Raw genomic sequence first — 288,358 nt, forward strand, 5'->3', positions numbered from 1 at the left:
TGCAACAAAGTGTACAAAAGTAACTTGCAGCAAAAAGACCAAGCGCGTGGCATGGGTTTCCCTTTTTAAAAGTTTTTCCCTTGGTAGGTGCAGCTTTGACAGCCGCTTGAATTTTCCAGCTGCGGCTTAGTCAATCCGCGGCTGGTATGCATATACACCTATTTACCATAACATATTTACATATTGGCTATTTACATACTAGGATTTGCATACATAACAAAACCAGTATGTTTAAAAGGTCCAAGAATGCAGAACATTTTCACACATATTACTTGGAAGTAAGCACTATTCAATTCAGTGGGCATAATTTCTGAATGGCCTTGTGTGAGATTGTGCAATAAAAATTCAATCTATATAGTATTTTTTTTTTGAAAAATAATTTTTATTGTTTTACAAAAAAGATTATGTACAAAGGGAGAAAGATACATCGATTCACAACATTGTGATAACCTGAGACATACTTGCTGTTATGCCATGATTACTCCATTCAAATTGTTTTGTTAAACCAATACATATCATAACCTATTGTGGTTAACATAATACATCTCTATAGTTCGTTATCTTTTGGGTCTTTTGGGTCTTCCTCCCAACCCCTCCCCCCCATTGAACTGTAATAGTTCTAAAAGGTCTAAATTGTTTGTTTGGGCGGCATATGGAAGCCGCGGTTTCGTTAAAGTAGTATTTATATCAATATATATTTACATTTGAGAAGAAATCGTGCTGGATTGATCAAGGTATTCTTAGTAGTCCGATATTATCCTTCAGAATTCTAGAGTTTTTCTACAGTCATTTCTACGCTTTCCACTAATATTTTAATATTTTAGTATTTTAATATATCTACGTTTTGTAGTGTTTCGTTATATTTTCCCCCTTTCTTCATTTATTTCTTTTCTTACTTTTTACCCAATTGTAAAATTTTTCCCAGTTTTTGTAGAATTTCGAGTCTTCTTTATTTTTGAGTTTTTGAGTAAGCCTATCCATTTCTGCACATTCATAGATTTTTTTGATGATTTCTCTTTCAGTTGGTATAGTATCTCTTTTCCAGTTTTGTGCTATTGTTATTCTGGTAACTGTAATTATATGGTGTATTAGGTACGTGTCTTCTTTCTTGTTTTTCAAATCAATTATGCTCAAGAGGAATATTTCTGGTGTGAGTTTTAAGGAAACTGTTGTGATTTGTTGTATCCATGTTTGGATTTTTTCCATAGTTTTTTGATGAGGGGGCAAGTCCACCATAAATGAAAAAATGTTCCAATTTTGCTATTGCACCTCCAACAATTTGGTTTTATGGTAGGGTAGATCTTGGCCAGTCTCGTTGGTGATAGATGCCATCTATAAAACATTTTTTGTAGGTTCTCTTTGTATGGAACTGATTTAGTAATTATCAGGTTTCTCCACATTTGTTCCCATTGTTCAATGTAAATGGGATGCCCTATGTTTTTAGCCCAGGTGATCATATTTTCTTTTACTAATTCAGTTTCCATAGAGTACCCCATCATATAATTATACATTTTGGTTATAAATTTTTTCGGATATCCTAATAATATTTTATCGATTATACTTTCTTTTTCTTGGATCCCTTCTTTTTTTTTGTCTCTATTCCATTTCGTCAAAATTTGAGCATAGGACCACCAGTCAATATCGATATTTTGATTTCTTAGTTGCTGTCTGGATTTTATATCTCCTTTCTCATCTAATATGTGGTTGTAATTCAATATTTTTATTGATTGAAATAAGTTTGGGTGTCTGAGGGCTTCAAGACTGGAGTACCATTTTGGGATTTTGTGGTAATGTTCTTTTTTAGTTTTTAACCACACATTTATTAAGGAGTCCCTAATCATGTGACATCTGAAGTATACTGGCGTTTTCCCTTTTTCGCTCCATAGGAAACTGTGCCATCCTTGGAGAATGTTATGACCCTCCAAGGCCAAAAGTCTTTGATCTTGGAGGGTTATCCACTCTTTAACCCATGAAAGGACCGATGCTTCGTAATAGACTTGGAAGTTTGGTAATCCAAATCCACCTTGTGTTACTCTGTCTTGTAAGGCTTTAAATCACACCCTTGGTTTTCCCCCCGCCCAGATGAATTTTGAAATGGTTGTATTTATTTTGCTAAAAAAAATTTGATTTAATTTTATTGGGATCGTCTGGAATAAATATAAAAATTTCGGTAGTATAGACATTTTAATTGTGGCTATCCTCCCTGATAGTGAGATATTAATTTTATTCCACCTAATTAACTGTTGTTCTGTTTTCTTAATGAGGGAATCGTAATTATCTTTTTGTATTGTACCACATCTATTCGTTAGTGTTATGCCCAGGTATTTGACTTTTTTGACTTTTTAATGTCTCTAATTCATGTTCTTGTTTAGTGTCCATATTTTTAGTTATAATTTTATAATTTTAGTTTTTTGTTTATTGATTTTTAAGCCGGCCACTTCTCCATACCGTTGTATCTCTCTCAGCAGGTGTTCCCCTGTTTCTATTGGGTCCTCCAAAATGAATGCTAGGTCGTCTGCATAAGCTTGAACTTTAAATTCATGTTTTTTTGTTCTAAGACCTATAAATTCCATGTTGGATCTTATTTGATTAAGAAGTGTTTCTACTGCCAAGATGTATAGAAGTGGAGATAAAGGACATCCTTGTCTAACACCTTTTGCAATTTGAAAAGATCCTGTTAGTTCCCCATTAAATATAATTTGAGCGGATTGCATATTGTATATAGTTTGGATCATGTTTATCATTTTGGGGCCGAATTGCATTTTTTTAATTAGTTCAAGGATAAACTCCCACCTTAAATTGTCGAAAACTTTTTGGGCGTCCAAGAATATTAGTGCTAATTGTTTTTCGGAGTGTGTCTCATAGTATTCTAGGGTGTTAAGAATTATTCTTGTATTGTTCCTTATGTATCTGCCTGGGAGAAAGCCATTTTGATCTTCCTTTATTGTTTTGTTTAAAATTGGTTTAAATCTTTCCGCTATTATTGTCATGAATATTTTATAATCGACATTGAGGAGGGATATGGGCCGATAGTTTTGTATATGTTTCTTTTTTTCCGGGTCTTTCGGGATTAGACTTATCAAGGCTTGTGTCCAGGATGTTGGTAGCAAGCCTTTTTCCAATACTTCATTAAATATTATTACTAGGATTTCTAATAAGTAGTCTTTTAGTTCTTTATAGAATTCGGCCGGTATCCCGTCAGTACCTGGGGTTTTGCTGTTCTTTTGTTTGGTTATTGCGTATTCCACTTCTAGTTTAGTTATTTCTTTGTTTAGTATGGTTTCATCTGATTCTGATATCTTTTGTATTTCCGCTTCCTCAAGATATTTATTTAGTTGGGATTGGTTTGTTTCTTCCTTTTGGTATAAATGAGCATAATATTCAGTTACTATATTCTTTTTTTTCCCCAGTGTATGTTGTAATTCCCCATTTTTATCTTCTAACGTTTGTATGTATCGTTCTTCTTCTTGCTTTTTTAGTTTATAAGCAAGCCATCTGCCTATTTTATTCGCATTTTCAAATTGATATTGATTGGTTTTCCTTAGTTTTGTGGCAATTTCATCTTGTATTATTAAATTGATATTGTGTTTTATTGCATCTATCTCTTCTCTTATTTTCCCGTTTTGGAGGTCTTTTTGGGCTTCTAATTCTGCGTGTTTTAATTTGGTCTTAAGTTCGTTTAATTTCCTATCTTTCTGTTTCTTTTTTTTTGCTAAATAAGCTATTGTTATGCCTCTCATAAATGCTTTTGTTGTGTCCCAAATATTCTGAATAGTGGTATCACTATTCCAATTGTCTCTTAAAAATAATTTTAGTTCTTGTTTGATACGTTTGATATAATCCTGATCTTGAAATAACAGTTGGTTTATGGACCACCGGTGTTGACCTGGGGTCGGTATTTTAATTTTCATCAATATTGGTTGGTGGTCTGCCCAAATGTTTGGACCTATTTCAATTTCATGGATTAACTTCCCAAAATTTTGGTCTGTCCAAATCATATCAATTCGGGACCATGACTTTTGCGGTGCTGAGTAGAAGGTGTATTCCCGTGCAAATGGGTGTCTTTCTTTCCAGATATCTGCCAGTCTATATTCCCTTGCTATTTCCTGGAATTCTGGTGGTAGTGTTTTCCTGTCTTTTAGTTTTTTCTTTGCAGATTTAAAATCTTTTTTGGGGTCGCTCACTGCATTGTAGTCTCCAATAATACAAATGTCACCTTTTTGTACCTGTGCTAGTTGTTCAGCTAATTTTTGATAGAATTGTTTCTGTTTTGTGTTTGTGGCGTAAATCGCCACTATCACTATTTCTCTATAACCTATTTTAATTTTTACAATTAGAATTCTGCCATCTTCATCTGAATAGATTTTTTCTGGTTGGTAAATGTCCTTAATGTACAAAGCAATCCCTCTCTTTTTTGAGTCTGATAGGGCTGTGAATAATTTACCTAGTTTTTTATTTTCTAAAAGTTTACAATCTTGCTTCCTAATATGTACTTCCTGAAGACATGATATATCTGAATTTTGTTTTAATAGTTTTGTCATTATCTGTTTTCTTTTTATCGGAGAATTCAATCCGTTGATGTTTACAGAGATCAACTCAAGTGTCTTTCGTGTCATTTTCCTCTTTCTCCTCTCCGGTTACCTTCTCTTCCTTTATTGACGTTTAGCCGCCGCTCTTGTTGTTACCCTTTGTTCTTTTTGTTGTCTTTCCTCACCTTGTTCTTCCTCTCCTCTATCCTCCCTCCGTCTCACCTCCTGTGATAGTTTCTCTATGGTCTGGCGAATCTCTGTGTCTTGCTCTAGATTGTTTTGAATAAAATAGTCCGCTTTCTCGAACGAGTCTATTTTAATTTTTTTTCCGTTCCATGTTACCAGAAGACCCTCCGGAATTAGCCATCGGTATGGGATTCCCCTTCTCAGTAGTTTTGCCGTGAAGAAGTGGAATTCTCTTCTTTTCTCCCTTATTCTTTTCGGAATTTGTTTGAGTATTATAATTTCTTTTTCTTGGTACATGATTTTCCCACTTCTTGTTGATTTATATATTTCATCCCTAATGGATTTTTTGGTAAATTTTACGTGGACCTCTCTGGGTAATCTGTGGTTCTTGGCATAGTTTGTTTGTATTCTATAAATTTCGTCAATGTGGTCCTTGATCTCCTCTAGTTCGATCTGTGTGTTGTCGGTAATCAACTGGGATAATTTGTTAAATAGATCTTCGTCTGTATTTTCCGGAATGTTTTGGAAGCGAAGAAAATAAGCTGCTTTCTCCATCTCCAGGATTGCGATTGAATTTCCGAGCTCATTATTGGCCGCAATTAATCTTCTTTCTGATTCAATTCTTCTTTCATCGATTCTTTTTGTGTCTGTTTCAATATTTTGTATCCTCTGTTCATGGTTAATTATGATTTCTTGTATACCTTCAAGTTGATTTTCCAGGCCTTCCATCTTTCCAGACATCTTTTCAAAGTTTTGTTTTGTTTCCTCGTGGTTTTGCCTTATGGTTTCTTGAGTAACTGTAGCTACCTCTTGGCTGCGGACCATAAACTCTTGAATCAAACTTAGTGAGGCCTGAATCGATTGCAAAGAATTTTTGTCAGTGGTTGCCATTTCTGTGTTTGGTTTTACAGTTTGCATCGTCGGAGTTCCTGGTGTAGCTTTTTTTTGGTATTTAGAGAAATTAGTTGTCATGCTCCCTAACCAGACGAAGATAGTTGACAAATTATCCAAATTATCCAAATTATCCCAAAGTAGTGACCTTTCCACGTGTTCAATTGAGTCGTGAAGATAGGGATGTTATTTAAGTCACAGTTCAAGAATAGTCTTGTTTGGGAGATTAAAATAGTTAGGTTCGTTCTAATACAGCTGAATTCTCCAATAGTAGTAGGGAAAGGTCAAATACAGGGTGCAAAGTTTCTGATTTCTAATTAATTATATCTATGTCTATCACTTAATTGTTCACTTATTGGCAGTTAGTCAATTACAATAGTGTTCAATCAGAATATGAGTAGAGTTTAGATAAAAATAAGATAAATAGTTAATCCTTCATAAAAACTATACTCTAATATTAATATTAATAGTAATCAAGATTGTGTAAGTTAATTAAGTCTTGGTTAACAGTTAATAAAAGATAATAAATAGTATAGATATTATAAATATAAATATTATAAATACTATAAATAGTATAGGTCTACCTTAAGTTAATTCAAGCTTAGTCTTAAAAAACCTTACAACGTTCTATAAGTGATGTTATAAACACTATATGTAATAATTATTAATTAATCCTTCACAGTATTGTTTAATATCAACTGTCAAATACCAATTAATTTAAGGTTCTTGGTATAACCCCTAAATCAACAATCAATTAATCACAATTAGTCACAGTTAATTAATCATTTTGATTGTTAAACCGAGGGAAATCAAAAAAGAGATAAGGTTTCTTAATCTTAGTTAGAGGAGGAGGACGGGGGGAGGGAAGGAGAGAGAGATTAAATTAGGGAGAGCACGTGGGCATAAGGAGGAACAAGAAAAGGAATGTAAAAAGAGAAGGAATACAGGCAAAACTAAATCAGCAAAAGGAGAGGAAAAAAAAACCGAAAGAAAGAAAGAGTGGGGAAAAAACAACACAAAACTAACAATTACAATAATCAATATTAATAATATTAATAATAGTAAAGGTGATAGTAATAATGTTAATAAAATGCACTAAGAAAATAAGTAACTAATATAAGTAACTAACATAAGTAATTATAAATACGACACGTTTCAATCGGGTCCAAATTTGCAGCGTTGGTTTCAATTAGGCGTCAGCAGTTCATTCAGTAATTCACCAGAGCACGAGGTATCTTAAATGTCGACAACGATTCTCCCACTCGGCATACAGAAGAGACGGGCGTCTTCTCTTCTCTCTGTTCTTCTCCTTCTTTCAGACAGCTTAAATTTTACAACCCCCCACAGACCATACTGAAGCAACAAGCTTTTTGTCTTTTAGCCCTCCTTCACCCTCTTCCGCCTCTTCTCTGTCGTCTCTATCGCCTCCCAGCCGAGTTTCTTTAATGGTGGCTAGTTCTCTGAACTCGCTGGAGGGGAGGAGGGGCAAATAACACAAACGGCGGTTGTCTCAGCTCTCAAACCTCTCACAACTCTCGAAACTCCTCTCGCCGTTCTTCCTTGTCTCTTGCTTGTTTGTTTCCTTCGAGATGGTAGATGGCTGTAGAGGAGTCTTCTTAATCCAGCAGCACTGCGTCTCCCACGTTCCCAGTCTCCCGTCTCGTTAACTGTTCCCCGGTCTCACTCCAACTCATTGCAGCGCTTTCCCAGCACGCCGGCCTTACAACTCCGGTCCTTCTAGGGTCTCCGTCCCGCTTTCCGCTCTCTATCCCGAGCTTCAATATAAGCTCTCCAGCCAGCTGCAACCACTTCCGCCCACCATCAACGACTTACTTTTCCCTCTGCCGATAACGCGCTCCCCTCTCTTCAATCGCCACTTCTTGATTGCAGGAGACTATATCGTTGTTCCACCTCTGAATCTTCCTGGGTAAGTATTGTTAATGTTGTTGTAGATATATATAAAAGAAGATTCCCCCCCCCAAAGCGCTGGTGCCGCCGCCGCTCAGTTTTTTTGCTTCCTTGATGACAGTTTAGCAAGCCAGGCCTTCGGGCTGGGGACAAAACCCCGGCTTTTTTCCCCGCCAAAACACGGGGTTTTCCCACCCGCTAGGGGGGGGAGTTGCAGACCCCCCGATAGCTGGATGCTTCCCCTCACTGTAATTCTTCCCACCAAGAAGAATTAACACCACTAATTGGTTTTTTAACGGGAAATCTCGAGTACAAACCAGGAGCTTCTGACTTGCACGTCGCTTCAGCCTGGCTCCACCCCCTATATAGTATTTTTAATGGCCCAAATAAAACAGTCTGGCTTTCTGATTGGAGGAGTCTTTTCTACTAGCTGGGTAAAATGGAATTCTGTCTGAAGAAATCCAGCAAGCTCTGATTGAACAGAAATATTTCTAAACTCTTGAAAAGTGGTTGCTGAATACCTTGAAGGAACTGTGATACAAATTATTTGGGTCATCAAAATCTGATTTGATAATAGTGAGCAACAATATAAGTTACACATGTAATTGTTTAGTTCCCTCTGTGACTTAGACATTTCTGGGTTTTGTGCTCAGTGACAATTAATCCAATTGCCTACATTGATGGGTTGAGAGATAGTTTTAAATAAAGCAGTTAATTTGCAACTTCCTCTTTTCTCTGCAGCTTTCCATGATTTTGAGTGTGAGTGTGTGTGTGTGTGTGTGTTTGTGTATGTGAAATCCACCTTGTAATCCATTCTATTATTTTTTTTTCTCTCTGATTTTACTATCTTCTAGGCCAGGGGTAGGCAAAGTTGGCTCTTCTATGACACGTAGATTTCAACTCCCAGAATTCCTGAGCTAGCATGATTACCGTAATTCAAGAATTCTGGGAGTTGAAGTCCACAAGTCATAGAAGAGCCAACTTTGCCTACGCCTGTTCTAGGCAATTCCTACCCATCCACCCCACTCTGAGAACCAATGAAGAATCTATCAGTCAGAAAAATGAGAAAGACAATTCTGCTAACCAGCCAGTAAGGAGAGGTAACAGCAATTTACCATATTTTTCAGACTAGAAAAGACACACTAGTGTTTAAGACACACCAAAATTTCAAAGAGGTAAGTAAGAAAAAAGTTTTTGTCCTCCCCGACCCCCAGGATCACTCTGCAAACCTCCCAAACCATTTCCGTGCCTTGTTTTTCACAAAAATAGGGCGTTTTTGCCTTTCCCAACCCAAGGAACACTATGTAAGCCTCCCAAACCTTCTGCACACCCCATTTTTCATAAAAAGAGACTTGTTTTTTTACCTGTTTTGTAAAAAATGGGGCACACAGGATTTGGGAGAGATTTTGCAGAGAGCTCCTAGCAGCTGGCAGGAGGGGCAAACATATCCCAGTTTTTGCAAAAAAACTGGACCATTTTTCACCTGTTTTTGCAAAAATGGAGTGTGCAGAGGGTTTGGGAAGCCTGCAAAGGACTGCTGGGGGGAAAGCAAACACCCCCCATTTTTGTGAAAAATAGCATATTTTCACCCTTTTTTTTTTGCAAACATGGGGTGCGTATAGGGTAGGGGTCCCCAAACGTTTTAGACAGGGGGCCAGTTCACTGTCCCTCAGACTGTTGGAGGGCCAGACTATTAAAAAAACCTATGAACAAATCCCTATGCACACTGCACATACCTTATTTAAAGTAAAAAACAAAATGGGAACAAATACAATATTTAAAATAAAGAAGTAATAAGTAATTAAGTAATTAATAATTAAGTAGTAAAGTAATTTATACTTCTTTATTAACAAGTAAATTTAAACTTAAATCAACAAACTCCCTCCATTTTTCCTTCTTTCTTTTCCTCCCCCCTTCCTCTCCACTTCTCTCTTCCCTCTTCCTTTTCTCTCATTTGTTTCATTTTCCTCTCCCTCGTTCTTTCCCTCCATCTTTTTCTCTTTCTCTCTCTCTCTTTCCATCTCTCCCTCTTCCTTTCTCTCTCCCTCTCTCTCTCCCTTTTCTCTCTCTCCTCTTCCTTTCTCTCTCCCTCTTTCTCTCTTTCCCTTTCTATCTCTCTCCCTCTCTTTCTCCCCCCTCTCTCTCTTCATCCCTCCCTCCCCTTCCTTCTTCCTTCCTCTCCATTTCTCTTTCCCTCCCTCTCTCCCTTTTCTTTCTTTTGGTCCACTTCTCTCTCTCTCTATTTCTCCGGCGGGCACCGCCTCTGCACCCTCCCCTTTGCTCTGCCCCCACGGCAGCTGCCATTGGTGCAGCGACAGCGGCGGCTCCTCTCGGACCAGGCCCCACCAGCGGGTGCCGCTTTCCGTGCAACTCCAGCCGTCTCCCGCCCCAGTCAGCCACCTCGCTGCTGACACCGGCAGTGGGGACCGCCCTGTCCCCGTTCAGCGCCTCTTTGACAGCTCTTCCTGGCAGAGGCGCCGCACCTGCCTTCCCAACAGCTCCTGCCGCTGGCGCGCAGCTCTGCTCACCCTAAGCCTGGCATTGATGCTGGAGAGCAGTCTTCGGGCTCTTGGCATCAGTGGCTGCCATGGGGCCGTTGTTGTTGTTGTCGTGGCGGCTGCCCTGTGCTGGCCAGCAAAGCTGGCTGCCTGGGAAAGGAGCAGCGTCAACGCCAGGCTCAGGGTGAGTTCCATGGAAAGCGGCACCCGCTGGTGGGGCCTGGTCCAAGAGGAGCCGCCACTGTCGCTGCACCAATGGCAGCTGCTGTGGAGGCAGAGCGAAGGGGTAGGCGCGGAGGCGGTGCCCGCCGGAGAAGCGGAGAGAGAGAGAAGTGGAGGTGTGCTCGCCTTGTGCCATGGGGGGGGAGGCAGTAGAGGTCAGGGGTTTGCAAGCAGCCACCTCCCCCCTACACACACCTAGACTTTCAGTGGAGTTTTTGAATCGCCAATTTCCTGAATCTCCCGTCCACACACCACGGAGGAGGAGGTGGGGAGGAGGTGGAGAGGCAAGAGGCAGGGAGGAAAGAGGGCCTGCAATGGCCCCTTTCTTTCTCGCCTTTAGGGAGAGGAACTGTTGCTGCTCTGGCATAGGGCAGCAGCAGTTTCTCTCCCTAAAGGCGGCAAAGAAAAGGGCCAATTGCAGGCCCGCTTCCCTCCCCGCCTCTTGCCTCTCCACCTCCTCCTCACTTAGCAGCCACCTGCGGTGAGTGGACAGGAGATTTGGAAGCTTATTATATCGATCGGTAAAATCTCGTGTGCTGCTGCGGGCCGGTTAAAAGACCTCAGCGGGCCGCATCTGGCCCGCGGGCCATAGTTTGGGGACCACTGGTATAGGGTTTGGGAAGTCTGCAGAATGCTCCTGGTGACACATTTTTGCACATTTTTTTTGCAAAAATGGGGGTGTTTTTGCCTTCCCCCATCCCCAGGAGCACTTTGCAGGCTGCCCAAATCCTCTGCATACCCCAGTTTTGTGAAAAATGGGATGCTTTGACCGGGCTTCAGGAGGCCAAAAATTCATATTTGATGTATAAGATGCACTGACATTTCCACTCTCTTTTAGGGGGGGAAAGGGTGCATTTTACAATATGAAAAATATGGTAGTATATTATGGATTATAGAGGTTTTAAAGAAATGAAAGAGAGGATGTCACCAAGGTTTTCCAGTCTGGACTATAAAAAGCTTCATGGCAGCTAAGAGATGTTTTTGCTGCCATCTGTGGTCACCTGCAGGCCAGATGTGATCACCCATAATGCCATTCAAGGAGGTCTGTAGCATCTGGAGAAGAGAAAGGTAGAAGACAGATTAGTTAGGCCTGGAGAGAAGCTTATTAATGATTCTGCTCTTTTTATTTTGGAAGCAAAATTTATCCTTAATCTTGGTTGTCCCAAGGTTCTTTTTCAAGAGGCAACTGGACTTTCTGTTTTGTTTTGCTTCACATCCAAGAAGCTTCTTGAGCTCATCTCAGAAATGTATAGTTTCTTGGCTGAGATGTGAAATGTCTTCAAAGAAAAACCAGAAAATCCAGTTACCTCTTGAAAAGAACCTTTGGGACAACCATTGACTTACTGGATGGCTGCAAATCTCCATACACACTTACAGGTCATCTTGATAATTTACTTAGCATATGGCACATCATACATGGACTAGCAATTTATATTAACATTTCATCTTAATCCTAGTTAAAGTAATGTCAATTCTCACGAATTCTTTAATTCTAGTTAATGAGAAAAATTCTCCTGAATAGCTGGTAATTTTAAAGAAATTTCCTAATTCCAGATTATGTTGGTGAAAGTGATTTATTTGATTATGAGGAGGAAATAAGGCACCTTTCTATATACTTTTTTCCTTATTATTTCATTAATTAGCCTTATACTATACTTTTGGCTGCAGATGAGGTAACTGAGGAGCAGGACTTTCCGTTATGCTCCTAAAGGTAATCGTCAAGGCACACTGAATATGCTCGGAGATTCATTAATGTCTGGCTATTATGTCGAGACTGATTTTGCCGATCCGCGCAGAGAACTCCATGAAATTAAGTTAAACCCCAATCTTGCTAAAGCGGAATTTTTTTTTAAAGCCGACCAAAAACGAGGTGTAGGGGAGATGAATCAGAGTACTGTACTGTAATGGGAATGGGAAGGAGAGAAGGAGGGGCCCAGAGGAAGAGGTGGGGTTTGAAAACCTGGAATCCCCCAAAGAGTGAAGGGAAAGGACTCACAGAGGAGGAACTGGTGTACGCGTTCAGACGCTAACGCGCCTCGGCTTCGGCTCCGACATGATGTAGCTTTGGGCTGTGTGGGAACTTGGCTTGAGCAACGGGCCCTATTTCCTCGTCCTCCTTCTCCTTTTGCCTTTTGGCGGGTACCGGATCATTGTCTAGGCAGGCTCCCGGCTGGAAGATCGTGCGTGCCAGTGGTGGGATCGTCCGCTCCTCCTCTCCTTCCCCCGCCCCGCTCACTCCCCCCACCCCTTTAGCGGCCGGGTGATCTCCTCTCTGGACGAGGCTTTTAGTGACGGGGAAACGCGCAATCAGGCTTAAAGTATGGCAAGTGAAGATGGTTTCTGCCAAGGAGTCAACGATCGTTATGTTTTCGGGTCTGTCGATCATCTTTGTACACTTCCTGTGCTGGGCGACCTGGTAAGCACTCTAGTCTTCCTTCGCTTCTTCGCCTCCAGCAGCCACCGCCGCCGCTGCTCTCCAATTTCCTTGCACCTGTACCTAATGCCCAGAATTAGGGACGGGAGGAGGCCAGAAAATTGGGCGTGGGCGCGAACCAGCGAGGCAAGGATCCGTCCTCACCCCTCCCCCGATGGTGGTGGTCTTGTAACGCTCTCTTTCCTAATTTCGCATGTGTTGCCCCTGGGTTCACTCTTTCTTTCCTTCGACTTCCAGTGTCACCACGCTCCCGGGACAGCTCAAAAAGGAAGAGAAATTATGGCCAGAGAATTTTACACGCATCCTGGACCGTCTCTTAGATGGCTATGACAACAGGCTGCGTCCTGGATTTGGGGGTATGGTTCATGCCTGCGGTCCTTGCTGTCTGTGATGAGTCTGCCTCTGTGCCTTAACTGTGAGGGAAATGTGTCTTGGGGATTCTCCAGCGCCTTTGAAAACAGAACCCAAAGTAATTATGATGTTTACATTTCTCCTGCACCCCTTATTGAGTTGTGGCAGACATGGGGGCTGGCTGAACCTTTATCTCCTTGCTCTCACGGATTAGTTTGAGGAAGGCATAGGGAAGAGGGAAAAAGAAGATAAACAGAGATCCTGCTAGATCTTTCCCCCAGAACTCTTCCTGCTCCTCCAATGCCTGGAAATCCAGGGGCATCTATTGAAGGTTAATTCCATGGAACCTCATAAAGGAAAGCCTTTAAAATTATTTCATTGAAATGTGGTTGCTGAATACCTTGAAGGATCTATGATACAAATTATTTGGGTCATTAAAATCTGATTTGATAATAATGAGCAACAATATAAGGGCACACATGTAACTGATTAGCTCCCTCTCTGTGACTGAGAACACTTTAGGCTGGCCATTCAACTGAATTCCATGCATTTAACACCAGGATGAACTTTTCCTCTCCCAACTCACACTCCTTGGTGAGCTAACCACAGCAAGTGACTCCCAGCTACCAGGCAGATTTGATGCCAATTCACATACCACTCTCCTCCTCTCAGCTTCTGCCTCATCTCTGTCTGTCTGTCTGCTTGTCTGTCTGTCTGTCTGTCTGTCTGTCTGTCTGTCTGTCTGTCTGTCTCTCTCTCGCTCTCCGACACACACACACACACACACTCACACACAAACACCACCCATCCGGTGGATGTTGCCCACTGGAAGCTGGGAGAAGTTAGAAGTGGGTTGTCTGAATTGTGCCACTTTGTGGGCAGCAGTTGCTCGACATTCTATCAAAGTAGAACAAGTGCAGCTGTTGCTTCTTGGTGAAAAACACACCCGTAGTGACAGCTGGGAGGAAATATGTAAACAACCCAAGGCTTGAGATCTTGCACCTGCATCTGATTTGTTCTTGGCAACCACATTCACTTTCAACCCCTTTTGCAGTTTATAGCAGCAGAAAGTGTATAGCACCCTCACTTGCCTTTTTTAGTAACAATTATGCTCTCCATAGATTAAAAGATCTTGAAAGAACCTGTTATCTATCTCTCCATGTATCACAGTCACTGGTTTCCTCCCAGATATTTCTGCTCTGCTACTCTCACTGACCAGTGTCTGTAATTCACAGTTTTGGAGGCTAAATCAAAATTGACACATGGCCAGATTTGTGGATAGAAGAGATACAACTTAGGTTTATCACCCAAAGAGAGACTAACAGTTTGTAGTATCACTCCACCACCCTTCTACATTCATGATTAAGTCTTGAGGAGTTGGCATGAGCATTTCTTTCTCATCAGAGATCTGTGAAAATGTAGGAGGAGGCCATGGAAATATCTTCCTGTGAACTATCTAGCTGACATTATAAGAAGGTTTAGTCCAAGCTTGTTCCCTAAAAAAATGTGTTGCTTAGTTCAAGATTATTTGAGAGATTTGGACTTTCCTTTTCATCTGTTCAAGGATGAGAAGGATAGATACAGCTAATTTTATCAAAACACCATAGAGAATTTGTTCCCTAAATTCAGTTTGGGTTTTTCTATTGTCTTCTGTGTATTTCTGTCTTTAATATCTGTGCTGTATGCTTACCAACATATTTACTTATCTTACATGTTTAGATGTTGAACCACTATGTGATGCTTTTGATTTTACCAGCTTTTATTAAAGTGGGGCTGTCTTTTCCAGTCTAATTCCCAATGGATTAAGTCTACAAATTTTCATGTTGATTCAGAGTTATGGGAATTGTTGTCTGGAAGCTTTTTGATTGGGGAAGGAAATTCACTTTTTAAAGAGTTATGAAAACTTTTAAGCAGGAAGAATGGAATGCTGCCAGGACTGAAACTTATCAGTCATTTGCTTTGTGAGTCTAAAAGGAAAGGGTGGCGGTGGCGGTGGTGGTGTTGCATTTATAGTTTGGGAACTGCAGTTTATTTGTTTATTTATTGGATTTATATGCCGCCCCTCTCCGAGTTCCTTGTATCTTATACTAAATTGATTTGGCAAATATGAGTAGGATTTTAAAAGCATTTTATTATGCAATGTAGAAGATGCTTCAAAATGACTGGGGGAAACCAAGAGGAAACAAGCAAAATTTGCTACTTAGTGCAACTGCATAGGAAGAGTGACATTCTATCCAGATGGACTGGAAAAGGGTCCCTGCTGACTTCAGTGGAAATTACATTTGGGTGAAAAATTTTCTGATTCTCAAACTGGTGCCTGCCAGTTCTGTAAATTGCAGCTCAGTCAATGGATATGTAAGATTAGTGAGACTGACTTTATACCGTATATCCATAATGGCTATATTATGTTAGAAAGTGCTAGTGCGGAAATGGCCAGTCAGTCTGTGAGTTGTAATCTAAACCATATGTAGATCAGAAAGAGAAGTCCCATCTGAACAGGGAACAAAATCAGATACATAGGCAACTCAGACTTCAAAATTTAATTTGGGTAGAGGACAGTCTAAGCAGAAATACTTTAAAAAAATCATTTCAAACATACTGTTAAAAAAATTACAGTAGGGTCTTGGGATAATAAGTGCTTCCAACCTAACTTTTTAGATATTATTTATCTCCTCCTAATTTATTCCCCCCCCCCCTGAGAAATATAAAACTGTTTTCTACACTTGGGTAGAATGTTTTAGGATTATTTATTTTAGTAATTCCTGTCTAGTTTTGGCATTACTTCAGATGTTGTCTGATGCTGTAGTTTGCCTTTCTGTGCTTCACTGCAGGATGCAGTACCTAAGGGAAATGTTTAAAAATAGAAAGCTTAAATCTGCCATCTGAATACCCAGTAACCTTTTTCTGGATGCACATTGAGTATCCTATTTGATGTGCCCATGATAAAAGAGGTTAGCCCACCTGAATTGTCTTGCAATTGTTGCTTGGTATATGTAAAAAATAGTTTTTCAAAAGGCAATTGGACTGTTTGTTCCTTGAGGTAGAAGACCAAAACCAGTCCAGTTACCTTTTGAAAAAGAACTTTTTTTTACAACTATGACCTGGATGACTGAAAATCTCCACAGATAATGCCTGGTATATTTGTCAAAAGTAGTTCAATCCAGTTAATGGAGTTTGGGTAGATTATAGGGGTGGTAAAGAAACCTTCATCTATACAAAGAGCACATCAAACACCCCAAAATATTTCTGATTCCTGAAAAGAGATTACTATGCAGCATTGACACTGATAGGATGTGACTATAAAAACTGTATTCTGGATGGTGATATTATGCTTCTCTTCATAATTATAGGTGTATATCTTCATGTACTTATTTCATAGAGTTAAATTAACCTGAGAGGTGTCAGTTGCTGAATGTATATTGTAACTCTGGTGGCAAAATCAAATTAGTGTTTATTTATGTAGTGCCAAACAGCCAAAGGATAGATTTCAGAGTCTGGATTCTAAAAACAGATTCAGGGGAAAGAACAGGTGGCAGCAGCGATGTAAAAATGGAAGCAGATTAAGTAAAAGAAAATAAATAAATACATCTAAAATACAGGTATTCCCAAGTATTTATCTTAGTATTTGTCATAAAAAGACATCATAATGAAATTGGTTGCTTTTTGGTGTACTTTAAATACACAATCCCATAATCAGGTTTATGAGAGTTGAGATCTGAAGCGTTGGCCTACTGTATGTCTTACATCATGGGTCCCCAACACCAGGGCCGTGGCCCACTAGTGGGCGGTGGCCCATTTGGAACTGGGGCGCATGACTAATAATGACCTAGGTTAAAATCACATGTTGGTATGTGAGAATGATTTTAGGGGACAGGAGGAAAAACCTGATTAGATGAGATGAGATAAGATGAGACGAGACGAGATGAGATTAGTCTCCTCTTGAAAGTCTCAAGTGTTGGAACTCTCACAACCTCCACAACCTCGCTCTCACTGTCAGAAAGTTTCTCCTTATTTCCAGGTTGAACCTCTCCTTGGTCAGCTTCCATCCATTATTCCTTGTCGGGTCTTCTGGTGCCTGTTCTGAATCAGGCTGGACTGTTGATAATAAGAGCTTCCCAGATGGTTTATTTTCAAACAAATAACACTTCTTTTATTTCTTCTACCTCAATCCTAGTAAATTATAGTTCCGTTATGGAGAAAAATACTTTCAAGCCTTTCAGACTGGATACAAGGTTATTTATCTCTCTAATTAGCTCACTGTCTGCTTAGAAACATTTTTCTTATCTCTGAGCCAGTTTCTGTTGATTACAAAGCAATAAATCATGCAATAGAAAATTCACTTATCAGAGAGTGAAGACAATAATTGCCATTTTGGCTTGATTTCACTTTTATGAAAGCGCTTCTGCTTCCGTTCAATTCTGGAAGTGATGTAATTAATTAACTTACACGCTCTAAAATAACATCTCAAACTTCCTCCCCCCAATTTCATCCTTTCTTTTCTGCACCCTTCTGAACTTTGGGTTTATTCATCTGCTATCTTCTACACTTGAGCTGTCCAAAGATACATTTGTCTTCATACTTTCACTTGACGGCTGATCTGCTTCCTCCTCCTCACTAACTCCTCTGCATCTCTTAAATCAGGTAAATTGACAGTTTCTATTTTGTCCCCATCTTCTGAGTCTAAATATTCTAAAGGCTGACAGGAACCAGACACAACACCATCTGTCTCCCCATGGCCCCTCCCCCGGTGGGGTTAGGTTTAGAAGGAAAATGTACATGAAAGTCAAAAAGTAACTCAGGTGCTTAAAAATCTCAGGCATCCATCCAGAAGCAATTTCCAGGCCCGCCTACCGACCATTCCACCAGGTACTGGAATCAGTCATCGAGCCAATGAGAGTCCCAGATGCCAGTAATGTTCAAGCGGGGCAAAGGAACATGGAGTCTGGGCGCTGGGCACAGATTGGCAGGAACAGCAGGGGCTGGAATTGGGGACCAAAGTGAAGAGTCAGAGGTGACTGGAACAAGGAGAGAGTGATGAAAAACAGGGTGTACATGCATGGAGCTGGGCAGTGTCAAATGGTAGGTCACTGGATTTATGACCTTTTCAACAGGAAAAGGTCCTATGAAGCATTGGTCAAGCTTGTAGCTGGGTGTTTCGGAGGAAAGGTATTCAGCAAATCGTTTGTAGTCTTCCTTGGCTTTGGTCAAGGAATACTGGATGAGGTCATGAATGGCATGTAGCTCAGTGAGAAATTCACCGGTGACTGGAACTGGAGAATCGGTGATCATGAGCGGAAACAATCAAGGGTGAAAACCATAGTTCGTGCAGAACAGCAGGATCTGTGTGAAAGTATGTTCAGCGTTATTAAAGGTGAACTCGACTAAGGGAAGATATTTTGCCCAATCTTTCTGTCGGTTGTGGACGAAACAACACAGGTATTGCTCCAGGATGCCAATGACTTTTTCGGTACCCCCGTCTGTTGTGGGATGATGGGTGTAAGCCAAGGAAACTTGGACCTGGAGTGCGGTCATGAGTTCTTTCCAAAATTTGGCAGTGAATTGGGGTCCTGGATCAGAGACTATGGTGTCAGGTAGGCTGTGTAGTCTGAAGATGTGCTGGATAAATGGTGATTTTCTGGATGTGCTGGTTAAATGAGTGGTGATTTTCGCTATAGATATTCTGCAGCAAGGGATAAAATGCACTATCTTGGTTAACATGTCCACCACAATGAGCACGGCTATAAATCCGGCAGAGACAGGTAAATAAGTGAGAAAGTCCAGGGAAATGGTGCCCCATGGTCTTTCAGGTGTAGGCAAAGACTGTAGTAAGCCCGGAGGGGATCCGGTGGCTGTTTTGGCAGCAATTTACATAGATGTGGACATCATGGAGAAGTCTGGGCCACCAAAAAGTCCAGGATACAAAGCATAGCATTTTGAAAGGCCAAAATGGCCAGATGCAGGCTTATCATGGCCTCGAAGTGGGCCTGCTGGAATGTAGAGCAGATCTCGGTAACGTAGCAGGTCGTCAGAGAATGTCCATGGTGAATCAGGTTCTAGGTCTTGCTTTCTTTGGTCTATAAAGATATCCTGGCATTGCACTTTCCGAATTCGTTCTTGAGGATCTATCGTATCTTTGACAGTTGCGATCGACACGAGGTGTAGAATGGTATGAAGCGGCACAGGTTCTTGGGCTTTGTTGTACTCAGGTTTGCGAGACAAGGCATCGGCTTGCTTGTTATCCCACTTGGAAATGTAGGTGATGCGGAAGTCAAATCTGGCAAAGAAAAAGGACCATTGGATCTGTCACTGGCTTAACTTGCTGGCAGCTTGGAGGAATTTTTGTGGTTGGTTATGACCTCTACTTGGTGATGGGCTCCTTCCAGGGAATGTTGCCAGGCCTCAAAGGTGGTCTTGATTGCTAATAGTTCTTTTTCCCAATGGTGTAGTGGCATTCGGCAGGTTTTAGTTTTGTGGAGTAATACGCACAGGGAAACAAAGGTCTTTCATCATGGCATTGTTGAAGAAGTACGGCCCCCACTCCAATATTGGAGGCATTAGCTTCTACGATAAAAGGACGAGAGGGGTTTGGATATTGGAAGATAGGTTCTTTCATGAAAGCTCTTTTGAGGTTGAGGAAGGCTTGTTGCTTTGCATTGCCCCATTGAATTTTAACTCCTTTCTGGAGAGGTTGAGTGAGGGGCAGTCAAAGTGGCGAAGCTTGGAATGAAAGTGTGGTGCGGTAATAGTTAACAAATCCCAAAAATCTTTGGACATCTTTAACTCGACATTGTCATGTTTGCAACGCATCAAGTTTTTTGGTGTCCATGGCGATGCCTTGGGGAGAAATCACATGTCCTAAGAAGTTAATGGAAGTTCGAAAAAATTGGCATTTCTCTAACTTGGCATAAAGGTGGTTTTCTCTGAGGTGTTGGAGGACTTGTCGTAAGTGGTGTAGGTGGGTTTCCCTGGAAGAGGAGTAAATCAAAATGTCATCGAGAAAAACGACCATGAAGTGGTGCAAAAAATCTTTAAAGATGTCATTCATGAAATGTTGAAACACTGCTGGAGCATTGGTAAGTCCAAAAGGCATTACGGTGAACTCAAAATGGCCACAGCGGAAGCCGAAGGCAGTCTTCCATTTGTTGCCTTCTCGGATGCAAATGAGGTTGTAAGCGCCACGCAAATCGATCTTGGTGAAGATGGTTGCTGTGCTAACTTCGTAGATCAAAGGCAACAGGTATTGGTTATGGAGGGTAATGGAATTCAGTTTACGATAGTCCCAGCAGAGACATAGATCTCCATTTTTCTTTTTAACAAAAAGCACTGGGGTAGACAATGGTGAAGAGTAGGGTTGGATGAAAACCCTGGTCAGGTTTTTGTCTACAAAGTCTTTTAAGGGGGCCAATTCAGATTCTGACATTGAATAGAGGCATCCTCCAGGATGCTTGGCATTTGGCAATAAGTCAATGGCACAGTCGTAAGGTCGGTGTGTATGTGTGGGTAATTGATCTGCCTTGGTTTCATTGAAAACCTTGGCAAAGTCAAAAATGTCTGGTGGCAGGGTGCTGACAAGCTGGGCCAGAAGTTGAGTTGTGAAGGGTTGGCGGATATGGTCTACACATTGAAGACTAGGAAAAGAAATGCAATTCTGGGACCACAGAATGTGGGGGACGTGGGTTCTTAGCCAAGCTAAGAGAAGGACTATAGGGAAATGGAGACCTTTGGTGATGTAAAATTGGATGGATTCTTCACCACCTTCATCCAACACCTTTGTGACATAGTCAAAGAAATCAATGAGATTAGTCTGACATGATTTGCCTTCAGTAAAGCCATGCTGATTTGGGTCCAATAAGTTATTGTTTTTTAGGTGCTGATTTATCCTCTTTTTGAGTAGAGTCTCCATCATTTTAACTACAACTGATGTCAAGCTAACTGACCTGTAGTTACCAGCTTCTTCTCTACTGCCCTTTTTGTGGATAGGCACAACACTGGCCATTCTCCAATCCTCAGGAACATCTGTTAACAGGGATTGGTTAAACAAATCAGTCAGGGGGGTAGCAATGACAAATCTGAGTTCTTTAAGAACTCTGGGGTGGATGCCATCTGGACCCATTGCCTTATTTATCTTTAATCGTTCAAGTTCTTCTAAGACATCGGCTTCTAAGATCACTGGAGCTGCATCTGTACAGCTGGAAGCAATGCTATATCCATCTATAGTACTATATTGTAAGGTGTCTTTTGAGAAAACTGAACAGAAGTAGCTATTGAAATGGTCAGTGACCTTATTTCCATCAATGTATATATTATTGCCAGTACAGCTTCATGGTGCTGTTTTTCTTCTTCCTATCACTAATATATCTGAAGAAGGTTTTATTCCCCTTCTTTACAGATTTGACAATTTTTTCCTCTTTTCAGGCTTTAGCAGCATATATTATGTTTCGCCTCCTTCTGTCTCATTTTATACACCTCTCTATCAGCTATACTTCCAGACTCTTTATACCTCCTATAGGCAGCCTTTTCATTGACTATAGCCCTTACATCATTGCTAAACCATATGTTATACCAATGACTAACCTCTAAGATAGACATAAACCACCTTCTACTTACCAGATTATGAAGTACTATAAACTATTAACTTTGGAATATTTTTGAATATAGACTTAACTATATATTTAAACTGTCAGTTCTATATTATACATACACAATACACAGACTATAGATTATATAATTGTGATTGATAATTACTATCAGAACTCTGGTGGATTAGATAGAAATAATTTCTATTAAATAATAGACTAAATCTATATTGAATTAAATTGAATTTAATAGGAAGGTACTAGAGCTAACTTCACTTAGAGTCTAAGAAATATAGAAACGGTTGATTTGAAGAAGACGTCAAATACAGACAGTAAAAAGTTTGGCTGTGGGACTTAAAGAAAGGTTTGAAGTTAAAATCATAAGAACATGAACAGTCTATGAATGGTACAGTGGGACAGTATTTAGATTGTTCTCAAAATGTTTACTGTTATCACTTCCATTCAAATGAAACCATGGGGGGAAACCACCTGCATCAGCCCCACCCTCAACTCTATCAAACCAATGCAACATTGAAAGTGCCTCTGGCGATAAAATTGGTGGAGCATCCAATACACACACATCACCAATAACACTGGCATCACTACAGGAAATGATGATTAAAATGCAGGAATCAATTGACAGAAACTACAAAGTCATGACAGGCATATGGGAGACATAAAAGACAACATTAGAAAGGTAGATGATAGAGTTGGAAGGCTTGACGAATGGAAAGGGTGGAATCAAGGACCTCTGATAAACGAGCAAAGAATTTAAAAAATGGAGAAACATAAAGAGAGGATTAAAATTAGCTTTCAACAGGCAGAGAATAAACTTTGCAAATGGAAATCTCAAACAAGCAATTTTAAATCTTGAACTTGAAAAATCAGTCTTTTTTAAGGTTCCAAAATGTTAGAAACTGAAGAAGAGAATTTACCGAGGCCATATTATTATTATTATTATTATTATTATTATTATTATTATTATTATTATGTCAATACAACACAGCAAACGAGATCACTATGCTGGATTTCGTATTTCATCACCAGTCGGGCACTTCCCAAGCATCTAGGACTGCATGATGTAGCGGCGAATTATGTTTGCCGATCCCAGTAAAGCAGCCTTTTGCAATTGACAGATGGAGATTTTGTCAATTCCGATGGTTTTCAAATGTCTGCTGAGATCCTTTGGCACTGCGCCCAGCGTGCCAAGTACCACTGGGACCACTTTCATGGGCTTATGTCAGAGTCGTTGCAGCTCGATTTTTAGATCTTCGTATTTCACTAATTTCTCTAGCTACTTCTCCTCAATTCTGCTGTCCCCTGGGATTCTTTTCTTTTTCTCCACAATCAGGATGTCTGGTGGGTTATCCTTCAGAATTCGGTCCGTCTGAAGTCGGAAGTCCCACAGTAGTTTTGCTTGCTCATTTTCGACCACTTTTTCGGGCTTATGATTCCACCAGTTCTTTGCCATTGGGAAATGGTAGTTCCGGCACAAGTTCCAGTGGATCATCTGTGCCACAGCATCATGTCTATGCTTGTAGTCAGTCTGTGCAATCTTTTTGCAGAAGCTGAGTATGTGATCGATTGTTTCATCTGTTTCTTTACAGAGTCTGCACTTTGGATCATTTGTTGATTTTTCAATTTTGGCTTTGACAGCATTTGTTCTAATGGCCTGTTCTTGTGCCACCAGTATTAGTCCTTCTGTCTCCTTTTTGAGTGTTCCACTTGTAAGCCATGACCAGGTCTTTTCTTTATCCACTTTGCCTTCAATCTTCTCCAAGAACTGGCCATGCAATGCTTTGTTCCGCCAACTGTCCGTACGACATTGAGTTACAGTTTTTCTGTACTAGTCCTTAGTTTGCTTCACCTTGAGAAGCTTCCTATTGTTGACCTCCATCAATGCTGACTCTTTGCTCTCCTTCACATAGTCAGCTAATGCATGCTTCTCTTCTTCCACTGTCTGCTTCACTTGCAAAAGTCCTCTGCCGCCTATTTTCCTTGGTAAATACAGTCTGTCAACGTCACTGTGGGGGTGTAGTGCATGATGGATCGTCATTAATTTTCTGGTTTTCCTGTCCAGATTGTCCAGCTCTGCTTGATGGTTTGACCATTTGGCATTTCAATGCCCTCACTTTCAGTGATTTTCCCCTTTTTCAGTGCCACTGTGGCACATTTATCCAGGCCAAACTCCATGCTGATGTCATTGCTGAAGATTTGCACAATGTTGGTTAGTGACTGTATCTCAGTTTCTGATTTTCCGTACAACTTCAGGTCATCCATATACAGCAGGTGTGAAATTTTTGGTGAATTCCTAGCAGTTTGGTAGCCTAGGATTTTTTTCTGTAGGATGAGTGACAGCAGGATTATAGCGATGATGAATAGCAATGGGGGCAAAGAGTCTCCCTGGAAGATGTCCCTTCTGATGTTGATCAGTCCATAGCTTTCATTCCCAACAAAAAGCTCAGTCTTCCAATATTTCATCACCTTTTCTATGAATTTCCTGATGTTTTCATTGACTCCAATGACTTCCAGGCATTTTATGATCCAGCTGTGTGGCAATGAGTCAAAGGCATTCTTGTAGTCAATCCAGGTCATGCATAGGTTTGTTTTCCTGTTCTTACAGTTCTCCGAAATCATTTTATCAATTAGGAGCTGGTCTTTCGTACCTCTACTTCATCTTTTATTGCCCTTTTGCTCCACTGGCATGATATCATTTTCTTCTAGGTAGTCCTGAATTCTGTCAGCTATGATACCTGTCAGCAGTTTGAGCATGGTCGGCAAACATATTATTGTCCTGTACTTTCCTGATATGGCTCCTTTCGCTGCGTCTTTCTGTATTAAATATGTTCTGCCAGTTGTAAGACATTCACTGATATTTCTTGTCTGTAGCATTTTGTTGAACAATTCGGCCATTTTTGCATTCAGGCTGGTCAGGTATTTCAGCCCAAAACCATGCACCTGATCATTGCCAGGGGATGTCCAGTTCTTTACCCTCTTCACTCTTTCTGCAATCATTTCAGGTGTTATCTCCAACTGCTGCATATTGCTCCCTGAGAATTCCTTCTCAAACTCCTTTATCCACCCAGCAGTCCTGCTATAGTACTTTTTGACCTCCCAGAGATCTTTCCAGAACTTTGTTGTTATTTTCACCTCTGGCTTTTCAATTTTCTTATCTGTTTGCTGATACAGGTTCTGATGCAGGAATTATTATTATTATTATTATTATTATTATTATTATTATTGATAATAATAATAATAATAACAACTAAAGAAGAGCAATAATTGTAACAGCAACACAATATAATAATAACAATATATAATTCTTTTATAGTAATTTAGATTTCTTTACATATTGTTGCTTTTATAATTGTTGTATGCTGCCCTGAGTTGCCTTGAGAAGGGTGGCATAGACAGACAGATAGATAGAGTTGGAAGGGACCTTGGAGGTCTTCTAGTCCAACCCCCTGCTTAGGCAGGAAATTCTACACTACTTCAGACAGATTGTTATTCAACATTTTCTTTAAAACTTCCAGTGTTGGAGCATTCACAACTCCTGGAGGCAAGCTGTTCTACTGATTAATTGTTGTAATTGTCAGGAAATTTCTCCTTAGTTCTATGTTGCTTCTCTCCTTGTTCATTTTCTGCCCATTGCTTCTTGTTCTATCCTCAGTTGCTTTGGAGAATAGGTTGACTCCTTCTTTGTGGCAACCCCTGAAATATTGGAACACTGCTATCATGTCTCCCTTTGTCCTTCTTTCCATTAAACTAGCCATGTCCAGTTCTTGCAATCATTCTTCATATGTTTTAGTCTCTAGTCCCCTAATCATCTTTGTCGCTCTTCTCTGCATTTTTTCTAGAGTCTCAACATCCTTTTTGTATCGTGGCGACCAAAACCAAATGCAGTATTCTAAGTGTGGCCTTACCAAGGCCTTATAAAGTGGTATCAACATTTCATGTGATCTTTATTCTATCCTTCTTTTAATGCAGCCTAGAACTGTGTTGGCTTTTTTGGCAGCTGCTGTACACTGCTGACTCATATTTAAATGATTGTCCACTAGGACTCCAATATCCCTCTCTCAGATGCTACTGTTGAGCAATGTACCCTGTATACTGTACCTGTGCATTTTGTTTTTCTTGCCTCAATGTAAAACCTTATTTTTTTCATCATTGAATTTCATTTTGTTAGATAGCACCCATTGTTCAAGTTGGTCAAGATCTTTCTGTATTTTGCACCTATCTTCTGGAGTGTTGGCTATTCCTGCCAGTTTGCTGTTATCTGAAAATTTGATAAGTTCCTAATCTATACCCTCATCCAAGTCATTGATAAAGATTTTGAAGAGTACTGGGCCTAAAACAGAGCCTTGGGGTACTCCACTGCTTATATCCCTCCATGTAGATGTACAGTGATCCCTCATTTTCCGCGGGGATGCATTCCAAGACCACCATGAAAAACAAAAAACTGCGAAGTAAAGACACTATATTTACAACATAAATATAGTATTAAAAAATGTAAAAAGCATGGCGCACCCACCACCACCACCACTGATGCTGCTCGCCCCTCGACCGCCTTTCCTTCGCCCAGCACTCCCTTTTAACCTGTGCCCTAAACCAGTAGAGAAGGGGAGGAGATCTGTGTATGTGTGAAAAAGTCTTCGGGCGGCCAGCAGTGGCGCTCCATCCAGCTCCGTCCTTGCAGTTCCTGCACTGGGCTCTCCTCCAGAGCGATAGCGGATCTTCCACCAGCACCATGTAAATGACATTTCTGGGCTCAGGCAGTGGGGCAGTGGAAGAGGAGGAGGCGGCAGCGGCAGAGACAAGGGGCTTGCAAGCGGCCACACACACACCCTGCAGCACAAGGCAGTTGTGGTGGTCGGGGGGCTGCTGTCAAGCCCAGCAGCAGCGAGCAAAGCCGCCCACCCAGGGAAGTGCCATGTTTAAAAAGCTGTGATTGGCTTCCATGCTCGCCCCTGGGGAAGGGGTAGATCAAGAAAACCCATGGTGTTCAAAAAAACAGTGGAGTATTTTTTATTAATATTTTTTGAAAACCCATGGTATAGCCTTTCTGTGAAAGTCGGACCCGTGAAAGTCAAGGGACCACTGTAGTTCCATTGAGCACTATACATTGAGTACGTTTAGTTAGCCAGTTTTAAATTCATCTGAAGGTGTTGCTCTCCATCCCACATTTTTCTACTTTATTTAGTAGTAGGTTATTGTATACTTTGTCAAAAGCCTTACTGAAGTCCAAGTAAACCACATTGACAGCATTCCCCTGGTCCACTACGTTTGTCACTTTGTCAAAGAATGCTATAAGATTAGTCTGGCATGATCTGTTTTTGACAAACCCATATCGGCTTTTGGTTATTACTTTGTTTGTTTCTAGGTATTTGTGGATTTGTTGCTTGATTATTTTTTCCAAAATCTTCCCTGGTATTGAGATCAGGCTGAAAGGTCTGTAATTTCCCAGATCTGCTCCCCCCCCCTTTCTTGAAGATGGGAACTACATCAGCTATTTTGCAGTCCTCTGGTGGTTCCCCAGTGCTCCAGGATATTTGAAAGATATAGTTCACTTGTTCTGAGATCTCATCTGCCAATTCCTTCAGAACCTTGGGGTGTGATCCATCTGATCCTGGTGATTTCAATTCATCTAGGGTAGACAGGTGTTCCTTTACCATTTTCTTCCCTATTGTAATTTGTATTCCTAATATGATGCTGTTTTTGATAGGTTGGACTGTTTTTTCCCTTTGTGTAAAGATAGATGCAAAAACTGTGTTGAGTAGCTCTACTTTCTTCCTGTTGCTTGTTACCTTCTTGCCACTTTCTCCCTGCAGTGGACCAATTGTTTCCTTGACTTTTTTTCTTGTTTTTAATATGTTGGAAGAAAGGTTTTTTTGTTACCTTTTACTCTTGTTGCAAGCCTTTGTTCATTGTGAGCTTTAGCATTTCTCACTTCATCTTTACAGGTTTGGGCTATTTGCTGGTATTCTGTTTTAGTTATTTCCCCTTTCCACTTTTTATACTTGTCCTTTTTGTCTTTTAATTTGTCAGAAAGTTCTTTATGCAGCCATGCTGATTTCTTTTGTGACATTATTTTTCTTCTTCATTGATATTGAACTAGACTGGGCTTTTATAATCTCACTTTTCAAAATTTCTCAAGCTTCTTGAGTTGTTTTCCCCTTGAGGATTCTCATCCATGGAATCTTTCCCAAGTTTTCTCTAAGTTTTTTGAAATTAGTTCTCTTAAAGTCCAAGACCCTAGTTTGATTTTGTTCTACTGTTTGTGTTTGCATAATGTTGAATTCCAATATTGCATTGCAATATTCCAATATTACTTTTTGGGTAACAAAGTTGTCTGCTAGGTTTATTAGGAGCCTGTTGGATCTTCCACTTGGTACAAAGTTTATCTCCCAGATGATGTCAGAGTAATTAAAATCCCCCATTACTATTGTGATGTGCTTCTTACATACCTTAGTTAGCTGACTAGCAAAAAGTTCATCTACTTCCTCTGTTTGGTTGGGTGGCCTTTAGTATAGACCTATGGCAATGTTATTTCCCCCACCCCCTTTAATATTGACCCAAATGTATTCAAGATGATATTCATTATTGTTGTGCTCTATTTCTGTAGAGGTGTAGTTATTTCTCATTTATAGTGCCACTCCACCTTTATTTGGTCTGTTTCTTTAAAATAATTTAAATTTCTCTAGTTGTATATCCCATTTGTCAGTTTCATCTCACCAAGTTTCTGTAATGGCAACTATATCATATCTTCCCTCATTTACTTGAATTTCTAATTCACCCTGTTTATTCTTCATACTTTGTTTGTATGATGTTGCTAGTGTTAATTTATAATTAGTTGTGTATAGTTTTTCCCATTCTGGGAGATTTATTACATAACCAAAGTTTTGCACCCATGCAATCATACCTCCTTTGACTTGTTCTTCTATGGTGTCCTGTTTTAATAAATAGCTGTATAATTTGGATATCACTTTTAAATTTGGTCCTAGTAATATTTTGTCTATAGGATTGTTATGTTGAAAACCAAAAGTATTTTTATGAAGAGTATATTTATTTTTTATCTGCATATATGTTAGCCAATTTAAATTTATTCCATTTTCTTCTAATTGTTTTTTGGTAAAGATGTTGTCATCTGAATCAAGTAATTTAGAATATGTTATGTGAGGTGTGGAAATTTCAGTCGAATATATTAAAGTTTCATTAGGGGATATCCATTTCGGAATTGCTAGATAATGCGTTTTTTAAATCTGAGACCATGTGGTTATTAAGGTATTTCTTATGTTGTGTTTTTTAAAATAGGTTGGAATTTTATTTATGTCCATTGTTAAGAATGAATGCTACCCCATTTGTAGATCGTATCCTTCTAGGGTGAGCAGTCGTTTATTTCGAAGAGTTATCCAGTCCTTGATCTTAGTTGGAATAGTTGCTTGGTAATATAGGAAAAAATTGGGGAGGCTGAAGCCTCCTCTAGATCTGTGGTCTTGTAAGTTTTTTATTTGATTCTTGCTTTCTTTTTGGACCAAATAAATCTTCGAATTATTTTATGGAGGTGTTCAAAGAATGTTTCGTTCAGTTTGGTCGGGGCTACCTGAAATAAGTATATGTACCTGGGAAGTATATTTGACTTGATTGCTGCAATCTTACCCATTAAGGATAGGTTTAGTTTTGTCCATCTATGTATATCTTTTTGTATGTCTTGCGTTAATTTGTCGAAATTATCTTTTTTTAATGTGTTACAGTTTTCTGAAATCCAAATACCGAGGTATTTTTTTTTTTGACTATTTTTAGGTTTTTGTTTTTTTCAAGTTGGATATTTTGTTTGTTTGTCATATTTTTGGTTATAATTTTCGTTTTATCTTTGTTAATTTTAAGACCACTTACTTCTCCAAATTTATAAAATTCTTCCATTAAAATATGTGCTGAATTGACTTCCGGTTTCGTCGAGGACCGCAGCGGAGTCTCTTGGCAGGGCTCTGCCTTGAGACTCCTTCCACCCTTCCAGAGGTCGCCCCAACGCGATCGGATCGAGTCCGGATGGCTCGATCCTAGAACAGGGGATTTCCCTCTGTCCGAGGGGCCATCGCCGAGGCTCCGGAGGCAGGGGGTCTGTCCTGCAGCTCTGGAACAGGGAGCACCGGTCCTCTCGCAAGAGGACGCGGCCATTGCGATCCCACCAAACCAGCGGGAAGCAAGAGAGAATCAGAAAAGTGAAAGCAGAGATTAAAGCTACTTTTATTGAAAAAGGAATACACTAAAGAAAGCATAACCAAGGTAAAAAGATTTTTTTTTCATGTTAAATAAGATCTGAGTAAAAGTAAAAGAAAGTGGAGAATAAAAAAGTTTTAAAAGAAGGCGAAAGAGAAAGTTGTCTAAAAACATTGTATCCAGGTGCAAAACAACAGCCGGAACTTTTCACTACTTTCACTTATTGTCTCGAATTTGGACTTGAACTGTCAAACGTTTGAAAACAAGGGGAATTTAAAGGATTTCAAAATGAGACACTAAAAGCTTTAACATATATAAAATGACATTATTTGGCTGAATATTCTTCTCCTTTTTTGAAGCAACTGGTTACAAAAAATACTAGAAAATGAAGTCCGGGCTCGGATTTTTCTAGCGGAAGGATCAAGACTGCTTACTATCTAGTCATAAAACTTGAATAAATATATAAAAAATACTTTTCTTCTATTTTGAATATTTTTCTACATTTGGATTATTTGATTGACCCTATTTGGATTACTTCGTTGGATCATTTTGTTTGGATTAACGGCTGTTCTGTCGGATTCGTAGCGGAGAGGCTTTATATTTTCCTTTAGGCTGCGAGAGACGGATTGACTTCATTCCAACATTGGATAATTAAATTGCAATCATTTGGAAAACTGAGATTCTATAAATTTTGAGAAGATTAAACTTTACTGCTTTTACTCTTTAAATCAACGGGACCTTCTTTTAACCTATACTAAAAGTGTCTTCTAAAACAGATTAGATCTTCAATCAACAAAATTATTTTATTTTATTATAAGAGGAATAAAAATAATTGATTTTTGCTTCTTCCTTCTTACAATTTTAAGTTTTGAATTTTAAACTTATATTATATTATAATCATTTGGGTTTTGTATATGCATTGTTAACAATCCTTGGTTTCCTGCTCCTCCTTAACTGAATTATATTTTTTCTTCTCTTCTAGATTGCCCTCCTTCTTTTATTCTTTTTTTTTCTATTTTCTTCTTTCTTCCTTCTCCTTTGGTTTTCCCCTTTCCTGCTGTGCCAAATCAATTTTTTTTCTTTTTGATATAATTTTAGACTAAGAGCAATAAGATTTAACAAGTCATATTTTGAATATTGAATTCTAATTGTATTTGTACTTGAACTATATTTCAAATTTTAGTGTGTATTTGAATTTTTACTGTGGTCTGCATAGGGCAATTAATTGTGTAGGTTTGGAATTTATAGTGATTCTTTATATACTGCTAACTTAAAATAATACTAACTTTAAGTTTCAAAATGTCAAGTACTTCTACCTATACCAAAACAATTAAGAAGCAAACATCTGCTGCATCGTCCCCCCAAGACTCGCCTCATCCCTCCCCCGCACAGCCGGCCTTATCAGTAACCATGTTTACCAAGGAGAAGGAGAAAGAGAAACCACAACAACCTTCACTTGCCTCAATCCAAGATACACTAACTGCATTAAATGACTTTATGCTTCAATCTCAACGCGATGCAACCCAGCAGAGAGATGAAATAAAAGCAGAGATGGCTGAAATGAAAGTAGATACAGGAGAGATGAAAGACCAGATGAAGGAGATTAAACAAACTTTGAAAGACAGTGAAGATCGAATGAAAGCAGCTGGAGAAAAGACGGAGAAAATGGAGAAAAGAATTGACTACCTTGAGGACAGAGCGGATTAACGCTACAGAAGATATGATGAATCAATTACACATCTGGAAATGCAACGTTTGTCATATGGGCTACGATTTCAAAATATAATAGAAGAGAAAGATGAAGATTTAAAGGCCACTATGGCTGAAATTATTGGGGAAATCCTCAAGATAGACCCACTAGAAATAATAAAAGAAATCAATGAAGTTTACAGAATTTCGAATAGCTACATACGTCGTTTCAACCTTCCACGAGAGATTCACATCAAATTTGTAAGAAAAACCTTGAGAGATGACATACTGCACTGGTCAAGAACTGGTCAACTACAACACAAAGGTAAAGAAATAAAAATACTAAAACAAATTCCAAGAAGTGTCAGAGAGAATACAAGAGATTACCAATTTTTGACCAAAATCTTGATCAAAGAGAACATAACTTTTCGCTGGCTTATTCCACAAGGACTGTCACTCACATGGAAATCCACAAGATATAAGCTGGAGAATTTGGATCAAGCAAGAGACTTTTATGAAAATAGTGGAATAAGCGAAATGGAACAGCTAACAAGAGAACTGGAAGTAATGCAAGCGGAAGCCATGGGGGCATCTGCACAAGTGGAGGAGCAGGACCACGGGGCCAGAAGAAAGCAACCCCAGCAGGAAACCAAAAAGTACAATAAATGACCACATCGAGAGACTTAAAAATTTTCTCAGTAAATGTTAATGGACTAAATGAACCAAAAAAAGGAAAACAAATATTTTCTAAAATTAAGAACCAAAAGGCTCAAATTGTTATACTCCAAGAAGTACATATAAAAAAAAGCAATCACAATTTATTGCTAAATACTAAAATTGGAAACATGTATGCTGCATTAGCAGATCAAAGGAAAAGAGGAGTAGCAATGTATGTTGAGAGTTCTATAAATTCCAAACAATTATTTAGTGATAATGAAGGTAGAATTTTGATTGTCCAAGTTAATATCGAACCCAGACCTCTTGCTATTGTTTCTATATATGCCCCAAATGATGATCAAATTACGTTCTATAAAAAACTACATCAAAAAATTATAGAGTTAAATTTGGAAAATATGTTAATTATTAGAGATTTTAATGCAATAACGAATAGACAATTAGATCACTCGGGGGAGAAAAAAAATAGTAAAAAGAAAAAAAAAGAATTTATTACCCTCCACTTTTCAGAAAATGAAAGCAGAATTACTATTGAATGATATTTGGAGGCAAAGACACCCCCAAAAAAGGCAATATACTTTCTATTCAAACCCCCACAAAATTTGGACTAGAATAGATATGGTGTGGGCTCCTAAAATAACAGCAGAATATATACAAGAGGTGGAAATAGATGTTAACACATGGGCGGATCATAACCCAGTTATAGTCTATATGAGAAATAGTAAAAAGCATTACAATTGGCAAATGAATAGAAACATTCTGAAAGAGAAAGAATACAAAGAATGGATAGAGAAGGAATTAAAAACATTCTTTGAAATTAATAAAAATACAGATACTACTCCCCAAAACTTATGGGACGCAACTAAAGCGTACATAAGAGGATTAACAATATCTTACACAGCAAAATACAACAAAGAAAAGAAAAGAAAATATGAACAATTAACGAATGAATTAAAACAACTAGAATTTATATCACAACAAAACATGAAAAATAAGGATTTGGGGAAAAAAATTTTTTTAATTAAACATAAAATTAGATTGGAAGAACAGAATCAAATGCTGGAAAAAATAAAAAGAGCTAAGCAACAATATTTTGAACATGCCAATAAACCAGGTAGATGGTTAGCATATAAACTGAGAAAACAGAGACAATCTAAATTAATTAAACAATTAGAAGATAAATATGGAACAACAAAATATGATACAGAAGGAAAAGCAAATATAGTACAATTTTTTTTAAAAGAATTGTATAAAAATGATAATATAGAGGAAGATGAAGTATTTAAATATTTAGAAAGTTCGGAATTACCCCAGTTAACAGAAGAACAACAGGAGGGGATGGAGAGTCCCATAACACTGGAAGAACTCCTTATAACTATTAAGAAGCAAAAAAATAATAAAGCCACAGGACCAGACACCATTCCAGCAGAGTGGTATAAAATAGAAAATGAAACATTAAGAAATAATATGCTGCAAATCTTTAATGAATGCAGGTTAGATGGCAAAATTCCTCAATCATGGTCTGAATCTTTGATAACTTTAATTCACAAACCGGATACAGCAATGGAAAAAATTAAAAACTATAGACCAATATCATTATTAAACGTCGATTATAAAATATTTATTGCAATATATGCAGATAGGTTGAAAACAGTTATAAATAGTAAAATTCATTCAGACCAGAATGGTTTCCTGCCAGGCAGACAGATTAAAAATAACCTTAGAACAATTATTAATGTATTAGAATACTATGAGCAACATCCAGATAAAACATTATCATTAATGTTTTTAGATGCTCAAAAAGCCTTTGACAACGTTAATTGGATATTTATAAAAATGCAACTAAATAAAATGAGATTTGGCCCTAAATTTGTCAATTTAATAGATGCTATTTATTCAGAACAAACAACAAAAATCATATTAAACAATGAGCAATTGGAAGCGTTTAAAATAAATAAAGGAGTTCGACAAGGATGTCCTATTTCACCCCTCCTGTTCATTATGACTTTAGAAACACTATTAATAAAAATAAGAGCAGATCCAAAGATAAAAGGGTTAACCGTTAGAAAAGAGATATATAAAGTCCAGGCTTTTGCAGATGATTTGACCTTTATAATGGAAGAGCCGATAGTTACAGCACCAAGATTAATCCAGACAATAGAACAATATGGTAAGGTAGCAGGTCTGAAAATAAATAAAAATAAAACACAATTTATAACAAAAAACATGAATAAAGTACAAGAAAACAATTTAGAACGTATCTCTGGAATACAAATACTGTATATACTCGAGTATAAGTCGAGTTTTTTAGCTCAAAAAATGGGCTGAAAAACCCGACCTTGACTTATACTCGGGTGACTGACAGGTCACCACAAGAGGGTGCAAGCCGTTTAGGGAAAGACAGCCGTCTTTCAGCTTGAAAGAAGCGGCAACTGTCTGGTTAAGAAGGAAGAAGCCACCCCTAGCCAAACGGCTTTTTTCCTGTTTAGCGCTCGAACGCTGCGCTAAACAGCAAAAAAGCCGTTTGGCTAGGGGGTGGATTCTCCCTTCTTAACCAGGCAGTTGCCGCTTCTTTCAAGCCGAAAGACAGCTGTCTTTCCCTAACCCGCTTCCTGGAGACCGCTAAGGATAGCGCTCTGGGAGAGGGGGCAGCTGTCTGGTTAAGAAGGGAGTATCCACCCCCTTGCCAAATGGCTTTTTTTGCTGTTTAGCGCTCGAACGCTGCGCTAAACAGAAAGAAGCGGCAACTGCCCAGTTAAGAAGGGAGAATCCACCCCCTAGCCAAACGGCTTTTTTGCTGTTTAGCGTTCGAGCGCTAAACAGGAAAAAAGCCATTTGGCTAGGGGGTGGATTCTCCCTTCTTAACCGGGCAGTTGCCGCTTTTTTGCTGTTTAGCGCTCGAACGCTGCGCTAAACAGAAAGAAGCGGCAACTGCCCGGTTAAGAAGGGAGAATCCACCCCCTAGCCAAACGGCTTTTTTGCTGTTTAGCGCAGTGTTCGAGCGCTAAACAGGAAAAAAGCCGTTTGGCTAGGGGGTGGATTCTCCCTTCTTAACCGGGCAGTTGCCGCTTTTTTGCTGTTTAGCGCTCGAACGCTGCACTAAACAGAAAGAAGCGGCAACTGCCCGGTTAAGAAGGGAGAATCCACCCCCTAGCCAAACGGCTTTTTTGCTGTTTAGCGCAGCGTTCGAGCGCTAAACAGGAAAAAAGCCGTTTGGCTAGGGAGTGGATTCTCCCTTCTTAACCGGGCAGTTGCCGCTTTTTTGCTGTTTAACGCTCGAACGCTGCGCTAAACAGAAAGAAGCGGCAACTGCCCGGTTAAGAAGGGAGAATCCACCCCCTAGCCAAACGGCTTTTTTGCTGTTTAGCTCAGCGTTCGAGCGCTAAACAGGAAAAAAGCCATTTGGCTAGGGGGTGGATTCTCCCTTCTTAACCGGGCAGTTGCCACTTTTTTGCTGTTTAGCGCTTGAACGCTGCGCTAAACAGAAAGAAGCGGCAACTGCCCGGTTAAGAAAGAAGAATCCACCCCCTAGCCAAACGGCTTTTTTGTTGTTTAGCGCAGCGTTCGAGCGCTAAACAGGAAAAAAGCCGTTTGGCTAGGGGGTGGATTCTTGCTTCTTAACCGGGAGCAGTTGCCCCCTCTCCCAAAGCAATGTTCCAAAGCAGTCTCCGGGAAGTGACCGAGGGAAAGGCAGTCGTCTGCTTTTCCTTCAGCTCGAAAGAGGAGGCAAATGCCTTCCCCCAGCCGGTTAACTTGAAGCGCTCGGTTAACCGGCTGGGGGAAGGCAGGGCAGTTGCCGCTTCTTTAGAGCTGAAGGAAAGGCAGATGACAGCCTTTCCCTCGATCGCTTCCCAGAGACCGCTTTGGAACATTGCTTTGGTTGCGCCTGCCTCTCCTACAGCGGAGAGAGGCGGCAAATAGCCAGCCGTTCCCCCAGCCACTTAGCTGAGTGCTTCGGGAAGGTGCCGCCTGTCTTCGCTGTAGGAGAGGCAGGAACATCTGAAGCCCGTGGGGAAGTGGCTGTGGGAGGCAACGATGTTCCTAAGCCAGTGAGGTGGGGGGAGTGGCGAGAAGATAGAAGCAAGAATCCACCCCCCCTCACTTTACCAGCTTTTTCCCCCTCTCCCCGCAAGCAAAAGAGCCAGCCAACCACTCCATTGTCGTGCTAGAGGGAAAAAAAGCCGGTGTGTGTGTGGGGGATTCTTGCTTCTGTCTTCTCAATACCCCCCCACCTCTCGGGAAGAGAGCGACAGGAAAGGACATGGTTTTCTTCTGCCGGGTCGAGGACAAAGCGGGTGTTGAGGGCGGCGGGCAAACAATTTGTCAGTGGCGAGAGAAACATTTCAGTGGGGAGAAAACCCCAAGCTGAGAGTGCCTTTTAAAATCACTCTCCTCTCAGCCTCGGCAAGCTGCCGAGAAATGGGATTTTCGGAGTGGGGAGGCAAAAACGCTCAGAATGTCACCACCGAGGCATTTCTCCAACGGGCGGGGATCCCTAAACTTTCCTTTAACCCCAGCGGACACAAAGATGGGAATGCGTGGTCCTCGCCAGCCACTCATCTGCAGGGGCTGCCCCGCGCCAAGGCAGAATTAAATTCAACAACCAAAATATTATATTTTTAAAAAACATACTTTTTTGACAGTTTGTTTGCCTTTTAAGACATCTGTCTGCTTGTGCCTAATGTCAACAATATAAAGTTTTGCCAGGTGAAAAATCTTTTGCCAGATTAGCTATGGATCCCACTGAAGAAATTTTAAAGAATACTCAAAATGATTCTTCATTTGCTTTGTAACCTTAAATAAAAAAAACAATACAGTATTGACTCTGTAATTTACCCGGGGAGGGGAGAGGAGGGGGGCACAGATAGACAGGAAAGGAAGACAGACAGACAGACAGACAGACAGAGACCTATGACCACAATTGAGCTCAAAATTTGTTGTTAAGCAAAAGCATTGTTAAGTGAGAATCACCACATTTTACTCAATCCATGACATTTTCTAGCTCTAACAGTGATGTGCAAGCTAGGGAAGTACCGATACATCTGAAGACATGTGTAATGTTCTGGTTATGGTTAACTGTGTGGCAGAAAGTGGACTCTGGGTTTGTTTTTCCTATTACAGTAAGTGAGGTTGAATGTACCATATATAATTTTACAAGAGCTCTCTCTCTTTCTCTCTCTGTATATACACATATAGTTTATATAGTAGATAATGTACAGTATATTTTTGTGTGCCTGTGTGTAATATTTATTTACACATATGGCATATATACATAGAATTAAGTATATTTTGGATGTTCAGTAATAGTAAATATAGAGGGAAATTGTATCTCTTTGAGGCAAGGAGAGGTCAAGTACCCTAACCCAAACCAGCAGGAGCAGGGGATTGAGGTAAGTACCTAGGTACTTGCATTTTTTTTGCCTATACCTGCCTTGGGGGGATATATACCTGTTTACCCTCTTTTAAACTTACAGAGCTAGTTTACTGGCTTTCTTTGAAATAAATATTCTAAAACATTTAATCTACTGATGCCTGAATTGATGTAATTTTATTGGTTTCCATTTTTATAAGTTACCAGTAGCCGCTGCAATTTCCACCCTCGACTTATACAGGGGTTTATAAATTTTCCCAGTTTTTGTGGCAAAAGTAGGCGCCTCGACTTATAGTCGGAGCGACTTATACTCGAGTATATACAGTAGTTAAAAAAGTAAAGTATTTGGGAATATGGTTAACAGCCAAAACAATAACATTAAAAAAATGATAATTATATAAAATTAATTAAAGAAATTAAAAAAGATTTAGAAATATGGAACAACTTAAAAATATCTTTTCTGGGAAGAATTGCCACAATTAAGATGAATATCTTACCCAAGGTTTTATTTTTATTTCAAGTGATCCCAATAAATCCAGGGGCAAATTTTTTAAAAAAATTAACAAATGTGGTTAGAAAATTTCTATGGCAAGGCAAAAAGGCAAGAATTAAGATAAATATATTAGAAGATATAAAAGAGAGGGGAGGTTTTGCCCTCCCTAATTGGAAATTATATTATCAGGCAGCCGCCTTAACATGGATTAAAAATTGGATAACCTTAGAGCAGTGTTTCCCAACCTTTTTTGAGCCGCGGCACATTATTCATGTTTTCAAAATTCTGGGGAACACTGAAGGGGGGGGCGGGGGGGGGGGCTAAAGAAAAGTTTGGACAAAAAAAATATCTCTTCCTCCATTTCACTCTATTTCTCCCTCCCTCTTTCTCTCTCTTCCTTCCTTCCCTTCTTTCTCTCCATCCCTCTTTCTTTCTTTCTTCCTCTCTTTTTTGCTCTCTTTCTCTCTCCCTCCTTCCCTCCCTCTATGTCTTTCCCTCTCCCTCCTTCCCCCCTTTCGTTCTCTCTCTCTCTTGCTTTCTTTCCCTCTCTTTCTCTTGCTTTCTTTCATTCTCTCTCCCCACCTTTTTCTCTCTCTCTCTCTCTTTCTCTCTCGTTCACCACGCCAGCAACAGAGAGAAAAAGAAAGAGCGAGAGAGAGCCGGAGAGAGAGTGGAGTGCACAGCAGCCATCAGTCTCCTCGCCCTCCCAGACGTCCCCAGCGCCCGGCCTCGCGCCGCCTCCCATTAGCCCGGCCGAAAGCCACACAGTCCCGGACTCCTGGATCGCTCGCTTCTCCGGCCAGCGCGGCGCTTTCCTGGGCAGATGGCTTTGCTGACCGGAGAAGCGAGCGATCCGGGAGTCTGGGACTGTGTGGCTTTGCGCCATGAAGAGAAAACGGCAGCAGGGAAAAGTCAGCCGTTTTCTCTTCATGGCGCAAAGCCACACAGTCCCGGACTCCCAGATCGCTCGCTTCTCCGGCCAGCGCGGCGCTTTCCTGGGCAGATGGCTTTGCTGACCGGAGAAGCGAGCGATCCTGGAGTCCGGGACTGTGTGGCTTTGCGCCATGAAGAGAAAACGGCAGCAGGGAAAAGTCGGCCGTTTTCTCTTCATGGCGCAAAGCCACACAGTCCCGGACTCCCGGATTGCTCGCCCCAAGGCAGGAGGCGGCGGCGGAGGAGAGTGGGCAGATCGGGCGGGCAATGGGGCAGGGCGGAGAAGCCAGGGGCGCGTTTGGCCGGAGGCACTGTGGGGAGGCAGGGGCAGGGAGGTGTGGCAGTAGGTGCCTCCGGCCAAACGCGCCCCTGGCTTCTCCGCCCTGCCCCATTGCCCACCCGATCCGCCCACTCTCCTCCGCCGCCTCTCGCCGCGGCACACCTGACGGTGTCTCGCGGCACACTAGTGTGCCGTGGCACACCGGTTGGGAAACGCTGCCTTAGAGGATAAGAGAACATTAAAATTAGAAGGACATGACATTATGCTTGGCTGGCATGCCTTCGTATGGTATGATAAAGATAAAAACCATTCTTATTTTAAAAGACATACACTAAGAAAATACTTATTTGATGTTTGGAAAGTTATAAAGAAAAACCACTTTTTAACAATTCCGGATTGGGTTGCCCCATTAGATGCAATAATACATCCAAATTCTATCAAGGATACAAGAATAATAAGATATAAAGACTTGTTAGATGATCAAATGAAATTAAAAACTAGAATTAAATTACAAGATTGGTGGCATTATGCACAGATTAGATCTAGATACCAGAAAGACAGCATACTTTACATATTTAATAAAAATAAAAATTTATTAAGTGACTTAATTACTATAAATCAAAACAGAGTAATTGGGAAAATATACAAATACTTGATTGCTCACAAGAATATTGATTTAACTTTAAAAGACAGTATGATACTGTGGTGTAGAAATATAGGCAAAGAAATAGATATAGACACATGGGAGAAAGTTTGGATGCACAACTGGAAAATGACAAAATCAGTTTCTTTAAAAGAAAATCAAATTAAAATGTTCTATAGATGGCATCTCCCACCAAGTAGAATAGCAAAAATGTTTCCCAAGACATCACCTTTGTGTTGGAAATGTAAGAAAGAAATAGGATCCTACTACCACCAATGGTGGACATGTAACAAAGCTAAAATGTACTGGAGAATGATAGAGAAAATGACAAAAGAGATAGTAAAGCAAAACATAGAAATTACCCCGGAGTTCTGCTTACTAGGAATTACTAACCAAAATTACAAAAAAGAAGTTTTGTATTTAATTATACATATTTTCACAGCGGCAAGGATTATTTACGCGCAAAATTGGAAAGGGGAAAATATCCCCAAAGAAGAGGAAGTTATTACAAAAATATTAGATTGCGCGGAAATGGATATGATGACAAGACGCTTAAACGATCAAGAAGAAACGAAATTTTATGAAACATGGAACAAAGTTTATGTATGGATAGATAAGAAAAAATAATAACAGAAAATTAAAAATAAATATAGATGTTTTGGTTTAAATTTCCCTTTTTCTGTTTAAGAACAATACTAGAATTAGTTTATATACATAGAATTGATAAGACTGTTTGGTTTTATATTAGTTACAACTATTTTTCTTTTTTATAATATCAATTTTTCCTTCTTAGATATTTTTGTATTAGTAGTATCAAATTATGTATTTAACTATGTATTCCTTTTTCTATATCTGCATTTATACTTTTGAGAAAAGTGGGGAAGATACATCCCCACACTTTATGTTGAATGTTTGTAAGTCTGTGTGTCAATTTTAAGAAAATTAATAAAAAAATATTGAAATAAATAAATAAAATATGTGCTGAATTAAGTGGATCCTGAATTATAAATGGTACTATATCGTCCGCAAATGCTTGCAATTTGAAGTGTTCTTTTTTTATTTTAATTCCATTTATTTGTGTATTATTTCTTATATTTTTTAGCAATGTTTCTATTGCCAAAATAAAAATTAGCGGTGCAAGTGGGCATCCCTGACGTACGCCTTGTTTGATTATTATGTTGTCTGTGATGCATTTATTGAAGAGAATTCTAGCTGTTTGCTGTGAGTAGATAGATTTTATTCTCTTAAGAAAGTTAGATCCAAATTTCATATAGTCAATTCGTGTTGTGAAATATTCCCAGTATAGGGAATCAAAAGCCTTTTTTAAGTCTATAAATATGAGGGCTATTGGTTTGTCAGTATTTTTGTTGTAGTATTCCAGTGTATTAAGGATGGTCCATGTGTTGTTACTGATATTCCTTGTTGGTAAGAAACCATTTTGATCTGGATGAATGATATTGTTTAAAAAAATTTTAAGCCGGTCTGCAATTATTGTGGAAAATATTTTATAATCAGGTTGTTTCATAAAGAAATAGGTCTATAGTTTTCCAGATAATTTCTATCTTTGTTTTCCTTTGGTATAATAAGTTATATAAGCTTCGGACCATGATTTAGGGAGTTTACCTTCTGTTAAAGCTTCATTGTAGATTTTTAACATAATTGGTTCTAACAGTTCTTGGTGATGTTTATAAAATTCTGTGGGAATGCCATCTGGTCCTGGAGTTTTATTGTCGTGCTGTTTCTCTATGGCGTTCTGGATTTCTATTGTTGTAATATTTTTGTTTAGTTTATTATTTTCTTCTTCTGGAATTACCACTGTTTCATTTTGCAATAAATATTCTCGTATAGCAGTGTTATCTATTGTATCTGTTTCGTATAATTCTTGATAGAATTGTTCTATTATGTTCATTTTCTGCGAGTTGAAGGTTTTCGTTAAGATTATTAAGTCTTTCTTTCTTTTTGTTTCATACTATTTGCTGAGTATGAAATGTATAGTTCTCGAGTATATGCTTTCATTGTGTCCCAAACGGTCTGTAAGGGTGTGTCACCATTATTGTTAATCTTAAAGAATATTGGTATTTCATTTTCTATATGATTTTTAAATTTTTCTTCATTTATAATAGATTGCTTCATGGTCCATCATTGCTGTGTTATATTATTGGGATTTTTGTATGTTAGAAGTATGGGATTGTGGTCTGCCGAAAAGCCCGGCATGATTTGTATTTCTTTTACCTGATTTATAATATGGGAGTTGGACCAAGCCATATCGATACGTGACCATGATTTGTGTGGATGTGAGTAGAAAGTATATTGTGTTTTCCAAGGGTTAAGGGTTCTCCATATATCTTTGAGTGCATATTCATATGCTAAATCATCGAATGTAGTTGAAATATTTTTTCTTTGATGAGATTGTTTGGTGCTCTTATAATCTTTTTTTGTTGTTGTGTATGGGATTGAAATCACCTATAATAATAAAATTAGATAAGTTCATTTCATTAATTTTTTTATGTAATTTTGTAAAAAAGGTGGCTTGTTTAGTTGTAGGTGCATATATTCCTATTACTGTATTGTTATTTGCTCTTTGTTAATTGACATTTGAACCATTAATATTTGCCCATATATGGCACTTACCATGGGCTAGACTCTCATACATGTATCCTAACATATCTCCAATATGCTGGAAATGCAAAAAGAAAAAAGGAACTTATTACCATCTATGGTGGACCTGTATTTATGCAATAAAATATTGGACAGATACTAAAAAGATAATAGACCAAGTCATATCGATACCAATCACACCTAAACCAGAACTATTTCTGTTAGTCATATTTAGACAAACAATCAAAAAACAAGACAAATACCTTATTACACAAATACTAACTGCAGCCAGAATAACATACGCCCAACAGTGGAAACAAGATCAACTACAAATATTATTGCTAAAATTATGGAATGCGCTGAACTCTCTATAATGACGATGGAGTTCCAAAACAAAAAAGAATCAGATTTCTATAAGGCCTGGGAGAAATGGTACCAATGGATATCTACAATACGAAGTAATACAAAAGCTGTCTGAGTTCAAATCTACTAATTAATGGGAAAACTAACTTTATCTTAACTTTAACTCTCACATACTTCACTATTCTCATTTCCTATTCCTATTTATAAGAACATCAAGTCATTAAACTCAATGTCTGCTATCGAAGCAGACAACCCCTTTTCTACCGCATCTCCCCCATAGATTTATTAAGTTATATATGGTAAAGATAATAAATATGGTCACTGAAATGTAAAAAAAGAATGAAATATGAATAGAACTATTGTAATAATATTAGTCACTATATAATAACAATATGTATATCAAGAAATATAATGGACCTCGGTAATTCCTTGTAAATTTTACCTTTAAACTCATTATACTTGTATTCTCCTTCTCCCTCCCCCCTTTTGATTTTGTATTCCCATTTCCACCTTCCCTTTTATAAAACTAATAAATTATATTTTTAATATATATAAAAAATATTCTTCATACTTTGTGCATTGGTGTATAGGCATTTAAACCCATTTTGGTTGACCCTGTGTTTACTGTCTACATCAGTGTTTCCCAACCTTTTTTGAGCCGCGGCACATTATTCATATTTTCAAAATCCTGGGGAACATTGAAGGGGGGGCGGGGGGGCGGGCTAAAGAAAAGTTTGGACAAAAAAACCCTCTCTCTTCCTCCCTTTCGCTCTATTTCTCCCTCTTTCTCTCTTTTCCTTCCTTCCCTTCTTTCTCTCTCTCCATCCCTCTTTCTTTCTTTCTTCCTCTCTTTTTGCTCTCTTTCTCTCTCCCTCCTTCCCTTCCTCTATGTCTTTCTCTCTCCCTTGCTCTCTCTCTCTTTCTCTGTCTCTCTTGCTATCTCTTTCTTGCTTTTTTCTTTCTTTCTTTCTCTCTCTCTCTCTTTCACTGTCTCTTGCTATATGTATTTTTCTTTCTCTTTGCCTCTCTTGCTATCTCTCTTTCTTTCTTTCTTTCTCTCTCTCTCTTTCTCTCTCTTTCTTTCTCTCTCTCTCTGCCTCTCTTGCTATGTCTCTCTTTCTCTCTTGCTATGTCTCTCTTTCTCTCTCTCTTCCTCTCTTGCTATGTCTCTTTCTCTCTCTCTTTCTCTGCCTCTCTTGCTATGTCTCTCTTGCTCTGTCTCTCTTTCTCTGCCTCTCTTGCTATGTCTCTCTTTCTCTCTCTCTCTCTCTCTCTGCCTCTCTTATATGTCTCTCTTTCTTTCTCTCTCTCTCAGCTGACTGCAAGCGGGAGCCCTGACGGCGGCAGCTGGACGCGCTGCTGGACGCCATATATGCCAGGCCCGCAGCGCCAGCATATACCAGTATATGCCAGGCCAGCCGCCGCCGCCACCCCCTCCCCCCGCCATCTCCCCGCGACTGTCTGCGCCACTGCAGCCGCCACCCCCCGCTCCCCCGCCATCTCCCCGCGACTGCTTGCGCCGCTGCAGCCGCCACCCCCCGCGACTGCCTGCGGCCGCTGCAGCCGCCACCCCCCCCACTCCCACCGCCAGTGCCTTCCCGCCGGGCCCCAAAGGACACTTGCCGCCAACACCAGGGAAGCTCCAGCTGGGCGGGGTGCTGCCGGTGCCTCCGACCTCCCGGCTCCTGCCCGATGCCGCAGTTTCTGGCGCTCTCCTGCTGGGCCCCAAAGAAGGAAGGCGGGAAAAAGACGCGAAGAATGAAGCTCTCCTTCTTCCTGCCTTCCTTCTTTGGGGCCCAGCAGGAGAGCGCCAGAAACCACAGCATCGGGCAGGAGCCGGGAGGTCGGAGGCACCGGCAGCGCCCCGCCCAGCTGGAGCTTCCCTAGCTTCGCGGCACACTTGACCGTGTCTCGCAGCACACTAGTGTGCCGCGGCACACCGGTTGGGAAACGCTGGTCTACATAACCTGCCTTGTGCCTGACTGCCCCATCTTTCTTGTTACCTGTTTAATTAGTGTACATAATATGGCATTCTCTATTATATGCTTGGCTGTGCTTGGCAGTAGGGCTGATAAACTTACCCTTATCTTTGTTGTGTTCACAGTTAACCCTATTAATTTTAGATTGCTGGGGACAGAAAGGATCTGTATCAATTAATTGTTTGTCCCCACTATTCAGTTTAAATGTTTATCCAAGAAATCTGTGAATATAATACCAAGTAGCTCAGTCCCTTTCTTTGATGGATGGAAACCATCTCTTTGTACAGTTTTTCATTAGACTAGCTACAGAAATCATGAGTAATAAAGCCAAAGCCTTCCCTTTTACACCAGTCTTTTAGCTACATATTAAACTCTGCTACACATTGGCCTTTCCCTTTCTGTTCCTTATATACTGGTAGTACCTCTGAAAAGATAAGCCTACAGTAGTAAGTTCATACCCCAAGCTCTGGAAGTCATTCTGCGTAGAGAGTACATCTTTTTGGGACAGATCGTTTGTGCCAAGATGTATAATAGCATCAACATCACAGTCCTTACTGGCATTCTTCACTATCTTAAGAATATGCCTCTTATCTCTGCTGGCAATGGCACCTGGCAGACATCTGACCTCTTTCAAAACTTAATTATCCTTTCCTAAATTTACACCCTTTACAATTGAATCACCAACCAGAAGGTGGCTTCTCTTCTTGGATACATTGCTGGTCCTGTGTGACTGATGTGTAACACTTTCCACTTTCCAAGATAAGTTATTTATCTTGGACCATGATCCTCTGCTTATTTGAGTTATCATTATCACAACTACCTTGATCTGTTGCTTTAGTATCCCTATTAAAGTCAGCCAGGGCACTATATCTGTTATACTGGGACACAGAAAAAGCATTGTGTTTGTGTTTCAGAGCTCTCACCCTGCCAGATCCCACAGTTGTCCATACTGCCCTTCTCCTGCAGGATCTTTGTGGTAGAGGGGGCTGGTAATGTGGCTCATTAGAATGGAATGGCTGAATTTTGCACCTGTTTTCTGTTTGCTGAGCACAGACTAGATAGGTAATATGTCCACATAGACTAGTAATTTATTTACATTATCCAAATTTGAAAAGAATACTTCAAAACACAGCTGTAAAACAAGTATTACCCCCTCTACCACAAAGATCCTGCATTTTGAAATAAAATAGAATCATGATTCGTGTGCCATCATGGCCAAGATAGTTGCTGGGATAACGAACAAAACATCTCAAGAAATAATTACTGAGATGGATGAAATTTATAGACTCCATATGAGCTATTCAAGAATGAACAAATTATCTAAAGAGGTACACATTAGAATTACTAAGAGAACGATTAGAGATGGATTTTACAACTTATTGAGGGAAATACAACTATCTATAAAGGAAAGGAGATACTCATACTCAGACAAGTTTCACAATGCATAAGGGAAAAGAGATGATCCTACCACCTATTATTTACAAAATTGAACAGGCATAGGATTCCCTTCAGGTGGTTAATACCTGAAGGAATGTTAATAACCCTCATGGACAAAAAGTTTAGAATCACATCAGTAGACAACACTAGAGATTTTTTTAAACAATATATTAAAGGTAAGGAAGAGGGAGAAAACGAAAGTCTGAAAGAAATAAACTCTGAAGAGAATCTACTGTATAAGGAGAATAGGGATAGGATGGTATCAGATAATCATGGCAGGGAAGGATCGACAACCAACCAGAATGCAGGCTGGGGCAAAGAGAAAGAAACCAAGGGAAGTCACCAAGTGAATTGACAATAGAGGAAGTAAGATTAATATCCTTGAATATAAATGGACTTAATTCACCCTCATAATATTATAAATTACTAAAACAAAATGTGGATATCACCTGTCTATAGGAAATTCGCCCCGAGTCTTCGGAGAGGGGCGGCATACAAATCTAAGTAATAAAAATTCGTATTAAAAAGGAACATAACCAAATCCTAGAATTTCCAAGGCTGGGTAAATTATTTATAGCATTGTCCCTAGTTAAAAAATGAGGAGCAGCAGTATATATTAAACAAAGGTTGAACCCAAAACTTTTAAATACAGATGAAGATGGTAAGATATTAATAGTACAAATATTTATTTATTTTTTATTTATTTGTCAAACAATTATAGGGTGATAATTTGTACATATAAAACATTAGATAAGTAATGATAAAAAGTAGACAATAGGACAGGGACGGTAGGCACAATGGTGCACTTATGCACGCCCCTTACAGACCTCTTAGAAAGGGGGAGAGATCAATTGTAGATAGTCTAAGGTTAAAGGTTTTGGTGTTAGGAGTAGAAACCACAGAATCAGGTAGTGCATTCCAGGCGTTGATTACTCTTTTGCTGAAGTCGTATTTTTTGCAGTCATGTTTGGAGCGGTTGACATTTAGTTTAAATCGATTTCGTGCTCGTGCTTGTTACGGTTGAAGGTGAAGTAGTTGTTAACAGGTAGGACATTTTGGTATATGATTTTATGAACTATAATTAAGTCGGAACGGAGACGACGGAGTTGTAAGTTGTCTAAACCAAGAATTTCAAGTCTGGTGGAGTGAGGTATTTTGTTGTGAGAAGAGGAATGAAGGACTCTTCTTGTGAAATATTTCTGGACTCTCTCAATTGTGTTGATGTCAGATATGCAATGTGGGTTCCATACAAGCAAGCTGTATTCTAGGATTGGTCTGACAAATGTTTTGTAAGCTCTTGTTAGCAGTTCAAAATTAGCTGCGAAGGATTAGGTTAACAACTCTTAAAGCCTTTTTGGCAATGTTGTTGCAGTGGGCTCTAGGACTTAGGTCATTGGATATGAATACTCCAAGGTCTTTGACAGATTGAGGGTTATCAATAAGTTCAATTCCTCAAAGTTTATATTTAGTATTCTGATTCTTTTTACCAATGTGTAAGACAGAGCATTTAGTGGTGGAGATTTGAAGTTGCCAGGTTTTAGACCATTCTGCTACATGGTCAAGGTCTTTTTGAAGGGTAGCAGCATTGTCGGTGGTATTAAATAGTTTGACATCATCTGCAAAGAGAACACAATTGCTAGTGATGCAATCGCAAAGATCGTTTATGTATAATATGAATAGTGTGGGTCCTAAAACACTACCTTGAGGGACACCACTGTTAACAGGAGCAGGAAGAGAAATGGCACTTCCTATTTTGACCACTTGTTGTCTGTTAGATAAGAATGCTGTTAACCAATTGTGTAGTGGTCCAGAGATGCCATAGCATTTGAGTTTCAGAAGACGTTTCTCGTGGACAACTGAGTCAAAGGCTTTGCAAAAGTTGATATAGATCTCATCAATTGGATTACCTTGGTCAAGTTGAATGGTCTAAATGTTTTTACAGTGTAAGAGTTGTAGATTACAGGATAATTTTTTTTCTGAAACCAAATTGTTTATTGGAAAGTAGGTTATTAGCTTCAAGGTGGAGTGTAATGGATTGGTTTATGATTGATTCCATAACTTTGCAGGTGACACAACACAAGGAGATAGGTCTGTAATTTTCAACGTTGCTTGGATCTCCTTTTTTGAAGATAGGGATGACTGTGGCAAGTGACCATAGTGTGGGTAGGGAGCTAGTACTGAAGGATTTATTAAAAATTATGCTCAGAGGTTTAGCCAAGGTAGAGGAGAGCTTTTTTAAAAAGTATGCACATAGTCCATCTGGTCCAATAGATAAAGATGGTTTTGGTGGTGGAGTTTGAATGAGCACTGTGTTATATATTGTGTGTATGTTTTTGTTATTACAAAAAATAATAAAATGTATTATATAAAAAAAGAATATCTTAATGAAGCCAATCTGCCAGTCATCTCGGAGGGAGATAGGAAAATGCTAAATGATAAAATAGTACTAATAGAATTGAGAAATGTCATAGGTAAACAAAAGAACAACAAAGCTCTAGGACCAGATGGTATTCTCTTTGAAATTTATAAAAAATTACAAGGCTCGTTAGAATCAGCAATACTTGATTTTAGAGGTGGAAAACAAGGAAAAACTTTCTGAACCAAATGGTGTAGTAATATATTATTTAATAAAATACCAGTGTAGCAGAATACCTTTTACAAACATGTATACCTTTTACAACCTTGTACACCCTTTTATAAACTTCGAATTTGACAGCTTTAACACTTGTTGACTTCAACTCCCAGAATTCCTCCTCCAGTCATGCTAGCTCAGGAATGGGAGTTGATGTCCACAAGTCTTAAACTTGCCAAGTTTGAATAGCCTTCCACCCCTAATCCCTAACTCAGGGGTCTTCAAGCTTGACAGTTTTAAGACTTGTGGACTTCAACTCCCAGAATTCCTCCTCCAGTTATGCTAGATGGGGTAATTAGAAGGCAAAAATAGCCCTGTTTTTCTGAAAAATGGGCCATTTTTTGCCCACTTTTTTTTTTTTACAAAAAATGGGTGGCCAAAGGGTTTGGGGTAACCTGCAGAGAGCTCCTGGGTGCTGGAGGATGGCAAAAAAAGTCCCAATTTTTGTGAAAAATGGCTCACCTTTTGCCCATTTCCCCCCAAATGGAGGCATTTTTGCCTTCCTATAGACCCCAGGAGCTCTCTGGAGGCTTCTCAAATCCTCTGGCTTTGGGACAGCCAAAATGGCAGTATTTGATGTATAAAACACACTGACATTTCCACCATCTTTTTTTGGGGGGGGGAGGTGCATCTTATACTCCGAAAATTACGGTATCTAGCTCTGATTCCCGAAGAAGATACAAACAGACAACAAATCCAAAATTATAGGCCAATTTCTCTAGTAAACACTTAAAGAATAAAATACCTGCATGAGTAATGGCCGAAATATTTTTTTAAATCCTCAATCAGGTTATTCATTAAGATCAAAATGATTTTCTACCATACATAAATATAAGAAACAATACCAGAATAATACTGAATACACTTGGATATTAAGATATATACATAGGTAAACAATTAGCACATAAACATAATGTTTGTTTTTATTTTTTTCCCAAGTTTCAATTAAAGAGTTTCTAATGCTATGTCTTTGAAAGTACCTATGTATAGTCCATTTTCCATACCATACAAATGAATGCCATCCTATCTGTAAATCATGCCCTTCTAAAGTCAAAAGTCTTTTGTTTCTGAGCATTGTCCATTCTTTAATCTATATCATTGCCATCGCTTGATAATACAAATGCCAGTTTGGAAGTCCAAATCCTCCTCTTATTCGTACATCTTGTAAACATTTTAAACTAATCCTTGGTCTTTTTCCTTGCCAGATAAATTTAGTTGTTATCTTGTTCATATTGTTAAAAAAGGTTTTATTAACTTTAATTGGTATGTTTGAAAATAGGAAAAGCAATTGTTGTAAAATATTCATCTTAATTAGTGCAATCCTGCCCATCAATGATAACTGCACGTTTTTCCACTTTTGCAAATCAGTTTCAAATTGTTTCTTCAATTTAATATAGTTTTCTTCCATTAATGTCAAACATCTTGCTGTTAAGTGAATTCCCAAATATTTTACTCTCTTCACTATCTGTATGTTTAAAAGTGTCTTTAAATCAATTTTTTGGTTTTCTGTCATATTTTTTACAATCATATTTGTCTTCTCTTTATTGATTTTAAGTCCTGCTACTTCTCCATAATTCTCAATTTGAGTTAGAAGTTTTGGGCCTGACATAAGTGGTTCTTCCAAAATGAAAACTAAATCATCCACAAATGCTTGCAGCTTATATTGTTCATCTCAAATTTTGAGGCCCAAAATCTCTTTGTCTGCTCTTATAACTCCAGTCAGTACTTCTAACGTCAAAGTAAATAACGGTGGTGATAATGGGCAGCCTTGTCTTGTACTTTTAGTGATTTTTACTTTATCGGTCATCTCTCCATTCACAATGATTCTCGCCGACTGTTTATTATAAATTGCTTCTATAACATGTAAGAACCTCGCTCCAAAATTCATATATTGTAATTGTCTATTTAGAAATTGCCAGTTTAAATTGTCAAAAGCCTTTTGAGCATCTAGTGCCATCAGTTTTGAGCATCAGTGCCATCAGCTTTTTGGGGTGCTGTTCATAATATTCTAAAGTATTTAAAATTATACGCCTATTGTCCTTAATTAGGTAAAAATCCATTCTGATCTGAATGTATAAATTCATGTAAGTACCTTTTAAGTCTATTTGCAATGATTGATGCAAAAATCTTACAGTCAACATTTAACAAAGATATTGGCCTGTAGTTTTTTACTTTTTGTGCCCCAGTCCCTTCTTTCGGTAACAGAGATATATAAGTTTCTTTCCAAGTATCTGGAATTTTAGCTTGCATAAATATTTCATTTATCAAATCCAAAAAGATAGGTCCAAATACCTCTTCAAATACCTTATAAACCTCGGCTGGTAATCCATCAGGACCTGGGGATTTACTGTTCTTTTGTTTCTTAATAGCTTCTGATAGTTCCATCATTGTTATCTTAGCATCCAAAGTCTCCCTAATAGTTTCTGAAATTTTAGGTAGATTTGCGTTTTCTAAGTACAGTAATACCTCGTCTTACGAACCTAATTTGTTCCCGGGGGAGGTTCGTAAGGCGAAAAGTTCGCAATACGAAACATTGTTTCCCATAGGAAACAATGTAAAATGAATTAATGCATGAAAGAAAAAAAACCGCAAAAAAACACCGCTGCCCTGCTGTCACCTTTTGAAACAGCTGGGCGCTTCTCAGTGTTCTCCCAATGCCGAACCCGGAAGTTTGGCAAAAGTTTGGGTTCAAGTGGCCGCCGAGAAGCCCCGCCACCCGGCTGTCACCTTTTGAAACAGCCGGGGGGCTTCTCGGCGTCCTCCCGAACCCGAACGCCAAACCCAAACTTTGCCGAACTTCCAGGTTCGGCATTTGGGAGGCTGCCAAGATGCCCCGCCACCTGGCTGTCATCTTTTGAAACAGCCGGGGGGCTTCTCAGCGTCCTCCTGAACCCGAACACCAAATCCGAACTTCCGGGTTCAGCATTCGGGAGGCCACCGAGAAGCCCCGCCACCCGGCTGTTGTCTTTTGAAACAGCCGGGGGGCTTCTTGATGACCTCCTGAATGCCGAACCCAGAAATTTGGATTTGGCGTTCGGGTTCAGGAGGATGCTGAGAAGCCCCCCGGCTGTTTCAAAAAGCGACAGCTGGGCGGCGGGGCTTCTCGGCGGCCACCCGAACCCGAACTTTTGCCGAACTTCCGGGTTCGGCATTCGGGAGGCTGCCGAGAAGTCCCGCCGCCCGGCTGTCATCTTTTGAAACAGCCGGGGGGGCTTCTCGGTGGCCTCCCGAACACCGAACCTGGAAGCTCGGGTTTGGCGTTCGGGTTCAGGAGGACGCTGAGAAGCCCCGTCGCCCGGCTGTTAGCTTTTCAAAAGAGCCGCGGAGCTGTCGGGCCGGTCAGGAGGCTGGAAAGGAGATGGGGAATCCCAATAGAGAATTCCATGGGCGGAGCTTTGACATCACAAAGACGTTCTTCCTGGAGTCCACGTTTTGGCCGGCCAGGAAGGACGTCTTTGTGTTATGGGAAATTCTAGCTGTCAAGGTCATCGATAAGAGAATTTGGAAACTTGGCATTTAAAAAGCAACTTTATCTGCTCACCACATCTACTAGATGGCAGCATTCTGCCCTCCCACCAAAAAAGCCAAAAAGGGAAAAAAAGAAAAAATAATAATATAAGTAATATAATATGGAACAATCTACAACGTAAATCTTTGTATTTCTTCCTGTTTCCAGATTAACAAAAAATAGTCAAACAGCACCTTCAAGCACTTTTACCAGGCATTTTCCAGATAGAAACTTTTTTCAGGCAGTTCTTAATTGCAGTCCGCTCCGGGAAAGGACAGTTATAAATCAATCACACACTTGCCACTGGAATGTGTAGGAGTCTCTTTCCCTTGCTAATTGCAATCTTCAAAGTGGAAACAAAGGCACTTCTCTCAAGTTACTTTCTTTCAAGTAGATTTAGATTTAGACCCAAGAAAAAAAAAGACTCACCCAGATGACACCATTTAAAACTTTCTTCTTTGCTGCCGCACTTCACCATGCTTAAGGTAACGTGAAACGTACCTCCAGCGACAATTGGTCAAAAGGGACTGGTTTCACCAGGGTTTTGCACCCACCCTGTGGATCTCAACCCTTCAAGTCAGGATTGGTGCAGGAAAGCACCCCCAAATTGCTATGGAATGGCTGGCCTCCCCCTTAGCTTGGGAAGAAGCTGCTGACTCGCACGGACAAAGCCATGCCCCCCCCCCATAATTTTTCTTTAATACAATTAAATAAGATATGAACTACCAATGTAAACAAAATCTACAAATATGTTTATAGGATATCTAGGATAACTATGCGTTAATGATAGGCTGTAGAGGATAATGGTCAACAGGATGGTTGACATTTACATTGAATGTTTTCTATAAAAATATTTATGCATTGGTTGCCGATCAGTTTCCAATCACAATTCAAAGTGTTGGTTATGACCTATAAAGCCCTTCATGGCACCGGACCAGATTATCTCAGGGACCGCCTTTTGCTGCACGAATCCCAGTGACCAGTTAGGTCCCACAGAGAGGGCCTTCTCCAGGTCCCGTCAACTAAACAATGTCGTTTGGTGGGACCCAGGGGAAGAGCCTTCTCTGTGGTGGCCCCGGCCCTTTGGAACCAACTCCCCCCAGAGATTAGAATTGCCCCCACCCTCCTCGCCTTTCGTAAACTTCTTAAAACCCACCTCTGCCGTCAGGCATGGGGGAACTGAGATATTCTTTCCCCCTAGGCCTTTACAATTTACGCATGGTATGTCTGTATGTATGTTTGGTTTTTATAATAAGGGTTTTTTAGTTATTTTAGTATTGGATTGGATTGTTACATGCTGTTTTTATCATTGTTGTTAACTGCCCCGAGTCTACGGAGAGGGGCGGCATACAAATCCAATCTATCTATCTATCTATCTATCTATCTATCTATCTATCTATCTATCTATCTATCTATCTATCTATCTATCTATCTATCTGTACAGTGGTACCTCCACTTAAGAACTTAATCTGTTCTGTGACCAGGTTCTTAAGTAGAAAAGTTTGTAGAAGCAATTTTTCCCATAGGAATCAATGTAAAAGCAAATAATGCATGCAAAACCATTAGGAAAGAAATAAAAGCTCGTAATTTGGGTGGGAGGAGGAGGAACAAGAGGAGGAGGGCAGTCGCTGCTGAAGGAAGAAGGTAAGGTGAGGGGAATTTTTTAAAAAATCAAAAACTTTAAGGCTTAAAGAAACCCAAGAGGGACTCTGAGGCAGTGAGGAGGAGCATGCACTGCCCATACACCCGGCATGAGGCTGCCTTCCATACACTGTTCCAGAGAGAGAAACCCAGGGGAAATAGCAGTAAACTGGCCAGGCCTTTGTGCCGCTGTCAAATTTCCTGGGAAATTTTTCTGGGCTTAGGTTCTTAAGTAGAAAATGGTTTTTAAGAAGAGGCAAAAAAATCTTGAACACCCGGTTCTTATCTAGAAAAGTTCTTAAGTAGGGGCATTCTTAAGTAGAGGTACCACTGTACTTATGTGTTTGTATGTCTGGCTGTTTGTTTGTTTTCTTCTTTTTATGTATGTATTTAATAAATATTATTTTTTTTAAAAAGTGGATGATCAAATTGTGTGGTTTTAACAAATTCATGATACTCGCTTTTTATATATTTTTATAACATCTATTTTATAGATGTTTTTTATATTTTTATATTTTTATATAAATATTATATTTTATATACATATACAATATATAAAATATAAAATATATGGTATCCATTCATATATTTAAATTTTTGCACTGTGATTATAGAATCAGTTTTGCTTGGAAGAACAAGACAAATGTAACATAAATAAACCATTTATATTTAAAATGTTTTGTTTAAAAACATTAATTTTTAATTTTTAAAGGGACTGATTTGGGCCTGTTGATGCTGAAAGTAAAAGAGCTAAGCAACTCTGTTCCTTACTTTACAAGAATATTTAGACAACCTTCTAGTTTTCTCCTAAACTCCTTCTCATTATTGTGTTCTGCTTCTGTACTTTAGAGCTATGGATTTTATAGGTCATATGGATATATAAACAGTAAAGTAAATATTAGCTACAGAAATAATTAGAAATCCTGTAAGTCTGGATTTTTTTAGCATCAATAATGTGAGGTACTAATACCTTTGATATGAGCCATTGTAAGAACATACTGTAAGAATAAGATTCTGCAATGCACTGTTGTTGTTGTTGTTGTTGTTGTTATTATTATTATTATTATTATTATTATTATTGGTATTAGTATTATTATTATTTATTAGATTTGTATGCCGCCCCTCTCCACAGACTCAGGGCGGCTCACAGTTATAGAACCTATCCCCGTTTTTATCAAACTTGGTAACTTTAAGAAGTGTGGACTTCAACTCTTGAATTCCCCATCAGTAGTAGAAGTCTATGAATCTTAAAGTTGCAAGTTTGAAAAACAATGGTTTAATATTTATGCTGTCATCCTTTTGGTTTTGATTTTTACAAGCCAGTGTATATGTAAGGAATGTGGGGGTTTGTGATTTCACAGATCGAGGATAATGTCTTGTGAAAATATTCACCTATAGATACACAAGGTGCTAACAATAATGTGCACAGAAAATAACATTCTGAGTAACATGTGAAAAATTAAATGTTGAGTCAAGGGACTGCAAAACAAGTATGGAAGTATTAATTGCAAGTTAACTCTTTTTTCATGTTGACAGTGACAGAAATTATTACCATCTGTCTCTTGGTTGGAAATCTTGGCAAAATCAGGTGCTATTCTTAGAACTGTCCTGTTTGGACAGGTGTCCCAATCATGAGTCTGGCTCATTATCATCGTTCTTTCTATCTTCAGATGGTAGGCTGAGCAAGCAAAGAAGAATGAAAAAGCAGTTCACCCTCTACTTTCTACAGATGACCTTCCTAAATCAGGAATAAGAAATATGTCTCTGTTCTGGTGGTTACTTTCAAATATTCTTGCATTGGTTTATTCAAGGAAGCCGCATGACAGGCCTGCTACTTATTTACTTATGGTTTGTTGAAAATACCATAGTATACTGTGTTTGGAGAGCTCACTAAGACTTGCACCATCATGATTTACAAATTGCAGAAGTTGGGTCCCTACTTCGCACTAGATGACCTCTCCACTTTTCTAAGAGGTTTGTAAGGGGCGTGCATAATTTCATTGTACCTACTGTCCCTGTCCTACTGAACTATTTTCTTCTTTTATCATTATTTACTACTTATGTTATGCTTATGCAAACTACAATCCTATACTTGTTCAACAAAATATATACATACATACATACATGTACGTATATACATAAATAAAGCACAATATCACTACTAAATGCATGGTTTGGTGGTCATGTGACTGGGTGGATATGACTTGGTGGTCATATGACTGGGTGGGCATGGCTTGGTCATGTGACTGGGTGGGTGTGGATTGGTGGTCATGTGACAGGGTTGATGTAGCTGGTTGCTCATTTGTCTGGGTTGGTGTGACCAACTTGACATCACTCACATCAAGCAGCGCCTTGCCTGGCCTCTCCTCCCTCAAAAACCTCAATGAGATTTAAAACTTACATTTTCAACCTCACTTACTTCATTTGGGAAAACATACCCAGTCTACTTTCTGCTACATATTTAACTACAACTGCTGTACATTAGAACATTACCCATGCCTTCAGATGTTCTTTTCTAGTCTGCACATGACTGTTAATGTCAGGAGATGTTATGGATTGAGTAAAATGTGGTGAAACTCACTTAACAACACTCTTGCTTAGCAACCAAAAATGTGTCCTCAATTGTGGTCAGAAGTCAAGGAATATCTCTGCCTTCCTCTGCATGGCAGCCTTGTCCTAGTAAGCTCCCTCTTCTTTCTGGGGTTGAATTAGATGGCCTTCAAGGTCCTTCTAAACCTGCTATTCTATGATTCTGTAATGATCTCCTGCTAGAGCAGGGGGTTGGGCTAGATGACCTCCGAGATCCATTCCAGCCCTAGATTACTGTGCTGTTTCAAAGCATCTTCTCAAGTCATGTCTAATGCCAGGCTTGTGGTCCTTCCTTTCTCTCCTTTTTTCCTCTCTCTCTTCCTCCCTCCCTTCATATGTCTGTGTATCCATCCATCCATGCAACTATATGTCATTTACTTCCCCATCCTCCCTCCCTCTTTCTTTCTTTCTTTCTTTCTTTCTTTCTTTCTTTCTTTCTTTCTTTCTGTTATGTATCCATCTAAGTTGATTGGCTGAACCTCCCACATTCCTATTGGTTACCGCCAGTTACTGGGAAGCCTTAGTTTAGGTGGGCTTTTAAGAGTTACTTTATTGGACGTTCTGTCAGTTGGTTATGAGTATAAATATCTTGTCATCAACTGTCAAGCCGTCTTGATCCAGCTGTTGTTGCTTCAATAAACAGTTCTTACTGATGCTCATCTCTGTGGGTTCTTCCGACTTAATACTGGTGACGAAGGATTGGACTTCTCCACGCAAATTCTCATTTTCTCTGGTGGACGGAACATTTTCATAAATTATGATGTCCATGCAATTAACTTTTCCCCTGTTCAATCCTGAAAGGGAAACTTAGGACTCATATGTTGCCTGTTTTGACTGTTTCCTGATTTTGAATGGGTACACTGAGATCTCAGGAGATCGCAAGCACTCCTATTTTTTAGGCTTTTGTGGCATGGAGATGTTTGAAATTGCCTGTACCATGTTTGCCGCCACCTCTATGGTCTGAATTCCTATCTACATTGCAAGATCACAATGCCCCTGCCCCCTCCTGCTGTGCCCAGCATTATAACTTCTTCCATTGGGCACAAAATTAAGGGGAAACAATAAAGTGGCTGCTCTCCGCCGTGCTGCTCTCTACTGTGAATTTGAGAACCTGGAGGACTACCTCCTCGACAGGCTTTTTTTTGAGTACGGGATGGCCGTCTTAAGCGGCGATTGCTGGCTATTCAGGAGCTTATTATTAAAGCCAACTTGTCTGAAGCCCAGGTGTTTGAGCTGTCTACCCAGTCGATGGCTGTCATGGATTCACCGGTAAACGCCACCTCCACAAGCTCCAATCCTGAAGTTTCCCGTCTTCCCCAGGATTTAGAAAAGGCTCTGGCTTTGGAGGAGGAGGTCTGCTGGCTTGCTGCTGCCTGTGCCAGGGAGCCGCCTCCAGATTGACCCCACCCTCCTCCCTCCCCATGCCATGGCTGTGGAGGCAATCATTTCCATGTAAACTGCCCATTTAAGGATGCTGTTTGCCGCCGTTATGGCAGCCGTGGCCACATCGCTCAAGTGTGTCGACTCAGCTGCCAACCTCCACACCCCTCTTCTTCTTGTGATCAGTTTTCAGTGATGTCCCCATGGCTGCCCCGGGACACCGCTTCTCACCACTTCAACTGCAATGTCATCTGCTCAATTCGCTCTCCAGTTGCACTGTCATACGCAAGACATCAATCTCTTCCTCTGAAAAGATCGAGTTTGTCGTCTGTCTAGGCTCCACCTCCTGCTCCATGCAAGTGGACACCGGCTCGGCATACTCATTAGTTTCCTGGACCATCACCAAGCACTGTTTTCCTCGACTGTCAAAGTGCAGGTTGCAACCTTTCCCACTGAACCTCTGGGACTATCAGAGAACCTCGATTCCCATCATCAGGCAGGGACGCCTCCCAGTTCGTTTTAAGTCTTTCTGTGGCCAGCTGCCACTCATTGTTGTTGATGGACCATTCACGAGTTTGCTTGGCCTGGACTGGTTCAAATCTTTGGGTTTGTCTGTAATGGGTATTCACATAGTGGGAGGAGGCAGAATATTTTCACAGCTCGCTAGCCAGTTCCCCAATGTTTTTGATGTAAAATTGGGGTGCTACAAGGGTTCCCCCATCATGTTAACCTGAATCCCTCAGTCCTGCCCATCTGGGTTAAGCCCTGTCATGTCCCTTTAGTGTTACACCCAAAGGTGGACACGGAACTAGACCATTTGATTGCCCAGAGGGTGTTGGAGCCAATTGATCAAACCCCCTGGGAAACACCCATTGTCACCATGATTAAGGCCAATGCTGGGTCCGCATATGCGTGGACTATAAATGTTCAATCAATAAGGCTTTGGTTCACCACTCATACACGGTCCCAGTGGTCCAACATTTATTGCATTTGCTGGGGGATGGTATCAGGTGTATCAGCAGCTTCCCATGGATCCACAGACTGCTGATTCCCAAGCCATAATAACACACTGGGGGAGGGTATTCAGATGTCATCGCCTGCAGTTCAGGGTTTCAACGGCCCCATGTGTCTTCCAGGGGCTTATGGAGAGGTTGTTATATGGAATCCCTGGGACGTGTTGATCTCCACTTGTTCTGAGATGGAGCTCCTATCCATGGTTAAATTGGTGTTGTCAAAATTCCAAGAGACTGGTCTTAAGATCAAAGCCCATAAATGTGTGTTCAGGGTTCCAAAAGTTTTTAATATTAACATTTTTAATTGATTTTTTAAAAAACATGAACACACAAACAAGATAAAACAGGTGCTCTGTGAGTACTGCCCACCACCAGACAAGCATTCACACCCCAACACCAAATCGGGGGGGTTTCTTGTATATACCATTTTAACTCAAGAGCAAAATATCTGTTTACATATTATAGAGTGATTCCAATTTATTCCTTGTAGCTTGGTCTCGGATTCTACTCGCCATATATCGTCTTACCTTGTCTCATCATCCCATCAGTTGTTGCAAGTCAGTTTCATTAACCGAATTCATCCTTTTATTCATAATCTCAAATTGAATAGGGTCCACCATATACCAGTACCAATTTTGCATTGTCCATTTTGTTGCATCCTTCCAACCCAAGGGGTTCCAAAAGTTGAGTTCCTGGGGTTCATGTTTGATGCGATGGGCATTCATCCTACCCCAGAGAAGACTGATGCCATCCTCCACACCTCCACGCCACGGGCCAAACCTGAGCTGCAGGCATTTGGGGGGCTCCTGAATTTCTATTCAGTTTTCATTCCTCATAAGGCATCCCTGGCCAAGCCCTTCCATCGTTTATTAGACAAACATGCCAAGTAGACCTCGGGTCCCTGAGAGGCAGGCGCTTTTATGGCCATAAGAATATACTTACCTTCAATGCATCCTCACCCGATACTCCCCAAATTACCTTTGGTTCTCATGTGTGACGCATCCCCCTTTGGGGTGGGCACAGTGCTCAGTCACTGTTTGCCTAATGGAACTGAAGTGCCTATCTTGTTTTTCTCCCGTATGCTAGCAAGGGCTGAGCAGAATTTTGGCCACATTGACCGAAAAGCCCTGGGGCTCATCGCTGGCGTCTGCCGTTTTCATGACAATCTCTATGGAAGAACTTTTGACCTTGTTACGGATCACCAGCCCCTCCTCGGCCTTCTAGCAGGGAACAGACAAAGTCCATCTGTCCTCTCTCCCCGCATGGCCCGCTGGATCATTTTCCTAGCTAATTACTCCTATCGACTTACTTACCATCTGGGCCGCCACATCCCCCATGCCAATGCCCTCAGTTGCTGCCTCCTACCCATTGTTCTAGAAGACCCCGCCCCAGCATCAACCATTTTGGATATTACCGACAGCCCTTTGGCTTTGTCGGCCTCGGGCGTTGCTTGGGAGTCTCAGCGAGACCGCATCCTAGCCATCATCTAACTTGGGTCTTATGAGGCTGGCTGCCAGCACCCACCTCCCTGGAGCTTGCCCCTTTTTTCTGCTGCCACTCCGAGCTCTCCACTATATGAGGTTGCCTCCTTCAGGGAAGCCAAGTTAAGATCCCCCTTAAGCTACGTAACAAAGTCCTGTCCTTTTTCCACAAAGATCATCCCAGCATAGTCCATATGAAGTCCCTGGCCAGGGGTTATGTTTGGTGGCCAGGGCTTGACCACGATGTTGAGGAATGTGTAGCATTGTGTGTATTGTGCCAGGAGACTCACCACTACCCCCCCGCTCTACCCCTCTAGCGTGGGAACCCCCCATGGGACCATGGGACCGGATCTATATTGACCTGGCTGGTCAAACATTCTTAAACCTCGTTGGGTCGACATTCTTGATGCTCTTATGGGCCAGTTTGCTTCACAGATACCCAGACCTACTGGTTTGGGACAATGGCCCCCAATTTGTTTCCTCCTCATTTGAGTCCTTTTTAGCAGAGGCAGGCATTCGCCATGCCCTAACTGCACCCTGTCACCCAGCTTCCAATGTCCAGGTAGAGCGCATGGTGCGCTCCATGAAGGACACGCTCTGGAAAATGACCCAGGGCAGTTGGCAATCCAAGATTGCTGACCTGCTCTTTATGCAGCATACCATGCCCTGTGTCACCACTCAGAAGACACCAGTGGAGCTCCTGGTGGGTTGGAAGCTCCGCATTGCCTTGGATCGCCTTCACCCTTTGTATTCCCAGGAAACTCCGTTGCCTACCCCGTCTGGTTTTTCCACCTAGGAGACCTAGTTTTTGCCCACTCCTGCTCTATAGGGCCCATCTGGTTGCCTAGAACCATTGCCGCAGAAACGGGGCCTCACTCGTATGGTGTAGCCTTGCCTGACAGCCGGAGTTGGCACAGACACATCAACCAACTCTGGCCTAGGCACGCTTCCAAACTACACCCAGAGGAGTCAGCACCACCCCCTGCATCCAGCCCGTCCCAACCGTCCTAGAGTTCAGGGGGTCTTCCTGACCCAGTGACTCCTGTTGTTCCACTGCTGCCAGTTGATCCAGTAGTCTCTGCTGGGGTGACAAGCCGGGCTGGCCCCCAGGGTGGGGCGCCGGACTCAGACGGGCGGGGTTCTGCGGTGCCCTGGGTGGAGCATTGGTGGAGGTTCCTCTTCAACGCTCCAAGAGGATTTGTCGTCTTATCTCCAAGATTACGTCTATCTCCAAGATTATGTCTGTAGCATCGTAAGGGGGTAGGAGTGTTATATATCCATCTAAGTTGATTGGCTTAAACTCCCACATTCCTATTGGTTACCGCCAGTTACTGGGAAGCCTTAGTTTAGGTGGGCTTTTAAGAGTTACTTCATTGGACGTTCTGTCAGTTGGTTACGAGTATAAATATCCTGTCATCGGCTCTCAAGCCGATGACAGGTCCACCTGTTGTTGCTTCAGTAAACAGTTCTTACTGTTGCTCACCTCTGTGGGTTCTTCCGACTTAATTATTTCTTTCTTTCTTTCTTTTAGATTCCATACTGTTCTGAACCCTTAAGGCAAACCAAATACAAGTGGTTCACACTTAATGGCCGGTTGCTTAGCAAATGTTCTAATTTATGACTGATCTCTGCAGAGCTATTTGACCTGTTTTTGAAGTTTTGACAGCTAAGCGCACATATGCGTGCGTGCACAGACACACACACACACACACACACATTTATGACCAGTTACAACATCCCACACAATTATGTGACTGAGGTTTTCTTTCTTTTTTTTTCCAATTTCCAACATTTCCTTCTGTTTCCAGTTAAAAATGCCCATTGGGGAAATGGACTTATTTAATAATTACAGTTTGCTTAATGATCGTAAGGTTCACTTAATGACCATGATATTTGCCTAACCCAGGGATCTGCAACCTTAAACACTCAAAGAGACATTTTTCTATTTTCTTTTAAATAGATATCTCTCTCACACATCTCTCTCTCATCTCTTTCTCTTTCTTTCTCCATTTCCCATCTCTCTCGTTTTTCTCCCCCCTCTCTCATCTCTCACTCCTCACTCCTCTCTCAACTCTCTTTTTCTTTTTCCCTCTCTCTCTTTCTCATCTCTCTATTTCATCTCTGTTTCATATCTCTTTTTCCCTCTTTCTCTGTCTCATGTCTTTCTCTTTCTTTCTCCCTCTCCCTGTCTGTTTCTCATCTCTTTCTCCCACTGGATATAAATTGTTTCAACTCCCACCCTCAAACAATGCTATAGAGCACTGCATACCAAGACAACTAGACACAAGAAGAGTTTTCTCCTGGACGCCATCACTATGCTAAACAAATAATTCCTTCACCACTGTCAAACTATTCACCAAGGCTGCATTACTATTACTATTAGTCTTCTCATCATTCCTATCACCCATCTCCTTCCACTTATGACTGTATGACCATAACTTGTTAATATTTATGTTAATATTGATTGTTTTCTGATTGTTTAATTGTATCTTATGACAATCATTAAGTGTTGTACCTCATGATTGTTGACTTTTCCTTTCTTTATGTACACTGAGAACATATGTCGGTGTTAGTGGGGGAGTCAGAGGACGACCTCTAGGCTTCTCCCTTGTGGGGTGCCTCAGGGGTCGATCCTCTCCCCCCCCCTGCTATTTAATATCTACATGAAACCGCTGGGCGAGATCATCCAGGGGCATGGGGTGAGGTATCATCAGTACACTGATGATACCCAGTTGTACATCTTCACCCCATGTCCAGTCAACGAAGCAGTGGAAATGATGTGCCGGTGCCTGAGGCTGTTAGGGTCTGGATGGGTGTCAACAGACTCAAACTCAACCCTGATAAGACGGAGTGGCTGTGGGTTTTGCATCCCAAGGATAATTCCATCTCTCCATCCTTTATCCTGGGGGGGGGGAAATTACTGACCCCCTCAGAGAGGGTCCGGAACTTTGGCGTCCTCCTTGATCCACAGCTTGCATTAGAGAACCATCTTTCAGCTGTGACGAGGGGGGCATTTGCCCAGGTTCGCCTGGTGCACCAGTTGCGTCCCTATCTGGACCGGGAGTCACTGCTCACAGTCATTCATGCCCTCATCACCTCGAGGTTTGACTACTGTAAAGTCTCTACATGGGGCTACCTTTGAAGAGTGTGCAGAATGCAGCTGCGAGAGCAATCATGGGCTTCCCTAGGTATGCCCATGTTTCACCAACACTCTAAAGTCTGCATTGGTTGCCGATCAGTTTCCGGTCACAATTCAAAGTGTTGGTTATGACCTATAAAGCCCTTCATGGCATCGGACCAGAATATCTCCGGGACCGCCTTCTGCCGCACGAATCCCAGCGACCAGTTAGGTCCCACAGAGTTGGCCTTTTCCGGGTCCCATCGACTAAACAATGTCATCTGGTGGGACCCAGGGGAAGAGCCTTCTCTGTGGTGGCCCCGACCCTCTGGAACCAGCTCCCCCCAGAGATTAGGATTGCCCCCACCCTCCTTGCCTTTTGTAAACTTCTTAAAACCCACCTCTGCCGTCAGGCATGGGGGGACTGAGATATCTTCCCCAGGCCTATATAGTTTATGTATGGTATGTTAGAAACATAGAAACATAGAAGTCTGACGGCAGAAAAAGACCTCATGGTCCATCTAGTCTGCCCTTATACTATTTTCTGTATTTTATCTTAGGATGGATATATGTTTATCCCAGGCATGTTTAAATTCAGTTACTGTGGATTTATCTACCACGTCTGCTGGAAGTTTGTTCCAAGGATCTACTACTCTTTCAGTAAAATAATATTTTCTCATGTTGCTTTTGATCTTTCCCCCAACTAACTTCAGATTGTGTCCCCTTGTTCTTGTGTTCACTTTCCTATTAAAAACACTTCCCTCCTGAACCTTATTTAACCCTTTAATATATTTAAATGTTTCGATCATGTCCCCCCTTTTCCTTCTGTCCTCCAGACTATACAGATTGAGTTCATTAAGTCTTTCCTGATACGTTTTATGCTTAAGACCTTCCACCATTCTTGTAGCCCGTCTTTGGACCCGTTCAATTTTGTCAATATCTTTTTGTAGGTGAGGTCTCCAGAACTGAACACAGTATTCCAAATGTGGTCTCACCAGCATTCTATATAGCGGGATCATAATCTCCCTCTTCCTGCTTGTTATACCTCTAGCTATGCAGCCAAGCATCCTACTTGCTTTCCCTACCGCCTGACTGCACTGTTCACCCATTTTGAGACTGTCAGAAATCATTAAATCCTTTTCTTTTGAAGTATTTCTAACACAGAACTGCCAATACAATACTCAGATTGAGGATTCCTTTTCCCCAAGTGCATTATTTTACATTTGGAAACATTAAACTGCAGTTTCCATTGCTTTGACCATTTATCTAGTAAAGCTAAATCATTTACCATATTACAGACCCCCTCCAGGAATATCAACCCTATTGCACACTTTAGAGTCATCGGCAAATAGGCAAACTTTCCCTACCAAACCTTCCCCTATGTCACTCACAAACATATTAAAAAGAATAGGACCCAGAACAGACCCTTGTGGCACACCGCTTGTAACCTGACTCTGCTCAGAATACTCGCCATTAACAATAACTCTCTGATGTCTATGCTTCAGCCAGCTGCAAATCCATTGAACTATCCAGGGATTAAGTCCAATCTTCACTAATTTATCTATCAGCTCTTTATGTGGAACCATATCAAAGGCTTTGCTGAAGTCCAGGTAGGCAATATCCACGGCACCACCTTCATCCAACACCTTTGTGACATAGTCAAAGAAATCAATGAGATTAGTCTGACATGATTTGCCTTCAGTAAAGCCATGCTGATTTGGGTCCAATAAGTTATTGTTTTTTAGGTGCTGATTTATCCTCTTTTTGAGTAGAGTCTCCATCATTTTAACTACAACTGATGTCAAGCTAACTGGCCTGTAGTTACCAGCTTCTTCTCTACTGCCCTTCTTGTGAATAGGCACAACACTGGCCATTCTCCAATCCTCAGGAACTTCTCCTGTTAACAAGGATTGGTTAAACAAATCAGTCAGGGGGGTAGTAATGACAGATCTGAGTTCTTTAAGAACTCTGGGGTGGATGCCATCTGGACCCATTGCCTTATTTATCTTTAATCGTTCAAGTTCTTCTAAGACATCGGCTTCTAAGATCACTGGAGCTGAATCCGTACAGCTGGAAGCAATGCTATATCCCTCTATAGTATTATTTTGTACGGTGTCTTTTGAGAAAACTGAACAGAAGTAGCTATTGAAATGGTCAGCGATCTCCTTATTCCCATTAATGCATGTATTATTCCCGGTACTAAGTTTCGTGATGCCGCAGTTTTTCTTCTTCTTATCACTAATATATCTGAAGAAGGTTTTATCCCCCTTCTTTACAGATTTGACAATTTCTTCCTCTTTTGAGGCTTTAGCAGCATATATTATCTGTTTCGCCTCCTTCTGTCTCATTTTATACACCTCCCTATCAGCTATACTTCCAGACTCTTTATACCTCCTATAGGCAGCCTTTTTTTCATTGACTATAGCCCTTACATCATTGCTAAACCATAGCGGTTTCTTCTTCCTTTTACCTTTAGTTATTTGTCTTACATGCAGTCCAGTGGCTTTTAAGATGGCCTTTTTTAATACAGTCCACTGGGTGCTCGCTCCTGCCATTTTATCCCTCCCCTTTAATTCATTTTCTAAATATTCCCCCATTGCATTAAAATGTTGTGTGTATGTTTTTTTAAATTATGGGTTTTTAGTTTTTTAAATATTAGATTTGTATTGTACATTGTTTTCTACTATTGTTGTGAGCCGCCCTGAGTCCACGGAGAGGGGCGGCATGCAAATTTAATTAAATAGTAATAATAGCAATAATAATAATAATAATAATAATAATAATAATAATAATAATAATAATAATATGCACCAATGACAATTTATTGGCCCAATCACACTTGGCCAATAAAGAATTTTGTTCTGTTCTATTCTGTTCTATTCTATTCTGTTTTTTTGTTTTATATTTTGCTGGTGTTGTTTGTTCTTCTTCTTTGGTTGCTTTTCATCATATGATTTTAAATCTACAATCATTTCAGGTTCCTATATAAATGAAGTTCTTTCATCCCCCTGCTGTGGTTCCCTGTTGGATGATCCCACCACTGCCTGGCCCAGACCTCTGCCCCTACTCACTCCTCACTGTGGATGGAGACTCGCTCATATTCCAGGGCAGGAGTGAAGCACTCCTCTGCTTGCCTCTTCTTCAGATCCTTGTTGCTAGTATGTGCACCAGGGAAATACATGACTTTTCTCCCTAGTGAGACACTGGCTGGGCCACTGGCTGCAGCTGATGCTCCACATCATAATGGCTGCCAGAAAGGAGAAAACACCACCAATGCCGTTGTGAAGCATGCTACATTTAAAGGTACTGCGCAGGTAATGTAAGAGCAGCAAGCAGGTCATAGTGGCAGCGAAAGGAATATGGGGAGATGTGCAACTTTCTCACTGCCCCAGACATTGGCTAGGCCAGATGCCTTTATAGCTGCTTTTGCAGCATCTCATACAGCACACTTAGTGCATTTGTCTCTCCCAAGGAGTGTGAAGGGAGGCAGACACTGTGCATCTGAGGGAAACAGGAGATAGTAAAGTCCTGGCTATCACCCAGGAGGAGACTGTGGAAGGACACATCACATTCCCCTATGCCCCTGCCATCACTACTTTTGCTTTTGGCTCCTTGACTTCATCCATGGCAGTGCTTTTAAAATCGATCTTGAAGAGGTGGAAAACATTTGTTAGATCACCACCAAACTCTTCATTGGGAGAGGTGTAACCCCTGAATACATGTGCCTTCCAGGCCCTACTCCAATTGGTGTGGTGGGATCACTTTCAGTGAGAGCAGCCACCACCTTACTTGCACCTCCTCATGCAAGCTGCAGAGAGTTGTCCCAGTTCTTTCCACCACACCTGCGCAGCCTTTTCTTCAAATTTTAGCTGCCCTTTAGCACTTGCAGCCACAGGAGTCCAGGACTGCAGTTCTTCTCACTCCAACCAGAAGCCTCTGCTCATGTCAGAAAGCTGGCAGCCAGGTGGGAGGAGGCTAAGGATGGCTTCTGGGCCAGTCCAGCTGGCAGGTGGACAAGTAGGTGGCCCTCCAAAAAGAGTGCTGCACTGGGCAATGTGTCCTCCAGTCATGGGCTGGATGTGGAGCCCAAGGCGAAGAGAATGGCAAGAATGCAGTAGACACCTGGAGGCCCTGTGGAAGCCAAAATGTAGGCCTGAAAGGTGCAGGCAAAGACTTTTATGGCTTTCTGCCTCACAAAAGCAGGAAGCCCGAGAGCACACAGCATCCTGGTGCAGCAGTTTCCCAAAGGGCCACCTTCCTGCCCCCCCTCCAACCTTGGGCCCCACATCCAGCTGTGACTGGGTGACACACTGCTTCAGGGCTAGTTCGGCTGGCACACTCCTCTTGCAAGCCAGGCCAGCTTTGGGAAATACCCAGGGAGGGCTCTGATGTTGTGATCTCCTGCATGCTCCCCTACCTCCCTGCACACATTATTTCCGCCCACCACTAGTATCACCCACTGCCAGCTCACCCTCCTCCACCCACCCTCCAGCCCACATCCTTTGACCTTAGCTTTGCAAGTAGCAATGAGCAGAAGTACACAGAAGTGCAGCTAATCTTCTGCATAGAAGGCTGGAGGAGGGACGATAAGGGTGTTGGGAAAGGCCAGCTATACAAGGAGTGGCAGGAAGGTGAGGGGCAGGGCTTAATCCCACCACTATCAGTTTGCCCAAACCGGCTGAATCCCACCACTGTTTATATCAGTGTTTCCCAACCTTTTTTGAGCCGCGGCACATTATTCATATTTTCAAAATCCTGGAGAACACTGAATGGGGGGGCGGGGGGATGCGGGGGGACTAAAGAAAAGTTTGGACAAAAAACCCCTCTTCCTCCATTTCACTCTATTCCTCCCTCCCTCTTTCTCTCTCTCTCTTCCTTCCTTCCCTTCTTTCTCTCTCTCCATCCCTCTTTCTTTCTTCCTCTCTTTTTTGCTCTCTTTCTCTCTCCCTCCTTCCCTCCATGTCTTTCTCTCTCCCTTGCTCTCTCTCTGCCTCTCTTGCTATCTCTCTTTCATTCTCTCTCTTTCTCTCTCTTTCTCTGTCTCTCTTGCTATGTCTCTTTCTTTCTCTCTCTATCTCTTTCTCTCTTTCTCTTTCTCTGTCTCTCTCTCTGTCTCTCTTGCTATCTCTTTCTCTCTCTCTCTTTCTCTCTCTCTCTTGCTATCTCTTTCTTTCTCTCTCTCTCTGTCTCTCTTTCTCTCTCTTTCTCTCTCTCTTTCTCACACTCTATCTCTTTCTCTCTGTCTCTCTTGCTATCTCTCTCTCTCTCTTGCTATCTCTCTTTCTCTCTCTCTTGCTATCTCTTTCTTTCTTTTTCTCTCTCTCTCTTGCTATGTCTCTGTTTCTCTCTCTCTCTCTCTCTTTCTACCATGCCGACAACAGCGGCATCAGGTAGTAGCCAAGGGTGGCGGCAGAGCGGCTGACTGCGAGCGGGAGCCCTGACAGTGGCAGCTGGATGCTGTATATGCTGGCGCTGCACTGGGCATTGGCATGGGGCTGGCACCTCCGGCCCATCCAGCGAGCCAGTGCCAGCCCCGCAGCGCCAGCATCACTGTTCCCTCTAATTTTTTTTCGGGGTGAGCGTAAAAGTATAGTGTCTGAGCGGCAAAATAAATAAATAAATAAATAAATAAATAAATAAATAAATAAATAAATAAATAAATAAATAAATAAATAAATAAGAAAATAAATAAGAAAGAAAGAAAGAAAGAAAGTGTGGACGTGCACTATCACACATGAGCGAGTTCTTGCATCCATAATTCTATCCTTTCTATGTCTGCCTCCCTCTTTCCTCCCTCCCTCATTCCTTTCTATCTCTCCCTCCCTCTTTCCTCCCTCCCTCTTTCCATTGTATCTCTCCCTCTCTCTTTCCTCCCTCCCTCTTTCCTTTCTATCTCTCCCTCCCTTTCCTCCCTCCCTCTTTCCTTTCTATCTCTCCCTCCCTCTTTCCTCCCTCCCTCTTTCCATTGTATCTCTCCCTCCCTCTTTCCTCCCTCCCTCTTTCCTTTCTATCTCTCCCTCCCTCTTTCCTTTCTATCTCTCCCTCCCTCTTTCCTCCCTCCCTCTTTCCTTTCTATCTCTTTTCTTTCTATCTCTCCCTCCCTCTTTCCTCCCTCCCTCTTTCCTTTCTATCTCTCCCTCCCTCTTTCCTTTCTATCTTTCTCTCCATCCCTCAGCGGTGGCAAAGAAGAAGGAAGGCAGGCTGCAGAGGGCACCGAGGACAAGAGCACTCGCTCACTCCCTCGCCCTCTGACTTCCCTCCCTCGCTGCTGAAGGGACGAGCGCGGGCACGAGCGCGCGCGCGGGCCCGCTGCAAGAAGGTTTTTTTGTTTTTGTTTTCCTTCCCCCACCTCATGGGAGAGAGAGAGAGAGAGAGAGAGAGAGAAAGAGCAGCACCCTGTCGGTTCCGAGCGCAGCCAGGGAAAGTGGCCTCGAGCCAAGTGCGAACTGCAGGATGCGGCAAAGGACTCCTTGCCAACCAAAAAGGGGTGAGGGTGGCGAAGGCAAAGCCTGGGAGGCGGGGAAGGGAAGAGCGGGAGACCCCCAGACAGAACGGCTGAGGGGAAGGAAAGACGGAAGGGGGGAGGGATTGAGAAGCGAAGCCAGGGAGGGCTGAGAGAAAAGGGGAGCGGTACGCGCGAGAGAGGGGTGGGGCAGGCATTCCCGAAATGGATGGAGAAAGCCCTCTCTCGCAGTGAAAGCGCTCCCAGCCAGGGGGCTGCGAGAGAGGGCTTTCTCCGTCCGTTTCGGGAAAGCCCACCCCGCCCATCTCGCAGCCCCCTGGCTGGGAGCGCTTTCGTCCCGAGGAGCTGAAGCCGCAGCCGCAGCTGCTGCAAGAGAAGTCGCACCCCAAGGCAGGGGGCGGCGGCGGAGGAGAGGGGGCAGATCGGGCGGGCGGGGGGCAGGGCCGAGAGGCCAGGAGCGCGAGGGGGCTGGAGGCACCATGGAGAGGCAGGGGCGGCCGCAGCTCCCTTCTACTTCCCGCGCCTCCCCGCCCGTCCCCCCCGCAGGCTGGCAGGGGGATGGGGAGCGCGCAACCGAGGAAAAGCATGTACGTCTCCAGCAGCACGTCCAACCGTCACTGTCGGTGCCTCCCCCCTGGAGCTCCCTCTTGCCGCCGCCATCTCCCTGCAACTGCCTGGGGCCGCTGCAGCCGGCACCCTCCCGCTTCCACCGCCAGTGCCCTCCCGCCAGGCCCCAAAGGATGCCGACGCCAGGGAAGCTCCAGCTGGGTGGGGCGCTGCCGGTGCCGGACCGCCGGTGCCTCCGACCTGGAGCTCCCACTCGCAACTGTCCCCCGGCTACTGCCCGATGCTGCTGTTTCCGGCACTCTCCTGCTGGGCCCCAAAGAAGGAAGGTGGGAAAAAGGAGGTGCGAAGAATGAAGCTCTCCTTTTTCCCGCCTTCCTTCTTTGGGGCCCAGCAGGAGAGTGCTGGAAACAGCGGCATCAGGCAGTAGCCGGGGGAAAAGTTGCGAGTGGGAACTCCAGGTCAGAGGCACCGGTGGTCCGGCACCAGCAGCGCCCCACCCAGCTGGAGCTTCCCTAGGAGCTTCGCGGCACACCTGACCCGCGGCACACCGGTTGGGAAACGCTGGTTTATATAGTATAAAATAATAGTATATTTAAAAATAAATATAAATTGAACTATATTGTAAAATGAACCTATGTATCTGAATGATTTCTCTTCTGAATGAATTACAATGCATGTCAATTCTTCAAAGTAGGCCAGCTTAGGAATCAGATGTCACCAGAACTCAATTTTTATAATAACAGAATTTTGAAATCCTGCCAGAAATTTCCTTTAATCCCTTTTATACATCACAAAGAATGTTATTTTGAGTATCTTTCCAATGTTCCTTCCACTCCCTGGCTTTATTGTTGTTAATATTCTCTTTGATTATCGCTGAATGGTTCAGCTAATGTTTCTTGCATGCCTTTTTATACAACCAAGTATGAGTGGGTTGGAAGCAATGGAAAACTGAAAAAGTCATGATAGAATACAGTTAATAAAATCCTAAAATAGAGAAAGGTGAGAAATGTAAAAAAAAAGGCAGCGTATTAAGTGGTATCACAATGATGGAAATAAGAATGGTTTACAAGGACAGAAATGTATATATAGGGATATTGTGGATGGTGTTAGTATAAATTAGTTTAAATTCCTTATATCATGCCAATCATTTCTTTGGATTGGTATTTCATATTTTTCTGTGACCTGTATAACTTTGTTTACTTCCAAACTTCCATATTATGGGTACACATAAGAGCCGGGGTGGCGCAACAGGTAGAGTGCTGTACTGCAGGCCACTGAAGCTGACTGCAGAACTGAAGGTCAGCGGTTCAAATCTCATCACCGGCTCAAGGTTGACTCAGCCTTCCATCCTTCCGAGGTGGGTAAAATGAGGACCCAGATTGTGGGGGCAATATGTTGGCTCTGTTAAAAAGTGCTATTGCTAACATGTTGTAAGCTGCCCTGAGTCTAAGGAGAAGGGTGGCATAAAAATTTAATAAATAAAATAAGTAATGTACATATGTATTCATTTTTTTTCTTAATTACTCTTTTATCCATAATTTACAGCCTAGATAGGGATTATTTATTTTTTATTAATTTCTATATTTATGTTATGTTACACCTGTTTCTTGGTATGTTAGAATGTTAGAAAAATGTGGGCTAGAAAGCACCACCCAGATGGATTTGTAACTGATTAACAGTTTAAGTACCACATTTTTTCAGAGTATAAAACACATCCCCCCCCCAAAAAAAAGGGTGAAAATTTGAATGTGTTTTATACACTGAATGTAGCCCATTCCTTGGCATTCTTTGCAGCCTGAAACAGCTAATCATTGGGAGGCCAATCCAACCAATTAGTTGCTTGTGCTAATCAGGTGTGCTGAAGCTAAAATGGGTTTGTTTGCTGTTTGCTGCAAGGAAGCAAATCGCAGGGAGGGAGAGGCAGATTTTTTTTTTTGCTTGTGCTAATCAGGCTGTGCTGAAGCTGAAAGTGAAACTGAAACAGGCTGTTTTCTGTTTGCTGCAAGGACGCAAACTGTTGGGAGGCGGAGGCAAATATTTTTTTTTTGTTTCCTCCCCACAAAAGGTAGGTGCATCTTATATTCCGGAGCATCTTGTACTCCAAAAAATACAGATCAGATTGCTAAACTGGCTAAAAGTTTAAGTAGACAACAATCTACTTCTTGGTAAACTTAAAAAATGTGGAATAGACAGCAGCAGCAGCACCAGATGGATTTGTAACTGGCTAACAAACCATACTCAATATGTAATCCTTAATGGAACTATATCTACATGGAGGGAAGTAAATAGTGGGGTACCCCAATATTCCATTTAGGCACAGTACTCTTCAAAGTCTTCATAAATGACTTAGATGAGGGAATATAAGGGGAACTCATCAAATTTGCATAGGGACTAAGCTGGCAAGAATATCCAATACCCTAGAACATAGATTCAAGATCTAGAAGGATTTCAACGTTGAGATCCAGATGGATCTTGTCAACTGGGCCCAGTCTAACCCAATAGAGCTTGGCTAGGCCCAATCTAACAAAAATAAATTCAATGTAGATAAAAATAAGATTGTACATTTAGACAAGAAAAAACCAATTATGCAGGTTCAGATTAGATGAAACATAGCTCAATATCAGTAACTCTGACAGGGATCTTGGAATCCTAGTTGACAACCACTTAAATATTAGCTAATAGTGTGTGGTAGCAGCCAAAAAGGCCAATGCAATTCTAGGCTGCATTAATAGAGGGATAAAATCAAGATCATATGAAATATTAATACTGCTTTATAAAGCTATAATAAAACTATTCTTAGAATACTAGTTTTGATCACTGCTATATAATACATTTTGATATTCTGGTAAGAATGTGACAAGAACTGTAAAGATGATTTGGGGACTGGAGACTAAATCATATAAAAATGTTTGCAGGAATAGGGTATGTCTAGTCTGGTGAAACTAAGAGATACATGATACTAGTATTTCAATATCTGTGAAGATTCTTAGTCATCCAGGTCATGCTTGTCCAAAAGATCGTGTTGAGGCTCCATCGGACTCTGAATCTGCGAGGGGAGATGAACTGGAAAAAGAACTGTCATGGATTGAGACAGCAGCTCCTTTGGCCTTGGAAGAAACTTGGTATAATGTCTTGCTGGTTGGTGATTGGGTGGACTCCTGAGAGGGAAATTCCTGATTGGTTGTGTTAAGTTGTTGCCAATCTGTCCTTAGTATAAATAGAGGTGTCGTGTTGTCAAAAAGCTGAGTTCCTGTCAATTGTTGCTCTATTAAAAAGTGCTTTACCTTGTTCTTTCTGTCTTCACCTTGTCGTTCCTTTCTGACATAATAATGGTGCTGAAAGGTGGGATTCCTCTTCATACACCCCGTTCTCCATCATTTGAAAGAATTTCAAATAGTACATTATGTCTACTTAACATACCTTCACCCCATTCTATCCCCAAATTATGGGAGGAAGATTACCTCCTTGACAGACTGGTCTTTGGTATATGGGATGTACATCTAAAACGCTGTCTACTCTCTATACCTGATCTGACCAGAGGCTGAGGCCACAGAGGCTGAACTTTCCTTGACTTTGTTAACTGTCATGAACAGCTCGGTGAATGCCACTGCTGCTTCCTGTGCTCCAAGACTTGAGTGTCTACCTCAAGAGCTGGAGAAATCACTTGCTCTTGAGGAGGAGCTTGTTGCTTGGCCAGCCACCATGACAAACCATTGGAGAAATCCAAGCCACCCCTCCCTTCCCATGCCGGGGTTGTGGAGGGGAACCACTCCCCCATTGTCATATCAGCCCCCTCACTCAGGGTTCACTCAGGTCACTTTCTCCCTCACTCTCACTTTCTGCATCAGCTGGCAACCCCCCTGACCCAGGATATCCAGAGGGGCTTGGCTCATCCTCCTCAGAATCTGACATGACCTGAGGTGGACAAGGAGCACTCACAACAATGCTGATACCGTGAGTAGGGTCCATTGCCCATCGCTCTAGAGGATCTGGCTCCAGTAGCCTTGGTTTTGGCCATTGAGGATACCCAGATTGTCCTAGCTGCCACTAACATTGACACGGCCTCCCACCATGATTTTGTCATAGTTACCATTTTGGATTGGTACCTCCGGGGTTGGCCATCCTGTCATGATTTTCCCGAGTTTGCCCCATATTTTGCCCAGCAGTCCAAACTCTCCTCTACAAAATGCTGCCTGTTATGGGGGATCCTTACCGCCAAAATTCCATCCAATGGTTCTGGATATCCTGCACAGAGGGCACCCTGGGGTAGTATGAAGCCCTGGTCAGAGGATGTGTCTGGTGGCCAGGCTTAAACTCTGCGATTGAGTGTCATGTGGTGCAATGTGTTCCCCATCAGGACATTAGGGCTGCTCCACCCCGGGCCCAACCTAGAGAGTGGGAGGAGCCCGCCGGGCCTTGGTCTTGCCTGTACCTTGACCTGGCCGGTCAAATGTTCCTAATCAGCATTGACACCTACTCAAAGTGGCTCGATGTCGGCCTACTACATTCCACCACCTCCTGAGCTGTGATTGGTGCCCTCCTGTCCCTATTTGCAACCCATAGTAACCCTGACTTGATTATCATGAACAATGGACCCCAATTTGTCTCCGCTGAATTCAAATGTTTCCTTGCTGAATCAGGCATCCGTCATGGCGTGATCTTCCCTTGGCACCCTGCAAGTAAAGTAAGAATGTATGGTACGCACAACCAAGGAATTGTTATGTCACATAACCCAAGGGCGTTGGCACAGGAGAATACAGGAATTACACAACAACTGACCCCCTGTATGGCCACAGGGAAAACACCAGCAGAATTATTAATGGGGTAGAAATTATGCATACCCCTCAATCAATTACACCTCCTTTACACCCAGGGCCTTCATGGGAAAATACCCCTAGTCGGGTTTTCTGTAGCAGAGAATCTGTGTCAGGCCAAAGCCTTCATGTGGAGTTAGAGAGTTCGGCCTGACAGTCTGTATTCATCCATTCATACAGTAGGGATGGTAGGTGGTTGCTGAGTGTAGTTTTACGAGACAAGGGGCCACGTTCCTATACAATTTCTCTCCCTGATGGCTGGGAGTGGCACCATCATGTTGACCAATTCAGTCCTTGATCCCAGGAATGTAGCAGTCAAGACCCTGAAGATTTGATTTTTCCCCACTGCCACTATACCAGGGACCAATTCTTTCGACATTCTGCCCTTACCTGTTGCTGGGAGTCCCCAGGTCCTATGTTTGGCAGACAAGGGAACTGCCCTGAACCAAGACTTCGAGGCAGACACTCAGGAGGATGTGGTCCTTCCTAGGCATTCCAGAAGAATCTGGGGTCATCCTGCATATTTACAAGATTATGCATGTGCCTTCTAAGAGGGAAGGGCTGTAATCTCCTGCTTGTTGGTGATTGGGTGGAATCCTGAGAGGGAAATTCCTGGATATTGATTGGTTGTGTTAACTTGTCACCAGTTTGTCCTTAATATAAATAGAGCTGTCGTGTTGTCAGACAGCTACGTTTCTGTCAGTTGTTCTATTAAAAAGTGTTTTACCTCGTTCTTTCCATCTCCACCTTGCCGTTCTTTTCCAACATAATACTGGGGAAAGGCAGAGTCTATCCAGGCAAGGCTTTTCGGAATTAGTAAAGCCTGCAGGCAGGGTGGAACAGAGGCAGGATGAACAGGAGAGACAGCAATCAGACAAGGTACCAGAAACAACCCCCCACATTGTGAGTGCTCCTTGTCCACCTCAAGTCATATCAGATTCTGAGGATGATGAGCCAGGCCCCTCTGGATACCCAGGGCCAGAGGGGTTGCCAGTTTATGCCGAGAGTGAGAGAGTGAGAGAGAGAGAGAAAGTGACCTGAGTGAACCCAAGGAACCCCTAGAGGGGGCTGATATGACGATGGGGGAGTGATCCCAGTGGGAGGATGAGGAAGACATTAGAGTGGATAGTCCGTGGATAGATCCTCGATATAGGAGATTGCTGAGAAGGCAAGAGGAGTTGCATAGTAAAAGGGATTAGTTTACAGCCTTAGCCTTTTGGGGGTGTGATGTCACTTCCAGGCAGTGTAAAGGCAAAAATATTTGGGTTTTCAATGCCATTCCATGGAAGAGGTTGTAGAATGGGGGGAGGGGTGCTTGAACAAGGCTTCAAAACCATGATTTCTACCTTAATAAAAGACTTTGTCTGCTGGAAAAAATTTGCTTGGGATCTCACTGAGCTGATTCATATGCTTAAATGATAAAAGGACTGGTTATCTAGGGAATTCCAATTAAGGCTGAGTTTGGCGCCTTTCCCATAATCTGTTGATGCTTAGCTCTGGAGAGAAAATACTTGTTTTTTCCTTGCCATTTTAAATCTGCTTGTCGCTATGTGTGCTTTTATCATTACAAAGTGTGATTTTACCATGCAATAAGGGACCTTTTGTGTTGGGGGGTTCACTCCAAGGACAGTGCACAGAACACCCCCAATGCAAGGGCTTGGAGAGTGTAGAGAAGGTGTGATCAGTGGAGATGGAGCAGACTACTCATGAGAAAAATGCTCTGCCCATCTTCACCAGGCACTCCTGGGGAATTAAAGAGATTGGGGGGAGGGCATATTTGTTGGGAAAAAATGCGGAGTTCCTGAAGTGTTGCGTGCCGATGTTTCAACTTGCCAAGAGTCCTTGCATTTCTTTTGGCATATGGACTAATTATCTGGATCTTTTGCTCCCTGAACTCCTTGATTGGCTCTTGTTTTGCCAAATATATTTAGGATTTTTTGCCATGCCTTAGTGCAGACAGCACTGGGCTGGACTAATTGCCCCCAGAGGCTGCTTGAGGTTTGTTTAGGGGTTTGTTATCACTCTGCTCTAGGATTTGCCCGAAATGTGGCAGCATTTGGGATATTTTTGAGCAATAAAAGGGTGGTTTGAACTGCCAACTGTGTGTTATCTCTATGCCATGCCCTGGATCATCACAGATGGTACTTTTTAAAAAGAGGCAGGAGACGCAAGGTATGCTGGTACACTTATGCACGCCCCTTACTGACCTCTTAGGAATTGGGAGAGGTCAACAGTGGATAGTCTAAGGCAGGGGTCCCCAAACATTTTACACAGGGGGCCAGTTCACGGTCCCTTGGACTGTTGGAGGGCCGGACTATAAAAAAAACTATGAACAAATCCCTATGCACACTGCACATACCTTACTTTAAAGTAAAAAACAAAATGGGAATGTACTATTTAGAGGGGGAGGGAAGTCTGAAATTCACAAAAGTTTATGTTTTGTTTTTAATTTTCTTTTGTTAACATCTGATTGGCTATACAAGGTTTTCTTGGTTTATAGAAAAATGTATAAAGAAAGAAAGAAGCACTTTGTCATAATGGTTAATACATTAGAAATATAATTGGTGTTGTACTTTTTGAAGGAACATTAAGGAGGGAATTTAATTTTAAAAAAAGTATGTACCTGGATGACAACTTTAGAAAAAAAATGTTTGCAACTTTTTTGATGATTTATATTAGTTACTAACAAAATACCGCATTTTATTCATGGAAAATTAGATGGTACACTGTATTGTTTGAATGTATGTTGAGAGAATTTTTTAAAAAAAATTACACCCCCCAAAAAAAGTCCTTCCTTCCTCCACCCCTCCATTCATTTCATTCTTCCTTCCTTCCTTCCTTGTTCCCTCAATTTCTCATTCCTTCCTTCCCTCCCTCCCTCCTTCCTTCCTCTCCTTTTCTCTCTCTCTTGCTTTCTTTCTCTCACTCACTCACTCTCTTTCTCTCTCTCTTGCTTTCTCTCTCTCTCTTTCTCTCTCTCTCTCTTGCTTTCTCTCTCTCTCTTGCTTTCTCTCTCTTTCTTGCCATTTCTCTCTTGCTTGCTTTCTCTCTCTTGCTCTCTCTATCTCTTTCTCACTATCTCTCTCGCTATCTTTCTTCCTCCCTCCCTCCCTTTCTCTCTCCCTCTGTTTCTCCCCCTTCCTTCCTTCTCCCTCTCCTTCCTTCCTCTCCTCTTTCCCTCCCTCTTTTTCCCTTCTCTTTCCCTTTTCTTTCTTTCTCCCCATTTCTCTCTCTCTCTCTTTTCCCTCTTTCACCCTCCCTCTTCTCTCCCCATGGAGAACTCGCCCGACAAGCCTCTACCCTCCCTGACCCCAGACTCCAATTCAATCCCCATTCAGAAAATGAGGAGAGGAAGGAAGGAGAGAGGGAAGGAAGGAAGGGGGAGAAAGAGAGGGAGAGAGAAAGGGTGGGAGGGAGGAAGAAAGATAGCAAGAGAGATAGTGAGAAAGAGAGAGAGAGCAAGAGAGAGAAAGAAAGCAAGAGAGAAAGGGCAAGAGACAGAGAGAGAGAGAGAGAAAGAAAGAGAGAGAGAAAGAAAGAAAGAGAGAGAGAGAGAAAGAAAGCAAGAGAGAGAGAAAGAGATAGAGTGAGTGAGAGAAAGCAAGAGAGAGAGAAAAGGAGAGGAGGGAAGGAGGGAAGGAAGGAAAGAAGAATGAAATGAATGGAGGGTGGAGGAAGGAAGGACTTTTTTGGGGGGTGTAATTTTTTTAAAAAATTTCTCTCAACATACATTCAAACAATACAGTGTACCATCTAATTTTCCATGAATAAAATGCGGTATTTTGTTAGCAACAAAACATAAACTTTTGTGAATTTCAGACTTTCAGACTTCTCTCCCCCTCTAAATAGTACATTCCCATTTTGTTTTTTACTTTAAGATAAGGTATGTGCAGTGTGCATAGGGATTTGTTCATAGTTTTTTTAATAGTCCAGCCCTCCAACAGTCCGAGGGACCATGAACTGGCCCCCTGTTTAAAAAGTTTGGGGACCCCTGCTCTGGGGTGTTGGTTACTCCCGCAAGCTTGATGTCAAATTTGATTAGTCCCCCCTCTATTCCCTCATCTAGGTCATTAATGAAAATGTTGAAGAGCACAGGGCCCAGGACTGAACCCTGTGGTACCTTACTGCCTACCTCCTTCCATGTGGATTTGGAGCCATTGAGGACAACTCGTTGGATGCGGTTGGTCAGCCAACTGTTTTTCCATCTACATGTATTATAATCTACCCCATTTTTTTCCTAATTTCTGGATTAGGAGATTGTGATCTACTTTATAAAAAGCTTTACTGAAGTCCAAGTATATTAGGTCTATAGCATTGCATTGGTCTACTGATTTGGTTATGGTGTTGAAAAATATGAGATTGGTTTGGCATGATTTGTTTCTGACAAACCCATGTTGGCCATCAGTTATTATCTTGTTTGTTTCTAGGTAATGGCAAAGCTGTTTTTTGACTATTTTTTCCAGGTATAGAAGTCAGACTGATTGGTCTGTAGTTGCATGAGTCTGTCTTTTTTCCTTTTTTGTGGTTGGGGACTACATTGGCTTGTTTTCAAACTTCCGGTAGCTCTCCTGTGTTCCAGAACTTTTGGTAGATAAGGAGTACTGGTTCTGCGATGGTGTCTGTCAGTTCTTGTAGGACTCTGGGGTGTAGTCTGTCTGGTCCTGGCAATTTGTACTCATTGAGCTCCCATAAGTGGTCCCTTGTTGTATTATTATTTATGTTGAGTTCAATTCCAGGGCTGTTTTTTGCAGCTGTTTTGCTGTTAGTTGGTTGATGGTTTCCTTTTGTATGAAAACTGATGCAAAATAAGTGTTAAGCAGCTGTGCTTTGTCTCTGTTATCTGTGATTTCTTTACTGTCTTCATTTTTAGTGTAGCAACTGTTTCCTTGATTTTCTTCTTATTGTTTATGTGCTGGAAAAAGCTTTTTTTGTGGTCATTGACTTTCATTGCAAGTTATTGTTTGTGTTGGGTCTTTGCTTTCTTGTTTTTCTTTTTTATGGGTATTGTGTTGTTTTGGGCATTTATGATTGTGTTTTTAGGGATCCCAAGCTTCCTGTGTGGATTTACCCTTTAGAACCTCCTTCCAGGGGATCTTTCCCAGATTGTCTTAGTTTATTGAAGTCCGCTTTTGTGAAGTCTGGGACTATAGTGGTGTTGAGTCCAACAGTTAGTGATTGCAATATATTATATTTTAGGATGATGTGATCACTTTCACCCAACATCCCTTCTACTTCAATTCCCTCTATCATTTTTTCCCTGTTTGTAAGAATTAGGTCTAGTGCTGCAGTCCTTCTGGTTCCTGGTTCCACTTTTGGGGCCAGAAAGTTGTCTGCAAGACTGGTTTGGAATCTATTAGACTTTTCACTTGGTGCTGAGTTGGTTTTCCAATTGATGTCGGGGTAGTTAAAGTCCCCCATTATTATTGTGTTTTGCTTTTTGCATATTTCTGTTAGTTGGCTTGTTAAGAGGCTGTCCATTGTTTCAGTTTGGTTTGGTGGTCTGTAGTATACTCCTATTGTAGTGTGGCACTTTTTTTCTTTTATGTTAACCCATATGCTTTCTAGGGGGTTATCTTCTTTGGTTGGATGTAGCTATGTGACAGTGTAGTGATCGTTTATGTATAGTGCAACTCCACCTCCTTTCTTGTGTGACCTATTTTTCTTGAAAGGTTTGTATCCCTTTTTCTGTGTGATCCAGTCGTGTGCTTTGTCCCATCAAATTTCTGTTATTCCAATTAGATCATATTCAACCTCATGCATTAGTACAGTGGTACCTCAAGATACGAACCCCTCGTCTTACGAACAACTCGTGATACGAACCCGGGGTTCAGAAAAATTTTGCCTCTTCTTACGAACTTTTTTCGAGTTACGAACCGGCGTTCGGAGACTGCTGGGAAGCCGCGTGGCTGTTTTAAAAGGTGACAGCCGGGCGGCGGGGCTTCCCAGCAGCCTCCCGAACGCCGGTTCGTAACTCAAAAAAAGTTCGTAAGAAGAGGCAAAATTAATCTGAACCCCGGGTTTGGTTCGGGAGGTTGCTGGGAAGCCCCCCAGGCCGGCTGTCACCTTTTAAAACAGCTGTGCGGCTTCCCAGCAGTCACCAAACGCCGAACGCGGAAGTTCGGGTTTGGCGTTCGGCTTCGGGAAGCTGCTGGGAAGCCGCGCGGCTGTTTTAAAAGGTGACAGCCGGCCTGGGGGGCTTCCCAGCAACCTCCCGAACCCCGAACTTTTGCCGAACTTCCAGGTTCGGGCTTCGGGAGGTTGCTGGGAAGCCCCCCAGGCCGGCTGTCACCTTTTAAAACAGCCACGCGGCTTCCCAGCAGTCGCCGAACGCGGAAGTTCGGGTTTGGCGTTCGGCTTCGGGAAGCTGCTGGGAAGCCGCGCGGCTGTTTTAAAAGGTGACAGCCGGCCTGGGGGGCTTCCCAGCAACCTCCCGAACCCTGAACTTTTGCCGAACTTCCGGGTTCGGGGTTCGGGAGGTTGCTGGGAAACCCCCCAGCCCGGCTGTCACCTTTTAAAATAGCCGCGCGGCTTCCCAGCAGTCGCCGAACGCCTTTTTTTGCGGGTTTCTTTTTTTGGTTGCACGGATTAATTGACTTTACATTGTTTCCTATGGGAAACAATGTTTCGTCTTACGAACCTTTTGTCTTACGAACCTCCCCCTGGAACCAATTAGGTTCGTAAGATGAGGTATGACTGTACTTCCAGTTTGTCCTGTTTGTTCCCCAGGCTTTGTGCATTTGTGTATAGGCATTTTAGTTGTTTGTGCCTGATTCTGGGTGGACATTTTTATCCTTCCATAGATTTGTAGCCTTGACTTGTTCCCCTTACTTATTTTGTTCATTATTCAGTCTCTTAGTTTGTTCACCTGCCTCTCTCACTCCTAGTTTAAGGTTGATTTCCTAGGTGGTTCTTCTCAGCTCTAGTGAGGTGTAGCCCATCCCTTGCTAAAAGCCATTCTTGGAGATATTGTAGGCAGTGGTTGAGGAAACCAAAGTTATTTTGGCAACACCATCTCCTTAGCCAATAGTTTATTTGTGGGATTTTGTGTTCTCTGGGCAGGTGTCATCCTCTTGTAGGTAGGATAGAAGAAAAAACAACCTGTGCACCTATGGTTTTGATTGTGTTGCCCAATTGGTCATAGTCTCTCATTATTGCATTCAAGTCTTTCCCTGTGTCATTTGTTTCTGCATGGATCACCAGTTGGGGATAGTAATCTGTGGGTTTTATTATTTTGATTACCGGTAGATTTTGTGTTATGTCAGAGATTTTAGCTCCAGGGAGGCAGCACATCTCTCTGGTTTGATTGTCTGGTCTACAGGTGGTAAGTTCAGTTCCCCCGAGAATTGAGTCACCAATCACCAGCACTCTACTTTTCCTTTTGACTGGGTTGGTGTGTGGGGTCTTTTTCTTTGTTGAGGTAGCATCTGGTGGCACTGTTTTATTGTGCTTTCTTTCTGGTGATTCTTTGTCAATTATATGTGGGTTCTCTTGTGTTAGGAGTCCTAGGTATTTGTTGCTTGTAGGCAGTGGAGTTGGGAGGGGGTGGGTTGGAATTGGTAGCAATTTTGTATTTGGTTTGTTTTTCCTTCTTTGTGTGACATATATCCAGCCGTTTTCATCCTCTGGAGGATTGATTCTGTTTTGTTCCTCTGAGATGTTGGTTCTGCTAGAGAGCTATTCCAGAGCTTTAGTCAAGGGGACTGGCCCATTTGTCATCTCAGAGGAGGTCCTTCACCCAGGTGCGCCTGCCTGCCTGGGTAGCTTATGGTGGAACTGAAAATCTCCACTGTACAGGGTGGTACAAGAAGTGCAAAGAGCAGCACCACCCCTACTGGCCAGACTGAGGTAATGGCACTGTTGCGGCAGAGTGGGGCAGTGCAGGTGGGCCGAAGCAGCAGTGGCGATGGCTGGAGCCTTAATGCAGGAGCAAAGCACCTCTGTACTTGCCTTTGTGCAGCAACAACATTCCACCTTTGTCATGGTACATTTGCACTTAAGGCAGCCCTTGCCTCCCACTTCCTCAGGTTCAGAGCTGTAAACTGTGTCTGTGAAGCATTGCGGTAGAGATAAACAGCAGGGACCACATCTCTTGTTGGGTCTCACAGCACTTCTTCTGCCCCTTGTTAGTGCTGGGCACACCTTGATCATTCAGGGAAATGCACAACCTGCTCTTTGCCCTGAGACACTGGCCTGACCCAGCCATGGCCAATACTGCTGCTGTTGCTGCCTTCATGGCCTTCCCACTGCTCACAGCACCTTGCGCAGCACAGTGAAATTTAGCACACTTCACAATGGGGGAGATGAGGTCCCTGCCTCCTCCTGCAGCTCATAAAGGCACATAGCCACAATGCGATCCTGCCCCACTTGCCCATGGAAACAGCAGCGGCATCAGCTGTGGGGTGGGATAAGCCAGTGTCTTGTTGTGGAGAGCATGTCAAACATCTCCTTCAGTGACTGAGGCACATCCAGCACCAACGAAGACCGGAAGTATCCTCCCACCATTTCTTGCTGCAGTCTGTTGGGCAGTGAGAGATGAGGCACCAAAGAATTAGAATAAGAGAGAGGGGGGGAAGGGAGAGAGAGAGAAGAGACAAGAGAAAGAGAGAAGAGAAACACACAAAGGACAGAGACTGACAGAGACAGAGAGACACAGAAAGACAGACTGGGAGAAGATACAGAGCAAGAGCAAGCGAGCAAGCAAGACAGACAGACAGATACACGCACACACATATACAGACAAGATATAGAGAGAGAGGGGAGAGAAAGAGAGAACAAAACTGTATATGAATTGTATTTGCATAAACAAAGGAAAATATGTAAAAGCATATGGAAATCCATGTTATACAGGAATCTGTAAATACAGCTGCCACATGTAAGTGCTTCGTTTTCCTAAAATGAGGCTTGTTGTTCATGTAAGTCTTGGCATTTGTTTGCATAATTTTTCCATTTTTTATGAAGAACAATTCAAGTCTCCTTGGTTACTTTCTTTTTATACATTAGGTCCTGTTACTGAAGTCAAAACAGATATCTATGTCACAAGTTTTGGACCTGTTTCCGATGTAGAAATGGTAAGTATGAGTATTATGACAGGTTTGAGGAAGAAAAAAAATTAAACCTAGTACTAAATGTGTGACTAAATGAACAGCTTTGCGATTCACCTTTTATTCATGCAAAAAAAGAACAGAATACCAGCAGCTTATTTTCAGGCTTTATTGTATGGGGCTATGACATCTTCTATTCTGGTCTTTCCATATTTTTTTTAAAAAGGAAAAACCTCAAAAAATTGGCATAGTAAAGTTGGGGGCTTGATTGAAGTCAATCAGGATATAATGAATACTACAATCCATATAATCAAGTGAAATCACCCCATTTGCCTGGGAGGAAAGGCAAGAAATAGTCTGGACACTGATCCTATGTATCAGCTCGATATTTATTTCAGAAATACCAATGAAATATCCAGTTATACCAGGCATTACTTATTTTTGTATAAGCAATTGTCTTGCAATAGCAGTTTTAAAAGAATAATAAAAGATGAGCTGAATTTTTTAGAATTCTACCCAATTCATTTTTATTTTTATTCATTTGATACTTTTAAGACATTGCAATAGTTGTGTAACCATCCCCAGATAGAGATAGAAATGGATAGAAATTATATTATTGAGCCCCCCCCCCGATAGATTTTAAGAAAGATAAAGATCTTGATCAGATGTCTGTGGCCACTGTCTTGATTTCTTTTAGACTACTTGCAAATGTCCCAATGCAGGAGTTTTCCCTAATGAGCAGTATGCTTAGATGCTGAGGGCCCAGTTAAAATGATTTTGCAAGATTTACAAACTTCCTTATTGATTGATTGATTTGATTTGATTTGTATGCAGCCCCTCTCCGAGGACTTGGGGCTCACAGCATATAATATAACAATATAACACAGAAGGCAAATCTAATTAAATTTAAAATGTATCTTATATACAAAAGGTTGTGAAGTTACAAGATTTACTATGTTGTGGAAGAGCTTCACTTCCCCCCCCCCCCCATGGAGTTTTTACTAGTTTTTACCAGTTGCAATTCAATCACATTTCTTTCATTTGTTTGCTATAAGAATACAGTATATTCCCAGTACAAATTTTTATCATTTATAAAAAATAAAAAAGTAATAATAACAAGGACATACAATCAATCGTTAGTGAATGAATCATTTCATTTCCAGTCCTGAACAACTTTAATTACATGCTTCTTGCCATTCTATTAGATTACAGTAATTATTTTGATTTAGTATGTTTAGTAATTTATTTATATAACTAATGTGTAAAATTAAAGTATTAAGATGTATATAGTTCTATCGAATTGATAGAAATGGGTTTAGGGACTTTATAGTTTCCTATCACTGATTTATTCTTGGGGAAATGCATGTACTGTATAACATTGTTTAATTTGTTTCCAATTGTAGGAATATACAATGGATGTTTTTTTTCGTCAGACATGGGTGGACAAGAGATTAAAATATGATGGTCCCATTGAAATTCTAAGATTAAACAACTTGATGGTTAACAAAGTGTGGACCCCAGATACTTTCTTTCGGAATGGAAAAAAATCTGTGTCTCATAACATGACTGCCCCAAATAAACTATTTAGAATTATGAAAAATGGCACCATTCTCTATACAATGAGGTACCTGCTTTATATATTCTATAAATTTGCATGATTTATTAATTGCTGATGTACTGTCCTATGTCAAGACTAATTTTACATGGTTCCTATAGGCTCACCATAAGTGCTGAGTGTCCCATGAGATTGGTGGATTTCCCAATGGATGGACATGCCTGTCCACTAAAATTGGAAGCTGTAAGTCCCCGTTATGATATTTTACTTATGGTACTAAAGCTCCATTTTTGTTCTTGTTGTAAAAAACAGGTCAGTGAATAGCCACAGGCTTGTGTCTTTGTCAAAAAGGAAAGCTTAGTGCCCTTGAAAGCAACAGGAATGCTTTCATTAGATTTTAAGATAAGTTCTTAAAACAAATGTCTTGTCCATTATATTTTTTTCTAAATATATCTTGTTCAGATGCATATCCAAAGAGTGAAATGATCTACACCTGGACAAAAGGACCCAAAAATTCAGTGGAAGTCCCTGAAGAGTCTTCTAGTTTAGTTCAATATGACCTACTTGGATATACAGCATCTACTGACACAATTAAATCTATCACAGGTAAGATTCTTCCATATTAGGTTTAGATAAACTTGCTTGCTCTTTGCTGGGTAATTCTTTCAGAGCTAAAGTGAAAATACTTGAAAAGGCAATTAAAAGCATGGGAGTTTGCAGCAAAGTGACATGCTTCAGAACTACATGGTTTGTCAATGCTAATCATTAGTTGTGGCTTAGTGTACAATAATAAACCTGCAGATTGTCCAAATAAATTCACATTAAAAAGCTGCTAGAGCAAGTGTATTAAGTATAACAGTTATTACTGTTTGTGATGGTTTTTAAATTCATGTTTAAGTATAACAATATGTAGAACAGCAAGAGAAGTAACCACACTGAAGATATATAGGTGAGGGTTTTTTTAAATTAATTTTGTTGTTTATGTTTTTTGACGATTTTAATCCCGTACTGTAACTCAGAACAGAATTGGGTAGCTGACATATCTTCGAATGGCATTATTGATAGCAAGAGGAAGCAATATTTTCATAATAAATTGGAAATTATCAGTCAATGAGACACTATTGATCCCTTATGGATTCATTCAGAAAGACTTTATACAAAGAAATAATAAAGAGATAACAATCAAATCTTTGCAGATTTTTTATTCAGTATTTCAGGTTCTTTAAGAACAATCTTCTAACCCAGTGCCCAGGAGTTGACATAGGGTAACACCTCATGTGTCCTCCAATATGGCTCCACATGCTACCTGTGGCATGGGTGCCATAGGTTCGCCATCACGGCTCTATACCATTTCAGATAGGTGTCCTGTCTTTTCTTTAAAACCTCCAGTGATGAAGGACTTACAACTTCTGAAGCAAGCTGTTCCACTGGTTAATTGTTCTCACTGTTAGGAAGTTTCTTCTTAATTCCAGATTACTTCTCTCCTTGATTGGTTTCCATCCATTGTTTCTTATCTTGGCTTCTGGTGCTTTGAAAAATAAGTTTAGACCCTCTTTTTTGTGGTAGCTCCAGAAATACTGGAATACTGCTGTCACGTTACATTTAGTCCTTCTTTTCTCTAGACTAGCCATATGCAATTCTGGCAATCATTCTTCAAGTGTTTTTGTCTCCAGGCCTTTAAATCATATTAATTCTTCTTTGCACTTTTGGCAGATTTTTGCACTTTTGGGAAGATTTTTGTAAGAACGCTGTTCACTTTTTAAATGTATATAACTGCTATCTATTCTTTTTTTCTCATGCATTATGTTGACTCTGATAAAGATAATTATTATAACGATAATTATTCAGCTATGATAATAATGACAATGGGTTTTTGAGGTATTTTGACACATGTACTATTAGAAGATTTGCCATTTAGGACACTGGAGATCTTTATTATAGAGCATTATTTACATTTCATGCTGCATCAATCTGTGTTGCTACCTGCTAACATTATGTATAAAGATAGATTAAAAATTCTATCTTGGTTTATAAAAAATGACTACTTAGTATGCTTGTAGAGAATATAAATATTGATGTAAAGTATTGATCCTGCATGCAGAACATTCTAGGTGATTCACTTTTTGGCTGGAAAGAATTGCAAATAATAAAAAGCTACTGGTTGTCAATAGAGACAGTGTTGAACTTAAATTTTTATCAAGGCGCTACTGAGCTTAAAATAATTTAGATTTAAAATTGAACTGGAATACTGGAATATTATATGGTTTAAACTAGATAAAGTGTTTATTAAAATCTGCTTCATACTGGTTCTGTTCCTGTTTTAGATAGAAAAGCTATATTTGGAAAATTAACCAGTTTGTGACTGTTTATTTCAAAATCTGTGTTTTGCTTTGAGTGCTTATGGTGGATGAAAATGGAAATTTATTTATTTATTTATTTATTTAATTGAATTTATATGCCGCCCCTCTTTGAGGACCTGGGGTGGCTCACAACATATACAAAAAGACAATAGTAAAATTAATCCAATTAATATACATAAAACAATCCTTAAAAATCTAACTTTAAAAACTTCCATTTAACATTCATTCAACGAATCATACTAAACATTCATTGGTCAGGGGGGAAGATCTAGTAACCCCAGACCTGGCGACAAAGATAAGTTCTTTTGGAAGACAAGGAGGGTGGGGGCAGTGCGAATCTCTGGGGGGAGCTGATTCCAGAGGGCTGTGCCCCCCTCAGAGAAGGCTCTTCCCCTAGGTCCCACCAGCCAACATTGTTTGGTTGACAGGACCCTAAGGAGACCAACTCTGTGGGACCTCACTGATTGCTGGGATTCGTGCGGCAGAAGGCGGTCTCAGAGATAGTCTGGTTCTATGCCATATAGGGCTTTATAGGTCATAACCAACACTTTGAATTGTGTCCAGAAACAGATCGGCAGACAATGCAGTCCGCGGAGTGATGGCGAGATATGGACATGTCTTGGAAGGTCCAAAACCGCTCATGCGGCTGGATTTTGGACGATCTGAAGTTTCCAAACACTCTTCAAAAGTAGCCCCATATAGAGAGCATTGCAGTAGTTGAACTTTGAGGTGATAAGGGCATGAGCGACTGTGAGCAAAGACTTCCTGTCCAAATAGGGCTGCCACTGGTGCACCAGCTGGACCTGGGCAAACGCCCCCCTCGCCACAGCTGACAGATGGTGTTCTAAAGTCAGCTGTGGATCAAGCAGGATGCCCAAATTCTGAACCCTCTCTGAGGGGGTCAATAATCCCCCCCCAGGGTGATGGATGGACATCAATATTTTATTTATTTATTTATTTATTAGATTTGTATGCCGCCCCTCTCCATAGACTCAACATAATTCAGTCAAAAATTAGACTCTGTAAATTGGATGATGCAATTTCAGTTCCCAAAATTTGGAAATTAATTAATTTATTCTTTTCTGGAATTTATAGTTTAATTCAGTAATCATTTTACCATTTAAATATCTAATAATTGGGTGGGCATAATATTCTGAAAAGCCCTATTAACACAGTGACAATCTCTGTCCTGTGAGGCTGCCACTGAAGACAAAGCTGTTTCAAAATGCAATTACCTAGGTTTTATTGGGAATTGTTCAGCTGAATAACATACAATATTTCTCAGCTTTCACTGATGATCAACAATTCAGTGGGTTGACTTGTATGCCTTTAATTTAGTTGAAGCCCTTGGTGTGGGATATCAAATAATGATAATGATAAATGAAGTCTCGTTCATTTATATTGCAATACTAGCTGATGCATGAAGTGACGAGAAACAACCAGAAAAAATGAAGTTGAGTAATTGGGGAGGAAGAAATTAATGGTTGTACCACTAGTATTAGGAACCTTGGAGCAGTACTGAAAGGATTGCTTAGGTAGATGAAAATTTTGAATTTATCAGACCTAAATATTCTGACTTTGCAAAAAAAAACACCTTACCTGGAACTGCCTATATACTCAGATATTACCCTAATCAGTCTTAAATCCTTGGTTAGGATTTGAACCGTTAGGTTGAAGATTAAATTTATTTATTTATTTATTTATTCATTCATTCATTCATTCATTCATTCATTCATTCAATTTTTCTGCCGCCCTTCTACTTAGACTCAGGGCGGCTTACAACATGTTAGCAATAGCACTTTTTAACAGAGCCAGCATATTGCTCCCACAATCTGGGTCCTCATTTTACCCCCCTCGGAAGGATGGAAGGCTGAGCCAACCTTGAGCCAGTGATGAGATTTGAACCGCTGACCTTCAGATCTACAGTCAGCTTCAGTGGCCTGCAGTACAGCACTCTAATTGCTGCGCCACCCCATCATCAACAACAATAGCAACAACAACAACAACAACAATTGGGCTGTCGTGCATGGGCCTGGACCACTATCCAGTGCAGTCCCTATGGATTGCCACATTCTGATCAGTAGTGGCTTAGCCACAGTGAACCAACCCAGGCGCCTATCATCACCAATGATGAGGAGAAAACAACAAAATTCCCCACTGGATTGGACATTGCCTAGGTCAATAAGGGCCACATCTGCTCCTGGACATCTGTCACAGGGCCCACTTATTACTACTGGAAAACCAGGGCATGCAACTGCAAAGCGACTGGAACAAAAGCGCAAAACTTGGACAACCGAAGAAAATCAAGAAATCATCAAATGTTACTACCAAGCAGAACGAACAGCCAGGGGATTTCAAAAAAGAATGCTACAACTGTGGAAGGAAAAACATCTGGAAAGTGATGTAACTGAACAAAGATGAATGGATCAAAGATGTTCATAATCCATAATAAAGTTTTTATAGATGCAGAAATGCAACATCTGGAAACATTGATTAAAACAACAACCAGTAATGATGATCAGGCTGAAGAAATTGTTCCAACAATCTGACTAACCAGTGGGAGAAACCAACATATAGGATGAAGATCCTCCTGTGCAACAACTTGAAAGTGTAGAGCTAAGTGATCTAGCAAAAATGCTGAAAGAAAAGATTCAAAACCACATCAATGAAAACACAGAAAAACAAAGACTACCTGCAAACCGTGAAATGTATAGCAAATGTGTAAAGGATCTATTAAATGCCATGAACAACATTTCCCATCGGATACACTATGTGAAACAAAACAACTAATGTATAAGCACAGCTGCCATTATAACTGCAGAATTAGGTTACAAAATGCAAAAAAAAATATCCCGCTGAAACATCAAAGTGTAAAATTTGACTTGAAAATAAAATGTAAAAACCATGAGGAGATGTCAGCAATATGAAATATTTGAAAGAAGGAAAACTGAAGAATGAAAAGTTGAAAAACAATTTATGCAAAAAATACAACCTGGATGAAAAAACAATAAAAAATCATGGAAGGACTAAAGGAAGTCCTAAAGGAAGGACTAAAGGAAGGAATGTTGTATCGGAATATAGTGTCGGAATGGCAATGCTGTGACCAACATGGCTCTGCTAATAAATCGAACCTTGGATGAGAGAATTGGACTGGAATCTGATTTATTTCTCAGATGCTATTTGGGGCGCTGACATCAAATTCCGATACTAACTTCCTTCCAGTACCACACCCAGGTTAAGGTTAATCCCACATCCCCACACCCACAAGTTCATCACGAGGACCAGTCCGAGTGCAGGGATTTCACTGACTTCCTCTTTACTTCAGTTGATGCAGAACAAAAGATGACTTTGGATTCTAAGAAAGGAATTTGTTGTGACTAGTAACTTTCCCTCTCATGCAACTATCCCCTCCCCCCAGTTCTCCTAATACTATTCTACTATGGGAGGCCAAAGTCTCTAGCTCCACATGATGGCTTCGGCCTGACACATGCTTTTTCTTTCTTCAGTTTTTTTTTATTTCAATGCATGAACAGTGTGGCTCCTGAGTATTGTACTCAGTGCCCCAAATAGCATCTGGGAAATAAACAGATTCCAATCCAATTCTCTCATCCAAGGTTCGATTTATTAACAGAGCCGTGTTGCCGACACTGATATTAACTTTTTTCCAGGTTTTTTTTTTGGGGGGGGGGATAAAATTTTCCTTTACCTTTCTTTCAACATACAATAAAACATCATGAGCAATAAAAAACACAGAATAAATGCTTAAAATAATAATTAATAATATTTCTTAGATATGGTAAACGTTCAGAGAGAAAAAACACTAATAATACTTTCAATATGTATTTTTATCCTCTTCTTTGCTAAGTTAATTAAAATTAACCACACAAGATATATTTCATCTACAAATAACAATATTATGAAATCTAGTCCCTTATATTCCCTTTTTCTATTTATAATAAAACATTAACATCTTAACATCTTAACTCAATATCTAATTTAATCCTTTCATCTCTGTGTTAACTCCTTATCCAATGCTGCCACCAGTCCTTATTTCATCATCTGGTTCTTTAATAGATTAAAATTAAATCATCATGTATTTATTCAAAAGTAATTAAAAGAAAATACTTCTCAATTATTTTTAGTTTCAAAACATTCATAAAATCACACTCCTCTTTATCTTTAAGTTTTAAAGTAAGCCTATTCATATCAGCACAATCTAAAATCTTACGTAATATTTGTCTTTCATCTGGAATTTTATTCAGCTTCCAATTTTGTGCATATGCTATTCTAGCTGCTGTTAAAATATGTATAATCAAATATATTACTTCTTTATTAAAATTTTCTGGTAAAATACCAAATAAGAATATTTCTGGTTTAAATTCAATAGTCCTTTTCAAAATCTTCTGTATCCATTGCTGAATCTCTTTCCAAAGTTTCTTAACTTCTGTGCATGTCCACCACATATGATAAAAAGAGCCTGGTAGCTGATTACATTTCCAGCATTTCATTGATCTATTCTTAAACATTTTGCTAATCTTTCTGATGTCATATACTGTACATCTATGAAACATCTTATACATATTCTCTTTATACGCTGTTAACATTGACATTTTATAATTTCTTTCCCAAATTTGTTTCCACTTATCTCTATCTATTGAATATCCTATATTCTTCATCCACTTTATCATTGTATCTTTAACTTGTTCAATTCTAAATCAATAGACAAAAAATAACCATAAAACTTTTTTTATCATATGCTCATCTGAGCCAAACAAAATTTCATCTTGTTTAGTTTTTTCAAGATTGATACCTTCTTTATTATCTTCGTTATATCTTGCCTGCAATTGTGTATACATGTACCAATCAAGATTTATACCTTGTTTTTCTAATTCTATCATTGTTTTCAACCTTTTTGACTGTCCTATTAAATCTTTCTATCTTGAAGTTTTATTCCACTGTACTCTGCTGGGGTATATCTGAGCTTCCAAAGGTGCAGTCCAATAAGGTACTCTAGAATAATGTTTGTTTTTAATTTTTTCCCAAGTTTCAATTAAAGAGTTTCTAATGCTATATCTTTGAAAGTACCTATGTATAGTCCGTTTTCCATATCATACAAATGAGTGCCATCCCATGTGTAAATCATGCCCTTCTAAAGTCAAACGTCTTTTGTTTCTGAGCATTGTCCATTCTTTAATTCATGTCATTGCCACCGCTTGATAATACAATGCCAGTTTGGAAGTCCAAATCCTCCTCTTATTCGTACATCTTGTAGACATCTTAAAGTAATCCTTGGTCTTTCTCCTTGCCAAATAAATTTAGTTTTTATCTTGTTCATGTCATTAAAAAAGGTTTTATTAACTTTAATTGGTATGTTTAAAAATAAGAAAAGCAATCTATATCCAGGCAGTCCATCCAGAGTGCGGGGCAGGGCCTCATGAAGCAGCTCATCCAACATAGCCTTGGACAAGCCGTCCTGGAATGCCTCCATCAACGCAGCCTCATTCCATTGCACCTGCACCTGCACCTGCACCATAAGCCAGACAAATATTCTGCCAACAGGTGCAAGCCTTGTTTCAATTGCTTCAACGTCCTCGTGGCCATCTGCTCCCGCGCTAGATCTGCAAACTGCCATTGCAACTGGTTGCAAAAACTACCTCATCATCCAATCCTGCTTCACTCCCAGAGTCTGCCCTTGACATAAAATCCTTACTGTTTGAAGCTGTTGGCAGCAAAAATGGTCTCTGAGAACGTGAGGATTCTCCCAAACCAACATTGTGAGCCGCCCCGACTCTGAGGAGAGAGGTGGCATACAAATCTAATAAATAAATAAATAAATAAATAAACATCCACAGTCCTTGGAGCAGGAGCTGGCCCAGAGCCAACCATATCCGGTTCCGGTGGGCGGTCAGGAGGAAGCTAGAAGACGCTGTTCTGCCAGACTATGGTGAAACATCTAAGTCTAGACTGTCTAAATTAAATTAGAGCAGCACATTCTAACATTACCTTGTGTGTGAGAGTTGGCGGCTGAGCTTGCAGCTATTGGAGGCTCTGTTGAAGTGACTGGGTGGCGGTGAAGCGAAGAGGAGAGGTGAGATCAGCCGCTAGGCGGAAGATGACGACTGTCCTCGGGCGCCGCCTTCACTTCCGCCTTTGTCTTCATCCCTGTCTCCGTCTCTGAGACATTCTATTACAGCGCCCCATAATTGTATGGTGAGGCTTGGGGCGATCTTGGCAGTGAGCTTTGCCACCGGAAGTTTCTTTCCATTTGGGACGTGTGGCATTGAGGCGACAGTGAAGAAGGAGGGTTTGGACGGGATCAGCTGTTGGGCGGAAGATAGCGGCTAGCCCCGAATGCCACCCCCGCCCCATCATGACTTCCTATTTACAAGATTAGCGGACTTAGTTAGATTTAGCCAGACAGTTTCATAATCAATTCTGGCTTATTGAACTGTATGGTCCCAGGATGCCGGGTCGCCGAAGGTGGGGGTGCCAGATGTTCGAAGGATCGTCATTCTTGTTACCTCAAAAAAGGAAAAACAAAGTGTCACCCAGATTGTGTCATCCAGAGGTTACCTAGAGGGGATTTACGGCTGTGTTGGCAGAGTGGAGCTATGAAGGGACGATGGAGATAAAGCCATTACCTAATGGGATTGAGGACTGCTGGAGGTTGCCCAGGACATTTGATGAAAGCTGGAGCTCCCATAGAGAAAGAACCTGGGAAAATTACAAACAAGATAAAGAGACAGAATTTTTACAGTATTGGTCATTGATTGCGACCATCACTAAAAAGACCTTTCTGTATTTATACCCTGGGACTCGGATATTTATATTTAACTTTCTTAGAACTACTATAACTTTGAGAACTAACCAGCTTAATAAGCTTGGAGTTTGGCGCCCTCTTGCTGCTGCTGTTGTTTTATGCTCTTCCTTTTAAGAACTACAGTACAAGTAAATTAATTACGTCTAGGCTATTTTTATATTTGTGTATATGTATTTTATATTTTTACTTTTTTAACAATTTTTTTTATAATTTTTTAAATTATTTTTCAAAAAAGACAAAGACAAATGACATTAAACATTTAAGGAGCTACCATTGCTCCTCTTGTCGTAGAAGTCTAACTAATACAGAAATAAAATACCCTAACTGTTATCAGATCAATACAGAAATGTCACTCGTGTACATTACATTCTTGTTAAATTTAACTCTATATTCTTTATGTTAATTATGTTAATTAAATTTCTTTATCTATAGAATATCATGTACTTATTCAAAAAAGATAAAATATAAAAAATGTAAGAAAAAATAGCACTTCTAACTTTATCATACTGTAAAGAAAACAAAAAACAAAAAACAAAAATTCTATGCTTATATTGTTTTTAAATTATTTCACTCTATCTTATAAATCTTCAAATAGTTATAAATTCTTACTTATTTAATTTTTAATGCTATTTTTAAAATTCCACCATTCGTATACTTTATCCCATACTTTATAAAATTCTGTTTCAGCTTGATTGTTCAAAGGTTTTGTCATCATGTTTAGTTCTGCACATTCTATAATCTTTTTGAATACCTGTACATCCTTTGGTATTTCCTTTTCTTTCCATTTCTGCGCAAATGTAATTCGTGCCGCAACCAATATATGTATTATTAAATAGTAAATTTCTTTTTTGTACTTTGTATTTGAAATTCCCAATAAAAAGAATAAAGGAGATTTTTTAATCTTCTCCTTTGTTATTTCATTTATCCATTTCTCAACTTTGTTCCAAAATTTTTTAGCCTCAGGACATGTCCACCATGTATGGTAGTATGTGCCAGTTTCTTTTTTACATTTCCAACAAACAGGTGACACTGTCGGAAACATTTTGGAAATTCTATATGATGGGAGGTGCCATCTATAAAACATCTTAATTTGATTTTCTTTAAAGGAAATTGATTTTGTTATTTTCCAGTTATACAGCCATATCTTTTCCCATGTTTCTAAATTTATCTCTTTGCCAAAATTTTTGCACCAACTAATCATGTTGTCTTTCAAGATCCAACCTATCGTTCTATGATTTATTAAATATTTATATACATTTCCAATTAACTTTACTTGATTTTGAAGTAGTAATTTACTTAATACATTATTTTCTTTTCTAAAAATATAAGTTTTTACGTTCATTTGATATCTAGAGCTAATCTGTGTATATTGCCACCAATCTAAGTCAATACCTAATTCTTGTAACTCTTATTTTGTTCTAAGTTTTAATTGATTATCCAATAGATCTCTATATTTCCAAATCTTACCTTTTTATATAAGATTCGGATGTGTGATGGCTTCAATAGGTGAAACCCATTCTGGCATTACTAAGAAATTATTATTTTTATTTCATTCCATACATCAATCAATGCTTTTCTAATAATATTATTTTTAAAATAAGAATGTGTTTTTAGTTTTTCATACCATATAAAAACATGCCAACCCACCATCAGATCATGACCTTCTAAGTTGAGTAACCTTTGATTTTCTAAGTTCAGCCACTCTTTTATCCATGTTAGTGCGGTGGCGTCATAGTATAATTTCCAGTTTGGAAGGCCGAGGCCTCCTCTTTCTTTACGATCTTCTAATGAATTTTGTTTTATTCTTGGTTTTTTACCTTGCCATATAATTTTTTTTATTGTTTTATTTAATTCTGCGAAAAATTTCGATCCTGGGTTTATTGGAATAACTTGAAAATGGAACAAAATTTTGGGGAGAATATTCATTTTAATTGTAGAAATTCTTCCTACCAATGATAATTGCAAATTGCTCCATACATCTAAATCTTTTTTAATCTGACCTAATAATTTTAAGTAACTATCCTTTTTTAGGGATATGGCTTTGGAAGTCATCCATATCCCTAAATATTTCACCTTTTTTGTAATTTTCATATTTGATAAATCTTCTAGATATTTTTCCTGTGTCTCTGTCATATTTTTTTGTTAATATCTGTGTCTTTTCTTTATTTACTTTCAATCCTGCAACATTCCCATATTCTTCAATTAGATCTATTAATTTTAAAATAGATTCTGTTGGGTCTTCTAAAATAAAGACCACGTCGTCAGTGAATGCTTGTGTTTTGTAAATTTCTTTTTTAATCTTCAGTCTTGGAATCTTCTAAAATTAGAACCACATCATCTGCGAATGCTTGTACTTTATAAATCTCTTTTCTTATCTTCAACCCTTTTATCTCCCTGTCAGCTCTTATTTTTATCAACAGTGCTTCCAGGGTTAACATAAATAAGAGTGGTGATATTGAACACCCTTGTCTTACTCCTCGTTGTATTGCCACTTTTTCAGTCAACTCACTATTTATTATGATTTTAGTTGTTTGTTCAGAATATATTGCATCTATTATATTAAAAAACTTAGTTCCAACCTCCATCTTATTTAATTGTATTTTCATAAAATTCCAGTCTACATTATCAAATGCTTTTTTCGCATCTAAAAATATAAGCGTCATTTGTTTTTCTGGATGTTGTCCATAGTATTCTAATGTATTTATTATTGTTCTTAGATTATTTTTAATTTGACTTCCTGGTAAAAAAACCATTTTGATCACTATGTATCATATCATTTATAATGTGTTTAAACCTGTTAGCAAAGATTGATATAAAAATTGTATAATCTACGTTTAACAATGAAATTGGTCTATAGTTCTCAATTTTTTCTTTTTCTGTACCCACTTTATGTGTTAAGGTTATTAACGTTTATGACCATGTCTTGGGTAATATGCCTTCTACCATTATTTGATTATATATCTCAAACATATTTAAAAAGAATATTTCTATATCGAACTTATAAAATTCTACTGGTATCGCATCTGGGCCCGTCGCTTTATTATTTTTCTGGTTCTTTATAGATTGTTTTAGTTCCATTTCTGTAATGGGTTTATTTAATCTTTGTTGTTGTGCTTCGGTTAATACCGGTAAGTCTATATTTTTCAAATATTCAAAAATTAAATCCTCATTTATTTCTTCTCTCGTGTATAATTTTCCATAAAATTCTAAAACTATTTCCTTCTTTTCTTCTATTCTAAATTTCATTTTATCTTTTGAGTCTATCAGATTTTTTATAATTTTGTTTTCTCTCTCTTCTTAATTTATATGACAACCATCTTCCTGGTTTATTCGCATGTTCGAAATATTCTTGCTTTGCTCTCTTTATCTTTTCTATTATTGGTTCTTGTTCCATCAATCTCAATTTTTGCTTTATTAATTCTCTATGATTTTTGGCTTTGTCACCATTATCACCTTTTTGCATTAATATTTCTACTTTTTTGAGATCTACTAATTTTTCATAACGTATTTTCTTTTCTTTATTTTTTTTTTTGCTATATAAGAAATTGTTAGCCCACATATATATGCCTTTGTTGTATCCCATACGTTTTGGGAGGTAGTGTCACTATTTTTATTTATTTTTTAAAAAATCTCTAATTCTCTCTTAAATCCATTTTTTATACTCTGGATCTTTTATTATATTTCTATTCATTGACCAGTTATTTATTTTCTTTTTACCTTTCCAATATATCACTAAAGGACTATGGTCTGACCAGGTATTTGTTTCTATTTCTATTTTACTAATTTGTTCCATTATATGTGCTGAGGCCCAAGCCATGTCAATTCTGGACCAGGTCTTATGTGGGTTAGAATAAAAAGTATATTGTCTATCTTTTAAATGGTATTCTCTCCATATATCCTTCAATACTAGTTCTGTACTCATTTTCCAAAATGTCACAGGTAAGGTTACCTTTTTTCCCTTTTCTTTCCTTTTTCCAGTGTAATCCATTTGGTCATCTGAAATTGCATTAAAATCTCCTATTATTATTATCATATTTTCAATTGCCAATTCACTTATTTTTTCATGTAAATCTTTATAGAATTGCTTTTGGTTATCATTTGGTGCATAAATTGAGACAATTACAAAAGGTTTTGTTTCAAGATCTAATTGTACCATCAAAATCCTTCCATCGGTGTCATTATATATTTCTTTAGATTCAATTAATTCATCTATATATATTGTTATGCCCTTTTTCTTTTGATTTGCCAGACTAGTATATAATTTTCCCAATTTTGAGTTGTTCAGAAGACTCCGTTTTGTTTTTTTAATATGAACTTCTTGTAAAATATTTATCTGTGCTTTTTGTTTTTTAAGTTTGGTAAATATTAGGTTTCTTTTCTTTGGATTGTTCAACCCATTTATATTGACTGAAAAAATTTTCAAGTCATGTGTCATCTCTATTTGTAGTATTTTTTTGCTTCCTTTGGTTCTCGAAGTCTAGTTTCTAGAATTAATTCTTGTGATGCCAGTGGTTGTTTCTTCTTTACTTCTGGTATTTCTTCCCTGCCTCTGCCCATGGCCCCCATCATGTCGTCACTGCTCTTTGGCTCTATCTGAGGCTGATCAATCCTATCCAATCCGGTGCGTGCTAAGAAAGATCTTGCGAGTTCCACACTGTCAATTATTACTTTTGTTGATTGCCAAGTTAAGGTAAGGCCCTCTGGTACCATCCATCTAAACACAATGTTTTTCTTGATTAAAATACTTGTGAGGAAGTAGTATTCTCTTCTGCTTACTCTCACCCTCTTCGGAACTTGTTTCAGAATTGTAATTCCTTTTCCATTAAGTTGGAATTTCTGGTTTCTTGTCAGTGTCATGATCTCATCTTTAATTACTCTTCTTGAGAACTTAATATGTACTTCTCTTGGTAGGTTATGACGTCTTGTGTATCCAGTTTGGACTCGGTAAACTTCGTCTATTTCTCTTTTCACTTCTGCAGGGTCCTCTTGCATAATTCCTCCTATCACTTCAGCCATTTTTGTGGGTAGATCTTCATCTCTTTCTTCTTCAATGTTTTGAAATCTCAGGCCATGTGATGCGAATTGGAGTTCAAGGTTAGTTATTGCGATATCAAAGTCTCTATGAGCATTGTAGTTATGGTCTTCAGATTCTTCCACTTTCTGCCCCATAGCTTGGATTTTTTCCTCTGTAACTTTAATTCTTTTTTCACTCTCTTGTAGATTTTGTTGTATGACTTTTATATTCCCATCCATTTCTGCCATGTTTCCTTTTACTTCTGTTAGTTCTTTTTTAATTTCATCTTTCATCTCTTTCATCTCTTGTCTCATCTCTTGTTTCATCTCTTCCAGGTACTTCTTTATTTCTTCTTTATTGGTCTCAAGTTGAATTTGTGTCTGAGTTTGTGTCTTATGCATGAGATCTTGAATACAGTAGAACCCCGACTTACGAGACTAATTGGTTCCGGAAGGAGGCTCGTAAGTCGGAACGCTCGTATGACGAAACATTGTTTCCCATAGGAAACAATGTAAAGTCAATTAATCCGTGCAACAACAAAAAAAACCCGCTGCCGCCGAACGCGGAAGTTAGCGTTCGGCTTCAGGAGACAGCTGCGAAGTGGCCTGGGGGGTTCGGGGGCTTCCCCCCGAGCCCCCCAGGCCGGCTGCCACGTTTTAAATCACGCGCGCCGCTTCGCAGCTGTCTCCTGAAGCCGAACGCTAACTTCCGCGTTCGGCTTCAGGAGACAGCTGCGAAGCGGCGCACCCCCCGAGCCCCCCAGGCCGGCTGCAACCTTTTAAAACATGGGGGATACGAGCGCCAAGGAGCTGTCTCCTGAAGCCGAATGCTAACTTCCGCGTTCGGCTTCAGGAGACAGCTGCGAAGCGGCGCGGGTGTTTTAAAACGTCGCAGCCAGCCTGGGGGGTTCGGGGGCTTCCCCCCGAGCCCCCCAGGCCGGCTGCGACGTTTTAAAACACGCGCGCCACTTCGCAGCTGTCTCCTGAAGCCGAACGCTAACTTCTGCGTTCGGCTTCAGGAGACAGCTGCGAAGCGGCGCGGGTGTTTTAAAACGTCGCAGCTGGCCTGTGGGGTTCGGGGGCTTCCCCCCGAGCCCCCCAGGCCGGCTGCCACGTTTTAAAACACGCGTGCCGCTTCGCAGCTGTCTCCTGAAGCCGAACGCTAACTTCCGCGTTCGGCTTCAGGAGACAGCAGCGAAGCGGCGCACCCCCCGAGCCCCCCAGGCCAGCTGCAACCTTTTAAAACACGCGGGATACGAGCGCCAAGGAGCTGTCTCCTGAAGCCGAACGCGGAAGTTAGCGTTCGGCTTCAGGAGACAGCTCCTTGGCGCTCGTATCCCGAATGTGAGCTCGGGAGGCGAACAAAAATGTCGCTCCCCTCCCAGCTCTTATCTCGAGTAGCTCGTAAGTAGAGCTGCTCGTATGTCGAAGTTCCACTTTACCAGCTAATGCATCCTGAATAGACTGGAAGTTTGGATCAGCAGGCAGCTTCTCTTTCTCTTTTTCTTTCTCCTTGGCCAGCATTGTAGTTATGGTCCTTTGTTGTAAGGGAGATGATGTTGGAGAGACTTTAGGTGTAGGAGTTGAAGTTGGGTTTGCAGTAGTTGCTTGTTTTCGGGTAGTTGTTGTTGTCACCGAAGTCATGCTTTGTGCCCTGTAAGAACCTTTCATATTCCAAAATTCCTGCTTTGTTTAACTATTACTTAAATCAATCTCTTATTTTGTTCTCAATTACAGAAGAAAAAAATCAAATCTATAATACTAATAATGAGGGATAATATTTAAATAAGGGAAAGATATCAATTCAATTCTATTAATACAATAATTAATTAATTTTAAAAAAAGAAAAAGGAGAAAAAGCAAAAAAAGTAGTTCAATCTTTTCAAAACCAAAGCTCATGGGGGGGGGACCAGGTGGAGAAGGGAAAGAAACAGAGCTTCTAACACATAATTAATTAATAATAACAAAAAAAAGGAAAACTATAATTCTAATGAAAAAAGGTAAGGAAAAGAGAATAAAACTTTTAAAAATTATTTAAAAGAGAGAAAGAAAAAATTGTTTGAGAATTATTTATACCATTTTAAAAAGAAAAAAGAAAAAAAGTGAGGAAGTAATAATAACAATAAAACAATAACAATAAAAATCAAACAATAACTATAAAATTTAAAGAAAAAAGATTAAAAAAGGAAGAAAAAGAGTATCAAAATCCAAAAAGAAATAAGGGTCCAAAAAAGAACCTAATAAGTCCAAATATGCCAAATATGAATTATGAATTATGCTTTAATGTGACTGTCCAGAAAAAAGAAAAAACTTCAAAGCCAATATCCAATGTAATATCTATAATATGCAAGTTAAAACAAAAATAATAGTAAAATCCATGTCTTTTTATTATATAAAAGGAAAAATACTGGAAGGTAAAAGAAAAAAAATCCTTACACCTCCGATGTCTGGTTAGAGAAAAATAGTCCCTTAGATTCCAAGAAAAAGAAAAGAAAAAAATAGAAAAAATATAACAAAGAGTCCAAAATTTATTCCGAATAGCTAATATTTCAGTGAAATTCAAATAAAATGATTTAAATTCAGTTCAGTTTATTCAGTTCATTTTTTCGTATGTTCAATTCGTTTAGATATTCCTATTTCATCCAATTTGATAAATTAACAGTTCAGTCTTTCATTCTTTATATTACTATTAAAAAAAAATATAGTTATAAAAATATGAATAATAAAAAAGAAAAAAGAAAAGAAAAACCACACTATGATCTTAAAATTCAAAAGGAAAAAATATACTATTAATATTAACAAAGATAAGAAGTTCCGGCCATTTTTCTTCTGAGCATATGGATATCACTTACAGGTTTTTTACTTTGTTTATGTTCGCCTTTTCGATCTGGGATCTTCTCTTTTCAAACTTGCTCGTTAGTATACCAAAGGGTTATCTTGTAGTGCTGTCAATCTTCTTTATCTATTGATCTGCTTCTTTTTAGACTTCTTTGTTCTATCTTTTTTACTTCCTTCTTTGGAAACCGCTATGGCTGCTCCCAGGCAGCCGCTTGGGAGCAGCTTTCTATAGATGCAGCTGCGGGGCTTTCCCTAGCCCCCGGGGCCGCGGCGATCCATCCCGGAGGATCCAGGAGACCCCCTGTCCTGGGCCGACCCCTCCGGGTGTCGACACAGCGCAAATTGCACCCTGCAGTCCTGGAAAGGCAGGATGCGGAGACAGAGCTATGCCTCCGCACCCTCGACGTGGTCGAGCTCCAGCCGGAAACGTATTTTCTTTTCTTTGCTTTTTTTGGCTATAAAAGATATTGTTAATCCACATATATATGCCTTTGTCATGTCCCATAGATTTTGTGGAGTGGTATCACTATTTTTGTTTATTTAAAAAAAATCTCTATTTCTTTCTCTATCCGTTTTTTATACTCTGGATCTTTTATTATGTTTCTATTCATTGACCAATTATTTATTTATTTTTTGCCTTTCCAATATATGAATAAAGGATTATGATCTACCCAAGTATTTGTCTCTATTTCTATTTTACTGATTTCTTCCATTATATGGGTTGGAGCCCAGGCCATGTCAATTCTAGACCAAGTCTTATGTGGGTTGGAGTAAAAAGTATATTGTTTATCTTTTAAATGGTATTCTCGCCATATGTCTTTTAATGATAGTTCTGTGCTCATTTTCCAAAATGTTGCTGGTAAGATTACCTTTTTTTCCTTCTCTTTTCTTTTCCCAGTATAATCCATTTGATCATCTGAGATTGCATTAAAATCTCCTATTATTATCATGTTTTCAATTGATAATTCGCTTATTTTTTCGTGTAAAACTTTATAAAATTGTTTTTGGTTGTCATTTGGTGCATAAATTGAGACAATTACAAGAGGTTTTGTTTCTAAGTCTAATTGTACTATCAAAATCCTTCCGTCACTATCATTATATATTTCTTTAGATTCAATTAATTCATCTATATACATTGCCACTCCTCTTTTCTTTTGATTAGCCAAACTAGTATACAATTTCCCCAATTTTGAATTGTTAAGAAGACTTTGTTTTGATTTTTTGATATGAACTTCTTGTAGAATATTTATCTGCGCTTTTTGTTTCGTGAGTTTGGTTAATATTTGGTTTCTTTTCCTTGGATTATTCAATCCGTTTACATTGACTGAAAAAAAATTCAAATCATGCCTCATCTTTATTTGTAGTACCTTTTAGCTTCTTTTGGTTCTTGAAGTCTCGTTTCCAAGATTAATTCTTGTGAAGCCTGTGGTTGTTTCTGCTTCACCTCCTGTATTTCTTTTTAAACAATTTTTAGGGGGTCAATTTATGTATGTTATGAGTGAATGGGATTATTTTAGTAATTTTAATTAATTTGTCTTTTAAATTAATTACCTAACAATGGATATCCATAATCACTGGAATGAATGGAATGATGTGAATGGAAATGAATGGGAGGGGGGTGATAGATGGAATGGGGTGGGTGGGATTATAATATGTATGAAATGAATGAATATGATATGAATGAAATTTCTGGCACACCTGATGCTGGAGAGGTAGGAGGAGAGGGGACGCTTATCTCTGGGGTGGCAGAGGGTCAAAACATCCCAGTCTTGCTGGGGAGAGGCAGGTATGGTGGAAGCCATGGAGCTAGCCATTCCAGGGGAAGGAGGGATCGCTGCTTATTAGCAATCCCTTCTTCCGGCTCCATGAGCTCAACTCAAGGCACTCGTGATGAGTGTAATTCTGGCCCTGGGCTCAGGCTGCTGTTACTCAATGCCAGGTCGGTGGTAAACAAAGCTCTCCTCATCCGGGAACCAGGGAGAGCCTTTGCCTGCGTAGACTCATTGCTCCAGAGATTGCGGGTTGCGAGTCCCTCCTGGTGAAGTTGGACTTAGGGGTTCAGGTGGGCTTGTTACTCACGTACCTGCCTCCCAGCTGCATGTAAATAGCCCTGCCTGTGCTGCTCGAGGAGGTAGCTGGGCTGGTGGTGGGGTTCCCCAGACTTATTGTCTTGGGGGACCTCAACCTGCCATCACTCGGTGAAACCTCTGAGCTAGCACCATGACAGCCATGGACCTGACTCAAGTAGTACAGGGTCTGACTCACGAGGGGGGGCTTGCACCCGACATGGTATTCCTTTCTGGGCAATTGAGTAATGATCTGAGACTAAGGGGCTTAGAAGTGTTGCCTTTGTCATGGTCAGATCATTTTCTACTGCAGCTTAACTTCCTGGCTCCAATCCTTCCCTATAGGGAGGCATAACTGATTGGGAGGTTCCGCCCCAGACACCTGATGGACTCAGAGGGCTTTCAGAGGGCGCTTGGGGTTATTCCAGATACACTCGTCCACAGTTTGGCAGAGTCTCTTACTGAGGCCTGGAACAAGGCTGCAGCAGAGGCTCTTGACCGGATTGCACCGTTGCGACCTCTCCACTGCACTAGACCCCGTAGAGTTCCATGGTTCAATGAGGAGCTCCGGGAGTTGAAACACCAGAAGAGACATCTAGAGAAGCGATGGAGGAAGAGTAAGTCTGAATCCAATCGAACACTTGTAAGAGCTCATATTAAGCCTTACAAAGTGGCGCTCAGCACGGCAAGATGCACGCCTCAACAGTCGGGTTTCAGGCCCGGTTACAGCATGGAAACTGCTTTGGTTGCGTTGATGGATGATCTCTGGCGGGCCCGGGACAGAGGTTTATCCTCTGTCCTGGTGCTCCTTGACCTCTCAGCAGCTTTCGATACCATCGACCATGGTATCCTTCTGCGCCGGCTGGAGGGGTTGGGAGTGGGAGGCACTGTTCTTCAGTGGTTCTCCTCCTACCTCCTACCTCTCCGGTCAGTGTTAGTGGGGGGTCAGAGGTGGACCCTGAGGTCTCTCCCTTGTGGGGTGCCTCTGGGGTCAGTCCTCTCTCCCCTGCTATTTAATATCTACATGAAACCGCTAGGTGAGATCATCCAAGGGCATGGGGTGAGGTATCATCAGTACGCTGATGATACCCAGCTTTACATCTCCACCCCATGTCCAGTCAACGAAGCAGTGGAAGTGCTACTCCTTTCTCATCCTCTAATTATTGAATATATTTAATTTCCTTCTCCTTTTTTAATTTATATGCCAACCATTTGTCTATTTTGTTTGCGTGTTCGAAATTGTTTTGTTTTACCTTTTTCATTTGGGACATCCTCTTGGATAATCAGATTAATTTTGTGTTTTACTTTATCTTTTTCTTTGCCGAGAGTATCATTTTGTGGGCTGCTTTGTAATTGGGTTTCTAACTTTTTAATTTGGTCTTGTATTTCTTCTAGTTTTTGGTTTTTATTTCTATTTTTCCTACTTACGTATGAGATTGATAAGCCCCTAATATAGGCTTTGGCAGTCCCAGAGGTTCTGTAGTGTGGTGTCATTGTTCCAGTTTTCTTTTTAAAAGAAAGTTAGCTCTTTTTCCATAAATTTAATATATTCTTTATCCTTCATTATATTAGCATATAATGTCCATCTCTTATTTCCCTTTTCAGTTCCTTTCAGCGTTAATGTTATTGATTGGTGATCTGCCCAAATATTTGTTCCGATACTATTTTTTTCTATTTAATTTTCTATCTCATTATTGGTCCATATCATGTCTAATCTAGACCATGATTGGTGGGGAGGTGAAAAGTAGGTGTATTGTTTTTTAAGTTTATTCCTTTCCCTCTATACATCCTTAAGTCTGAATTCTTCCACCATGTCAAAGAATACAGAGGGCAATCGGTTTCTGTTGTTACCTTTATTTCTTTTATTCCCTATTTTGTAATCAATATTTGGGTCTACAATAGCATTAAAATCATCTAGCAAGCAAATATTTTGGTTTTATATCATATTAATTTGTTCATGTAGCTTTTTGTAAAATTCTTTTTGGTTAGTATTAGGTGCATATATTACAATTAAAGATTTTTTTATGGTCTATTGAGATTTCTAGCATTAAAATTCTACCTTCATCATCTGAGTATATAAGTCTGGGGAAAAGCCTTTACATACACTGCAATACCTCTTTTTTTTGGCTTCAATTGAGGTTACAAATAGTTTGTCAAGTTTTGGATATTCTAATATTTTATTTTCAGATTTTTTAATATGTGTTTTGCTGTCTGCTCAGGAGCCCTTTAGATGATTCGTTCTTATCTACATCTCTGTTGTTGGCTGCTTCCCTTTTGTTCCACAGATAGCACACCGTTTCCTCTTGCTGTCTTCCTTCGCTCGTCTATTGGGCTGCCATGGCTTCAGGCTGTTGTGTCAAACACCGGCTTCCTTCCTGTCCAGTCATGGGGAATCTACCTAAAACAGTGGGGTCTGCGCTCACCGACGCTGTCCTACGGTACTCCCTTTCCTGTTGTTCCCCCCTCCAAAGTTTTGCAATGCCTTTGAATAGGCACCCAAGATGAAAAACCTCAGGCTAAGTGTAGCGATTGCTCCCTTAACTCCGCTCTGCCTTGGCCCCACCCCCGGAAGTCTTTACCCTGTAAGTCTTTACCCTATAAGCCTCATCAACACCATTGAGTAGTTTTTCTTTTTCTTCCTCTAAAGTTTCTGATAATATTTCAGCAATTATTTCCCACAAATCGTCTCCTCTTTCTTCCGGAATATTTTGAAAATGTAGATAAAAATCAGATTGGTCGGTTTGCATAATAATCATCGCCTTTTCCTGGATTTTATCAACTGTAGCCAACTCCTCCAGCTTTGAATCATGCCTTTCTACCTTTTCTTCTATCTTTTGTAAATGCTGATCATTTTTTCCCATAATTTCTTTCATTTCTGCTTTCATCTGATTTACATTCTCATTCACTTGACTCAAACTTTCCTTTTTAGAACAAAATTCTTCTTTAAGAGATTTAAAACCTTCATCGTAGGACAGCGTGGATGAGCGCAGACCCCACTGTTTTAGGTAGATTCCCCACGACTGGACAGGAAAGAAGCCGGTGTTTGACACTACGGCTTGAAGCCATGGCAGCCCAATAGATGAGCGAGGGAAAACAGCGAGAGGAAACGGTGTGCTATCTGTGGAACCAAAGGGAAGTATAGAAATATTTGTGATCTAATATTTATAATATTTGTAATCCAATAGGTAAAGATAGGAATATTTGTAATCCAATGGGTAAAAATAGAAATGTTTCTAATCCAATGAGTAGAAATAAGAATACTGTATTTGTAATTCAATAAATAAAAATAGGAAAAATTTTAATCCAATGGGTATAAATATAAATATTTGTAATCCAATGGGTAAAAACAAAAATATTTGTAATCCAATAGGTAAAAATAGGAATGTTTGTAATCCATAGGTAAATCCAATGAATAAAATCCAATGAATAAAAAACAAAAATATTTAGAATCCAATAGGTAAAAATAGGAAAATTTGTAATCCAATGGGTATAAATATAAATATTTGAAATCCAATGGGTAGAAATAGGAATATTTGTATTTATAATCCAATAGATAAAAATATGGATATTTGTAATTCAATAGGTAGGCAACCCCAATGCTCCATAAAACACCCATGAAGGTAATCCAATAGAAGAAAAAGAAAAACTTCTCAGTAATCCGAGGAAAACAAGGAAAGACCCCAAAAACAAAATGATAAACAACAACTACAATAAAAAATAGATCCAAAGGAGTTGTGGTTGGCTCTGGGCCAGTTCGTGTCCCAAGGACTGTGGGGGTGGATGTGGGTGAATCCTCCCAGTGTCAGAGGCTTGTTTTACTGCCGACTGCTTTGGACAGCGAAGCAGCATTGGAAGCAGGGAGTGACTGTGAAATGGGACCCTCAGAGGGGGTCATGGCAGGCAGCCCATTAGGAAGCAATTCATCCTCCTTATCTTCTCTGGACTCTGATGAAGAAGCATTCATTGACATACGCAGGCGAAGGGCCATGAATAGAAAAGAGCAGCTATGTAGGTATTACAAGAGATAAGAGAGTTCACCTGTGGGTGGGTGTAGTTCAACTAATTAGGGCTGCTGTTAAATGGGCAGCGTGACAGCCTCTCAGTGTGGAAGATTATCTGTTTGTGACAGTGGAAGTGGCTTTATTCTCTGGATGCTTTGCTATCAGGACTCTGAACTTAAAACCCATAGTCAAACGTGTGAGTTGGAAAACATTTGAAGGAGAGTAGCTGTGACGTCTTCACAGCTACTTGTTAATTGCTTTGTGTTTGTTTCTTGTTTTCCCCCCCACCGCATTCAAGTCTGTTTGCTTTGAAGGTGAGCCCTTTGACTACCAAAAGGGTGTTTTGCTTCTATTTTCCTTTGGATAAAGACAGTGTTCTCGACTTTTCACGTGTGTGTGTCTGCTTTTTCTACCCTTGCATTTAATTAGGGGCTTGTGCCGAGAGCCCGGCAGAACAAAAGGGAGGGGAGTCCCCCCAAAAAAGTCAAAACACACACACACACGAACCCTCCCCCTCAAAAAGAGGGAGAAGGGAAGACAAGGAAAAAACAGTCAAAAGAAGAAAAGGTGGAATACATATACACCCAAAGTAAAAATCAAACAGGGGAGAAAAAAAAGAGTAATAGTGATTTGTTTTCTTTCTCTTTTTTTACATAAAAATAACATGGAAAAAGGAAGAATAAACAAAGGTCCTTAGAAAAAATATTTTACACTGTCTTGGTCCAAGATTAACAGAAGTCCCAAACAAAACAAAAAAAACCAGCAACAACAGAATCTTAATTTTCCCACCAGATGGTCTTGTTATGGGAAATTCTAAATGTCAAGGTCATTGATAAGAGAATTTGGAAACTTGGCATTTAAAATGTAGCTTTATCCGCTCACCACATCTACTAGATGGCAGCATTCTTCCCTACCCCCAAAAAGCCCCCCCAAAATATAATAATATATGTAATATAATATGAAACAATCTACAATGTAAATCTTTATATTTCTTCCTGTTTCCAGATTCAAAAAATAGTCAACTAGTACTTCAGCATTCTCATGGAAAAACCTTCAGGCACTTTTATCCGGCCCTTTCCAGATAAAAACTTTTTTCAGGTAGTTCTTAATTGCAGTCTGCTCCGGGAAAGGACAGTTATAAATCAATCACACACTTGCCACTGGAATGTGTAGGAGTCTCTTTCCCTCGCTAATTGCAATCTTCAAAATGAAAAAAAAGGCACTTCTCTCAAGTTACTTTCTTTCAAGTAGATTTTAGACCCAAGAAAAAAACTCACCCAGATGACTTCACTTAAAACTTTCTTCTTTGCTGCTGCACTTTGCCATGCTTAAGGTAACGTGAAACATACCTCCAGCGACAACTGGTCATAAAGGGACTGGTTCCACCAGGGTTTTGCACCCACCGTGTGAATCTCCAGATTTTCTCCTCTCAATCCCAACCCTTCAAGTCAGGATTGGTGCAGGAAAGCACTCCCAAATTGCCACGGAACGGCTGGCCTCCCCCTTAGCTTGGGAAGAAGCTGCCGACTTGCATGGACAAAGCCACGCCCCCCCCCCCAAGTTTCCCACCCAGGATAAGGCTCATCCCTCATCCCCCATCTCCACAACCACAAGTTCATCACGAAGACCAGTCTACGGGCAGGGATTTTAATGACCACCTCCTTACATACATTGATGCAGAACAAAAGATTACCTTGGATGCTGCCCTGAGTCGCTTTGTGAAGGGCGGCATAGAAATCTAATAAATAAATAAATAAATATATAAATTTGTTGTGGCTAGTAACGTTCCCTTTCATGCAACCACCCCTCCCAATTCCCATAATACTAATCTACTGTGGCAGACCAAAGTCTCTAATTCTACATGATGGCTTTCAGCCTGACAGGCGGTGCCCCTTTGCAAAGAAACATCTCCGCATGCGCAGAAGCAAAAACCCCCCTGAAATGGGCAAAATCTTGTGTGTGAGAGTGTTCTCGCACAAGATTTGCCTTCTGCACATGCGCAGAAAGCTGAATCTTGCACCGTGAGCACGTGCACATGTTCACCAGGAGCATACGTGTGCTTGCACCACGTTCCATAGCGCTAGGTTATGGTGGCCCACCACTGTTGGTATGTCACTTGGTCAACCTGGTGACAAATCCCTTAGAAATGGTGGTTTAATCCTGGGGATGCAAAGGGAGCCTAGTAGCCCTCCAAGACTTGGGATGCACCACATTTAACCCTGCCCTAGTTGAGAAACTGGACATAAGACTCAGACAACATAAAGTACCTGTAGCATTTTGCCAGCTGGATGGCTCAGTGGCAGGGGGGATCCTAACAACATTCATCATGAGTCGCTCCGAGTCTTCGGAAAGGGGCAGCATACAAATCTTAATAATAATAATAATAATAATAATAATAATAATAATAATAATAATAATAATAATAATCACCAAGCCAATAGAGATGAGGATGGGTGCATACACGGAGAGCCTGATTTTTACTGTGGATCCCTGACACCTCTTGTGTTAGGACTGTCATAGCTGTCATAGTTGTCATAGTGGAATACCTATGTGAACTAGAGGAAGGGGTTGCTAAAGATCTGGCAGGCCAGCAGGGAAGGAAGATAGGAGAAAAACCCTGAAAGGCTGCCCCTAAACTGATGTGGCTGAAGCCCCAAGGTGATTCTTAGCTCCCCACAGTGGACTGGGATGATGGGACATTTTCAGTGAAAAGGTGTCAGATGTGTTCCCATCAAGTGTTCCATATAAATCCTCCTGGGGGCCAAAGTACCCAAATCTAAACTATCCATTGTAGGGGGCAGGGAGGCAGAATGTCAGGACTGTCAGGCTCAGCTTGGTGTTTCATAGGCATCCTGCCATCAAAAGCTACAAGGAGGGAGAGGATGAACAATAAAATTCTATGTATACATGATGGAAAATAGGGAGGGGGGCATGACAGGTGATAAAGACCATCAAGCTCAGAACCAATTTGTACCAGCATCCAAGGCCACATATGCTGAGAAAGAAAGTGAATTACCCCCAAAACATCTCAGCATTCTCAGAACACTTCAACAAATTCTGATTGGCTGAAGAGCAACAGTTCATAGAGTACGACTGAGACGAGGGGAAACCTTTGTGTATCCTTTCAACATTGGAAACCCACAGCTAATCTGAATTTACTGCGGCCAATATTTTTTTAGTAAAGAACGCTTTGCTTCATCCCAATGGAGTTGAGGGTGTGTCTTTCCTAAGGGATCAGATTGGAGCAGGTCTGACAAGCTTTCTGAAGAATTACAACTCCCCAAGCAGCTTTTTAAAGCCCTAAACAACCTTTCTGAATCCTTAAACAGCATAAATCAGGATCCTCCTACTCTCTATTGACCATTGTAATTAGATGGACTTACCTCAGAATTTTATTTAAAAACATTTGGAGGGCACCATCTTTTGGAATGCTGCCTTGAGAAAAATCAGATGGTATTGATTGGTTCTTTGAATTGTTTTTTGTTTTAAGATCTGTTATCTGTTACCTTTTCTTGGACTTACCTTGTAATTCCTGGTATATTCTATATCCCTCATTTCCTTCACAGAGATAAAAGTAGCTGAGGCATAAAAGGTAAAATGGAGGAGGAAGTCATAAAAGAATCAATGATAACATAGGTCAAAAACTTTGGGTACAACATTGAATTAGAGTATCGGGAACAAGTTTGGGGACAAAAATTACAAATTGACAAAGTTGCCCGCATTTTTTAAAAAAATACATAAAATATTTTATAGATGGCATCTACCACCAGCGAGATTGCCCAAAATGTATCCATCCACATTGCCTAACTGTTGGAAATGTAATCATACACAAGGGACATTTTAGCACATGTGCTGGACATGCCCCAATGCAAAGAAATATTGGGGGGAAATTTTTAAAAAATGGATAGAGGAGATAATGGAAAAGAAAATTGAAATGAGACCAGAACTATTTCTTCTAGGACTAATAAAAGAAAACATGAGAAAGGAAATTTGCTATATTATTCATCATATAATTACCACAGCAAGAATCATATTCACCCAAACATGGAAGAAAGGAAAAATACTCTTGAATACAATGATTATAAACAAGGTGCTAGAATGCACAGGGATGAGTAAATTAACAATGGAATTGAGAGAGGAAATAATGTCTTATAAAATATGGAATAAACGATACAATAGGATTGAAAGGGAAAGTACAATTAATGTGTAAAGTAATATAAAACGATGTATCAAAATAAATGTAAATGTAAACTGTAAATAGATGTTAAGTAATATACAGTAATTGTAAATAGAAATAAGAATGTTTGTTAAGAATAATAGCCTTAGATATGGAAAATATAGAATGGAGAAGATACGTCCAATAGCGACAAGCTGTATTAGTGAAATTATGTTTTGTCTTTTTAATGTGAACAAAACTTAATAAAAAGTATTGTTTTAAAAAAGTAGCTGAGGCTTCCAGAAAGGCTGCAATGTAAGATGTGACCTATTTTACTTTAACTTCTTGTGATTTTAGGATGATATGAAAGAACTAGAGATTTTCTTTTTCATGATTCACTGTTTTGATGGGTTTTTTTTATTAAGATATGGAGTGAAGTGTTGTGTTTTTTTGTTTTTGCTTTTTTAAGGTGAATATGTGGTCATGACAGTATACTTCCATCTCCGAAGGAAAATGGGATATTTTATGATACAGACATATATTCCGTGCATCATGACTGTGATCCTCTCCCAGGTGTCATTTTGGATTAATAAAGAATCTGTTCCTGCCAGAACTGTTTTTGGTAAGTGCCACCATTGACTATGTCTGCCTTAACAATATTGTGTCTTTTCTTTTCAATTCAATATTAGTATAGAAAAGGTATTAAGGAACTTTTAAAAGATTACCACAAAAAGAAAAATGAGGGAAGTAGATGATTATACACATTGTACCATAATATATGCCACTGTAACTCTTTAGGAAAAGAGTGAAGCCTAGAGAAATAGAATATTAATGTTTTATTTATTATGTTTATTATATATTAATATAGAATAGAAAATCAGAAATAGTGGGAGCTCCATCACTGGAGATTTTTAAAGAAGACACTGGACAGCTATTTTTCTGAAATTGGGTTGGACTAGATGACCTTCAAGATCCCTTCAAACTCTATTTTTCTATGTTGTGATAAATATGTTCTGAAATATTTTCTAACACCTATACTAAGTGAGTTATGAGGAAAAGAATTTGAAAGTGAAAGAAGCCTAAGGAATATATATTATGCTCCAGTTAAATAATATGTTGTGTTCCTATTGTTTATCTCAGTAAGAACAAAATCTGTCAAAGAACAAAATTTGACAAAGGACCAGTCTTTATTTACAGGAAGATAACCTTCATAATCTTAACTGAAGCATTAAGGTACATAATAAATATGGCTGTTCCCAGTTTTCCATCTGGAAAATTCCATTCCTTGTACATAGCATATGATAATAGCTCAATGACAACTTGCCACAGTCAAGTCACTATGGCCATCTCGCCATAGCCAACACACAATGGCCAACTCACCACAGGACAATTTGCCATGGCCAACTTTCACCATAGTTCATTGCAGGACAATAGTTTCACTAATACCGAAGAAATAGTGGAATAGAATCACTAAAGAAAGGGTGCCAAAGGAGAGACAAAATGAAATGTGAATGACAAAAATTAAAATATTTTAATTTATTTTAAATTTATTTTAAATTTAAATTATTTAAATTATTTATTTTAAATTGAGCCAAGTTGGCACAGTGAGTAGAGTGCAGTACTGCAGGCCACTAGAGCTGACTGTAGATCTGCAGGTCAGCGGTTCAAATATCATCACCGGCTCAAGGTTGACTCAGCCTTCCATCCTTCTGAGGTGCGTAAAATGAGGACCTGGATTATGGGGGAAATATGCTGGTTCTCCTAAAAAGTGCTATTGCTAACATGTTGTAAACTGCCTTGAGTCTAAGAAGAAGGGCGGCATTAAAAAACCGAATAAATTAAATAAACAAACAAACAAACAAATAAATAAATACATTGAGTTGAAGAGCCCCGCAGCAAGTTGTTCTGCAATGAGTTGACCATGGCAAATTGTCCTGCAGAATGTTGGCCATGATGAGTTGTCGTATTCCATATAACAATAGGATGTGACCTCCAAACCAGTGCTAATTATGAAGTGGACAAAACTTTCTCATTGAGATGAATCGCAGTCATACTGGATTAGATCGAATGGTGATTCTGTAAAAGGAGAGACAGTGGGGAAATAAATGCATAAGCAGCCACTCATCATGGGTAGAAAATATATTTTTAATTTATTCAAAAGAAAATTAGAATACAAAATACAGAACTAAAAAATCACTCTCTAAATGATCTCTAGAATACTGATTAATAGATTGCTACAACATTAGTACCCTTCCCTTACAAACTTGAGTCTCCCCAAATTTTTTAAAAATATTTTTTATTAATTTTCCAACATTAAAAACAAATACAAAATACCAATGCAAATAATACTAAAATAAAAAATAGAAAAAGCAAACTGAACAAATACAAAACATATACATTTATGAACATTAAGAATATTATACATTATATTTTGTCAAATCATAGGTTACTTTCATACTTTGCCATTTGACTTGGTACTTACTTACCATTAATAACTCAACCTATAATTTTATATTTACAAATGTTTTATCATTCAGATTTTGATTTTTTTTGTTTCTTATTTTGATTCCTAAATTCTAGCCAATTATAAAATGTATTCAAAATTCTATCATAGTCTAATTCCTCTTTTTTCCTTTAGCTCTGTCATCATCCTATCCATTACAGCACATTCTAAAATCTTACTAATCATCATTTCATCTGGGGAATTTTTTTTTTGCTTTCAATATTGTGCAAAGGTAATTCTGTTAGTATGTAAAGTGTTAGATATTGTTGGTCTTCTTCCATTTTTGGGTCCAATTTTCCCAATAAGTTCAGTTCTAGTTTCATTTTAATTGTATATTCCATCATTCCTTCCAACCATTCCCTAGCTTTTTGCCAATATTTTCTTGCATGTGAGCAAGTCCATCACAGGTGGTAGAATGTTCCAGATTTGTGACTGCATTTCTAACATTCTGGGGACAGATTCGGAAACATTTTGGCCAATTTCACGTTTGTCAAATACCATTGGTAAAATGTTTTGTATAAATGTTCCTTATATGCCATTGTAAATTTATAATTATTTTCCCATACTTTATCCCATTGCTCCAATTCAATCTTATGTCCAAAATTTCTCATCCAGCTAATCATTGTTTCCTTAATAGTTTCTTCTAATTTATATAGTAAAAGGAATTTATATATTTTTGTAATCGTTTTTGTACCAGATCCTTGTAATATTTTATGTAATTCTAATTGCTTTTTTTGAATGCCAAATTTCTTCTTTTTAAAAAATCTTGTTTTAATTTGGAAATATGGCCACCACTCAATAACAATTCCTTGTTTGTTTATATCTTGGATTGATTTTAATTCCCCTTTTTCATCCAATAGCACTATGTAACTCACTATTCTCTATCCTGGTTGGAGCCAGCATTCCTGATGGGTTGTCTTCGTCTAATCAGATAGAGGACCGAGTCTGTCTCCTTTTTTGATTGCCAGGATCTGCCCTGCTATAACCCAGACAGTGATGGGCAGGAGCCGGAATGGCCAGAAATGCCATTCCGCCAGCGGAAACGGAGCACCTAGCTCATTCTGTTGCTGCTGGGCGTGCCTCTGCAACCGGTGCAATACCAGTAAAAAAAAATGCTGGTTTTTCTGCTATTGCGCATGCACGGAAGCAAAAAATTTGCAATTTTTGCCCAAATTTCACTGCCAGAAGGATGTCTGTGCGAGATTTCGGCTGCTGTATATGTGTAGCAGCCGAATCTCGCTGCAGCACCTAGAGCAGTAGCTGGGGCCGGCAACAGCATCAGCCTGCACAAACTCCAGCCATGTGGCTTGATTTCTGCTCTCCCATGCCACAGGAAGATGCCTACAGCATGGAGAGAACAGAACAAGCTGTGGGGCTGGAGCTTGGGGCTGCACGGCCTGCTCCCAGCACCGCATGACATCTTCCTCCCCGCACCGCATGCAAGCACTATCCATAGAAAAAGGCAAGGCAGGCAGTGGGTAGGTGGGGAAGCGTTCCAGCTGTGAGCAGCAAAACCGCTGCTCATGGCAGGGAAGGCGGTGGGCAGCAAAGAGCTCCGGCTGTGAGAAGCAAACCTGTCGCAAGCGGCAGGCAGCGGGTAGACAAACAGGGAGGACAGGTGGGGGGGATTACTTACCTGCAGGATGCTTTTCACTGTTTTTGGCTTTTTTGCTTTTGCAACCACCTGCTTATTCCACAGCCACCCACTGAGCGCTTAAGCCTCCAGCCTGGAGTCAGCCTCAGCACAGCCACTTTTCCATGGGAAAGCTATTGAGAAAACGCTGGGCTGATTCCCTCTGAGCTTGCTCAAGAGAGCCCAGGCTGCTATTCTACAGCCTGCTATTATACATACCAAATAGTGAATCCAGGCCCTTGAGCTTGCTGAGGTAGGGCTGATTGCAAGGCCTCAAAGACCATGAGGCAGGGGGTGGCCATTTCGTTTTGTGATTGGGAGGACACCATTTTGGGAAAGCCTATTCTTACCCCATAGCTAACAAGGCTTCATCTAGGGACAGGCCCAGTGGCAAGTGCCATAAAAAATCTGATAGGGCACCCACAGATGATGACCAGTCCTCCTTCTCAGAGCACCCTTCTACGAGGTCCTGCAGCTCTAAGACTACTTCGTCTAAAGCAGGGGTCCCCAAACTTTTTACACAGGGGGTCAGTTCACTGTCCCTCAGACTGTTGGAGGGCCGGACTATAAAAAAAACTATGAACAAATCCCTATGCACACTGCACATACCTTATTTTAAAGTAAAAAACAAAATGGGAATGTACTATTTAGAGGGGGAGAGAAGTCTGAACTTCATATATATTTATGTTTTGTTTTTAATTTTCTTTTGTTAACATCTGATTGGCTATACAAGGTTTTCTTGGTTTATAGAAAAATGTATAAAAATGTTTATAGAAAAATATATAAAGAAAGAAGGAAGCACTTTGGCATAATGGTTAATAAGTTAGAAATATACTAGGTGTTGTACTTTTTGAAGGAACATTAAGGAGGGAATTTAATTAAAAGTATGTATCTGGATGACAACATTAGAAAAAAACTTTTGCAACTTTTTTGATAATTGATATTAGTTACTGACAAAATACCGCATTTTATTCAGGGAAAATTAGATGGTACATTGTATTGTTTGAATGTTGAGAGAAAAAGTTAAAAATCTTTACACCCCCCCCCCAAAGTAAAGTCCTTCCTTCCTCCACCCCTCCATTCATTTCATTCTTCCTTCCTTCCTTGTTCCCTCCATTTCTTCTTCCTTCCTTTTCCCTCCATTTCTCCTTCCTTTCCTCCCACCTCCCACCCTCCTTTCCACTTCTCTCCTCCCTCTCCCTTTTTTCCCTTCTCTCTCATTTGTTTCGTTTCCCTCTCCCTCGTTCTTTCCCTCCATCATTTTCTCATTTTTCTCTTTTTCTCTCACATTCCCTCCCCCTCTCACTTCTTTTTTCTCTCCCTCTCTCTCTCTTGCTTTCTTTCTCTCTCTCTCTCTCACTCCTTTTCTTCTCTCTTCCTTCCTCTTTTTTCTCTCTCTTTTTTTCTGCCCTGCAACACCACTCACGCGCACAAATACGTTTTGTGCACCACAGGGCGGTCGGCTGCAAGCAGGAGCTCCAAGACGGTGGCACCGACGTCGGATCACCGTACATTGCTGCGCTGGGCATGGGCATGGGGCTGGCACTGTCTCGCTGGCTGGGCCGAGATGGAGGTGCCAGCCCCATGCCCAGTGCAGCGCCAGCATGTACGGCGTCCTGCAACACATCCAGCTGCCGCCGCTGGTGCCTTGCAGCCAACTGCCCCGTGGCTACTGCTCAGTGCCACTGCAGCTGGTGCCACCTTTGCTGCTTGTCCTGCTGCTCCACGCCCACCAGAGCTGCCCAGTGCGGCCAAAGCGCGGGGTGGAGTAGGTGCCATCAGGAAAACCCCCCATGCACTAACTTGTTGATGGCCACGCTGTCCTGGATCACAGGGAAGGGAAGCTCTTCCCCGGCCAGGCAACGGCAAGGTGCTTGGAGCTGGGGGCAACAGGCCTAGCCTCGGCTTACTTGGCCCCAGTGTGGCTGAAGCATGGGGCGGAGTAGGCGGCGGTGGCTGCTCCAGGCCTGCCCCCGAGCTGAGCTTCCTTTGGCTTCCTTCAAAGCGGCAGGTGAGCTTTGCAGCTTTGCAAAGAGCTTCCTTCGGCTTCCTTGGAGGCAAAGCTGCAAAGCTCACCTGTCACCTCGAAGGAAGCCAAAGGAAGCTCAGCTCGGGGGCAGGCCTGGAGCAGCCGCCGCCGCCGCCTACTCTGCCCCACGCTTCGGCCGCACCGGGGCCAAGTAATCCAAGGCTAGGCGAGCATCGGGAAGGCCTCACTGTCGCCTGGCTGGGGAAGAGCTCCCCTCCCCACAATCCGAGACGGCATGGCTGTCAACAAGTTAGTGCACGGGGTGTGTGTGTGTCCTGATGGCTTGCTTACGGCCCCAGAGGTACTGGCCCTGCAGTGCCTTCAGCACCTCCAGCCGCTCTTGCAGGGCTTCCAGGCTGAAGGCAGAGGCCAGCGCCCTCCCTGCGGGGCGGCGAAGAAGCAAAAAAGTGGCACTCTCCCGCTCTCTCTCTCCCTCTCTTTATTTCTCTCTCTCTCTCACTCACTCTCTTTCTATCTCTCCCTCTTTCTCTCTCTCTCTCCCTCTCCACAGCAGACCCCCCCCCCAATGCCAAAAGTGCCCAAACGCGCGCAAACCTCACCGGTGCAAAATCCCTGGGGAAAAAAAAGCAAAAAAGCGGCACTGGTGGGAGCAAGACAGTCTGCAGCTGAGCGTCTGGAGGAGGAGGAGGAAAGCCAAGGGGTGGGGAGGAAAGTGGGCCTGCAATTGGCCCCTTTCTTTCTCACCTTTAGGGAGAGGAACTGTTGCTGCTCTGCCATAGGGCAGCAACAGTTTCTCTCCCTAAAGGTGGCAAAGAAAGGGGCCAATTGCAGGCCCACTTTCCTCCCTGCCCCCTGGCTTTCCTCCTCCTCCTTGCCGCTGCCAGACGCTCAGCAGCAGAGTGAACCGGAGGTTCGGGAGCTTATTATATAGATTGGTAATATCTCGTACACTGCCGTGGGCTGGATAAATAGCTTCAGCGGGCCACATCTGTCCCACGGGCCGTAGTTTGGGGACCGCTGGTCTAAAGCCACTGAGCGAGATGAAAAAAATGAGGGATTATGCATTGCAGAATATCTATAACAGATCAGCAAAGGTTAGATCAAGGGATACCAATTGTGCTCCAGCCCAAGCCTCTCCGAGGTAGAGCAAGATCACTTGGCTTTGGATGCCAAAATCTGTCTAGGCTCCAAGCAGATCTCTGTGTTCTGCTCCCGCATCAAGCCCCAAATAATTATACACATACAAATTCCAAACATAGTTTTCTTTTAGAAATTAACGCAAAGTCTCGTAATAACTTCTTAGGAGCATAAAAAGCAAAAGAAAGGCAGAAGTTCAAAACCCCCAGCTGTTAATACAGTATCTTAATAGATGCCAAAGCCCAAGAGGTAATTGGCAACTCTTACTGTACTTGGCACAAGTCCTAAAACTAGAAAATGCAAGAAATAAGATCCATGCTGGAATGCAAACTGGAAATGCAGACGTCATGATTCAGAAGCGACATTGTTCCCTGCAACTATACTCAGCATGGTTAAGACTTAAGCAGCTCTTCTCTCGAGGAGAACTTCTCTGGAGCAAATCTTCTTGCCACTTGGCAGCTCTGCATGCTCTTACATTCAGGAAAGGAGGGGTCCTTTCCCATCACTGCCAAGAGGTGCTGGAGGTTCGAAAGGCCTTGGCTGTACAGACTGCTGGTGGGCCACAACACTCTAGGGGGATTCTACTCCCAGTTAGGATCCAGAAGTGGCTACTGAGCCTACAATTCAGGCTCAGGATCCCAGAGCTCCACAGATCCGATACAGCCTCAGGCCTTAGCCAACCAGGTGTCCATTGACCCAGCTAATTTCCAAACCCTTATTACTGCTACCCTGCAACAGCCCCTCACTCAGCCAGCCTACAATCTCTTACCAGGCCTATACTTCCACATCTGCCCAGACTCAGGCGCCTCCCCCCAGACCTAAGTCCTAGCCAGTCCCTTTGACAAGACTGGTTAGCCTTGATCATTCCTCAGATGACTCCAGTGCCCGTAAAAGGGAGGAGGATATCATATAGTCCTCGGAGAGGGGCGGCATACAAATCCAATAAAAAAATAGAAGAGAACTCTGCTCTTTGGGATCTTTCTGAAGATGAGGGAATTTCTTCTGATTAACCTCTTGGCAGGGCTTTTTTCCAACTAGTCTGTTCAAATCTCTTCTCTCTTTTTTTTATAAAGTTTTTTTATTGTTTTTATAGTAATAATAAAACATCCACACAACACATAACAATGTGCTCAATGCTAAAAGTGCCCACCACCCAACATCATTCATACCCCTCCACCACAATGGGTGCATATTTTCTATATTCTATTTTAAGTTAAGAGCAAGATATCTATTTACATATTATAAAGTAATTCTAATTTATTCTTTGTACCTTGGTTTCGAATTCTACTAAACACATATCCTCTTACCTTGTCCCATCGTCCCATCAGTTCCCGCAGATTAGTTTCATTGGCTGAATTCATTCTCTCTCTCTTTTTAAAAATAGTTTATTGAGTTATTTAAAAAGAAAGAAGGGAGGAAAGGGGGAAAGGGAAAAATATACAGAAAAAAACAAAAAGGACACAAAAAGCACATATCAGAATAACCTGAGGAGCTATACATATTAATATAGAGTAATAAAGTATGCATAATAAAGTAGCATTTCTGTTCAATGTCAAGATTATACATATATAGCAACATAGCTTCAAATCAAGTATATATACGAGTTCAAAAAATGGATTAGCTTAATTAATTGTATTAGGGGATGAAAAGGGTAATGAGAGATGTATGAGAAAATGAAGTTTAGTTAGGGGGGGAGAGAGGAGAGGGGAAGACCTGCATGATAGCAGGTGATTTTAACTTGACGACTTTTGAGTTGTAGCGTATGGTGGATGTATATGATAAAAAAGGAGTAAGGTTGTAAGTGTTTGCAAGTAGATATAGTTGATTAGTTATAGTGAATCACTATCAGTAGGATTGAATTCAGACAGTCTATGAAATTGATGTCTGTTTAGTACTTTAAGTTGTATGTGAACAATATTAAATTTTATAATTACAACATGGTCTTGTTGTGAGATGGAAACGTGTGCTTGAATAGTTTCTTTTGTCTTGTTAGTAATTGCATCATATTTTTTTTGTTGGATACCCATCAGTACCACTTCTCCCAAGCCTTGTAGAACTCTGAATCATCTTTGTTTTGTAATTCCATTGTCATTTTAGATAGTTCAGCACAGTCCATAATTTTTGTGATAATGTTTATAGTAGTAGGGATGTTTTCACTTTTCCAGTGTTGGGCAATTCTAGGTAATTCTAGCAGTTGTCAAGATTTGAATGATAAGGTATCTATCTTCTTTTGTAACTTTTTGTCTGAAGATGCCTAGCAAGAATAATTCGGGTTTAGGTAAGATTGTTATCGATATGGGTTTTTCTATGATTTTTTTAACCTCTAACCAGAATTTTTTAGCATATGTACAAGTCCACCATAGATGATAATAGGTTCCTTGTAGTTTTTTACATTTCCAGCAGGTAGAGGGTATACTAGGGTACATTTTTGAGAGTCTAGCCAGTGGAAGGTGCCACCTATAGATCATTGGGTAGGTAAATGATTCGTTGGGAGATATCCATTTCGGAATTGCAAGATAGTGGGGTTTTTTTTGATCTGGTACCATGTGGATATTAAAGCATTTCTTATATAACGGTGCTTAAAGTAGCTTGGGATTTTACTTAATTCCATTGTTAAGAATGAGTGCCACCCAGACTGTAAGTCAAAGACCTCTAGGGTCAGTAGTCTTGCATTTTGAAGAGTTATCCAGTCTTTGATCTTTACTAAAATGGCGGCTTGATAGTACAGGTAAAAGTTAGGGAGGCCAAAGCCTCCTCTAGATCGGTGGTCCTGCAGGTTTTTCAATTTTATTCTTGCCTCTTTTTTTGACCAAATGAATTTTTGGATTATCTTATGCAAATGTTTGAAAAATGGTTTGTTTAGTTTAATAGGAACTACTTGGAATAGGTATAGATATCTAGAGAGAATGTTTGACTTGATTGCAGCAATCTTTCCTATTAAAGATAGTTTTAACTTTGTCCATCTTGCTAAGTCTTTTTGTACATCTTCTGTGAGTTTGACAAAATTGCCTTTTTTTAGGCTACTACAATTCGAAGAATTTTGGTTTTGTCTACATTGATTTTAAGACCAGATATTTCTCCGAATTTGTGGAGTTCCTCTAGTAAAATATGGGCATTCTAGTGAGTCTTGGATTATAAGTACAATATCATCTGCAAAAGCTTGCAATTTAAAATGTTCCTTTTTTATTTTGATTCCTTGGATTTGTGTATTGTTTCTTATATTCTTTAATAGAGTTTCTATTGCAAGTATAAAAACTAAAGGTGCTAGTGGGAAACCCTGGCGGACACCTGTCTTTATTGCTATTTTTTCAGTACTGTGGTTATTGAAAAGTATTTTCGCAGTCTGGTGTGAGTAGATTGATTTGATTAAGTTAATAAAATTATCTCCAAATTTCATATGTTCTATTTGAGCTATAAGGTATTCCCAATATAGGTGTTGTGTTTGGGCCTGGGCCAGCCGTTGCTCCCACAGATGGGAGAGACGTGGCACAAAGTGAGTGCGAAAGCCTGGCTGACAGCCAGGAAGACGTGGCAGATAGCCAGGAGGACAAGGCCACTGGTTCGCAGGATTCAGCAGACAGCCCAGGGGATTTGGCATGCAGTCCCTCAGACAGTCTTTTGTCCTTGGATTCTTCTGCAGATCAATATATTGATCTGCGTAGCTGAAGAGCTATGCAAAGAAGGGATCGATTGAAGGAGTATTACAAGTCATCAGAGTAGCACCTGGGCTGGGTGTGGTGCTTATACTGAGGGCTGGGTGTGGTTCCCTTAATGAGGGCTAAAGGTATAAAAGGTAACAAAGGCACAAGGCAAATTGTGGCTGTTTATCTGTGTTATTTTGTGGTTCCTGCTCTGAAGTTTCTGTGCCGTGCCTTTGGAGTTTTCAACCCAGCTTTTTCAGACACATGGTAGGTGAAACCTCTGGGACTTGCTGTTTGCTCCAAAGATTCAAAAGGACTCCTCATTCCAGGTTGTCTTTGTTTGTTTTTTCCTGTGTTTTTGTATGCGGCTGAAGTAAGCCTTGCACTATCATTGTTTCTTGACACTAAGGACTGTTTTGAGTAACCCTTTTTTGTTTATTTAATACAAGTTTGCTGATTAGCAGAGCACGTGTGTGTATGCTTGATTTCTTTTCCTTGGACTGTTACACATTGCCTGAGCCCAGTCAGGTAGAACAATAGGGAGTCGAAAGCCTTTATTAAATCTATGAATATAAGAGCCATTGGTTTATCAGAATTTTTATCATAGTATTCAAGAGTATTAAGTATGATCCTTGTGTTAGAGTTAATATTTCTTGCCAGTAAGAATCCATTTTGATCTGAGTTAATAATATTATTTAAAATCTTTTAAAGGCGTTCTGCAATTATTGTGGAAAATATTTTATAATCGGTATTTAATAATGAGATAGGTAATTTTCGAGGTACATTTTGTCCTTATTTTCTTTCGGAATGATAGTTATGTATGCGTCAGACCAAGTTTTAGGAAGTTTACCTTCTGTGAGGGCTTCATTGTATATCTCTAGCATAATTGGTTCTAGTAGTTCCTGGTGATATTTATAAAATTCTGTGGGAATACCATTTGTAATAGCGAATTTGAGTTCCGTTGAGGTAATATTCTTGTTTAATTTAATGCTTTCTTTGTCCATTAAAGTAAAGGTTTCATTTTCAAGTAGGTAATCCCTGATTGCACAGTTATCTTTTGTGTCTGTTTCATATAGTTCCTGATAGAATTGCCTTATTATCTGTTTCTTCTCTTCAGTGTTTGATTTTAGTGTGCCTAAGTTATCATAAAGGGCTTCTATGGTTTTTTCAGCTTTTTGTTGTGCCAATTTAAAGGATAACCAATGACCCGGCTTATTCGTTGATTCAAAATTTAACTGTTTTATTGTTTTAATTTTATTAGTAAGTTGATTCGTTGATTCAAAATTTAACTGTTTTATTGTTTTAATTTTATTAGTAGGTTGATTCGTTGATTCAAAATTTAACTGTTTTATTGTTTTAATTTTATTAGTAAGTTGTTGGGTTACTAAGTTTATTTCATGTCTTATCGGTTTAGTTTCCATTAAGGTCATTGTGTCATCTGGGTTTTGTTGAAGGGTCTTTTCTGCAATCTGAAGTTTTGTGTTTAAGTTGTTAAGTTTCTCTTTTTTTTTGTTTTCTGGAGTTTGCTAGGTAGGAAATGTATATTCCACGGATGTAGGCTTTCGCTGTGTCCCAGACGATCTGTGAGGGTGTAGTTCCATTGTGGTTGATTTGGAAAAAGGTTAGTAATTCATATTCTATACGGTTTTTAAATTGTTTTTCATTTATGGTGGACTGGTTCATAATCCATCTTTGCCATGTTGTGATATTCGGGTTTTTAAGAGTTAGAAGTATAGGGTTGTGATCTGCCCAGGAACCAGGTAAGATCTGTATATCTATTATTTGGTTTGTGATGTAGGAATTAGACCAAGCCATATCGATACAGGACTAAGATTTGTGTGGATGGGAAAAAAAGATGTATTGTATCTTATCTGGGTGATGTGCTCTCCAAATGTCTTTTAATGAAAATTCATAAACTTGTTCTGTCTGGGTTTTCCCAGACCTCAACACCAACTGAAAAAACAGCCAGACACTCTGATAAAAGCCAAAAGTATTTTATAGCTGGAAAAAATAAGCACAAAGGAAAACCTGTCTTCACAACAGACAGGCTATAATACGTTACAGCAGGGTCCTGATGTCCAGTCAATACCACAAGCTTCTTGCTGGCACACCCCCCCCAAGGTTTCAATAGTCCAAGGCACAAACCAGGATTGTAAGCCACCAAAGTTCACAGACAGGTCTCACGAATCTCCAAGATAAAACTCCACAAGCCAGGAAGGGTGGGTCCGCCTTTTATCCTTTCCCAAGAGCACCACACCCAAACCCAGCTGTGACCTCTAATGCTGGAAATACTTAGCCAATTGAGTCCGTCTCTGATTAGCTCTCCTTTGTCGCATATCTATGATGTCTTGAGCATTTTCCCCTAAGGAATCCAGGCTGCTTGCTGGGGAGAGCTCCCCCTGGTGGGACTCTGGCTGTCCTTCTTCTTCAGCCTGGGATTCCTCTTCCTCGTCAGTCTGCACCTCCTGTTCCTCAGCCTCTCCCTCTGAGCTGGAAACCGACAGAAGGTCAGCCATTCCCGGAGGGATCCCAGACTGAACCACAACAAAACTAAGTCATCAAACGTAGTTGGGAGTATTTTTCTTAAGTGGTGTTGTTTATTGCTCTTGTAATCTTTTATTTTATCTTGTACAGCATTGAAATCGCCTATAATGATAAAGTTAGACAAATTCATTTCCAGTATTTTTTCATGTAGTTTTGTGAAGAATGTAGATTGTTTAATAGAAGGAGCATAGAGTCCTATTATTATTATTTGTTCTTTCCCAATGGTTATCTGGACCATTAATATTTGACCATCAGAGTAGTTGTAGATGAGTTTTGGTGTGTACTGGGCTTTAATATACTTCTTCTTTTAACTAGTGCTGAGGAGGTAAAGAGTTCACCAAGGCCTGGAAGAAGTAGCACCGTGTTGTCTTTTTTGGTAATGTGAGTCTCTTGTAGGCATGTTATATGGAAATTGTAATTTAGTAGTTTGTGAAAGATTTTTTTCCTCTTCCTGTCTGAACTTAATCCATTTATATTGGTTGAGAATATCGTAATGTCATTTTGGTGAATAGGTATAGATGGATTGTTATGATTTTTATTTTCTTGCTTCCACCTTTGCTCTTGTGATCAGCCCTTGTCTTTCATAATTATCTTGTGTTTGTCTCAAATCACCTTCATGGGCTTGTCTCAAATGGCCATCCTTGTCGGGAGGGTTGTCATCTGAGCTTAGTTCTTCCATGCTCATTTTATCTTTGCTATCTGCTTCTTTCGTAAATCGGTCTTCAAAGGGTTTTAACAGTTCTTCATAAAAATCCTTTGCATTTTCTGGGTTGTTAATTTTATATTTCTTATCAAATAAGGTCACCAGCATTCCTTCAGGCATCAACCATCTAAACATAACTTTGTTTTTGTTTAGTTTATTTGCCAAAGATTGGTACGGTTCGCATTTTTCTCTTATGCATCTAGGAATCTGCTGGAGCACAGTGATCTCTTTTCCCCTATGGGAAATTACGTTTTCTTTCAATGCTCGATAGATTTCATCTCGGGTGTTTCTTTTAATGAATCTAATATGGACCTCTCTCGGCAGTCTGTGGCGTCTTGCAAACGAGGTTGAGATTCAATAAATTTCGTCCATTTGTTCTATCATTTCTTATGTCATTTTTCCTGTTATTTTTGCCAAGATTTCAGCCATAGTTTGAGGGAGGTCTTGGTCGTCTGATTCTGTTACATTTTGAAAACAGAGGAAGAAAGCCGATTTCTTCAATTTCAGATTCATCACTGCTTCTTCGAGATTTTTATTAATATCCAATAAATCCAATAAATCTAATATATTCCATTCTTGCTTCCACAAATTGCAGGTGTGTCTCCATTTGTTCAATTTTTGAGTCATTATTCATCAAAATTCCATGAACGTTTTCCATTTTGTCATCCAACTTTTCCATTCGATCATCCAGATTACCAACATGGTATTGTATTTTTTTTTATATCGTCTTTCATTATTCTCATATTTCTGGACATGGCTTCATAGTTGTGGTCGATGGATTCCTGCATTTTTGTCATCATGTCAAATAATGAGACCAATGTGATGGTCTGAGGTGGTTGTGAGGATTGAGCCATTGTTGTTTTGTCGTTGGGAATCATTTCAGATGAGCGTTGAAAAGATGGTGTAGTCAGTTGTGAGACATTCTTTTTCCAAATCTTCGTTAATGTTCTCTGGTTTGTCGAAGACATTTTGAATATTTTCCAAAAGTGGTCCATGTTAGCCAATATTCCCTTCAAAGAGGATTCAAGTTTTGGGTTAGAAGAAAAGTTTGGTCAAAAGTAGCAGATAGAATGAGTAGTAAAAGATAAGATTATTTTGAAGAATATATTAGTTATCCAAGAAAATAGAATAGTAGTAATAGGTTAATAGGGGATGGATTCAGAGGGGGCAATATAGTCAATCTGTATTAAATATAAAGTCAATCTATATATTGTAATCTATAATTGTATAATCAATCCAGTCAATGAAATATAGTCAAAGTATTAAACAATCACTGATAAAAATAATTAATTAGTCAGTTAATTCAATCTCGTGGTGAATTAATAGGGGATAGATTCAGAAGGAATAATATAATCAATCTATAATAAATATATAATTGTTCTACATGCTGTAATCTATAGTTCTGTAGTCAGTCCAGTCAATGTAATATAATCAAAGTATTAATCAGATATTTCAGTCTAGTACATATACAAATTGGGTAAATAGTTTAGATCTAATAACTATTAACGTTTCAAAAAAAAATGTTTAGTATTCTTTATCAATCCTTTGTAATACAGCTATATAATTAAGGCATCACGGTAGGGTTGTTTTTATCCCCCAATTATATAGCAATAGTAAATAAGATAATAAATAAGAATGTCACTTAATCTTAACTTGTATTAATTAAAGTTATGTGAAAAAGAAATCAGTTAACTATTAGATACATTACAGAGCTTATATATAGTATCAGACACCAAATATTAAATTAATTTTTAAGTACAAATTAAAGTTAAGTATGCAGAAAAATCACAAAAAAGAAAGAAAAGGAAAGGAAAGATACCATATCAGAATTGTAAATATCTAAATTGTTTATATAATCAAAAAAGTAAGAGAGAAAGGGGAAAATTTTGTTAGGTTTTCCAGTGTAATCCCCTCAGTGTAATCCCCTCAGTGTAATCCCCTCAGTGTACTTGTGAAATTCCACAAAACTGTAGGTATTATTCTTTCTTTTCTTCTTTTGTAAAAGAGAAATATGGTGTCCAAAGTCAGGTTAAGTAGGTCAGATATAGAGAGGGAATTTGATTTAATTAATCCATTCAGCCATTCAGTCAATCAGTATTCAGTCAGTAAGTTGATAATTGCACCAAGTTTATAATAGATCAATATAGTCCAAGTTTATAATAATTCCATATAGAAGATAAATCCAACAGTTTGGCAAAAAAGAAAAATAAGGAGCAAAGTAGAAAAAAGGAGGGGGGAATTGAAGCAATTGAAGCAAGAGTCCACAGATCCAAAAATTCACAAAGTCAAAAGGGAACACAAAAGAAAAAATAGACAATACAAGGTTGGGAAGAAGATAGGCAGAGGGGAAATAGAATAGGTTCTGGTGGATAGCCTCAGTCAGCTCCGACTCAATTCAGTTCTCAATCATTCAAAATGACTTCAGCGGATTTAAACAAACACCTTACATGTTCCTTCTGCACATTCCAGGTGCCTTTCACCTTTTGTAGAGAATATCCAATGTTTTTTCCTTCCATCTCTGTGGCTATAATCTTTTAAACCAGAGTCCAGCAAGCATGATCTGTCAAAGCTTTTCGGATGTCCTGGCGGTTTACTGCTTAGTCACTGCCACCATGCCAGTTGGTAAAGATCGCAGTCGCCGCCATTTAATTTAGCTGGCACAATCTCAAAACTCTCAAAATGTTCCATTCTACAAAAGGGATACTTTCTTATCCATTCAAAAATACTGATCACAGTCTTGCTTTAGAAATATTAATTCTCTATTCTTTATCCCATTCATCTCTTTTTCCAAATTCACCCATTTATTTTCGAATAGTTGCAACTCCTTTAATCTTCAAATTTGAAATGCATCTCTATACATCTCCAGGGAAGGTCTTCCATATCCACCATCTCTTTCATTAGCGATTAACCTTTTTTGTTATGCTTGGTCTTTTATCTTCTTCAACCCAATAATTGAGTTTTTTTGTCCCAATCCCTTAACTTTCCTGCTGATACATCACCTGGCAATACCTGAAACAGATACATCATCTTGGGAATTATCCATCATTTTTAATGCTCTTATTTTGGCCATTCTCCTTAACATTTTCTCTTTCTAACTCCTCATCTGTTTTAACATTTTCCTTCATATCTATCTGTAGTTCACCTCCACAATTTTCCCTGGATTGCTCAATAAGCAAATTCCCAAATATTTCATTTTCTTTAGTCCCAACTTCAACCCTGATTCCTTCCTCCACCCTGAGTCCTTCGGGATTGGACGGCATAGAAGTCGAATAAATAAATAAATAATTTCTATCTGCTCTCTCGGACTTATGTTTAAACACCTAATCTCTGATTTTTCCATATTGACTGACAACCCTGATTGATGTTTAAACTTTTGCAGAATAATTTTTATACCTTTAATCATCTCCATCGGGATCAATATGATTGCATCATCTGCAAATAGGTTTAATTTCATTTCTAATTCTCCTACTTTATATCCTCCCCAAGTATTATCTTGTCTTATCTTATTAGCTAATGTCACTATTGCCATTACAAATAACATTGGGGATAATGGGCAGCCCTGCTTAGTGCCATTTTGAATTTTAATCCAAATTCACCCATTTATTTTTGAATAGTTGCAACTCCTTTAATCTTTAAATTTGAAATGCATCTCTATACATCTCCAGGGAAGGTCTTCCATATCCACCATCTCTTTCTTTGTCCATTCACTCTTATATATGCTTCATTTCCTCTTTTATAGTCTCACAAAATCTATCTCCCATATTTGATTCCTTGCATAATTTATATAAATAACTATGATTAACTTTATCAAAGGCTTTTTACACATCTAATTGCAAAATTCCCAGTTTCCTTTTAGTAACAGTAGCATGGTGCATCACATTTATTACATTTCTTATTGGTTCACTTATATTCCTACACTTTATAAACCCATTGTCAGTGAATCAGCTAGCATCTGAGAAATAAATTTAAATCCACTGCTGTGTAAACACAGAAAGTTCCATTTATTATCAGAGCCATGTCTGGATTTTAGCCGTGATAATACCAGCACTGAATTTCACTTCTGTGATTTATTTAGGGTAAAGTTCATTTCCACAACCCCACACCCACAGGTGCATCACATGTACCAATCCGGGGAAGGGAATGCTAGCTTTTCCTTGTACAGTTGATCTATGGCTCTGCACAAAGAAGGTGCTGTATTTCCAACGTCTCTTATCTCTCTCTCTCACTCCTCCCATTTCCCAATTGCTGTTATTCTGTCAGGAGACCTGATAGGCAGCCCCCCTTCCCCAAATCCCCATCTCCTGAACAATAGAGTAAAGCATCAGGCAGTACTGCTTTCAAAACATTCTATCTCCTCCCTCCGGGAACCCTTGGCTTATAAGGGTAATTCTCATGGAACTGCCTGACTAACCTATCAGCCTTGACATCCCGACTCTTTACCCAGGTAGCCTCTGATAGAGGGTACCCCTTCCAATGAATTAGGTACTGTAAATTTCCTCTAAAAATGTGGGAATCTAAAATATTTTCCACTTCATAGTAGGATTCTCCCTGACTCACAACAGGGGAAGGGGGCGGCTGTGTGTGTGGCCTAACGTTGGACCCGATCACTGGGTTTAGCAGGCGGCAGTGAAATACAGGGTGGATCCTCCCTAGGATTCTAGGCAACGCAAACTGCACCATGACCGGGTTGATTACTTTCACAATTGGGAAAGAGCCCAGGAATTTTGGACCTAGCTTTTTGCTAGGCAAACTCAAGATAGGAAAACTTTATCTCCCACTCCAAAAGGGGGCTGGGGAGATCGGTGTTTATCTGCTTGCTTCTTGTAGGCTTGTGCTGCCACCACCATCACCTTCTTGGTGTCCTCCCATCCTCTCTTTAGTTTCTCCATCCACTCAGCCAACATGATGGACGAGGGAGGTTCTGTAGGTAGTTCTGGCATGGGAATGATATCTCGACCACTGGTAACCTGGAAAGGAGTTAGTCCCGTGCTACTGTGTACAGAATTGTTGTAAGCAACTTCTGCGAAAAGCAACAATTCAGCCCAGTCGTTTTATTGGTAACTCACATAACATCTAAGGTATTGTTCCACTAGGGCGTTAGCTCTCTCTACTGCTCCATTTGTGGAAGGGTGGAATGCAGAACTAAGTCTTTGGCTGGAACCTATGGTGCAAACAAATTCTCTCCAGAATCTGGCAGTGAATTGGACCCCCTGATCTGATCTGATCCTGTGGGGCACTCCATGCAACCTGTAAATGTGTTTTAGGAATAAGTTCGCCAAGTGTCTGGCAATAGGTAGCACCGAACAAGCGATAAAATGGGCTTGTTTGGAGAATAAATCAATTACAGTCCATATAACAATGTTTCCTTTGCTCTCAGGGAGTTCCGCTGTGAAGTCCATCACTATTTCTTCCCAGGGCCTAGTAGGGCTGGCTACTTGCTGCAGTAATCCAGGGGGCCTTCCAGGCCTATGCTTTCTGCTGGCACAGGTGGCACAACTTTTCACATAGCCTTCGACTTCTGCTCTCATTCTGGGCCACCAGAATTGTCTCCGCACCAGGTGCAATGTTTCCAGGAACCCGAAGTGGCCCCGTAGTCTGGAGTCATGACTCTGTTGGAGAATATCTAATCGCAAGCTGGCAGGCACATACAGTTTGGTTCCCTTCCAAGCCAACCCTTTCCTCAGTGTTAGGATTTCTTTGTGGTTGTTGAACCAAGGGTCAGTGGGCAAAGCCGACTTCAATTTTTTCTCCCACTCCCCTTTTCCTGGTGGAGACTGTCTCCTGGGTTGGTCTTGGGTGAGGACAGGTGCAGCTTTCTCCTAACTTTCAGGAGAGGTGGAGAGACATGGGATGATTGGATGTACTTCTTCCTCTCTCTTGCTATTGTACTGTGGTTTTCATGACAGAGTGTCAACCATGTAATTCTTCCCAGCTGGGATATGTTTCAATGTAATATTGAAATGTCTGAAGTACTGGGCCCATCGTACTTGCTTAGGAGTGAGCCTTCGAGGGGTCTTTAATGCTTTGAGGTTTTTGTGGTCTGTCCATACTGCAAAAGGAATAGCTCTGCCTTCTAGAAATTGCGTCCATGTCCCCAGAGCTTCACGTATGGCATATGCTTCCTTCTCCCAAATGTCGCACCTCCTCTCATTGGAGGTTAGCTTCTTTGAAAGGTATGCACAAGGCAGTAACTGTCCTTTCCCATTGTCTTGTAATAACACCGCAGCTATTGCCACGTCACTGGCATCTGACTGGATCACAAATTTCTGTTCGGGGTCAGGATGTTGCTGGATTGGCTCCTTTGCAAAAAGTCTTTTGAGCCTTTCAAAAGCCTTTTGTCATTCCCTCGTCCACCTGATTGGCTGAGATGGTCTGGGCTTAGTGGGGACTGACCCAGTCTTTAGTAGTTCGGTTAGGGGCAAGGCAACCTCAGCGAAAGCTGGAATGAAATGCCGGTAGAAATTTGCAAAGCCTAAGAAACTCTGTAGTTGTTTGCGTGTGCTGGGAGCTTGCCAATCTAAAACAGCCTTCACTTTGGCGGGGTCCATTTCGATGCCTTCGCTGTATATGCGGTATCCCAAGTAGTCTACTGACATCTGGTGAAATTCGCATTTGGAAAGTTTTACATAGAGCTTAGCAGCCAAAAGTTTCTTCAAAACTTGCCTCACCAACTTGACGTGGTCAGGGAAATTCTGGCTGTAGATAAGAATGTCATCTAAGTATACGAGAACTCCTTTGTAGAAGTGGTCCTGTAGAACTTCATTTATGTATTGCATGAGTACAGCAGGGTCTCCTTTTAGGCCAAATGGCATCACCCAAAATTGGAAACTCCCAATGGCAGTTGAAAGCGGTTTTCCACTTGTCCCCTTCCTTTATTTGGATGCGATAATACGCCTCCCTTAGGTCTAGCTTGGTAAAATACTTCCCCTTTGCTAGATGATTAAGCAAATCCTTCATGAGGGGGAGGGGATATGTGTTCTGCACGCACACACTGTTCAGGTTTCGGTAATCAACCACAAGACGAACCCCTCCATCCTTCTTCTCCTTGAAGAAGACTGGGGCAGCTGTCCTGGATTTTGCAGGCTGGATGAATCCCCTTTTTAAGTTGGTGTCAATGTAATTTCTCAGCTTTCCCAATTCTTTGGGTGACATTGCATACATTCTAGGTTTGGGAAGAGTTGCCCCTGGTTCAAATTCTATAGCGCAGTCAGTGGGTCTGTGAGGGGGCAGATCATTGTAATCTTCCTCACTGAATACTTTCCCTAAGTCTCTGTATTCCAAAGGCACCCTCTGGAGATCTGGAAGCGTTCCTTCTTTCATTGTGACCGCTGCCCAAAACCCATCTGGCTCCTCCTGGGGAGGAATTTTTCTCCTGTCAGTATCTGGAACAGGTTTGGAACCCAACAGAAGGAAAGGTTTGCAATATGCACCCTCCCAGCAGATGGTGGGGGTCCATTTGTCCAGCCAGGCCAAAGCCAATATGATTGCATCCAACATCTTGGGGGCGACTATGAATCTCAAGAGTTCATTATGTCGGCCTATTTGCAACTCCACTAACTCAGTCAGGAGCGTGGCAGGCACTCTGCCCACAAGAGAGCCGTCCCCTGTTGGAACCGGATGGGCTTCGCCAACAGCCTAGTCTGGATTTTTAACTTCTCCACTATGGCTTTACTGATGAGACATCTCGAACACCCTATGTTTATCAGAGCCCGTATTTCTTCCTCCTCTCCCGTGGTCGTCACCCTAATCCTTGCTTTAACGAGTAACGGATGGATGGGTTCACTCACCATTGGGTTGCCTTCTACGCCAGGCTGCTCATCCCAATCGGGGCTGGTCTCTGAAGGAATGGGGTCTTCACTCTAAATAAGATCTTCATGAGCCCACAACTCTGTTGTTTGAAAAGCCCAGCATCCCAGCAGAGGGGCTTCTTCAGATTCCCATTCTGCTACTTGGCATGGCTCGGGTTTAGGGGGAGAGAGGGGCATCAAGCAGTCGGTTCCCTTATGCCCATTCTGGTCACATCGATAGCATTTTCTTCCCCTCTTGGCGCCTGAGCAAGGAGGCCCCAGCTGGCAAGGTGAAAAACAACATCTCAAAAAATTATCTGGTGCATGAAGGAGGGGAGGAGGTTTCTTCTCAGCAGGAATTACTTTACCCAAAGTGACCATTTGGTCCAGTTTCCTTCCTCCTGCCTCTCGCAAGCCTCTCTCAATTCTGGATCAAGGGCACTCTTGAACATATGGATCAATTGGGTTTCTGGCCACCCCCCCAAGTTGCATGCAATTTTCTGGAAAGCTGCCACAAAAACCTTCACAGGTTTGCCTGATTGCTTTAAATGGGAAATCTGGAAATTTTCCTCTGACTGAGTTTTTGCCCTTTTCCACAGGGTGGCCCCCTCGTATTGCAATTCAGAAAGCAGTTCAGGCCAGCCCCATTTCTGCATTCCAATGTTATCTTCACACTGCAGCTGTTTCATTGTAATCTGAGATGTAGACACACAAGGAGGAAGTGAGGGTTGAGAATTTTTTACAGCAAAGCTCTCTTTGTGCAGTTGGAAGCCTCCTCTCCCTCTTAATACACTTAGAGGATGAGATGGTTGAGCATGGAAAGCTGCATTATTTGCTGCTGTAGTGCAAAAGGGTAACTTTGGGACCCCATAGGGAAGGGGACTTTCAGGAATCAACTGGCACTTCCCCCATCCAAACTCCGGAGAATAAATTGCATTTGGTTTCCTTATCTCAGCCCGACCTCTTTCTCTAATACAGGAGCTCCCCCTGCCCTGTACCTCTGAATAGATGGATTCCGGGTGGATCCTCTAGGGGAGTGGGGTGGCAAATTCCTTCATTTGGTTAATTCTTTCATTTCCCTTCCTTGAAGATTAAGAGAGTGTGAATGCTGGTATCTGTTTCAGTGAACCAGCTAGCATCTGAGAAATAAATTCAAATCCACTGCTGTGTAAACCCAGAAAGTTCCATTTATTATCAGAGCCATGTCTGGATTCTAGCCATGATAATACCAGCACTGAATTTCACTTCCATGATTTATTTAGGTTAAAGTTCATTTCCACAACCCCACACCCACATGTACTAATCCGGGGAAGGGAATGCTAGCTTCTCCTTGTACAGTCGATCTATGGCTCTGCACAAAGCATGTGCTGTATTTCAAACGTCTCTCTATCTGTCTCTCTCACTCTTCCCATTTCCCTATCGCTATTATTCTGTCAGGAGGCCTGACACCCATATTGATCTTCTTCAATTGTTTTCAGTAAGGTATTTTCAAGTCTATTTGCCAATATCTTCATAAATATTTTATAATCTTGATTTGCCAAACTGATAGGACAATAGGACCCCGTATCTCTCAGATCATGATCAGTCTTCAGAATAGTAACAATCTCTGAAATCTTCCATGTCTGCAGAATATCATGAGTTTGCAATATATCATTAAATAATTCCCCCAAATGCGGCAACAATTCATTCATATAAGTTTTATAAAATTCTTCTGTAAGCCCCTCAGGGCCCGATGCTTTGGCTTGTTTTAAGCCAAATATTTGTTTACCCTCTTTGCTTATTATTTCCCCAACATCAAAAGCTCCTACATTTACGTGCTCTTCCTTATACAAATCCTCATAATATTTTCTCATTATCTTCTCCAGCTGCTCTTTTCCATATCTAACCACTCCACTAGGGTCTCTTAATGCTAATATACATGATTTTTCTTCCCTCTTCTTTAAATATCTTGCCATTTGTTTCATTGATTTTGTCCCCCAACTCATTATTTTTGTCTCATTGTCATTCTCATTTTATTCCATTGGATCTCATCAAACAATTTCTATTGTTTCCTTTTCAATTTCAATAGGGTATTCCATTTCTTACTCTTGGTTATTCTCAATTGCTCTTGTATCAAATCTATTTCCCTTTCCTGCTCTCCCTTTCTCTACCCCACCTCTTTCTTATATCTACTTCCATACATATATATTGTTCCCTCATATAGGCCTTGCATCCATCCCAAACAATTGATTTTTGTATATCGCTTACATCATTAATTCTAAAATATTCACTTAACTTTGTCTGCAGTTTATCTTTATCTTGTTCATTGGAGGTTACCACCGCATTATATCTCCAGATTATTTTATTACATTCCTGGCCCATTTTCAATTCTGCCAATAGTGGAGCATTTAATTTCTACTTTTTAAATGTGTACATTCCCCACCCTATTCATTAATATATAATCAATGCAGTTAAACAACCAAATACTTTTAATTTCAACTTTTTAAAGTTGTACATTTCCCACCCTATTCATTAATATATAATCGATGCAGCTAAATGTATGATATTTTGCTGAGTAATAAGTACTTTTATTTGGTAGGTCTGCATGAAGGTCCACCATATTAAGTCTATTTAAGTGTAGCATACTACTATTTCCAATCCCATTTGTTAATTGCATGTTAGAATCTCCTGCCAAAAATGTTATGCCCTCCATAAAAATGTCCAATTTTTTCTTTGTGTTTATTATAAATTGTTTTGTTTTCGCATTTGGGGCATAGATTGGCGCCAACATCAATTTTTTAAATTCATTTTCCCTTTAACAAACAACTACCTCCATTCTCTATCTTTCTGAACTCCCACCTCTACTATTTTGGGAACCATGAGATTCATATATCCATTTCCAATTTTTATCATTGACCAGTTTCTCCCTTCCTCCACGTCTTTTATGCATTTCTGTCAAAACCATAATATCCACCTTGGTTTGCTTAGTCATCTTTAATACTCTATGGCAGTGATGGCGAACCTATGGTATCAGTGCCACAGGTGACACACAGAGCCATATCTGCTGGCACTCGAGTCATTGCCCTAGCTCAGTTCCAACGTACATGTGTGTGCTGACCAGCTAGCTGGTTTTTGGCTTGCACAGAGATGCTGGGAGGGAGTATTTTTCTTTCAGAGAGCCTCCAGGGGGGATGGGGAGGGCGTTTTTACCCTCCCCCAGCTTGAGAGAAACTTTTGGAGTGTGGGAAGAGAGAAACATGAGCCTACTGGACCTACCATAAGTTGGAAAATAGGCCATTTCCAGCCTCCAGAGAGTCTCTGGGGGCTGGGAGAAACTGTTTTCGCCCTCCCTAGGCATTGAATTATGGATGTGGACAGCCACACATCTATGATAGCATGTGCCCATGGTCTTTTGGCACCCAAGGAAAAAAAGGTTCGCTATCACTGCTCCATGGCATTTCAAATCTGATCCCAAACCATTCACATTAAAAAACAATTATAATACAATCACTCATAATATATAAATGTAATCCTTTTCCCTTTTTGTTTTGCTCTTAGTTTACTTATTTTCCCCTTCCTCACCCTACTCACCCCCAAAGCCCCTCCCCCGTGCTCCCCCACTAGGAGAGGGGGAGGACACGATTTCTCCTTGTCCTTCCATGAAGGCACCCATCCTGATTATGTTCCCACATCTCTCAGCTCCCCTTACAACCACTTTTTTTTAAAAAAAATCCCTCCTCCCATTCTCCTTTATTTTACCATTGAGGAATACCTCCTCTTATTTTATGCTCATCCCTTCCCCCATAAAAGAGAGTAGAATAAAAAAACCAATAGACAAAAATTTTCAAAAGTATTTCCAAAGAGAAGAGACAGAATCAGTTTCTTTTTAAAAAAATGATCATTATTGAATATATACATTAAAAAAAGAACAGAACAAAAACAAGACATGTGGTAAATATTATCACAATCATAAATGTCCTGCTGAAAGATAAAACGAGAAGAGAAAGAAATAGAAGAAAGTAAAAAGAGATATAAGAAGAGAAGAAAGGGTTATAAAGGGGGGGGAAGGAAGAGGAAGCCAGCTATTTAGCTGGCACTTCAGTAGTATATGACCTCTGATTTGAATATGTGGATGGAGTAAATTTCCTTTAGGTTTTATCTGCTCTTGATGAGGTAGTAATTTATTTTAACAAGTATAAATAGCATTTATCTAATGTATATGGTTTATCTAATTGGTCAGTATTTTACGGGTTTGTTCGTATGATTTGTTGAATGTCTACGAGTTCTATCGATCGATGTCTTATGTAAGTTATACAAAAATGTAGTGATATAATTTACTTCATACGTTGTTGTATCTACCTGATGTTGTTATTGGACAGTCTTCTTTTTTTGAAGGTTTTTAGATATTTTCTTTGTCTTAACCAATGGTACCATTTGTCCCAGGCCTTGTAGAAATTTGATTCATCCCTGTTTTGCAATTCCATTTTTAGTTTTGACATTTCAGCACATTCCATAATTTTGGTTAAAAGGTTTAAGGTAGTTGGGCTCTTTTCTTGTTTCCAAAATTGTGTGTATAAAATTCTCGTGGCAGTAAGAATATGAAGTATTATTATTATTTATTTTTTATTTGTTTATTGGATTTGTATGCCGCCCCTCTCCATGGTATAATGTAGCAATCTTCTTTTTTAATGTTTTGTCTAACAATTCCTAGTAAAAATGACTCAGGTTTAATTTGAATCATCTGGGAAGTGATCTGATCTAACATTTTTTAAATTTTTTGCCAATATTTTTTTGTAGTCTCACAAGTCCACCAAACATGGTAGTAGGTTCCAGGTTTCTTTCCACATTTCTAACATATGGGTGACATATTTGAGTACAATTTAGCAAGTCTGGCAGGTGGCAAGTGCCACCTATAAAACATTTTACATTGGTTTTCTCTGTACAAAATCACCAGAGTTAGTTTATAGTTTAAAGTCCAAATTTTTCCCATTTGTTTAAGTTAATTGAATAGCCAAAATTTTGGACCTACGCTACCATTGATCCTTTGACTACTTCTTCTATTGTATCATGTTGTAAGAGGAAATTATATATTTTAGATATTGTTTTCTTTTCTGGACCTAAAATGATCTTGTCAAGCAAATTTGGAAGGTGAATTTATTTTTGTATTCATTGTATTTTGACTTAATACATTGTAGCCAGTCAAGTTTAATTCCTTTTTCCAAAAGCTTCTGCTTAGGGATTAAGTCGTTATTGTTATCTAACAGTTGTTCTAACAGTTATAATTTTATCTGGGGATAGGGCATTCGAGTAAATAATCGCTTCCATTGGAGATATCCATTTTGGGATAGAAAAGTAGTGATTTCTTTTTATGTGCTGCCAAGTGTTGATTAAGGCGTTTCTTATATAATATTGTTTAAAATATATTGGTATTTTGTGGGTATCAGCTGTTAAGAAAGCATGCCACCCTGCTTCAAGGTCGAAACCTTCAAGAGTTGATATTCTTCGGTTTTTAAAAATTATCCAGTAAATTTAAAATATTTCAGTAAATTAAGGATTAAAGCCTGGTAATACAATTCCATATTGGGGAGCCCAAAGCCACCTCTTGATCTTGCAAATTTTTGAGTTTTATCCTGGCCCTTCTTTTTTTTTGCCCAAATGAATCTGTGATTTTTTTTAATGTAGGTTATTAAAGAAAGATCTATTTAGTTTAATTGGAGCTGTTTGAAAAAGATGCAAGAATCATGGAAGTATGTTACTTTTAATTACAGCAATCTTTCCCATTAGGGAAAGCAGAAGTTTTGACCATCTAGTGAGACAGAATCAGTTTCAACTCTTCACTTCTTCATTTTTCTCTCAGGCTGCAGTCTCGGTTTTCTCCTCTGCTCCTTTCTCAGGGCCTCAACTTGTGGGACCAATACTCTCAGCTGCTCCTCTCTTTGCTTTTCCTCTTCATCCATGGTACCACAGCTGCTAGAATCAGGAGCCGCTTCTGCTCCTCCTTCTGCTCCTTGTAATCCTCCAGCTGCCCCAGCTTTTCTGAACTCAATACCCAACTGCTGCAATAACGCTTTTCCCTCCTCTAATGTATGTGCTCTAAGCATCTCATTTCCTTGAAACACCAAAACAGCGGCAGGAATAGCCCAGTGAATTACTTCACTTTGAAACATACAATAGTTGGCCCACCTGGCGCTGGAGAGGCAGGAGGGGGGGAGGCACCTATCTCTGGGGGGACAGAGGGTCAGAACATCCCGGTGTTGCTGGGGAGAGGCAGATATGGCGGGGGCCACAGAGTTAGCTGTTCCAGGGGAACGAGGGATCGTTGCGTAATAACGATCCCTTGTTCTGGCTCTGTGAGCCCAACCTTGGGTACTGGTGAGGAGTGTAATTCTGGCCCTGGGCTCAGGTTGCTGCTGCTTAATTCCAGGTCGGTGGTAAATAAAGCTCTCCTCATCTGGGATCTAATCCTGGATGAGGAGGCCGACCTGGCATGTATTACTGAAACCTGGCTGGGCCCAGAGGGAGGAGTTCCTCTCTCTGAAATTTGCCCAGCTGGGTTTCAGATATGGCATCAACCTCGACCCCAGGGAAGGGGGGGGAGAGGAGTGGCTATTATAGCCAGGGAGAGCCTTTGCCTACGTAGACTCATTGCTCCAGAGATTGCGGGTTGCGAATCTATCTTGATGAAGTTGGACTTAGGGGTTCAGGTGGGCTTGTTTCTCAAGTACCTGCCTCCCAGCTGCGTGTCAAAAGCCCTGCCTGTGCTGCTCGAGGAGGTAGCCGGGTTGGCGGTGGAGTTCCCCAGACTTATTGTCTTGGGGGACTTCAACCTGCCGTCACTCGGCGAAGCCTCTGGACTGGCACAGGAGTTCATGGCCACCATGACAGCCATGGACCTGACTCAAGTAATACAGGGTCCGACTCATGAGGGAGGGCACGCGCCCGACATGGTATTCCTCTCTGAGCAATTGAGTAATGGTCTGAGACTAAGGGGCTTAGAAACATTGCCTTTGTCATGGTCAGACCATTTTCTACTACGGCTTGACTTCCTGGCTCCAATCCTTCCCCGCAGGGAGGCGGAACCAACTAAGATGTTCCGCCCCAGACGCCTGATGGACCCAGAGGGCTTTCAGATGGCGCTTGGGGTTATTCCAGATGCACTCATCCACAGTTCGGCGGAGTCTCTTGCGGAAGCCTGGAACAAGGCTGCAGTGGAGGCTCTTGATCGGATTGCGCCTTTGCGACCTCTCCGTGGCGCTAGACCCCATAGAGCTCCATGGTTCAACGAGGAGCTCCGGGAGTTGAAACGCCAGAAGAGACGTCTAGAGAAGCGATGGAGGAAGAGCAAGTCTGAATCCGATCGAACGCTTGTAAGAGCTTTTATTAAGACTTACAAAGTGGCGCTCAAGGCGCCAAGATGCGTGTATCATGCCACCTTGATTGCATCAGCGGAATCCCGCCCGACCGCTCTGTTTAGGGTGACCCACTCCCTTCTTAACCAGGGGGGAGCTGGGGAGCCCTTTCAGAGTAGTGCCGAGGACTTTAACATGTTTTTCGCTGATAAAATCGCTCAAATTCGGGCGGACCTCGACTCCAATTGGAAAACAGAGTCGGCTGATAACGAGTCAGTCGAGGTGACTGGGGCCCGTACTTGTCCACCTGTCTGGGAAGAGTTTGATCTGGTGACACCTGATGAAGTGGACAAGGCCATTGGAGCTGTGAGTTCCGCCACCTGTTTACTGGATCCATGTCCCTCCTGGCTGGTCTCGGCCGGCAGGGAGGTGACACGGAGCTGGGTCCAGGAGATTATCAACGCTTCCTTGGGGAGGGGATCCTTTCCATCATCCTATAAAGAGGCGCTTGTGCGCCCCCTCCTCAAGAAACCTTCCCTGGACCCAGCCATACTTAATAACTACCGGCCAGTCTCCAACCTTCCCTTTATGGGGAAGGTTGTTGAGAAGGTGGTGGCACTCCAGCTCCAACGGTCCTTGGAAGAAGCCGATTATCTTGGTCCCCAGCAGTCGGGTTTCAGGCCCGGTTACAGCACGGAAACTGCTTTGGTCGCGTTGATGGATGATTTCTGGCGGGCCTGGGACAGGGGTTTATCCTCTGTCCTGGTGCTTCTTGACCATGGTATCCTTCTGCACCGGCTGGAGGGGTTGGGGGTGGGAGGCACTGTTCTCCAGTGGTTCTCCTCCTACCTCTCCGGTGTGTCACAGTCGGTGTTAGTGGGGGGCCAGAGGTCGACTCCGAGGTCTCTCCCTTGTGGGGTGCCTCAGGGGTCGGTCCTCTCCCCCCTGCTATTTAATATCTACATGAAACCGCTGGGTGAGATCATCCAAGGGCATGGGGTGAGGTATCATCAGTACGCTGATGATACCCAGCTTTACATCTCCACCCCATGTCCAGTCAATGAAGCGGTGGAAGTGATGTGCCGGTGTCTGGAGGCTGTTGGGGCCTGGATGGGTTTCAACAGACTCAAACTCAACCCGGATAAGACGGAGTGGCTGTGGGTTTTGCCTCCCAAGGACAATTCCATCTGTCCTTCCATTACCCTGGGGGGGGAATTATTGACCCCCTCGGAGAGGGTCCGCAACTTGGGCGTCCTCCTTAATCCAAAGCTCACATTAGAGAAACATCTTTCAGCTGTGGCGAGGGGGGTGTTTGCCCAGGTTCGCCTGGTGCACCAGTTGCGGCCCTATCTGGACCGGGACTCATTACTCACAGTCACTCATGCCCTCATCACCTCGAGGTTCGACTACTGTAATGCTCTCTACATGGGGCTACCTTTGAAAAGTGTTCGGAAACTTCAGATCATGCAGAATGTAGCTGCGAGAGCAGTCATGGGCTTACCTAGGTATGCCCATGTTTCACCAACACTCCGCAGTCTGCATTGGTTGCCGATCAACTTCCGGTCACAATTCAAAGTGTTGGTTATGACCTTTAAAGCCCTTCATGGCACTGGACCAGAATATCTCCGAGACCGCCTGCTGCCGCACGAATCCCAGCGACCGATTAGGTCCCACAGAGTGGGCCTTCTCCGGGTCCCGTCAACTAAACAATGTCGGTTGGCTGGCCCCAGGGGAAGAGCCTTCTCTGTGGTGGCCCCGGCCCTCTGGAATCAACTCCCCCCGGAGATTAGAACTGCCCCTACTCTCCTTGCCTTTCGTAAACTCCTTAAGACCCACCTCTGTCGTCAGGCATGGGGGAACTGAAACATCTCCCCCGGGCAGACAATTTATGAATGGTATGTTTGTATGTATGTGTGTTTAGAATATGGGGTCTTTTAAATATTTTTAAACAGTAATTTAGATTTGTTGTAGATCGTTTTTTTCACTTGTTGTGAGCCGCCCCGAGTCTGCGGAGAGGGGTGGCATACAAATCTAAATAATAAATAATAAATGAATAAATAAATAAATAAATACAGATCAAACAAACAAACAAACAAACAAATAAATAAAGTGGCTTGTAATTGGACGTAAAGCAGCCCTGTTTTACAAGGTTTGCCAGGAGATATCTCTAAGAACTCTTATCTCATTTCCATCTTGATTGAGTCCAGTGCTACATTTCAGATATTTATAAAGTATTTCAGCTTTCCTTTCATTTGCAAGTGTAATCACGATATCTCTCTGCCTCTCCGGATTTCTACGTAGAAAACTCCAATGCACTCTTTCCATATCATCCAGATCTATTTGTATTCCATTCACTTTTAACCAATATTGGACTGCCTCAGCCAATTTCAATCCTGCACCAAAACCTTGTTAAAATCATGCAATTGAAGATTTCATCTCCTTTGATGATCCTCTAAATTATTCAGTCTATAACTATGCTGTCTGTATACTTCATTCACCATCTCAGCTTGGCTTTTTACCTCCTTCTGTATTTTTTCTATTTTTTCTGCTTGCTCTTCTGACCCTTTTTTAACTACTTGCACATCCTTAGCAAAGTTCTCCAAAACATTTTCAACAGCTATAAATCTCTCCTCTATGGACAAAACATCTGCAGCAATTTATCTAATTTCCTTTTGATTCTACCCTTGGGATTTAAAACTCTGCCCTCCACCATCTTTTTTTTTTGTTCTCTTGTTTTCTACTCACTTTTAATCATAGAATCATAGAATTGGAAGGGACCTCCAGGGTCATCGAGTCCAACCCCCTTCTCAATGCAGGATTTACTAAACCATCCCAGAAAGATGACTGTCCAGTCTCTGTTTGAAGACCTCCAGTGAAGGCGAGCTCACCACCTCCTGTGGCAAACTGTTCCACTGGTTTATCACCCTTACTGTTAGAAAGTTTTTTTCTGATATCTAATCTAAACCTACTCCATTGCAGTTTCATTCCATTGTTTCTAGTCCTTCCATGTGCTAATGAGAACAATTCTGATCCCTCTGCTCTGTGACAACCCTTCAGATATTTGTAGACAGCTATCAAGTCTCCTCTCAGTCTTCTCCTTTGCAGACTAAACATCCCTAGATCCTTTAACCATTCCTCATAGAACATGGTTTCCAGACCACTCACCATCCTTGTAACTTTCTTTTGAACTTGCTCTACTTTATCAATGTCCTTTTTAAATTGTGACCCCCAGAACTGAACACAGTATTCCAAGTGTGGTCATACCAAAGTACTGTAGAGAGAAATAATTACTTCATGTGTGCTCCTCTTGATACAGCCCAGGGTTAATTTTGCCTTTTTTTGCAGCTGCTTCACACTCTTGACTCATGTTTAATCTGTGATCTACCAATACACCCTGTGCTACTGCTCAGACATATTTACAGCACGTAAACTGCTTTGGTCGCATTGATGGATGATCTCTGGTGGGCCCGGGACAGGGGTTTATCCTCTGTCCTGGTGCTTCTTGACCTCTCAGCGGCTTTCGATACCATCGACCATGGTATCCTTCTGCACCGGCTGGAGGGGTTGGGGGTGGGAGGCACTGTTCTTCAGTGGTTCTCCTCCTACCTCTCCGGTTGGTCGCAGTCAGTCTTTTTGCACTTGCTTAAGCAATTTATTATAGTTAGTTGTCTTTCTTTATGATGGTACATTTTGCTGTCAGCCATATTCCCAGGTATCTAATTTTTTTTGCTCTTAAAATCCCCATTTTTCCCCACTTCTTCAATTGTTCAACGTTTTTGCTTTTTCTTTATTTATTTTCAATCCTGCTACATTACCAAATTTGCCTATTGGCACACGAAGTCATATCTGCTGGCACGTGAATCGTTGCCCTAACTCAGCTCCAACATGCATGTGTGTGCCTGCCAGCTCATGTTTGGCTTACACAGAAGCTCTGGGAGGGGGTTTTTGGCTTCCAAAAAGCCTTCAGAAGGATGGGAGAGGACATTTTACCATCTCCCAGCTCCAGGGAAGCCTTTGGAGCCTGGGGAGGGCGAAACACAAGCTTACTGGGCCCACCAGAAGTTGGGAAACAGGCTATTTCTGGCCTCCAGAAGGCCTCCAGGGGTCAGGGAAGCTGTTTTCACCTTCCCCAGGCATTGAATTATGGGTGTCTGTACTCGCGCATGTGCGATAGCGTGCGTGCACATTCTTTCGGCACCCAAGGAAAAAAAGGTTTGCCATCACTGCCCTATACCACCCCAGACAAATGGCAGTTCAATCTCTTCTTGTAAGTCTGTAATGTTGGAGTGCTCACCACCTCCACAGGCAAGCCATTCCACTGGTTGATTGTTCTCACCATCAGAAGGTTCTTCCTTATTTCCAGGTTGAATCTCTCCTTGGTCAGCTCCATCTGTTTGCTTTTTGTCTGGCTTTCTGGTGCTTTGGAAAACAATGTGACCCCCTCCTCTCTGTGGCAGCCCCTCAAGTATTTGAAGACTGTTATTATGTGCCCCCCACCTCCTCTTTGCTAGACTATCTATGTCCAGTTCCTGTAACCTTTCCTCATATGTTTCAGTTTCCAGTCTCTTTATCATTCTGTTTGCTCTCTTCTGCACTTTCTCTAGAGTTTCAATGGCTTTTTTGTAGTAAGGTGACCAAACTGAATGCACTACTTTAGGTGTGGTCTAAGTAGGGCATTATAGAGTGGTATTAGTACCTCCCTTATCTTGGAGTGTATCCCTCTGTTGATGCAGCTCAGAATTGTGTTGGCTTTTTTAGCCGTCGCTGCACATTGCTGGATCATAGTTATTTGGTTGTCCACCAAGACTCCAAGGTCTCTCTCACAGTTACTGCAGTGTGGTTTCACCAAGTTTGTATGTATGTTTTGGGTTTTTCTTACCTAGGTGTAGGGTTTTATTTTTCTTTGTGCTGAACTTCATTTTGTTTGTTTGAGCCCACTGTATTGGTCTGTCAAGATCCCTCTGTATCTTGAGCCTTTCCTCTGCAGTATTGGCCACTCCTACCAGCTTGGTGTCATCTGTAAATTTAATTACACTCCCTTGTCTAGATAATTGATGAATATATTAAAGAGTACTGAACCTAGGACTAATCCTTGTGGTACCCTGCCACTTATTTCTTTCCATGTGGATATGGACCCATTGAGAACTACTCATTGGATGTGGTTGGTCAGCCAGTTGTCAATCCACCTGGTTGTTTTGCTTTTCTCTAATTTGCAGAATAGTAGATTGTGGTACACCTTGCAGAATGGTTTACTGAAGTCCGGGTATACTAAGTTCATTGCATTATGCTGTCAATTGATTTGGTCACAGTGTTGAAGAATGAAATGAGATTGGTTTGGCATGAATTGTTCCCGACAAACCCATGTTGGCTGTTGATTATTATGTTGTTTGTCTCTATGTGGTGGTAGATCTGTTTCTTGTTTTTTCTAGTATTTTCCCAGGTATTGGTGGTAGACTGATTGGTCTATAGTTTCATGTGTCTGTTTTTTTGCCTTTTTTATAGATGGGGACCACATCAGCTCATTTCCAATCATTCGATAGTTCTCCTGTGAGCCAGGATTTTTGGAAGATGTGGTACAGTGGTTCAACGATGACATCTAGTTCTTTTAGGACTCGGGGGTGTAGTCCATCTTGTCCTGGTGATTTGTAGTCATTGAATTCCAAGAGGTGGTCTCTTATTACCACCTTATTAATGTTTATTTTGTTCCAATTCTGTTTTCTGCAGCTGTGATATAGGTTTGTTGATTTTCAGTTTGTCTGCAGTTCATTATTTGCAGTGAAAACAGATGAGAAGAATGTGTTGAGTAGTGTGCGCTGACCAGCTGATTTTTGGCTTGCTCTGTAATAAGTACTTCTATTTGATAGTCTGCATGAAGGTCCACCATATTAAGTCTATTTAAATGTAGCATCCTACTATTTCCAATCCCATTTGTTAGTTGCATGTTAAAATCTCCTGCCAAAAATGTTGTGCCCTCCATAAAATTGTCCATAAAATTGTCTCTTTGTGTTTATTATAAATTGTTTTGTTTTCACATTTGGGGCAAAGATTGTCGCCAATGTCAATTTCTTTTGAATAATTTTCCCTTTAACAAACAACCACCTCCTTCCTCTATCTTTCTGAACTCCCACCTCCTCAAATGAGACCCTCTGGTGAATAAGAATCACAGTACCTCTACTATTTTGGATACCATGAGATTCATATATCAATTTTCAATTTTTATCATTGATCAGTTTGTCCCTTTCTCCATGTCTTTTATGTGTTTCTATCAAAACCATAATATCCACCTTGTTTTCCTTAGCCATCCTTAATACTCTATGGCATTTCAAATCTGATCCCAAACCATTCACATTTAAAACCATTATAACACAATCACTCATAATATATAAATTTAACCCTTTCCCCTTTTTATTTTGCTCTTAGTTTACTTATTTTCCCTTTCCTCACCCTACTCACCCCCCAAAGTGCCTTCCCCCATGCTCTCCCCACCCCCGGGAGAGGGGGAAGATAAGAATTCCCCTTGTCCTTCATCAAGGCACCCATCTTGATTATGTTCCCAGATCTCTGAGCTCCACTTACAACCACTTTTTTTTAGAAACCCCCCCCCATCCTCCTTTATTTTACCATTGAGGAATACCTCCTTTTACTTTATGCTTATCCCTTCCCCCATAAAAGAGAGTAGAATTAAAAAAACAATAGAAATTTTTTTCCAAAGCATTTCCAAAGAGAAGAGACAGAATTAGTTTCAACTCTTCACTTCTTCGCTTTCCTCTCAGGCTGCAGTCTCGGTTTTCTCCTCTGCTCCTACAAGGTGGCTTTTATTGGGTGTAACACGGCCCTCTCCTGCACGGTTTGCCAGGAGAGATCTCTGAGAACTCTTATCTCATTTCCATCTTGATTGAAGCCAGTGCTGCCTTTCAAGTGTTTTATAGATCATTTCTGCTTTCCTTTTGCTTGCCAGCGCCATGATGATATCTCTTTGCATCTCCGGATTTCTACATGGAACACTCCAGTGAACCCTTTCTATACCCTCCAAATTAATTTAAATTCTGTTCATTTTTAACTAATCATGGAGTGCCTCATCCAATTTCAATCCTGCCCCAAAACCTTGTTTAAAATCATGCAAATGCAAACGCAGGTTTCGTCTCATTTAATGATCCTCTAAATTAGTAAGTCTGTAATTATGCTGCCTGTGGGCTTCGGCTTGGCTTTTCTCCTGCCTCTCTATTTTTTTTAAAAAAAAATTCTGCTTGTTCTTCAACAGCTTTAAATTCTTCCAGAGATCCAAATATTTGAAGCAATTTATCTAATTTTGCTTCAATGCTTCCCCTGGGGCTTAGAGCTCCTCCCTCTGCCATCTTTGTTCTGATATTTTCTACTCACTTTTGCCGATAGCGAAAGCTAGAATGCATCCTCCCTTTTCAACATTTATCTTGTGCTTTAATTGCTCTTCAGTTCTGTCATTTAAGGAATTTAAAGGGGGGGGGGGTTAGGGTTATTTTCCAACTTTTCAAATCTACATTTGGGAGCTCTTTGTGGAGGCATCTATAGCTGTCTGTGATGCATGCGTAATCTTCAGATTCCATGTTGGCAACATCTAAGAAAACCCAAATCTGAAAGCTTCCAGGTTTTCTCCACCCAAACAAAAGTTCAAGTCCCTGCCCAGCACCCACGTGTTAATCACACAATCCAATCAGGCACCATCCAAAACTGAAGATGCCTCTCCATCATTTCCTCACAGCTTCCAGGCACAAGGGCCTTAACCTTCTGGAAAAAATGTTGTTTAGACTACTATATATCACCTAATCCATATAATCCCTCCTCTGGTTTTCATACAGCCGAAAAAGTGGCAGGCCTGAATACAAAAAGATACAAGATGGTTCCAGGCCTGATACCATCTCCATTTCCTTTGTATTTCTGTTCATTTTACATGTTACAGGATTGTGGTGTGCCCAAATATTTGGTGCTAGGGAGGTGCAGAAGGCCCTGGTTGGCTTTCAGCCTCTGACACCAAATTCTCTCCAACCTCCTTGCTATCGGACTTGGCTGCCAGGTGCATGGGCTGATGGTACTGCACCACAACTGCCTCTCGATGCTCGGGATCCTTGACCAGCTGTGCGGGATGTGGATGGGTCACAACACTATCTCTCACTGCAGGGCCCTTCCCTTGGGTCTGTTGGTCTGGATGCGGTCACGATCGAAATTGTTCATGGAATTCACATGTCAAGAGTTTGAACAGAGTTTGAATCCTCCTAGGTGAAATCCTCCAACCCTTACCCCTTCCACTTGATGAGGTACTGGAACTGGCTCTTCATCCACCAGGAGTCCCAAATGCTGACAACCTCATACCCAAGCTATTGAGGAATTGAAACATTAAAAGATATTGAAGATGGCTAAGCAAAGTAAGATGGATATTATGATTTTGACAGAAACGCATAAAAGACGATAAAGGGATAAATTGGTTAATGATAGAAATTGGAAATGGGCATATGAATCTCGAGGAATGCAAAATAGTAGAGGTACTGTTATTCTTATTCATCAGAGGGTTTTATTTGAGGAGGTTGGAGTTCAGAAAGATAGAGAAGGGAGGTGGTTGTTTGTTAAAGGGAAAATAAATCAAAAGAAATTGACATTGGCGGCAATTTATGCCCCAAATGCGAAAAGAAAACAATTTATAATAAACACAAAGAGAAAGTTGGATAACTTTATGGAGGGCACAATGTTTTTTGCAGAAGATTTTAATATGCAATTAACAAATGAGATCAGAAATAGCAGGATGTTAGATTTAAATAGACTTAATATGGTGGATCTCTATGCAGATATACCAAATAGAGGTACTTACTATTCAGCAAGATATCATACATTTAGTTGCATTGACTATATATTAATGAATAGGGTGGGCAATATCCAAGTTAAAAAAATAGATATAAAAAGTATTTGGTTGTCAGATCATGCCCCACTATTTGGCAGAATTGGAAATATGTCAGGAATGTAATCAAAGAATTTGGAGATATAATGCAGTTGTAACTTCTAATGAACAGGATAAAGATAAACTACAGACAGAGTTATGTGAATATTTTAGAATTAATGATGTGGGCGATATTCAACAATCAATTTTTTGGGATGCATGTAAGGCTTATATGAGGGGGCAATGGATATGTATGCAAGTAGATATCAGAAAGAGGTGGGGTAAGGAAAGGGAGAGTAAGATGAGGGAAATAAATTTGATACAAGAGCAGTTGAGTTTAACTAAGAGTAGGGAATGTTATATCCTATTGAAATTGAAAAGGAAACAATTGAAAATGTATGATGAGATCCAATGGAATAAAATGAGAATGACAATGTGACAAAAAATATTGAGCTGGGGGACAAAATCAATGCAACAAATGGCAAGATGTTTTAAGAAAAGGAAAGAAAAATCATGTATATTAGCATTGAGGGACCCTAGTGGGGAGGTTTTATTTATTTATTTATTGTTAGAGTTGAAAGGGACCATGCAGGTCATCAAGTCCAAATCCCCTGCCTGAGCAGGAATCCTAAAGCACCCCAGCCAAGTGGCAGTCCAATCTCCTCTTGAAAGTGTCCAGAGTTGGGAACTTCTAGGTTGAATCTCTCCTTGGTCAGCTTCCAGCCGTTTTTCCTCATCCGGCCCTCTGGTGCTTTGCAGAATAGAGTGGCCCACTCCTCTCTGTGGCAACCCCTCATATACCTGTATACAGCTATCATGTCCCCTCTGGCCCTCCTTTTCTCTAGGCTATCCATGCCCAGTTCCCGCAATCTCTCTTCGTAAGTCTTGGTTTCAAGTTCCATAATCATTTTGGTTGCTCTTTTCTGCACCTTCTCCAGAGTTTCAATGTCTCTTTGAAGTGTGGTGATTAGAACTGGATGCAGTACTCCAGATGTGGTCTGACCAGGGCGTAGTTGAGTGGTATTAATACTTCCCTGGTTTTGGAGTGTATCCCCCTGTTGATGCAGCTTAGGATAGTGTTGGCTTTTTTGGCCACTGCTGCACATTGCTGGCTCATGTTTAGTTGATTATCCACCAAGACTCCAAGATCTCTTTCGCAGTCACTACTGCTAAGTGGAGTTTCTCCCAGGCTGTATGTGTGTCTAGGTTTTTTTTTTACCAAGGTGAAGGACTTTGCTCTTGTCGATGTTGAACATCATGTTGTTAGTGTGGGCCCATAGTGATAATCTGTTTAGATCTTTCTGTATTTTGAGCCTGTCCTCTAGGGTGTTGGCTACCCCTGCCAGCTTGGTGTCGTCTGCGAATTTGATTAGTTCCCCTTCTACTCCCTTGTCCAGGTCATTGATGAAAATATTGAAGAGTACAGGGCCCAGGACGGAACCCTGTGGTACCCCACTGCCTACCTTCTTCCATGTGGATTTGGAACCATTGAGGACAACCCGTTGCATGCGGTTGGACAGCCAATTGTTTATCCATCTGAATGTTTTGTAATCTACCCCATTTTTTCCTAATTTGTGGATTAGGAGGTTGTGGTCAACTTTATCAAAAGCTTTGCTGAAGTCCAAGTATATGAGGTCTACTGTGTTGTGTTCGTCTACTGATTTGGTTATGGTATTGAAAAATGATATGAGGTTGGTTTGGCATGATTTGTTTCTGACAAACACGTGCTGGTTGTTGGATATAATGTTGTTTGTTTCTAGGTAGTGGCAAAGTTGTTTTTAAAATTTTTTCTCCAGTATTTTTCCAGGTATAGAAGTCAGACTGATTGGTCTGTAGTTGCCTGGGTCAGTCTTTTTACCTTTTTTGTGTATCGGGACTACGTCAGTTTGTTTCCAGTCTTCTGGAAGGTCTCCAATGGTCCAGGATTTTTGATAGATGAGGAGAAGTGGTTCCACAATAGTGTCTGCCAGTTCTTTTAGGACTCTGGGGTGAAGTCTGTCTGGCCCTGGTGATTTGTACTCATTGAACTCCCACAGGTAGTCCCTTATTGTGTTTTTGTTTATGTTGAGTTCTGTTCCGGGGCTATTTGTTGCAGACTTGCAGGTTGGTTGGCAGGTGGTCCCATTTTGTGTGAACACTGATGCAAAGTAGGTGTTGAGCAGCTGTGCTTTGTCTCTGTTGTCTGTGATTTCATTATCGTCTTCATTTTTTAGGGTAGTGACTGTTTCCTTGATTTTCTTCTTGTTGTTTATGTGCTGGAAGAAACTTTTTCTGTTGTCTTTGACTTTCGTTGCAAGGTATTGTTCGTGTTGGGCCTTTGCTGTTTTTATTTTTTGTTTGCAGGTTTTGGCTGTTTGCTGATATTCCGCTTTGGTTATGATCCTTGTTTCCATTTTTTGTATCTGGCTTTTTTTTCTTTTATGTTGTCTGCGAGTTCTTTGTTTAGCCAAGCTGGTTTCATTTTGGGTTTCCTGTTTTTCTTTTTCATGGGGATTGCATTGTTTTGGGCATCTATGATACTGTTTTTTAGGGCCTCCCAGGCTGCCTGTGTGGTTTTCCCCTTTAGAAGTTTCTTCCAGGGTTTTTTTTCCAGGTTCACTCTGAGCTTGTTAAAGTCCACTTTTCTGAAGTCTGGGACTCTAGTGGTGTTGGGTACAGCAGTTGGTGATTGTAATATGTTGAATTTGAGGATGACATGGTCACTCTCACCCAGTGTCCCTTCTTCAATTCCCTCTATCATTTCTTCCCTGTTTGTTAATATTAGGTCGAGTATTGCAGTCCCTCTGGTTCCTGTTTCCACTTTTTGGGTTAGAAAGTTATCAGTGAGACTGGTGAGAAATCTATCAGACTTTCCACTTGGTGCTGAGTTTGTTTTCCAGTTAATGTCAGGGTAGTTAAAGTCTCCCATTATTGTTGTGCTGTGCTTGTTGCATATTTCTGTTAGTTGACTTGCAAAGAGGTTGTCCATTGTATCTGTTTGGTTTGGTGGTCTGTAGTATACTCCAATTGTAGTTTTGCACTTCTTTTCTTTTATACTAACCCATATGATTTCTAGGGGGTTATCTTCTTTGGTTGGATATAGTTCTGTGGTAGTGTAATGGTCTTTTATGTGTAGTGCAACTCCACCTCCTTTCTTGTTTGACCTGCTTTTCTTGAAGAGGTTGTAACTGTCAAGTGAACAAAAAAAAGCATCTGAGAAAATAAATGAACTTCCACGTCTTATTCCTTTAGCGTAGAGTCATATTTATTAACAAAGCCAATTTGGATTCAACATGCTTCATTCCAACTTAAAGTCCCTTAAGATTACATCTAGGTCAAAAGCTCATCTCCCATCCCCACACCCACAAGGGCAATCATGTGGACAAATCCAACGCAGGGATTTCTATTTCCTTCCTGTGTTCAGTTACTTTGGATTCTGCGTGAAGGAATGTGTGCTATGTGGCATATTCTCTCACTTTCTCACTTTATTTCCCCCCCTATCATACTGTGTCAGGCCAGCCTTTGAATTCACATATTAACCTTGGGCCTGACAGGCGGCCTCCCCTGAGACTAGGGGTTGCACGGTTCCAAACCATCCTACCTTCCCCCTCCGGGACCCTTTGGCTTGTTCAGATAATTTTCATGGAACTGCTTGACTAACCTATCAGCACTGACATCCCAACTCTTTACCCAGGTAGTCTCCGACAGAGGATACCCCTTCCAATGAATTAGGTACTGCAAGGTTCCCCGGAAAATGCGGGAATCCAAAATTCTTTTCACTTCATAATAAGGTTCCCCTTGAATTACTACAGGGGAAGGGGACAGCTGTGCATGTGGCCTAACGTTGGATCTGATCACCAGCTTAAGCAGGCTGCAGTGAAATACAGGGTGGATCCTCCCTAGGATTCTAGGTAATGCAAGCTGCACTGTGACCAGGTTGATTATTCTCACTATTGGAAAAGGCCCCAAGAATTTTGGACCTAGCTTTTTGCTAGGCATCCTTAACCGAATGTATTTGGTAGACAGAAAAACTTTATCTCCCACTCGAAAAAGCAGTTGGGGAGATCGGTGCTTATCTGCTTGTTTCTTGTAGGCTTGCGCTGCCTCTATCAGCACCTTCTTCGTGTCCTCCCATCCTCTCTTCAGCTTCTCCATCCACTCCACCAACGTGATGGACGAGGGAGGTTCTGTAAGTAGTTCTGGCATGGGAACGAAATCTCGACCACTGGTAACCTGAAAAGGAGTTAGTCCCTGCTACTGTGTACAGAATTATTGTATGCTACTTCTGCAAAAGGCAGCAATTCAGCCCAATATTTCTGCTGGTAACTCACATAACATCTAAGGTACTGTTCCACTAGGGTGTTAGCTCTTTCTGCTGCTCCATTAGTGGAAGGGTGGAACGCAGAACTGAGTCCTTGGGTAGAACCAATGGTGCGGATGAATTCTCTCCAGAATGTGGCTGTGAATTGGACCCCCCGATCTGATATGATTCTGCGGGGGGCTCCTGTAAATGTGTTTTAGGAACAGCTTAGCCAAATGTCTGGCTGTGGGTAGCCCAGAACAAGCGATGAAATGGGCTTGTTTGGAGAACAAATCGATGACAGTCCAAATAACAGTGTTACCCTTGCTCTCGGGGAGCTCCATTATGAAATCCATCGCTATTTCTTCCCAGGGTTGGCTACTTGCTGCAGCAATCCAGGGGGATTTCCTGGCCGACGGTTTCTAGTGGCACAGGTGGCACAACTTCTCACATAATCTTCAACTTCTGTTCTCATTCTGGGCCACCAGAACTGTCTCCGAGCCAGATGCAATGTTTTCAGGAACCCGAAGTGCCCCCCTAGTCTGGAGTCATGACTCCGTTGGAGAATATCTAGTCGCAGGCTGACAGGCACATACAGCTTGGTCCCTTTCCAAGCCAATCCTTCCCTCAGTGTTAGGATTTCCTTATAATCATTGAACCACGGGTCAGTGGGCAAAACTGACTTCAATCTTTTCTCCCAATCCCCCTTCCCAGGTGGAACCTGTTTTCTGGTCTGGTCTCGGGTGACAACAGGTGCAGCTTTCTCCTCACTTTCAAGATGCAGGGAAAGACATGGGATGATCGGATGCACTTCTTCCTCTCTCTTGCTATTGTACTGTGGTTTTCGTGATAGAGCATCAGCAATGAGGTTCTTCCCAGTTGGGATATGTTTCAGTGTAAAATTGAACCGTCTGAAATATTGGGCCCATCGTACTTGCTTAGGAGAAAGCCTCCATGGGGTCTTTAATGCTTCCAGGTTCTTATGGTCAGTCCACACTTTGAAGGAATGGCTCTGCCTTCCAGAAAATGCCTCCATGTCCCCAGCGCTACACATATAGCAAAGGCTTCTTTCTCCCAAATAGCCCACCTCCTCTTGGTGGGGGTCAGCTTCTTGGAAAGGTATGCACAAGGCAGCAACTGTCCCCTTCCATTGTCTTGTAATAGCACCGCAGCTATTGCCACATCGCTGGTGTCGGACTGGATCACAAACTTCCGCTCGGGCTCAGGATGTTGCAGGATGGGCTCCTTTGCAAAAAGTCTTTTGAGCCTTTCGAAAGCCTTTTGGCATTCCACCGTCCACATGATTGGCTGAGAGGGTGTAGGCTTAGTAGGGGATGACCTAGTCTTTAGTAACTCAGTTAATGGCAAGGCAACTTCTGCGAAAGCTGGAATGAATGGCCGGTAGAAATTTGCAAATCCTAAGAAACTCTGTAATTGGTGGCGCTCGGAAGAAGCCAATTATCTAGGTCCTCAACAGTCAGGTTTCAGGCCCGGTTGCAGCACAGAAACTGCTTTGGTCACGTTGATGGATGATCTCTGCCAGGCCCGGGACAGGGGTTTATCCTCTGTCCTGATGCTTCTTGACCTCTCAGCGGCTTTCAATACCATCGACCATGGTATCCTTCTGCGCCGGCTGGAGGGTTTGGTAGTGGGAGGCACTGTTCTTCAGTGGTTTTCCTCCTACCTCTCTTGTCGGTCGCAGTCGGTGTTAGCGGGGGGTCAGAGGTCGACCCCGAAGTCTCTCTCTTGTGGGGTGCCTCAGAGGTCTGTCCTCTCCCCCCTGCTATTTAATATCTACATGAAACCACTGGGTGAGATCATTCAAGGGCATGGGGTGAGGTATCATCAGTATTCGGATGATACCCAGCTTTATATCTCCACCCCATGTCCACTCAATGAAGTACTGGAAGTGATGTGCCGGTGTCTGGACACTGTTGGGGCCTGGATGGGTGTCAACAGACTCAAACTCAACCCGGATAAGACGGAGTGGCTGTGGGTGTTGCCTGCCAAGGACAACTCCATCAGTCCATCCATTACCCAGGGGGGAATTATTGATCCCCTCAGAGAGGGTCCACAGCTTGGGCATCCTCCTCAATCCACAGCTCACATTAGAGAAATATCTTTCAGCTGTGGCGAGGGGGGCGTTTGCCCAGGTTCGCCTGGTGCACCAGTTGCGGCCCTATCTGGACCGGGAGTCACTGCTCACAGTCACTCATGCCCTCATCACCTCAAGGTTCGACTACTGTAATGCTCTCTACATGGGGCTACCTTTGAAAAGTGTTCAGAAACTTCAGGTCGTGCAGAATGCAGCTGCGAGAGCAATCATGGGCTTCCCTAGGTATGCCCATGTTTCACCAACACTCCGCAGTCTACATTGATTGCCAATCAGATTCCAGTCACAACTCAAAGTGTTGGTTATGACCTATAAAGCCCTTCATGGCACCGGACCAGGATATCTCCGGGACCGCCTTCTGCCGCATGAATCCCAGCGACCGATTAGGTCCCACAGAGTTGGCCTTCTCCGGGTCCTGTTGACTAAACAATGTCATTTGGCAGGTCCCAGGGGAAGAGCCTTCTCTGTGGTGGCCCCAGCCCTCTGGAACCGGCTCCCCCCTGAGATAAGAACTGCCCCCACCCTCCTTGCCTTTCATAAACTCCTTAAAACCAACCTCTGCCGTCAGGCATGGGGGAACTGAGATAGCTTCCCCAGACCTATATTGTTTATGTATGGTATGTTGTGTGCATGTTTTTTAAATTATGGGTTTTTAGTTTTAATTATTAGATTTGTATTGTACATTGTTTTTCTATTACTGTTGTGATTCGCCCCGAGTCTACGGAGAGGGGTGACATACAAATTTAATAAATTAAATAAATAAATGAATGAATGAATGAATGAATGAATAAATAAATAAATAAATAAATGGGGTCATTTCGTGTCAAGCGGACCTGGGGTCCCCACCTTACCATCTCAGATTTTGATGAAATTTGGCACATAGTTTATGATATAAAACTATGCTGTGCAAAAATTTAGTTCAAAAGGCTAAAAATTGGGAGTTCTAGGAGACCTCAAAAAAGGGTTGCAAAATGCTGAGTTGGCAAAAATGATATTTTGGGCCAACTTCTAGAAGCTGTAAACGCAGCAATTTCAGTAGTATGTTGGAGATATTTGGGGAATCTGCACACCTTGTAAGGCTTTATAAACTGGGAAACCCCCATGTACCTAGTCCTCTTACTTTTTACATGGTCCAGGCTCAAACTTTGAAAAAAAAAACCTGGAAAATGAATTTACAGCAATCTTCAGGCTGCTGTAGTTTCAAAACACCTTGGCCTTTCAGGTTGATTTTTGGCAGGTGTACTAAGTACACAGCTGCAATGAGGACTTCCAATTTGCAGCACTTTCCTTCAAGTTGCTGAAAAAAATATAAGAGTTCAAAGTTGTTACTTAATGCCGTGATTGATCCTGTGGGACAGCTTCAATCCTCTTCAATTTAGTACCATTAGAAAGAGCAGATTCTCTTCTTTAAGAATATCTTATTTTACTTGTGGTGTCTCTTCATATAAGGATTGGAAAAATGTCATCAACTGTTTGTGGACAGCCTGTGATTTCTGCACTGCACCCTTGATACAAGTGCAGTAAAAGTGATTCTTTTTTCAATAAGTAGCATTGATTTTTAAATAAAGAACACAAGATGTTATAAGACTGTGTTCAAAAATATTAAAAAACAGGAATGTTTGTTAGGAAATGGAAGGGTGAGCCAGGTTTCAAATAAGGGTCCGAAAAGTGAGGTTTTTGGCAGCATTGTTGCATGAGAGAGAAAACAGGCCCATTGATGTTTCTAATGGCTGTATAAGTCAATAAGTGCTTTAAACATGTGTTGGTCCATGGTGGCTCATCGCCAAGATGTCACGCCTGATAGCCAGGGCACTTGGCACAGGTTCCCAAGCCTGAAGGTGGGCATCTTACACGAGGTTCCCAAGCCTCTTTTGGGTGTCTTTGCCTAGGAGGTATCTTAGTGGTTTCCAAGCCATAGTAAAACATCAGTGCTGCAGAGACAAGAATTTTTCACTGATAATTTTAGCTGGTTTTTTTTGGTAATTTCTGTCGTCCAAGTGCTGTAGTTGCTGGTACTGGAAGAACTGCTAGAATATGCTGTTCAGGAATCCTGGCCTTATCTTTACATTTCCTAACAAACATTCCTGTTTTTTAATATTTTTGAACAGTCTTACAATTAATGCCAAAATTTATACTATTATAATATTGTCCTAAACAAGTCAGCAGGATTCACATTAACAATCCTTTGGGTCTGATGATAAGTATAGTTGGAAGAAAAAGTTTAATTACACAGGGTTAAGTATGTTCCCATTTGAAGTAACATTTTATTACAAAATTACCTCTTCTGTTACTAGAAATGAATCAAATTTTTTTTAATGTTTTATTTTAGTTTTTGGTTACATGTAAATACACATCTATTTACAGATCAATACCCGTTTTTGGTATACATTCTTAATAATTTTATAGCACATAGACAAATGCAATTAATAGGAAAAAAATTGGGAGTTTATATCAATCTCAGTTGATATGTGTTAATAATAAAAAAAAAGAAAAAAGAGCAGGAGGTAAAAAAGAGATAAGTTGTTGTTCTGTCTGGGTGCCCCCAGACTTCAACACCAACTGGAAAAAACAGCCAGACACGCTGGTAAAAGCAAAGGCACTTTATAGTTTGAAAAATAAACACAGAGAAAAACCTGTTCTTTCCAACAGGCAGGCTATGAGGCTTCACAGCAGAGTCCTGACGGCCAGACAATACAGCAGACTTCTTGCTGGCACACACACCACTGTAGAGAATAAGACCCACGCCTTTCCCCCCAAGGTTTCAGCCTTCAAGGCCACAAGCCAGAATCAGAGATGCCAAAGATCACAGCCAGGCCCCAGGACTCCCAAAGATAATACTCCACAATACAGGAAGGGTGGGTCTGCCTTTTCAGCCTTTCTGGGGAGAACCACACCCAAACCCAGCTGTTGCCTATTTAGGGCTGGAAATACCTGGCTAATTGTCCCCTTCGTTGTGCTGCTCTTCTCTGCCTGAGATCGATGATGGCTTGTGCATTTTCATCTAAGGACTCCAGGCTGCTTGCTGGGGAGAGCTCCACCCCGGGGGACTCAGGCTGTTCTCCCTCTCCCTCGGCCTGATATTCCTCCTCCCCGTCTGCCTGGGCCTCCTCCTCCTCCTCCTGTTCCTCATCCTCCCCCTCTGAGCATGGAGCCGGCAGAGGTTCAGCCGTTCCCTGAGGAGCCTCAGACGGAATCACAACAGTTGTTAGGTTAACATATAGTTAACGCTATAATGAGTAATTCAATTGATTCAGTGCGGTTATAACCTGAGATTTACATTCCTTCTATCATATATCTTTTTTGAATCCATTTATGCCAATTCTCCCTTATTTTAATTGATTCATTTTCTTTTGTTCCCTTAATATCTCTAGTCATCTCATCCAGTTCCGCACATCTGTATATTTTTTCTATGATTTGAGATTCCGAGGGTATATTTTTACTTTTCCAAATTTGCGCGTAAGTTATTCTTGTAGAAGTAATTATGTGTGTAATTAGATATAGTACCTGTTTTGGGTATTTTTTTTTTCAAATGCCAAGTAAAAATCCCTCTGGGGTAAATTCTATTTCTTTATCGGTAATTTCAACTAGCCAATTGTGTATCGTCTTCCACATCGATTGTACTTTAGGACACATCCACCACATATGGTAAAAAGAGCCGATTACTTTACTACATTTCCAGCATGTTGGGGCATATTTTGGAAACATTTTGGCAATTCTTGAGGGAGGCAAGTACCATCTATAGAAAATTTTATAGAAGTTTTCCTTGTAGGCCACAGATAGAGTAATTTTGCTGGTAATGTTCCAGGTTTTCTCCCATTCTGCTAAATAGATGTTTTGACCTATGTTTTTCACCCATGCTAACATTGCTTCTTTTACTATTTCTTCGGGATTATCATTTTCCAAAAGATGATTGTATAGTTTTGTTATATTTTTTTTATCTGGACTCAAAAGAATTTTGTCTAGTGTGTTGAGGGATTTTTCTATGCCTATTCCATTTGTATCTGTTGTATATCTGGATCTAATTTGGTTGTATGTCCACCAATCAATTTTAATATGTTGAATTTCCAATTCTTCTCTAGATTTTATTCGTCCGTTTGGGTGTGAAATGTCTTTATATGTTGCAGATTTTGTCGGGTCGATTAAATTATGATATATAATGGCCTCCATTGTTGAAAGCCAAAGGGGGATTTTTATATAATATTTCTTTTTAATCTTATACCATGATCTTAATAGGTATTTTCTTATTAGGTGTTTATTAAAAGTGGTTGATGTTTTATTATTGTTTTTCCACAAATGGGCATGCCACCCTATTTAATGTTCCTGTTGGTGGATCAGGTTAATTTTATGTTTAGTGATGATTATGATATGTTTTTTTGTTTAGGGCTGGTTTCCAAATTTCTGGTAGGCGGGACATGTCATCACGTTTATTCATGCTGAGGGGGTGTTTTTCTATCTCTATGGCTTCTATGATTATTCTTTTATATACGTGTTCTGTTTTGGAAAGTAATTTAGTTTTTTCGAAGTCAATTTCATGTCCTGTTTTTTTAATGTGCTGGACAAGGGAGGAAGTTTTTTCTTCTTTTTTGACTGCATTTTTATGTTCTGCAATGTGTGCGTTTATTCTTCGATTAGTTTATCCAATGTATTTGGCTGCACATGTTTTGCATGGTATTTCATAGATTCCTTGGTTTTTGAGATGGATTTTGTCTTTTGGGTTTCTTAGGATGTTTGATATTTTCTGGTTAGTGACAAATGAAGTTTTGATATTATGTTTGTGGAGAATTTTACTAATTTTGTCTGTGGTGCCTTTGATGTAAGGGAGGGGGGTGATGCCATTATCCTGTTGTTGGTCTTGATTTTGGGGGGATGTCTCTTTTTTGATTAGGTTTGTAATTGTTTTTCTTTCGAATCCATTAGAAATTAATACATCTTTGAGTTTGTTCAATTCAGTTTTTAAGTGATCATGGTCAGCTAGGCGTTTGGTTCTGGTGATGAGAGTTTTGGCTACTGAGGTGATCTGTGAAGGGTGGTGGTGGGAGTGTGCATTTAAATAACGGTTGGTGTGGGTTTTCTTTTGGTAGATGGTGTGTCCTAGGGTGCCATTGGGTTTTTTTATAGATTAGGACATCCAGAAAGGGAAGTTGATCATTGGCTTCTGTTTCCATAGCGAATTGTATTTTGGGGTGTAGGCTATTGAGATGTGTGAGAAAATTGTCCAGTTTTTCTTTTCCATGTGGCCAAATTACAAAAGTGTCATCTACATATCTCAGCCAAAGTTTGTGTTTGTGTTTAGATTTCTCCAATGCATTGTTTTCAAAATGTTCCATGTAGAGGTTTGCGATGACAGGTGAGAGGGGTGATCCCATGGGGGCTCCTTCTATTTGTTTATATCTTTGTTCGTTATAGATGAAGTATGTATTTGTCAGACAGTAGTTGGTCAGATCTAAGATATACTTGGGGGGCTTGTATTTGTTTTGGATAGCTGTTAAGGCTTCTTTAATTGGTATTTGGGTACTATATATATATTATTTTGGGGATCCTGTTGTAATACAGTTTCTAATTTTGTAATTTTATTTAAGTTATACTTATATTCTTTCCTTTCTTCTTTAAGTTTATTTGCAGTGTATGAAATTGTTATTCCTCTGATGTATGCCTTTTTGCTAGACTATGCCTGCCCAGTTCCAGCAACCTCTCTCTGTATGTCTTGGTTTCCAGTCCCTATATCATTTTGGTTGTTCTTTTCTGTAGATTCTCTAGAGTTTCAATGTCCTTTTTGTAGTGGGGTGACCAAAATTGAATGCAGTACTCTAGGTGTGGTCTGACTAGGGCATTATAGAGTGATATTAATACCGCCTTAATCTTGTCAGGTAACCCCCTGTTGATGCAGCTTAAGATTGTGTTGGCTTTTTTAGCTGCCATTGCACATTGCTGGCTCATATTTAGTTTGTTATCCACCAAAACTCCAAGGTCTCTCTCACAGTCACTGCTACTAAATGTGGTTTCTCTCAATTTGTATGCATCTCTTAGGTTTTTCTTACTTAAGTGTAAGATTTTGCTTTTTCCAACATTAAATTTCATTTTGTTAGTTTGAGCCCACAGTACTAATCTATCTAGATCTTTCTGTATTTTGAGCCTATCCACTGGAATATTGGCTAGCCCTGCCAGTTTGGTGTCATCTGCAAATTTGATTAGTTCCCCCTCTATTCCCTCATTTAGGTTGTTGAACAGCACTGGGCCCAGGACTGAACCCTGAGGTAGTCCGCTGCCTACCTCCTTCCATGTGGATTTGGAACAGTTGAGGACTACTCATTGTGTGTGTGGTTGGTCAACCAACTGTTAATCCATCTACATGTGTTGTTGTCTAGCCCATTTTTTTCCAATTTGTAGAGTAGTAGATTGTGGTCTACTTTGTCAAAAGCTTTACTAAAAGTCCAAGTATATTAGGTCTATTGCATTACGCTGGTGTACTGATTTGGTTATGATGTTGAAAAATGATATGAGATTGGTTTGGCATGATTTTTTTCTGGAAAACTCATGTTGGCTGTTGGTTATTATCTTGTTTGTTTCTAGGTAGTGGCAGAGCTGTTTTTTAATTATTTTTTCTAGTATTTTTCCAGGTATAGATGTCAGACTGATTGTAAAATATGTTGCTGGCTTGCTGGAAGGGACTTCTATTTCTAAGAAGGAGAGAAAGCCACAGTCACCTGAAGCAGGTCCCCTTGGAGAAAGATCACATTTTCATCCCCTTTACTTTCATTCCAAAAGTGCTTTCTCTCCTCCTGCCCCTTCTCCCAGTGTCTCCTTTCTTCGTAGAGGAGTAGCCATGATTGGTTCAGCCTGTTGCCAATCGGGTGGCTGAGGGGCGTTGCCGGCTAGGCTCTAGAAAGAGCAGAAACAGCCATCCAAGTAAAAGCCTTGTGTTGCCAGAGCCATGACATATCCTTCCTCCCCACCCTTCGCATCCTGATCGCACAGCTTTCAAAAATGCTGTGTGGGAGATTCCTGTTGGGTGCGCAGCTGCGCACTTTACAGGAAACAGTTCTGGTGGATATGTTGGAAATGACTTTTTCAGAATGTGGAATAAATCATGATGTCATCCAGGTAGACCAGGACAAATTGGTCCAACAAATCCCGGAAAATGTCATTCATGAAGTTTTGGGAAACCGCAAGAGCATTGGCTAGTTCAAATGACAAGACCGTGTACTCAAAATGGCCATACCAAGTTTGTTTGTTTGTTTGTTTGTTCATTCATTCATTCATTCATTCATTCATTCATTCATTCATTCATTCAATTTTTATGCCGCCCTTCTCCTTAGACTCAGGGCGGCTTACAACATGTTAGCAATAGCACTTTTTTAACAGAGCTAGGCTATTGCCCCCACAATCCGGGTCCTCATTTTACCCACCTCAGAAGGATGGAAAGCTGAGTCAGCCTTGAGCCGGTGATGAGGTCTGAACCGCTGACCTTCAGATCTACAAGTCAGCTTCAGTGGCCTGCAGTACAGCACTCTACCTGTTGCACCACCCCAGCTCAAGTTCCAAACACTGTTTTCCACTCATCTCCATCATGGATCTGCACAAGGTTGTAGGTACCTTCATAAAAACGGTCACTGATCGGAGTCTTTCCATGAGTTCTGGGATCCAGGGCAAAGTGTACCAGTTGTACACTATGATGGCATTAGGTTTCCAATAGTCACAGCACAGGCACAAGTATCCTGTTTTCTTCTTGACAAAGAGGACTGGAGTGGAAAACTTATTTTTAAATCACAAGCTGAACAAAAATGTCAGAGAGAGCCAAACAAAAAATCTGGAATGGAATGACGTTGACTTCCACACTGAAGCATGATGTGCTAAGCCTTAAATAGTCTAAGGGCATGGTCAATTAGCCTGCAGCTCTATTCATGAAGAGACCTCCTCTTGCATAGTCACTCCTACCCTCTAACAGCCCTGCATGCCCTAGCATCAAGAAGAGGCTTCTACTCTTCTCTTGAGTAACTCAAGTGTACCTCAGGAGGTGCAGTAGGCCCTGGTTGGCTTTCAGCCTCTGACACTAAATCCTCTCTGACGTCCTTTCTATCAGACTCAGCTTCCAGGTACACAGGTAGATGGTACTGTCCTGCAACCACCTTTCAATCCTCAGGATCTGTCACCAAGTGTGCAGGGCATGGACGTACCACAATAGGTGCTATCTCTATTTCTATGACATCCTGCCCCAATTCCAGATTCATCCATATCATATCAATTCTGGATCATGAACCATGAGGATTAGAAAAGAATGTTGGAGAGGGGCTTGGTCAAGCTCATGCAACATGGAGCTTCCTTGCACTCCATGGGGGAGTCCTGAATCCCCATCACCCGGGGGTCCTGGTTCCTTTAGAACCAGGACAGAACCTTCATGGAGGGGAGATGAAGAAGGGGACTCTACCAGTAATCTGGTTTGTGGTCAGCATACCCCCCAGAGAACCAGCTTGGGGCCTTGGCCAGCAGTGGTGTGAAATCAGCTTTGTTAAGGCAGCCTAGCGGTGGTGACTGCGTAATGCACAGATTGTATTTAAGAAAGCATTGGAATCACCTGGAAAGAGGAACTAAGAAACGTGCTGGAGAGTGGAAGAAGTGGATTAAGAATTGTGCTGGTGAGTGAATTAGCATCTTTCAAATGTAAATGGGAACAAAGGTCTGGGGGAAATGGAGGTGAAGCAGACAAGAAGAAACGAGTGTTATAGTGAAAGTATTTGAAGAAGGCTGTAAAGCCCAATTTTTGTTCATTCTTAAATTGGACTGTTGAATTAATTTTTTAATCAATATCTATTTTAACAAGCTGATATAAATAACTGAAAGATTAAACATTAATATACTATATAAAGGAAAATAGAATGCTGAATTTTAAAACAATTGATATCTGCTGGTTGGAGGAATTACCTCAGGGGGAGACTTTGGATGATTAACAGCTGCTAGCCTTGAATGGTGGGAAACATCTTATCTGCCATGTCTGTGAATCTGTAAAAATTCTTTATTCATTTGAATGTGGACAGAGAAGGTATCAGGCCCAAGGTAAAAATGTGAATTCAAAGGCTGGCCTGACACAGTAAAAGAAAAAAAAATGTTTTTTTTTCAAGTGAGAGAATATGCCATGTAGCACACATTCTTTCACACAGAATCTAAAGTAACTGAACACAGGAAGGAATTAAAAATATCTGCATTGGATTTGTCCACATGATTGTCCTTGTGGGTGTGAGGATGGTAGATGAGCTTTTTGACCTGGATGTAATCTTAAGGGATCTTAAGTTAGAATGAAGCATATTGAATCTATTTTGGCACTGTTAATAAATATGACTCTACGCTAAAGAAATAAGACGTGGAAGTTCATTTATTTTCTCAGATGTCTTAATTGTTCACCTGACAGAAGGATTACATCAGACTCCTGAATGGTGGTGAATGGTGGTGATATTAGAAGAAGAGGATTTTACAAGATTTTACAATGTTTTCCTCTCTTAAGGATTAATTTGTAGAGTCATGGGTTATAGAACGGATTCACGTTATATGTGGAATATGGAAATAGAACTGGAACAAAGGGGAGAAAGGACAGCAAGCATCTTTAAAATATGATTGTGAGGAAATAATAATAACATTATAAAGTTGAAATTATAAGAAAATCAGGTGGAGGAAAATTTGGACAATGATAAAGTTATAAAAGAAGTTTTAGAAAATGGACATAATAGATGATTAATTTGAGCTTAAAGTATATTTGCATTGTATGATTATTTCATGGGGATCTATTTTGGGAATGGTTTAAGTGTTCTCTTTTTCTAACTTGAACAATGTTTATCAGAAGATAATTTTTAATCTCGGTGATTTATAATTAGTTGGATTTTTATGATTTGGATTATGTATGTATGTATGTATGTATGTATTTATTTATTTATTTATTTATTGGATTTGTATGCCGCCCCTCTCCGTAGAGTCGGGGCTGCTAACAACAATAATAAAAACAAATATAACAATCCAATATTAAAACAGTTAAAAACCCTTATTATAAAACCAAACATACATACAGACATACCATGCATAAAATTGTAAAGGCCTAGGGGGAAAGAGTATCTCAGTTTCCCCATGCCTGGCGGCAGAGGTGGGTTTTAAGAAGCTTACAAAAGGCAAGGAGGGTGGGGCCAATTCTAATCTCTGGGGGGAGTTGGTTCCAGAGGGCCGGGGCCGCCACAGAGAAGGCTCTTCCCCTGGGTCCTGCCAAGAGACATTGTTTAGTTGACAGGACCCGGAGAAGACCCACTCTGTGGGACCTAACTGGTCGCTGGGATTCATGCAGCAGAAGGCGGTCCCTGAGATAATCTGGTCCGGACTTCTGGTCTGGCTCAGGACCGCAGCGGAGTCTCTCGGGCAGGGCTCTGTCCCGAGACTCCTTTCACCCCTCCAGAGGTCGCCAATTGCGATCGGATCGAGTCTGGATGGCTCGACCCTAGAACAGGGGGCTTCCCTCCATCCGAGGAGCCACCGCCGAAGCTCCGGAGACAGCGGTCTGCCCTACAGCTCTGGATCAGGGAGAACCAATCCTCTGTTCCCAAGAGGATACGGCCATTGCGATCCCCCCAAACCAACGGGAAGCAAGAAAAGTACAGTGAAAGTAAGGATTTTTAAATTGTTACAGAGTGAAAAACGAATACAAAGGAGAAGAAGAAACCAAGGTAAAAAAAAAAATTCCTTTTTGTTCCATGTTAAAATAGAAGATCGGAGTATAAAGAAAGTTGAAAGTAAAAGTATCTTTAAACAAGGCGAAGGAGAATGTTATCCGAAAATTTGTATCCAAGCGCGAATTAGTAGCCGGATCTATTTTTCTTTACTTTCACTTCCCGTATTGAATTTGAACTTGAACTTTTGAACGTTTAAAATCAGGGAAAATTAATTACAAAACATCCAATATAAGACTATGAAAGACTTAATTCGCAAAGTGAAATAAAATTTAACAAATTTTGGAATTCCTTAACCCTTGGTAAATACCAAATATCGAATCCCGGGCTCTAATTTTAACAGCGGAGGGATCAAGAGTGTTTTTGTTTTAATCCTTAACTTTTAAGAATGAAATGAAATAAACCAGCAATTTCAAAATAAATGAAAAACAAAATGAACTGACAGACTAAAGCTAAGAAGACCCTTTTTCCCCCCGACTGTCTGGGTTTGGATCGTTACGTTTGGATTATTTGCTGTTTCGTTGGATTTGCAGCGGAGAGATTGTTTGCATCGTCTTGGGCTGCGAAATAAGACTTACTCCATTTTAAAATTTTGAATTGGATTGGACTTTGACTGGGAAATTGTGATCGTACAAATTACAACAAGATTTGAACTTTATTGGCATTGTTGGATTAACGAGACTTTGTTAAACCCTCACCAAAACTCTTCTGAAAACTGATCAGACCTTCAACCAACAAGGACTGTTTTACCTATAAGAATAACATAAGTATATTGTATTTGTATTTTGTTCTTTACTTTTTGCTGCATTAATTTTTTTGTAAAAGGAAAACAGTTTAAAACATATGCATTGCTAATAATCCTTGGTTTCCTGCTCTCTCCTAGTGACACCCCCTTTTCTTTCTGAGATTGTCCTCTTTTCTCTACCTCCTTCTTTTCCCTTTTCTCTTTCATATTGTTATTCCTGTACTTTCTTTTCTTCCTTATTTTATATTTCTTTTTTTAAACTCTCCTCAAATTGTTTTATTTTTTCTTCCCTCTTTTTTTCACTCTGAAAAATAGTTGAAATAGTAATTTTGCTTAAATAATATTAAAACAGTATACTACATATTGAATTTAGAGTATTAAGATAAAGATATTGTGATATTTGGTACTAAACCTATTGACATTCTAGCTATATTAACAGCGATATTTTATTGTGATATTTTAATAAAAAATTGGTGAAAATTAATTGAACAGGTTTGGAATTTATAGCTATTCTTCTCTTTTCACTAACATAAAACATAAATAAATAAATAAATAATAATAATAATCGTAAAGCCAAGAATGTCGAGTACATCAACTCACACTAAAACGGTCAAAAAACAAACGACAACTTCTGCTTCATCGCCTCAAGGATCACCCCACCCTTCTCCTGCACAACAAACTCTTACTGTAACTATGTTCACTAAGGAGAAGGAGAAAGAGAAACCACAACAGCCCACTCTTGGAACAATACAAGAGACTTTAAATGCAATGAAAGACTTTATGCTTAAATCACAAGAAGATGCAAATCAGCAAAGAGAAGCCATAAAATCAGAAATGGCTGAATTAAAGGCAGACACAGGAGAGATGAAGGAGCAGATGAAGGAAATCCAGCAAACCTTGAAAGAAAATGAAGACAGAGTGAAGGCAGTAGAGGAAAAGACTGATAAAATGGAGAAGAGAATGGACTATTTTGAAGACAGATTTGATACACAATATCGAAGATATGATGAATCAATCACACATCTCGAAATGCAACGTGCTTCGTATGGGCTAAGATTTCAAAACATAATAGAAGAAAAAGATGAAGATTTACAGACAACTATGGCAGAAACTATTGGAGGAATCCTCCAGGCGGATCCCATAGAAATAAATAAATAAATCGATGAAGGTTTCAGAATTTCAACTAGCTACATACGTCGACACAATCTCCCGAGAGAAATTCACATCAAATTTGTAAGAAAAGCTTTGAGAGATGATATATTACATTGGACAAGAACTGGAAAATTACAACACAAAGGAAAAGAAGTAAAAATACTAAAACAAGTGCCAAGAAGTGTCAGAGAAAGCAGAAGAGATTACCATTTTTTGACTAGAATTTTGATTAAAGAAAATATAACTTTCCGTTGGCTCATTCCACAAGGACTATCACTAAATTGGCAATCTAAAAGATACAAATTAGAAAACTTGGATGAAGCAAGAGACTTTTTATGAAAGTAGTGGAATACGCCAACTGGAACAACCAACAAAGGAATTGACAGAAAAGAAGGAGGAAGCCACGGGGGCTGCCGCTCAAGGAGAAGAGCAGGACCAAGGCGCCAGAAGAAAACAACCTCAGCGCGAAACTGAAGAGACCAAAAAACATTACAAATGACTATGTTGAAAGATTTGAAAATCTTTTCAGTAAACGTAAATGGCTTAAATGAACCGAGAAAAAGAAAACAAATGTTTTCAAAAATTAAAAACCAAAAAGCTCAAATTGTAATATTACAAGAAGTGCATATAAAAAAGAATAATCGGAAATTATTATTAAATTCTAAAATTGGAAATATGTATGCTGCATTGGCAGACCAAAAAAATAGAGGAGTAGTGATGTATGTTGAGAATTCTATAAATTCCAAACAATTATTTGCAGATGATGAAGGCAGAATTTTGATTGTGCAGGTTAATATTGAATACAAACCTCTTGCTATTGTTTCCATTTATGCCCCTAATGAAAACCAAATGACTTTTTATAAACAATTACATCAAAAAATAATGGAATTAAATATTGAAAATATGTTGATAATTGGAGATTTTAACGCCATTGTAAATAGACAATTAGATCACTTGGGGGGGAAAGAAAAATAGTAAAAAGAAAAATAATAATTTATTACCTACTACCTTTCAAAAAATGAAAACAGAATTATTATTGAATGATATCTGGAGGGAAAGACATCCCCAAAAGAGACAATATACCTTTTATTCCAACCCCCACAAAATTTGGACAAGAATAGATATGGTATGGGCTCCAAAAATAACTGCAGAACAAATAAAAGAGGTGGAAATAGATGTAAACACATGGGCAGATCACAATCCCGTAGTAGTTTATATGAAAAATAATAAAAAATATTTAAATTGGCAGATGAATAGAAATATTTTGAAAGAAAAAAAATACAAGGACTGGATCGAGAAAGAATTAAACATATTTTTTGAAATCAATAAAAACTTAGACACTACTCCACAAAATTTATGGGATACAACCAAAGCATACATAAGAGGATTAATGATTTCCTACACGGCAAAACAAAACAAAGAAAAAAAATAAAATATGAACAATTAATAAATGAATTAAAACAATTAGAAACTTTATCGCAACAAAATACAAAGAATAGGGAGTTAAAAGGAAAAATTGATGTAATTAAACATAAAATCAGACTGATAGACCAAAACCAAATAGCGGAAAAAATAAAAAGAGCTAAACAACACTACTTTGAACATGCTAATAAGCCAGGAAGATGGCTCGCATATAAACTTAGGAAACAGAGACAATAAAAAATAATTAAAAAACTAGAAGATAAAGATGGAATAATAAAACATAATACAGAAGGAAAAGCAAATATAGTACAATTTTTTTAAAGAATTATATAAAAAAGAAAATATCAGTGAGGATGAAGTCTTTAAATATTTAGAACATACTGAATTACCACAATTAACGGAAGAGCAGCAGGCAAATATGGAAGGACCAATAACAACTGAAGAACTCCTTGCAATTATTGAAAAGCAAAAAAATAATAAAGCAACTGGACCAGATGCCATACCGGCAGAATGGTATAAAATAGAAAGTGAAATAATAATAAATAACATGTTAGAAATTTTTAATGAACGCACACTAGATGGTAGAATTCCTAAATCATGGTCAGAATCTTTAATAATTTTAATTCATAAATCAGGAACAGCAAAAGAAAAAATTAAAAATTATAGACCTATATCATTACTAAATGTTGACTATAAAATATTTACTGCAATATATGCAGATAGACTAAAAAGAATTTTAAATGGGATAATTCATCAAGATCAGAATGGCTTCTTACCAGGCAGACAGATCAAAAATAATCTTAGAATGATTATTAACACATTAGAATATTATGAACAGCATCCTGAAAAAACACTATCATTAATGTTTTTGGATGCCAAAAAAGCTTTTGATAACGTTAATTGGACATTTATAAAAATGCAACTAAATAAAATGAGATTTGGTCCTAAATTTGTAAATTTAATAGATGCTATCTATTCAAAACAAACAACTAAAATTATATTAAATAATGAACAAATGGAAGCATTTGAAATAAACAAAGGAGTTCGACAAGGTTGTCCCATATCACCTTTACTATTTATTTTGTCTTTAGGAACCCTACTGATAAAAATAAGAGCAGATCCAAAATTAAAAGGTTTGACTGTCGGAAAGGAGGCATATAAAGTCCAAGCATTTGCAGATGATCTGACTTTTATAATTAAAGATCCGATAACAACAGTCCCAATATTAATTCAGACAATAGAACAATATGGAAAAGTAGCAGGTTTAAAAATAAATAAGAGTAAAACACAATTTATAACAAAAAAACATGAGTAAAATACAAGAAAGAAAATTAGAATGCATTTCCGGAATACAAATAGCTAAAAAGGTTAAATATTTGGGAATATGGATAACATCTAAAACAATAACATTAAAAAATGATAATTATATAAAACTAATGACGGAAATTTAAAAAGATTTAGAAATTTGGAATAACTTAAAAATATCCTTTTTGGGAAGAGTTGCCACAATTAAGATGAATATTTTACCTAAAATTCTGTTTTTGTTTCAGGTGATTCCAATAAATCCAGGGGGAAACTTTTTTAAAAACTTAACAACGATAGTTAAAAAATTCTTATGGCAAGGAAAAAAGGCAAGAATAAAGATAAATATTCTGGAAGATATTAAAGAAAGGGGAGGATTCGCACTTCCTAATTGGAAATTATATTATCAGGCAGCCGCCCTAACGTGGATTAGAGATTGGATAACATTAGAGGATAAAAGAACATTGAATTTAGAAGGATATGATCTCATGCTTGGCTGGCATGCCTTTATATGGTACGATAAGGATAAAAATCATTCATATTTTAAAAGACATACATTAAGAAAATATCTGTTGGAAGTCTGGAAAGATATAAGAAAAAATCATTTTTTGACTGTCCCTGAATGGGTTGCCCCCTTAGGAGCAATAATACACCCAAACTCTATAAAGGAAATGAGAATAATAAGATATAAGGACCTATTAAATGATCAAATGAAATTAAAATCTAGAACTAATCTACAAGAAGAAGGGATAACAATTGATTGGTGGCACTATGCACAGATTCGATCTAGATACTAGAAAGATAGCATGCTTTATGTTTTTAATAAGAATAAAAACCTATTAGGTAATTTAATAACCATCAATCAAACTAAAACAATAGGGAAAGTTTATAAATATTTGATTGCCCATAAAAACATAGATTTGACTTTAAAGGATAACATGATAAGTTGGTGCAAAAATATTGGAAAAGAAATAGATATAGACGCATGGGAGAAAGTCTGGATCTATAACTGGAAAATGACAAAATCAGTGTCTCTAAAAGAAAACCAAATTAAAATGTTTTATAGGTGGCATCTCCCACCAAACAGGATAGCAAAAATGTTTCCCAAAACTTCTCCGTTATGTTGGAAATGTAAGAAGGAAATAGGGTCCTACTACCATCAATGGTGGACGTGCAGCAAAGCTAGACTCTATTGGAAAAGGATAGAAAAAATAATAAAAGAAATTGTAAAGCAGGATATAGAAATAACCCCGGAATTTTATTTATTAGGAATTACTAACCAGACCTATAAGAAAGAAATTTTATATCTAGTTATACATATTTTAACTGCGGCTAGGATAATATATGCGCAAAACTGGAAAGGGGAGGATATCCCCAAAGAAGAAGAAGTTATCACAAAAATATTAGATTGCGCTGAAATGGATATGATGACAAGACGCTTAAATGATCAAGAAGATACGGAATTTTATGAAACATGGAACAAAGTTTATATATGGATAAATAAGAAGAAACAGTAGAAGGTTAAGATAAATAAATAATTAAATGAGTAAATTGTTTCGGCAAGGACATGATTTATGTGTTATAATAGAATTAGCTAGAATAAGTTTTGTTTTAGAAGTATATCAGAATTAGTTTATATATGAAGAATTATTATGAGAAGAATTTTGAATTTATATTAGAATTAGTTTAAATATGAAAAATTTTAATGACAAGTTTAACAAATTATTTTTTAACATTTACAATAATGAATTGTATTTAAATATGTATTCTTTTTTCTGTATTCAAATTTATACTTTTGAGATAAGAGGGGAAAATACAACCCCACCTTTTATGTTAAATGTATGTGTGTCTGTTTGTCCATTTTATGAAAATCAATAAAATTTATTACAAAAAAAAATAAAAATCTGGTCCGGTGCCATGAAGGGCTTTATAGGTCATAACCAACACTTTGAATTGTGACCGGAAACTGATCGGCAACCAATGAAGACTGCGGAGTGTTGGTGTAACATGGGCATATTTGGGAAAGCCCATGATTGCTCTCGCACCTGCATTCTGCACGACCTGAAGTTTCTGAACACTTTTCAAAGGTAGCCCTATGTAGAGAGCATTACAGTAGTCGAGCCTCGAGGTGATGAGGGCATGAGTGACTGTGAGCAGAGACTCCTGGTCCATATAGGGCCGCAACTGGTGCACCAGGCAAACCTGGGCAAACGCCCCCCTCGCCACAGCCGAAAGATGTTTCTCTAATGTGAGCTGTGGATCGAGGAGGATGCCCAAGTTGCAGACCTTCTCTGAGGGGGTCAATGATTCCCCCACTGGGTGATGGAAGGACAGATGGAATTGTCCTTGGGAGGCAAAACCCACAGCCACTCCATCTTATCCGGGTTGAGTTTGAATCTGTTGACACCCATCCAGACCCCAACAGCCTCCAGGCACCAGCACATCACTTCCACTGCTTTGTTGACTGGACATGGGGTGGAGATGTACAGCTGGGTATCATCTGCGTACTGATGATACCTCACCCCATGCCCCTGGATGATCTCACCCAACAGTTTCATGTAGATATTAAATAGTAGGGGGGAGAGGACTGACCCCTGAGGCACCCCACAAGGGAGTAGCCTTGAAGTCAACCTCTGACCCCCCACTAACACCAACTGCAACCAACCGGAGAGGTAGGAGGAGAACCACTGAAGAACAGTGCCTCCCACTACCAACCCCTCCAGCCGGCACAGAAGGATACCATGGTCAATAGTATTGAAAGCTGCTGAGAGGTCAAGAAGCACCAGGACACAGGACAAACTGCTATCCCGGGCCCGCCAGAGATCATCCATCAGCACGACCAAAGAAGTTTCCATGCCGTAGCTGGGCCTGAATCCTGACTGCTGACGGCCTAGATAATCGGCTTTTTCCAAGGACCGCGGGAGCTGGAGCGCCACCATCTTCTCAACAACCTTCCCCATAAAGGGAAGGTTGGAGACTGGGCGATAGTTGTTGAGAATGGCTGGGTCCAGGGAAGACTTCTTGAGGAGAGGGCGCACAAGTGCCTCCTTGTAGGGATCTGGGAAGGACCCCCTCCCCAAAGAAGCATTGCCAATCTCCTGGACCCAGCTCCGTGTCACCTCCCTAATGGCCGAAACCAGCCAGGAGGGACACGGATCCAGAAAACAGATGGCAGAACTCACAGCTCCAATGTCCTTGTCCACTTCATCATGTGTCACCAGATCAAACTCTCCCCAGACAGGTGGACAAGTACAGGCCCCAGTCACCTCGACTGAATTGTTATCAGTCGACTGTGTTTCCCAATTGGAGTCGAGGTCCGCCCGAATCCAAGTGATTTTATCAGCGAAAAACATGTTAAAATCCACGGTTCTACTCTGCAAGGGCTCCCCAACTTCCCCCTGGTTAAGAAGGGAGCAGGTCATCCTAAACAGAGTGGCTGGGTGGGATTCCGCTGATGCAATCAAGGCAGCATGATACGCGCATCTTTCCGCCTTGAGTGCCAATTTGTAAGTCTTAATATGAGCTCTTACAAGTGTTCGTTTGGATCCTTCATCACTTCTCTAGACGTCTCTTCTGGTGTTTCAACTCCCGGAGCTCCTTGTTGAACCATGGAGCTCTACAGGGTCTAGTGCCGCGGAGAGGTCGCAACAGCGCAATTCAGTCTAGGGCCTCCACTGCAGCCTTGTTCCAGGCCTCAGCCAGAGACTCTGCCGAACTGTGGACAAGTGTATCTGGAATAACCCTAAGCACCTTCTGAAAGCCCTCTGGGTCCATCAGGTGTCTGGGGCGGAACAACTTAATTGGTTCTGCCTCCCTGCAGGGGAGGATTGGAGCCAGGAAGTCAAGCTGCAGTAGAAAATGGTCCGACCATTACAAAGGCAACACTTCTAAGCCCCTTAGTCTCAGACCATTTCTCAGTTGCTCAGAGAGGAATACCATATCAGGTGTGTGCCCCCCCCCTTGTGAGTCGGACCCTGTACTACTTGGGTCAGGGCCATGGTGGCTATGAACTCCTATGCCAGTCCATAGGTTTTGCCGAGTGACAGCAGGTTAAAGTCCCTCAAGACAATAAGTCTGGGGAACCCCACCGCCAACCCGGCTACCTCCTCGAGTAGCACAGGCAGGGCTTGTGACATGCAGCTGGGAGGCAGATATGTGAGAAACAAGCCCACCTGAACCTCTAAGTCCAACTTCACCAGGAGGGACTCGCAACCCGCAATATCTGGAGCAACCATATCTGCCTCTCCCCAGCAACACCAGAATATCCTGACCCTCTGTCACCCCAGAGATAGGTGCCCCCCTCCCTCCTACCTCTCCAGTGCCGGGTAGGCCAAATATATTATTTACATCGTTCCCATTCATCTCACCCATATTGTGACCCCACCCATCCCATCCATACCAATCATTCACTCCATACATACTACACCCACCCCAATTATCCATCATTTTAAAAAACCCAATAATTTAATTAAAATATAGATCAATTTATAACTAAGAATACATGTACTAATGATTAAAACACACAAAAAAATAGAAATAAAAAATATAGAGTATACAAAATATAAGTAATAGTGCAGTAATTCAGTTCATTAAAATAAATCCAGTCAGCAGCAAGTAACAAAAGTGCCAAGTTCTTAGATGGTAGTGTCAAAGGTTAGTCAGAGTTCAAGGGTCATTCAATATCCCTCCCCTCTCAGGAAAGAGAGGGGGGTCATACTTGTCCAGCTGCATCACATGTCCATCATTCTCATAAGTTGACATTTCCAGTTCGCCATGTTCCCAGCAATATCCAAAGCAATATCCAATAAGGTAATTAGCAGTGAGAAAAATAGGGGTTGACTACTATATTGGGATCTACAGTGGAAAAATGTAGGAATATGGGTAGGAATATGATATTGGACACAGTGGAAAAGAAATAAAATAGGACATGAGTACTATATTGGGGTTTTCAGTGAAAAAACAAACAAGAGTATGACTATGACACTGGGATGTACAGTGAAAGAATAAAGAGAAAAGGATATGATTATTACACTGGGATTTGCAGTGGAAAATAAATAGAGTAGGGCATGAGTATTACACTGGGTGCACAGTGAAAAATAATAGAATAGGGCATGAATATGACACTGGGATTTACAGTGAAAAATAAATAGACTAGGGCAGTGATTGCAAACATTTTTTTCCTCAGGTGCCAAAAGAGTATGTGCACCCTGTCGCACATGAGTGAGTGCCCACATGCATGATTTAGTGCCTGGGGAGAGTGAAAACAGTTTCCCCCAACCCCCGGAAGCCCTCTGGAGACTGGAAACAGTTTGCTTCCCAACTTCTGGTGAGCCCAGTTGGCTTGTTTTTCGCCCTCCATAGGCTCCAAAGGCTTACCTGGAGCTGGGGGGAGATAAAAATGCCCTCCCCCAACCCCAGAGGCTCTCTGAAAGCCAAAAATGCCTTTCCAGAGCCTCTCTGCAAGCCAAAAATCTGCTGGCTGGCACACAAATGCACATCGGAACTGAGTTAGGGCAAAGACTCATGTACCAGCAGATGTGGCTCCATGTGCCAGTTGTGGCACCATAGGTTGCCAGTGCCAGAATAGGGTATGAATATGACATTGGTATTTACAGTGAAAATAAATCGCATAGGGATGAATATTACACTGGAATTTACAGTGAAAAATAAATAGAAATAGGGTATGATTATCATATTGAGATCTATAGTGAAAAAACTAAAAGAAATAAGATAATAGAAATAATGTGAGGATACATCCGGGTGATGTAATGTTGATGTTTGATTTGACTATTTTTTGCTCAATGGAAATTTTCATTTGTGATATTGATTGATATTTGAGTATTATACATTAATACTATACATTAGTATTATACATTAATACTCTACATTACGTTTACTGCAAATTGATATTTTTGACTGATTGAATAAACCTTAAAATTATATAGTTGTAACATGAAAAACACATAATGAACAAGCAATGATAGAAATTAATGTAATTTAAGCCTTTGGAATTGGAGCAATTTTTGTTTTTCCCCTGTATTGTTTGAGTTAGTTACAAGGCATGAAATAGTGGGTATGAAATTGATATTCATTGTTCGAAGATAAGTAAAATTAGATTTTCTTCTTAAAGGGCATATATTTACAAATAAGGATTAAGAAACATGAATGAAATAAGTAAAGAATAAGGAATTGATTGAAGCACTTTGGCCTAGACCAGTGGTTCCCAAAATGGAGCTTTCGGCCCATGGGGGGAGCAATTTGATTTTTAATAGGGGCAATTAGAACCTTGTTTAAACCAAGTTAATTGCCTTTTAGGCTTCATCCACATGAGCAGGAGTTCACTTTTTGAATAGTAACAATTATATGTTGAGGGGGCATCAGGATTTTAGAGATGCTTAGGTGGACATGGACAAAAAAAGTCTGGCCTAGACTCTTTTTTTGGCAAAAGAAAACAACCAATATAAAATTTAATAGTTAATAGCACCTACATATTTTAATAGAAAATAAAACAATCTTTGTATTCCAAGTGACAAAACAGACAAGGAGGTAGTAAAAGAAAAATTATGGATACTGAAACTAGATATCAATTAAGAAATTTTAAAGATTACACTTGTTGATTTATATTATATTGTATTGTATTGAAAATTGAAAGTATATTGTATGGTATGTGTGTGTGTAGAAAAAAAACTTTTTGAAAAACGAGAATGTGTACGGATATTTTTTTTGCTGGTTTATTTCTCTCCATGTATTTCTTAAATTTATTTCTTGTGTCATTTCAAAAAATAATTTTGGTAATTTTCTCCTTCGGTGACTTTTTGTTTTTCCCTGTTTTATAATCCTTTCTTGAAACTACTACAGCATTAAAGTCTCCCACTACGCAAATATTTTCCAGTTCTGATTTTACCATTTGTTCATGTAGATTACTAAAGTATTCCTTTTGATTTGTATTCGGCGCACACACACTCCTGGGACAAGATTCGGCTTCTGCACATGTGCAGAAGCTGAATCTCATGAGAGGATGCGTGCATGTGATTTTGCATATTTTTGGCATATTTTTGTGCATATGTGGAAGCAAAAAAATGCTGAAAATGGCCGAAAAATTGATGCTGGTGCTGCTCAGGGGTCTTCGCAGAAGAACTTTCTCCTCCCAGGCAGGTAAGAGACCTTCAGCCGCACCCGCTTCCCCATCGCTCATTCTGGCTGTACAGCCTACTCTGTGCTCTCTCATGGCTATCTCTCAGCAAGGCAATGGCACCCCAAGCGATTCATGGCCTTTGGGAGCACAGCGCTGGAGACCCAGCAGGCCTGGTGGCATGCCGTTCTCCCCTGTGGCATGGAGAGCAGAGAGCAAGCCACACGGCCAGAGCTCGGCACACTGCTGTTGCTGCTGGCTGGCTCTGCCGCTCTAGGAGGCGTGGTGAGATTCGGCTGCTGTGCATATGCAGCAACCAAAATCTCGTACAAACGTCCCTCATGCAGCGAGATTTTGATATATAAACATAGTTTAAAGTTTGCCTCTAAGTTTTGTTATTTCCCAAAGATTCTAAGTATGGTAGTCCTTTCAACTTGCTTCTCCAGTTCTGGGTTCTTTTCAGTCCAAAATCTATTTCTTCTGCTAGATTGTGTGTTCCATAGTGTACATCTATGGCAATGTCATTTTTTTTCTTTTATGAGGGTCACCTACAAAGTAATGCACCACATTTTTTTTTCTCAGCCTATAGTAATGGTACGAATGTGAAACTTTATTTGAATTGTCAGGAGTGCCTGTGTAAATTTTGCATTTCTTCAGACAGATAGCATATCTGCAGCAGTGTTTTGAAATGGTGTCTGTAAATGATATGTTACAAGCAGCGTGTCATTGAATTTCTCACTGTGGAGAAAGAAACTGTTGGGAACATTCACAAAAATTTATGTACAATTTATGGAGAATCTGCAGTCAACAGATGTACGGTTAGTCACTAGGCACAGAGGGCCATTAGAAGTCAGTTAAGCAGAGCTCCAAGAATTGCAGCGTTCAGGGCGGCCAACTTGCTGATGTGCTCAGTCGCGAGGACCAATGCATAATGGCTCAGCAGTTGGCACTGAAGCTGTCAATCAGCAAAGGAAGTGTGGAAGAGGTGATTTGCACAGTGCAGAAATGGCTTCATAATCAGAACAAGGAGTGCTACCAACAGGGCATACACACCCTTGTGTCTCGCTGGAGGAAGGTCATAGAATGGAACAGAGATTACATGGAAAAATAGGGAGTATAGAAGAAACATCATTGTTTTTTGGGTGTAAGTTTCATTGTGTTCAATAAATAATTGTTGAAGAAAAAAATGTGGTTCATTACTTTCTGGGCGAGCCTTGTAACGTACATCACTTACAGATGCCATTTTGAAACACTGCTGCAGCTACGCTATCTGTCTGAAGAAACGCAAAATAATTAAAGAATAGATATTCCCCTTCCTCCTTGTCACAGGTCACATTGTCCAATAAAGCCAGGGGTTCCCTATGCCCCTAGGGAGGTCCTTTTGTTTTCTGCCCCCCCTACTTTTCAACTTTTATATAAATGATATGGCAAAATGGTTGAATAAACCAAATCACCACCACCACCAAAATAGGCGACCGAAACATTGCCCTTTTGCTCTATGCAGATGACACCGTGATCCTCTCCAGGATACCAGTAGGCCTTAAAAGAGCCTTGCGAGCCCTTCTTCAGTACTGTAATAACAATAACCTGAGTATAAATTATGAAAAAACAAAGATCGTGGCCTTTGCAAAAAGGCCAAAAATTTACTCATGGAATCTTGATGGGCACAAAATAGAGCAGGTAACCACCTTTAAATACCTGGGAGTGGTCTTTCAGGCCAATGGCTCAGGGAAAGCACATGGAGAATATGCAGCTGCCTTGGGACAAAGATCAGCGAGCGCCATTCTCAATTTTTTCCACACAAAGGGAGGTTATTATGTTCCTGCTGCTGTCAAGCTTTTTAAGTCCAAGTCCCTAGCTCAGCTTCTTTACAGGTCCTTGCTTGGACCACCAGCTTCAGCTTTACACTTTACACCACTAGAATTAGTTCAATCCAAATTTATTAGAGCAATTCTCCAGATGCCACATTGTGTCTCAAACGTACTTCTGCGCCTTGAGACTGGACTGATAAAAGTCGAAGCAAGAATCTGTATAGCATCCCTAAATATGTGGTTAAAGCTTAATTTTTTTCCGCAAGGTCTTGCTCCATTAATCCTTCATGATGAATTTTCCTCCTCATGGATTAAGGCCATCGAGTTCAATCTTCACAAATTAGGCTTCTCCCCAGATTTAATACTCAAGATGAACTATGATCTAGCAGGACAGACCTTGTGACAAAGGGTGGAGGACATCGAGAGGCAGGAGGACTTGGGTAGAGCTCCGCTGTTTCTGGCCTCAGATGCCACTAGATATGTTGTGGCTCCTGCAAGATACCTGGGACAGGTAGAGTCAGCAAGCCATCGAAAGGCATTTGCTCTTGTATGGTGCTGTGCGCTTCCATCTGCCGTTTTGTATGGCAAGTACAAGGGAACTCCAGCCACTGAAAGATTTTGTCCTTGTGGCTCAGGAGAGGTGGAGACTGAGGGACATATGCTCCTGAGATGCTTCTTTTACACTGACATTAGGAGAAAGCATATTCTACCACTTATTGAGGGATATCCTGGCTGCTCGGACGTTGCCTATCTCCGGTGGTTGCTTGGGGATGAGCGGGCCAGGATTACAGCACAGGTGGCCAGATTCTGTGCAGCAGCAGCGGGGATTCATCTCAAATGTGTGCCTTGATAGCGAGATATGTACATCTCTTGTATAATTACTATGGGTCAATCTTGGTTGCTCAGTCAAAAGTCCTGTTTCCTGTTCTTTTTCCTTTTAATTATTATTAATTGGACTGTAGCAAGAGCAGAAAGAAAAAAACCTTGTGTTGCCCGAGGCATGTGTTTTCCTTCCTGCCTGCCTTTCACATAGGAACTGTGGAGCTTTGGAAAATGCTGCATGGCAGTTTTCAGGAACTCCCATAAGAAAGTTCTCCTTTGCATCCAGTCCATGAAGACCCCGATACCCCCTGCTCCGTGGCGTTTGGTTTAATTACTTTCGCCACAGAGATATTGCTGAGTAATCAGCTGGGTAATCAGCTGGGGCTTGGAAAATGGTGGCCACCAGCTAAAATAGAGCCGCCTGTTCTTTTTTGCCTGTCATTTACTGTTACTCGCTGCCTTTTGAGACATCTGCTTGCCGTGCTACTCTGAGTAGATTTAACTTTAAGAGAACAGAGCAAGACAGCCAGATCTTCACCATAGAATCGGATGGTCCTGGGACACCAGAGCGCCAGATGGTGGGGGTGCCCAGAGTCGGAGGGGCCATTAGAAAAAGGTGGATATACAAGATCGAATCCGGAGTGACTACCTATGAGACAGCAAACACATGGAATGGGGAGGATTATCTAGAGAACTAGAGATGCCTCTTGAGAAGAGCAGAGGACATTGAGGAATAACTAGAGGGATTGATAGGAGCCAGGAGAGATATGCTGGCAGCGGCCAGCATTACAATGGTCATCTTACCCAGAAACGTGGACGTTTGGGGAACTGGACTCCTATTTGGACTTTTATACAGGACCTTTTCTGGAACTTAATCGCTTCATAACACAGCACCATCTGCCTGATGATGTTAAGAACTGCTGATTGACTACATTCCCATATATTTCTTATTGCTCATTTTCCTTGTTTTTAATGTTTTTAATTGTTTTTAGCTAACTTATTGGGGGCTTTTTAGTGATGGATGTCTATGATTATTGGAATGAAGGGGGCTATATGTATGTGGTGGATGGTTATGGAATGAATGGGGGGAGTGGGTTGGATGGGATGGATGGGATTATGGTGTGAAACCCGGAAGTTCGGGGTTTGGGAGGTTGCTGGGAAGCCCCCCAGGCCGGCTGTCACCTTTTAAAATAGCTGCGCGGCTTCCCAGCAGCTTCCCGAAGCCGAACGCCAAACCCGAACTTCCGCGTTCGGTGTTCGGCGACTGTTGGGAAGCCGCGCGGCTGTTTTAAAGGTGACAGCCAGGCTGGGGGGCTTCCCAGCAACCTCCCGAACCCCGAACTCGGAAGTTTGGCAAAAGTTCGGGGTTCGGGAGGTTGCTGGGAAGCCCCCCAGGCCGGCTGTCACCTTTTAAAACAGCCGCGCGGCTTCCCAGCAGCTTCCCGAAGCCGAACACCAAACCCGAACTTCCGCGTTTGGTGTTCGGCGACTGCTGGGAAGCCGCGCAGCTGTTTTGAAGGTGACAGCCGGACTGGGGGGCTTCCCAGCAACCTCCCGAACCTCGAACCCGGAAGTTCGGCAAAAGTTCGGGGTTCAGGAGGTTGCTGGGAAGCCCCCCAGGCCGGCTGTCACCTTTTAAAACAGCCAGGCAGCTTCCTGAAGCCGAACGCCAAACCCGAACTTCCGCATTCGGCGACTGCTGGGAAGCCGCGCGGCTGTTTTAAAAGGTGACAGCCGGGCTGGGGGGCTTTCCAGCAACCTCCTGAACCGAACCCGAGGTTCAGAAAATTTTTTGAAGTGCTCCATACTTATCTTTTTCCTCTCTGCTTTCTATCGTTTTCCTCCTTGCTTTCTTGCGCTTTTCCTGCCTGGCCATTTCTGTGGTTCTACTAGGTCTTTGGGTGCAATGTGTTGCCCTGGCTCTGTAGCTGGTCCTATGATGTTCCTTCAACCAGCTGGCCTCTGACTGCCAGTACCCGTCTCCATCTATTTCTACTCTCCCTTGGCCTCCTGCCACTCAGCTCCTCATTTTCCTTCCCAGATGGCATCCCATATCCACCTTGTCTCTCACCGACTCAGCTCACCTCCTCTCAGCTCTTTTCTGGTTGGCTCTGCCTTGACTGTCTGTCTGGATTGGAGAGCGGGTTGATGAACTGCCATTCTGGGCACAATCTGAGCCACAGGGTCCTGGCTGCTGCTCTGGTCCAGCTGCAGGCTCTCTTGTCTCTGACCACCTTTGCTTCCATTTCTGGGGGTCACTCTGGGTGTACTTCTCAGCTGGTCCACTGTGCTGTGCTGCCTCTCAACTGGGCAGACTGCCTCTCAGATCTACCAGTCACTTTTTCTCTCCATGATGGATGAACTGCATGAAGGCCAGACATGAGTAACTGCAGTGAAAATCCGGATACTTGGCAAAGTGTTAAAGTTTACTGAGAAATTGGCTTTCTAAAATAAAGTTTTATCAAAAGGTAGTGAAGGAGTAAGCAAGAGTGAAAGACATATTAAATGATTCCTAACCCTAATAAAGGAAGCAAACGTTAGGCTGAAGTGGAAATTAAGTGGAAAAGATAACAATGGAAAGAGAAATACAAATATGTTAATTGAACATAGCTACATAACCATTTCATTTTGGAGATTTGAGAGCTGGTATAATTTATTTATTTTATTTTTATTTTTCAAATTTATAATGTCATGAAGAACTGCAACAATCTTAAGTCAGTGCTATGCAAAAAAAAGATAACTTGGTCTCTTGGACTAGCATTTCCCTCAACTATAAGAAGTACCCCATATGGATGAGATTTGTCCACTATGTTGAACCTTTGACATAGCTCTTATATTTTTTCTATCTTACCAAGAAATTAGTTGTAGTCTATTTTGTCAAATGCCTTACTGATATCCAAGTGTATTATGTCCACAGCATTTCCCTTGTCCACTGTCTTTGAGTTTTATGGTTTTACTTATCAGGACTATCAGGATTCCAAGTAACAGGCCAGATGAAATCAAAATTCCAAGGCAGAGTTCCTCAAAGTATAGATTTTTTAGGCATGTCATATTGGCACAGCTGCTGAAAACCCGACTCTAAATTCCCTGGGTTTTTTCTACCCAGTTCAAAATCCAAAGTTCTTCCCCCTATTATACATGCCACAATCAAGTTTCTCTCCCAATCCGGGATGTGTCCCATCCATGTCTCTCCGTGTGCTGGTGACAGTGTCCTTGACATTCTCATGTACTTGACATGAAAATGTCATTTTGGCTACAAAATATTCCCCCAGCTATCTCTATTCGCCCTCCTCTCTTTCCCACATCTCCATCTAGCATCACTATGGCAATCCTGAAGACATTCAAAAAAGGGTTAACAGGGACATAGTAAAAATCATCCAGTGCTAAGCAATTCTTAAAAGTAAGTAAATTCAACTGTAGGTAGATGAGGGAATGGAACTAGAACTCTTCCACTCTTTGTCATTTGCAGATGACAAAGGTATGAAAAGGCTAAGTAGAAGCCAGGTGCTGCTAATCAAGTGTCCTTGATCATCACCTTTTTAAAAGCTGAAGTTTTAGAAGTTTGCTGGTCTCTAGCACTGAGTTGTACATTAATGCAAACAGAATGGGACAACTAGATATGATCATTTTGGCTCAGCCTTCTTAGCATGCCCAGCTTATTACTACCAAGCTGCCTCTACCAACTCATCACCCCCTAAGTCATCGCACGACAACTCAACACAGCCATTTTAATATATGTGGGTATAAATTTTTTATTGTTTTTCACACCTTGCAGAGATTCCAATTTACATACCTCAAATTAAAATATAATTCAATACAATATCAAATGCCAATTTCTTAGTCAAATTAATCAAATTTTTCAAATTATTGATCCAATTATTTTCTGGTACATATCATTCATCCTGTGCTACCTCCTTTCCAAATACCAGATAATGTTCTTCGCTTTCATTTATATTTAAAGTGCTATAGGTATCTAAATTTCTCTTGGCTATTTGCTGTTTTTTTTTAAACTATGCCATCGTGTTTCAGTCCCTTCTTAGAAAACACATTACTACTTTCATTTTTTTTAAAAAACAAAAACCTCATTTTATCATAACTGCCTTAACAATAAAAAATACCCAAATTTACGACTCTTTAAAAGCCCAGGAAGGAAAGAGAAGACATTTACAAAATCCTGAGGAACATTGAGCGGGGGGGGGGGGGGGGGCAAAAAAAGTTTGGACAAAAAAATATCTCTCTCTTCCTCCCTTTTGCTCTATTTCTCTCTCTCCCTCTTTCTCTTTCTCCCTCTCTTGCTATCTCTTTCTCTCCCCCCTCTCCCTCTCTTTCTCTCTCCCTCTTGCTATCTCTTTCTCTCTCCCCTCTCTCTTTCTCTCTCTCCCTCTCTTGCTATCTCTTTCTCTCTTTCTCTCCCCCCCTCTCTCCCTCTCTCTTTCTCTCTCTCCCTCTCTTGCTATCTCTTTCCGTCAGATCCGGAATAAGCACACAAACCGCTCTTTCTCTCTCTCCCTCTGTTACTATCCCCCCTCTCTCCCTCTCTCTTTCTCTCTGTCCCTCTCTTGCTAACCCCCTCTCTCCCTCTCTCTCTCCCTCTCTTGCTATCTCTTTCTCTCCCCCCTCTCTCCCTCTCTTTTCCTCTCAGCAGCGGCAGCAGGGTGATCAGCTGTGAGGCGGAGCTCCGGAACCGAGGCACAGACGGGCGGCAGCTAGACATGTTGCTAGACACCGTACATGCTGGTGTTGCGCTGGGCATGGACATGGGGCTGGAGCCTCCGTCCCAGCCCAGCCAGCAGGCAAGTGCCAGCCACGCAATTCCAGCATGTCCAGCTGCCACCGTCGGTGCCTCTGTTCCGGAGCTCCGCCTCACAGCTGACCACCCTGGCGCCTCCCCACGGCTACTGCCCACTGCCTCTTGCTTTATTCGTGCTCTCCCGCTTTTTATTTGTTTCCCCCCACTCTTCTTGTGCGCTCCTAAGGGAGTCAACAGCGCGCAGGTAACTAAGGGCGGGCAACCGGGCAGGGAACGCCGCCGGGCCGACCACCGACGGCTCCCAAAGGCTAACTGGTTGGTTTGGAAAACCGTCCAGTTAGTTGAACTGCGGCCAAACTGCGTTTGCAAGAACCCGGCGGATCTCCTGCTTAGGCGAGCGCGCCAGACGTTGCGCGCAAGCAATTGGGGACGGGGGGGAATGAGCCCCTTCTGCGGTCCGCCGTGGTACGGCACCCCCCATTTGCCCAGTCTGCTGGACAAGGGGGAAGGGGGAAGAAGAGCGGGGTCTGGACCCCGCTCCTCGCCACCTTCTCCCCCCGGAGACCTTTTCTCTCTCCGCCGTAGGGAGAAAAGGATTGGAGCAACCGACTGACGAGTTGGTCTGCTGCTCCCACAGCATCATGCTGTCCCTCTTGCAGGGCGGGGAATCTTCCTCACACCTGCATCGTCCCATCCGCCGTCCACTTTTGAACCTTCTTCTCCAGCGCTCCCCGTCGCCCATTCCTGTAGAATTAGCGCGCACGCATTTTCCCTAAGGAACGGCTACAGCAACATGTCCAGCCGCCGCCGGTCGGAGCCTCCGTTCCAGAGCTCCGCCTCACAGCTGACCACCCTGGCGCCACCACACGGCTACTGCCTGTTGCTGCCGCCATCACTCTCCCGCTGCGCGCCGCCCTCCCGCTGCAGCCGCCCTCCCACCAGGCCCCAAAGCTCATCTGTTGTGTGCTCTTGTGTTGTTGTGGTTGAAGCTGAAGCAGTCGCCGACAGGCAGGATGTTGCAGCATATGATCTTGTGGGCAATACTTAGATCTTGTTTAAGGCGTCTTAGTTCTAAACTTTCTAGGCCCAGGATTGAAAGTCTAGTCTCGTAGGGTATTCTATTTCGAGTGGTGGAGTGAAGGGCTCTTCTGGTGAAGTATCTTTGGACATTTTCAAGGGTGTTAATGTCTGAGATGCGGTATGGGTTCCAAACAGATGAGCTGTATTCGAGGATGGATCTGGCAAAAGTTTTGTAAGCTCTGGTAAGTAGTGTGAGATTGCCAGAGCAGAAGCTACGTAGGATTAGGTTTACAACTCTTGAAGACTTCTTGGCTATATTGTTGCCTGTTATTTTAATTTGGCACTTAAATCTTTTGTTATTAGTATACCAAGGTCTTTAACTGAGTGGGGATTATCTGTGATAATTTGATTATTCAGTTCGTATTTGGAGTTCAGATTCTTCTTCCCAATGTGTAGGACAGAGCATTTGCTAGTTGAGATTTGGAGTTGCCATGTGTTAGACCACTCAGAAACACTCAGGTCTTATTGGAGAGTAGTTGTGTTATCAGTGGTGTTGAAGAGTTTTATATTATCCCTAATTCTAAATGTGTTCCACTCTCGAACTCAATGATAATCTTCCCTAATCTATTGATTTTCTGTCTTTCCTATATAATGCCTAACATAATTAGTGCTAGTTAATATCCCATATTAATCCTACTCCTGTTATTATAATTATCCTCCCCTTTCTTTTCCCCTCCCTCCCACTTTATTTATCACCATAAATTAAATAAAAAGAAATGAAAAGCAAAGAAGAATTAAAAAAAAGTAATCCAAAAATAATCATTATCAATATCAAATATCTCTTCTATGTTATGCACAGTAATCAAAACTATTTTCATTTTTTTCATTTATAAGCCATTAAATTTTTTCCTCTTATATAATTCTTCCATTTTATACTTTATATCACTTGCTTGTATATTTGTTTATATATATAAATTTCCATCGGATTAAAATATTAAAAAATCCAATTCATTAAGAATACTCAATTTTTTTTTGGTAATTTATAACTTTGTAAGAGCAAAGAAAAGAAAAAAAGAATGTGCTAATATCTTTTAGTAACTTTTAAATATTCTTACACGTATTTTAATTTTAATTTTCTTAAGAACATTATAATTCTTAGAAATGTTTAATTTCAAATGTAATGTCAGTCAAATCAATCAGTCCAGTTTGGTCAAATCTATTCATATCTATTCAAATCAGTTTAATTCAGTTCAAATAATTTCATCTTGAACATTATCTTCCTTCCATGGGTTTAGCTGATCAGTCTTCCCACGGCAAAAATACTGTCTTTAAATCTATGGAAAATGAATTTCAGTCAAATCAATCAGCCCAATTAAATCGAATCAATTCAAATCAGTTAATTCAGTTTAAATAATTTTGTCTTGAACGTTAACTCCTTAATGCGTTGGCTGGTCATTCTTCTCTAGAGTTCTGTATTTAAACCAGTAGCAAACTGCTATATTTCCCCCGGCCACACGATGTCACTAGGTGATCAATACTCCAAGTCTTCTCTATGTAGCTATTCTGTGAATAGCATTAAATGATTCTTTGGCTGTTACTTCCTGTTGCTGTCACTTCCTGTTTTATTCTGCCATTGTTCTTTGTTTATAGAACAAAGGAAAAATAAGAATTCCAAAACAAAAGTTAAAAATTCCAAATTCCAAAAGGCAAATTTCAAAGAGAACAAATTAGGTAGTTGAAAATAATCCAAATGATGGGCAATTTTGCTATTTTTGAAGCTTTAGCTGAAATGCTACGTTGCATAGTTAACTGCCTTCTTCAATCTCAGCCCATTTTACCTCCATCTAGCAACCAAGCGAGAAACAAGGTCTAGAATCCCAATGAGGCACTCTCTGCTTACCATCATAGACAGAAAATTTCTCCTTCTCCTCTGCAAGTATGTACTGTACCTCCAATTCTCTTCCAGATGGAATCATTTGGCTATCCTCCCCAGCAATGGGCAGTCTCTGCAACTGTGTTGGAACAGGCATGGCTGCCTGTCTGGCTTCACCACAGCCAGTGCGAGACAAGCCAGTTCACCCAGTGGGGTATGCCGGCCCCTGCCAGGTCCCTGGCAGCATCCCAAGCATTACTCTTCCTGCAGGAGAGATCCAGTCTGCTCCAAAAGAACCAGAACCCCCAAGCAATGGGACTTAGGGACATTTCCCAGGAAAGAGAGAAATATCCTGGTGCTGCAGTCATGACACCCCGCCCCCTTCTCGCTATTTTAATATATGGTTGACTCACCCCAAGCAACTGGAAGAAGAGCTAGATGGGTGCAAGAGTAGGGCAAAGTTCAGAGTGATGGCAGTGGCAGCCAGAAGCTTCCCATTTTCACAGCACCCCTCCTGCCACTGCTGCCATTTGGCAACTGCAATGATGTTCAGGCTGCTTTGGGATGATGGTGATGGGTAAAGGTTGTGGTGAAGAGGCAGCAGAGAGTGTTGTGTCCCATTTTCACACGCACCACCACTGCAGTGCTGAACATGAGCAAGTGAACTCAGCATGGCGGCAATGAAGGGTATGAAATAGGATACACCAGCCTCTGCCACTTCCCTACTTCTCACCCCACCTATAACAGCCTGCCTCTAATGGCCCAAATACCACTGCTGCCAAATAGCCCATATCAGTAATGGTGAGATGTGTAAAATGGAACACCCCTGACCTCTGCCAGTGCTCTGTGCTCTGCCTACCTACTTGCTCGCCACCTGGCGGTCTCTCCAGCTGCTTGCAGTGAGTTGTCCTGTGATGACTTGGCAGTGAGTTAGCAGAGGCAAAATGGCTAGCTGACCACACAGCTGGCTGCACTGAGATGGCTGTACCAAGTTGTCCTAGACCCTAAAATTATATCAAAGAAGAAACATAGAAACATAGAAGACTGACTACAGAAAAAGACCTCATCATCCATCTAGTCTGCCCTTATACTATTTCCTGTATTTTATCTTAGGATGGATATATGTTTATCCTAGGCATGTTTAAATTCAGTTACTGTGGATTTACCAACCACATCTGCTAGAAGTTTGTTCCAAGGATCTACTATTCTTTCAGTAAAATAATATTTTCTCATGTTGCTTTTGATCTTTCCCCAACTAACTTCAGATTGTGTCCCCTTGTTCTTGTGTTCACTTTCCTATTACAAACACTTCCCTCCTGAACCTTATTTAACCCTTTAACATATTAAAATATTTAAATCATGCCCCCCCCTTTTCCTTCTGTCCTCCAGACTATACAGATTGAGTTCATTAAGTCTTTCCTGATACGTTTTATGCTTAAGACCTTCCACCATTCTTGTAGCCCGTCTTTGGACCCGTTCAATTTTGTCAATATCTTTTGTAGATGAGGTCTCCAAAACTGAACACAGTGTTCCAAATGTGGTCTCAACAGCGCTCTATATAGCAGGATCACAATCTCCCTCTTCCTCCTTGTTATACCTTTAGCTATGCAGCCAAGCATCCTACTTGCTTTGCCTACCATCCGACCACACTGCTCACCCATTTTGAGACTGTCAGAAATCACTACCCGTGAATCCTTCTCTTCTGAAGTTTTTGCTAACACAGAACTGCCAATACAATACTCAGATTGAGGATTCCTTTTCCCCAAGTGCATTATTTTACATTTGGAAACATTAAACTGCAGTTTCCATTGCTTTGACCATTTATCTAGTAAAGCTAAACAATTTACCATATTACAGACACCTCCAGGAATATCAACCCTATTGCACACTTTAGAGTCATCAGCAAATAGGCAAACCTTCCCTACCAAACTTTCCCCTATGTCACTCACAAATACATTAAAAAGAATAGGACCCAGAACAGACCCTTGTGGCACACTGCTTGTGACTTGTCTCTGCTCAGAATACTCGCCATTCACAATAACTCTCTGTTGTCTACTCTTCAGCCCGCTGCAAATCCAATGAACTATCCAGGGATTAAGTCCAATCTTCACTAATTATCTATCAGCTTTTTATGTGGAACCGTATCAAAGGCTTTGCTGAAGTCCAGATAGGCATTATCCACGGCACTACCTTCATCCAACACCTTTGTGACATAGTCAAAGAAATCAATGAGATTAGTCTGACATGATTTGCCTTCAGTAAAGCCATGCTGATTTGGGTCCAATAAATTATTGTTTTTAGGTGCTGATTTATCCTCTTTTTGAGTAGAGTCTCCATCATTTTAACTATAACTGATGTCAAGCTAACTGGCCTGTAGTTACCAGCTTCTTCTCTACTGCCCTTCTTGTGTATAGGCACAACATTGGCCATTCTCCAATCCTCAGGAACATCTCCTGTTAACAGGGATTGGTTAAACAAATCAGTCAGGGGGGTAGCAATGACAAATCTGAGTTCTTTAAGAACTCTGGGGTGGATGACTTCTGGACCCATTGCCTTATTTATCTTTAATCATTCAAGTTCTTCTAAGATCACTGGAGCTGAATCCGTTCAGCTGGAAGCAATGCTATATCCATCCATTATATTGTAAGGTGTCTTTTGAGAAAACTGAATAGAAGTAGCTATTAAAATGGTCAGCGATCTCCTTATCCCCCTTCTTTACAGATTTGGCAATTTCTTCCTCTTTTGAGGCTTTAGCAGCATATATTATCTGTTTTGCCTCCTTCTGTCTCATTTTATACACCTCTCTATCAGCTATACTTCCAGACTCTTTATGCCTCCTATAGGCAGCCTTTTCTACATTTACTATAGCCATTACATCATTGCTAAACCATAGCGGTTTCTTCTTCCTTTTACCTTTAGTTATTTGCCTTACATACAGTCCAGTGGCTTTTAAGATGACCTTTTTTAATACATTCCACTGGGTGCTCGATCCTGCCATTTTATCCCTCCCCTTTAATTCATTATTTAAATATTCCCCCATTGCATTAAAATTTGTTTTTCTGAAATCCAATACTTTGGTTGCAGTATAGGATTGCTCACAATCAGTTTTTACATCAAACCACAAACATAGATGGTCACTGCAACCTAAATTTTCTCCCACCTTAACCTCTGAAACCCAATTCCCATTCGTAAAAACTAAATCTAGAATATTCTCCCCTCTAGTTGGTGTCTTAACCAGCTATGCCAGAGCTGCTCCTGTAAAGGCCTCTACTATATTCTTACTTTTGCATGTAAGGGCACTGGGGATATTCCAGTCAACATCAGGCTTGTTGAAATCACCTATAACCATAATATCTCCCTTTACTGCCATTTGGGTAATTTCATCCACCTTCTTGTTGTCATATTCCTCAGATTGCCCTGAAGGCCTATAGATCACCCCTATTCTAAGGAGAGAACCTTCTTTATTTTGCATGCAAACCCAGAGAGTCTCCAGATCTTTACATGTATTTTGAATTAGTGTTGTTTTTAGACTTTCCTTAACATAAATGGCTACTCCACCTCCCCTTCTCTCTATTCTATCCTTCCTGTACAATGTATATGCTGGTATGGATATTTCCCATTCATTAGAATCCTTAAACCATGTCTCAGTTTTGGCAACTAGATCCAGATTATCTCTAGATATTATGGCCATTAACTCACAGAGCTTGTTGCTCAAGCTTCGAGCATTTGTGCACATTACCCAAAGAACATTATTTTCATTATTAGTTTGCCCCTTATCATGAACAACTACATCTATTTTATTTACAGCATCCTTTTCATAAGCTTCCAGAAACTGATTTATCCTCATTGGTCAGGGATAGAAAACATCAACATCAGTTACATCTCTGTCCCCTTTACCTAGTTTAAATGTCTGTCAAAAAAGGTCTGAACTCCTTACCGAGCACCTGGGTACCTCTGTATGATGGATGAAAACCATCCCTCTTAAACAACTCCCTATTAGACCACCTACTGACATCATGACTTATATAGCCAAAACCTTCAGCTTTACACCACTGCCTTAACCACACATTAAACTCTTTGATACAAGTTGTTCTCCACTGCATCTGGAAGGAGAGTCCAACATGGATATTTTACCAATCCTATTGGTAGAGACTGAGTTACAAATTTACATATTAATTAGGTACCGCCCCCTTGCAGTCCCCCATGAGCTCAGTTTTAAAAACTCAGTCCCAGTGTAGAGACGTACTGAGTTTTGCTTGGATGATAGGTAACGTTAAATTACCTGTTTAATGTTTTTTCCTTTTGTCTCCTTACAGGTACAGAACATCGTTGGTGATGGGGTCTCTGTCCTCCGCGGACACCACCCCCGACGATCTCCTTAGGGGTCGCTTCCCTCCGAGGGAACTTCCCCCAAGAGGAGCACCTCAGCCCGGAGTCCCTGGCCCCCGAGGCCAAACTAGGGCTGCGAGCCGAAGGTGGGGGGGTCCACCACCCCCCACTGGGAGGCTCGAAGGCGCGAGCACCCAGAGAGAGAGCTCCACATAGGAAAGCGGAGCTGCGCCCGTCAGCTGTTTGGCAGCCACCGAGGGAGCCGCCGAAGCCGCCATAGTGCCAAAACCGCCGCTGCTGCCACCGCCACCGGTACCGCTGCCAGGGACAGCGACGATCCGGCAAGGACAGGCCACGGGCACAGAAGCCCAGTACTGGCAGGGCGCCCAGCAGGAACGGACGCAAAACGATGGGCGCCACCATTTTGGGGAGCCTTCCCCCGGCAGTAAGGGCGCCAACCGGAAGGGCTTCCGGCGGCTGGCAGGCACGAACGAGCGATGAGCTCTAGTGCGCAAGCGCAAGTTTAAGATGCCATTTTGCATTCAGTGCGAGGTTCCTTCGGAGGCAAATTTGTTGGAGATGCATAAAATAGTGAGTACAATGGAGGAGCAATTGGGAAGTGAGAAGACTAATTTCCCAGCTGTACCCTGTTCTGTCTGGGTCCCCCCAGACGCCAACACCAACCAAAAAGAGTATCCAGACACACTGGTAAAAAGCAAAGGCAGTTTATATACTGAAAAGCAAACACAGGTAACAAAAACTGTTCTTACAGACAGGAACACAATGCAGTTTCACAGAGGTTTCACGAAGGCCAGGCAATAAAACAGGATTCTTGCTGGCAAAAACGACTCTGGAGATAATAAAACCCACGCCTCCCCCAAGTCTTTCAGGCTTCTAGGCCACAAGCCAAGATCAGAGATGCCAAGAATTGAAGCAAGGTCACAGGACGCCCAGTTGATAACTCTCCATGAGACTGTAAGGGCGGGCCTGCCTTTTCAACCCTGCTGAGGAGAACCACACCCAAACCCAGCTGTTGCCAATTCAGGGATGGAAATATCTTTCTAATTGGCCCCTTCTTTGAGCTGCACGTCTCTGCCGCATGTCTATTATAGCCTGTGCGTCTTCATCCAATGAATCCAGGCTACTAGCTGGGGAGAGGGCCCCCCCGGGGGTCTCAGGCTGCTCTCCCTCCTCCTCTTCCTGACGTTCCTCTCCCCCGTCTGCCTGGTCCTCCCCCTCCTGGTCACTGTCCTCCTCCTCTGGGCATGGATCCGGCAGAGCTCCAGCCGGTCCCTGAGGAGCCTCAGCTGAATCACATCATACCCAAGGATAAATCCAAGGGAAAGCCTAAGGAGAAATCCAAGTCCTCACAATCTCCGGCCTCAGCAGCCTCACTTAAGGAGGCAGAAACATGTATTAAGGCTCTGGAGAAGAAATTAGAGGCGGCCTTGCTCACCTCCCCCTCAGCACTCCCTCTAACACAGAGGCAACCCTTGACTCCCGAGCCAATGACCCCACAATCCGCCTTTGGGCATATGGAGACCCTCCATGAAGGGGACTGGTCGCCTGACAGACAGCTTCCTCTATTACCTCAGGCCATATCCTCCCCAAATGTTTCCTGGACCAGGCTGGGGGTTCAGAGCAGCAGCAGCGGCATCGTTCTTCAACAGAACATCAATAATGTGGCTGCAGGAGATGCAGTCACGACTAGGCCCAGAAGATGGCCGGCTGCGCCAAGATCTGAGTAAGCTGTTGGCGGCGGCAGAATTCTCCGCCGATGCCACCCTCCATGCAGCCAAATTCTCAAGCAGGAGTATGGCGACCACGCTTTCTTCGCGTCACCTCTTGTGGCTGAGAAGCTGGCCAGCAGATTTGAAATCCAAGTGGCGATTGGCCTCAGCCCCCCTGCAGGGTTCAATGCTCTTTGGAGATATACTGGACAAAGTCCTCATAGGATAAAAGAAAGGTACTGCCCAAAGCCAACAGGCACCAGGACCGAAGGTCCACTCCATACACGAGACGTCAACCCTCCCGCTGGGAACGAGTCACGGGAACAGGGCAGAACAAGAGACAGTTCACACAAAGTCAATACTCCCAACAAGGACCGAGGGTCCTTCCAAGACAGACCAAGAGGCTACCATCAGTCAAGATGGCCCTTTCGAGGGAACACCCAGAGAGGGTTTCGACGCTCTAAATGACTCACCCAACCCACTGCCGATAGGAGGGAAACTCCAACTCTTCAGTACCTCCTGGCAAACGATTTCCTCCGACAAGTGGGTCTTAGCCACAGTGTCGAGAGGCCTTCGCCTGGAATTCATAGGACAACCCCCAAATCATTTTGTACAATGTCCAATAGTTCAGGACTTCCAAAAGAGACAGCAACTGCTCAAGGAGATTGCACATTTGCTAGACATACAAGCCATCGAACCAGTACCTCCGCAGGAGGAGGGCAAAGGTTTCTATTCCATGATCTTCCTCATCCCCAAGTCATCTGGGGGGTACAGGATGATCCTCAATTTGAAGTAACTAAATATTTTCATAAAATACAGAAGATTCCGAATGCACTCCTTGCAAACAATTCTAACCTCAATCCGTTCTCACGACCTATTGACATCAATAGACCTAAAGGAGGCGTACCTACACGTACCAATACATCCGACGCATCGGAAATATCTCTGCTTCTGGGGGCAGTCATTACCAATACAGAGCCATGCCCTTTGGCCTTTCATCGGCTCCGCGGACGTTTACCAAACTGCTGGACGCGTTGACTGCCAACCTTCGTTCCCAATCCATCAGGTTGATGGCCTACCTGGATGACATAATTATATTGTCCAGGTCTCCGACACAGGCAAAGCAGGACTTGAACAGGACTATTCAGACCTTGGAGATCCACGGCTTCACCATAAACATGGAGAAAAGCCAACTGACCCCCACGTACAGGCTCCTACATCTGGGGGCCGTCATAGACACACGGACAAATACGGTGTTTTTGTCCCCAGAGAGACAGAAGAACATCCACCAATTGATCACCAGTCTAAAACAATTCAGACAGACCCTGCTGTCCTTGTTGTCAAAAATATTGGGGACCCTGGTGCCGGCCATAGGTATTGTGCCCTGGGCCAGACACCACATCAGAATCTTACAGTGGTTCTTACTTCCAACTCAAAGAGCCAAGATAAGTCACTCCAACAGACAGGTCAAACTACCAGGGAAGGTCAGAGAGTCCTTAAAGTGGTGGACTTTCAGAGCGCTACAAAGAGGCTCTCCCTTCTGTTCACAAGACAGGATTATCCTCACAACAGACGCCAGTCTCTACGGATGGGGTGCCCATATTGGCCAACACATGGCACAAGGCCTGTGGACATTGGAGGATCTTTCACCGGTCAACATAAATTTCCTCGAGCTCAGGGCGGTCTTCTTGGCCCTGCAAATCTTCTCTTCAATTGTCCAGGGAAGGCACGTGCTAGTGTTAACAGACACTGTGGCGACCAGGGCCCACCTGAACCATTAGGGGGGCATGAAGTCACAGCGACTCATAGAAGAGACCTCAAACCTCTTCGATTGGGCTGAGCTTCATCTGGCTTCACTGACTGCAGAGCACATTGCCAGAACCAGCAACACCCAAGCGGACTGGCTCAGCAGGACCACCCTGGATCCATCAGAGTGGAAACTGGACCCAGGACTGTTTCACCAGTTGACCCAGAGGTTCGGAATACCCACAGTAGACCTTTTTGCAAGTCGCCAGAAATCTCAGCTACCAAGGTTCTACTCGAGCTTCCCGGAACCAGGGGCAGAAGACACCAATGCCCTGATATCTCCCTGGCCTCCCGGGCTCCTATATGCATTCCCTCCCATGAACCTCTTAACGAGAGTGGTGGAGAAGATCCTTCACGAGAAGGCGGAAGTAATACTGGTGGCACCACATTGGCCACGACGCCCGTGGTTCACCGACCCAGTAGCATTATCAGTATCACCACCGTGGAGAATTCTGAACCAGAGCATCTCTCTCAGCCAGGGGAATCTACAACACCCAGATCCCCAATGGTTGCAACTGACAGGATGGCACTTGAAAGGCATAGACTAAGACAGCTAGAAATACCAGAGAAGGTCATCGACACCATGCAGGCCGCAAGACGCCCATCAACCTCTAGGATATATCAGGCAACATGGGCAGCCTTTTGTAAATTTTGTGAAAAAAACCACCAGAATCCTAGGGAGGCATCAGTAATCACAGTTTTAGAATTTTTACAAACTGGGATAGAACGGGGCCTGGCCCCAAATACCTTGAAAAGGCAAGTGGCGGCCCTTTCCACCATGATTCAGACATCAGAGTCTCGCTCTCTGGCCCTACACCCTTGGGTAAGGGATTTTATACGGGGAGCTGTAAATAAACATTTACCACTGGTTCGATGGTTCCCATCATGGGATCTTGCATTGGTCCTTAGGGCTCTAACAAAGCCTCCATTTGAGCCTCTAAGATCTATATCACTTAGGTTTCTTTCTTTTTAGTGGCAATAACTTCGGCACGCAGAGTGTCGGAACTTTCTGCTTTATCTGTAAGACCTGATCTCTGCATATTTTATCCAGACAAAGTGGTACTTCGATTAGATCCCACTTTTATACCAAAGGTGAATATGACGTTCCACAGGAAACAAGAACTTATACTCCCAGATTTTTGTACACATGGGAGTCATCCATCGGACTTAAAATGGCATAAAATTGATGTCAGGAGAGCCTTGAAGATTTACATCAGACGGACTGAGACATTCATAAAGTCTGAAACTCTGTTCATATCATTTTCACAACATAAAATGGGACTTGGACTGTCTTCAAAATCCATCAGTCGTTGGATTAAGGAGTGTATAACAGAAGCCTACAAGGCTGATGGACAGAACCCTCCAGCAGGGTTGACGGCACATTCAAATAAAAGTGTGGCCACGTCAGCAGCTTGGTCAACGCAAGCATCTATAGAAGACATCTGCAGGGCTGCGACCTGGGCAGTCTCCACGACATTTATCAGACATTACAAGTTGGACTCTTTCGCTTCGGGAGAAGCAGCTTTTGGTAGACATGTTCTACAGTGAGTATGTTCTTCTCCAACATCCCTAACAAGACCTTCTCCCTCCCATGGGCCTTGAATCTTTGGTATATCCCATGTTGGACTCTCCTTCCAGATGCAGTGGAGAAGACCCGTTGTACCTACCTGAACGGTCTTCTCGATGCACTGGAAGGAGAGTCCAAACCCACCCAGCAGTTGAAGTTTAAAGACGCCGGAGAATGGGTTGGTTGGTTGAGTTTTTGGGTTGTTATTAATACATTTGGTTATCCTCTTTACAGTGTCTTCGTTTTTAAAACTGAGCTCATGGGGGACTGCAAGGGGGCGGTACCTAATTAATATGTAAATTTGTAACTCAGTCTCTACCAATAGGATTGGTAAAATACCCATGTTGGACTCTCCTTCCATTGCATCGAGAAGACCATTCAGGTAGGTACAACGGGTCCTTTATCCTCCTGGCCACAAACCGATAACACCTCTGAGAAAGTCACTGAATCAGTTATTCTGGCCAGCTCCATGGTTAGACATTGGAAATCTCTTTTTAGTACATTAACATTTCTCTGGGACAAATTATTTGTGCCAAGATGCACCACCACATCCACGTTATTACCTTTACTCACAGCCTTGACAATATTTGTAATCTGCCTCCTGTCCCTGCTGGCAGTGGCCCCTGGAAGACACCTCATCAGCTTTACCACACCCTTATTCTGTCCAAAATGAACACCTCTAACAGTCGAGTCACCCACAAGAAAATGTGTCCTCTTTTTATTTCTACTAACTGCACTTGATGGTTTGATGACACTATGCACCTCACTTACAAGAACTTTGTAAGCATTGCTCTTAGAGAAGCAATTAATTGTTGTCTATCAATTTGGGAATGGTTATACAGCTCTCTCTCTCTCTCTCTCTCTCTCTCTCTGTGTGTGTGTGTGTATGTGTATGTATATATATATATAAAGTTATACTATCTTCTGCCATCAACAGGCAGTTAGCCTGCTCCCCCAACCCCCATTCCTTATGCCATAAGGGATATGTGTCCCAGTTATTAAAGAATTACCACATGAAGCACAACAGCAGGAGAAGAATTGTAGGAGGAGAAGTTGTTGTCACACCATCAAGTTGGAGGAGTAACACCTCATTTAAAAAATCTTGGCCTAGCTGCCCTGACTGGTAGCAGCTCATAGGGCTGCTTTCCAGGGTTACAGAAGGAGACAGTTAACTTATTTTGAAGGCAGAAGAGGGCTCTGCATCGTAACGGCAGATAAAGTGGCAAAACCATATTCTAGGAGAAGGGAAACTCTGATTCCAAACCTTCACTGCCGTGTGGCTATATCCATTATTGGAAAAGGCTTCAAGAGTAAACCTTGAGCCAAAATCCAGAACCAGAGTCTCGGAAGCAGTTCATGACTATGTACAGCCATGTTCTGATAACTCCTGCAACTCAGCTGGAACCAATCGTATTGGCTGTGTCATTGGATTATTTCAGTGACATGGAGAGAGGGGATCTGATACTTGGGTAACAGTCTATCTTCTATATTAACTTATCCATATTAGCTCATATTAACGCTTTGATTACAGCACTGAAACAACACAGAAAGCAGCAGTCACTGGTTATAAGTCTTTGCTTGATTGGCATAGAGTATGATGCCAGGGATCACTTTCGACAGTGGGAGAGGTCAATATGCCTCATTGGCATAATGACAAGCAGACTGATAACTTTGCACTGTGCAATAACCATAAGAAAACTTTAGCCCTAAAGTTGGGCACTTGGAATGCTCAGACAATAACCTGTGGTTTCTCTGACAATCTGCAAGAAATAGATGACGCTTGCAAGATTGCTGTTATTGATATGGAACTGAAAGATTGCAAATGGACAGATCCGCAGCAGCAAATATGTCTGCCATGAACACGAAGATGACTTGAATACCCAAGACTGAGCAGGAGGAGAGAAAATTATTATCTTGTGAACTGAGCAAAAGAATAATTTACTTTGAAAATATCCCCAAGAAATATGAGGGAGAAGTATACTGGAACTATTTTCTAGTGGCGGAATAAGCACATTTATAAAAAAATAAAGCCATGATATTTAAGAAGATGAACATTTGAAAGAAAACTAAGTCGAAAATTGAACTCTCAAAGTGAAGACCTGACAATGAAAATGTATTTTTTTTAAAAAAAAACAACAACAACTGGAATTTGACCTGGAATTGGTTTATATTTTATGCCTTTTAAATTTTATTACTATTTGTTTGCTCGCTTATTGGACTCAGTCTAAAATAACTGGATTATTAGCATTACTCAGAGAGGTAATATCAAACTGAATCAAGAGTGCCATCTGCTGCTAAGTGGAAAATTATACAACTATGGGAATTTTTATCTTTGTTGGATTATAAAGATTTACTTCAAATCTAATTTAAACTTTAAAACTACAAAACTGTTGAGCAAATAAAGATGATTGCATCTGCTGCTAAGAGGAGAACTGTGCAACTTTGGGAATTTTTGTTTTTGTTAGACAAAATTGCTGAGCAAATTTAAAAAATTGGAAGAGTCATGGATTCTTCTTTTAAAATTGGTTTGACTGCAAAATGGAAATAAGTGGAGATAAAGATATGGAGCAGACATACCAAGACATTAAAGGTATCATAAAAAGAACAAAGTAGAGGTGATGGAAATATCTGGCTGTATGGATCGTATAGAGAAAAAATGGGAAAATATAATACAGGGAATAACAAATATAGACCAGAACTAAAAGGAAAGAATGGAAGAACCTGAAAGAGTGGAGGAGACAGGCGAATTGGGAAATCAACAAGAAGATAACAACAAGATGATAATAGTAAAATTGATGGTGAAAAAGGGATTAGAGCAGAAGGAAAATATTTTATCAGACATGAAAAAGAAATGGAAGAAACAGGAAGATAGTTGGGGAGAAGAAGAAGGAGCTAGAATTCAATCATAGAACAAAACAAGAGGGGAAAAAACAATGGTAGGGGAAGTTAGATATTATAGTCAAATACAGATTTAAAAGCATATAAAATAAATGATCTAAAACAAGTATAAGGGAGACAACCGTATGTGGTGTAAGAACTAAAATTATTTTGTGAATATTTGATAGGAGTATAGTAAAGTAATTTATATTATTACTAGAATTGTATAAGTGGAAAAATTAGCTTGTATTAATAGTAAGATTACTAGGAATGAAGAATTGGAGAAAGTATTATGTAAAAAAATGTGAGCAATAAGGAAAAGTTATATAATAGATAATGATTGATATATGGAAAAATTTAATAATGGCAAAAGGAAAGATCAATTATTTGATTATTACAATGATAAGATAAGGGGGAAAAGAGAGTTAAAATAGAGACAGAAATATGAGGGGGGAAAGAGAAAAATATATTAAAATATAGGAAGTGTGGTAGAATTATGATAAAGATTAGAATTGAAAGATTGAATTGAAAGACATTGTGTATTAAAATTAGAAATGAAAATGAATTGTAATTATTAAGAATAATATTGTTATGATTATTTGTATGAAACCTAGAAAATAAACCATTCATGACATGAGATGTATAAAAATAAATAAAACAAACGTTTTTTAAAAGTTTGTATTGCCACTTGCTCTGTTCAAAGACCCTCTTCACAGAAAATAACATTCTGAATAACATAATTGGAAGGGACCTTGGAGGTCTTTTAGACCAGCGTTTCCCAACCGGTGTGCCGCGGCACACTAGTGTGCCGCGAGACAACGTCAGGTGTGCCGCGGCGAGAGGCGGCGGAGGAGAATGGGCGGATCGGGCGGGCAATGGGGCAGGGCGGAGAAGCCAGGGGCGCGTTTGGCCGGAGGCACCTACTGCCGCACCTCCCTGCCCCTGCCTCCCCATGGTGCTTCCGGCCAAACGCGCCCCTGGCTTCTCCGCCCTGCCCCATTGCCCGCCCGATCCGCCCACTCTCCTCCTCCGCCACCTCCTGCCTTGGGGCGAGCAATCCGGGAGTCCAGGACTTTGTGGCTTTGCGCCATGAAGAGAAAACGGCCGACTTTTCCCTGCTGCCGTTTTCTCTTCATGGCACAAAGCCATACAGTCCCGGACTCCCGGATCGCTTGCTTCTCCGGTCAGCAAAGCCATCTGCCCAGGAAAGCGCCGCGCTGGCCGGAGAAGCGAGCGATCCGGCAGTCCGGGACTGTGTGGCTTTGTGCCATGAAGAGAAAACGGCCGACTTTTCCCTGCTGCCGTTTTCTCTTCATGGCGCAAAGCCACACAGTCCCGGACTCCCGGATCGCTCGCTTCTCCGGTCAGCAAAGCCATCTGCCCAGGAAAGCGCTGCGCTGGCTGGAGAAGCGAGCGATCCGGGAGTCCGGGACTGTGTGGCTTTCGGCCGGGCTAACGGGAGGCAGCGCGAGACCGGGCGCTGGGGACGTCTGGGAGGGCGAGGAGGCTGATGGCTGCTGCGCACTCCACTCTTTCTCTGTCTCTCTCTCTCTCTTTCTTTTTCTCTCTGTTGCTGGCGTGGTGAACGAGAGAGAAAGAGAGAGAGAGAAAAAGGAGGGGAGAGAATGAGAGAAAGAAAGCAAGAGAAAGAGAGGGAAAGAAAGCAAGAGAGAGAGAGAAAGAAAGGGGGAAGGAGGGAGAGGGAAAGACATAGAGGGAGGGAAGGAGGGAGAGAGAAAGAGAGCAAAAAAGAGGAAGAAAGAAAGAGGGATGGAGAGAAAGAAGGGAAGGAAGGAAGAGAGAAAGAGGGAGGGAGAAATAGAGTGAAATGGAGGAAGAGATATTTTTTTGTCCAAACTTTTCTTTAGCCCCCCCGCCCCCCCTTCAGTGTTCCCCAGAATTTTGAAAACATGAATAATGTGCCGTGGCTCAAAAAAGGTTGGGAAACACTGTTTTAGACCAACGCTAGAACTCTACACAAGCAGGAGACCATATACCAGTGATGGCAAATGTATGGCATGAGTTCCACAGGTGGCAGGTGGAGCCATATCTGCTGGCACGTGAACTGTTGCCCTAGCTAAGATTCAATGTGAATGCCGGCCAGCTGATTTTTGGCTTGTACTGGGAGAGTGTTTTTGCCTTCCGGAGAGCCTCCGGAGAGCCTCCGGGGAGGTGGGGGAGGACTTTGGAGCCCGGGGAGGGCAAAACACGAGTCTACTGGGCCCACCAGAAGTTGGGAAACAGGCCATTTCTGATCTCCCAAGGGCCTACGGGGGAGTGGGGGGAAGCTGTTTTCATCCTCCCCAGGCATTGAATTATGTATGTGGGCACTCATGCATGCACAATAACACACATGCATGCTCTTTTGTCACCCGAGGAAAAAAGGTTTGCCATCACTGCCTTATACCATTCTGGACAATGGCTGCTTAATCTCTTCTTTAAAATCTCTATTAATGGAGCACCCACAACTCATAGTTCATAGTTCACAACATAAACTAATACACTTTGTATTCAATTTTCCTCATAATTGAGAGTATGTTATGCTTTTGGTATTTCTTCTTCATTTCATAAAGATACCAATTACTTTTATTATATTTCTTTTCTTTCCAAGGAATAACCACTGTGTTGACCATGACAACTTTGAGCATCAGCGCCAGGCATTCCTTACCTAAGGTCTCCTATGCCACAGCCATGGATTGGTTCATAGCTGTATGCTTTGCCTTTGTATTCTCTGCACTGATTGAATTTGCGGCTGTCAACTATTTTACGAACATTCAAATAGAAAAAGCCAAAAGGAAGGGGATGAAATCCATCCCTGAATGTTCAGCGGCACCTGTACAGAAGGAAATTTGTACAGAGGAGACATCCACGGTAATACCCATTGCCAGCAAAATGACCCCAATAGCATGCTAAAAGATGTTTGGAGAGATGGGTTGAACATTTGGTGTGGCTTTGTTTTAGGTGGACATTTGAAACATCAGGGGCCTAGCTGAACAGTTGTTGAGGTCTGAGAGTTTCAGAGCGGTAGGACCTCACAGGACTTGGTGAAGTCTTGCATGTCTATTTGAGGTCTTTAAAGCAAATTTCATCTATTACCTGGTTAAAGATGGATGAAATTCGTGATGTCAATGTCCAGCAGTCATGGTGACAGCCATTCTGGGTAATACTAGAGAATATTTTGTGCCCTTGAACCCATAGGCTGCTGACTCCAGCTTTACTTTCTCTCATATTCTGATTTTTAAAAATTTGTATTTCTAGGAATGGCCAATTTCTTGATGACTCTGGACAGTGCACAGAAATTGAAATCAAAGATGCAAACATCAGACAGAACAAAAAAGATAATTATTCCAGTGAAAAAAAAATCACTAAAACCCCTTGTAAAAACCCCTTCAGAGGCAGTCTACATCCCAGTCTAGCCTGAGCCATAGAAAAAAAATGGAGTTGTTCAAAGCTCATGTATATGGGACCAGAGGTAGGGCAATTTTAACCTTGGGGTTCTGGAATGACAAGAAAATCCTGCCTTGCATAATGGCTTGGATCCAGATCTCTGTATGGATCTGGATAATGCCCATCTATAGAATGGTTAATGACAGCATTAGAGAGACAGTTGCAACAATAATCAGAGTGTGTGCCATATGCCATGTATAACCAGCATCTTTAATTGTACACAGAAACTTCCTGATAATCAGTGCAGCTTTAGTAACAAGAAGTATTCTCTGGTGTACTCTCGTGCTGCTGCATTCTACACCAGTTAAACTTGAAATAGTCTTGAAATAATCTTCAAGGGCAACCCATACAGAGCACACTGTATTAATCCACCTGCAAGATGACAAAGCATGAGTGACCATGAGAAAGATCTAGTAAAATCAATCTATAAGCTAACAGATGCTACCAATGTTTTAACTCAGAGCTTAATGTCCTAGGTCGATTTTCAACTTATACACCCATTTTATCTAGGGAGGGATAACCTCATTGAGAACTAAAGATGGAGAGACCTAGACCCATTTGTGACATCTTTGGTAAATAAATTATTGCAGCATGTCTGGGTACATTAAACATAAGCTGGAGTTTCAGACATCCTCTGCTGAATCTACCCAATTTAGCTTCAGTTGTAGCTGCTAAGAATACTTATTTTTCACTGTGTGCTATCCTGATGACTTCCATCTAACCCAATATACTAGAAAAATAATGCACAATTTTCCTTCATCCCCAAAAAATTCTATAACTATTTTCTGTCTTATAGGGTAAAAGTGTTATTTTACATTTCTGGAGAAAAACCAATCTTGTCAGAAAGACAAGTAGTTAACAAACTACAGACTACCTTTTCCAATACAAGTATTCTTGTCTTTTTCTTAATCTTCTAAAGTGAGCATCTAACAAAGGCTCATAGTCTTCCTCCTCCTCCTCTTCCTCTAAGTCATACCCTACTGTTATTGGCATATCTGCCACCTCTGGTGGTCTTTCAAGTTCATCCAGGTCTATTTCTCCCTCACTCTCACCCTCTGCATCAGCTGACAAAATGACTGGCCCTGTACCAAGATGGGCCTGGTTCATCCTCCTCAGAATCTACCGTTACCAGAGTTGGTCGAGGACCAATCACAACAATTGGTGACCTAGAACAATATTTATATTTATAAATTAATTTTCATTAAGTGGATTAAAATAGTTTGGAAAACTTTCTGAAATTATGCAGTATGTCTTACTTATCTAGAATGATATGAAAAACAACAACAGTAATGCTAAAACAACAGTAATGCTAAACTAATAAACATTGAAATTACATATCAAGATTCTAACATAGTATCCTGCTAAATATGGTACCTACCATATTTTTTGCACTAAAAGATGCACATCCCCCAAAAAGTGGAAGTGTCTATGAGTCTTATAGAAGGAAGGTGGAGGGGAATTGTCAATGCTATTGCCATTCGTTACTGCCAGGGAATGTTTGAGCCTTTGCTGCCAGTCAGTTGTTCTAGATGGCAGGGATCGCCACTACGACCTATTGCCACCACTGTCTATCACCAATGCTGTCTATCCCTTCCACCTTTCACTTCCATGCAGATGGCTGCTGCCAATTGCTGCCACTGCCAATCACCAGTGCCGTTTGCTGCCGATTGCTGCCACTGCCAAGCACTACCATTTGGCTGTGGCGATTGGCGGCAGCAAATGGCAGTGATTGATGGCAGTGATGAGCAGCAGGGGTAGCGGCTATCATCGGCGGCGAATGGCAGCGATAGGTGTGGTGGCAGCAATCCTTGCTGCCTAGAACAGATGATTGGTGGTATTCCAACCATTGCTCAGCAGTGCAGCTCCAGTGCTCCCTGGTAGTGGCAGTAGCTCAGCTCAGTTAATTGTTGGTGGGTGCAATGGAGTGGAGACCAAATGAGCCATGTGCTGCACCTGCAATAATGTGCTCAAGGTAATCAGGCTGTTTGCTGTTTGCTGCAAAGATGTTAGCCAGATAAATACTGAATGGATGCTGAGAGGCAGAGGCAGAATTATTGTTTGGTACATAAGAGGGTCGGCATACAAATCTAATAAATATTATTATTATTATTATTATTATTATTATTATCATCATCATCATCATTATTATTATTATGTCAATACAACACAGCAAACAAGATCACTATGCTGGATTTCGTATTTCATCACCAGTTGGGCGCTTCCCAAGCACCTAGGACTGCGTGATGTAGTGGTGAATTAAGTTTGCCGATCCCAGTAAAGCGGCCTTTTGCAATTGACAGATGGAAATTTTGTCAATTCTGATGGTTTTCAAATGTCCGCTGAGATCCTTTGGCACTGCGCCCAGCGTGCCAAGTACCACTGGGACCACTTTCACTGGCTTATGCCAGAGTCGTTGCAGCTCAATTTTTAGATCTTCGTATTTCACTAATTTAGCTAGCTGCTTCTCCTCAATTCTGCTGTCCCCTGGGATTGCGATGTCGATGATCCATACTTTCTTTTTCTCCACAATCAGGATGTCTGGTGTGTTATGCTTCAGAATTTGGTTAGTCTGAAGTCAGAAGTCCCACAATAGTTTTGCTTGTTCATTTTCGACTACTTTTTCGGGCTTATGATCCCACCAGTTCTTTGCCACCGGTAAATGGTAGTTCCGGCACAAGTTCCATTGGATCATCTGTTCCACAGCATCATGTCTATGCTTGTAGTCAGTCTGTGCAATCTTTTTGAAGCAGCTGAGTATGTGATCGATTGTTTCATCTGTTTCTTTACAGAGTCTGCACTTTGGATCGTCTGTAGAGTTTTCAATTCTGGCTTTGACAGCATTTGTTCTAATGGCCTGTTCTTGTGCCGCCAGTATTAGTCCTTCTGTCTCCTTTTTGAGTGTTCCACTTGTAAGTCATCACCAGGTCTTTTCTTTATCCACTTTGCCTTCAATCTTCTCCAAGAACTGGCCATGCAATGCTTTGTTCCACCAACTGTCCATACGACATTGAGTTTATTAATTAATTTATTTATTTATTAAATTTGTATGCCGCCCCTCTCCGTAGACTCGGGGTGGCTCACAGCAGTAATAGAAAAACAATATACAATACAAATCTAATAATTAAAAGTAAAACCCCATAATTTTAAAAAAACATGCACACAACATACCTTACATAAACAATATAGGCCTGGGGAAGTTATCTCAGTTCCCTCATGCCTGACGACAGAGGTGGGTTTTAAGGAGTTTACGAATGGCGAGGAGGGTGGGGGCAATTCTGATCTCTGGGGGGAGTTGGTTCCAGAGAGTTGGGGCCACCACACAGAAAGCTCTTCCCCTGGGTCCCGCCGAACAACATTGTTTAGTCGACGGGACCCAGAGAAGACCAGAAGGCAGTCCCAGAGATGTTCTAGTCCGATGCCATGAAGGGCTTTATAGGTCATAACCAACACTTTGAATTGTGACTGGAAACTGATCGGCAACCAATGCAGACTGCGGAGTGTTGGTGTAACATGAGCATGATTGCTCTCACAGCTTCATTCTGCATGATATGAAGTTTCCGAACACTTTTCAGAGGTAGCCCCATGTAGAGAGCATTACAGTAGTCGAGCCTCAAGGTGATGAGGGCATGAGTGACTGTGAGCAGTGACTCCCGGTCCAAATAGGGCCGCAACTGGTGTACCAGGCGAACCTAGGCAAATGCCCCCCTCAGCACAGCTCAAAGATGTTTCTCTAATGTGAGCTGTGGATCAAATAGGATGCCCAAGTTGCGGACCCTCTCTGAGGGGTGAGTGATTTGCCCCTCAGGGTGCTGGACAGACAGATGGAAATGTCCTTGGGAGGCAAAACCCACAGCCACTCCATCTTATCAGGGTTGAGTTTGAGTCTGTTGATACCCATCCAGACCCTAACAGCCTCCAGGCACCAGGACATCACTTCCACTGCTTCACTGACTGGACATGGGGTGGAGATGTAAAGCTGGGTATCATCAGCATACTGATGATACCTCACCCCATGCCCTTGGATGATCTCACCCAGTGGTTTCATGTAGATATTAAATAGCAGGGGGGAAAGGACCGACCCCTGAGGCACCCATAAAGGAGAAGCCTAGAGGTCGACCTCTGACCCCCCCCACTAACACCGACTGCGACCGACTAGAGAGGTAGGAGGAGAACTACTGAAGAAAAGTGCCTCCCACTCCAAACCCCTCCACCCGGTGCAGAAGAATACCATGGTCGATGGTATTGAAAGCCGCTGAGAGGTCAAGAAGCACCAGGACAGAGGATAAACCCCTGTCCCGGGCCCACCAGAGATCATCCATCAGCGCGACCAAAGCAGTTTCCATGCTGTAGCCGAGCCTGAATCCTGACTGCTGAGGGCCTAAATAATCGGCTTCTTCCAAGGACTGCTGGAGCTGGAGTGCCAAAACCTTCTCAACAACCTTCCCCATAAAGGGAAAGTTGGAGACTGGAAGATAGTTGTTAGGAATGACTGGTTCCAAGGAAGGCTTCTTGAGGAGTGGGCGCACAAGTGCCTCCTTGTAGGGATCCAGGAAGGACCCCCTCCCCAAAGAAGTGTTGACAATCTCCTGGACCCAGCTCCGTGTCAACTCCCTGCTGGCCCAGACCAGCTAGGAGGGACACAGATCCAGCAAACAGGTGGTGGAACTTACAGCTCCAATGGCCTTGTCCACTTCATCAGGTGTCACCAGATCAAACTCTTCCCAGACAGATGGACAAGTTCGGGCCCCAGTCACCTCGACTGACTCATTGTCAGTCGACTCTGTTATCCAATCAGAGTTGAGGTCCGCCCGGATCCGAGCGATTTTATTAGAGAAAAACATGTTAAAATCCTCAGCACTACTCTGTAAAGGCTCCCCAACTCCCCTCTGGTTAAGAAGGGAGCGGGTCACCCGAAACAGAGCGGCCGGGCGGCATTCCGCTGATGCAATCAAGGCGGCATGATACGCGCATCTTGCCGCCTTGAGTGCCACTTTGTAAGTCTTAATTTGAGCCCTTCACTGGGGTCAAGGCTGATGCCATATCTGAAACCCGGCTGGGAAAAATTTCACAGAGAGGAACTCTTCCCTCCAGGCCCAGTCAGGTTTCAGTTACACAAGCCAGGTCGGCCTCCTCATCTAGGATCAAATCCCGGATGAGGAGAGCTTTATTTACCACCAACCTGGCATTGAGTAGCAGCAACCTGAGCCCAGGGCCAGAATTACACTCATCACCAGTGCCCAGGGTTGAGCTCACATAGCCAGAACAAGGGATCGTTATTAAGCAGCGATCCCTCATTCCCCTGGAATGGTTAGCTCTGTGGCTCCCACCATATCTGCCTCTCCCCAGCAACACCGGGATATTCCGACCCTCTGCCACCCCAGAGATCGGTGCCCCATCCCCTCCTGCCTCTCCAGCGTCAGGTGGGCCAAGTACATCATTCATAATAATCCCATTCGCCTCTTCCATTACACCCACCCCAATTATCTCTCAATTAAAAAACTCTTCCCAATAAATTAATTAAAAATAGCTTAGATATTTAAAACAGAAAAATATAAATACGAATATATATATAATACAAATATATATGACGGTCTTGGTATATTCGGGTTTATTCCCATGTAGGATTTAGAAATTTCTGGCGACGTTTCGACGAGGTCCCACTCGTCATCTTCAGGCTGGTGCTTCTGTCCTTGTTCTAGGATGAACACAGCGAGACCTGAGCTGCCTTCCTTCTATAAATACTGGTGGCTAGGTGTGGTTTGATGGCTCAGCAATTGCCTGCTGTGTAGAAACTTCCTGGTGAGTCAGTGGGGTAACACCTGGGGTCGTTGATTTAACTGAGGTATGCTGATTAGTTAATGATTGTGGATTAGGGGTGATATCCTGAGTAGTTGGAGCTTGCAGACTACTTGGTTGTTTTGTGTGTTTTCAGTCTGGTTTCAGTTTCTATGGCTGGGATACGTTTGTTAATGAGGGCTGGTTTGCAGATGTCTGGTAGGCAGGAGGTATCATCCCGCTTGTTCATATTCATCCCGCTTGTTCATATTCATATTCATATGATACTCAAACTTTCCAAGGAGAGGCAAGGCCATTGTTCATATTAGAGTTTGTCAGTCATTGTCATGATTTAATTTTGTGGATATTGTAAAGTAAATTGTAAGGAATTTAATTAAACATCCCCAAAATATGAACAAGCGGGATGATACCTCCCGCCTACCAGACATCTGGAAACCAGCCCTCATTAACAAACGTATCGCAGCCATAGAAACTGAAACCAGATTCAGAACACACATTGCAAAACAACCAAGTAGCCTGCAAGCTCCAACTACAGCAGGCAATTGCTGAGCCATCAGACCACACCCAGCCACCAGTATTTATAGAAGGAAGGCAGCTCAGGTCTCGCAGTGTTCGCCTTAGAACAAGGACAGAAACACCAGCCTGAAGATGACAAGTGGGACCTCGTCGAAATGTCGCCAGAAATTTCCAAATCCTACACGGGAAGAAACCCGAATATAGCAAGACCATCATATATATATGTGTGTGTGTGTGTGTGTGTGTATATATATATGTCAAATGTTTTTTTAGCTGGAATTTTAAAATTAAGGGAGACTAGGATGGTCCCATTTCGGCCTTGTTCTGGCCTCATCAGCTAGCCACACCCTTCCTTACTGGGTTCGATCCGGTGGACTCTGCCTTGTAAGGCAGAGAATTAGCAGTTGAGCTATCAGATCAGATCCCTTCCAGCTCTGTACCAGGGAGGGGCTATATGTTTTTTTATGTCGGATCACCCTGGTATATTGAAGGAATGTCACAGCTCCTTTTTGCCTCTAGGCCCAACCAAGGACCATTTCAAGGCAGTTAATTTATTTATAGCCGACAACTATATTCTGTATGTGTCAAACGTTTTTTTAGCTGGAATTTTAAAATTAAGGGAGACTAGGATGGTTCCCCTACAGGACATGAAATTGATTTTGACAGTACCAAATTAATTTCCAAAACAGAACACTACAGCAAAAGAATAATCATGGAAGCCATCGAGATAGAAAAACATCCCCAAAATATGAACAAGCGGGATGATACCTCTCGCTTACCAGACATCTGGAAACCAGCCCTCAAGCGTATGCCAGCCATAGAAACCAGACTCAAAACACACATTGTAAAACAATCAAGTAACCTGCAAGTTCCAACTACTCAGGATATCACGCCTAATCTACAACCATTAACTAATCAGCATACCTCAGCTACATCAACGACCCCAATTGTTACCCCACTGACTCACCAGGAAGTTTCTACACAGCAGGCAATTGCTGAGCCACACCCAGCCACCAGTATTTATAGAAGGAAGGCAGCTCAGGTCTCGCAGTGTTAATATAATATAATATAAAAATAGATACATACATATATATATGTATAGAATAAAGGAAATTGGTGAGCAGCAAGTGATGTTCTCAATACTAAGTTCTGGAATTGTTAGAGTATTCTATATCCCAAGGGGTGGGAGGGGGAATGTTCCAGTCCTGGGTAAAGGTCTCTTCTTGGTGTTACCCTTTTTTCTTTTTCTGGCTCTTTGGCGCTGGCCGGTGGCACTCTCAGGTCTTTTGTTTCTGTCCTGGTTCTGCATCCAGCTCCTTGGCTCCACCCGGACCCCCGGTTCTCGCTGGTCGCTTCCCAGTGGTCTCCAATGGCATCGCTGATTTCTGAGCGACATCCCTGGATCTCTATTTGCCAAAATGGAACTGCAGGGTCTCCAAATACTAACCGTGCCGCCTCGGCATTGCCTTGATATCCCCTTGACCTCCTCTCTCTCTCAGGCCTCCACCTCGGCAGCGACAGCGACAGCCGGCCCAGCCTTTCAGTACAGACCCTCTCGGTACATGCCCTTCCCCCGGCGGATCTTCCAACACTGGGCGCTCTCACCAAACAGCGCACCAGCATCTCGAGTCCATCCAGTGGGCCCAGGCTGTTCCTGCCGTTTCAGGTGACCCCACCTCTGGCCAACACCATCATTCTCTCCTCATTTTACTTCTCTCTCCTCTCCTTCTCTCAGTCTCTCGCCATGAGCCCGCCCTCAATGGCGGCCGCCACTTTCCCCAGCCCAGCTGATCGAAGCCTGATCTTTCCGCTGCGGGTATAGCTCCGAATTTGCAGCCAGAGGTCTCGGGCGGTGGGGCTCCAAGGGCAGGGACAATTCACCCTGCCAGAACCGCCAGACAAAAACTTGCCAACACAGCCAATTTCTTGATATTCAAGATGTTTTCACCTGTCATCCGGGGAGCTACAACTCCCTCCCTTCTTCCTGCTACCACCGGAACCGGAAATAACAGAGTTACAGGTTTTCTATACTGGTCCTTGGTTTGCTTCACCTTGAGAAGCTTCCTATTGTTGACCTCCATCAACGCTGACTCTTTGCTCTCCTTCACATAGTCAGCTATTATTATTATTATTATTATTATTATTATTATTATTATATTAATATTATTATTATCTTCTAGTGTGAAAAATAGGGTATTTTTCCTAAATAGTATCCTTTCAAAGCAAAAATCCTTTGCTGCTTTTCTCTGGAGCTACTCCCACTTTTTGGGTGAATTCTAGCCATTTATCAGAATTGTTGTGGAGATGCTATTTACTTATTAGATACAGCAATTGAGTTCTCCATGCAAGATGTTTATCTGTCTCTAGCAGAGGAAAGAATGAAGGCATTTCCTTAGTACACATGATAAGGTTCTCAGACTCCAAAAGTAAATTGAGATTCTTTAAACAGTTTCCTTTCATCCATAGATAGGATACTAAATCAGAGAATTTGCACCATAAAATATTCATTCTGTGAACTATTAGGGAGGAGTCATCTTAATCCTTTTCTCTCACACAAACTATCTAAATAATGTATCTTGCTCTTCTAAATGCACTTCCTCCCTCCTGGGAATATAGACAACATTTCATCACAAATGTAAGAGGGAATCCGTGTCTTTGAAATCTGATGGTATCTAGCATTAAGATCCATGGGGAAACCGCAGCATTGTGAACATATCCTGTTCTCCCACAGAAAATGCACAACAGAACTTCCATCTTTTGAGACAAATCTTGCATTTTTACCAATGTAATCTTGCTAAACAATCAAGATTTCATTCTTCATGAAGACCTTTGCTTTGTGCCAGTAGTAGTTTGGAGGTTTGCTATTATTCTTTTATTTGCAATTGTTGCTATTTTTGTAGATCCTTGCCCTCCTCCACAAACAATGTCAATGCCATGTACAATCATCTGCAACAGCAATGGGTCTGCAGACTACTGATAACAGGTATAGGTTCCTTTCCTGGCTACTTGGGAGAGAGGAGAAAAGCTTTTCAAGAAGAGAAAAAACAAGAGAGAAAGGAGTATCAGAAAAGGGGGGAATGGTCAATCTACTTTTAGTCCTTCCCAATGTTCACTTCAGCCTCAGATTCTAGTCCCATTCACTTGTAATTCTGTGGTAGAAAATACTGTGTTTTCCTGAAAATAAGATCCAGTTTTATTTTCTTTTAGGCTTGAAAATAAGCACTTAGGGTCTTTAAAAAAAAATTCAGAGGTCTTTTTGTTTATTTGTTTTGTTTTGTTTTTGAGGTATAGGAGGCAGAGAGTATGGTCACCAGTGGTGGGCTGCCCCCGGTTAGGCTCAGTTTAGCAAACTGGTAGCGATGGTGGTGGGAAGCGGAAAGCTCCACCTACCTGCCTGAAATGCTTCTGCGTGGTCACAGAAACATTGCACCTGCAAGCACATGCACAAACCAGTAGAGCCCATTTAGATTTAGATTTAGAACCCATTCCTGGTGGTCACCTCATGGCTGTTAATTGTGGCCCATAGATCAACTGAGCCAGGGAAGGCCAGGTGTTCTGTCTCTCTGGATGCTTGGAGATGTTTCCAGCACATTTTTGCTAGCCCAGGCTCTGCCCACAGTGCCAGGCAACCTCACAACCGTGTGCCCCTCTCTTCCACAGCTCACCTTGTGGCTCTGGGGTAGGCAGAGACCATGGCTTGTGCTCTACCAGCTCAGGTGTTGCTCAGGCTGCTGCTATGATAAGGCAGAAAGCCATATGGATGATCAGAATTGGCTCCCATACATCTCAACCTGGTGGCTGCTACTTGAGAAAATGAAGATCCACAGGCAATTCTGGAACATTATGGGAAGGGGCATTGGTATTCACCTGATACGCCCATTCTCATATAGGGGAGTTAGCCTCCAAGGATGGGTTGACCTTGTCTGTTAGCCAATCAGGACTGAGTCTTAGAAAAGTATAAATAGTGCCCTCCATCTTACATTCCTTCTTTTTTGATGAAGGACAAAAAACAGACTGCATGTAGCTTCCAGGTTAGAACAAAATAGTTATATAACAAGATTGATAGTAGCAAACACAGGTTAGAAAGTCATGACATATTTACAGAGAACAAGACACAGCACAAACTATGTACAAAGAGCCATCACACAGAACATATATACAATATTTACACCCTATCAGACCCTAAGAAGGATGAGTCTTGGAGGCTAACTCCTGTACATGAGAAAGGGTATATCAGAAAGGGTATATCAACGTCCCTTCTCCAGCCCAAACTAGAAGGGTCAAGTAAGTCTGGCTGGGACCACCTTGACCCATAGATACCTTATGCTAGACCCAGTGACTAAAATCCGCCTCACATAAAGCAAAGGAATCAATTTTATAATGGCGGACTTTGATCGACTCTTAAGCCGAGCACACAGTTGTGATTACTTCATTGCGCACTGAATAGGCAGCAACAACCCCCCCAGGAGAGGTAGAGCTAGAAGGTCATAGCACAAGGAAATGTCCACATGAATCCATCACCCACCACCAGGTAAGAAAGCTTTTTCCCAAGGGAGGCAGACTGGAAGGAAGAGAGAACCACCCCTGTCTGGTGAAATGTGAAAGTACAGTTCAAAATATGTGACTAATGCTCATTTCATGTCAAATGTGTGCCATAATCTCTCTAAATCAGTAGACAGGAAAGGGAAGAAGTAAGGGAGGATGACTTCCTGTGGCAAGTAGAAATACGAATTCACCTCTAGGGTGAAGGTGGGATTTAACCTCAACAAAGCCCTATCAGGAGGAACAGCACAGAGGACACTTCGTGCCGACAGGCGTGCCAGTTCAGAGCTACAACAGACTAAAGTCACCATGACAAGGAACATAGTTCATAAGTAAGATGAAGAAGGGAAGCGGAGTACAGAGGATCAAATGCCCCCCTGGTAAGACCAATGCCTAGGACAAACCCCTTGTCAGAAACCTGTGGACAATTGGAGGACACAGGCAATACACATCCCTGGGAAAATTCTGAATCAGTGGACATACAGCAAGAAAGTCTAGTGACTGACATGACAAAACAGTGGCTGTTGACCATTGGCAGAGGTATTGGGAGAGAAACCCTTAACGAGGCCCTGGCAGAAAAATTGAAGGATATTTAAAATAAACAGTTGAAGGGGTGAATACCCCACCAGTTTACACCAATTACAAAAGCTTCCCAAGTTGTAGACTATACTTGCGAGAAACTAACACAATATGTTTACATGCCCCTGGGGCATCAAGGTGGGCCACTCAGGTGTCAGGTGGTCATTTGCATGCAGCCTGGATCAGGCCACTGCATCTACCATTGGGCAAGCAACCACTCTTTCTGCTGAATATGCCAGTGCAGTAATCCAGATAGGGACATAAGGTCCATGAACCTGGCCCTTCTGGATCAGTTGGAAGTCAGGAAGGTGACCTCGGTGTCCCCCTGTAGTATTCGCCTTTTGCCCACCAGTGATACAGCAGACTGAAGGTAGTCATATGTTGTGCCAGCACTCAGTGAATGATGCCAAAAGGCTTATCATTCTCTCCTGGGACAGGAACACCTTGTACTACAGAGAGCCAAACATGGTCCCTGTGTGAATGATTCTGGTGGATGGAGACAACTGGCTGTGACAGGCAAAGCATGGATGTCCCATTCCACCTAGGATGGGGAAGAGGATGGAATAAAGAAATTACATAGATGAGACTGCTCATAAAAAGGTACAGCTCCAATGGCAATGTCTGATGCAACTGCCACCACCACAAAGGGACAATGAGTGTGTGGATGCTTGAGGATGGGTTTCTTCATGAAGGCCTTCTTTAAAGTCAGGAATGCCAGCTGCTCGGGATCACCCCACTGGAACACAACTTTCTTTTGCAGGAGCCGAGTGAGGGGTGTGGTCAGGGTGCAAAGCTCAGGATGAACGTCTGGTAATAGTTTGCGAAACCCAAGAATCTCTGGACATCTTTCCCCTGATGCCAGGGCTGCCGCATTTTCAAGGCCTTGACCTTTCCAGGATCCATCACAATGCCTTCTGAAGAAATAAGATGTGCCAAGAATTCAATGGTGGTCTAGTAAAACTGTCATTTTTCTAACTTTGCATAAATGTGATATTTTCTCACATGTTGCAGGACTTAACGAAGATGCTAAAGGTAACTCATATAGAATGGGGAGTAGATCAGGATGTCATCAAGGTAAACTATGACAAATTAGGCCAACAGATCCTGGAAGGTATCATTCATGAAGTGTTGGAAGACAGATGGAGCATTCATGAAGGCATGACCATATACTCAAAATGGCCATGCCAAACTCCAAACATTGTATTCCATTTGTCGCCCTCCTGGATGTGCATGAAGTTGTGGCAATCTGCAGATCCAGCTTGGTGAAGATGGTTGCTGATCTAAGTCATGCCGTGAGTTCAGGAATCAAAGGCAAAGGATACCAGTTGTGCACTGGAGCCGACAAGAGCAATGACAAGGGTCAGATGAAACCCCTGGCCAGGTTTTTGTCCAAAAAGTCCTGTAATGAGGCCAATTCAAGTTCCAACATCAAGTAAATGTGCCCTACTGGGAGATTGGCATTTGGGAGCAAGTCAATGGCACAATCATATGGCAATTGACCTGCCTCTTTCTCGCTGAACACATCTGCAAAGTCCAAAAGGTTGGTTAGCAATGAGATATCAGGTTGGCTCTGCACCTGAGCTGCAAAGACTTGGTATATGTGATCCACACACTGCAGACTAGGAAATGACACAAAGTTCTAGGACCACACAATGCAAGAGTCATGAGTTCTTAGCCATGCCAAACTAAGGACCAAGGGGAAATGAAGACTTTTGGTGGCATAGAACTGGATGGCCTCCTCATATTGTCCAATGATTAAGTGCACAGGCTGGGTCATGAAAATGATTGGTTCAGACAGCAAGATCTGTCCATCAATCATCTCAATCATCATCAGAGGCTTGACTGGGCACAAGGGAATAGCATAATGATGAGCAAACACCTCATCCATAAAATTCATGGTCACTCCAGAATCTACCAAGGCATGCACTGGAAAGCCCTGGTTATAATTCTCAAGAAATACCTTGGTAGCTAGGATCAAATATCTCAGGGGTCCTGGATCCACATCTGCAGAACTAGAGTCTGATTTGGTGCCTGCCCGACCCAATGTTTCATTAGGCCAGGCTCTGGTCGACAGAGTTTCCTGGAACTGGGTAACAGGAGCAGGGGCTGGAACAGAAAGCAGGAACTCCTGCACCACATCTCTTATTGGGGCATGAGATGGAAAAATGGCCCACCTCATTACAATACAAACAAAATCCTTTGGCTCGACGTCTGACCTTTTCTATGTTGGACAGGCAGGGTGTGACTGCACTGAGGTCCCTGGGTTCCTCTCTGTAAGCAGGAGCTGAGCGAACAACAGGATGCACTGATGGCATCTGAACAAACCTTCTTGGAGCTGGAACTGGCAAGTTGAGAGATGGTATCTGGGCAACACCGCGAGGTACTGCAACTGGCACTGTGACAGAAGGAACAGGATCTGGCAGCACAGCACGATGAGCATTTCTGGTCTGGAATCTGGCGTCAATTCTTAAACAAAGCTGCTCCAATTCCTCCATGCTTGGAGGAACCTTGAAAGGCCAGCTCATCCAGTATTTTATCTGACAGTCCATCCTGGAATGCCTCTATCAAAGTGACCTCATTACAGGTTAATTCTTGGCTAAGCAGGCAAAAATCACTGATATAATCTGCTCTAGGTCTTTGACCCTACTTCAATTTCTTTAATTGCCTGGTAGCTGTCTGAACTCTAACAGGATCTGCAAACTGCTGTCATATCTGATCACAGAAAACCTGGAAATTCTACAGGATGGGGTTATTTTGGACCAGCAAGGGCATAACCCACTGAGCAGCTCTGTAAGATAACAAGCTTATCACAAAAGTGACCTTATCTGGGTCTTGCGGGAAATCATTAGCGTGGACATTAATGAACATTTGACATTGTCCCAGAAAAGCAGGAAATAAATCACATCTCCCAGTAAATTTATCTTGTACAGCTAGATGGCAGATTCGACGAGGAGCGGGAAGAGGAGGAGGCTAGGCCATTTGATTTTGCAAAGCTCCCAACTGATTTGCCATATCCTGCATTCATTGGAGCAGGACCTGGTGGTCTGATTAATAATTTTCCATGACATCATGTAGCATGCGTGGTGGGGGTGGTGAACAATCTGTTTTGTCTGGACAGGGCAATCAGAAATAAAGAGCCACCCATGCTTCCAAAATTAGATCATAGCAATATTCTATTGGTAAAATGAGTCATGCAATAAACTGGTTAATTCTAAGGAATTTCATGCTGGGAGCATTTCTGGTTAATGAGCAGAGATAAGTTCCCAAGATGTGAGCCAGAGAATCATTTATCAACCCTTGAAATGATTCTGGCAGTTTGACCAGTCTTACAATTTCAGTGAAGCTTTGTAAAACCTGGAAATGGCATGAATAAGAAGTCTGCTAAAGCAGAAAAGTCTTTCAGCCTTGATTCACCAACTGCCATGATGAGGAACGTTGTTCGCCACACCCACTTCCCCTTAGAATGTCCATTGTATACTGTCAAGGCATGGCCAAGTGTCCCATAGATCTATGAACGCCAAGAATCCCTTCTTTTCAGATATTCATGTCTAGACCACGTTTTCCTGACCCTTGCATCTAAAAGGGTCATCCTCTTCTAATTCACCATCATCCTCTGACTCATTCAATCCCAAAACTGGGGGTACTATAATGTTTCTAATGTTTCCTCAGTTTCTAACTCCCCTTCATTCTCACTCTCGGACTCAGGTGGCAAGAACACTGGCCTGCAATGCCAGTACTAATCCATTTCTTGATCCTTAGAATCCAAGACCAGCAGAGCTGGACGTGGACCACTCACAACAGGTAGTATATCAGATCCTTGATCCCTGATATGCCATTCTTCTTATACTTCTATTATCCTTTCCATGTATTCCATATTCCGCATTGCATTCTTTTATAATCTTTAATCTGATTTATAACTGTTGCCTGACACCTTAGTAAACAGAGACTTTCTCATCACTTGGGGAATGTGAGGGTGGGCCATGTCATGAGTCGTTACTTTCTTGGATAATGCCAGGCCTTACACTAACAATGGTTGAAAATCATACAAAACTAAAACTGGTGTGTGTGCGTGTGTGTGTGTGTGTCATGTGTGCGTGCATGTATTTGTTTTCATAGGTCTAGGTATGTAGGTCTTGGCTACACACACACACATACACACACACATTCTTTTTTTCTTTTTTTTTCTTTTTCTTTTGAACCTGGCAGACTGCTCAAGTTCAAATCCCGATAAAAGTATGGTTAGCTGATGACAGCAAAATAGCTTGAAATAGATCTATACTAGTCTTCCTTCCTTTTCATTATCAGCAAAAATATGTCTGTGCATATGTGTGTGTGTGTGTGCGAGCGCGCACGCATTTGTGTGTATATACAAACACACACCAAATATACACTTCAAAAGTTGTCTAATATCACTATAACCAATCCTCATAATAATAAGAAATTAATAATAATATAGATTTTATTTAATAACAAGTCATAACCAATCCATAAATATATAAACAATGAAAAGGACATGACATATCCTCATTTTCCACTGATCTAATACCATATATTGTTCCAATAGTATGTAGCAACTTTCAACTCAGTATTTACATAAAATATTCTTAATTCAAATTTATTTAATTTAACATGCACTTTCTTTTAACCAAAAAGATAGAACAAGATTTAACCCCCTCCCCAATAGGTTTTACACTTAACATTTAACAGATGTTAACAATTAACAGAGTTATTTCTAGGTTGAATCTCTCCTTGATCAGTTTCTATCCATTATTCCTTGTCTGTCGTTCAGGTGCTTTGGAGAATAGCTTTACCCTGTCCTCACTGTGGCAGCCCCTCAACTATTGGAACACTGCTATCATGTCTCCCCTGGTCCTTCTCTTTGCTAGACTGTCCATGTCCTGTTTCTGCAACCACTCTTCATATGTTTTAGTTTCCAGTCCACTGGTCATTCTGGTCATTCTGGTTGCTCTGCACTTTTTTTTATAATCTCAAAATCTATTTTAAGAGTAAAGCGCTGGTTTGTACACTCTTGACCGGGTATAATGCCACACAACACTCCCAAAATGTTGTTCTATGTGACTTTAACCTTTCAAGTAAAATTCTGCTAAACACCTACCCAACACTTAAACATCCCTGTACTTTTTTAAATTCAAATTTGCTTCTTTTCCCATTGCCTATGATAAGCATACCAATCTTCCAATCAGCAGATTTCAAACATACATTAAAAAATTTACACAACTAATCCATGAGCCGTCCACATCCTTATTTTTTAATATTTTTCCAGTTACAGCATGTATAATCTATTTTCAACATTCTTTTATTTTACTTTAATCATTCCTTGTTCTCTCTTTCTCTGTATACAAGTTACAGAACATCTTTCATCCACATATTTTGTATCAGTTATTCTGCAGTTATAAGCATTTTTTAAGTTCAGTCTCTTCACTTCATTTCCCCAAGCAGCTCTTTCAATAGTTCTCATTAGCATAATTATACATGCTTCTTTTTTCAATCTTTTATTTCTTTTAATGCCATTTTATTTATTTTATTTTATTTTATTTATATTTACCATTCCCCCTATCCAGGGTGGGCTACTGCCTGGACGGGGGGGAGGCGCAGTGGGATTGCAAAAATGGAGCTCCACCCCAGAACACCCAATTTGCACCAAAAGATCTTGAAAGAAAATGCATAAACCATGCCCACAGTGTGGTAGTAAAAATTTTGGTAGCCCTTCACTGCCCCTATCCCCCCATAGCTCTTTTCCTATCCATACTGCTTTTTTTCCTCTCTCACCCTGAATCCTACCCCAAGAACCTGTGTTCTACCCTGAGAACCTGAGACCCATTTGAACATCCCAATTTTTCTTTAATATAACATATAAGCTGTAGAATTCAATTGAAAGACAAACTGTTTTTATCTTTGTTTTTCAATTGAAAATTGCTGTGTCCTCATGCTCAAAATCTACCTAGCAACTAGGAACTATTTTCCTATTGGCTGTAGTCTGACAGTTTAGCCAGCGGGAAAGTTACAGCCCCACCATTGGCTGACCATTTTGACAGCTGCTTTATAAATAATGGCTTGACAGAAAGTTGCGTGTTGTTGGTTACTGTCTTGTTTCATTGACAGCTGTTCTTATTAAAGGGGTTTCATTCCGAAATCATCTCATCTCAGTTCCTGATCCTGTTGTTCTCCCAAGTAAGTTCACTGGTGATGAAAATGGGATTCTGAAGAGACAGACTGAGCTGATCACTCAAATCAGGCTGATTTTGCCTTGTTCAAGATTAACACCTCCATGACAATTAAGCTAAATATTCCTTACCTGTCTGTCCTTCTCTGACATCATTCACCCTTTTTCAACTGGCAACCAAAACCTGGGATAAATACCTAGACTGTTTTGAGTGTTTCCTCCAGGTGAATAACTACATGGAGCTGTCCAATGACAGAAAGCGTACCCATTTTCTAAACTCTTGTGGGCCACAAATTTTCACCACAGCTAGAGAATTGGTGGCCTAAAGCCCACTATTCACCAGCTCCTTCTCATATTTTGCAGCATTTTACATTCCAGCAGAAATTACAATGTATGGGAGAAACCATAAACCAATATATGGTTTCCCTCAGGACAGCTGCCATCCATTGTGAATTCCACAACCTCAAGAATTCCTTATTGGAGCAGCTGGTGTATGGTATGGGGGACTTGCAGCTGCAATGTTACCTCTTGCCTAGAAAAGACTATCTACGAGGTGTGTGCTTCTAAAATGTCTGAAAGGTCAATGGCCAAAATGTACCAGACTCTGTCAGCGGTCACCTCAGAACAAACTGGCTGTCCACCATGATGACATTGTGTCCAATGACCACACAGATGATCAGGATGAAGTGAGCTGGCCCATGTTACAAAGATACAAACGGACAGACAGCAAAACATTCATGATACCTTGTTGCAGTTGCAGTGAAAATCACCTCATCTGACGCCAATGCGGTAGAAAGGGACAGTTGGCTAAGGTCTGCCAGTCTGCCACTCTATAAGACATATGTTCATTCAGAAGACCAAACTTCAAAAGCAACTTTATCAACTCCAGAGAAGAATTCTCCAGAGACTACAACCCTGCAATGTCAATCAGCCACAGTTCCTCAGACTCCAGCAAGAATTTTTGTCTCACAGTGCAGCTTCAGGGTTCTCCCTATTAGATGGAATTGGACACAGGCTCCTCTAAGTCCATTATAGCCTGATTCACCCTTAAAACCTTAAAATGTGCAAGAACAATCTCAGAGATTATCAGGGAAATTCCATCCCTATATTAGGTAGGGGCAAATTCCTTGTTGAGAAAGGCTCCTTTAAAGGTAATCTTCCCTGGCTTTTCCAGCAGGCCTGGGGCCATTAACCAAATGAGATACTATCTAAATCGAGGCATGCGAGATATTGATAGATATATATGGCTTTTACTAGGGTTTGTAATTATTTTTTCAATTGTTCTTTTGACTTTGTTTTTATTTGTTGTAAGCTGCCCAGAGACCTTGAGGATTGATTCCAGACTCTTGGGCTCAGCAGCACCAGAATCCATTCCACCAGCGCAGATGACCTCAAGGCCTTGACCTCAGAATTTGCATGGTCTTTGATGGACAACTAGATAAATATACAGGCACTTCCATATTTCTTAACTTAGATCTCAAGGTGGCCTCTATCAGACTCAAATACAGGAGGGTGCCTTTTGCACTCCATCCCAAGGTGGACAAAGAGCTTTATAAGTTGATTTCCCAGGGAATACTAGAACCCGCAGATCATTTCAAATGGGAGACACCCATTGTATGGGTGTCTCATTAAGCCACATGACTCTAACCACATCTGCTGATTTTAAATTCACTATCAATTGTGCCTTACAAGCTCATCCTTACCCATCTTCTGCACTCATTAGGCTCCGGCACCATTTTTTCAAAATTGGATATGGCTCAAGCCTTTCAGCAGCTCTCTATGGATGAACCTACAGCTGTTGCCCAAACTATAGTAACTCACAGAGGTGCTTTTAAATGCAGTTGCCTTCAGTTTGACATAAGTGTGGTTCCGTGTATTTTTCAAAGCCTCATGGAACATTTGCTTCATGGCATTCCTGGAATCATCCCTTACTTTGATGACATACTAATATCAGCCACCTCTCTCACTCAGCTTTTTGATCACCTGTGGCTGGTTCTCAGGCAGATTGGGGTCCCTAAAGTTGAATTTAACAAGGGCCGGCCACTTGAGTGGAATGCTATAGTCTCCTGAATGGATTCAAAGTACAGTGGTACCTCTACTTAAGAACGCCTCTACTTAAGAACTTTTCTAGATAAGAACTGGGTGTTCAAGGTTTTTTGCCTCGAACCCGAGCCTGAAAAAATTCCCAGGAAATTTGAGAGTGGCATGAAGGCTCGGCCAGTTTCCTGCCATTTCCTCTTTAATCCTGGCCATCTTGGGCTTTTCTGGACTGCCAGAGGAGCCTTTTGGTGGTGTTTAAAGAGGCTTTGACAGTCTAGAGTGAACAAAGCATTTTCCTTTCTCTGAGCGCTTGGAGAGAGAATAAACCTCTGCCAATACCCAGAGAAAAGAAATGCTCCTTTTGCTCTGGGCAGCGACTGACCTACTCCTCTTCTTCCTCTTCCTCCTTCCACCTGAAATTTTGAGCTTTCATTTCTTTCCTAATGGGTTTGCACGCATTATTTACTTTTACGTTGATTCCTATGGGAAAAATTGCTTCTACTTACAAACTTTTCTACTTAAGAACCTGGTCACGGAGCAAATTAAGTTCGTAAGTAGAGGTACCATTGTAATTTGTTATATATATAATTCTTTTGTTTGAGTGTTTGGTTTTGGAAATTAATTTAGTTCTTTCAAAATCAATTTCATGTCCTGTTGTTTTGAGATGTTGGGAAAGGGAGGAAATTTTTTCTTCTTTTCTCACCGCGTTCTTGTATTCTGCAATGCCTGCATTTATTCTCCTATGAGTTTGTCCAATATATGTGGCTAGACAGATTTTGCATGGTACTTCATAGACTCCTTGGTTTTCTAGCTGGATCTTGTTTTGGGGGTTTCTTAAGATGCTGCTATTTTTGGTCAGTGCCAAAGGCTGTCTTGATACTGTTTTTGTGGAGAATTTTGGAATTAATTTCCAAAACCAAACACTCCAAAAAAAGAATAATTATGAAAGCCATTGAAATAGAGAAACACCCCCACAACATGAATAAATGTGATGACACCTCCCACATACCTGACATCTGGAAACTAGCCCTAATCAACAAATGAATCCCAGCCATGAAAACTGACACCAGACCCATAATACACAGAAAGTCACCACCAATCACCCTCATCAGACCCAAACCCACTCCACAGGCAAAATACATTCACCACCTAGAAGCCAATCCACAGCAGTGCCTCCAACTGCTGCACTCTCCTCTGACACACACACAAAACAAACTGACACACGCCATAAACACACAGCCAAACCACAAACTTGCAGCCAAACCAAAACCCAGAATGTTACACCACAGACATAAATTACAAAATAACTGACTAGTCTGCAAGCATCAAACTGCAACAACTACTATGTCACTCCTAATCTGCAAACATCAACTAATCTGCATACATCAACTGCATCAATTACTCAAGATGTTACCCCACCAACTAATCAGGATGTTTCAACACAGCCAACCAACCCACTTGCAGCAGCTGAGCCAGCACTCTACACCCACCCACCAATATTTATAAAGGGACGACAGCTCAGTCCATGCTTTGTTCACCTGAGTACAAAGCTGAAAGTACCAGCCTGAAGATGACGAGTGGGATTTCATCGAAATGTCACCAGGATTCTATCAACCTTACATGGAAAAAGACCCGAATATGCCAAGACCTACATACCTATACCCGTGAAAATCTACAAACACACACACACACACACTTTAAAAAATCAGACTAAGACAAATTACTTTAGAATTCTTTCCATCTTTAATATAAATATAAATAGAATTTATGTACATACCCACACGCACACGCACACTATAGAATTTATATATATACCCACACACATGTAAAGTAATTTTAAAGTAATTTGTCTTGGTCTGATTTTTTTAATCTCAAAAACCTGACATTTTAATAGTGTAACATGTAAAGTTTATATATTCACTGTAATTGTTTGCTTGATGTATATAGATTTAATTTTTTTATTATAAATCTCTATTTGTGATAAGGTGACTTACAAACTTTTAAGAAATAAATTAATTATCATAATAAAATAGGCCTGGAAAACAAAAAGACATGGGGTTTTTGCCCTTATGTAGTAAAAGGAAGAGATTTGATGACCAGTAAAAAACCAGGAAATTGATCCCTTGTCAGTCAACAGGAGTGCTGATTTACCCCCAGCATATCAGGTACTGTACTTAGGAACCAAGGGAAACAACGGCCAATGACTTAATAGCTTGCCTTTCACACCCCAATCAACAAATAAAAAGCCACACACAATCAGGCATCCACATAAATAGTATATATAGAATGCACACATTCTGCACACATTCTGGTAGACAGAAGTTCCTTGAGGATGCACTCCAGCAGAAGTCTAAAAGCTCAGAAGACTAACCCTCTGGTCCTAGTGACCGATCAGATTGGATTTGATAAGCAGTAGGTTTACATTAAACAGCTAAATGCTATTTCTAAGTTATCAAAATTATGCCCCCTTTTTTGGCTATTAAAAAATATTGTCAGACTTAAGGGATATTGCCTAGGAAACAGACCAGAGAAAGAGGAGTCCCCAAAGGACTTATCAGAGGAAGAAATTTAGGAAGGCCCTGCCCTAATTGATTAGATGGGTATGAGTGATGATAGAAAATGTATAGTTTCTGTTCATGTAGCTTTATGATAAATTAGTATTAGCTTATATAGTTGTATTTCCTAATTGTTTACCCAGGAGAGCTGGGGGAGGGGAATCAAATTTGTTGTTTGTGGCTTCTGTGTGAATATTGATTTTCAAAATCACTGATGATGTTCTTTTAATACTGCAGTGTACAGACTCAAATTCAAATGTGAGGAAAAGAATGAAAACCATAATACAACCAGATTTGGAGACTGCCAAAAGAATTGATCCAGGAAACAATTCATTGCTTTCTTCTATATTAACTCAGGGGCCTTTGGATATTATGCCCCGATCACCTTCATCTTCAAGTCCAAACCCATTCAGCCGAATTAATATATCAGAAACACTGGCTTCTGCAAGAGCAACTCCTTCAGCTCCACCATCTACCCCAGTTTTAACAGGTTATATTGCCCAGCAGGGCACCACGGAATCCCCGTCCATTCATCATTTACTTGGATCTAGACTGGAAGAGATTCAGACTACGACAAATGTTTTGGGAGTGCCCATAAAATCCCCATGCCTCACTTCTCCTCCTGCTCCATCAGCCTGCAGCTCTGGCACCAGTAAGATAGATAAATATGCACGCATTTTGTTTCCTGTCACTTTTGGAGCATTTAACATGGTCTACTGGGTGGTTTATCTTTCCAAGGACACCATGGAAAAAACAAAAAATATAATGTAGTCCTGCTGCTATGTAGAATCTTCTCCCTTCCCCCCTCTGCAATTTATTCTAAATGTGTATGGATGCAGAGTTTCCTCTTTTAAAAGTATTTTTAAAGAAGAGTTTTAACACTGTTTTTTTTTAAACAAAAGCTCTGTGCTAATTTTCAAATTGGTGAAGAACAAGTATTCTTAGATTATCTCAGCAAAGGTTGGGGAGGCCATAGTGTCTTCCAGGTTCTCTACAAAGGGCATTTTGTATGAACAAACTACATTGTGCCATTGAAAAGAACAGAGATGGGATAGTAAAGTCAATTGTAATGCATACAGATGTGTGAGAAATGCTCTGTTTTTTCTAAATTTGTATACTGATAAGTAGATATCTATATTTTCATTACTTAACTTCACTACCCCGTTGTGGTACCTGTCACTTGCATGCTCATCCAGATCTTTTTTTACTACAGGCCTTCCTTTAACAAATATACTGGTAGCAAAATCTCAAAGCTATCTATTCAAAAGCAACCCCCCGCCCTTAAGGTCAACGAGTTTTCCAGTAAGTAAACAGAGTACTGTATCAGAATGATGACTAATTATGTGGTGTCAAGTTGTTTTGGATTCCTAGAAACCACATGGATTTTCTTCATGAATTGTGTCAAAGAAGAAGCAAAAGAATCTTAGGTGATTGTATAAGCACAAAGATTATGAATGTAATTATAAACTTCATACATGGGGATCTTTTGGAAATGAAAAGAATGATACAAAGAATATGATAGATTTTATTAAATTGTTTTATCTACTAATATATGGTTATTATGCCCATGAACAGGTTTTTTTTAAAAGAGGTAGAAAACTCCGCAAAGCATTGTTTGTTATTAGATGCTGAATATGATGTAGTCAAGGTTAGGTATTTGGAGAACATCTGCTAAATTTGAAATGTAAAAATGCTTAACTAGGATGAAACCAAATTTTGTTTTATTGAAGGGAATCACTTGGGAACTTTACTGAGTAGATAAGACTTACATTACTACATTAAGAACTTTTAAAGTGTATAAACAGCCAGCCAAAGGAACAAAACAATCTGTGATATAATGAGTTCTCCTGTCTTAAATCAGAAGCTGGATAGTCATCTGTCAGAGAAACTGTAGCGGATCTGGCACTGAGCAAAGGTTTGGAGTTGATGATCTATAGTGTATATTCCAACTATATGATTCAAGTCCTTTATGTAGACTTTGAAATATTTGCACTTCCCCAACCCAATGCTCCTCAGATCAAAGAATCAAAGAATATGCGTTGAAAGTTAGTTTGGGAGCATCTGTTCCAGCCCTTGTTGTATTCCTATAATTTTCAGTCTATAGAAAAGAGGTTGAATGTTGAAAACTGGAGGACTCAGACTAGAGAGGATCAAATGGAAGTAATATACTTAGACTTCCTTTTGTTTTTAGTTTGCAATTGCCAACATAATAAATGCTTCTCTTGCTTGCCATGCATACCTTGCTACATTTCTATTGTGATTTAGCCTGAATATAAAAATTGTGAGATCCCTGTTGCAAACTAAGTAGCCTTAGGTACATTTTAATATAAAATCAGTTAATATGTTTATCATTGTTGTGTTGGATTTGCTTCTTGTAGTTCTTTATCAAGACCCACTGCAAACATAGCATTTTCTACACAAAGATTACTGTGGTAATCTATACAGATTATTGGTCTGCCAGTAAGCTAGATCTGGGACTAAATAATTGTGATAAACACAAATGGTACAAGCTCCATTGTTTCCAGGCATTAAAAAATCCAGTCTTTCAGCCCATTTCTTTCTTTTTTTAATTATTTTTTTCCATTTTTCACAAACTTTGCATCGTTAATATACCATAATATCAAAACATTACATACTTATACATTTATTCAAAATGCCATAAACATATCATAAATTTGCACCTTTTATACTTCTATCTCCCATCTGCTTTCCTTCTATATTTCATATTATTCCTCTCCTTCTATCTCCCTCTCTTCTCTCTACCTTCTTTCTCCCTCTCTCCTTCTTACCTACTTCCCTCCTGCCCCTTTCCCCTTCCTTTTTACTTCCTCTTCCTCCCTCTTGTCCTTTCTTGAATAATTTTAATCTTAATCCATTATGTGGTTAACAGATGAGCAATCCAAAACCCTAACTTCATTCCAATATTGGTACTATTCTTAAACTTACAGCTTCCTTTTATCCATATTTAATTATATAATATTTATTTATATAATATTTATTTATTTATTTATTTACTTACTTACTTACTTACTTACTTACTTATTCATTTATTTATTCATTTATTTTTTTATTTTATTTCTATGCTGCCCTTCTCGAGATGACTCAGGGCGACGTACAACAATATATAAATGCAATAATATATATAAAGAAATCTAAATTACTTTAAAAAGAATTATACAAAATTACTAAAAATATTAGGAAAAAAACTTATATAGTCATACACATTCACCCAATTCAATCATTCATAATATCGGCCGGAGACAATTTCAACACTCATGGCCCCCATGCCGCCAGCAGAGATGGGTCTTTACGAAAAACCAGGAGGGAGAGGTCGGTATGTATCTCTGGAGGGAGTTCGTTTCAGAGGGCTAGGGCCACCACAGAGAAGGCTCTTCCCCTAGGCCCCACCAGTCAACATTGTCTGACTGACGGGACCCAAAGAAGGCCAACTCTGTGGGACCTAGTCAGTCGCTGGGATGCATGAGGCAGAAGACAGTCCCGAAGGTAATCTGGTCCTAAGCCATGTAGGGCTTTGTAAGTCATAACCAGCACTTTAAATATATACTCTTCTAGGTATATCTACTATTATCTAATGCTGCCTCCTTATTTTCCATTTTTGTCACCTGGGTCTACCATCTTTAATTTTCAAATTTCTTTCTAATTAATTTCTATTGTTTATCTTCCAAACTTATTTATTATCTCTTGTACTTCTTAATTTTAAGTCATACTCCTCCCTTTCCTCAATTTGTATCCTGCTGTTCTGTTCGGGTCTGTGAGACCCGAAATAAAAGTTTGAGACCCTGTAAAAAAATTTCCCCGCATATCTGAAACCTGAAATTTCATGGCTTTGCATCCTTTCAGGGGTTCTCTCTATGAGAATTTTTTGGGGTGGGTGGGAGGCTTCTTTCTTGCTGAAAGAAAATAGTCCCTAGAGTTCTGTTCCCGGGCCACCCTGACCCGGACCGACAATTCTTCATTTGAAGAGCTAATGTGTGGTCAACTTGAAAACCTTTTTCACTTGGAAAGTAGTCTGAACATTTCTGCACACAATGATATAAAAATTGAACTGAAAACAATTATGCATATTGGTTTATTTTGATTATAAAAGGCAGACCCCCCCTTTATTTGTGAACTTTATTTCAATTTATAGATAGTTTAGCTTGCAAAATGTGTTCAATTTTACTAATGTTGGTGTGGGATTGTTAGTTTGAACATTTCTGAACATAGGCAAAATATAAATGAACTAAAAGAAATGATGTTTATTGGTTTTTTAAAATCAGAACACCCCCCCCCCCCGGCTGCTTGCAACCATTTTCAGTTTAAATTTTTTTTAGGCTCCAAATCTGAAATATTTCTGATATTTTAGGCATTCATTTACTCAATTTAACATTGCTGATCATCATAAAAATATTGTTTGGGGGGGGCTAATTTTTTGGGGGCAAAAAAAAAATCACGTTGAGTCTGTTTCTGGTCGTATACGACCCGGACCCAAAATATTTTTTTTAGGTACTTGAATTTGGTCTTTTTGAAAACTTTTTTTCACTGGGAAACTAGTTTAAATATTTATGAATGTAATGATATGAAAATTGAACTGAAAAATTGATGCTTATATTTTTATTTTTATCAAAAAATCCCCCCTCCCCATTTTTTCAAAATTTTGTGTCAGTTTATATTTTTTAGGCTACAAATCTCTAAGGAATTTCCCCCCAAAAGTTTTGATATACTAAATTGAACATTCCTGATCATAAGAAAAATAGAAATGAACTGAAAAAAATGATGCTTATTTGTTTATTTTGGTCACAAAAGGGCCATCCCCCCTCGCCCTTGCTGTGTGCCATTATTTTCACTTTTTATATATATTTGGCTATAAATATTTGGAATATCCTTTTGAAAAACAAGTACATGATAGCCAGACAACTAATTTTATGAAAGAAATCCATTTTACTAAAAACAAGTATGTAATTTTGAAATTAACAGCATAATTTTTATATAAATTGAAATAATTGAAAACTGTGGGGGGAAGACTTTTATGAGCAAAATAAACATATAAACATCAATTTTTTTCAGTTCAATTTTCATATCATTATGTTCAGAAATGTTCAAGTTACCAATCCCACACCAACGTTAGTAAAATAGAATGCATTTTGCAAGCAAAACTATCCATAAATTGAAAACATTTTCACAAAAATGGGGGGGGGGCGCTGCACATTTTATCAGCAAAATAAACCAATAAGCATTAATTTTTTCATTTCAATTTTCATTTCAATGTGTGAAGAAATGTTCAAACTTGTTTCCAAGTGAAAAAAGCTTTCAAAAAGACCAAATATATGTACCTAAAATGAACAATTTGCGGTCCGGGAACAGAAGATTAGGGTGTGTTTTTGAGCAGAACAGCAGGGTTAAATATAGGTCTAAGAGAACAGATACAAATTAGAAAGGAGTTTGGATTGAAGTTGGATTAAAGAAAATGAAATAATTGGGAGTATGGTTATTAAAGAATTGGGAGAAAACAGTGGAGGCTAATTACAGACAGATATGGAGGAAAATGATAAAACAGATGAAGAGTTAAAAAGAGAAAGATTAAAAAGAATGGCAAAGATAAGGGCATTAAAAATGATGATAATTCCAAAGATGATGTATCTGTTTCAGGCATTGCCAGGTGTCTTACCTGGGGCAAAATTAAATGAATGGGACAGAAGGTTAAATTATTGGGTAGAAGAAGATAAAAGGCCAAAAATAAGAAAAAATGGGCTAATAGCAATTGAGAAAGATGGAGGTTGAAGCGACCCTTGCTTAGAATTGAATAGAGACGTGTTCCAAATTGAAAGACTAATGGAGCTGCAAGTATCTGAAAATAAATGGGTTAAATTGGAAAAGAGATTAATGGGATAAGGGATAGAGAGTTAATATTTACATGGTGGAATAAAAGTGATTTAGATAAATTAATAGGCCCTTTGAAAGGGACCTTAGAAATTTGGAAAAAGTGGCAGGGGAAATTAGGATTAAATAAATCAAAGCTGTCAACGTTGTATGTTATAAATAGAGACAATGAAATAAACCTAAACAAGGTAATAGGTGAGCTGAAGGGCAGGGGGATAAACAGGATAGAATAGCTATATGAGAATGATGGAAGGGTTAGTAGAAATCAAATCGAATGGTGGTTGGGCCAGCAGAGATGGTTACAAATAAATGCAATATGCACATATTTGAATGAAAGAGAAAATAAAGAAACACTACTAAGTGAAGAGACAGAATTAGAGAAAATTTTAAGAGAAAAAAAGTAATAGCAGAAAGGCTCAGGCAGGTAATATATACAGGATGTTAATGGAGGCAGATGGGTGCGTGATCCAGGGATTGTGAGAAAATATTATTTTACTGAAAGAGTAGTAGATGCTTGGAATAAACTTCCAGCAGATGTGGTTGGTAAATCCACAGTAACTGAATTTAAACATGCCTGGGATAAACATATATCCATCCTAAGATAAAATACAGGAAATAGTATAAGGGCAGACTAGATGGACCATGAGGTCTTTTTCTGCCGTCAATCTTTTATGTTTCTATGTTTCTATAAGGAGTGATGTGGGTGAATTCAGAGAAATTGAAGAAGCAGCTATAGAAAGTGCCCAAGCGGTAATAGTTTTAGGTTGGAAGGATGCAGCAAAATTGGTACTAGTACATGGTGGAACACATTCAGTTTGAAATTATGGATATAAAGATGAATATGATTAATGAAAATAAAGCGAAAGAACTGATGTGAAGATGGGACAAGGTTAGAAGTGATATGGCTAGTAGAATTTGAGACCAAGGTATAGAGAATAAACTGAAATTACTCTATAATTTGTAAATATTGTAATATTCTTGGTTTAAAATGATATGAAAAAAGTACACCCTCATTTTGGTGGAGGGGTCTGAATGAATGATGTTGGGTGGTGGGAGCATGTATCACTGCACTGTGTTTTATGTAGTCTGCATCTGTCATTATTAAAAATTAATAAAATTTGTTTTTAAAAAAGACTTAAAAGTAATAATTATTTGAATCTTATAATATTCCAATAATATCTATAATTGTCTGAATCTTTTTCAATATTAAATTAAACTTGTAACATGCAAATCTCATATTTTAAAAAATCTTATGAAAAGCGTCAAAATTTAAATCAAAGTAAGATGTAACATAAAAACCTTTTAATGAGATAATTATGTTATTTAATTGTACATAATTTTACACAAGTAATATTCTTAACATGATGAGATATAGCACAATAATTCTAAAAAAAATCTTATAACTATTGTGGTTGGATCACAACCAGCTGTTTTACTCACAGACTCTGAAGAGGAGAAACTGGGTTCATCTGAGCATCATAGGCCTGTGTGGCTATCAGAGGAGTCAGATAGTGAGGGTGAGGAAGGGATGGAGTTTGAGAGTCCTGAAGACAATATAGAACCCCTAGCTAGGGCCTGGGTCACTGTACCCTCTAAGTCACTAGGGCCTGGGTCACTGTACCCTCTAAGGCACATGGCCATAAAACAACTTCCCACACAGCCTTTTCTAAGGCCATGCAACAAGAGGCGCCGGCCGCCCTCGCCCACCGTAGATGTGTCGGTGCCAGTGCCGAGCCTCCCTGTCCCCCACCCCAGGCGCCTCTGCCCCCCTTGTGCCTCTGGCCTCCCACTGCTGCCCGCCTGATCCACTTTCTCCTCCACCACCTCTCGCCTTGGGGCGCGGCTCCTCCCACAGTGGTGGCAGCTGCGACTTCTCCTCTTCCTCATTTGGTCGCTAGCGAAGGGGCTGCAAGAGGGGCGGGGTAGGTGTTCCCGAAGCGCCCCCAGGCTATGAGAGGGTTTTCTCCAAGCGCTCCAGGAGCGCCCGCCCCACCCCTCTCGAGTCGCAGCCCCTTCACTCGGAGCACTTTCCCCGAGCGCTTCCGATACTCCTTAAAATAAGAAAAACCTTCCATGGCCTCCAGAGAAGAAAGGAAGAGAGAGAAAGAGAACAAGAGAGAGAGAGCAACAGACAGAGCGAGGTAGAAAGAAAGAGAGAGGGAGAGAGAAAGATAGAAAAAGAGAGAGAGAGAGAAAGAGAGAGAGAGAGCAACAGACAGAGCCAGATAGAAAGAAAGAGGGAGAAAATGAGAAAAAGAGAGATAGAGCAAGAGGAAGGAGAGAGAAAGAGAGAGAGAGAGAAAGAAAGAGAGAGAAGAGAGGGAGAGGGAGAGAGAGAAAGAGAAAGAAAGAGAGATGGTTTTGTTTTATTATTAATTTCTTTTAATAAAAAAGAAGGGAATTTATTTAATTATTTAGTTATTTAGTTATTTATTTAATTATTTATTAATTTACTTACTTACTTACTTACTTACTTACTTACTTACTTACTTACTTACTTACTTACTTACTTACTTACTTACTTATATTTCTATGCTACTCACACTAAACTTTTCTGCCCACACCGGAAAAAAATTAGAGGGAACATTGGCCTGGGTATGATGATGAGGGGGAGATTGTGTGTCCTATTCTAAATGAACAGATGAGAAGAATGCATGGAAGAGAAGAGCAGTTACACAGACGTAGAGGCAGGGGTTGGAAGCAGGCAGTACGGGGTGGAACACAGTTCCACTGGCGGAAATGAAGCTGTGTGTCCAGCTCCAGCTGACCATCCCTCCCCCCTCCCATTCACCTCCTCCTTAGAAAGCGGCAGGGAGACCAGCACCAGCAGGACTTGTCGGGGGCCCATTTCCTTCCCCCTCTTTTCTCAACAGCTGATTGGCACCCATTCACCTAGCTACCCAGCCTGAGGCAGGGCGTGACCCAGGAAGGAGAGTGCGGGAAACAGGAAGCAAATTGTCACCCCAGAGAACGAAACTGGGGAAGCTGTAAGTCAAGGACTTAACAGTTCACTTGAATGATGATGATTGTTCAAGCCACTCCCACCTGATCACATGGTCGGCACACCACTCCTACCTAGTCACATGACCATCAAGCCACACCTACAAAATAAGCCACACCCACAATGTGGCAGTAAAAATTTTGGCTGCCCATTACTGCATAAAGGGGAGGCTTGTGAATACTGCTGTGCACAGTGTGTATGGGGAGGAGACTGGGAGGTTCCCTTTGCAGGAAATCAATGTTTCTGGCTACAAGAGGGAAAGAGCAAGTTCAGAATCCCCCCCCCCTCAAATATTGCTGCAGTCTTGAAATAATATAGTTTTGAGTAGTCTATGAATATTTCTGCTTCAGCCAAGCTAAAAACTTTACATTACAACTTTGTTTTGGAATATTCCTTATCAGTTTAGACACTCGCTTTGAATTTAGGCAGTCTTTGCTTTAATTAGTGGTTTTCAACAACTTTGCTTGTATAATACCTTCCAGAGACCAATTAGAGCACACAGAGCCGGCCTCCTCCAGGTGTAGGTTGGCAGGGGCACATGGGAGGATCTTCTCGGCTGCTGCCCCGACTTTATGGAACCAACTCCCCCCCAGGTCCATATGGCCCCCACCCTACTGGTTTTCCATAAGGCCACAAAGACCTGGCTATGCCAGCAGACCTGGGGACCCTTCATCAACCATTAGCTTGTCTATGTGTCTAAATTGGTATGAATGACTAGTATGTCTGCTGTTGAATTGTCCTTAGTTTTAAATTAGGATTTTAGATATTAGTTCCTTTTCTTGACTTCTTTTTACTGTTGCTGTTATTGTAATTTTATATTGTTGTAAGCCACCCTGAGTCCTTCGGAATTGGGTGGCATGGAAGTCAAATTAAATAAATAAATAAATAAATAATAGACTAATATACCTCCCAACTCTGTGTCTGAGAATTAATTGGAATTTAGTAAGAACAATAACATTCAGTGATCCAAGCTATTTTGGTTTTTCACAAATTCTACTATTTATAAATTTTCTCTTTCCAACAACTTCTCTTGATTTTTCTCTTTTTCTTTCTTTTGTTCTCATACCAATATTTTTTTCCCCCAAAAAATTCCTCTCCTACCTTTTAGATATGTTATTTTTATAAATCTGTTCTCAATTCCTCCTAGTCTCTTCTCCCTATTATCCCTCTTATTTTTAAATTGTTTCCTCTGATACCAATACTTCCCTCTTGCTCTTTTCAGGTCACTGTAAATCCCAGCAAAATCATCATGTTTGTCATTTTCAATTCTCTTTTCATTTTTCTTATCACTGTAGATCCCAATGCAATCATTAATCTGTTTTCTCTTTTCTGTTCTCTTATCATCCGTAGAGTCTCCTTGATTTTAATCTTCTTCATTTTCATTTCCCATCACTGTATGTTCTAGGTATTCCTAATAATCCAACTTCATTTCTACTTCCTTTTCACATCTGGATTCTAAAAGACAGTTTTTAATGTTTTCATAGAAGTATTTTAACATCTCAATCAATTCTTCATAGATTCACGCCTCCTTGTTGTCAAATTCACAATTCACAAAATAAGCTTAAATTTATTTATTTATTTATTTTTTATTTTTTATTAGAGTTGAAAGGGACCTTGGAGGACATTGAGTCCAGCCTCCTGCACAAGCAAGATACCTACACCATCCCAGCCAAATGGCAGTCCAATTTCCTTTTGAATGTGTCAAGTGATGGGGCATTCATAACTTCTGCTGGCAGGCCACTGGTTGATCATTCTCACCATCAGAAAGTTCTTCCTTATTTCCAGGTTGAATCTCTCCTTGGTCAGCTAATTCATATAATCCCTATGTATTTCCATCCAATCCAATCTAAAATTATATTATGTTCTTTCATCAAAACAGTAAACCATCAAGCAAAATAGCAAACCACACACTGCTTTAAAATTCTTTCAGGCTTTTAGATATCTTATCAGCAATGTCAGCCTCCAGCTGTCAGCAGATCCAAAAATTTCCACAACCTGTTGCAATAATTTTTTAACCAGCATATGAGCATATGGTGGTGTCACTTCCCAAAACAGCTCTTTTTTTAAATAAGAAACTCAGTATTTTAAATCCACTTGTAACTTATAACATATTTACTACAAACTATTGTTGTTGTTTTTATTATTATTATTATTATTATTATTATTATTATTATTATTATTATTATTGGCATGTATAAGTGCACAAGTGTGCCTCCTGTCCTCTGTCCTATTGTGTCTTCTATAACTCTTTATCTTTCACTTCTCTCACTATATCTCTATCTCTTCTTCTACTACCCTTCCTATGTTTTATATCATTCCTACATCTTCTCCTCTATTTATTTTATTTATTTATTTATTAGATTTGTATGCCGCCCCTCTCCGAGGACTCAGAGAGGCTACCAACGAACAATACAGTCTACAAATCCAATGTTAAAAAGCAGAATACTTAAGAAACCCTTATTAAGGTTCCAGAGGGCCGGGGCCGCCACAGAGAAGGCTCTTCCCCTGGGTACTGCCAGAAGACATTGTTTTGTTTACAAAACCCGGCAAAGGCCGACTCGGTGGGACCTAATCGGTTGCTGGGATTCGTGCGGCAGAAGGCAGTCTCGAAGGTATTCTGGTCCAATGCCTTGTAAGGCTTTATAGGTCATAATCAACACTTTGATTTGTGACCAGAAACTGATCAGTAGCCAGTGCAGGCTGTGAAGTGTTGATGTAATATGGGCATAACGGGGGCATACAAATCTAATAAATAAAATAAATAAATACATTGCTCTCGCAGCTACATTCTGCACGATCTGGAGTTTCCGAACACTTTTCAAAGGTAGCCCCTTGTAGAGAGCATTACAGTAGTCGAGCCTTGATGTGATGAGGGCATGAGTGACTGTGAGCAGTGACTCTCGGTCCAAATAGGGCCATGACTGGTGCACCAGGCAAACCTGGGCAAACGCCCCCCTTGCCATAGCCGAAAGGTGGTGTTCTAATGTCAGCTGTGGATCGAGGAGGATGCCCAAGTTGCGGGCCCTCTCCAAGGGGGTTAATAATTGCCCCCCCTTCAGGGTAATGGATGGACAGATGGAATTGTCCTTGGGAGGCAAATCCCACAGCCACTCCGTCTTGTCAGGGTTGAGCCTAAGCCTGTTGACACCCATCCAGACCCTAACAGCCTCCAGTTACTGGCACATCACTTCTAGTGCTGCACTGACTGGACATGGGGTGGAGATGTACAACTGGATATCATCAGCGTACTGATGATACCTCACCCCATGCCCTTGGATGATCTTGCCCAGCGGTTTCATTTAGATATTGAATAGCAGGGGGGAGAGGACCAACCCCTGAAGCACCCCACAAGGGAGAGACCTAGAGGTCGACTTCTGACCCCCCCACTAACATCAACTGTGACTGACCGGAGAGGTAAGAGGAGAACCACTGTAAAACAGTGCCTCCCACTCCCAACCCCTCCAGCTGGCACAGACAGATACCATGGTCGATGGTATCGAAAGCCGCTGAGAGGTCAAGAAGCACCAGGACAGAGAATAGACCTCTGTCCCAGGCCCACCGGAGATCATCCATCAGTGTGACCAAAGCAGTTTCCGTGCTGTAGCCGGGCCTGAATCCTGACTGCTGAGGGCCTAGATAATTGGCTTCTTCCAAGGACCACTGGAGCTGGAGTGCCACCACCTTCTCAACAACCTTCCCCATAAAGGCAAGGTTGGAGACTGGGTGATAGTTGTTAAGAATGGCTGGGTCCAGGGAAGGCTTCTTGAGGAGGGGGTGCACAAGTGCCTCCTTTTAGGCAGCTGGAAAGGACCCCCCCCCCCTGAAAAGAAGCATTGGCAATCTCTGCTGGCCTATGTCACCTCTCTGCTGGCCTATGTCACCTCTCTGCTGGCCTATGTCACCTCTCTGCTGGCCAAAACTTGCCAAGACGGACATGGATCCAGTAAACAGGTGGCAGAACTCACAGCTCCAATGGCCTTGTCCACTTCATCAGGTGTCACCAGATCAAACTCCTCCCAGACAGGTGGACAAGGATGGGCACCATTCACCTTAACTAACTCGTCAGTCGACTCTGTTATCCAATCAAAATCAAGGTCCATCCGGTTCTGGGCGATTTTATCAGCAAAAAATGAGTTAAAGTCCTCAGCACTGCTCTGCAAGGGCTCCCCAACTCCCCCCTGATTAAGGAGAGAGCGAGTCACGCTAAACAAAGCAGCCAGATTCCACTGATGCAATCAGGGTGGCATGATACGCGTATCTTGCCGCCTTGAGTGCCACTTTGCAAGTCTTAATATGAGCTCTTAAAAGTGTTCGATCAGATTTGGACTTACTTTTCCTCCAGCGTTTCTATAGTCATCTCTTCTGATGTTTCAACTCCCAGAGTTCCTTGGTAAACCAAGAAGCTCTCCGGGGTCTAACGCCATGGAGAGGTTGCAACGGCACAATCCAGTCAAGAGCCTCCATCACAGCCTTGTTCCAGGCCACAGCAAGAGACTCTGCCAAACTGTGGACAAGTGTATCTGGTATAACCCCAAGCACCTTCTGAAAGCCCTCTGGGTCCATATTAGGCATCTGGGGTGGAACCACCTAATCGGTTCCACCACCCTGCGGGGGAGAGATTTGAGCCAAGAAGTCAAGCCACAGTAGAAAATGGTCTGACCATGACAAAGGCAACACATCTAAGCCCCTTAGTCTCAGACCATTGCTCAATTGCTCCGAAAGAAATATCATGTCGGGTGCGTGTCCCCTCTCGTGAGAACTACTTGAGTTAGGTCCATATCTGTCATGGTGGCCATGAACTCCTGTGCTAACCTAGAGGATTCGCTGAGTATTGGCAGGTTGAGGTCCCACCGAATTAAGTCCACAATTTCCTATATTTAGATGTTAAACACCGTAGTCCAGCGGAGCAGCAATTCCTCCCTCCTCCTTGCTGCCCACCCAAACTGGAAATCCTATTCTTCCATTGATTGATGTATTATGTGTATATCTCCTGTAACCTCATTGTATTTTGGACAAAATAAAATAAAAATAAATAAATATTATTCTTTTTCAGTCTCTTTAACTCCACCAAATTCAATCATAAAAATATCCAATGACTAGATAGCAGCTCACTCCATTTTGAAACCTCTTTTAGTTACATTTCAGTTTTTAGGTTTTCTTTAAATCCATTTGTGACTTTTAAAATATTTTCTTCAAATTCTTATTATGTTTCATTCTCTTTAAGTCTTTAAGGGTCCTATGAGAGCCAAGAGACTGGTGATGGAACTGAGAGACTGAGAAGAGACCTGGGAGACATCATAGCGCTAGAAAAAGGGGTGACTAATATTAAGAAGAGATCCTTCCTTTTAACCAGGCTGAGATATTCCCCTGGGACCCTGAACACTGTTATAATCCAGAACTTCCAATTAAGAACTAATTAAGAATTTAAGAACTGCTGACTGACTCCTTTTCTATATTTCTATATATTTTTAATACATCTTAATACATCCATTCTTAGCTATTTTTATATTTTTATATTTTTTATCTGTTTTAATATTTAACTAATGAATTAATTAACTGGGAATTGCATTTCTTACATATTTATTAGTGTTTTAAAGTGTTATCAATTTAATCTATTTTTAGTATTGGGGGTTCTAATTTAAATGGATGACTGGGACAGAATTACTTGTGTGCATGAGTTAAATGGCTGGTATGACTGGGATGACTGGGGTGGGAGGGGCTACGGGATGGATGAGATGAATGGTAAGAGTATGAATGGTAGATTTGACCCACCTGACGCTCAAGAGGCGGGAGGAGATGGGGCACCGATCTCTGGGGTGGCAGAGGGTCGGAATATTCCTGTGTTGCTGGGGAGAGGCAGATATGGCGGGGGCCACGGAGTTAGCCGTTCCAGGGGAACGAGGGACCGTTGCTTAATAACGATCCCTTGTTCTGGCTCCGTGAGCCCAATCTTGGGTACTGGTGATGAGTGTAACTCTGGCCCTGGGCTCAGGTTGCTGCTGCTTAATGCCAGGTCGGTGGTAAATAAAGCTCTCCTCATCCGGGATTTGATCCTGGATGAGGAGGCCGACCTGGCATGTATTACTGAAACCTGGCTGGGCCCAGAGGGAGGTGTTCCTCTCTCTGAAATTTGCCCAGCTGGGTTTCAGATATGGCATCAACCTCGACCCCAGGGAAGGGGGGGAGGAGTGGCTATTATAGCCAGGGAGAGCCTTTGCCTACGTGGACTCATTGCTCCGGAAATTGCGGGTTGCGAGTCACTCCTGATGAAGTTGGACTTAGGGGTTCAGGTGGGCTTATTTCTCATGTACCTGCCTCCCAGCTGCGTGTCAAAAGCCCTGCCTGTGCTACTCGAGGAGGTAGCCGGGTTGGCGGTGGAGTTCCCCAGACTTATTGTCTTGGGGGACTTCAACCTGCCGTCACTCGGCAAAACCTCTGGGTTGGCACAGGAGTTCATGGCCACCATGACAGCCATGGACCTGACTCAAGTAGTACGGGGTCCGACTCATGAGGGGGGGCACGCACCCGACATGGTATTCCTTTCCGAGCAATTGAGTAATGGTCTGAGACTAAGGGGCTTAGAAGCAGTGCCTTTGTCATGGTCAGACCATTTTCTACTACGGCTTGACTTCCTGGCTCCAATCCTTCCCCGCAGGGAGGCGGAACCAATTAAGATGTTCCGCCCCAGACGCCTGATGGACCCAGAGGGCTTTCAGACGGCGCTTGGGGTTATTCCAGAGGCACTTGTCCACAGTTCGGCAGAGTCTCTTGCGAAAGCCTGGAATGAGGCTGCAGCAGAGGCTCTTGACCGGATTGCGCCTTTGCGACCTCTCCGTTGCGCTAGACCCCGTAGAGCTCCATGGTTCAACGAGGAGCTCCGGGAGTTGAAACGCCAGAAGAGACGTCTAGAGAAGCGATGGAGGAAGAGTAGGTCTGAATCTGATCGAACACTTGTAAGAGCTTTTATTAAGACTTACAAAGTGGCGCTCAAGGTGGCAAGATGCGCGTACCATGCCGCTTTGATTGCATCAGCGGAATCCCGCCCGGCCGCTCTGTTTAGGGTGACCCGCTCCCTTCTTAATCAGGGGGGAGTTGGGGAGCCCTTGCAGAGTAGTGCCGAGGACTTTAACACGTTTTTCACTGATAAAGTCGCTCGGATTCGGGCCGACCTCGACTCCAATTGTAAAACAGAGTCGACTGACAATGAGTCAGTCGAGGTGACTGGGGCACGTACTTGTCCACCTGTCTGGGAAGAGTTTGATCTGGTGACACCTGATGAAGTGGACAAGGCCATTGGAGCTGTGAGTTCCGCCACCTGTTTACTGGATCCGTGTCCCTCCTGGTTGGTTTCGGCCAGCAGGGAGGTGACACGGAGCTGGGCCCAGGAGATTACCAACGCTTCCTTGGGGAGGGGAGTTTTTCCATCACTCTATAAAGAAGCGCTTGTGCGCCCCCTCCTCAAGAAGCCCTCCCTGGACCCAGCTGTGCTTAATAACTACCGTCCAGTCTCCAAGCTTCCCTTTATGGGGAAGGTTGTTGAGAAGGTGGTGGCACTCCAGCTCCAGCGGTCCTTGGAAGAAGCCGATTATCTAGGTCCCCGGCAGTCGGGTTTCAGGCCCGGTTACAGCACGGAAACTGCTTTGGTCGCGTTGATGGATGATCTCTGGCGGGCCCGGGACAGGGGTTTGTCCTCTGTCCTGGTGCTCCTTGACCTCTCAGCGGCTTTCGATACCATCGACCATGGTATCCTTCTGCACCGGCTGGAGGGGTTGGGAGTGGGAGGCACTGTTCTTCAGTGGTTCTCCTCCTACCTCTCTGGCCGGTCGCAGTCGGTGTTAGTGGGGGGACAGAGGTCGGCTCCTAGGTCTCTCCCTTGTGGGGTGCCTCAGGGGTCGGTCCTCTCCCCCCTGCTATTTAACATCTACATGAAACCGCTGGGCGAGATCATCCAAGGACATGGGGTGAGGTATCATCAATATGCGGATGATACCCAGCTTTACATCTCCACCCCATGCCCAGTCAGCGAAGCGGTGGAAGTGATGTGCCGGTGCCTGGAGGCTGTTGGGGCCTGGATGGGTGTCAACAGACTCAAGCTCAACCCGGATAAGACGGAGTGGCTGTGGGTTCTGCCTCCCAAGGACAACTCCATCTGTCCGTCCATTACCCTGGGGGGGGGAATTATTGACCCCCTCAGAGAGGGTCCGCAACTTGGGCGTCCTCCTCGATCCACAGCTCACATTAGAACAACATCTCTCAGCTGTGGCGAGGGGGGCGTTTGCCCAGGTTCGCCTGGTGCACCAGTTGCGGCCCTACCTGGACCGGGACTCATTGCTCACAGTCACTCATGCCCTCATCACCTCGAGGTTCGACTACTGTAATGCTCTCTACATGGGGCTACCTTTGAAAAGTGTTCGGAAACTTCAGATTGTGCAGAATGCAGCTGCGAGAGCAGTCATGGGCTTACCCAGGTATGCCCATGTTTCACCATCACTCCGCAGCCTGCATTGGCTGCCGATCAGTTTCCGGTCACAATTCAAAGTGTTGGTTATGACCTTTAAAGCCCTTCATGGCACTGGACCAGAATATCTCCGAGACCGCCTTCTGCCGCACGAATCCCAGCGACTGATTAGGTCCCACAGAGTGGGCCTCCTCCGGGTCCCGTCAACTAAACAATTCCGGTTGGCGGGCCCCAGGGGGAGAGCCTTCTCTGTGGCGGCACCGGCTCTCTGGAACCAACTCCCCCCGGAGATCAAGACTGCCCCTACTCTTCCTGCCTTCCGTAAACTCCTCAAAACCCACCTTTGCCGTCAGGCATGGGGAAACTAAACATCTTCCCCTGGGCACGTTGAATTTATATATGGTATGCTTGTGTGTGTGTGTATGTTAGTATAGGGGTTTTTCTTAAATTTATAATATTTTAATTAATTGGATTAATGTATTGGATTGTCTTTTCACTTGTTGTGAGCCGCCCCGAGTTTTCGGAGAGGGGCGGCATACAAATCCAAATAATAAATAAATAAATAAATAAAATCTTCAAGTTTGGGCTTTTAAACTTGTTCCTTTAAATCTCTCTATGGTATTTCCAATTGCTAGGTAGCCACTCACTCCATTTTGAAGCCTCGTTTAGTTCCTTTTAAGTTTTAAGTTTTCTTCTTTATCATTAAATTTGCTAAACACTCATCCAGCTTAGTTCTTCTTCACCTCTCTCTAACACAAGTGCTTAGATCTTGTCACCGAGGCAATTCACAATCTCTCCATTCAATCAATCCGATCATGGCCATCCCAGCTATGGGGACAGAGTTGATCCTTCAACTGTTGGCCAAGATGCTGGTGCTGGCTCTCTGGTGGTGGGGGGTTCAAGCACCCCAACCTCCGACTGGTGCATCTCTTCTCCAATGCCCCTCCAGGACAGATCTGACTTGGTTCCGGTTCAGTTCCAGGTCTCCTAACTGCAGGGGTTCAGGGCTCCTTGCAGAGTGCAGGAGATACCCATATTGCTGGGATACTGGCCACACACCCTCCTTTCTGTACATTTTGTTTGTCATGAACTCAGTGGTTCATGACAAACTACTTCTAAAACTCAAATCCTATGGCATCTTAGGATCCCTTCATAGTTGGATAACTGTGTTCCTATCAAACAGACAACAAATTGTCAAAATAGGGAGCACCCTATCTAATCCTTAATCCTGTTCTGGTTAAGAGTGGTGTACCCCAAGGCAGCATACTAGCACCAACACTCTTCATACTCTATATAAATAACCTTTGTGATAACATTACAAGCAACTACGTTCTCTTTGCCTACGATGTTAAACTTTTCAACACCACTAATAACACAGCTACTTTCCAAAAAGACCTTGACTTTGTGTCTGAATGGTCAAACATCTGGCAACTCCAAATCTCAACCAAAAATGCTCTGTCCTACACATTGGTAAAAAGAATCAGAACACCAAATACAAGCTGAATAAACAAGACCTTGCAGACAAACCTCACTCCATTAAAGACCTTGGAATACTCATATCAAATGACCTAAGTGCCAAAGTCCACTGCAACAGCATCACCAAAAAGGCTTCAAGAGTTGTTTGCCTAATCCTACGTAGCTTCTGCTCCGGTAATCTCACACTACTAACAAGAGAATATAAAATTTTCAACAGACCAATCCTTGAATACAGCTCATCTGTCTGGAACCTACACCACATTTTGGACATAAACATCCTAGAAAAAGCCCTAAATGACTCAGGACCACCTCCTTTCTCATACCTCACTGCGGCCAGTAAAGGCCCACAGAGTCAGCCTTCTCCAGGTCCCATCTGCCAAACAATGTTGGTTGGTGGGACCTTGGAAGAGTCTTCTCTGTGGCAGCTCCAACCCTATGGAATCAATTGCCCCCAGAGATTCGCATTATCTCCTTTTTACCGGTTTTCCGGAAAGCTGTTAAAACCTAGCTTTTCTGGCAGGCCTGGAATTAAGATTGATTGTTAGTATGTATGGTTTTTTATTATATACGTGATTTTGGTGATGTTTTTACTGTTTTTTTACTTGTATTGTATTTATAACTGTTGTTAGCCGCTCAGAGTCCGTTTCAGAGTGAACAGTATATAAATGAAATAAATAAATAAACAAACAAACAAACAAATAAATAAATAAAATGTCAAGAGATACTTTACTAGAAGTGCCCTCCACTCCTCCACTCGCAGCAGAATACCCTACTCAACTAGACTTACTATCCTATGTTTAGAAAGCTTAGAACTACATCATCTTAAACACAAACTAAGCATAGCCAATAAAATCATCTGCTACAACATCCTTCCTGTCAATGACTACTTCAGCTTCAACCACAATAACACATGAACACAATAGAAACAAACTTAAAGTAAACACTCTAAACTCAACTGCAGGAAATACAACTTTATTAACCGAGTAGTTGATGCATGGAATTCACTACCAGACTCTGTAGTATCATCACCTAACCCCCAAAACTTTACCCTTAGACTATCCTAAGAGGTCAGTAAGGGGCATGCATAAGTGCACCAGAGTGCCTTCTCTCCCATGTCCTAATGTTCCTCTTTTATTAGTATATATAAATATTATATCTTTGTATACCACCAAGATGCACTTGACTAAATAAATAAATAAATAAATAGATAAATAAATAAATAAATAAATAAATTTCTAATCAATCAATCAAATGGTGGATAATCAATAGGCCTCTGCCTAAGAACATCTGCACAGATTATCTCTGTATCACTGTTTATCACTGTTCTGGCTGGCTGGATCAATTATGAGAAATAAAGACTCCCACACACATTGTTTCAAAAGACCCATAGGCAAAGTCTATTTGTAACACAATTTCTATAATACAAAGTTTAACACAGGCTAGGAAATGAAACATAGTTCTGGGACCACACAAATACGAGGGTTGTGAGTTCTCAGCCATGCCAACCCAAGGACCAAGGGAAAATGAAGTCCTTTGGTGAACTGGATAGCCTCCTCATGTATTTGATTTGATTTGATTTGTTTTGATTTGTTTTGATTTGATTTGATTTGATTTGATTTGATTTGATTTGATTTGATTTGATTTGATTTGATTTGATTTGATTTGATTTGATTTGATTTGATTTGATTTAATTTTTTAATTTTTTAATTTTTTAATTTAATTTTTTTATTTAAAATTTAATTTAATTTACTTTTAAGCCTCTCAATTCCTAATGGGCTCTGGGCAGCGTATAGTCATAGGCAATATAAATACATAGCATTAATAACACAAAAAATATAAACCAGTAAAAAAAGCATTAACATTCATTCAATAACATTCATTCATTCTGCTACCCTCCCATTTGGTGTAGCTTCAGCTCCCTGTATTTTCACCAAGGTCATGGTGGTCTTAGTAGCCTACCTTAGGACAATTCCCATTCAAATACAATGTTATTTGGACAGTATCTTCATCCAAGCAGCCTCCCCTTCAGCTGCAGAAAATAATCTAACCACATCTTTTCAGATTCTTCAAGATCATGGGTTTGCTGTAAATCTGGACATCTCATCCCATCCACCAGGCTGGTCCAGGGAAAAAAAAGACACACGTAGACTCTTTATCACGCCAGGTCTTTTTTCCCCAGGACCGGCAGGACAGCAGCAGGGCTATTTCAGGCTTCATCTAGAGGGACAGGTCGGGGCCTCTGGCTCTGTTGTCCCAACTCCTGGGGAAGTTGATCTCCTGCCTGGACATTGTGCCCTGGGCAAAGCCAGGGCAGAAGTTGAGGGAAAAATTAATGGCTTGCCACACTGTCAATAGAAGGCCTGATTGGGAGGGGTGATTTTCATGAGGGAGCAGATGTAGCCACAAAGCATTCTTTTGAGAAGTTCAAGGTCATCCTTTGGCAACCACCTGGGTGGAAGTGGAAGGAGGAGTTGCCATGCTGGCACAACCTTGTCAGAGTTGCATTCAGATGCTGCCCACCCAGAATCAGATATGATATCAGGAACTGGAGATGTTTCAGAATGAAGACAATACAGCAGGAATTCTTGAGAAGATGTTTGCTTCTTTATAGCAAAACTATACTCTCTATATTCTATTAACATAACACCAGCACTATCTTACTAGACGACACACCACCAATAACCACAAGCACAGACCAAACATAGACTAACCATACCTATGCAAAGATGCATTACAGTATATACAGTTCTTAACCAATCAGGTCCTAGCACATTTTGCTGATCCACCATGATTTAGCATTCCTTTTAATTTACACTAATTACATTCTACTCCACTGTAACTGGAATTTTACCTGAGGTACTAATCCTGACAAACCTGAATGGGCAACATGACAAGTTTGGGGATGGGGGGCAAGGGATGTGAACTTTGAACGGGTAGGAAACATTGGAAGCTCAGATTACGATTTCCTACTGTAGATGTCAGAATGGCTCTGGCAATAAATTGGAACTTTGAGGAATTCTTTGATTTGGACTCTGATTTAAGTTTGGATACTATCTGAAACCTTGACATTTAACTTGAATCGCCCTAAAAATCTCATCCAGCTACCCCCAGCTTGGGCCATTGGTCGGGGTCCTGAGCCCCAACTCCCGATCCTGCACTGGACAAGGTGAAGAATCAGGTGATATCAAAAAGAAGGAGCAAACTATGGGGAAACTAGCAGAGGATCAATTAACTGAAGGCTTACAGATTCTCTATGATCCACCCCAGGATTTTGCAGCTGCCAGAGAGGCCATGGAGAAGGAAATTCTGGTGGGGGCTAGGTGCAAACAGCTGGCTCCTGAACCCATCTGTTGGCTAGAGCAGACCCCCCCCCCCAAGTTCAGTAGGGGGTCTGAGTCCTCCCCCCCCAGCCTTCTGGGTGCAGGACTCCTGCTCACAAAAGCAAGAAAAAATGCTCACAAAAATGCTTTGAAGGCAAGGGATCCCAGACACTGTCTTGCAATCAACCTGACCGGTTGGAATGCCTAAATGTAAGTTGGACAAGCCCCCAGTCACAGCCTTAGGCCCCTAGATGAACTTGGCCTAGCCAAAATTCTCCTTCCCAGAGTATTACCAAGGTCCCCAATTGAGCAGAGACACTCATTCTTCCTATATGTTTGATGTGAATACCTGAAATACCTACATTTATACCTACATTTATATATACATTTATACATTCATATATATTTATATACTTATATATAGATATTTAATATATAGTGGTACCTCTACTTAAGGATGCCTCTACTTAAAAACTTTTCTAGATAAGAACCGGGTGTTCAAGATTTTTTTGCCTCTATTTAAGAACCATTTTCTATTTAAGAACCCGAGCCCGGAAAAATTTCTCAGGAAAATTGAGAGTGGCACGAAGGCCCAGCCAGTTTCTTGCCATTCCTTCTTTAATCCCAGCCATCTTGGGCTTTTCTGGGCTGCCAGAGGAGCGTTTTCGTGGTGAGAGAATAAACCACTTCGCTATGGTGACTCCCTCGTGCTGCTTCCCATCCACCCAGCGTGAGGTTGCCTCCCAGAGCATCTGAGTGTGGAAAGTCAAAAGGAGGCACTTCACCCCGGTCAGATCAACTCGGCTTCAGCCAAACTGAGAAGTCACCACAGCGAAGGAAAGGCTCTGGCTACAAAATGAGCAAGCAAGAGGAGAGGGGAACTCTTCAGCATGGGGAGGAAGAGGCAGCAGGTACATTGATTCCTATGGGAAAAAATGCTTCTACTTAAGAACTTTTCTATTTAAGAACCTGGTCGTGGAATGAATTAAGTTCTTAAGTAGAGGTACCACTGTATTCGGATTTACCTTTCCTCTGATTTCCTTGATTCCTCTATTTAAGAGTTTAAAATTGATCTTACTTAATAATTAATATAAAACTGTCTAGGTATACATTAATTTCTGCTTTTCTCTCCTCTCTTTTGATATCTTATCTAATATTGAATTGTAAATGAACTGTCATTGATTGATTTCTTCTATCATTTACTATATTGATTGGTTGATCGCTTGATATTACTTATTAGAATCTTAATTTACTAATTTATCAATTATTAAATATTAGAGAGATAGAATATTAATAGATAAATTTGAGACATAGTAAATTTAATAAATAGAGCAATAGGAGTATATGTTTAATTGGAGATATATCCAGGAAACAATTAAAATGTAATGCCTTCAATGACTACATTCCAATCCAAAACTGGTAAAAAGCCAACTGCAGCATCTCAGCTATCAACTCCACAAAACTACTGAGGCAGAGAAAATATAACTTCAAAAAAAACAAAGACATCACAGCCACCAAACATCCCTACAAGAGCTGATGGTAAGGATGCAGCAATCAATCGATCAAAATTATGAAAAGTTGACCGAAAATATGGAAGATATGAGGTGTGATATTAAAGGGATAGAGGATAGAGTTGGCATAATGGATGGGAAAATAGAGTCTATCCAAGAAACACTTTCAAAAAATGAGCAAAAAATAAAAGTGATAGAAGAGAAGAGTGAAAAGCTGGAAGCAAAAATACAAGAAACAGAAACAAATACGATGATAGCTATTAAAAATATGGAGGAAGCCTTTTAATTTCATGCCATGATCATAATAGTGATTTTCTTATTAGATGTTTATTAAAGATACTTGATATTTTATTATAATTTTTCCACAAATGGGCATGCCACCCTATTTGCAGGTCATGACCCTCTAATGTTAATATTTTTTATTTGTTAGTTGGATCCAATATTTTATCCAAATTATAGAGGCCACTATATAATAATGTTTAAAATCTGGAAGCCCTAATCCGCCTCTTCTTTTACTGTCTTGAATATATTTTAGCCTGATTCTAGGTTTAGTTTTTTGCCATATAAATTTTGTAATAAGTTTGTTCAGTTCTTTGAAAAATTTTGGGTCTAAATAAATGGGCGCTGTTTGAAATAGATATAGGTACTTCAGGAGAATGTTAATTTTAATTACCACAATTCTTCCTAGAAAAGATAATTGAAGGTTTCCCCATTGTTCTACATTTTTCTTTGTCTCTACTGTTAATTTGTCGTAATTGTCTTTTTTGATCGATGAAACATTGTTTGTTAAAATTAAGCCCAAATATTTAATATTTTTTGTTACTTGCAAATTTAAAATTTTCTCCGATTCTGTACTATCCTTTTGGGTCATATTTTAGTCATAATTTTAGTTTTCTGTCTATTAATTTTTAACCCCACAAACTCCCCAAATTTTTCTATTTCCCTAAGTAATTTCAATCCAGATTCTGATGGGTCTTCAAAGAAGAATACCATATCATCAGCATATGCCTGAACCTTATACTCCTGGTCTTTAATTCTGATACCCTGTATCTCGTTGTTACCTCTGATCCTGTTTAGCAAAATTTCTTGAGCAGTTATAAAAAGTAATGGTGATCAATGTTCCCTCTAATATTTTTCGGTGTGGGAGGAAAAGTATAGTGTCTGAGGGGCAGTCCCTTTGGGACTGGGCGGCATAGAAGTATAAATAAATAAATAAATAAATAAATAAATAAATGAATGAATGAATGAATGAATGAATGAATAAATAAGAAAAAAATTCCCTTCTTTTTTATTAAAAGAAATTAATAATAAAACAAAACCAAAATCTATTACTATTATTACTATCTTCTCCTCTTTTTTCATCCCTGTGTCCTCCCCCCTTGTGTGTGTGTGTGTGTGTGTGAACTCTTCAACCATTTCCAATAACAGGTGAGCTGTTGGAAATGGTTCAAGAGTTCACACACACACACACACACACACACAAACGGCTGGGGTTTTTTTCTCTGTTATTATCTGGGTGCTTTTTACCATATGCTTTAAATCAAGAGTCATTTCTCTCTCCCCCTCTTGTTCTCTCTCTGTCTATTGCTTTCTTTCTCTCTCCCTCTTTCTTTCTATCTCTATTGCTTGCTTTCTCTTCTCTCTCTTGCTATCTCTCTCCCCCCTTTCTCTCTCTCTCTCTCTTTCTCACTTGCTTTCTCTCTCCCTCTCTCTGTCAGCGAGGGGGCTGCGAGAGCGCTTTCTCCGAGCGCTTCGGGAACGCCTGCCCTTCCTCTCCTGCAGCCCCCTTGCTGAAAGCTCTGGACGAAAGCGCTCCCAGCAAAGGGGCTGCGAGAGGGGCAGGGTGGGCATTCCTGAAGCGCATGGAGAAAACCCTCTCTCACAGCTCCCTGGCTGGGAGCGCAGAAGTGGAGAAGGAGAAGTGGAGAACCCTCTCTAGCAGTCCCCGCCGCGGGAGAAGTCACGCCCCAAGGCAGGAGGCGGCGGAGGAGCAGAGGGGGCGGATTGGGCGGGCGGGGGTGGGAAGCGCGCGCCCATGGAAAAGGGTGCGCGGGGGGTATTTGGGGGCATGCGTGTGCGCATGCGCACAGCTTACGGGGAACACTGATGGTGATAATGGGCATCCTTGGTGGACCCCTTTGTTTATATGGAATTTTTCTGTAAAATCATTGTTTACCATTACTCTAGCAGTTTGTTGTGAATATATGTTTTGCATAATCTTTATGAAATTGTTTCCAAAGTCTAATTTTTTTATAAATTCTATGAGGTATTGCCAATTAACATTATCAAAAGCCAATGCTGTTTTTTTTGCCTGGATGTACATCACAGTAGTCTAAGATATCTAGAACTGTTCTGATGCAGTTTTTAATTTGGCGGTTTGGGAGAAACCCATTTTGGTCTTGGTTAATTATTTTGTTTAGAGTTTTCTTTAGTCTTTCTGCCATGATTGTCATTAGGATTTTATAGTCCGCATTTAATAGTGATATAGGCCTGTAATTTTGTATTTTATCTCTTTCTGTTTCATTCTTTGGGATAATTGTTATATAAGATTCCCTCCAATTGTCTGGTATATCTGCTTGATGAAACGTTTCTTTATATAATTCTAATAGTACAGGTTCAAAGATGTGATTTAACTTTTTTATGAAATTCTCTTGGAAAGCCATCTGGGCCTGGTGATTTATTCTTCTGATTATTTAGAGCTTGGTGTACTTCTTCAATGGTTATTTCACTGTTTATTATTATTCTTTCTTGATCGCTGATTAACAAAGAGTTGCTTTCTGATAGATAACTCATTATTTTCGTTATGTCGACCTGTTCATGTGTGTATAACCCATTATAGTAATCATATATTATCTTTTTTTCTCTCTTCTGTATATTGCAGTGTATGAAGTTGTTATTGCTCTTATGTATACTTTGAGGGTATCCCAAATTATTTGTATCTTTGTAGGTTGTTTTTTATTTTCTATTAGAAAAAAATCTGTCTCTTTTTTAATCAGATCAATATATTTTTCATCTGTGAGTAATTTAGTATTGAAAGTCCATCTTCTGAAACTTTTCTTTTCTCCCAGGAAGGTTATATTGGAGTGGATTGTGGTCTGCCCAGTGGTTCGGTTCAATTTCTACGGTTTTTATTTTATGATTTAATCCTTTATCAATCCATACCATATCAATCCTTGAAAATGAATTATGTGGGATTGAGTGAAATGTAAATTGTTTTGTTTTTAGGTGTCTGCTTCGCCATATATCTAGTAGGTCTAATTCGTCTATTAAATTGTTAAATGTTTCAGGGAGGATTGGTCTTTTCTTTTTTTGTTTACCTGCTATTTTATAATCCATTTTTGGATTGATTATTCCATTGAAGTCCCCCACTAAACATAAGTTCTTCCACTCTATGTTTACTAATTTCTCATGTAAGTTTTTAAAGAAATATTTTGCTTTTGATTTGGAGCGTAAATATTATCTATTGTCAATTTCTCTCCCATAAATTCAATTTCCACAACTATATATCTTCCTTTCGTGTCTTTGAGTATTTCTTTAGATTTGAGTTCTTTTTTTACATATGTGGCAACCCCCCTTTCCCCCCCTCATCTAATGATGTGTATAATTCGCCTAATTTGTCATATTCAGACATTTTTCTGTCGGTTTGTTTTATATGTGTCTCTTGGATGCAGATTATATTAGCCTTTTGAGATAATAATTTGGAAAAGATTTTCTTTCTTTTGTAAGGACTATTTAACCCTTTGATGTTTATTGAAAATAACTTTATTTCATGTTGCATTTCTGTTGTAAAAGATTAACAATTTGTTGTTGTTTCTTTACTTGTTTACTGCTGCCACTGTACAGGATCTAGTTCTTGTTCCTTCTTCCTTTTCTTTGTTTAGTTCTTCTTCCAATTCTCTGCTCACCCTCTCACTTCCTCGTTTATTTGTCTTGAGTCGTAGTCTTCTTCCTTACTCGATTCTATTCTATCTCCGCTTTCTGATTCAAGTTCTATTCTTGCAACCTGTTCAAGCACTTCTTGAGCTTGTTCTGTATTCTCAACTTTAATCCTTCTTCCTTCCAAGGTCATTGTCATACCCTCTGGTATGTTCCATCTGAAATTTATTTCTGCTCTACGGTTTCTCTATAGTTCCTATTAGGTTAAACAAAAGCTTTTTTGATAAACTAAATAAAATAACTCACACATTCATATGGAATAAGAAAAAAGCAAGAATTAAGCTTAAAATCATGCAAGATCATAGGACCAGAGAGGGAATGTGAATTCCAGACTGGAAATTATACCATCTAGCTGCCTCATTAAGCTGGGTGAAAGATTGGATAACCCTTAGGGAAAAAAGAACACTCGCAATGGAAGGCTTTAACCTAGAATTTGGATGGCACTCCTTCCTTTTTGGGACAAAAAATAAATCCTACACTCACTTTAAACAACATTACATAAGAAGAAATTTAATAGAATCGTGAATAAAAATCAAAGGATCTCAATATTCACAAATCCCTAGATGGATGTCACCTACTGAAGACATAATATATACAGTGATCCCTCGATTTTCGTGATCTCTTTTTTCGCGAAACGCTATATCGCGATTTTTCCCACCCGATGACGTCACTCTCTTCCTTCCTTTCTCATCTTTCTTTCTCTCTCTCTTTCTCTATCTTGCCTCTTCCTCTCTCACACGCTCTTCCTCCCTCTCTCATCTCTTTCTTTCCTTCTCTCTCTTTCTCTATCTCTCCCCCTCTTGCTGGCGGGCGGCGGGCGGGCGGCGGGCGGGCGGGCGAGTGGGGGCATCAGCGAGGAAGACCCAGGGAAGGTTCCTTCGGCCGCCCAGCAGCTGATCTGCTGGGCGGCCGCAGCAGCAGCGAGCAGACGAAGATCGGGGTTTCCCCACCGCCCACGCAAAGGGGAAACCCCGATCTTCGTCTGCTCGTTGCTGCTGCACTGCCGAGCAGATCAGCTGCTGGGCAGCCACAGCAGCAGTGAGCAGACGAAGATCAGGGTTTCCCCACCGCCCACGCAAAGGGGAAACCCCGATCTTCGTCTGCTCGCTGCTGCTGCGCTGCCGAGCAGATCAGCTGCTGGGCGGCCGAAGGAACCTTCCCTGGGTCTTCCCCGCCGCCCACGCAAACTCCACCATCTGCGCATGCGCAGCCATGAAAAAAGGGCGTGCATGCACAGATGGTGTTTTTACTTCCGCAACCCTACATCGCGAAAAATCGATTATCACGAGGGGTCTTGGAACGGAACCCTCGCGATAATCGAGGGATCACTGTATACAAATACAATGAACACAAATAAAATAATAACCTATGACCAAATAATGGATGAAAACAATCTACTTATTACAAAACAAGACTTACAACAAAAGGGGGTTATAATAGAATGGATTCACTACCTTCAAATTAAATCAAGGTACAATGAAGAGAGAAATAAACAGGGATTTTAAAAAACAAATAATTTAGACAAAATACTTTTAGGAGCTGACGAAAAGCTAATCTCCCAAATATATAAACATCTCTTGCAACAGCAATTGGTAGAGGAAGAAGTCAAGGGCACCATGTTTGAGTGCGCCCAAAACTTTGGATACGCTATAAACCTAGACAAGTGGGGAAAATTTTGGACATTAAATTACAAACTAATGCTTTCACTATCATACAAGGAAAATTTGTATAAAATGTTTTATAGGTGGCACCTCCTGCCAGCCCGATTAGCTAAAATGTACCCTAGACTCTCACTGTAATGTTGGAAGTGCAAAGAGAAACCAAGAACATATTTCCACATGCTCAATAGCTAAGAAATTTTGGAGGAATAATGTAACTAGGAATAATTAGGCACAAAATTTCCAAAGAAGACAGATATCTGACCCTACACTTAACAACAGCAGCTAGAATGATATACAATGGTCCCCCGATTATCGCGAGGGTTCTGTTCCAGGACCCCTCGCGAAGATCGGTTTTTCGCGAAGTAGCGGTGCGGAAGTAAAAACACCATCTGCGCATGCGCAGATGGTGTTTTTACTTCCGCCGCAGCAGCGAGGAGCCGAAGATTGGGGTTTCCCCGCCGCCCACGCAAACTCCTCGCTGCTGCAGTGCCCGCCGCTTGTCCGCCCGCCGCTTGTCCACCGCCTGCCTGCCCGCGCGCCCGCCCTTCGCCCGCCCACGCCATTCGCTCGCGCCGCTTCCCAGCTGAGTCCTGAAGCGAACTTCCGTGTTTGGCTTCAGGACTCAGCTGGGAAGCGGCACTGGGGTTTCCCCGCCGCCCACGCAAACTCCTCGCTGCTGCCGCGCCCGCTGCTTGTCCGCCCGCCGCTTGTCCGCCGCCTGCCTGCCCTTCGCCCGCCCACGCCGTTCGCTCGCGCCGCTTCCCAGCTGAGTCCTGAAGCGAACTTCCGCGTTTGGCTTCAGGACTCAGCTGGGAAGCGGCGCTGGGGTTTCCCCGCCGCCCACGCAAACTCCTCGCTGATGCCCGCCGCTCACCCTCCCGCCAGCAAGAGGGGGAAGACCCAAGGAAGCCGCCCAGCAGCTGATCTGCCCGGCGCCATCTACGCATGCGTGGCCATAGAAAAAAGGGCGCGCATGCGCAGATGGTGTTTTTACTTCCGGGTTGAAAAATCGCGATATAGCGTTTCGCAATTATCGAGATCGCGAAACTCGGGGGACCACTGTACACTCAAAATTGGAAGCAGGGAACACCCCCCCCCCGATATGAAACTTGATTATTAAAATATATGAGGTAGCAGAAATGAACAAGTTAACATTGGAACTTCAGGAAAAAGACAATACAGAATTTTACAACACTTGGAACAGGTGGTACGACTGGTTAAGTAAAAAAATTTTTTTGAAACTTTAACACTGTATACACATTCAGAAGAAAACAAATAAAAGCAAAGAGTAATCTTATAAATCCTTTTAATTATGGTCAACTAAACAAGCAGACAAACTGTTGCTAAACTCAGTTATTGATGCCTACTGAACTACCAATTCACAGCAATGAGAAATAATGTAACCCAGAAAAAGAAACACAAAGAAATAGAAATAAAGTAATCTAAAAAATATTTATATATATTTATATATTTATTAGATTTATATGCCTCCCCTCTCCAAAGACTAAAATGCGTAGTTTACAATAAAATCAGAAAACAAAATAGATTAAAACATGGATAGGCTGTAAGGAATAAGGTCCAGCAGAATAAGTGGCATATATGTTAATCGTTAGATGCTTAAGTTCTGATACCAAAATAGCCTATATAGCATAAAGTTCTATGCTTTTTTATGTTATATTTTTGTTTGTATATTTTTTTCTTTTTGTGTGTCTCTCTGTCTCTGTCATTTTAAATGTAAATATTCAATAAAGGTGGCAAAAAAGAAACTCCCCCATCGATTGGCCAGCCAGAAGCAGTTGGGTCATAGGGTTCCATCTAGGCCTGCAGCAACTGGGCAGTCTGGTCAGGCTGGTAATGAAGAAATAGTCCTGGTGTGACTTCAATTTACCGTCACTCAGTGGGCACTCTGATGCAGTGTAGGAGTTCATGGCTTCCATGACAACCATGGACCTGACCCAAGTAATTCAGGGTCGGACTCATTGAGGTGTGTGTCACACACTTGATCTAGTATTTCCCTCGGGGCAATGGAAGAAAGTTCTGGTGTTAAGGGATATAGACATCACACCCTTATCATGGTCAGATCATTCCCTGATGACACTGGACTTTGAAAAGCTGATCCCCCATTGCAGGGGATGAAACCAATTAGATGGTTCCATCCCAGGTGTCTAATGAACCCAGAAGGGTTTCAGAGGGAACTTGGAGAAATATCCGACTTGTTTGTCCACAACTTGGCAGAGTTCCTGGTGTCGGCCTGGAATAACACTGCATCAAGAGCTCTGGATTGGATTGTGCCTTTGTGGTCTCCCCAAAGCAGTAGATCCTGGAGATCTCCTTGGTTTACCGAATAACTCCGAGAGATGAAATGCCAAAAGAGATGCCTAGAGTGACGATGGAGATCCAGTAACTCTGAATCAGACCGAACAGAATTAAGAGTTTTTATTAAGACTTATCTTGTGGCGATAGAGGTGGCAAAATATGCACAGGGACAGGTCTTAGATTAGATTAGATTTATTGGATTTATATGCCGCCCCTCTCCGAAAACTCGGGGCGGCTCACAACAAGATAAAAACAATACATAATAACAAATCCAATACCCACCAATCCAATTACAATTTTGAGCTAAAAATTCATAAAAAACAACCCCAGAATATTAAGAAACACGCATACAATCAATCTAATACCAAAACAACATGGGCAAGGGGTAGATGTTTCAGTTCCCCCATGCCTGACGCCAGAGGTGGGTTTTAAGGAGTTTGCGAAAGGCAAGGAGGGTGGGGGCAATCCTAATCTCAGGGGGGAGCTGGTTCCAGAGGGTCAGAGCCACCACAGAGAAGGCTCTTCCCCTGGGTCCCGCCAGACGACATTGTTTAGTCGACGGGACCCGGAGAAGGCCAACTCTGTGGGACCTAACCGGTCGCTGGGATTCGTGCGGCAGAAGGTGGTCCCGGAGGTATTCTGGTCCGGTGCCATGAAGGGCTTTATAGGTCATAACCAACACTTTGAATTGTGACCGGAAACTGATCCGTAACCAATGCAGACTGCGGAGTGTTGGAGTGATATGGGCATACTTAGAGAAGTCCATAATTGCTCTCGCAGCTGCATTCTGCATGATCTGAAGTTTCCGAACACTTTTCAAAGGTAGCCCCATGTAGAGAGCGTTACAGTAGTCGAGCCTCGAGGTGATGAGGGCATGAGTGACTGTGAGCAATGACTCCCGGTCCAAGTAGGGCCGCAACTGGCGCACCAGGCGAACCTGGGCAAACACCCCCCTATTTTATGGAATGAATTTGACTTGGTAACACTTGATGAAGTGGATAAGGCCATGGGAGCTGTGATTTCCTCCCCCTGCTTACTGGAACCATGCCTCTTCTGGCTGGTTTCATCAAGCAGAGAAGTGACACATGGTTGGATCCAGGCATTGATTAATGCTTCCTTGAGCAAAGGGTCCTTTCCTCAACCACTAAAAGAAGTGGTTGCATAACCCCTCTTCAAGAAACCATCCCTGGATCCAACTGAGTTGAAAAACTTTAGACCAGTCTCCAACCTACTCTTCTTGGGTATGGTTGTAGAGAAGGTGGTTGTGTTTCAACTCCAGTGGTCCTTGGCTGAAGCCAATTATCTTGACCATTTTCAGTCACTCTGGCTCTCATCACCTCCTGTCTTGACTATTGCAAATTGCTCTACATGGAGCTACCCTTAAAAAGTGTTCAGATACTGCAGATAGTCCAGAATGCAGCCATGCAAGCTGTCATGGGTGTACCTCGGTATACCCATCTAACATCTATTCTCTGTAAGCTGCACTGGCTATTGATTAGTCTTTGGTCACAATTCGAGGTGTTGGTTATTATCTATAAAGCCCTACATGGCTTAGGGACAGATTATTTACAGGATCGTCTTCTGCCATATACCTTCCAGAAATCAATAGGTTCACACAGGGTTAACCTTCTGCAGGTCCCATTGACTAAGGATTGCAGGTTGGCAAGTCAGCAGGAGAGGGACTTCTTTGTGGCCACCCCGGCTCTATGGAACCAGCTCCCCCCCCCCCCCGCCGATCTCTATACTGCTCCCACCCGGCTGGCTTTCCAAAAGGCTACAAAGACCTGGGTTTGCCAGCAGGCCGGGGGGCCATGAATTGTACATCTTTCATGGCCAAATCATATTGAATATTATATTATGTTGATTGGATTGCTGAGTTGTGAGTTTTTTACTGGGGTTATTGTTTTAACTTATATGGGGCTTCTTTTTATTGTTACCTGTATTTTTTGTATTTTGTTTAAGCCACCTTGAGTCCTTCAGGATTGGGCGGTATAGACGTTGAATAAATAAGTAAGTAAGTAAGTAAGTAAGTAAGTAAGTAAGTAAGTAAGTAAGTATTATTTATTATTATTATTATTATTATTATTATTATTTATTAGATTTGTATGCTGTTCCTCTCCAAAGAAGTAAGTAAATAAGTAAGTAAATAAACCCTGTGCTTCAAGCCAATGGGTGGTGTAAAGTGTTATAGATATGGTCAAGCCAGCCACTGACCGACTGAGTGCCTGCTGCAAGCCTTCAGCCAAGGGCTTTTTAGTTACTTAAATATTAGATTTGTCATACATTGTTTTACTATTGTTGTGAGCTGCCCCGAGTCTGTGGAGAGGGGCGGCATACAAATAAATGAATGAATGAATGAATAATGAATGAATAAATAAATAAATAAATAAATAAATAAATAAATAAATAAACCGACTCCTGCTTTCAAGAAGAAGGGATCTAAGCCTCTGGAATCAGGATGGCTGTCTCTGCAATTGGAAGAGCACCCTCACCCTCCAGATGACTATGAGACATTGCCTACAGGGCAATCAGCAACCCACTGGGAAGAAAGGGGCAGTGATGAAGATGACCTGATGGTGAGTAAAGCTGTTCGCCCTTTCCTAATAAAAACAAAAATTATGGTGCCCCTAATGGGGAAAAAAGGAGAGGTAGGTGCCATAATAGATACAGATTGTTTGTGGTGCCTGATTAGAAAAATAGTGGTGGAAAAGCTGTAGATTTGCACCAGAGCCCTAGCAAGCCTCATCTGGTTCCAACAGTTAGACAGATTGTTGATCAAGGGAGCCCACTCTCCTCTCCTCACAGAGCCCATAGCATTAAAAATGGGGTGACTAGTGGACATATCTGGTTCATAGTACTCCCCAAAATGTCAGAATCCATCATCCTGGCCTGACAGGGCTAAATAAGTGGACACCCACCATAAAATGTGAGAATGGGTACTGGAAGTTAACTGTCTACGTCAAGCCAACACTGCCTTTGGGAAACCAAAAGCACTGGGATGAGGTGGCACCTGGGGTTGGTAACTGATTCTCAACTGGCAGCCACAGTGAGGTAGATCACTCCAGCCAGTCCCCAGAGGGTGCCAAGAGAATATCGAGACCTAGAGAGGTTGTTTAGCAAGGAAGAATGTAACGAGCTACCTCCTCACCAATGGATTGTGTGATAGAATTCGAACCGAGTGCAACACTTCTGAAGCCAAAGATGTATTCCATGTTCTCAAAGGAACTGGAAGAGTTGAAGAGGTATATTGATGCCAACTTGGAGAGGGAGTTCATCCAACCAGCAAAATCAAGGTTCACCGTTCCCATGCTACTCAAGGAGAAGAAAGACAGAGGTGTCTTAACCCCCTCCCCCTCATGAAAGACTTCATGATGGCAAGATATTTACCAAGCTAGATTTAAGAGAACCCTACTATCACATCCAAATCAGAGAGGGGGACGAATGGAAAACTTCCTTTAACTGCCCACTGGGAAGTTACCAATTGAAGGTGATGCCCTTTGGACTGCAGGGAGCCCCCACAGTCTTCATGCAGTACACCAATTAGGTGTTCCATCCCCATTTATACAAGGAGGTGCTCATCTATTTAGATGACATTCTCATCTTTAGTGAGAGACGTTATTATTATTATTATTATTATTATTATTATTATTATTTATTAGATTTGTATGCCGCCCCTCTCCATAGACTCGGGGTGGCTCACAACAGTAATAGTACAATACATAACAAATCTAATAATTTAAAAGTCACTAAAACCCCTTATTAAAAGAAACCTCTGACCCCCCACTAACACCGACTGTGACCGACCGGAAAGGTAGGAAGAGAACCATTGAACAACAGGGCCTCCCACTCCCATCCCCTCCAGCTGGTGCAGAAAGATACCATGGTACATAGTATCAAATAAAGCCCTGTCCTGGGCCCACCCGAGATCATCCATCAATGCGACCAAAGCAGTTTCTGTGCTGTAGCCGGGCCTGAATCCTGACTGCTGAGAACGTAGATAATCGGCTTCTTCCAAGGACCATTGGAGTTGGAGTACCACCACCTTCTCAACAACCTTCCCCATAAAGGAAAGGTTGGAGACTGGACGGTAGTTGTTAAAAATGGCTGGGTCCAGGGAAGGCTTCTTGAGGAGGAGGTGCACAAGTGCCTCCTTGTAAAGAGCCGGAAAGGACCCCTCCCCAAAGAAGCGTTGACAATGACTCAGCTCCGTGTCACCTCCCTGCTGGCTGAAACCAGCCAGGAGGGACATGGATCCAGTAAGCAGGTGGCGGAACTCACAGCTCCAATGGCCTTGTCCACTTCATCAGGTGTCACCAGATCAAACTCTTCCCAGACAGATGGACAAGTACGGGCCACAGTCACTTCAACTGACTCATTGTCAGTCGACTCTGTTATCCAATCGGAGTCGAGGTCTGCCCGAATCCGAGCGACTTTATCAGTGAAAAATGTGTTAAAGTCCTCGGCACTACTCTGCAAGGACTCCCCAACTCCCCCCTGATTAAGAAGGGAGCAGGTCACCCTAAACAGAGCGGCCGGGTGAGATACCGCTGATGCAATCAAGGCGGCATGATACGCGCATCTTGCCGCCTTGAGCGCCACATTTATTATTATTTTTATTTATTTATTGGATTTGTATGCCGCCCCTCTCCGTGGACTCGGGGCAGCTAACAACAGTGATAAAAACAGCATGTAACAATCCTATACTAAAACAACTAAAAAACCCTTATTATAAAACCAAACATACATACAAACATACCATGCATAAATTGTAGAGGCCTAGGGGGAAAGAATATCTCAGTTCCTCCATGCCTGACAGCAGAGGTGGGTTTTAAGGAGCTTACGAAAGGCAAGGAGGATGGGGGCAAGTCTAATCTCTGGGGGGAGTTGGTTCCAGAGGGCTGGGGCCGCCACAGAGAAGGCTCTTCCCCTGGGTCCCACCAAATGACATTGTTAAGTTGACGGGACTCAGAGAAGGCCCACTCTGTGGGACCTAACTGGTCGCTGGGATTCGTGCGGCAGAAGGCGGTCCCGGAGATAATCTGGTCTGGTGCCATGAAGGGCTTTATAGGTCATAACCAACACTTTGAATTGTGACCGGAAACTGATCTGCAGCCAATGCAGACTGCGGAGTGTTGGTGTGACATGGACATATTTAGGGAAGCCCATGATTGATCTCGCAGCTGCATTCTGCACGATCTGAAGTTTCCGAACATTTTTCAAAGGTAGCCCCATGTAGAGAGCATTACAGTAGTCAAGCCTCGAGGTGATGAGGGCATGAGTGACTGTGAGCAGTGACCCCCGATCCAGATAGGGCTGCAACTGGTGCACCAGGCGAACCTGGGCAAACACCCCCCTCGCCACAGCTGAAAGATGTTTCTCTAATGTGAGCTTTGGATTAAGGAGGACACCCAAGTTGTGGACCCTCTCTGAGGGGGTTAGTGATCCCCCCCAGGGTAATGGATGGACAGATGGAATTGTCCTTGGGAGGCAAAACCCTTTGTAAGTCTTAATAAAAGCTCTTACAAGTGTTTGATCGGATTCGGACTTACTCTTCCTCCATCTCTTCTCTAGACATCTCTTCTGGTGTTTCAGCTCCCAGAGCTCCTCGTTGAACCATGGAGCTCTACAGGGTCTAGTGCCATGGAGAGGTCACAGCGGCGCAATCCAGTCAAGAGCCTCCGCTGCAGCCTTGTCCCAGGCCTCAGCAGGAGACTCTGCCGAACTGTGGACGAGTGCATCTGGAATAACCCCAAGCAACCTCTGAAAGCCCTGCACCTGGGGCAGAACCACCTAGTCGGTTCCGCCTCCCTGCGGGGAAGGATTGGAGCTAGGAAGTCAAGCCGCAATAGAAAATGGTCTGTCCATGACAAAGGCAACACTTCTAAGCCCCTTCGTCTCAGATAATTACTCAATTGCTCAGAGAGGAATACCATGTCGGGTGCATGCCTCCCCTCGTGAGTCGGACCCTGTATTACTTGAGTCAGGTCCATGGCTGTCATGGTGGCCATGTACTCCTGTGCCCGCCCAGGGGTTTCACTGAGTGATGGCAGGATAAAGTCCCCCAAGACAATAAGTCTGGGGAACCCTACCACCAACCCAGCTACCTGCTCGAGCAATACAGGCAGGGCTGTTGACACGCAGCTGGGAGTCAGGTACGTGAACAAACCCACCTGAACCCCTAAGTCCAACTTTACCAGGAGGGACTCACAACCTGCAATCTCTGAAGCAATGAATCTATGCAAGCAAAGGCTCTCCCTGGCTATAACAGCCATTTCCTGGGGTTGAGGCTGATGCAATACCTGGAACCCGGCTGGGGAAATTTCAGAGATTGGAACTCCTCCCTCTGGGCCCAGCCAGGTCGGCCTCCTCATCCAGGATCAAATCATGGATGAGGAGAGATTTATTTACCACCGACCTGACATTGAGTAGCATCAGCCTGAGTCCAGAGCCAGAATTACACTTGTTACCAGTATCCTGAGTTGAGCTCACAGAACCGGAACAAAGGATCACTATTAGACAGCGATCCCTCATTCCCCTGGAACGGCTAGTTCTGTGGCTCCTGCCATATCTGCCTCTCCCCAGCAGCACCGGGATATTCTGACCCTTTGCCATCCTGGCTAGTCACCCTAGGGTGAGCTCCTTTCTCAGGGGGGCTTCTAATCTTAGACCTCTGGTGGCCCACAGGTTTCCAACATGGGATTTTTCTAAGGTTCTACCCTTTCTCCTTTCCAACCACTTAGAAAGGCCAGCCTCTGTCATCTTTCTCTGAAGGTTGTCTTCCTTGCGGCCATAACTTTAGCAAGAAGAATTTCAGAGTTGGCGTCCGTAGGGATCTTTGTGTGTTTCATTCCAACAAGATGGTCCTGCAACTGGATCCCTCTTTTCTTCCTAAAATGAACTCATGAACTCATTTTACTGGGCCCAGGAGTTGATATTGCCTGCTTTCTGAGGGTGGCCTAGTCCTGATTTGGAATGCAAGTGGCATACTAGAAGCTGCGTCTTTGAAAGAATATGCGGGTTCAGCTTCAATACAAACTCTTTAACCGCCAACTATTCAATCTGTTGCTATGTATGCACACAGTGGTAGGTGTGTATAGTGAAGGTTCGAAAGAAAATAGCTGATTTGGGATTGTGTTTACATATTTCATCATGTATATCTTGTTATTCCAGAAGGAGGAATCACTTTCTTTTTCATTCTCCGCCATCTACATTGGGACAAAAGGTAACTCTTTCCATGGTGGGTAGGTGGTTTAGGGCATGTATTGCCCATGAGCTTCAGTCATTCCTGGTGCCAGGGGGCATCACGGCCCACTCAACTAGGAGTATGGCCACTTCCATGGCCTGGGCTTCTCAGGCATTGGTGAAGGAGATCTGCCGGGCTGCAAAATGGTCATATCTGTCTCCTTTTATCAGACAGTATCATATAGATGTGTATGCCTCATCTGATGCCACCTTTGACAAGTGAGTCCTCCAATGAGGACTCCTCCATGAGACTGGTTCCCATCCTTGAGACTGCCAAACTGCTATTGTATGTCCCATTCTGGATTCCCCCATCGAGCAGAGCATGGAAAATGGAAGTTGGTTATTACCTGATAAATTCCTTTTCATGCAGATCAATGGGGGAATCTAATCCCACCCATTGTGTGGTCTGGTTCCTCATTGGGTAATAGTGGTGGATGGTCTGTTTGTTTGGGTTTTTGTGTGCGGTTGTTCCTGCTGTTTTTCTTGTTCCAGAGTTCTCTTTAATTTGAGTTCAATTCCTCTTGGTTTACTTCCATTTTATTTAATGGACTGAGAAGTCAGGACCAGGGAGGCATGTCTTCAGTTTAATCAATGCAGTCCATAGAGCTAGAGGACAGAGGTGACCCATTATGGATTCCCCCACCAATCTGCATGAAAAAGGACATATCAGGTAATAGCCAATGTCCATTTTCTTGCTATTTTAATATTTATTTCTAGTCTTTCTTTGACAGTTATGTTTTTTGGTAGGTTGGGCTATAGTTTCTTTTTGCATGAACACTGATGTAAAGAATGAGGTAAGCAACTCTGCTTTCTTTCTATTGCCTGTTACTTCCCTGCCATCTTCCCTTTTTAGTGGATCAACTATTTCCCTGACATTTTTTTTGTCATTTAAATGTTGAAATAAACTTTTTATTATTATTATCTTTGCCTTTTCTTACAATACTTTATTCATTCTGAGCTTTTGCTTTCCTGATTTCAACTTTACAGATTCAGGCTATCTGCTGATATTCTGTTATGTGTCCCTCTTTCCATTGTACTTATCCTTTTTGTCTTTCAGTTTTCTAGAGAGATATTTGTACAATCATGCTGGTTTCTTCTCGGATTTCTTGTTTTTCTTTTTCAGTGGAATTGTATTGGACTGAACTTTTAAAATCATATATTTCAATGATTCCGATATTTCTTAAGTTGTTTTCCCCGTTAGGATTTTTATCCATGAAATTTTGTTTAGACTCTGTTTGAGACTTTTAAAGTCAGCTCTTTTAAAATTTAAGAAACCAGTTGAATTATATTCTATTGCTTGCACCCTGGTTATAACTTTGATTCCCTGGTTTCTTGAGTTGTTTTTCCCTTTAGAATTTTTATTCATGAAATTTTGGTTAAGGTCTGAGTTTGTTAAAATCAGCTGTTTTATAGTTTAAGATACTGGTTGGATTATTGTCAGCTCCAACAAGCCATCCGGCTCAGAACTGGCATTCAAGTGAGCGAGACATTGTCAAGCTAACATGCAGCTTTAGGTGATGGTGGATGATGTCAGGGCAAGCCAGCTGGGATTCAGATATAGACTATGATTACAAACACGGACAGAAGAGTAATTATGCTGGGCATTGGCAGCAGCTGTCTATCAGCTAGGAGTCAGAAACAGACCATGATTCATAGTGCGGATGGGAAAATGATTATGATAGGCATTGGCTACAGAGACAAATTGCTAATTTGGATTGGAGGAGGGTTGAGCATGTGAGTGTTGTGTGCGAAGAATAAAGGTGGTGGGAGGAAAACAATACACAGATTTGACATAAGATTCACTTTGAGTGTTTATGCCAGAGAAGCCTAGTAAAACCTGGAAACACAACAGCATTGATTGTGTTGTTATTTCTACAGACACTTATTCTGGAACCTGAGAGTTGTGTTTGCATTATGTTGAATTCCAATATGATGTCACTCTCTCCCAAGATTCTGTCAACTTCAAGTCCCTCTATCCCTTTTATCACTTCTGGTAAGAATTATATTCAGTACAGCTTGTCCTCTAGTTCCCTCCCAAATCTGGTTTAGACTGTAAAAGCAGTAAAGGGCAGCCATTCACGGCCCTACTGGAATGCTCACGGGTGCATGTGCAGGCATGCATGCGCACTCACCCTTCAGCTTTCTGTGTATGTGCAGAGTCATGCTCCAAAGCTGTTCTGGCTGGGAGCCACCAGCAGGAAGAAATCTTGCAGGAAGGAAAACAGCTCATTGGGGAGATGATGCTCCTCCATCACCCACTTACCAGAGTCTCCCCGACGAGCTGCTATCCTTCCTGTAAGATTTTTTCCCCCTGGTGGCTCCCAGCTGGGATTGACTGCTGCTGCATCCTGGCTGGGAGCTGCCAGTGGGAAGAAATCCTGCAGGAAGGAGAGCAGTTCATCGAGATGATGCTCCCCCATTGCCCGCATCGCCCACTTGTCAGAGTCTCCCTGATGAGCTGCTTTCCTTCCTAGAGAATTTCTTCCTGCTGGCAGCTCCTGGCTGGGATTGACTGCCACCACCACTGCGTCTCGCAGGACCCAGCCCTGTGACTGCTAGCCCACCACATTGGCAGCAGCAGCAAAGATGCCCCACTGAAAAGTACCACACTCTCTGGGCTGTTGCTTCTGACTGGGGCAGCGAGATTCAGCTGGTGCACATGCACAGAAATAAAATCTCGTGTGCATGGTGCTTGCACGGCCGGCGGTGATGGAGCTGCACGCACAGCTCAATTTCCACCAGTGGAACAGTGTTCCACATCATTCCACTTCCTGCCCACCCCTATGTAAAAGGTTAATGAAATAAAAGTTGTGTTTTGTTCCTTTGTGAAGTTTCAGGAGAGCTTTGCTTTTCTTCAGTGGACTTAAGTGCAGTTCACTTTACCTGGAGAGGGAAGCTTACCAAATTTCTATGAAACAAGATGCTGTACTCTTGAACAATTTTGTCCTATTTTTTCTTTTTTAAACATTTCTTCTTGTATATCAAACATCTTAAAACTGAAATTAATAAATGCAGGTGTTTTTGTTTGTTTTAAATTTGTGGAAATGCGGATCCAAAGTGGCTTCCAAAAACAGAGATTTTCTTTCAGCATCTTTGTTGTTCATTTTAATAATAGTTGTTTTTAACATCACTTCTGGAGTTAGCATCCAGGATTTGTTTTAAAGTTGTATTGAGAAAAAGCAGACGTTTATGGGTTGCTTAGAGCAGGGGGCCCCAACCACCGGTCCGCGGACCAGTACCGGGCCTCAAGGCATGTTGCACCGGTCCGCGGAGTCAGCAGCTGCTGTGGAGCCGGTGAGTGCCAAGCTGTTTCCTGTCTCTTTCCCCTCGCATTCACTCGGGACCGCCGTTTCCCTCGGGCTGAGAAAACCTTTACTTGCTTGCTTGCTTTCTTCCTTTCCTGTCTTTCTTCTCTTGTCAAAAGTGGTCTATTTCCTCCTTGCGAAGCCCTCGCAAAGCCCTTGCTCTGCCTGCAGCTCAAACGGAAAGGCTTTGGCATTGTGCAGCTCTTTTTTTGCTAGGCTCCCCCACCCTATTCCCGGGGTCCTGGGTGGGAGCAAAGCCAGTGGTGTGCGTGTGACCATGAAACCCCCACTACCAGCTCTGGTAATTTTCTTTTGGAAGGATTCCTTGCTGCAAGAAAATTACCGGATCTGGTGGTGGGCACTCCAAGCAGGCAGCAATCACAAAGGAAGGTGACTGTGTCCATGGAGGCACCTCCCCCTTCTCTGGGATTCCTTGCTGGAATCCCAGCCGGAGTGGGTGGTGGCGGGGGGTGTCTTCTGAATCTGCTGAAAGGCAAACGGCAGTCCCGAGTGAACGGGAGGGGAAAGAGACAGGAAACCTCCCCCTCCTACCCTTCCTCCCTCTGTCACCTCGGTTCCCCCGCAAAATTAAAAAGGGGGGGAGGGAAGAGAGACAATGGAATGATAAGCTATACCCTCATGCTTAATCCCATCCAAAACCACACCCCTTTCCGTCCCCACCAGGCCATAGAAAAATTGTCTTGCTGAAACTGGTCCCTGGTGGAAAAAAGGTTGGGGACCACTGGCTTAGAGCAGTGTTTTTCAACCAGTGTGCCGTGGCACACTAGTGTGCCATGAGACATGGTCAGGTGTGCCATGGGGAAATTAAACTACGGTCCGCAGAGGCCATTTATTCAGCCTGCCACCAGCCGCCTCCATCCGAACATAAATATTCCTCTCACAATCCCTCCAGCTATCAGCGACAGAAAGAGTGGAGGCACAGGGAACGCTCACTGACCAATCACCTTCTAGGATTCATCCCGACCACTAGCGATGAACCAATAGCAGGCTGCCTCTCATCCACACCCAGGAAGGTCCCCACTCGGGCTGCCATGCACTTGTCATTGTGTGGCTGTGGCAAGTAGTTGAAGCTGCTACTCCTCCCTGTGGTCCCGATTTCTAATCATGGTTTAAAGCTAAAGTTTGCTGATCTTCCTTTGGACAGTTTTTAGTTATTTGTCACCAAGGAGTTCCCCATTCTGGCCAACAAAGATTGTTCCTGTTTTCAACCACATATCTATGTAAGCTGAGCTTCTCAAGCTTGACTGCAATAAAAACTAAAACAGAGAGAGACTGAGAACTGTTGAGTAAGAGCTTCGTGTGTGTCTTTCTACCATTCCTGCCCTTTTGTGTTCATCGAAACAGGCCCAGGTTTCACACTAAGTGAGTATAAATACATTTAGAAGCTATATTATTAACTATATGTATAATACAGTACGTACTGTGTTAGAATGTCATTTTGGTTAGTGGCATGCCCCAGGATTTTGTAAATGTAAAAAATGTGCCACAGCTAAAAAAAGGTTGAAAATCACTGGCTTAGAGTGCATACTAAACTGGGTTCTTTCCTTTCATGTACTACAGTATCACATAAATTAGTTGGCTGGGAATGCAACAATGATTCCTTTGAGTCTTATTATGTGAGAATTTAAGAAAAGGAGACATTAGAAACATTTGACTTTACTTTCATTTCCTGAAGCTAAGGAATTGAACCTCATTATCAAGCTGCCATTTAGAATGTAAGATAAATAAAACTCAGAGTCCTTTTTTAAAAGTTCAAAAGTGAATTTATCAAAATCAGAACTAGATGCATCAGTCAATTTGAGAAAAGAAAAAAAAGGATTTTAAAAAAAATATTCTCTATTTTCAATCAATCAAGCCACGTTCCCTGTGTAGAGCCAGCTGATGCAACAGAACAGACTGGAGATCAAGGTTATAACAATGGGGGTGAGAACTTAGTTAGAAGGCTGGAGATTGAGGTAATACCCCCCCTCCTCCCTTTGGATTACTACTGCCAGAAAGACAGTCCTCTTCCCCCTTTTTCCTCTTGCAAGAACTTACTGTACCCTCTGTGGAAGAGCTTGTGACTCAGTAAACTTTTTAAAGACAGTACACTGACTCGAACTAATGCATTGGATTTAATGAATTGTTTTTAATCCTATCTAATTAACTAATTTATCTATATCCTTTAGATTTATATTTTATATATATATTACTTATTCCTATTAGTGTTTAAATAATATTAATTTAACTCATTTTTATTAAATTATTGGGGGGTCTTTTAATTGATTGATAACTGGGGGGGTGTAATGATGTGTTTGGAATGAATGATTGGTATGGGAGGGATGGGTGAGGTGGGTGGGACTATGGTATGGATGAGGTGGATGGGAATAGTATGAATGATATATTTGGCCCACCTGACGTTGGAGAGGCAGGAGGGGAGGGGGCACCTATCTCTGGGGTGGCTGAGGGTCAGAATATTCCGGTCTTGCTGGGGAGAAGCTGATATGGCGGGAGCCATAGAGCTAGCCATTCCAGGGGAAGGGGGGATTGCTGCTTAGCTATTCCTGCTTCCAGCTCCGTGAGCTCAACCCAGGGTACTGGTGACGAGCTGCTATTCAATGCCACGTCAGTGGTAAATAAAGCTCTCCTCATTCGGGAATTGATCCTGGATGAGGAGTCCGACCTGGTATGTGTGACTGAAACCTGGCTGGGCCCAGAGGGAGGAGTTCCTCTCTCTGAAATTTGCCCAGCTGAGTTTCAGGTATGGCATCAGCCTCGACCCCAGGGAAGGGGGGGAGAAGTGGCTATAATAGCAAGGGAGAACCTTTGCCTTTGTAGACTCGTTTCTCCAGAGATTGCGGGTTGTGAGTCCTTCCTGGTGAAGTTGGACTTAGGGGTTCAGGTGGGCTTGTTACTCACGTACCTGCCTCCCAGCTGCGTATCAACAGCCCTGCCTGTGCTGCTCGAGGAGGCAGCCGGGCTGGCGGTGGGGTTCCCCAGACTTATTGTCTCGGGGACTTTAACCTACCATCGCTCAGTGAAACCTCTGGGTTAGCGCAGGAGTTCAAGGCCAACATGACAGTCATGGACCTGACCCAAGTAGTACAGGGTCCGACTCATGAGGGGAGGCACGCACCCGAGATGGTATTCCTCTCTGAACAACTGAGCAATGGTCTGAGACTAAGGGGCTTAGAAGTCTTGCCTTTGTCATGGTCAGACCATTTTCTACTGCGGCTTGACTTCCTGGCGCCAATCCTTCCCCGCAGGGAGGCGGAACCGACTAGGGGGTTCCGCCCCAGATGCCTGATGGGCCCAGAGGGCTTTCAGAGGTCACTTAGGGTTATTCCAGATGCACTCGTCCACAGTTCAGCAGAGACTCTTGCAGAGGCCTGGAACAAAGATTCGGCAGCGGAGGCTCTTGACCGGATTGTGCCGCTGCGACCTCTCCATGGCACTAGACCCCGTAGAGCTCCATGGTTCAACGAGGAGCTCCGGGAGTTGAAACGACAGAAGAGACATCTAGAGAAGCGATGGAGGAAGAGAAAGTCCGAATTCAATCGAACATTTGTAAGAGCTCATATTAAGACTTACAAAGTGGAGCTCAGGGCGGCAAGATGCGCGTATCATGCCGCCTTGATTGCATCAGCGGAATCCTGTCCAGCCGCTCTGTTTAGGGTGACCCGCTCCCTCCTTAACCAGAGGGGAGTTGGGGAGCCCTTACAGAGTAGTGCTGAGGACTTTAACATGTTTTTCTCTGATAAAATCGCTTGGACCCGGGCGGACCTCGACTCCGATTGGATAACAGTATCGACTGACAATGAGTCAGTCGAGGTGACTGGGGCCCGTACTTGTCCATCTGTCTGGGAAGAGTTTGATCTGGTGACACCTGATGAAGTGGACAAGGCCATTGGAGCTGTGAAGTCCGCCACCTGTTTACTGGACCTGTGTCCCTCCTGGCTGGTCTCAGCCAGCAGGGAGGTGACATGGAGCTGGGTCCAGGAGATTGTCAACGCTTCTTTGAGGAGGGGGTCCTTTCCAGATCCCTACAAGGAGGCACTTGTGCACCCCTTCTTCAAGAAGCTTTCCATGGACCAGCCATTCTGAACAACTATCAGCCAGTCTCCAACCTTCCCTTTATGGGGAAGGTTGTTGAGAAGGTTGTGGCGCTCCAGCTCCAGTGGTCCTTGGAAGAAGCAGATTATCTAGGCCCTCAGCAGTCAGGATTCAGGCCCGGCTACAGCACAGAAACTGCTTTGGTCACATTGATGGATGATCTCTGGCGAGCCTGGGATGGGGGCTTATCCCCCGTTGGTGCTTCTTGATCTCTCAGTGGTATCAACCATGATATCCTTCTGCGCCGACTGGAGGGGTTGGGAGTGGGAGACACTGTTGTCCTCTTACCTCTCCAGTCGGTTGCAGTGGGTGTTAGTGGGGGGTCAGAGGTCGACCTCTAGGCTTATCCTTTGTGGGGTGCCTCAGGTGTCGGTCTTCTCCCCCCTGCTATTTAATATCTACATGAAACCGCTGGGTGAGATCATCCAAGGGCATGGGGTGAGGTATGATCAGTACACAGATGATACCCAGTTGTACATCTCCACCCCATGTCCAGTCAATGAAGCAGTGGATGTGATGTGCCAGTGCCTGGAGGCTGTTGGGGTCTGGATGAGTATCAACAGACTGAAAGTCAACCCTGATAAGACGGAGTGGCTGTGGGTTTTGCCTCCCAGGAACAATTCCATCTGTCTGTCCATCACTCTGGGGGCAGAATCATTGACCCCCTGAGAGAGGGTCTGCAACTTGGGTGTCCTCCTCGATCCGCAGCTTACATTAGAGAAATATCTTTAAGTTGTGGCGAGGGGGGCCTTTGCCCAGGTTCGCCTTGTGCACCAGTTGTGGCCCTATCTGGACCGGGAGTCACTGCTCACAGTCACTCATACCCTCATCACCTCGAGGCTTGACTACTGTAACGCTCTCAACATGAGGTTCCCTTTGAAAAGTGTTCGGAAACTTCAGATCGTGCAGAATACAGCTGTGAGAGCAATCATGGGCTTCCCTAAGTATGCCCATGTTACACCAACACTCCGCAGTCTGCATTGGTTGCTGATCAGTTTCTGGTCACAATTCAAAGTGTTGGTTATGACCTATAAAGCCCTTCATGGCATTGGACCAGAATATCTCTGGGACCGCCTTCTGCCGCATGAATCCCAGCGACCAGTTAGGTCCCACAGAGTTGGCCTTCTCCGGGTCCCGTCAACTAAACAATGTGGTCTGGCGGGACCCAGGGGAAGAGCCTTCTCTGTGGCGGCCCAGACCCTCTGGAACCAGCTCCCCCAGTGATCAGAATTGCCCCCACCCTCACTGCGTTTCGTAAGCTCCTTAAAACCCACCTCTGTCATCAGGCATGGGGGAATTGAGATATTCCTTTCCCCCAGGCCTATACAATTTATGCATGGTATGTTTGTGTGTATGTTTGGCTTTTAATAAGGGTTTTTAGCTATTTTAAATATTTTAAATATTAGATTTGTTATACGCTGTTTTATTAGTGTTGTTAGCTGCCCCGAGTCTATGGAGAGGGGCGCCATAAAAAATATAATTAATTAATTAATTAATTAATTAATTAAAAATCATTAACATCATTAATCTCCCCAACAATTCTAAATTCAATTCCATTTATGCATTAATCCAAATCAGTATCACTTACTACATATCTTACATTCAATACTTCTAACTTTATTAAAACAATCAGTAATTCCTAAATTCATACATCTAAATAGAAAAAGTAATTAAAGTTTAAAAAAGAGCAAACAAAACAATACTCCAACTTAATCAACCCTTTTCAAACTCCAATTTCTTTAATCTGAGCAGAACTTTGAACCAAACCCTTTTCTTTTCATTTTTTGTATCCCCTTTTAATCCCCTTTTCCATTTTATTCTTTCTATTCTTCATTCTTGGAAGGAAGGACTTTGTTAGAAAAATAAAGGGGTTATTGGATCAAACTTTGGACACTTGACAACTGGTCTGTAGTTATGATGGTGGCAATGTCCCAGGGTTATGTGAACATCTTTTGGGATCTTCTGACAAGCAACTGCAGGGATTCACTTAACGACTATGGCAAGAAAGGTGGTAAAGTGAGGCAGAACTCATGTAATAACCATCTTACTCAGGAGATAGAAATGTTGTCCTCCATTGGTGTCAGAACAGAAGTCGAGGATTATCTGTCTGAACGGTGCACTCTCTTACAAGCAGATCAGCAGTCCATTTTAAAGCTGCACAAAAAACATCTAGGGGGGATGGCAGGTTGTCCTTGACTTACAACGGTTCATTTACTGACCGTTCAAAGTGACAACGGCCGTGAAAAAAGTGACTTATGCCCCCTTTTCACACTTATGACCTTCGCAGCAGCCCCACGATCGTGTGATTAAAACTTGGCCGCCATTTCATATTTATGACCGTTGCTGTGTCTTGACCCCCTTTTGCGACCATCTCACAAGCAAAGACAATAGAGGAGGGGGGAGGGCAGAGAAGCCAGATTTGCTTAACAACCGAGTTTCTAACTGATACCAAAAAAAAGTTAGAGGGAACATTGATTTGAGTATCTGCAGACATTTTACAGGAAAAAACATTTCTCCTCTCTGAACATCCCAGAAATAAACCAAAATATATAACCAAGTTACTAGCTTTCTTTGAAAACTCAAATCACTCCATGGAATGAGAATTAAACACAATTCAAGAGTTATATATTTTAAAGATACATGTTTTCCTGGGGATGCAGCTGAAAAGAATAGATTGCTGTATATTGTCATGGGGGGGGGGGGAATCATTTTTCTTGCTATTTTCCCCAAAGTTACTATATGTACTGCAAATAATACCTTTGGGAGAGGGCAAGAAATGAGTGAGCAACTTTCCATCATGAAAGTAGCACAGAAAAGGAAGGGTTAGATCTCTGTGCTGGATACTGTGGTTCTGAACTGGACTAGAGCTGCTCAGTGCAGCTGGGTTTTTTTCTCCTGAAAAATGTAAGCACTTCTATAAAATTGCTTGCTAAACATTTATAGTCTTATGTTACAAGATGACAACTTTTAGTTCTTTTATGTTCTGACTTACAATAGTGACATTTTCAGAACTGAAATCCAGCAGCTTTGTCAAATTTTTACTTATAGCTTGACATTACAGAATCTAGGATTTAGTGGAAGGAATTGACGGATTCAAAAGTCAGTCTTAAAGCTGCATAAAAAATTGATGCAGACTCTGTCCCTAGCCCTGGGTATGAACATTTTCTTTATGTACAGTCTTATTAAAGCTTATTAATTTTTCATGAGCCTTCAGATTTTTCTTCTTTGATTGTCTTGAAATGTGCAAACTCGCCATGCCAGTAAAGATTGTCGGACTCAGACTATTTTGCTCAAACACATCAAAAACTTCCAATCCATAAGGCTTTGTATCCTGCTAAAAACATTTTACCATCAAGTGCCAATGCAGCCACAGCCAAACAAGAATCCACCATCTTTTCTTTTCCAGGAAAAGCCTGGCAGTAATGATGGTGTCTATCTGAATCTGTCATTGTTGTGTAATATAGAATTATATTTTAATTTAACCTTTAAAGTTTTAAAATTGCTTAAGAACCTAGTTATCTGAAGAATCATTTTCCCCTTATAAATCCATTTAGAACTATAAAGGAAAAGCTCTTTTGTAAATGTTCCCATTTCAGAGTCTTATTTGGCAGTCATATAGAAAAGGGTCTTTTGTTGAATTGTTCCCAAATTGTAGAACACAATTCCTTGGAATTGCATAACCCCTTCCATCTTCATGAAGGGAATTTAGATACCTCTTCAGTCTTAAGTTTCTATTAAAAGTTACGATTGTTTTTGCCTTAATATTTTCCACAAATTTTCACTTCCTTTTGTTCATCCTGATTGGATAGGAAATACAAATAGAAATAAAGAATAACAGAAATAAATAAAGGGAAAGAGGGGAAAGGAAGTGGAAAAAATAGACAAAATGAGGAAAGAAAAAGAAAAGAAAAAGCAGTGACTTTCAAATTCTTTCACTGAAAAAAACAATAGAATTATAATATCAAGGTTTTACTTATCTAAAATGATAAGTATTAGCTATTTCTATAATCATAACCTATTTAGTTGTCAAAACCCAAAACAGGTAAATAAGTGGCATGTAAATCTTTCTGATTCCAAGTCTTATTTTGATTTAAGGGTGGATTCACCTTGAATAAAATATTATTTCAGCATATATCTTTTTTTTCCAGAGTAATTTTTTTTACTTTTTTCTTCCACATCATAATACAAAAAGTCATATACTTTCTCTTTTGTTATAATAAAATAGTTTTTGACTAGTACATCTTGTGTAATCAAATTATACATTCTTAAATCCCGTCTATTTGATTTCGGTTATCATCACACACCCCTTATACCTTTCTTTCTCATTTCATCATCCAGATAAATCTCAATTAATGTCTAATTAAGTCCATCATTAATATTCCTTAAACTATGTGTAGTCTAAATCCTTCAGATCTTATAATCTTAATTTCACAGCCGTAGTGCCTTCTTCCCTCTAGTAAAAATCTCAAAACAAACTAAAAACCCTTATATCTAAACTTATCTATATAAAATTTATATACTTTGTCAATTTAAAAAACAAATACAAACATTTAAATTCATTACTTATTATTATGCCATTATTATATTTCATAAGCTGAAATTAAGCAATAAAAACAAATAATTTGATTTATAAATCTATAAACCCCATTTAATACACTAGTCCAAATTAAACAAACCTTAGAAGTCAAAATTAAGTCTACCAGGTCACCTTAATATATTTCAATTACTTATTTAGTTATAAATCCAAATTCATAAATCTACTACTGCTAATTGGATCAAGAAGTAACTACGAAGATTTTTTTTAAAAAGCTATTATAAAATACAGTGATAGCTCGTCTTACGAACCCCTCGTCATACAAACTTTTCGAGATATGAACCCGGGGTTTAAGATTTGTTTGCCTCGTCTTAAAAACCCTTTCTGTCTTACAAACCTGAGCCCGGGTTCATGGGCTCTCTTACTGCACATGCGCTCTTACTGACAGAGGGATTCTCCTGCCTTGTGACTGCCCCGATGGGATTTTCCATTCATTTCCGTGCCCGCTGGGATTCCCAGCCTCCTGTCTGCCAGCCAAAGTGCCTGGTCCAGATGCCTCTCTTCCTCATCCATCTGCATGGCAGGAGGCAAAGTGCTGGAGGGGGGTGTCAGGCCAGCCCTCCTGCCCCCCTAGCCAAAAACACAAAGCCTCATGGTCCTCCCCGCACCTCATTCCCGCACATTGCCCATGGCCCGCAGAAGCTGCCTCCCAAGCCGTCTTGCCTGGTGAGAGACGAAGCACTGGGTGGGGGTGCCAGGCTGGCCCTCCCGCCATCCCCCTGCCAGAAATGCAAAGTCTCACCACCACCGCAGCCGCCAAAGGAGGCTTAAACCTCCCAGTCCTCCCTACCCCTCAGTCCCACCCATCACCCATGGCTGGCAGAACTGCCTCCTAAGCACTCTTGCCTGGTGGGAGGTGAAGCGCTGGGGTGGGGGGTGTCAGGCCAGCCCACCTGCCTCCCCCCCAGCCAAAAACCCAAAGCCTCGGCATTGCAGCAGCCGCTGCAGGAGGCTTAAGCCTCCCGGTCCTCCCCACCCCTTGCCTGTGGCCGGCAGAACTGCCTCTCAGTCCTCCCCGCCCCTTGCCACTGTTCACTCTAAGCTGCGTGGCTGTGTGCCCGAGTGCCCAAAAAATCCTCCGCGCACCCTTTTCCAAGGCGCGCAAGGAGCTGGGTGTTGGAGTTGGGGGCGGGGAGTGACGAAAGTGCGGAGGTGCCATGTGTGCTCCCCATCCCCCTGCCAGCCCGTGGGGGGGCAGGGAGGTGCCAGCAGTAGACATGAGTGGAAGGAAAGGGAGCCGCAGCCGCCCTCGCCTCCCCACGGTGCCTCCATCTCCCTCACGCCCCTGGCCTGTCGCCACTGCCCCCCGCCCACCCGATCCACCCCTTCTCCGGCTTTCTCCTCCTCCACCTCCCACCTTGGGGCATGACTTCTCCTGCAGCAGTGGCTGCACTGGCGGTAGCGGCCTCCGTTCCCTCTAAGCTGTTCACCCCAAAACACCCCCCATGTACCCTTTTCCAAGGGTGAAGGTTTTTCTTATTTTGAATGTTCTGGGTGGGCTGGTAGGGGGATGGGGAGCGCGCCCACCCGCGCGCTCAACATTGAAAATCACCTTCGCCGGTCTCCGCTGTGAGAAGAACGGAGAGAGAATGAGAGAGAGTGAGAGCAACAGACAGAGCAAGATAGAGAGAAAGTGAGAAAGAGAGAGAGAGAGAAAGATGGGGGAGAGAAAGAGATAGCAAGAGAGAGAGAACAAGAGAGAGAAAGAGTGAGAGAAAGAAAACAAGAGAGAAAGAGTGTGTGAGGGAGGAAGCAAGAGGTAGAGAGAGAAAGAAAACAAGAGAAAAAGAGAGAAAAAGAGAAAGAGAGCAAGAGGGGGAGAGAGAAAGAAAGAAAGAGAGAGAGAGATGAGAGAGGAAGAAAGAGAGTGAGAGAGAGGAAGAAAGCAAGAGAGAGAGAGAGAAGAGTGGAAGGAAGAGAGAGAGAGAAATGATAGAAAAAAGGGGAGAAAAAGAGAAATGAGAAAATGATTGAGGCAGAGAATGACAGGAAAGAGAGAGAAACAGAGAGAAAAGTGACTCTTGATTTAAAGCATATGGTAAAAGCACTTAAATAATAACAGAGGGAAAAAAACCTGGTCCTCACCTGTTTTTATTAATAGTTATGTTTTTGATTTTGCTGGTTGTTTTAGTTTTAATAGTAATGGATTTTGGTTTTTTTAAATTATTAATTTATTTTAATAAAAAAGAAGGGATTTTTTTCTTATTTATTTATTTATTGATTGATTGATTGATTGATTGATTGATTGATTGATTGATTGATTGCTATGCCATCCAGTCCCAAGGGGACTGCCGCTCAGACACTATACTTTTCCGTCCACACCGAAAAAAAATAGAGGGAACATTGGTAGCGGCTGCAGCTTCTCCTCCTTCTCCTCCACGCTCTCAGCCAAGGGGCTGCGAGAGGGTTTTCTCCACTCGCTTTGGGAATGCCTGCCCTGTCCCTCTCACAGCCCCTTCGCTGGGAGCTCTTTCGTCCCAGGCTGTCAGCAAGGGGGCTGCAGTAGAGGCAGCGCAGGCGTTCCCGAAGCACTTGGAGAAAGTGCTCTCGCAGCCCCCTCGATGACAGAGAGAGAGAGAGAGCAACAGACAGAGCGAGATAGAAAGAAAGAGGGAGAGAGAAAGTAAGTGAGAAAAAGAGAGAGAGAAAGAGGGGAGAGAAAGAGAGAGAGAAAGAGAGATAGCAAGAAAGAAAGAGAGATAGAAAGAAAACAAGAGAGAGAAAGAGAGAAAGAAAGCAAGATAGAGAAAGAGTGAGTGAGAGAGAAAGCAATAGAGAGAGAGAGAACAAGAGAGAGAGAGAAAGAGAGAGAGCAACAGACAGAGCAAGATAGAAAGAGAGGGAGAGAGAAAGTGAGAAAAAGAGAGAGAGAGCAAGTGGGGGAGAGAAAGAGACAGAGAGAGAAAGAGAAAGAAATGACTCTTGATTTAAAGCATATGGTAAAAAGCACCAAAATAATAACAGAGAGAAAAAACCTCACCTGTTATTGGAAATGGTTCAAGAGTTCACACACACACAAGGGGGGAGGAGACAGGGATGGAAAAAGAGAAGTGAGAGGGGGAAGGAATGAGAGAAAAGTGGAGGGAGAAATGAGAAACAAATGAGACAGAAAAGGGGGAGAGACAGGAGAGGGATCCAGAAATGAGAACAGTGGTAGACATTTGAGGAGGGATGATTGATTATTAAATATGGATTGACTATAGAATATTGGTAAAAGATATATTAGGTGTTGTTTAATATTAGGATGTATTAATTTAAAAAATTGGATTAGAATTTTAGAACTACAGTATATAGAATTACATAGGTAAAATTAATGGAAGATACATATGATAAATAAGGGGGTTATGATATGTACTGTATGGTTTTATGAGTTTGCATTATGAATTTAAAATATACTTGGAAATGTAGAAGATTGATGAAAGTTAATAATAGTAAATGCTAAGTGCCTAAAAATTAATTGAGCTTGGAAATGTTGAATGAAATTATAGAAAAGTATAATTTATGGAAATATATTAATTGATGCATTAGTGTTCAGATAGATTTTCATGGTATTACTAGATTACTATCATACTATGATAAATATTTAAGAAATGAAGATTTTAAAGCACAGATTTATTAATAGTTGTGTTTTTGGTTTTGCTGGTTGTTTTAGTTTTATTAGTAAAAGATTTTGGTTTTGTTTTATTATTAATTTCTTTTAATAAAAAAGAAAGGAATTTTTGTTTGTTTGTTGGTTGGTTGGTTGGTTGGTTGGTTGGTTGGTTGGTTGGTTGGTTGGTTGGTTGGTTGGTTGGTTGGTTGGTTGGTTGGTTGGTTGGTTTATTTATTTATTTATTTATTTATTTATTTATTTATTTATTTATTTATTTATTTATTTATTTATTTATTTATTTATTTATTTATTTATTTATTTATTTATTTATTTATTTATTTATTTATTTATTTATTTATTTATTTATTTATTTATTTATTTATTTATTTATTTATTTATTTATTTATTTATTTATTTATTTATTTATTTATTTATTTATTTATTTATTTATTTATTTATTTATTTATTTATTTATTTATTTATTTATTTATTTATTTATTTATTTATTTATTTATTTATTTATTTATTTATTTATTTATTTATTTATTTATACTTCTAATCCGCCCAGTCCCAAAGGGACTGCCTCTCGGACAATATACTTTTCCACCCACACCGAAAAAAAATTAGAGGGAATATTGCCCCTCGCCCGTGGTCGGCAGAGCTGCCTCCCGGGCACTCTTGCCTGGCGGGAGGCGAAGCGCTGGGGTGGGGGTCCGGCTTGACACTGCGGCGGCGAGGCTTTGGGTTTTTAAGACAAAACGAAACTAAAAATCCTTATATCTAATTTTATCAATATGAAAATTATATACTTTATCAGTTTAAGAAACAAACAAATACAAACATTTAAATTCATTACCTATTATTATGCCATGATTGTATTTCATCAAATCCCTCTTAATAAACTAAAATTAAGCAATAAAAAATCAGCTATTTTAATTTTCAAATCCATAAACCCCATTAAGCACATTTATCCAAATTAAACAATCATTAAAAATCTAAAATAAACCTACTTAAATCACCTTAATGTATTTAATTTACTTATTTACTTGTACATCTTGTCCAAGTTCATAAATCTACTTCTGCTAAATGAATCTAAAAGTAATTACAATTTAAAAAACCTATAATAATATATAATAAAATACTCTGAATACAATCAGCCATTTTCAAAGAGCCCTTTTCCTTGTCTATATTTAATATCTGTCTCTCCCATCTTTTTATATCGCTTCTTTTTATTTTTCATTTTCATTTTACTCTTCTTCTTCGTTCTCACCCATCTCTTCTTTACATAGAAAGTCCCCCTTAAAAGACCACTCTTTGCAGATTCCCAATCTTTAACTCCCATTCCTTTAAAAAAATGACAAAATCTGATAGCCTTGCTTATAACTTCCCTTGCCAGTGCTTAACTTAATATACTCATCATTTAGGATGTGGGCATTGATATCTTCATCTACCAAATGTTTTTCAGAAATTTCTATAATTTTATCCCCAGGTTTCTCTTGTTTCACCTCAGCATGTAACCATACACCATCCAAAAGATATGTAGTATATCCCCCAATCGTTCCATCCTTAATCCCAAAATTGTTATTATTTTCACATTCAGTGATTGTCTCTTTAAATATTTCAAGTCCATCTTGTTCAGGTACATCTTCTATTTCCACTTCATGTTCTTCTGCTTTTTCTGTTGCAATTCCAAATTCGTCAAGTCCATTGTAACTGTTATCAGTGTCGTCTTTGCCATCTCCAATTTGTAATCCTATTCCAGATCCAATTCCAATGTCAATTATTGATCTCATTTCATGGTGGAAACCTTTAATATCCTCAGAAATCTCCAAGCGAAGTCCATCCAACAAGTCTCTTATTTCTCTTAATTCCTCCATTTCCTTCTCCTTTACGTAAGTAATGACTAATTTTGTCCAGCTGCTTAAACTAACAGCCTACAAAAAAGCCAACCAGGTGTTTTTTCCCCCCTTTATGCAGAAACAGCAAGAGGTTTAATCAATCCAGATAGCACATTTCATGAAGGTTGAATCTAAGTAAACAAAAAATTCCAACTCAAAGAACTTTCTCACAAGTACAGACTCTATCAATAGATGGCAACCATACCATCTTAAATCTCTTACTATTGTTGGTTTTTTTCCAGCTTTTCAACTTTTAAATCCAAATAATGTATATATAAAAGAAAATTAGTAGTGCGTTTTTACAAAATCACCAATATTCTTCCAAGGTGGTTTTTAGACGTTAACTTCTAGTTCCATTCGAAATGAAAAACAGCAATTAAAGTATCCATTTAGCCACTCTGCCCAATTTCTTGAACTCCTTTTCCCGTAATCCATAAACAAAAAGTAACAAAAAGATTTTTCCCCTCCGGCAGCAATGCTCAAATTAACAGTCAATTCTCCTCGCTACAAACTCCCTTTTCTTTTCCGGATGACTTCCAATTCTTCAAGCAACTCTTTCTAGCTCACAGTCTCCTTGGCTAATGGTGGCTAGCCACCTTCGCACCGCTGATGGTGGAGGCTCCAGGTCTGGTCAACCTTGGGGTTTGCCAACCCCAAACAGGGACCAAACCAAGTTCCCTTCTTCCCCTCCCCTTCAGGGAGGTTTGGGCCAATTCAAACTGAATCGGCACCCCCCAAACAGCGGGGATTCGGCGATTCTCTGCAGGAGCGAGAGAACCGCCACTACCACCAAGGCGCTGACCACGACTCTCTCCCTATTTCAGCATATATCTAACACTTCCACCTCACAGTCATTTCCTTTCTAAAGAAAGCCACCAAAGGAGTATTTTAAGAAAAATGCTTTGATTTATATTTATTCCAAATCCCATAAATGAAATTTATTTCAACCAACCTTTATTTCAAGCTTTAATAAGCTGAAGCAAAAATGTGTGTGTTTCATTTAGAATATATACTGCACTGTCAAATGATAGTATGTAGAAGTTGAAAAATATGCCTATTTCAGCTATGGATTTAAGCTTACAGCTCATTTGGCTAAAGACATGTCATTATGATGTCATAGACACATGTCACATAGTAATGATGCTGCATGTGGCTAAAATTTATCTTGTGTTGATCATTCATTTTACTTGAACCTTGTTCAGGAGAACTGACTAAAAAAATTACATTCCTGTCAAAAAAAACCCTATCCTGGGCTCAGTCTTAACAATACTGGGCCCTACTAACAAAATGAAATTCAATAGTAAAAAAAAATAAGATTCTAAATTTAGGCAACAAAAAACAATTGCATATTTGATCATTATTGTCTTTTTTTATGGTGCTATAATTTGAAGTCATCCATACACCCAAATATTTAATTTTTTTGACTGTTTTTATATTAATCAAATCTTCCAAGAGTGTAGCTTGTTTTGGGGTCATGTTTTTGATTAAGATCTTAGTCTTTCTCTTATTGATTTTTAAACCAGTTACTTCTCCAAATTTATATATTTCATTTAATAGGATTGGCGCAGTTTCTATTGGATCTTGGACGATAAACACGACATTGTCTGCAAAAGCCAGTAGTTTGTATTGTTCTCTTTTAATAGTAATACCCTGAATTTTATCGTTATTTCTTATGTTATTCAAAAGTGTTTCTATCGCTAAAATGAAAATGAGGGGGGCTAGTGGGCATCCTTGGCGTATGCCTTTTGTTATTCATATTTTATCTGTGATGTCGTTATTAAAAAGAATTTTGGCTGATTGTTGAGAATAGATAGCTTTAATTAAGTTAAGGAAGTTTTTTTCAAAGTTCATATACTCAATGATTGACCTCTCCAGGTTCCTAAGAGGCCAGTAAGGGGCGTACATAAGTGCACTGGTGTGCCTTTCGTCCCCTGCCCAATTGTCTGTCTTTCACCTGTTGTGGTTAGCTCTGGTCCTGCTCCTGCCCCAAGGACTGTGGATATGGGGGGGACATCCACATGCTGCAGGCCTGTTTTGCCTCTGGTGGAATCTGATGATGAAGGCTCCTCTGACCAAGAAGACATGAGTGACAGGGAGGAGGAGAGTGTGGCAGACAGCTCAGAAGGAGATCAATTATCTAGCTCCTCCTTGGATTCAGAACAAGAGTTAACGATACAGCCACTCATGCAGAGAGCGATGCATAGGCAACAACAACTGAGAGAGTATTATCAAAGAAAATGAAGCCACCTGTGGTTGGGTGGGGCTGTGGTAATTAGTGAGGCTGCTATAAATTGCAGCCTGTGGGTTTGGCCATTGTGGAGGATTATCTGATCCTTGTGTTTCATGACTGCTTTGCTGACTTTGATCTTTGTGTGCTGATTTTTCCCCACTTTGAAACTAACCCAGAGCAAAGTGTATTTCACTTTGTGAAAGAAAAAGGACTGTGAATTGCCTCACAACTGCAAGCTAAGTATCACAGAACTGATAAGGGACTTGTACAAATTACCAATTTGTTTGGAGACAAGTGCTCTTTGCTATACAAAAAGAGTGCTCTGTTTATTTGCATTTTTGGTATAAATAACATTGTTTTGAATTTTCAAACGTGTGTGTGTCTGAAATTGTATCTGTGCATTTTTTGGGAGGATTCTACCAGAGAGCTCGACAGAACATCACCTATCATATATATTCTCTTCCTTTCATATATCCTCTTCTGTAAGTTCACTTTTACCCTTATATATATTACCAGATGTCTATTTTTCTTTCTATGTATTTGTGTATTGGACAAATGAATAAAATTTTAAAAATAAAAAAAATAAAAAACAGATTTAAACTTAATATTAACCACTCCAAACTTGACTGTAAAAAATATGACTTTAGTAATCGGGTTGTCGAAGCATAGAACTCATTACTGGACTCTGTAGTATCATCCCCTAACCCCCAACACTTTACCCTTAGACTATCCACGGCTGACCTCACCAGATTCCTAAGAGGTCAGTAAGGGGCGTACATAAGCGCACTAGAGTGCCTTCCATCCCCTGTCCTATTGTCTCTCCAATATCTTGTATTACTCCTCTACTATATCCTCTATAACCTTCATTGTGTATTATTGTGTATTGGACAAAATAGATAAATAAAATAAAAAATAAATAAAACATGGTGGATCATATTCATTTTGAGATTATAGATAAGAGGATGAATTTGGCCAATGAAACTAATCTGCGGGAACTGATGGGACAATGGGACAAGGTAAGAAGACATGTGGTTAGTAGAATTTGAGACCAAGGTATAAAGAATAAATTAGAATTACTTTATAATATGTAAATAGATATACTGCTCTTGAGTTAAAATGGTATATAGAAAATATGCCCCCATTTTGGTGGAGGGATTCAAATGTTGCCCTTCGAGCACTGAGTACATTGTTATGTGTTATGTGAATGTTTTACTGATATATTGTTATTATAAAAAT

At 41.3% G+C, this 288,358-nt stretch overlaps 1 protein-coding gene across 2 annotated transcripts; it reads left to right on the top strand.

Moving 5' to 3' along the window:
- The first annotated feature begins 12,567 nt into the window (after window positions 1–12,567).
- LOC139170317 (gamma-aminobutyric acid receptor subunit alpha-4-like) lies at window positions 12,568–229,360 on the top strand. Of its 2 annotated transcripts, XM_070757342.1 has the most exons (9): window positions 12,568–12,650; window positions 12,906–13,024; window positions 84,480–84,547; window positions 85,924–86,144; window positions 86,237–86,328; window positions 86,538–86,681; window positions 113,799–113,951; window positions 205,542–205,801; window positions 228,827–229,360. In XM_070757342.1, the coding sequence occupies exons 1-9, from the start codon at window positions 12,568–12,570 to the stop codon at window positions 229,358–229,360; spliced, it is 1,674 nt and encodes a 557-aa protein (XP_070613443.1). The 2 variants fall into 2 exon arrangements, with proteins under 2 accessions (XP_070613443.1, XP_070613444.1); XM_070757343.1 differs by lacking the exons at window positions 12,568–12,650; window positions 12,906–13,024 and adding an exon at window positions 219,108–219,134 and having other exon boundaries at window positions 205,542–205,781; window positions 228,834–229,360.
- The last annotated feature ends 58,998 nt before the right edge of the window (window positions 229,361–288,358 follow it).

Source organism: Erythrolamprus reginae, chromosome 7 (genome assembly GCF_031021105.1).
Source record: "Erythrolamprus reginae isolate rEryReg1 chromosome 7, rEryReg1.hap1, whole genome shotgun sequence".
Classification (NCBI taxonomy): Eukaryota; Metazoa; Chordata; class Lepidosauria; order Squamata; family Dipsadidae; genus Erythrolamprus; species Erythrolamprus reginae.

Bases quoted from the DNA above. Each gene is read 5' to 3' on its own strand.
- LOC139170317 (XM_070757342.1), top strand. From the start codon at position 12,568: ATGGTTTCTGCCAAGGAGTCAACGATCGTTATGTTTTCGGGTCTGTCG. The intron at 12,651-12,905 runs GTAAGCACTCTA...TTCGACTTCCAG, and splicing joins TTCCTGTGCTGGGCGACCTG to TGTCACCACGCTCCCGGGAC. The intron at 13,025-84,479 runs GTATGGTTCATG...TTTATACATTAG, and splicing joins GCTGCGTCCTGGATTTGGGG to GTCCTGTTACTGAAGTCAAA.